Raw genomic sequence first — 254,099 nt, 5'->3', positions numbered from 1 at the left:
ACATGGCCCATCAATACTCAGCCATGAAAACCCTCGTAATAATAATAAATAATAATAATAAGCTGCTATTCGTATCTGATAATAGAGCAGAGAGAGAGAGAGAGAGATGACATTTTGGGTATCAAGGGATTCCAGAATTAGAGAATTGGTAACTGCCACTGAACTGGCCTCGTGTGCTGCGTTCCAGCTCCATTCAAGCTGCCTCTCCTCATCCACTCCACATTCTCGGCAGATTCTAATTGGTCAGCACCCATCAATTTTTCTTCTCTCTCCTCTTTTTCCCTTAAAAAAATATCTTACTCTCAATCAACGTAACGTCCAATTCATTATCTATATATTTAATTCGGGGTTTTCTTTTTCTAGATGATTTTATGAGAAATGATTGTCCTCGTAACGAAAGGAATTGAATTTAAGCTCCTAATCATGAACCACATATATAGTTTATATAACAAAAATTTAATGTACAGTAAATTCTACATATTTTTTATACTTTCTATTAATGTGATTAGTTACGTTAATTTTTTTAATATAAAATAATTATTTTAATTAATTATATCAATAAATATAAAAAAAATATATAAAAATGACTATACGTAATGAAATCCTTTATATAAATCAAGGATGATGCCATTCAACCCAAAAGTAAACATTAAATTCGAGTTGCTACATCTGTAATTCATCCGGCCGACCAATGAGCATACAAGGACTAATAAAGGCAAGTTTAATGGCACAACAAATTTCCCATAACTAACTCTTTCCTACCGTCATTAACGCGAGACATTTGAAAAAATGTGTGCGAGACTTTGGATTGGGGTTGCGGCTAGCTTAGCCTGCGCCAGTCATGCATGCGCTCAGATAACGCGTTGCGGCCACTTGAAGGCAGGCAGCCGCGGTGCGGGGTTCATTCTCAGACTCCAATCATCCATTGCATGCGGCCAAGAACGCGCTCTGATAAATGCAAGCCGTTGAAGAGATCAAAGGAGTAAAGCAGCCACGCATTATGCAGACACGTTTCCACCCCAACACCACCACTACAAATCAATCAATGATCGAGCGTCTCCTTTGGTTTGGGGCATTCCCAATAAAGTCTAAACACGCACATGTTTGGTTTTTTAGCGAACTGGCCCTTTATCATATAATTCCACATGCAATCACCAAGCAGTGCATGAATGATGTATTTGGATGGAAAGAATATATTCTTTATTTTTTTTTTATCATCGTCTCATCGTCAATGCAGAATTAGATGATAAGTTCACAAATAAAATATAAAAAAATAGTCTCCAATCATCAACATAAACTCAACAATCAAAAACCAAAAGGAAACAAAAATAACAAACCATAGCCAGATGACCACCAACGCAAAAATAAGGATCAAGGAGAAAATCTATGAGACAATAACTTTGTACACTTTCAAATAAACTTATGTAACAGATTCACATGTACCAACACTTCTATAAATAATAGACGTTGATCCTCATTTGATTCATTGAGAAAAACATTTCTTATACAATCTGTCTTTCATACTTCTTTAATTTAATGCCACATAATGAGATGATAAGGAAATAATAATAATTGAGATGATAAATAACATTACTTATTTAGATGTGTTGTTTATCTGGCATGTGACGTGTCAACTTAGGCGATATCTGGAAAGGAAAATGATAGAATTATTACCATCCTATTACTCATTTACTACTCTTTTGTATTTGATTTCTTTTTAATTTTTTAGTTTATTTAATGGTTAAGGAAGTGACAATTAATAAAATTATATATATTTTTAATTTTTTTCTTAATAATTAAGAATGTTAAAAAAATATTTAAAAATATATATATATATATATATACTATAAATAATAAATAGATAGTAAAAAGATAATCATCCTATCACTATTCCTGTGGAAAACAACATAGTAAATATACTTCAAAATGTTTTAACTTTTTCTTTTAATAAAAAAGGAATATTAAAAGCGAAATTCTCAAAATGGAACGGCCATGCCATGCTCACCAATCTCAGACAATTTCATCGGGGTACTGAATCCTAAGCACAAATTTGTGGTGTCGGATCGGACTTGGTGCCTTTCAAGGTTGGAGTAAACGAGGTTAATGGATTCCATTCCAGTTTCCACGTGAGTACTGTTCAGTGGCAGTACTGATAAGGATTTTACTTTAAGCACACAATCTATTTTTTTATAAGGACTGTTATATCAATAAAATAATTATATAAATTAATATAGTTTAATTTATTTTATAATTTTTTATAAGTTAGAGTATTTCTTTTTTTCTATTCATGTAATAGTAAATATTTTTTATTTTATGGGATCTATGTTTAGAAGGAACGCTATGTGGGCTAGAATTCTAGGACCCAAGGCTCAGAGGTCGAAGTTATATTCAATCAGCCATTTGGGCTTTTATATAAATGTTTAGACTTTTTGTTTTCCTTTTGGGCTTCTATGATTGCCCCTACGTCGTCTCTTCCTTTCTGATAGAAAATTGATCATTTTTATTTATTGAACAATTCTACGCATCAGCCTGTAGCTGCAGCACACTACACAAATTATTATTATTATTATTATTATTTTATTTTTTTTTACCGCAGCACACCACTATGGATTGATACGAATAATTTTCCTTATTTATTTAGATATATTCTATAATTTAGAGGGAGCTAGATACAATAATGTAGATTCCATTGCATTAAATATTGAAATTTACATTGTTTATGGGCAATATTTAATACAGTGGAGTCTATATACTGTCTCTCTCTGAATTGTAGAACATGTGTTTGATTGGAAAACTGACCATAATGTTTGGAAAGCCTCATCTTTTTGTTATGCTACAGACTATCGCGAACTATTATGATAGATCAGAATGCCCTAATTACAAGACTCCAACATAATAAAAACTTATCAACCTTTTCAGACCATAGTATGGAGAAGTGTCGATTTATTGCTTTCCGACCACCCACGATCGTTACGCGTCGCATTGCAAGACTCACAAGAAGCAAATCATCAATAAAAGCGATGTGTGTGTGTCTCAAGTGCGGCCCAAACCGAGCTTGAGATCCATGAGCTGATGTACCAACTGTGAGAGCCTGTTGTCGTAGCCACGTGCGACATTTTTTGGGTCAGCGGCCTCAGATCTCTTATATCCGACCAACCTTCACTCTTCTAGTGTGGCACGTGGGCTTCACGTGCCTCCACAGTTCCTGGCGGTCGTCTGCCAATGATTCGGTGCTTCTTCCGCTGTTATCTTCCTATGTTATCGTTTATTCTAACCAATAATCGTCGGAAAGAAGTAGTGAAAGTTTTTTTCAAACAGTTTAGACTAGCGACATGCAACACAAATCAACTCACTACAGCTTCGGATCGTAGTATTACAGTCCATTTATCAAACTGTATCAAAATCACTTTAAACAGCTTCCCCTCATGGGAAATGGGTGGGGGTCAAGTAATTGGCCCCAGATCCCTCTTGTTTTTTTTTTTATTTTTTCTTATGTTGTACTAGCTAGTTTAGGATGAATGTTGGAGCCTCCTATCTTGTTGTCTCTTGTATCCTGTAACTATTTTATATATTTATAATATGTTTGCTTAGAAAATAAAAAATAAAGACTTATCCACCTATCAAAGGTTTGTGCACTTTTTGTTATTATTTTTCAGGGCATAAGATACATGAGCAAGTTTTTCACGTATCTTTTACTTACTCGCATATGTCAATTAGGATTTTTACCCTTTATATCTATCAATTATATGTTAATTATAGTTCAGATTTTTACAATTTATCTCTACCAACCATATGTTAATTATAATTCCATTATTAATTATTATATAATTTGTAGAATTGTAAAATATTAAAAAAATTAGAAAAAATATTATTAAATTAATAATATTATATTATTATTTTGACAATAAATGAATAATCCAATGTGTAAATAGATTTTGAATGGAATAACTAAATGTAAAATCATGTGATATTATGTAAATTATAACTTTACATTTGCATAATCCAATGAGGATGCTCTAAACATGTCCCAATTAACAATTATTGGTCTCATTTTTACTCGTTGAAGTAGGCTCATTGTGTTGGGACAAATGAAAAGAATCTGTCGGATCCCAAATCCTCCGAAAAGCTAATGAATTTCCTATCCTTACCACGTATCCTCATCTCCACGAATGTTCATTAATTCGTCTGCATGACATCAACGTGCTGGAATTGCAGAGTTGGCTCTCTTTCAAGTTGGTATTCAAAATCTTAAATTATAATCTAAATTAAAATACAGAAATATATATAAATAAAGTAGATTATGCAATAATTATTAAGCATTTAATGCTGTTCATGAATTTCAAATAAACCAAAAAATTATAATATACTCTGGGTTACATCCCGTTAAAAATTCATTGGATACATCTGTTTGAAAATGAATAGACAATATTATTTGAAGTGAAAAATAAGTTGATTTTTTCATCAATCTTCCTATATTATCCATTCACTTATTTTTTTTAAAAAAAAAAAAGAGATAACCTTCATTTCATAAATCAACTAATACAAGCCATATCGAGAACAATATTAGGAAGGACCACATCTGGTCCCTCCTCCATCCAGACAGAGCGAGACAAAGCATAATTTGCCATAACATTGGCAGCTTTGTTGCCTTCCCTACGAATAAAGGATAGTTTCCATGTTTGATGCCAAGCCATTATGTGCCTTATGTCTTCAATAATCTGGCTTGACCAAGACAAATCTGAGCTATTTGCGTTGACTGCACCCATTACATTCTTAGCATCACTTTCATAGTCTACTGATTCAAAACCTTGTTCCTGGCACAAAGAAACAACCCTTAGAAGAGCATAGCATTCGGCTAGGTAAGCAGAGGGAACAAAGGATCTGGGAGCCGCAAGCATCACTTGTGCATCACCTGACAAATCTCTAATGACTATACCAATGCCCATATTCTGCTGGACCTTATCAAAACCTGCATCAAGATTCACTTTCATCCAACCTGGAGCAGGAGCCTTCCATTCACTTCTAGTACCATATAAAGGCCTTGCAACCTGATTTGAAGAACCATTCTCTTCCCGTATACTTGCAGCAGTTCTTGCCTCTTTGAACAATTCTTTATTAGTAGCTGCTGACTTTAGCAACATTGATGGACCGATGAACTGATTTTCAAAAATAAATTGATTCCTTCTAGTCCAGAGTCTGTAACAAATATCAGAGATCAGCTCCAACCTGTCACTATCTTATCTGTCAAGAAAGTCAGACCACAAACTTGGGAAATCAGCATAACTCCCATTCCATTTCTTTAAAGGGCTGTCTCCATCCCCCCACACATCTCCTGTTGCAGGACATTCCCACAATACGTGTAAAACAGGCTCTACTTCCAGGTTACAAATAGGACACAAAGAAGAATCAATAATTTTTTTCTTAGCAAGATTAAGTCTGGTAGGTAATAGGTCATTTAGCACTTTCCACATAAATTGTTTCACCTTTCCAGTAACACCAAGTTTCCAGATTCTATGTCATTGAACCTTATCTTGTGTTGCACTCGAAGACTCTCCATGGTTCTGTTTTTTAATACCTAGATCAGAGAAATAGACACCCTTTACTGAAAAGACACCCTTGTTTGAAAAACCCCATATAAGCTTGTCCTCTGCATTTCTTAAGCTGATAGGGATACTGCAAATTAATCTGGCTTCATCTTGTTTAAAAACCTCATCAATCATCTCTTTCTTCCTAACCTGTCTCTCTTCATCTATGAATATAGAAACTGTAGCCTCAGAATCAATTCTATTAGGCACTGTTTGTACTTGAAAAGTAGAGGGACTTTGTAGTCATTTGCCTTTCCACACCTTAACACTTTTCCCATTTCCCACTCTCCAAACCAAACCTCTCTTAACAAGGTCCAAGGCTAACCATAAGCCTCTCCATATTTGAGAACCCCTAGTTTAGCATCAACAATCTGACCATCCTTAAAGTATTTGGCTTTATAAATCCGAGCCACTAAGGATGAAGGATCAATAATGATTCTCCATACCTGTTTAGCAAGCATAGCTCTATTAAAGCTTTGGAGATCCTCAAAACCTAACCCACCATTAGTTTTGAAATCCCCAAGTCTAGTCTAACTTCTCCAATGAATCCCTCTTCCATATTTTTTGTGACTCCACCAAAATTTTGCAAGCAAAGATTCAATCTCCTTTAACAAATTCCCAGGAAGTCTAAAAACACTCATTGTAAAGGCAGGAATTGCTTGCAAAACACTTTTAATCAAGATTTCCTTATATGCTGTAGAAAGAAACGAAGTCTTCCAACTGTTTATCCTTCTCCAAATTTTCTCCTTTAGGCTCTTAAAGGTATTGTATTTTGACCTTCCCACCACAGTGGGAAAGCCCAAATATTTATTATAGTTATCACAATAGAGTCCATGAGCATGTTGAATGATGAATTCCTTTGCTGCATTACCAGTATTTGAGCTGAATGATAGAGAGATCTTCTGTTTATTAATAGTTTGCCCAGATGCTAGTTCATATTGTTGTAAGATGCTCATAAGATTAAACCATTCCTCAGTTCTTGCCCTGCAAAACACTACACAATCATCAGCAAATAAAATGTGATTTATCTTTATACCTCTCCTAGTTACTGCTACACCTTTAAACCTTCCATTCAATTCAGCTTGTTGCAGCAGAGAAGAAAGCCCTTCAGCACATAATAAGAATAAATAAGGAGATAGAAGGTCCCCTTGTCTCAATCCTCTATAAGGTATTATAGTGTCCAATGGAGTCCCATTAACCAAGATTGAGTAGCTGACAGATTTAACACAGGCCATTAAAAGGCTAATCCATCTCTCACTGAACCCCAATTTCCTTAACATGGCCTCTAAGAAACCCCATTCCACCCTATCGTATGCTTTAGACATATCAAGCTTTAAAGCCATATTGTCTAACTTGCCTTTCTGTTTAGACTTCATAGAATGAAGCACTTCATACGCCGCCATAATATTATCAGTAATTAATCTCCTTGGAATGAATGCACTTTGGTTCTAGGAAATGATTTTTGTTAACACCCCCTTTAACCTATTAGCAAGAACTTTAGACATCAACTTATATAAAACATTACATAAGCTGATTGGTTTAAATTGATGCATGTAGGTAGGGGAATTTACTTTAGGAACCAGCACAATGAAGGTATGATTTAAACCTTGGGGCAAAGTACCAGTTCTAAAAAATTCCAAAACAGCCTCGCTTACCTCCTCACCCACTTTATCCCAATGATCTTTAAAAAATCCTGCACTGAATCCGTCAGGCCCAGGAGATTTAACAAACGACATATGACTAATAGCCTCCTCTACTTCAGCTCGGGTGAAAGCCTTATCAAGTTGCTGCTGCATCTCCCCTGTAATTCTGTGTTCTACTCCTTGTAAACACTAAATAATTGAGCCGTGAGAAGGGTTAGAGGTTGTAAAAACTTTGGAGAAGTGATGCCAAAAACCTTCTAAAATTTCCTCCAGACCCTCCAACCTCTTCTCTTCATCAGTTATTACATTTTTAATAAAATTCTTTTTTCTTCTTTGATTTACACATGCATGATAGAATTTAGTGTTTCTATCTCCATGTGCTAACCAATGTCTTTTTACCCTTTGCTTCCACCTTGTGTCCTCCTGATCTAATAAGAAGCCCAACTCAGATTGCAATCTTTTTAACTGTCTCATATTAGCAGCACCCTCATCTCTTTGCAGCCAACTAAGCTCTTTAGTCTTCTCTTTAATGGCTCGATTTCTGTCTCTCAGCAAATTTTTACTCCATAGCTTTAAACCTTTACTACAGGCTTCTAGCTTCCATTGCACATTCTTCAACCGGCTCCCACATTCAGCCCTTTTTCTGCCATTCATTTGAAATTAGATCCATACAACCTTCTTCTTTACTCCAGCAAGTATCATACTTGAATTGATTAAACAACCTTCTATATCCTGGTCCTTTCCCAGACTTACAGTAAAGAAAAATAGGACTATGATCTGAGCACAAAGCTGTCATAGTTTCCACACTAGAAATTGTGAAAACTTCCTTCCATTCTTTGTTGGCTAATACCCTATCCAGTCTCTCCTTTGTGAAAGATGAATCCTCGTGCCGATTACTCCAAGTGAATTTTACACCCATCCACCCAAGATCAAAGAGCTGACCATCCTCAACCACCTGCCGAAACAACCTCATTTGGTGCTCTCCCCTCATCATCCCCCCATCTTCTCATCATTTGATAATATTTCATTGAAATCTCCAATGATGCGCCAACCCATGTTAACAGGCTTGAAAGAATTTAATAACAGCCAGGACTCTCTTCTTTGATTAACTATTGGGTCACCATAAAAACATAACAACATCCACTTAGGACCATCCTTTTCATTATAAACAAATCCATTAATGTATCGTTTAGAATAGTTAAACAACTCATAATGAATATCCTGCTTCTAAAAGAGTAATAAGCCACCACTTCTCCCCACTGCATCAACGACTATACAGCCTTCATATTTAAATCTTCTAGTAATGTTTCTAGCACGATCACCAAACAACTTAGTTTCCATTAAGAAAACCATATCAGGATCTTTTTCCTTGATCAGAAGACCAAGGCTTTGAACTGTGCGAGGGTTCCCAAGCCCTAGGGGTGATACCCGCCCCCTACGGGGCGGGGCCACCCCTCCCCCGCCCCCGCATATGCGGGGGAGGGGAATTTCTCCCCGAACCCAGCCCCCGCATGGCAGGGGCGAGGTCCCCCGTCCGTTGGGCCGAGGTGCGGGGGTGGACCCCCACCCATCCGCACCCCCTGCCCCCATACTGGGCCTTCGGCGCAGTACATTTTTCTGGGCCCTAAATGGCCCATAATCGGTTTTTGGGCCACTTTGGGCCCAGAATTCGTTTTTGGGCCATTTGAGCCCATTATTTAGATTAAAAAGTATATAGATTTAAAAAAGGAAAAAAAAAAAATATATATATATATATAGAATCATAGATTGAACTATTACGTTATTAACTAATTAAGTAGTAATCATCACTAAGGCAGTAAGGCACTATGCTAAAATATTTTGTTCACAATTATACAAATTAAGAGAACTAATAAACTATTACACTATTACAAACTCCTCTAAAAGAAATAAATATTACAAATTGTACAATTAACTATTGTAGCAACATTACAATTAATTATAAATTAACAAAATCATAATTTTTCAATTTGATCAATTTGATTTTGGGGTGGAGCCGTAGCGGTGAGGTCACTGAGTGGTGAGTTATGTCGATTGCTGTGAGACTGAAAATCAAGATCATAAAAGTCAATAAGTTATAAAACCTGAAATATTAATAAGTTAAAAATAAAACAAATTAGAATTAAAAAGTTATAAAGATAAAACAAAATTTTAGATGCAAAAAATAATTATGGAAGAAATTGTGCAAACCATGACAATGGTGGGTCCAATACAAAGTCATACTGCATCGGAGGTAGCCGTAGACGTCATCTCATATATCACTATAAGTATTAAATTTGAAATCAAATTAATGAATACCAATTAAATGAAAATAAATAAATTAAAATAAGAAATTATAAAATGAAATTAAAATAAATACCAGATCCAAACTGATCATCACTATCCTCCTCGGCGTCAGCCTTTTCATACTCAAGAACATCCGGAACACGAATTGGAGTTCCCTTGATCCAATTCTGCGTGCAAATCAAAGCCTCCACAGTGGCAGGAGCTAATGAACTCCGAAATGAATCTAATACACGTCCTCCCGTGCTAAAGGCCGACTCTGAGGCTCGGGCTATCTCTCCAAGGATGGGATACTTCACGGCATTCACCTTCCACCAACTTAATATATCAAAATCTCGTGAAAATGATAGAATCTCTGCTGCTAAGTATCTGTCTATCTCTGGCTGAGCCTCTACAGAACTCCGAAGGAAGGGGGTCTGCTCATACCTCTCACCCCACTCCAATCTACATCTTTTCCCAACCTCGACTTCAGGAAACTGTGAGCTTGAAGCTGAGGGGGTAGGTGTAGGTGCCGCAATATTACCACCCCGCAGGGTGGAAAATTCATCAAATAATCTAGTAAGGGTTTCCCGAACCCTTGCTGCAATAAGCTCTGCCCATACTTGCCCGTACGCAAGGCCCAATCCAACTATCATGCCATCCAACTTATACCTCGGGTCAAAGACGACAGCTACATACAACAAAATATTAGCCTTCGTTAAATCTCCCCAATACTTGTCGTACTTTGTCCTCATAATCAATGACATCTCCCGCATCCTAATGTGACCACCCGCGACCATGTCATCTAATTCTTCTTTTACCTTACATATTTGCTGACATACAATATTGGATGTAGGGTACAAAGTTCCAGATAGCCTCATGGTGACATCGTAAAAAAGCCTCAAAAACTCTACAAAATTAGTTACAATTTCCCAATCATCCTCCACGGGTTTCCCCAATCCCCCGCGATCATCAAAATATTTAACATATTGGATGTCTTCGTCACCCAATAATGTAAATGCCAGCTTATATTCTTGGGCCGCCTCCAACATCAGAAATGTTGAGTTCCATCGTGTAGGCATATCAGTACAAAGGCCCCTCTTAGATGTTAGGCCCGCAGATCTCGCAGCAACCTTGAATTTGTCCAACCTCGAAGGAGAAGATCTCACCCATCTCACAGCAGTCCTAACCCGAGCAATCGAGTCATGAAGATCTCTCAAACCATCAGTGACAATCAGATTCAGAATATGTGCCGCACATCTCACATGCAGACACTCACCACCCATGAGTGTCTTATTTGCCTCTCTAAGATAGGTCTTTAGATGTCCCAATACAACATCGTTAGACGAGGCATTATCGACTGTGACTGTAACCACTCGGGTCAACCCCCACTCCTTTATTGCGGCCTCCAAGGCCTTTCCAATTGTCTCACCCTTATGATCGGTGATTTTACAAAATTTTATAATTTTCTTTTGCAATGTCCAATGACAATCAATAAAATGTACAGTCAAAGACATATAATTAAAATTTTGGATCGATGTCCAAGTGTCAGTGGTGAGACAAACAAATTGATCCGCCAATTGACCCCTAAACTTCTCCTTTTCAATATAATAATATTTTTTTACATCCTTTGCCACCGTGTGGCGATAAGGAATATTAAACCTTGGTTCCAAGTAGCGAGAATACGCTTGGAACCCTTTCCCATCAACAATTTGAAAAGGTAGCTCGTCCATTATGACCATACGAGCTAGGTGTCTTCTACACTCATCGGGATCATACTTAGTATACCCATTCAAAGTTGCACCCCCACTAGTCTCATCCGTCATTTTTTTAAGTCCAATTTCTAGCCTAGATTGGCCTTTGTTTTGTAATGATCTTAATATTGGACTTTTTTTGCATTGCTCTTCTAAGTGCACCTTTAATTGTGAGGTGCCATGTTTCCTATAGTGACATCCATAAATTTTTCCACAATAGTTACACTTGGCTTGGGGGTTACTTGAGTCACCACCCTCTAGTTTGGTGAAATGACTCCAAACTATTGAAGCAGGTTTCTTGCTGGGCTTGGAGGCGGGGCAAGGTGCCGTGGAGCTAGGGGTAGGGGTTTGAGTAGGAGGGGTAGGTGTAGGTGTAGGTGTAGGTGTAGGGGTAGGGGTAGGGGTGCCCTCGGCCTGGAAAGGAGAGCTCGCACTAGAATCTGCTGGCATATCCATGAACTCAAGCAAACAACAAATCTGAAATTATAGAAAACATAGCAAATATATAATGAACATAAAAAAAAATTAGAATAAAAAATTAGACCATATAATTCATCAAACAATTGTAAAAAATTTAAAGTCAATAATTTTAGGCATTAAAAAGACACATTAATTATTCAAGTTATAAAAAGACTTATAGTGGTTTTAGTTATTTTGATTGTACTATTTTAATTATTTCTCCGAACTCAAAACAGACAAATTTGAACCAACATATTAAGAAAAATGATCACATCCGAGCATATTAAATTAAATAAAGAAATTAAATACAATACAATAAAAATGAAACGTCTAGAAATCAACTCAAAATAAGGGATGAGATGTTGATATGAATGGATAATAATGATTATGGTCGCTTTACAAAAGGATGGATGTCCATATCGATAATGGGCATGCACCATAATTATTGTGTTAGTATGAATGTTCCAAATTTGTTGAGGGCTTTGTCTTGTCACCCTAAATGCTTTCTTTTTACTAAAACAACATGTTTATGCAAATTCTCTTTTGTGTTCAAATGAATTTGACATTCATAATATATATATATATATATATATATATTTATAACTTGAAAGACTATGAGGCATAAGCATAGCAACTATATAAATTATAATGAACATAAAAAAAAAGTACCACTTGACATTCATAATTTCATATATATATATATAAATATATATATATATATATTTCATCTTAATTCATTATATTGAATTTCGAAATACTCTAGTGCATTCTTTTTTATTTTTTTATTTTTTGTTCAATTTGGTAGGAAACATCAAATTCTGTTTTTAAACCCCTAGTGCATAGCAATTTTAAAGATTAAACCCCTAAATTAATTTAGGGTATTTTGAAACCCTAAATTAATTTAGGGGTTTCAAAGATTAAAACCCCTAAATTAATTTAAGGTTTCGGATTGGAGCCATAAATTAATTTAGGGCTCCAATCCGAATTAATTAGACACAATAATATTGAAATTCAGTGATTTCCACACATTATATAATGCAAACAAAAAAAAAAAAAACAATTCACAGCACACAATTCACGGGTCACGGGAGCCATTCAAAATTTCAAAGATCAAACCACATGCACAATCTAGACTCCACAGCACACAATTCACAAAATCCCATCCTCCATCTCCGATAAACCTCATCCTTCCTCCAATCTCGATTAAATATGTAAATCACAAAAAAAATTGAAGTGTCGAATTTGGGTTTCTTACCTTCGGAGATGAAGAGAGAGGAACCGGGTGCGAGTCCGAGTCGTGCGACGGGGATGGCGATGCAGATAGATGGACCGAGCGGCGGCTCACGGCTGCGAGAAGTAACTCAGAGAGAGAGAGAGGCGAGAGCAAGAGTGAGAAGAACTGAAGAAGAAATCGGGGCTGGGCAGAGGCGAGAAGGGGGGATGGGTAACTAGGGTTTCAGTTTTAATTTTAAACCCAGGCATGAAACGACGTCGTTTCATGCCTGGGTTTTTTTTTTTTTTTAATATATATGTAAATAACGTATATAATATAATTATATACAATTATAATTATATATATATAATAATATATCCGGGCGGGGCGGGGCGGGGGTCACCCCAGCCCGCCCCCGCCCCCGGATGTTGCCCCAGATGCGGGCGGGTAGCCCTGCTGCCCGCATCTGACGGGCGGGGTGATCCGCCCCGCCTAACGGAGGCGGGGCGGAAGGGGGGGGGGGTAGCGGGGGCGGGGCCCCGCTGCTCACCCCTACCAAGCCCCCGACAGTTCCAACTTAAGAGTTTCATGATGTTCAACGGGGCTGACTTCCAGCCTCCACCGATACACTAGTACTATCATCAGGACTAACCACCACTCTTTTACTCTTTTTAACCCCTCCACTGGATTAGGCATATCAACCAGATTGTCTAAGGGACGTTTACTACCAAGAGTCAACATAGATTCAGATTTTAACATACCTTGGCCACAAGCTATACGTTTCCATCTTCCACTCCCTTTAGTGAATTTGCTTTCCTGATTTGTTGCGTTGGTTTCCTTCCTCAACTGAACTCTTTCTTTCTCAGTATCCGCAATACCACTGTCTGTTTGGGCATGCCCCAAAAAGGGCCCAGCATACTCGTCATCCCTTTTTCCTTCTGTGTCCCTCCCCTTTCCAGTTTTTACTAGAGGAACTGAGTTAATATTATTCCCATCAGAGTGATGCTCCCGAATACCTATTTGCTATCCACTAACCAAGTTGTCTGCATCCACTTTTGAATTATCCGGGACTATGAATTTCTGCTTCATTTTATCTCCATAAGCACGTTGAGTGCCTATATTATTACTAGTAACACATTAGCCCTTGTCGTCCCAACTCTTCCTCTGTTCCTGGCCTAAATTCTGCAGTATCCCTCCATTTTCAGAGCTGCCATCTGATCCCACCCCTTCGGCATAGTTGCTACTAGAGGACTAAAAAAGGGATCTCCTTCGCATATTATCATCAACCCTCAACCACGACCCAAACTGAGACTCCACAGACCCCATAATAGGTGCGCCCTTTGAACATCCTTGAGGCCCATGAACTAACCATCCACATGAAAAACAGAATCTAGGGAGTTTCTCATATTTGAAATTGATCCAAATCTTTTTCCCCTGAACGCATATAAACCTTCCCCTAGCAATAGTCTTTTGTATTTGCACCCCCACTCGGACCCTCAAAAAGTTTTCCTACCCAATACCATCTTCGGCAACATCAACCTCCAGGACTTGCCCCACTGAAGCACCAATCTGGACGCCCCAATCTCTAGTCATCATGCCCAGTGGCAGGTTGTTCATCTAGAGCCAGAAGGATTCAATGCTAAAATTGATGCGCCCAGGCTGCATTTCTCCATCAAAAGACTTAAGAACGAATAGCACATTATCAAATAACCATGACTTTCCGTCCAGTATTTTGGATTTGTTAGCATGCGTAGCAAAAGTGATTACAAAAACATTCCTTTCCACTTCCTGGAAAATGGCTTGTTTACTAATCCTCCAAATTTTATTCATTGTTTTGGAGATGACTTCTTTCCCCACCGTGTGCTTAGAACAGAGCTTCCCAACAAGGCTTAAGCCCATTTTCTTTTGGATTTCTTCCTCACTACCCTCTGGATTCGCCACTATCTCTTCCTCCTCTTCCGTTAACTTTAGATGGCTCCACCTATCTTTAAGATTTTCCATATTGACACTGCCGCCCTTCGATAAAAACGAAGACTCTCTTAAAACCCCAGAACACCACCTCGAGACACACCAGAGAGGAGAGTAATTAGGTGTGGGCGGAGGGGTCCCACCACCCATCCACTTGCCCCCACCAGCCAGACCCCTCTTAGGTGGCCAAGTACCCTCAATCGTCCAAGGCATAGGTGCGAGCCTCCACCCGCACCAAAACACTCATGCGAGGATAATCTGGGCCTACAAGCATTAGGCCCCTTCCGTTCATATATATATATATATGTATATATTTATTTATTTTAAAAATTATCTTTGTTAATAAAATGACAAATCCCAAAGCGGTGTCATTTTGATGTTTATCTGAGTACTATATAAAGAAAACGAAACCCTAAATCTAGAATGATCTCTCCTTTCCTTTCTTCTCTCTCTCCCTTTGTCGTTCTTTTTGAGTCTCATATCCTCTTCTCCTCCTCCTCCTCCTCATGATCTTCTCATCCTCCTCTTCCTCATCTTATTCTCTTTCGTTTCTTTTCTCCTTTTTTTGTTTTGTTTTGTTTTGTTTTGTTTTCCTTCTTTGAAGGCTGAAGCTTGTGAGTTTATGATTGTGAGACTCATGGCCCATGGCATGGTCATGGGTCTGAGGCCATGAATGGGCATGGTTCTTTGCTCGGACCCAACACCGTGGTTTTGCCGGAGCTTATAATTTTTTTTCAGCTTATTTTTTTTTTATCTATGTCTGTAATTGTTGGATGATGGATTTTTTATTTTGTGGATTTGTTGTTTTTTACCTTGGGTGAGCGGGGTGGGGTTGGTGGCCTTGGGGGCCAATTCGCCCCCTGGCATCCGGAGGGTGGCACCCACCCACATGGAGCGATGGTGGAGTTCAGGGCCCAAACTGTTCGCCTTCTCCCATGCGGGGCAAAGGCAGGACAAGGACACTTCCGTCCTGGTGTGCGAGTAGCACCCCTAAACATGATATAAACCAAATGCTAAATACTTCATTTCATATGTTAGCGTCTATCAAAAGTTAATTGTTTATTATGTTTCATGTGAGAATTTGAAAAAGTTGTAATGATGAGATAAGATAAGATAAAATACTTTTTGAATCTAAACAGAACTTGAGAATCTCTCCAAATGACAATGGAAAAAACAAAAGCAATGACAAAGAGACTATAGTTAGTTTACTTTAGATTTTTGTTTTCCTTTTGGGCTTCTAGTCCCTTCGTCGTCCCTTCCTTATATTGGTAGTTTTTCTTATCTAGATATATTCTATCATTTAGAGAGAGTTAGACGCAATATGAGGACTTGGTTACGTTAAATACTATCATTTTCATTATTTATGGGCAATATTTAATACAATAAGGTGTCTTTCTCTGAATAGTGAAACGTGCGTTAAATCAAAAGGAAATATTGACTATTCACAGATTTGGAAAAGCCTCATCGTTTATGATCCAGACCATCACACGCACTATTATGATAGATCAGAACGCACTAATATTTACAACACTCCAACATAATGAAACTCATCCATCCACCTATGACCCATCATAGTCATTCATATCCCCCACCAAGCTATATACATATATATATATATATATATATACATATATATATATAGTAGATTCCAAAGCCTCCGAAAAGCTATTGGATTTCCTATCCTTCCCACATATCCTTATCCCCACGAATGTTCATTCATGTACATGACATAAACGTGCTGTATGGAATTGCTAAGGTGCAAGTTCTCTTTCAAGTCGGTATCCAAAATCTTAAATTCTCATCTAAATTAAAATGCATATATATATATATATATATGTATATATATAAATAAAGTAGATCAGATTTTGATTTAAGGGGTTGTGCCCGTTATTGTCATTGGTTGGTAGGTTTTGTTTAAGGGGTTTGTTGGTTTTGTTTTGGGCTTGTTTGGAGTTTGTTTTTATTATGGTTTTTTGGCTTGTTCTGACATTTGGTTTTATCACGGTTTTCTTCCGTTATAAATGAGAGCTTATTAATAAATTTGAGACGGAACCGTTATATATATAGTTATTGGTTTTTTTTAAAAAAAGTAGATCAATATGTAATAACTATTAAGCATTTAATATTGTTCATGAATTTTAAATAAACAAGAAAATATTAATATAATTGAGTTTGGCTTGCTTTGGATTAAAAATTTATTAGGTACACAAAATTAAGATAAGTGAAAAAAATAAGCCGAATCCTTAAATGGTTCACTATCATAATATGATGTTCGTGTCTCTCGTTTAAGTTGTTTGAAAGGATCTCTGCAAATGACAATGAAAAAAACAAAAGTTATGACAAAGACCAACCACTTCCGAGTATAGCCGAGAAAAACACGCCATCTACCGAAGGAAGAAGAAAAGTAGCATAGACCACCTGGGCCATTCGGTTGTCAAATTGTGCTGGCGTCGAGAGACTCGGTAGTCGGTACACGTATCATCCGTAACAGCTGTATCATCCGTATTTCAACTTTCTGTTTAAAGCACGTTTGGCTGGGTCATCCGGTCAAAGATTCCATGAATGCATCCGCGCTTCGAACGCATCCAGTCAACCGGCCCGTCTCTCTACTCATGATCCCTTAATCATGCCTCAGTCCCTCATTTTTAAGAGAAATGATACTTTCACTTATGTCGTATAATTATTTTTAAAAAAATAAAAAAATATAAGATTTATATAAAAAAATAATAATTTTTTAATAATATTTTTCACTCTTTTTTAAAATAATTATATAATATTTTTATTATCTATAACTATACGTAACATTACTCAATCTTTAACAAATATCACATGAAGTGAACCGAAATATCATTCTTACTCAGTTATAAATATAATTTTTTTTAAAACCGAACCCATAAATAAGATGATAAACTTTGAGACGTGGAGCAGAAATATCTTACACTTACTTCAAGGTAAGAAATCTTTTGCCAGCCGCCCGTGTGGCCTAATGGCATAAGACCCATATCTTTAAAATGGAGGTCATGACATCATCTCGCTTTACATATGCATACATGCAGCAAATGATGATCGATGAATTATAACGATCGGAGAACTCTACTTCCACCGTAGATACCCAAAATTCTTGTATCGAAATGTTTTTTTATACTTAATGATTAAGAAATTAATTTTTAACGAGTTTATAATTTTTTTTTATTTTTAAAAATGTTTAAACGGTTTTAAAAAATATTTGGAAAGAAAAATTACACTAATCTGTATAAAATTTCGGTAGATTAATCGGTATCCCTAACACCACTCTTAACAATCGACAGTGCAAATTATTAATTAATCAAATCCCTTATAAATGGTTGACCAGTTGAATAAAGGAGATTTTTCCTAATCCAAAAGTCAGACATTCTGATCTCAACGAACCTCTTTAACGAGGAATTAATCACTTTCAGTTCTATTTAGCCGATTTCATTTCTTGATCGATGTGTTAGAAGGGTCCGAAGATCACGTCAGCTTCCTAGTTTCACTTTGGTCAAACCAGAAAATTAAAAATAAAAATATTATTATTATTTTAAAATTTAAAAAAATTAAATTATTTATTATATTTTATGTAAAAATTTAAAAAAGTTATAATGTTGTGTTGAAGAAAAAAGAGAAGCCTTTGATCTGATGAGTAATGTTAGATACAATTATAAATCGTACAAGAGTCGATACTTATTTTAAAAAAGAATAAGGTCTACAATTAAAAAATTAATTTTTTATGTAAAAATATATTTATTTACTTTTTTTTAAATTATTACAAGATATTTATGTGTTATGTAACTGTAAATATCATTTTTTTTATTTAATTTACTAATCTTTTTTCAATATCATCAATCTGCCAAGAAAAAAGAAAAAAAGCAAAAAAAATAGTAGTCGGAGTATATTTGACCGACTCAAGAAAGTAAGGATGGGATCAAAAAATTTGGGGTTAATTACATTTTACTCATTCAAACTTTTACTTAATTTACATTCAAATTTTTACTCAATTTATAATGTGTTTATAAAATTAATAATTACATCAAAGTAGACCGTTTACTTTCAAAACTTATCAATCTTCTCATCTGTCTATCGACAGCATTAAATGTAACGAAAATTTACTGCACGTATTATTTATGTACATAATATTCATTACAAATATATAATTTTTATTTAATTTATTATCATTGATCATATAAAATATAAAATAATATATGTTATCAATTAATAATAATTATAAATTATTAACCATATATAAAATGTATGATATTATTAATAATTATGCATACTAAAGAGTGAGTAAAGTCGAAGTTAGTAAGTAGTAACTATTAATATCATAAATATAATTATAGCAAAATATTTTTTTAATGAGTTAGTTACATAATTCATATTAATAATTCACTTAATTTTAATGTAATAATTTAAATATTTTTTTATTAATTTATATATGGTTAATGAATATAAAATAATTCTATTGTTTACATAAATTATTTATATTTACTTGTAACTTAGGTATCAAATAATTTTATATATAGTTAACGATTTATTATTAATTAATAATATATTATTTTATATTTTATATAATCAATAATAATAAATTAGATAAAAATTATATATTTATAATAAATTTTTGTTACATTTAATGCTACAGGTAGATAGAAGGAGATGATTAATAAGTTTTGAAAATAAGCAAGTATACTTTAATACAATTATCAATTTTAGAGATATATTATAAATTAAATAAAAATTTGAAGAGACAAAATATAATTAATCCAATAAATTGCCATCGTGGGGTCCATTAAAGTTGACAACCACCGGATATTCTGGCAATCATCTCAATATCTATATTTATTATATAACTTTAAAGCACGAGGTTTTACTCTTATATTAGTTAAAACCACATCATCGACAATCCACTTTAGTGTCATACAATTATAGGCCACACATGTCCCATTCACATGGCGGTAATTTTCAACTCATCTTTTATTAAGGGCAGTGCTACTGTGCGATCCAGCTCTGACAGTTTGGCGTGACATTATTATAAATTTTATTTTTTATTTCTTTTATTTTTTACATTTTTAACATATTTAAATATTTATAAAAAATAAAAAATACATTAATATACTAATAATCATTTTCTTAATCAATAAATAAGAAAAATAATAAATACATGATCACTCAAGATAAAGAGTAAAATGAAACAGTATAAGAGCATTATTCTTTTATTAATACATTTACAATTTTATTTCTTCTATAATTTTATTAATTACTCGCGTTTATAGCGAAAAAATACCTTATACATGCAAAAAGAGAAAACTTGAAGGTTACGTGAATAAAATGAGAAAGTTTCAAAATCAAGCTTCTATAAAATAGAGAAATAATAGTTATAGTTATAAATATGTAAGCGCCGCGTAATCATTTTGAAAAAAGTGAAAAATTATAAGACTTATATGAAAATAAAAAATAATTTTTTAATAATAAATTTAATTATTTTTTAAAGTGACTGCACAATACTTATACATTTTATAACTATATGTAACATTATTCTATAAAATAACTAAACATTATATATAAAACAGAATACAACGATCTTAAGAATTGACGTAAATATGTTAGTGCTTAATAGAAAGAAGGCTTGCACGATCTAAAAAGAAAAGCGCAAAGCGCAATCATATATTTAAGGAGTTAAAAAAGAGACAAAAAACTTATCATATGTATTATGACTAAGCCTGGCTTGATAGAGAAATGTTTTTATCTCATTCTATTTCATCTTAATATTTAAATATTATAAATATAAATATTTTAAAATTTTCATCTAATCATTATTTAATTATTAAAATTTTTTTAAACTTCCAAACAAAATATAAACAATAATTCAACTTTTTAAACTCAGAACAAAAATTATTTTAAAAATTATTCTAATAATATTTTAACATTTTTATTTTTATTTTTTCTCATTTATCAAAAGCTCATAAAATATTTTAATTCAAATAATTTATAATTTATTTTATCTCAACTCAAATATCACGTTACTATTAACTAATCATCTCAACTAACCATCCCATCCAAAGTTGTCAGCTACCGCGTTACCTTATCTGTAAACATAAATAAATCTTGTCTCTTAATAAAAGTAAGTTTTAATTTTATAAAACTATAAAATAATTATAATTTAATTATTTCTCGTTAGTCTGTGTTCTAGAGAAAAAAGCTATATTATGTTATAAAGATTTTGACTGATCGCCGCCCAAATAGATCATTGGCAGACCGATTGACCGACACCTGTGTTTACTTTTTCTTCTGGTGGGCTCTAGAGTTGAACTACTTGTTCTCGTGATCAGTGGTAGCAGTCGACACTTGGTAAATTATATAAAGCTGAGGCCTCTCTTTTTGGAAAGATATCATTGAGAATTATGTCGTTAGATCATGGCCTGTTAAGCTTCGGTTGAAAACATCAATTGCATCTTCTTCTACTTTTCCGATCTCCGTCATTCAAATCTCAATTCTCTGACTTCTCTGCGAAACCAGCCAAGTTCTTATATATATATACGTAAGTTTTCTTTGCGTTCGGATCATAAAACATTGCTTAAATTACGTGCTGAAGTAAGGGGGGAAAATGAGAAGCGGAGACGGAAGAGAAGCTCATCTGCAGACGAACACCGACGACATAGAGATCGTCGGGAACGACAGGAGAAGAGCATTTAGCGGTCCGCTGGCAGGAGCAGCTCCGACTCAACAATTTAGCAGAAACAGGAGTAGAAAGAGTGCCAGGTTCAATTTGCCTTCTGGGCACAGCCTAAGTAGGAACAGAAACAGCGGCGGCGATGTGCCTGATGACTACGTGGAGATAACTCTGGATATCCATGACGATTCCGTGGCGGTTCACAGCGTTCAGACAGCGACAGATGATCCGGAGGTCTCTTTGATGGCCAAGAGGACGCTCGGGAAGAAGTCTTCTTCTTCGTCCTTGGGTTCCTCCGTTTTGCGGAGCGCTTCGGCCAAAATCCGGCAGGTCTCGCAGGAGCTCAAACGTTTTACTTCCCTGTCCAAAAGGTCGTCTACTGCTAGGCGTTTCGACCGGAACAAGTCGGCTGCTGTCCATGCCTTGAAGGGCCTCAAGTTTATCGCTGCCAAGACCAGCGGCGCCGCCGGATGGCCAGCCATCGAGAAACGATTCGACGAGCTGACGGCTTCTACAAACGGACTTCTTGACGCTTCATTGTTCGGGGAATGCATAGGTAGGGTACTGAAATCCTAAATCCAAACAATCTGATCACTTCAGAAGCCTCGGTGTTAATATTCGTATCAACGGTTATATATATTCGTTATAGGTATGAACAAGGAGTCGAAGGAGTTCGCGGGTGAGCTTTTCCGAGCACTTGCTCGGAGGCATCACATAAGTGGTGATTCAATCAACATTCAGCAGCTTAAAGACTTCTGGCAGAAAATCTCTGACGAAAGCTTCGACTCCAGGCTCCAGATTTTCTTTGACATGTAAATATAAAATCCATTTTGTAAGCAATAATTGTCTTTGCTTGTTATTTTGTGTTAATCTATACTTTCTAATCACTCAGGGTAGACAGAGACGCTGATGGAAGAATCAGCGAAGATGAAGTCGAAGAGGTATGCTCCCGAGATAATTTGGCCGTACACTTTCTACTGATTATATACAGAAGTTGAAGATTGAAAATCTGAAAAAAACAAATCTTGTTTCAGATTATCAGCCTGAGCGCTTCTGCAAACAAACTCTCCAATATTCAGAAACAAGCAAAGGAATATGCAGCTTTGATTATGGAAGAGCTAGACCCAGAAAATGCCGGATACATCATGGTACGTATTTACATGAAAAGAGGCGTATACTTCCATTCGAATCACATGGGTTCCCATTTTATAAAATCTCAATCACTGCTATTGCTTGATGGGAAACAGATATACAACCTCGAAACACTGCTATTACAAGCTCCGAACCAATCTGTCAGGATAACTGATAGCCGCGTTCTGAGTCAAATGTTAAGCCAGAAGCTGAAGCCTACACTGGAAGACAACCCACTAAGAATATGGTACCAGAAGAGTAAGTACTTCCTAATGGATAACTGGCAAAGGGTATGGGTAATGTTGCTATGGCTTGGAATTGTTCTGGGTCTGTTTGCGTACAAGTTCGTGCAGTATCGAAACAAGGCCGTGTTCCACGTGATGGGGTATTGTGTTTGCGTTGCCAAAGGTGGGGCAGAGACCGCCAAATTCAACATGGCCCTGATATTACTACCAGTATGCCGGAACACCATTACTTGGCTCAGAAACAAAACCAAATTAGGGAAAATTGTTCCATTTGATGACAACCTTAATTTCCATAAGGTATGTTGATGTGATCTACAGAATGTTTACAGTCATGATTTTATTCAAATTCTTGGAAGTTTTTTCCCATAGTCTAAAGATGGCTTACTTTTTTGTTCTAATCTAAATTCAGGTGATTGCTGCCGGAATTGCCGTCGGGGTTGGACTGCACGCCGTTGCTCACTTAACATGTGATTTCCCACGACTTCTTCACGCAACGGAGGAGGAATACGAGCCCATGAAACCTTATTTTGGAGAAGAAAAGCCTCCCAACTACTGGTGGTTTGTGAAGGGGGTGGAAGGGGTGACAGGTATAATAATGGTGGTCTTGATGGCAATAGCATTCACGCTAGCCACCCCTTGGTTTAGGAGAAACAGGGTCAACCTCCCCAAGCCCTTCAAGAAGTTTTCTGGTTTCAATGCCTTCTGGTATTCCCACCACCTTTTTGTCATCGTCTATACTCTCCTTATTGTCCATGGCATTTACCTCTACCTCTCCAAAAAATGGTATCAGAAAACGGTTAGCATCTCATCTTCTCCTCTGGCCTTAAATTTGTCTGGCCTGTTTTCCCACCTCGCCCCATTTTTTTTTTCTCTCTTGTCGAATCTGTTTTCACCTTGAAACTACTATTTCTTGCTGTCAGACATGGATGTATTTGGCCGTGCCTGTATCTCTGTATGCATGTGAAAGATTGATTAGAGCTTTCAGATCCAGCATCAAGCCTGTTAAGATTCTAAAGGTAATTGAATTCAAGGCTTTTGTCTCACCCCTAAAAACAATTCTCTCTTAACTCAAGTTCTCTCAATTATCCTTTGTTTAATCGAGTCATCACGCTGATTGATTTTTCTTTTGGTGGGTCAATTTTGAAGGTTGCCGTTTATCCGGGAAATGTGTTGGCATTGCACATGTCAAAGCCTCAGGGCTTTAAATACAAGAGTGGACAGTACATGTTTGTCAACTGCGCTGCTGTCTCTCCTTTTGAATGGTAGGTATATTATAATAAAAGCTTGTGACAGACAAGTGGATGACTGCACATTATTGCAATTAATGCCCAGTTGGATTTGACCCAAATCGTAACAATTATATCCCTGAAAGTTAGTGTTAATGTGATACCAATTAATGTTGGTTTTGTCAGGCATCCATTTTCCATAACTTCAGCACCGGCAGACGATTACCTAAGCGTCCACATTAGAACACTGGGTGACTGGACGCGACAGCTCAAAACTGTTTTCTCGAAGGTTGGTATAGTTTTCTTCTTTTCGGAAACTTACTTCCTAGCCAAATTGCCTCATCGAGTTCTGCTTTAAGGTCTGAACGTCCCTTTGCATTGGTTAAGGTCTGTCAGCCTCCATCTGCTGAGAAGAGCGGCCTGCTAAGAGCTGATTTCATTCAAGGACCCAACAACCCCAGGTAAAGAAAAGGATACTAAGCCCCTGCGGCCTGCTCATTACTCATCTTCTCTGTTTGTTGATCCTTTCTGAAAAGTCTCCACCTATGTTATATACTATACTTAGTGATGCCAACCGTGTTTGAGATAGATGATCTAATATCATTGGTTTTGTTTGTGTCTCGGGGGGGAAACAAAAAGCTTTCCGAAGATATTGATTGACGGTCCATATGGCGCTCCAGCACAAGACTACAAGGATTACGATGTGGTTTTGCTGGTGGGGCTTGGGATCGGGGCGACGCCCATGGTCAGCATTGTCAAAGACATCATTCACAACATCAGGATGAAGGAAGATGAAGAGAACTCAGCGGAAGGAGCTTTAGAGAGTGGACAAGGCAATACCCCACCGCACAACAGTAAAAACAAGAGCAATAAATCAGGATTCAAGACGAGGAAAGCCTACTACTATTGGGTGACGAGAGAACAGGGTTCGTTCGATTGGTTCAAAGGGATAATGAACGAAGTTGCTGAGCTGGACGAGAAGGGGATGATAGAACTGCACAATTACTGCACAAGCGTGTACGAAGAAGGTGACGCTAGATCTGCACTGATAACCATGCTTCAGTCTCTCCACCATGCCAAGAATGGTGTGGACGTGGTGTCGGGGACCAGAGTCAAATCCCACTTCGCCAAACCCAACTGGCGACAAGTCTACAAGAAGATAGCTCTCCACCACCCGGATACACGAGTTGGTGAGTCATCAACCACCCTTGTTATCCCTATGCCACCCATCTTTTGCTTAGCCACCAACCACTTGCGTGGAAAGGCATCGATAATCATCAAGTGACGTCAACATTTTTGTCTTTAATGCTTGTGTTTTTGGGTCCCAAATGTCTGCAGGAGTTTTCTACTGTGGGGCACCGGCACTAACCAAAGAACTGGGGCAACTTGCTTTGGACTTCTCTCACAGGACCTCCACCAAATTTGATTTCCATAAAGAGAACTTTTAAAGACGATGAATCTAAAAGAAAGAGAAGGAAAATGGTGGAAGAAAGCCATTCGAAAGTCACCCTTCATATTGTTGTAGTGTATATAGTATTATAGTCCAGTCCCCGCGGCCATATTGCATCGATTCCTCCGCCCATGGTGACGATTAAAATGTTGGTCCATGGCGGGAGGTGGGGGCCACCAGCACTTAACTCCGTTTAGAGATGTTATTATTTATTTATTTATTTGTACAATTCTTGACCTTACATTTCTCTTCTAGGGTCTTTGCCTTTGTGCCCCTATTTAATAATCTTAGCTACTTACAACGTTGAAACAGAGAAAAATATCTTTTTTTATCTATTTATATAATTTGATTATATATATATATATATATTATCATCTTAAATATTATTATTTTTAATTTAAAAAAAGTTAATTACTTATTTAGAAATAAAACAAAATTATTATAAATATCATGTAATCATTTGTAAAATTCACATCTATCTCCTCTTCAATAACTTAAAATATCTCATTTCATTTCCAATCTAAACACAATTTTTAATAATTATCTCAACTCACAAATCTTACTACTATCACAAACTATCTTAACTATCTCATTTCATCTCAATTATTCTTATTTCTTGCTTCATGTCATGGTATAAAATAAAGGACAATGCATCCTTTTAAGAAAGTTATATTTCATTTTCAAAGGAAATGTAGTTACTTTTCTCCAAATCAACTTTGTTTATTTTCACAATTTATCTCAATTTATCACATTTAATCATTACAACTTTTTTAAATCTTTATACAAAATATAATAAACAATTCAATTTTTTTAAATATCAAAATAAAAATAATATTAAAAAAATATATTCTCATAATATTTTATTCAACTTTCAAATTCTATTTCAATTCATTTCATCTCATCTCAAAAAACAAACAAAAGAAAAAAGGATTCATCCTCCACACCGTGCAAGAGTTGACATGAAATCATCATATATAAAATCCATTTCAATCAACAATTTTAGGAGTGTTTGGGGGTCGTGAAAATTTGAAGTTCCAACATGTTGAAAGAAATGTTAGCAAACAGGAACACAGTAAGTCTTGACCAAGTATGGGCACTGAAGGAAGATGGATCATCCTTTTCTATCCACTGCACTTTATGTCATAATTATGGAAGGGATTGTTCCTATTTTCTCACCACTTACAATTTCATTTAGTGGAGCATCTTTTATAAAGTCGTTCTATGCTTTGTGCTATTTTTATAAGAAAATTAGTGTTTTAGCATCGAAATGATGGACAACGAAATGTCATTGAACTCACACTACCCTTTAGGAAATTAGCCTGGAAAAAGTTGAATCAGTAGCTCTCACTTATTTTCCAAACTCTTAATCGACTTGTTTGGATTGCGAGATTCTCTTAACTCATTTCATTTTATCTAATCATTACAGTTTATTTAAATTTTTATATAAAATATAATGAACAATTGAACTTTTTTAAATTTTAAAACAATAATAATATTAAAAAAATAATATTTTAATAATATTTTATTTAATTTATAATTTTTATTTCATCTCAACTTACTATTTAAACTTCTCCTTGATTATTCGGTCTCCTTTCCTTTGAGAGAGAGGGAGTAACTCTACGCCTACCTCTTTGGTACCATTTCGCCTCCTTAACCAATCTAGGAGAGGGGAGGTAGTCTTCCCACTATCTCCCTCCTGCATCTACTCTTTCTTGTATGTTTTTTTCGTATATGAAATTATCATTTATTCTAAAATTTTTAATTAATAAAAAGAAATATAAATTTAATTATTTATATATCATCGACACTTTGTTATTATTTATTTTCATAAACCTTCATCATTCCATGATCCATCCACTTTTAAAGACTACACACCACCAAGAAAGAACAGCCGCATCCAATTCCACCACCATCTCCATTTTTGCAACCAACTTGACAGGCACACGCCGCCACCTTGTTCATCTCCATTTTTACAGACATTCCGTATCACTAAAAATTATAACGCTTCAATGACCATGGATGCAATTCCAGCGTTGCATCAAATGCCCCGTATGTTGGTGAAAACTTATTAGATAATCCTAAAGTAAGGATGATCTGATACTCCCGTCTTATCCCATATAATTAAAATTACTTACATAAACATCGATCTTAATTGACATTACACGATGATCTCATGAGAGGTAAGATTGTCACGTATCTATATTTCGAAAGTACTTATTAATTTGGTGATTCTACGTCGCCTCCTAGTGCAATTTTTTTTTTTTTAATTTAAACATTAAAAAATACACGCAAATTCACTAGTGACAAATTTTTTCAAAATTAAAAAAAAAAACAAAAAAAAAAGCACTAGGGGTAATTTAGTAATTTTGTTTGATAGGGGTGTGAGGTGGGGGCACTAATGGACAACTGGTTGCAAGCCAATCAACTGATTAAAGTAGTGAGGGGACAATTATGTACAACACAGATGATTTTGTTTGATACGCTGTTGTCACTTGTCAATATGCGATTTGGTTTTTTATTCAACACGTATTTTCAAAAAGATATCGATTTTTTTTAACTTTTCCACTTGCATTTTTCATGCCAAGAATAATTGTCACGAGGTTGCAATTTGGTCTAAAGGGGTTTTGTCATTGAATCGTGGTGGCTGACCAAACCGCATTGAAGAGCTTTTGAAAATCTATGCAGAAGACTGCTCGTTTCGTATCAATTCTTACAACTTGTCTTGCGTTACCTTGATTTGCTCAAAGGAAGGAAGAAAACGTGACGGATCAATAAAGCTCTTCCTTGACACGTTGGGGGTCTCCATTTGCCCCCATTTGAAAGACGTTTCTCACGGCATTGCGTCTGTTATATACTTCCGAAAGAGGTTAGATAAATCATAAATCTCCGAGTGATAGGATAACAAGGCACGTATGTAGTGATAGGATTAAAAAAAAAAAAAAAAAATCTCCTCATCCCTATTCCGGAAATACCTAATAATTTTCCGCTTCCTTTTCAAACTCCTTAAAATATTGGTAATGATTTAACCAAATACTAATGTAAGTCTAAATTTTAACTATATGTAAGAAACAAACTTTCACATTAAACTAGCCAAAAGTCCAAACCTCAACACTAAAATTACAGTAATTATTGGATGCTTTCCAAACTTGCGAGTTACTGTTCATATTGAAAAGATATATTTTATTATTTCATCTATCTCTCCAACTCTCTTTCCCTCATTCTTTCCTTTCTTCATCCCGAAAGCTCCCCAACAAAGATATCTCGATCTTCAACTCTCAAGCCCCCATCTCTCTGTCGATCATCCATGTTGTCATCGTCTTCTAACCCAAATGATAGTTTCTCTTCCTCACTCCTCTCTCCCTCTTCTCTGTGTAGGCTTTCATCTCCCTCATTTCTCTCCATTTTCTCTCTTTCCTTGAGCGTTGTCTCTCCATTTCATTCTAGAAAATCTTTTTGGTCCGTTTCTTGATTATCTGTCTTTCCCTTTATGCGATTTTCTCTCATCCTAAGGCTGGTTTTTCAATTGTTCAAAAATTAATCTCGTGTGGCAGCTAGGTAAAAATTCGTTTTCTTGTTAATCTTGTAATTGGTTTTTACTTCATTGTGTTCTGGTTTTTAATCCTTCTTAGTGGTGATTTTGTATGGATTTTAGATAAATTTAGGGTTTTTTCAAGTTATTATAGTTACATTAATTTTTTAGTGGTTTCATTAGATTAATTTTGTATGCTGGTTTGATTAGATTAAGTTATTATCATTAGATTAATTTTGTATACTGGTTTCATTAGATTAATAGTTTGTTTACTAGTTTCATTAGATTAATTTTGTATGATTTAGAATTGAGTCATTTGCATGCTGCTGGGAGAGATTTATTTTTTATGGTTTTTAATTAATTTTGCATGCTACTACTGGTTTCAAGAGTGAAGATGAAAATACCAACCCTGTTTGCTGTCTAGAAATGGGCATTTTTCTGTTTGCTGACCTGAAGAAAAATATTAAAAACATATATATCCCATCTCATTTTCATGTGTGAAGATATGTAAAGAAACTGTAGGAAAGAAAGTTTTGCATGTAGGAACATTCTACCATTCTTCAAGTAACAATGAAATGGGAAACCATGGGTGTTATCCAGATTGTGCATGGCTATGATATCGCTTCAGCCTCTCATTATTATTGTTTTGGACAGTTGCTTTGATTCTTCAACCATGGGTGTTCATCTATCTTTCTCTCAATTATGATGATTTCCTTGTGACTTTTCTTCCCTGTAGAAAAATGTACATAAAGAAAATGCTTTGATTCTGCATTACAAGTTTCTGTTATGGATTTGGAAAGGAATTCCTTTTCTTGTGATGGTGGTTATTGGTCTGACCAAATCAGAAAGCAAGACCCATTACCTTAGTGCTCTTGGATTTTCTACGGTCCATTTCTAAAAAGTTCAGCTTTATGTTGGGTTTCTGCAGAACTCTGTTTGGTGATTTTAGATAATAATGTCTCTTTTAAAGCTGCTGAAATACTATGTCAACAAATATGTTTTGACTGCATTTTTGGTGATACAAAACAATCTCTTATATGTTAGCATCTGTTCTTCCTATTGTTTTTTTTTTTCCCTTTTGAGGTTAGTTTGCTAATTAATCTTCACAGCTCTGGTGCCCGACTGTTTGAAAAATATTGAGAAAAGTAGGAGTGAAAAATGCAACTAGAACTTTGTCCTTTTCCAGTGAAGTTTGTCATCATGTGGATCATTAAGAAAGAGAGGCTGCAATACCTACGAATGGGGTTGTTAATCCATGTTTCAATGTTATAAGTGTTTAGATATCCTTCGTGATGCCTTGTCTGGATCAGTCTGTGATGTAATTTACAGTATTAATACTCCTACAATAGGTGGTTATCAATGGAAGTAAAGAGATTGTTGGCTAAGGCATATGTTGACATTGTCTTCTACACAATCAGCTGGGATTGTTGTGATAAAACTTCAATTTTGGGGAAAAAAGCTTCAGTTTTGTCTTGTGCTGATGTGTATTGTATAAAAAAATCTTTTTGTCAAATATTATTAAAATATATAATATTATATTATTATTTTGACTTTAAGATGGCTAGTCCAATGTGGACTCATCTAGTCAAAAGTTGATACTATAGCCAAAAACTGAGATTCTAGCCAAACTTTGGACTTAATGCTCTTATAGTAGTCATGGCTCTCTCTTGGGGATCCTAGCTTTGCCCAGGAAGATGGGTTGTCTCAGTGGGTTTCTATTGATCTGGCAATGACTGATTGCTAGGCCCCTGTTTGAACGTAGAGATGAGTTCTTTATAACTAGTAGTGAGTTGAGATGGTGGAGTGAATATTGTGGGGCCAACCTAAGATGAGTTTAAATGTGTTGGATGTTAAAACGAGTTTAAATGTATTTATGAGAAGTTGAAAAATGTTGTGGGTCCCGCGTGTAAATAGATGTTAAGTTGAAAAAGATTGTAGGTCCCACGTGTAAAGAAGTTTTGAGTTGAGATGAATTTAATGATTTCAAAGTTGGGTGTTTGGATGTTAGACTCGGCTTAAAATTAGACTGAACTGAGAGTCCAAGTTCCAAACGGGGCCTAAATCTTCACCTTTCACCATTGGCTTCAAAAAGATTATACATGTACACCATCCAAACTCATGGAAAAGACAGAGAAACAAGTGAATGGCCGTGAGATGCTCGAAACACATCCTAATAATTCATAATATCTTAGATCTAGGGCCAAAGGGTTTGGGGAAACATTTCCTCCACGTAACAAAGTCCATGGTTTTCAAACTGGACACGAATCATAATTCCCAACACTGTCTTGGATTGAGACAGTTGAATAGAACCTTGGAAATTGTATGTCCGAGTAGCAATAAATAAACTCAGAGCAGCCAATGTGTAACCAAACTCATGTATAAGAAAGATATCGAAATAAATGAATTCAGCAAGACACTCAAAATCCATCCCTGATAATACGTATCCTAAATCTTACTAAGAATAAAGCAGGGTAGGGCCAAAGGGTTTGAGGAAACATTTCCTCCACGTAACATATTCCATGGTTTTTAAAGAAGTGACAATCATAACCCTCAAGTTTGCCTTGGATTGAGACAGTTGAAATAGAAACTCAGAATAAATTCATGGTACATCTGCGAACCAATGAATACTCTCAAAGCAAACAGTGTGGATCCCTCCACAAACAACATCACGACGAACAAAAACACAATAATTATGTGATACAAAAGTGCGTATCTGATGGGAATGAATGGATATTCATAAAAGAGTCGGGACAAAATTTAAGTGTTGATTGTGCTAGGCTGATTGTTAGGACTCTCCCCTTTGTACTATGCATGTTTGCTTGAAAATGAAATTTCATCTTGCCAAAAATAAAGAATATTGACGTACAAAATTAGGCTAAGCTATATAAGTGATTCCAGATATTTCCTAATGTAACAAAGACAAGTTCTTTTGGGGCTGGCAATGAAAGTGACCTTTTCTAGTTCAAGGCAGATATTATCAAAACTGCCCTAATAATGTCAAGCAATGCTGGGCATTGAGGCATAACCTGAACGCTCATGAGGATGCCAGGGATTATGTTAAGTCCAACAACTATATATATGAGACCAGTGACAGGCATACTGGCATTGACCTCACCATTCTCAGCAGATTCTAAGCATGTTATCCAATATGGAGCATGATATGAGACACGTGCATGGAACACACCTGAGCATCAGGTAAAGACCATCCCTTTTTTTTCCTTCTAGGCCAGTAAAGGCTTTATCTCACGTATCGGTCAGATTATCAAGCTTCAGCATTTTCCTTGCTATGATTTGAAACCTGACATTACAAGATAGCAACACAATGGTTCTCAAAAAGAAAATTATCAATAAATGGGATAAAGAAAAATATTTAAATATTAGAGTTAAGGAAACTGTTATTGATTCTTTTTCAGGCACTTGCTTCTTTGTTCATCGGACATGATTTTGGATGAGTCAACATCGTTAACAGTCATGAACATGCTCTTGGGGAGAGACTTCAGCCACTGAGATATCAGTCGAGTACATCTGAATTCTCAAAGAAATAACAAAGCTAGATATGAAGCCAAGTAAAGGGGAAAAGGTATGACCAAACCTGAGATTTCTGAGAACCACATTCTGAAGCAACAATGGTACCGGCGAGGCTGCCAATGGATGTGTTCTGCAAGATCATTGGCAGACATCCAACAACTGTCGGCAGCAGGAAATCCACAACGAACCCAACTTTGGTGGCAGCTAGGGCATAATTTATGACATAGCAGGGTATGGGCAAGAAGCGGGCAATCAAAACAAATTACCAACCATCAGCTCAAACGCTCTGGAAAGGATATGGAAGTATTTGTTTCTCTGGGCCCACTCCATTGCTGAACTTGAACACCAGAATGCTAATCTGAAATAACCCACATTTTCATTTTTTTCCTAAACCTTAAACCATTTAATGAGAACTGTGCGCGCATGCATGAGAGAGAGAGAGAGAGTGAGAGAGAGAGAGAGAGAGTCCTACAATTTAAGAATTCAATTCCATGTTTGGGAGAACTGGAGAAATGGATACATACGTACAATAAGGATAGAGATGGTACAGGAGGGGCAGACGTGAACAGGTTTTATATCAAAGCGAGCCAAAGCCAAATGACACAGCTTTAATCCGATCACATTAGTTAGCCATAAAACTTTGGATACATTTAAAGCTCTTACGCGATGTCAATTGCATCAGTAAGCCCCAAGTGACATGGACATATGCACCTCAACTCTCAAGTATACGAACAAACGAGTAGCATGGGATTCATTTCCGGACAAGGAAGGTATCACCAAAAATGTGTCTTTGAAACTAATAGGCGAACAACATTACCATATTCCTTTTCCCAAGTCTGATACTACAGCATGTTGTATTTAGGGGTGCAAATGGTCCGGTCCGGCGGGACTGGAATGGATCGGACTGAACACCCAAGGGGACGCCTAATTTTTTTTATTTTTTTAAATAATTAATAAAAAATTATTTAAAATACTAAATTAAATTAAATAATTTATTAATGTGAATTAAGTAACAAACTCAATAAAAAAATATTTTATATAGTCAATGATAACAAATTAGATGAAAATTATATTATTAATTTATATAATTACTATATAATTAACTAATTGATATTTATATTAGTTAATTCATAGAATATTAACAAGTATTAATAACATATTTAAAATTTTATATTATTAATTGTATAATTATTATATAGAAAATATATATATAATTTTTTTTAAAAAAAATTTTCTTGTATTCATTAGCCAGAATCAAATACAGAGACAACACTTTGAGGGCATATGCTCCATGAAGCTTAATTTGATCAATTAATTGTAATACGAGTCCTAAGCTAAGCAACAACAATAACGATCATAACAACATCATCGAATCTTTGTTAGAAATGCAATCGCAGGAGATTCTGACCTTCCAACCCAGAAGAAGAGGGAAGCGGGCGAGCACCTTTACGGAGAAGACGCAGCGTCCAGCAGGGAAGAATCCAAAGATAAGAGAAGCAGCGACATCGAAGAAGCCGGCGTAGGGCAAGCAGAGCGGCAGAGTGAGGGTGTGAACCCCCAACGTGTGCTGGGACGGCCCACACTACCAATCGGAAGAAAATCTTTGGGATGTAGAGCCAGAGAGACAGCCACAGAAACAACCGCAAGGTTCAGCGGTGGGACTCGCGACTCGGAAATGTTTGGGCCTCTTCTTTTCTAATGGGCCTTTTCTTTCAGTGAGGGTCCGTTTATAGAAAGCAGGCCTTAACTTTGCCTTTCTTATCCATCCCCGTTTTAGTTATAAAAAAAATATTGAATTTATTATTATTTTTTTTTTTTTAAGGTGGACGACACCTCCAAATTTTATTGAATCAAACTCTCACTTGTAGCTGAGAAAAACCTAAACAACCAAATCTACTAATAAAACCTTACAAACAATAACGCTATTAAAACCATAACATCTCAACCGATCAAAATTCAAACCAAAAATTAATGTCTAAAATTAGGCAACCCAAAAAAATGGAATCTAAGCAAACATCTCACATGGCGGGATAAATCATCGGTATCCATGTATGTACAATTCTTCCCCTCCTCCCCCTGCCTAGTTAGATAATCCGCCACTTTATTCCATTCCCTAAACTGATGGACAATAGTAAATTCAAAACCAAAAATAACCTTATTGAGTTCTTCCCAAAAACAATATTGAATTTAATTATGAAAGCCTCCTCTACACATATAATACGTTAAGCATTGCTATTTGAAAACTTTTACACTATACATAATTTATATAATATAATTTGATTTATAAGATTAAATGTTAAAATTAATTTTTCAAATCAAATTATGTCACGTGAATAGTATATGATATAAAGACTTTTAAAAATAATTATTGTAATAAGTTACATCAATGATGGCACATGTACACTTTGCTAATGACGTGACCAGTAATTTTACCTAACTTCAATCAAGCTAAATCCCATGTGTATGACTTTACTAAAATTTACAGACAATATTATTTTTCATCTAAATTTTATTATTTTTAGTTATACCAAATAAAGCACAATATTTTAAGTTATTTTTTGTGCATACTTATTTATAAAATCATATAAGATGTTAGTTTCAATTGGTATGATTAAAATGGTAAAATTAATAAGAAAAATTATATATATAAAATTATTTATACAAATATATTTTAAATGTGTAGTATTTTTTCTAAATAATGTACAAAAGTAACATTACTTTACATAAATACCTTTATTTTAAAATATAGTTGTAAAAAATTATAAAAATGATTGTGTGTGTGTCATTGCTCAATTAATAAATTGGAGTAATATTGCTCGGATTGAAACCTGATTCTCACATTTAGATACAACCTTATGCCATCTGGTTCTCCAAAAAATCTTGGCATATTCATTTTTAATTAAAGGAAGATGTTCTTTATTTTAAATTTTATTATTTTGAATCACATTTGTTATATTGTTATTTAAATAATTAAGATACAAAAAACAGGGTATCTTGTTTAGACTCTAAGAGAATCCCAATTTCCCAAACCGAATCAGGAAAGTTGGGACCCAATCTCAATTCTGAACGTTTCAAATGCAAGCCGCACGTTTATGTTTGTTAGGGGAATGAAAAAGACACGTGCCCAAATTGGGAGTTTCAAGTTTCAACGCCGACATATGTTCAGCTGTTCTTCTGGACCACATAATGTCGTTTTAGACCTAACCACGTGCGCTCCGTCCAAGAGTTAAATATCGGTTAAAGACATTCTCCCCTCCCTCCTCTCTCATTTTCTTAAACATCCTAAATTACTTAGATATGAATATGAACAGCGGGCTATTTTGACCAAATTACTTAGATAATTTGTTTCCCGATAATTCAGATAGAAGGTAATGACTCGTAGGGGTGCTTCCCGGCCCTAGTGGGCGGGCAGCCAAGGCCTTCGCCGTGCATAGGCGGGGGTGAGTTTGGTCTATAAGCCTCGTACGGTAGAGTTGAGTGACTCCATCTAGATACGGAGTAGACGAATTGGCCTATGAGTTCTATGTTCATTTGTGGTTGTAAGTAACTGACTATGCTGATGGAGATATGAAGGAGCGACGATAATAGAGAACGAGGTAGATAAAAATAATGAGATATGAGCGTTCAATTCTTACTTGAGGGTTGCGAATAAAAACTGAGCGATGACAATGGCTACAATACAACAATGGTTGAAGCTAGAGACTCAACATAAAAAATTCAAAAAGATTTGAAAGTTGGAGGAGATGGGAGGAAATTGGGAGGTAGATTTAAGTTAGCTCCCTAAAAGACACCATTTTGAGAGAGTGAAAGAGAGAGAGAAGGTAGACGAGTGAAACCAGGGCAAGCCCAACCCAACTCTCGCCTCTAGACATTTTTCATAGACGTTAATCCACCTGCCTACCCATCTTATGTTGGCGGATGCCCCCACCCCAAGCGTGGGCTGCGGGAACTCGCTGCCGCTTACCCAACAAACCTAGTCTAGTAACAAGGATATTTGTTGCGTCTAAACTCGAACTCATCCTTGAGCAAGTGTAATTTATTTTGGTACTTTTATCATGAGATTTTTTTTTTCTCAGCAGGTTTAGCAAGTTTACTGCATTAATAAAGATAAAAGTTCATACAATATTAAAGTACAACAAACCAAATTAAGGAGGGTCCTTGTCACTATGAAAAATTAAGTAAACTAGGGGCAATTGAGGAAAGGGGTATGCTTCTATAAAGATATCATGAGATTATTGTGCATAAAGGATTTCTAAATCTTGAAGCTGAACTTAAAAAATAAATATTAAGCATATAAAAGGAATTTAAGAAAAAAAATGGTATAAGAAATTGATGAGTTGAAGTGGTAAATAAGACTGTAATAAAAAATTAGTAGATATATCGAACATATTACAACGAGTCTTGTATATTTATAATTCATATATGTAAATGCAAATGTGCATCAAGCACATCATACAAATTTGAATAAAACCTCTGGCTTGTTTCCAATTTTAAAAGATAGGTGGCGTTTGGTTTATCCATTTTTTGAAGATTTGCTTTTTTAGCTCCAATGTTTACATTTTTTTACTTTTTATTTTGACTTCCCAACTTTTTATCTAAACACTTTCCTAAATTCCAGTGAAAAAAATAAAAAACACAACTCAAAACAAAATTTTTACAAATTAAGTAAAAATGAATTATCGTAAAAATTTATTCAAACAACTTCTTAATTCGACCTATTTATTCTCACAAAAAGGTTTATCAATTTTATTTATCTATTTTCACAAAACCCAATTAAAAATACATCTCAATATACTCTAAAAGGAAAAACATTTAAACCGATCAGGTGTAAGTTTTCTTTTACACCCACCAGTGAAAAACAAACACGTCAAGAACTTATAGAAATTACAATGGAATTAGATCTAGGAAAACCCCTTTCTCTATTTTCCCTCTTTCCGCTTCTTCACCCATAGTCATTCTCTTTTGCGATGCACTTCTTCGACTGGAACCCCATAGCCCTTCTTCTTCAAATCATTTCTTCTATTCTCCCCCGAATTTCTTCTTCTCCTTTACAAATCTAAAACTCCCTAATACTTCAGGGCAATCACTATGTGTGCTAAATTCAAAGAGCGATGACCTAATTGCAATGCCACCAAATACAACAAAGATGCAATCTGAAACTCCTAAGTCAAAACTGTCATTTCATATCACAATCATCCATAAAAAATCTATTACAATCAGGTTCATTATAAAATTATTTTTAGACAAACATAAAGTTTTTCCGGCTCATGATTCCATGTAAGGTTTTTTCGTTTTCATTTCTCTTCTCGTCGGCATCCACAGATCAGAGGGAGATGCTAGATCATGTTTGGGATTTGTTTTCATTTTACTATTTGCGGGCATCCGTTCATCGATTTAGAGGGAGAGGGAGAGGGAGAGAAAGAATGAGAGGATGATCACCTGTATGCGAGTCCAACTTCAAATTTGGTGAGACACCCATATGGCTATTTCTTATTGGTTGGTGTGAAAACAAAATGGCATTCGTCCAATTGGGAGCGCTACTCTCACTTTAAACTGAACTCAAGAATATTTTTATAATTTTTTTCAATCAAATATACCGCTTTTTCAATAAAACAGTAATTAATTATTCTCGAGTTGTGTGTGCGTGCTTTACTATTATTATTTTTAGCAGTTGTATTTAAAGTTGTGTTAGGATAGTGAAGGTGAAAAATAATTATAGGATATTAAATAGTAATGGTTAATAGTAAAAAATATATAAAAAAATAATAAATAATAGTGAACTTGTGACTCAAACTGTGCCTAAAGTTATGGAAATGTGAAAGCCGTATTCCATACGTCTGGCTGGATACATGACGCCAACCACTTTGAGGAATACATTCAGTGTAACAAAAGCAAAGCTAGGGGAGATTTAAAGGCGGGGGGCATCTGATTCAAATTTGTCCTTTTGACATCATTAATTGACGTCGGAGCAAACGAACAAAAAACATGAGAGAGAGAGAGAGAGAGAGAGTCAAACATTGTTTCAAACTTTCAACGCAAACAAAAAAGCAAATCCACAGTACTATTCTGTGTTACGTTGGCAAAAGCTTTATCCGGGTCTCACGCCTCTTCTCCCTCTCCCCTAAAAGCCAAGCTCTCCTCTCTCCTCTCTTCGATTTATCCAAAGGAAACAAGATGACATACGCATGGATATTATTCCATTCAGCCATAAATATATATAGTCTGATCTGTCTATAATCTGGAAAACTCACCTGCTCCATCTTAGCTGATCTATCCCCACAAAAACGCAGACCCTTTTGGCTTTTGCTGCTCTCACAATCTCTGTGCTTTCGTTTTGATCATCAGGAATATTATGTGCTAAAATGGGCATCATCAAGTACCTCAATCTCCAGATGATACCATGGTGTTTCCACGTATTGGGGAGGCATGCCTCTTGCATGCAACTCCGGCCAACTGAGTTTGAGCCGCCAGTCGGAGGGACAATAAAGCTGATCAAATCTGATGGCGTCGTCAAGATCTACCGCCGTCCTGTCCACGTCTCGGAGCTCATGTCGGAGTTTCCAAAGCACCTGGTTTGCCGTGCCGATTCGTTTTACATCGGCCAGAAGATTCCTGCTCTTTCGGAGGACGACGAGCTGCAGCCCGGCCACAAGTATTTCCTGCTTCCTAATCATTTCTTCCAATCTGTACTGTCATTCGTTACCATAGCCTCGTTTGCCTCCCGTCAACCCGACTCATCCCCGGTTTCATCTTCTTCTCCGATCTCTAAACACTCGAGGAATGCGTTTGTAAGAAAAGCAGCAGTTTGTGAACCTTTTCATATACAGAAAACTCCATCTGGATGTCTGAGAATACGCGTCTCAGATGAGTTCATATCGCAGCTGTTGGAAGAAGGGAAGATCCGGGGCGAAGAAGAAGAAAAGAATACCGAGAGCTCGAGTAAATCTACGAGTAATGCCGTATGCACTACGCCTCGATTGCAGAAGGAGTACGCACAGCTTGTCGGATCACGCCAATGGAAGCCAAAGCTCGAAACGATAAGGGAGACGGAAAAGAGAAAACTTTCTTCATTTGGGATGAAGAGAAGGAAGAAATCTCAACCGAAAGGGCCTCAAAAGATCACTCTCAGATCAGAACAGCAAATTCATGTTACTTGCACTAAGCCTCCTTCAAAAGCCAAGATCAATATTAAATCCAGAAAATGATATATATATATATATATATATATATATATATATATATATATATATATATATTTGAGGAACGTCTAGCTGCTGCTAGCTAGCCTTCTGTTTTGCAATTTTTTTTTTTGGTCCTTCTGGGTTTTAATAATGAAGTCATGTGTAAAACGGTGTAAAACTTCAACACGATCAGATAGATACAATAACTTAGTTGATTGAATGCTCTTGAGTTGCAATTTATTTCTCATTAATTGCACTTTTATTTTCTCCTTAATATTGTGAAGATTTTGAGCAACATCATAAGATTATATATAACTACTCTTCCCGATCATCGAGATCGTAAATAAGCAATCTGGAACAAACATGATCATCTTGCTGTATTGATGATATGGAGGAGTCAATTAATTATTTTAATTCATTCATTCTTCGTCAGAGATTGTAGGCTTGATTTGGTCGTTTAGGATGGACAGCTTTTATCTTGTCTTTGATTTATTTAAGCTTAAAAAACCGCGACGTTAATCCAACGGGCAATGACATAACCAAATACATAATGATCACTGCTGGCTGGCTGGCTGGCTGGCTGGCCTGCGTGATTACATCACATGTATATCTTCTATTTCTGTGCATTTAAAGGCATTCATTTTCCAGTTTTAGTTATACCACGTAAAAAAATTATCTGATGTTAGTTATTTACTGTAAAAATTTATAAATAACAGATAAAAAATCATTTTTATCGTAAATAATTCATCGAATAAATATTTTTGTTGTGGTGACGGAATTGGATATCTTAGAAGATAGCATTTATGATTTAAGTTGAAGAAGGAATAATTACACTTTTTTGGTCGGGAGACATAATCTAATCTCACTTTGACTGATATATTATTCAAACCCCATTTTGAAATTTCCATTATAAATGAACATGCAAACATTAATATACATCTTTAGTGGAAATAAAGTGTAAAAAAAATAATTATTCTTATGCCTCTTCCAAAGGCAGTGATTCTCATTTTTTCTTTTTATACATATTTCTATCTAAATTAACAATAATGGTTTTCTTCGGAAGCGGTCAGGTCAAGCTGATCATGTTGAAGTTCCAATTAACTTATGTTTAGATATATATAATGTTTTATTAAAAAAAAAAAAAGGTAGTTAATAAACAGAAACATAATTGAATATGCAATACTATTCGTCTGCTACCATCTACTGACTCTATATAGATATACATTTATTAATAAAAAAAAAAAGAAAAAGGAACGAATCAGGAAGAAGGCTGAGATGGGGAAGAGCGGCAGAGGGCCGTAGTCAGAGGCACGTAGGTTAGGTAGCAGGGTGGGATGCATTTCTTTAGCCCGTGTGGAGTTGGGTTGGCAGAGTTGGGACTGTAGGTCTGGTCTTACATGAGCTGGATATTACTCCAAGTCGAAGATGAGAGAGATTTGTTGGGGGCAGGGGGCAACAAAAGGACAAAGTAAGGGTCAAACAAACAAAGTATCTTACCAGTACAGCACAATATATAAATTTACAGCCACATTATATATTCAAACCTAATTCATAGGTACAGTGCGTGCGTGCGTGCGTGAGTTCGGTGTCGTCTTCTGAATCATACTGAAAGCGAAACTGGAACAAATGAAAAATCATGGTTGACTGACTGGCTTGCGCCAATGACCAAACCTTCAGCCCTCTCCTCTGATAGTCCGATGAGATTACGTCGTGCCAATCACGTACATGTCATTATCCTGTTATTATTGATCCTAATAAATTAAGCCCGCTGATTTTCTGCTTAATCACAACTAAATATATATATATATATATATATAATACGGGCTACTGATAGATACCCAAATATAACGTGCTTGGACCAAAGATGTATGATGTATCCCTCCCAAGATCACATAAAATATTTTCTGAGTGGTTTAGTAAAGACAATGGAAGACTAAGGAAATCGACACAATACAGATTTTACCGTCCACGAATTGCTGGGCAGGTTGGGCTCATACAATCTGATCGGCCCAATTCAGATTTTAGTGTTTAGCAACAATTCGTGAAAAGGCGATACATCGCAAGAATTAAATGAATAAAAAAATAAAAAAAAAAAAATTATGCACAATCATTTTTCTTACTCTTTGTACACTATAATTGATTATATCATTTTTTTTAATATAAAATAACTGATTTGATTGATCAAATCGATAGAATATATGTAGCAGAACTCCTAAAAATATACGGAACTCTTAAAAATTTATTTATCATCCTGGCTTACTTTTTAAATATTTGAAGAGAACCTTCTCCTTGGCAGAAGGGGGAGCCAGAAATTTACATATGCTATTCGAATTCAAGTCTATTGCCTTCAAAATCTAAACAAACGAAGGCATTCTTGCCCACAATAAAAAATTCCCATCGATCCTTTTAACAATTCACATAGAACATACACGTACGTATGAAAATAGTAACTAATGCCAACGAAAACATTTTCCGTAATAAATATCCACAACTGTTCTCGAGAAACCGTTGTTGGAACATCTTCCCCCGAGGGTACTGACCGATTAATTTTTCTAGGAAAAACTTATACGCAATATTTTTGTCATCATCTTGCAAGGCGATGCCTGATCACTCCCCGGTCTTCATCCAACGAAAAATTGGCTCTAGAAAAGTGGAGGCTCGTAAAGAAGGGTTTTAGATCGTAGATATCATGTTCTTGTGCCTGCACAAAAATGAAATCAACCCAAAACTTAAGTAAGTTCTATATTTTGTTCCCAGAAATTGTGCCAATTTATATAGGGGAAATACACGTCGTCTTGTTTTTCTTTTTTCTTTTGGATTTTTTACCTTGTTCTGCAATTCCTCTACTTTCACATCAATGTGGGTAAGCCCTAAAGTAGAACCAGTAACAATTTCTTCAAAATGCAGTGCATTCTTGACAAGCTCACGAAGAAGATATAGAAGCAGTTCGTTATAATCCTTCTTGAAAGTCATGTACTTTCTAAAGCTCTGCAAAAGACCACATCAAATCGTTGTCAACCAATTGTCCAAATGATCAACTCCCAAAGTTCAAAGCTCTCTAGGTAACAATATGCAAACTTCCCATTCGCAGGCATAATTGCATGGTACTTGCTTGGAATAAATGTAATTGCATGGTTTATAAGCATAAAAACTGCAAGCATCGGCAATAGTGCATGTCCTATATAGTTTAGGCCTACAGAAATGGCAGAATAAAGAGCGTCTGAAATAAGAAATGAACAGATACCTTGTCAATAGTTATAAATGCTTTTGTGAAACAAAAAGCAGCCCATGTAGAACAGTAAAAAGTGTTGGTAAACAATGGACCAGTGTTGCCTTAAAAAAATCCCTACCTCGCATTCTTGACCATACCCAGCATGTCAATTTCTATATGGCTATGTCAGGAAAATTTAAATGCGGGCATTACTGACATTTAATGACAATAGTGTGCTAGATTATAGAGACAATTAAGATGGGGCGGATGGTGTTTGAGCTGCAATGTGATAGTTATAAGTAGAACCCGAAAGAAAAATGCCCGGAAGATGCTGGAAAGGAAAGGCTAATGGAGACGACACGAAAAGAGGATCTCTTTGAATACCTTTTGCAAAGCTTTCTGTACCCCGAACTTTTGGGTTGAAATAAATGAATCAAGCAGGACACGAATGGCCATATCTACATCTTCTTGTGTGACATGCTGTCTGAGGTGCATTCTAGCATGCGCTTCTGACATCCGTATCATTGACTCTATGTGCCTCACTGCTATAGGCACCCCTTGCCCATGCTAGATAGGACACAATGGAAGAGCAGGAAATATAGTGAGAACCTCATCAAATAACAGTACCATATAGTCACTAATAGAGAACCTTACCGAAGATTCTCTTCGCAGTTCGGCATAAACATGTGTGAGCTTATCCATATCAGCATCATGCAACCTTGGAAATACATTCAACTTGGCATAAGTTATGTACTTCTTTAGCAGATCTTGAGGAAGTATCTGGAAAAGAAGACAGAATTCTTAAGGATTAAGTTGGGGAAGACCAAGTTCGAAAAATCTTGAAGTAACTACGTGGGAACACAAGTAGGATCTGGCTTTCAGACCTCAGGATCAACCGGCCTGGAAGCTGATTGATTATCTTCATTGGACTCGCTTAGAGACTTATCATCAATGTTACCACCCTTGGGTTGCGACCTAAAATGGCTGTCAACCACAAACTTTGCAAGCATCTCATCCGTGACAGAGTCGACTACATCCTGCAAGTTATCAATTCTCTTCCACGTCAGCATCATTGAGCAGGTAGTAAAAATGTTAATGGAGATTGAGTTTGAAGAAATATAACCTTTACAACGCAGAGGATGTCAAAACGAGAAATGATGGGATCTGTTAACTCGACATTATGTGAAAATGTTTTCGAGGAATCATATCTGGAAAATAGCCATATAAATTAAATTATGGGTTAAGAAGTAAAAAAATTGAAACACAAGACAATAAGTTCAAATCTGTCAAGTTGAAGACAACAAAAGTGTAAGAAAGTAAGAGGGCGAGTTTGGAAAGAGAGAGAATTAACAAATGGCCTTTATTATCTAAAACATGTTCAAGAAATATCCCAAGGGAAAAAATGAGCACGCTAAAAGGATGCTTAGAGAAAGAGATGAAATGAGAATTCTGTGAATGGTAGTGAAATAATTTGAGTTAAGATATTTTATTAAGTTTTAGAAAATGATAGAGAAAAAATTGAATAAAAATATAATAAAATTATAATATTGTTAGAATATAATTTTTATTTTGAGATTTGAAAAAGTTCAATTATTTTTTGTACTTGATTTGGAAGTTTGAAAAAGTTGTAATGAATAGAAAATGATTAGATGAAAAAATTGAATATATGAAATTGAAAAGTATTTATTTTTTAGTAATGTTAAGGAATTAAATTATGAGAAATTTTGAAATGAGATGAGATAAAATGAAACATCTCTATTCCGAAACAACCCCCAACAAGACTTCCTGCATCTATGTCAATGTGATTGGCGTTCATATATTTAAAGATTCTTATGTAAAAGCCATTTTACCAAACCTCAGTGACAGTACAACTGATAATTATAGCACCTTGTATAAATTTATACATTTTTAATCAATGTTTTGAATACCGTACCGGACAGCGTACTGGTCAAGGCACTGGAACGAAATATTTCGGTACCAGTACCGTTTCGAGATAGCGTTTCGGGATAACGTTTCGGGATAGTCGATCTATAAATAAATTATATATATAAATATATATAAAAATTATATTCTAAAATAATAGTCTATATATAAATAAATTATATACAAATACATATATATATAAATTATAAATAGTCTAGTCTGAATTGAGGGTTAAAAAATAAGTTTGTAGTTTGAAAAAACGAAAAAAAAAAAAAAACACAGGCCGAAATATCGGCCGGTACCGGCCGAAATATAGGCCGATACAGGCCGAAATTGAGGCCGGTATGATCGGTACCGGCCGGTATTTTGGCCGATACGGAACAGGTATAGTACCTATACCGGCCGGACGGCCGAAACGAAAAATTTCGGCCGTACCAGCCGGTACGGTACGAAATTTAAAACTTTGATTTTTATACCTTCCTCCAATAGGATTAGCTGCAGCAATCACAGAGCATCGTGCCTGAAGAGAAGTGACAATCCCAGCCTTTGATATGCTAATACTCTGCTGCTCCATTGCCTCATGAATACTCACCCTGATAATGAATAGAAAATTTAATGCTCTGATAAGAATGAACTTTCCCTTTTCGGGGGTGAGGAGTTTCAAATTATATAAGTAACATCCAAATTTGCATTCACTTACCTGTCCTGATCGTTCATCTTGTCAAACTCATCAATAAGGCAAATTCCTTTATCAGCAAGAACAAGGGCCCCTCCTTCAAGAGTCCACTCCCTTGTGACTGGGTCCTTGTGCACTGCTGCCGTGAGCCCCACAGCAGAAGCTCCTTTTCCAGTAGTATACACAGCCCTCTGCCCAGTCTTTTCAATGTACCTATTAAAGAAACCTTGAGAAGTGAGATAACTATTACAAAAGCAATTTTTAAGTTTCTTTGAAATAGATCAAACATCGAAGTAATTCTTACTTGAGAAATTGTGACTTGGCCGTCCCTGGATCACCTAGGAGAAGTACATTTATGTCCCCTCGTAATCTGTGTTTCCCCTCAACATTTTTCTCTTGGCCTCCAAACATAGCAAGAGCTATTGCAGTTTTTATACCTTCGTGGCCATAGATTGATGGGGCAATGGACTTGATAATCTGAAAATTATTGTTCAAAACAATCTTAGCATGTGAATTTCATGAGGAAGAATCAAGAACAGCTGAAAAATAAATAGTGTCAGTTGAAATACCCTTTCTCCTATTCTGGGGTCTTTAGACAACTTGTCTATCTCTTCTTTATCTTCCTGGGTAAGTTTGTATGCAGAAAACAGGTCTTGCTTCTTTGTGACATAGTTTGCTTCAACAACAGTGGCAAATACAGGAAAACCATTCTTTGTATTCAAAGATAAGTCGAAATTATTTGTATAAATACCTGTGACCTCCTGTAATTAACCACATGAAACATAAAACTGAAAATCAGGAATTATTCATAACACAAGTAATAAGCGGCAAGCACAAACAAAAATTCTAAGAAGAGGACTTTACAATCTCTTCCCCAGGACGGGCACAATCAATCAGATCATTCAACAGTATCACTTCCTTGTATCTAGGAAGCCGACCTGCAGGCACAATTCCAGGGCTCTCCTGGAGTGTAAGCTTTTGGTAGTTCCTGTAAATTGTCTGCAACAAGTCACAGAAAGATAAATCAATGAGTTACAGCTTGTGTTTAAATGAGGTTCCATCTTCCATCTCATTTTTGGCTATTTGGGACCCAAGGAAATGAAAGCCTCAACTCAAACCGTGCATTTACATCTGTTTAGCTTAGTTTCCCCTGCACTTTTCCATAAATTAAAATCCCATATCTTCAAATAAGATACAATCTTGAGCTCTAGAAATTTCACCTGTTCAATATTGACAGTGAATGGTCCACTCGATTGGCATTCTGGGCAAGAACCAACCTTCACTTCTGAATATGAATTCTGAAAAAATGGTCCCAAAATTGCCCCACATTTGTTGCAATCATACTTTACCTGTTGCAACTGGGGGAAGACCCCAGAGCGACGGGTCACAACTCCACCAATACGAATCATGGTATTCAAATGGATTTGCCTGCAAATCAGCAAACAAGAGTAAAGTTGAAATCAAACTTTAGCAGTGTAAAAGGATCTTAAGAAATAGCAATGAATTCATAAATATTACCTAATATTCCTAATCTGATCATAAACAGGTAAGTTGGTAATGCGAACATAGATCTTTTGATGGATATTTTTGTAGTTTGGATGTAAATCAAAGACAACACTCTTGGCAACATCTTCCATTACTTCAAGGACAGATTGTGGGGCATCAGCCAACCAGATGGCAATATTGGGATGAATGTAGATAAATTGTTTGTAATCAATCTCCAAGCTACACTTATTAGCTGCAGAGCAACATCAAATTATTCCACATAATATATAAAACAGGAAAGCTTTGTGAGGGATTGCATTTTGTAGCCAACAAAACATGTCATATAAGGGTTCACCTTTCACATTTGCAAGTTCACAGGGAGCAATGTAAGCAGAAATGAATAGTTTACCTGATACCATCTCATTTATTATCCGTACATATTCAAAGTTGCCATGATCATTCTTTGGATTCACATATGTAAGTAGAAAATCCTTGAACTTCTTTGCTATAAAGCGACGCACTTCATCCCTAGTAACCCACTCTCTCAGAGTTCCTTGAACTCGATACATCTCAAATTCACCTTCATCATCCTCTTCATCCTACAATGAACACCATCAGCAATAAGCAAATGACTAAAAATTTAATGCACATTATTAGCTGAAGGAGGATCATTGCTTTGAGGAGTAACAGAATAAACTTAAGACGGCTCAACACCTCATATGGATCATCATCAGTCTGATCAGTCATGGGCACATCCTCTCTTGATTGTCCTCGCTGTGATCTTCCAGGTGAACTTTGCATTCCATCAGCGTCGTCAAAGCTTCTTGGTGCAGGAGGCCTGAAATCAGCTCTAGACCTCTTTGACGGCCTATAGTTATCATCATCTGTGTCTGTGACCAAAACGTGAAAGTTTATGATTATAAACTAAGAAGGCAGAACTCAGCATCCACGAGTATTTAACTTCATTGCAATGGATCAAAATTCATTGGGCACGCATGCAATGAATTTGCATTCACTTTCCGTATCCCTTTTTTTTTCTTCCAATCATAATTTGGTAATGTTATTATCTTGATATGTTATAATCAATCCATTTAAATTAGTTATTTTCAATAAAAATACCTAAAGCTTGCCGTAGTAGATTAACATATTCGAGTACATTAACCACCATAACCCAGCTCAAATAAGGGACAAACATAAGCGAATGCTCACTGTGCCAAGCCACAATTATAATTGATAACCATTGCGACCCCGAGGCTTGGCAGTACTGTTGATTACTCCAACGCCTTGGGACTGGAGCTAGGCTTGGTGTACGTTCTCGATCTAAGAGTATCCTTTCTCGTGCATATAGATGGAGTGGGAGTAATTTGTCAATAGATGTACTAATTTTTCTTTAAGAGGATTCAAAATAGCAATTAAAGAGTGAAAATTGGTACGAAGGATAAAACTTGGCAACTAACAACACAAACCACGTAATAAGATAGAGACCATAATATAATAAAAAGAACCTTGGTCATGGAGAAGCTGAGGAAGCTTGCGGTTGACGTTGCGGCCATCGCGGGCGTCGAGCTGCAACTCTGCAGCCCTGCGGTCCCGCATGATCTGGTCCAAATCTCGCTCGTCCTCTAGAGAGTCATCCAGCCCCACCGACTCGTACTGATCATGCTCATTCATCCTCCGATAATCACTGCGTTTAATTTTGTAGAAATAATAAATAACATTTTCGCAAACAAATTGAAATCTTAAAATGAGGAGTGAGAGGGAACAGGAATAGGAAGAGAAAGATCAGACTGACTCCATGAACGTATCGTTGAAAAGATCCTCTCCATCTTCCTCTTCCTCAACCTCTTCGGGCTCGTCACGGATAATTACGGGATCGACGGCGGCCTCCTCATCGTCGTAATCATCGTCGGTGAAGTTCTCTAAGCTGCGGTCAGTGTGAGGAAGCTGATCACTGTTGAAACCCGTGGAGGACGGCGAGTTCGGGGTCGAAGGAGAAGGCCCTTCTCCATTTCCGGCCATTTTCTCTCCGTGCGTATGAGCCTTTTCGTCTGGGAGCGGCCGTTTCTTCTGCGCTTTGATAACCTTTCCTGCTTTCCATCTATCGTCTTAATGCACCCAAGGTGTCAGACGAGGCCCACCCGCTTTGCGAATGCGGGTCGGTTCGGCCTTTTGGCGGGAAGTTTTGGCGCCAGTTTCGTGTCGCATTTACCCACGTGGCCATCTCCAACCAAATGATACGATTAATTTTATATGAAAAGTTATATTTGTAAACTTCATCCACACGTAAATAGAATAATTTTAAATATATAAAAAAATATAAAATTATAGTTACTAGTGAAAGTGGATAATATATCCTTATTGCTAATTTGCTAACATGACAAATTTGATTAATAAGAGATTTTAAAAATTAAGGTCTCGTTTGGATATAAAATTATCCTCAACTCATCTCATCATTACAATTTTTTCAAATTTTTATATAAAATATAATAAATAATTCAACTTTTTCAAATTTTAAAATAATAATAATATTTTATTCAATTCATCTAAAATATTTGATTTCATATCACTATCTAAACCAATTCTAAATCTCAAATCGAATTTTATAAAGTTATAATGAATAATCTATTTCTCGCATCAATTTGAAATAAAAGTATTCTAAAATAATATTAGTTTTTTTAAATATTATCATTTTAATCAAATGTGACATTTCTAGTGACCGCAAATTTTAGTACATATAAAAAATAAGTAAAGCCTTTATATTTAGTAAGTATAACTAGACTAACAAAATCTATCATGAAAAATAGTATAGCGTTTAAAAAATGTTATATATTATGAATAATATTAGATAAAGTGTTAGAGTGTGTAAGTTTCGTATTTTTCACTTAAAAGAAAATAATGTCTATCATTAAAATAATAATTTTTATCATGTGATTCTTTAATTTATCTATTATTTTCAGAAAGAGTAGAAGAAATTTATATATTTTAAAATTATAAATATCAATTTTTTTTATATATTATTATTTGTATCTATTAATTTTTTGTTATTGTTAATGTAATATCGTGAATTCATAATATTCAAACAATAATTCTCGATACAAGTTTAGATATGCAAATTACGCTGAAGCCTTTTGAAAATACTAGAAAAGTTTTTTCTCATGCCGAATTTGGAAAGTGACCACGGTGTCCGGTTGGATATTATGGGCCAATAGCGCATGCTGAGCTAATTAGAGCATATTTAATGGAATAAATAAAAGTTAAATTTATTGAATATTTAATTATTAGAATATAAAATGGCATCACAATATATTAGATAATTAGAATTTAGTTACAGTTATTTTTAAAATAATTTTTAAATTTAAAAGTAACTATTCATACATCAAACATATTTTATAACAATTATTTTTTTATTCCTTTTAAATGATAATTAAAATATGATTACTAATTAATATATAATATTATAAATAGTAAAATATAATAAAATAAAATAAATTTATAATTAAAAAAATTAAAATATTTTTGAAATTATTAATTACTCGTTACTATATAATGAATAATAGATAATTCAATATAGAGATTTGATGTAAATAGTTAAAATTAAATTTATCTTATATTATTTTATTATCATATAATAAAAAAATAGTTATTACAATGTGGAGACTTACGTGAATAGAATAGCTAAAAATTAAATTAATCAAAACTATACTTTAGTTTTAGCTAATCCATTGAGAGTGCTATAAGAGAAAGATTAACAAATGAATTATAAGTTGTGTTTGGATATTGAGTTGATTTGAGTTGATTTGTAAATAATAATTTTTTTTAATTTTCATCTATATATGTTTGAATGTGAGTAAGATTAAGGATTGAAATATATGTTTAAATGTATAAAATAATTTGAATTGAATTGAAATTTTTTATGTGAACTAAAAAAAATAGCGGATAGCAAATTTGATAGCCACGAGGCAAACAGATCTGGCTGACTGAAATTTTATTCCTTTTAAAAAAATCTATATATGCACTACTAGTATTACAACGAATTCGCGAGAGAGAGAGATATATTACATCATAGTGAGAAATATAAGCTGAGCCCATTTAAAAATAAAAGGCTTTAATAGCCCAAAAAGAGAGGTAATGGGCCGGATTCGAAGTTAACAGAAGCCGGTACAGATGGCTTTATGTTTACGTAAGTTCCAGTATTGATGGCACTCCCCACTTCATCTTGGTACTCGCAGTTTTGATTTGATTAATTAAAGACTTCTCTCCATCATCGCTTGAAACCTCTTGAAAGACTGCAGCTTTTGCAAGCGTATCTGTTTATAGAACCTCCTGATAAACAAGTCTGCAACATTATCAATCTCATCTTCCAGGACGAAATTCTCCCCTTCCTCCTCCTTGGAATTCCTCACCAGATCAATGATGGACCCACCCTGACCATCCTCCTCAAAGTCCAAATCCTCGTCATCAAACAAGGAGTGTCTGAGATCTGGGTATTTATCATCACCATCATCATGATCTCGGCCTTCTTCTTCATAATCAGCCTCTACCTTGTGCATCAAGTACTGAGTGTGGCTGGAGCTCGAATGCGAGTACTCGTTTGCCAATGCACTGTTGTAGAGAACTATGGCCTTGCTATTTTCCCCTGCCTCGTCTTGGCTTTCCCCGTCATGCTGTCCAAGAAGTCTATGGATTTTATGGGATAACGAATCCAGCATAAGCTTCGACTGCTTGTTCTTCAACAAGGAGAACATTATGAGCCGAGCTTTGACGGCGCTGGTTTTGTTCTTGATGGCCATTGACTTGGCTTTAGCGATAGATTTGAACACAGAGATAAACTGCTTGAAAAAGAGAGAAGCCTTGCTCTTCATTTTTGATAAGATTAAGATTTTAAAAAAACCCCACGTACGAAAAATGAATAGACAAAGAAAAGGGTTCGAAACAACAACAAAAAATGAATGATATCTAAGAAATCAAGCTCGAGTTTTTCAGTGTCGGAGAGAAGGCTCTGTAAAATCAGCGTTGGCATGAAGGAATACCGAAGCCTTTGATGCGTTTATATAGAATGCAAAATGGTGCTTTTTCGTTTTGGGGACGTGCAGTGCGGGTACGTACGTCGAGAAAAAGAGAGAGCTTCGAAGAGCAGCATTCTTCGCATACCAACCCACGTGGTACAAATCTATTGGATAGACTTTATATATTCCTTGTTTAAGTGGGAGGGGTGCATTTGTTTTTAGTCTTTTATTTTCAAAAAATGAAAAGAAAGCTCAGCTCAATGGGACTTTAGAGTTTAGACGGTGAAAGTTAAAGTCTGTTGAAAAAGTAATGTAAAGGGACTGTGAAAGTGCAAGGATTCCTTGCTTCATGACGATCATTGTTTAGTAATTCGAGGCAAATTACGTGCAGAATTTCCGTTCGAAAGAGTAATACTTCTTATTATTGACTTAATTTTTATTATTCTGAAATGATATAATATTAAATAATAAAAAATTATTTATTATATTTTATTTATAAATTTATCATTTAATACCACGTCATAAAAAAAAAAAAATACGAAGGGAAGAGGTCTGGGCTAAAGCCAAGCCACACTGTTCTGGAATAAACACCATTTGTAGGCTGCAATTTGGTCTAGTCGGGAAGAACCAATACAGAATATTTAGGGACAGCTTTTTAACTTTTATTTTTATTTTTATTTTCTTGAGGTAAAGACTGAAACATGCAAACTTTAGAGTTGTCACTCACTCAGAAATGAAAGGTGTCGACCGGCTTGCTTTAGTTGGCATAAAAAATAGAACATGTTGGTATTTGTTTATCATTCATGTTTCAAACAAGTTAATGGCATATAATAATATTAGATAGACTGCCGTGATCTTCATGATATAATATTAGTACACTTTTCTTACTGGCTAAGCGATTGATAATTAGTTGGGGGAAGAAACACGACTTTGTCTTTGAACATAGTTTTAGCAAGTTCAAAACATTTCATTTATCTGGGTGGCTGGGGGAGGTCGCTGTTTGAGCATTGCATGATCTTCTAGTCTCTAGAGGATTGCCAAACCCAAATAATTTCAGCGAGGGTAGGTCCCAGACTCCCATCCGTGATCATTGATCAAGTCCAACGTGGTGATTTTGACACTTTGTCCGTTTTTTATGTTACACACTGCGTTTATACATTGGTCTAGAATGACTCCAGACTGTACATTGTTTAATGTCCAAAAGAAAAAAGAGTGATGCTACAGTAAAATCATTATAATTGACTTTATGTGATATGTTATAACTATTTTACAATAAAAATAGCTTTACAATCTGACGTAGGATATAAAACTATGTTAGTTTGTATAGTTAAAAGTATTTCTCAAACAATGATTTCACCGTAATTTGACTATTGATATACTAAGTATATTATTGATGTAGAAAACTGCCATATTATATAGCATAAAAAATAATATTTGGGGTTCCAAATTTGTTACTGTTGGTTCCAGGGCAAGGCTACACATAATTTCTAAGTAATAAGTATCCTTGAATTCCTGCTTCAGGAGAGAAGGAGTCCGAGTGTTTTGACTTGGTATTTTCAACACGAATCTCCCGTCTTCAACAACATTTTTAGCGCGTCAGGAAACATAAATTTTGATTAAAAGATCATGAACAACATTTGTTGCTTTCCTTTTGGATCAAGGTCAGTCACAATGCCTGATTTGGCACAAAATTTGATCATGCTTCAATGGCTAACACGAATGCAAAGAAAAATTTCATGTATCTTTAAGGCTACCATCAACAAGAGAAGATACACATGCAACACATGTTGTTATGGAGATGCGATAGTCTGCTTTTCATTGCAGAAGGTGGTTTTTTTTTTTTTTTTTTTCTAATCAAGCATGCTTAATATTAAATAGTAAAGTATAAATAGTTTTGGGAGGGATCATTTCCACTATCAATATAGATACATATAGGAAAATTATTTAAGAGTATGCAACCAAAAATTGAATTAGTTGCTACCCATTGCACCACAGAGTGCGCACATCGATTTTGAGATCGATGAGTTTTGGTTACCCTCCAATTATTGTGTTCTTGATAATTTCCTAAATAACATCAACGATCGGATTGATTTGCCAGTAAGTGTTTAAGTACCTCCTTTCAATGGCCGTTGTGACAGTTTGCACATCACCTTTGAGTATTGCTTGCCTTTTTTTGTAGTTATGTTGCTTAATTGTGCCGCCAACAAAGCTACAGAAGCTTCTGCTATCACTGGATTTGTAGTATGAATTTTTAAGATCCTTATCTCCAAAATTTTCCCCCATTATGATTTTTGCATACTGCAGAGGCTACTAAGAAAGATTCTATGACTGCTGCATCAAAAGAAAATGTCCATTGGTTTTGGATGGGATACTTCCATTTTTTAAGTTGTTTGTTTTGTTTGTCTTCCCATGCATGCCTATAAGCTTGGTACGTATGATCCAGCTGGTCTCTTGCTTTCTGGAGAGAGAGAATTGTGTAGTTGTGGACTATGTCATTTCTTTGTCTCTAAACGAAGTCCAGTATAATACTGCAAAGAGTTGGAAACGGTGTATATCCATGTCGTTTAGCCCCAACTCCTTCCCTGGATTTGAGATCATCTGTATCCAGTTTGACATAGAATTTATCGGCAGTGTTGAAAGGTTTAGGGGCCAAGAGCTTCGCAGAAGATGGCTTAAATTGAATCGAGAATCCCTACAATTTATGACCTCCATATTTTCTATAATTCAGATAGAGATAGATATAATATATGAACTCCAACGTATTAATGCCAGGGTTCACACTATTTATAGGCAGCACTTAATGTTGTATGCTCACTGACCATGTTTATCTTAAAGTGTTTAGGTCAAAAATTTGTAAACGATCTTATTCCGATTCAACAAAGGTGGTTTTCACTTGCCCAAACAAACTCTCGGGGTCCACATTTGGCTCCTTAATCTTCTGAGAAAACCAATGAGACATGGGGAACACACTAAGCAGAGAAACAATGAAGTAGAACTAGTACTTATCCACCTGAAGTGGGATTACATCGATCATAGTATCAAAACAAAACAGGTATAACTATAGCCATCAGTATAGGTATGGATAGCATCTAAACGACAAACCACTTTGAAACTTTGGTCAAAGTGTTCACAAACTTTCCTTTGGAGTTCCTTCCTTTGTATAGGAACTACTTTGGGATGGCGAGGGCCAAGTCAATGGTAGTTGTGGTGGTACCGGGCTCCCTTTATTTTCAGCAGAACGACATCAATCCCCCGGTATAGTGGCATGTCCATGGACGAGATCCAGAGACAACATCGTAATCTAGTCAGTATATAGTCCTTGACCAATGATGAATCATTGAATGATTAAAAAACATGGCCTAATTTTCTAGGTATGTTAAATATATAGATGTGTTCAACTTAAAAGGAAGCTCTGCTTCCCTTTCAACAGCATGGTACCTAAGGTAAAGCTGAATATTTTGCCTCATCAAGCTTGTCGGGACACATTGACACATTGGTGAATAGCAGAAGAATGTTTCCCCTGCTGCAAATAGTAGTGAGGGGCTACTTTTAAACTTCTGAATACATAAACCTAGTATTTCCAAGAAACAAAAACTACAGGCTAATGCAAATCCTTAAGAATGCAAACTGTACAGAGGAAGATGCATCCTGAGCCGAAATCTATAACTAAACTTAGTAATTTGGCATACTTATTGGTAATGTATATGATAGTCACACAACTGAGTCGTAGTGCAATTGCACTTAATTTTGAAAAAAGTTATTGACACAGGTAATGTATTACCTAGGCATTCAACTGAATCGTAGCTTGAGTCAACATTCTAAATCACCAATATAAGTGCATCAATTGAGAAATTTATTGCTAAAAGATATATCACTTACACAATTTGAATTCTGAAACAATACAAAATTCTTGAAAAATGATAGAAGTCAACCTCAGCGGGCTTTTGTTTTTTTCTGGCCTTGGACCTGGATTGCAGCACAGATCTTCTTCCAACAGCGCATGGAAATGAGTGTGGGTATCACAACCCATGAGGCATTCGCTCCAATATAGTATGCATAGTAGTAATATGGGCTTGCAGCAAAGTTATCACCTTCCAAATAAGCAGTTAGGAAATATACAGCAGTTCCATAAAGCTGGCCCAGAGAAATGGCGAACTGTAGTATATAGCTATATGACTTTCTTGTAGCTATTGCATACCTGCCAGTAGTGCAAACAAGGCATAGGAAAAATGTCAAAGGGAAGATAATATTTTTGTATACAAAACCTAAATTTAGAGATAAATAGAAACACCGAGGCTAGAATGAATAATTATACTCCATTTCTTCCACTTTCATTCGTTTGATTCATTCTTTTTTATAAAAACCTAGATGTATCTCTATCTTATAATAGGCCTGAAATTTAAAATATAAAGAAAAACATAAATCAGTAAAATTTGGAAGAGGGGCAGTATTAAATAGCACCTACTCTCAAAATATATGAGAAATACCTCTTGAGATGAACAATGAAACTCTGTATACTGAATGAAACAATCAAGGAAAAAAATCTTTCTCCAGAATCCCAGGCAGGATTGGAAACGTTCAATCTTTATTTCGCAGCATGATAAAAATAAAAAATTGAACTTACACTGCTAAAAGGCTAGCTGGACCCTCAAAAACTGCAGTTAGACCTTCAACAACAACGGTTCCTGCATCCCTCGCTGCATATCTTGAATCACCTTTGCTGTATTCTTTCCCTGGAAGGTTGCAGTAATGATTATCATCTAATTGAACTAACAGTTCTGATTTCTGAAGAAATCCCAACTGCTACCAATGATTATGCAATTATAAATAGAAACTTACAGACTTCGGCCAGGTAATTAGCAGTTTTGTCCCGGTAAAATTCAGGAGAGAAAGCAAAATAACCCTCAAGAATGATATGGGTTAGGCCTGTGAAAGCCCACCAGCACATTAGCCATCGGTCAATATTAGAATTTTTGAGTGATCTCCCTGGATTGGGGGAAAAATATAATGTTAAGTCAATGAGGCACCCAAAGTCATTGCAATGTCTCAAGATCATAACATTTAAATTAAAAAAAAAAACTAAAAAGTAATACATGCATCGCAAAGAGTTATTCTATCCTCAAGCAGGTGTGTAGAGCACACTATCCACGTCACTTAAATGGAAAAATTTGATTTGATTCAAATGTTAAAACTTCTAAGTACTTTACCGGGTGTGCTATCCACACCGGCTTACAAATAGAGATCTTCTGATCTTAGTCCATGAAGAAACAGAAATACGAATGAAGTTTAAAACTCTAGTTACTCTACTCAATGTAAACTGGTAGGTGAATCACTGGTGTATTCACAAATCTTGGAGTTTAAAACTGAAAAATCACATGCTAAACCATGTGATATTTCCAATTATCAAGAGGTGGGGAAGCAAGATCAGGAATAGCTGGCAGTTTTTTAGTATAACGTGTAATGGTTCTCATTTCAGCGATGCCCACATTCACGTGATGTATTTTACACATTGAAACAAAAGGATGGGCATTTGATTTCAATGGGTAAGTCTAGATGAGCTATAAATTATTGTTCTTTCTGTCTCCTCATGGAACTAATCTATACATCTTACGATCCCCACTAACGCTTATACTTATAGAGCTGGCAATCCAACAATAGGAGGAAATATCATCTATTCCTACTTCTATGTAACTAATTGTTACTCATTTCCGATAATACTTTGATCGGAAAGCTACCTGCTTGAATAAAAAATTTTCAAAACGGAACACACCATAGTTCAGTATTTTACTTGCAAAACCGTATAATGCTAAGAAGTAGAAATAGAGATCTGATTAAAATCACTTCCAAATTCTCTAATTGCTCGCAAAAATGGGTAAAGAAAATACAAGTGATCAGTGGAATAGAAAGAATATCGATTCAGTGAAAGTAGAAGGTATTGCATAAGTAGAATAAGGAAAAAGAAGGAAACCGGAGAAAAGCCAGACGAGAGAGACGACAAGCAGGGAAGAGATGCCATAGACGCCGACAATGGTGGACTGAGAGAGGGAAACAGGCACGAAACCAGGGAGCTTTAGATCTCTGGGTACGTATGGATGCTCGTGAAAAGATCCCTCCATTTTCGCCGTCTCCCCGGTCCGCGCACTAAAGTCAAATTATCTCAGATTGAACAGTTCACTCGCAGTTGTACCCCTCTCTTCTTCTTTTTGTTTCTTTTTAAATCCTCTGCTATCTAACATTATAGCGGGCCGGGGCTTTTAATAAGTGGCAGGCTCGCGTTGATCCCAAAAGAGCTCCTCTCTGTATGTACCAAAGCCCTCAAAGGCTACAGTTAAATTTGACCAAAGCCCCCAAAAGCAATGCAACGTAGGAATGTCAAATTGTATTAACGGATCGTGTTCGTGTCATATCAAGATATATTTATTATACTATATAGGTCAATCTTAACCCGACCCGTTAAATTTATCGTGCCAAGATCTCAAACCCTAACACGACCCATTAACATAACGGGTCGTGTCATGTCAATCCATTTTGATCCGTTTATGTAAATGGATTGAACAGACCTAAAATTAATCCTCTTGATCTAGTTAAATTTAGCATAATTTTATATAAATGTTAAAATCACAATATCTATAAAAAAATATAAAACTAACTACAAGTCCAAAATTATAATCCAAATAATAAAAATATCGAAATTAAAATCCCAAAAATTTTATTTTTTAGGTATAAAGATATAATTGTAACTTAACTTTCTTAACGGGTCATAACGGGTTGACCCGTTATCAACATGTTAAGCTATTGTGTCTTAACGGGTCAACCCGTTTTGACCCGAATCTGTTAAGGCTAAATCTTAACCCGCTTTTATCGTGTCGTGTTCGTGTTAGGTTAACGGGTCGTGTCACATATTGCCACCTCTAATGCTATGTACACAACTCTACTTGGAGACTGCAACGTAAGTTTAGTTAATTTTATCATTAAAATTTATTATAATTATAAAAATATATTTTTTAAAATGATGTTTTTTTTCTCAAGCCGTCAAAGGCTACAGTTAAAAGTGACCATAAACATAAATAATAATGTTACCGTCTCATTTTGACCTTAATTTTTTTAATTTTTTAATTTTATTTACTAATTAAGAAAGTATCAAATATTAGTATTTTTTTATATTTTTTAAAAATATTAAAAAAATATGAATAAACAAAATTAAAAAAAATTGAAAAACAGAATTTTGGTTAGGGGGCACTCTAGCAGGACTGAAACATAAATATGTATATAGTATAGTCTATTTATCTTTCAATCATATTAATTGATGCAATATATTTTATGTAACTTGATACACTCAAAACATGATAAATTCGTTATTTAGTGCAATTAAAAATTATAAAATTTAAAATGGCGAATAATTATTAATAATGACACTTAATCCCAACATTTTTCTGGAATAATTGGCGGCAAGCCGAAAATTAATTATAAGTTAGACACAGTGGGAAGCATGTTCTTTGAGTGTCAATGATATCTCTCTCTTTTATCTTACAAAGAGTGAGCATACATGGAGAGGTATAATTTAGGAGTGGTTCAGATTTAGAGATAGTTAATATAGATTGAGATGGTTTATAAATAGTAGAATAAAAGTTAAATTATTTATTATATTTTGTATAAAAATTTGATAAAGTTGTTTTGAGATTTGAAAAAGTTGAATTATTTATTATATTTTGTGTGAAAATTTGATAAAGTTATAATAATGAAATGAGATGAGTTGATGTGGATTTTGAATGTAAACGGTAAAAACTCATATTAACTGATCATTACAATTTTTTCAAATTTCAATACAAAATATAATAAACAATTCAACCTTTTTAAATTTTAAAATTATAATAATATTAAAAAAATAATATTATAATAATATTTTATCATCTCAACTCAACTCAACTTCCAAACAGAGTCTAACATTTCTCGTACTTTTAGTGGGCCTCTTGTAACTTATAGATATAAACCTATCACAAGGATTGATGAAAAAAAAATATATGTGGAAGAGCACTCACAATGACTTGAATCTATTTATTATTAATTTTTTTATCGTCTTATAATGTGGCATTATATGATAGATTCATAAATAAAATATAATAAATAACCTCTAATCATTTAATACTATGTTATAGAATAATGAGAGGATGATAAAAATTAAGACAGTGAGTAGCATTACTTATCACATTTGCACTTTCCTATTTCAAATATAAAAAAAGTTATAATATTATAAAATATTATCTTCGAGAAGTACTCATGGAATTTTTTTTGTAAAACATGCAAGAGATAACAAGTTGACAAAAAATAGATATTATATTATAAAAGTCATAAGTTAAAATAATTAAAATAAATAATTAACTATTTTATATATAAATTCAGATAACCAACTTGGGATGTTCTAATAAATAACGTTACGTCAAGACGTAAATGAAAGTAACAATTTCATTTGTTATGAGCAAAAAGATCGTAAAAATAAAAAGAGTAATAATATGCCTATAGTTTTTTTTTTTTAACTTTTTTCACTGTATTTTATCGATCATGTTTTAAATTGGAGATATTTCAATAAGAAAAATTTTATGCACTATATTATTATTTTTGTACCACATTCATCACGAATTTTATAGTCCAGTAGTGATGAATGTACCACATCTTACGTAATAAGATAAAAATAAGATGAAAGTATAGTGTATAACATTACCGGTGAGAATAGTTATGTGTATCATTTTATAAATGAGTTTTGCTACTTATAAGTCTAGCACGTTAATGTACCACTTATAATGGAATGCATTATAACATTAAAAAAATAAAACACCAATAACTTATTAGTATAATTGATGTGAAAACTTTTTAAATCAACAGTGTGCTGGATATATAAAAAATGAGATTTACAAATAGACTTTCTTTTACAAATAAAAATAAAGAAAAAAAAAAGAAAACGAGAAAATCAGCGTAATAAACAAGTAATGTTATACACAATATTTTTATTTCATTTTCATTCTATTATATAAGATGCATCATATTTATCATTATTAGATGATAAAATTTTATTAAAAAATTATTTAATAATAATAAATGTGACATATTTTATATAAAGAAATAATATTTATAATTGTAAAATATGTAAATATCACATAACTTTTTTGAAAAATAAATAAGTAGACTTTATTTTACAATTAATTTTTTAATAATAAATTTCACTTTTTTTAAAATAATTATATAATATTTAAATACTTATATAATATTACTCCTCTACCTAATAATTTGAAAGTAAGATTAGAGTATGACTATGTTAAATTTTCCGGGACAAAAGGACGATGTAAATGCATCATCGTGGTAACCAATGATTCTCCCAAACACGTTAGGACTTGCCAATGCGTCGCTGTCATGGTATTTGCTTTTTGACGACACCCACCACCCCCTCCCCCCCCCCCCCCCCCCCCCCCCCCCCCCCCCCCCCCTTTTTAATCTAAACACAACTGACATTTTTCTTTCTTAGAGCGTTGATAATGAACTAATTAAATATTAATGTAAATCTAAACTTAAGCTAAATATGAGAAAAAACTTTCACATTAAACTAGCCAATAGTCCAAAGCGGCTCAATTTGTATTGGTAACTCATTTCAATCCATCTCACTATTATTCATTCCTATTCATCAACTTTAACTCACAAATCTCATTACTATTTACAACTTATCTCATTACTATTCATAACTCATCTCAACTCATTTTCGAATATAAACGACACCTAAGACTTAAGCTACAGTAAATCTTAAGTCCTCTCCAAACATGACTAGCTACTATTCACAATGGAAAGTAATATTTTATTATTTCATCAGTTCCCTCTCTCTTTGAATGGTAAAACATACATGGCATATACATTATTTATTCTACTAATTGCAAATATTGATAGAGTAAACACATTATTTCTATAAAGCATGAAGATCTAAGAAATATATGAATTGTATTTGTAAAAAAAAAAAATTAATAATATTATATTATTATTTTAACTTTAAGATAGCTAGTCCAATGTAGACTCATTTAGTCAAAAATTAATATTATAGCCAAAAGTTAAAATTCTAACCAAATTGTAGACTTTACTTAGTATAATTGCGCTAGAATTGGTTTTTCTTTATATATTTCTAAAATAATATTATTTGAAAATTGATTTTACATATTAAAAAAATTCTCACATCATATTATACATATTTAAACCAAATAATAAAAAATTATTATTATTTTTTATTTTTCTTAAAATTATTTTTTATATATTTTACAATTAGAACTATGTGTCAAAAATACCAATTCCATATATCTAAATATTACCAATTTCATATATCAAAATGGTTAATTTTATCAATAAATATTAATACGTACTAAAAAATATTTTGTATCATCAACTTAATACAAATTTCATATATTAAAATCATCTTAATACAAGTTGCACAAAATTGATTTTAATGGGTAGAGAGAGAAAAAATAGTAAATAATATTTAGAAAGTGAATAGTATTTCTTTAAATTTGAAAAAACACTATTTATAACTATGTAAAATTTTGTAAATGTATAATTTAATGTAGACTAATTTAGAGAGATATTAGGTAAATATGAAAATGAATATGAATATGCACAAGTCATTGCCAATGCTCTAATATGTAATTTACGAGCGCTTATCCAATAGTTTAGAAAAATAAAAGTTTATTATTAAAAATTAATCTTTTTATATGAATTTTATATTTATTTATTTTTTTAAAAAAAAATTATATAGCATTTATATACTGTACAATTGTAAGTTCAGAAGTTAGAACTTATCTCTCACCCCTGCCTCTATTCCATTTAGGGTGTGTGTGGATGTTGAAGTGAGTTGAATTGAGTTGAGTTGTGATGATAAAATATTATTAGAATATTATTTTTTAATATTATTATTATTTTGAAATTTGAAAAAGTTGAATTGTTTATTATATTTTGTATTGAAATTTAAAAAAATTGTAATAATGAGTTGAGATGAGTTGAGATGAGTTTGGTAACCAAACGAACCCTTAATCCCAAATAAAAATATTCTAGAAATAATTTTCAACAGATAAAGTCAAATAAAATTTGGCAAAATCAAATATAGATAATTTTAGTAGGCTTGTACGTAGATAATTAATTATGAATAATATTGTATTTTATTTTTTAAATAATAAAAATAAAAGTAGAAATAGAGTACGAAAAGCATTGCGATTTGCGACAACAATTTTAAAAAGTAGTAACAATAATTTTAATAATAATATTGAATGTAAAAGCACTTAAAAGTAGCCTAATTTGTCGTTTGGGACAAGTGACGAGCACGCTCCAAGCCTCGAAAGAAAGCTAAAGGAGGAGGGAGAGAAGGGGAGAGAGAGAGAGAGGAGAGAGCTCCGGCAAACACTCTCGTTACTGAAATACTAATTAAAATAAAAAAACAAAGGGAGCGAGGTAGCGACATTACCGTGAGATTCGGCGATCCGAGTTGTCTGGCGGAGAATCGCCTCGCCACGGGGGCGATTGCGGTTGCTTTCTCCTTCCTCTCTGTCTCTCCGAGCGCATGCATTGTCTGTAATCTCTCCTATCGAACAGAGACTTCCAGTCTCTGGAAGCTACCGACCCCCTCGATCCCCACTGCATTTTCCCCTAACAAACAAGGGAGAGGCTGCAGTTAGAAATACGGGTAAAATAGGATTGTTTTTTTTTTTTGTTAGTATTTTTATGTTCTTGTTATCATTATTTAATTTTTCATGTCTTTATCTATGATGGCAATCTACGAACGTGCGGATTTTGGTATGCAGATCGAGTGAGTGGGTACGTATGTACGTCTTCAACATTGGAATGCACATGTGAAGCTCGGTGATTTCGATTTCGGTTATAGTTGAGGGTGGGAAACATTAGTATAATGGCAACGAGGCAAGGAAACATGTACGCAATTCCGATGCCTCCGACGCTCTCCGAGCCTAACAGAAGTATCGTGGACGATCCCGATGCTTCCTCCTTGCGTGCTTATCAAGTTTGGAAAGGGAGCAATGTGATCATCTTGCCTTATTCACATGATCACGATTAAAGCTTTGTTTCTTAATAATTTTTAGCCACGCCAAAGCCAAAAAGCAACTGACTTTAAATTTTCAAAAAAACTGGATTTTCTTGCAGAGATTCTGCCTGGGAGGCAGGCTTATATTTGGTCCAGACGTGAGGTCCATATTCCTGACCTTGATTATGATCGTGATTCCAGTTATTCTGTTTTGTGCTTTTGTTTCTCAAAGCCTCATTAATGAATTCCAGCACCATCTGGGCATTCTTATTGTAGTTGTATGCGCTGCCTTCACTGTATATGTGAGTTCTTCCTATTTTCATATTCCTGTATATAGATGTATGTACAAGAATTTGGATACAATTAAGCAATTGATATGGTTTTATTAGCTTATATTTTATCAAGGGTTTTTTGGTTGCGAGTAATCAAGGAGATAGGAAGAGACTGAGAATAGAATCTTTTGTAATCTACATTTCAGTTTATGGAAATGATTCATGAAAGTGTTTTTAATAACTTTGTATAGCATTTTCTACATATCTTCAATCGTGATTAACAATGTGAAAAAGAATAAGTAAAAAGAAAAGCTATGATCGACAGTGTTTTTACACATATGGGATATTAAAGCACCACCAACTTTAGTTAACGGTTCGATCATTAATGTTGTTGAGCTGACAACTATTTCAGATTATAATTCTACTCTTCCTCACTTCTGGAAGAGATCCTGGCATCATTCCTCGTAATCTACATCCTCCAGATCCTGAAGATGATTGCGATAGCTCAAATTTATCTGCTGATTGGGCTGGAAATCAAAATGGTGCTCGAAGTTTACCACCCATGAAAGAAGTTACGATTAACGGCAAAGTCGTTAAGGTCAAATATTGTCAAACATGCATGCTGTATCGCCCTCCGCGATGCTCTCACTGTTCTATTTGCAATAACTGTGTTGAGCGTTTTGATCATCATTGCCCATGGGTGGGACAGTGTATTGGGAAGGTATATTCATTCCAAAACCTCCTCCTGTTTTGTTGCTCGATTGAATTCAAACTTGGGGCATCCTTATTTCAGTTAGTATGTTGAAAAGCATTGAGGATTGATCATAAGGCACTGACAATGCAGACTTTTGCCATATTTGTAATGATGTGTGAAAGATGTTTGTGTTTGGCTGCTGACGGGTCTATTAGCTCTAGATGTCCTAAGTTACTTTTGTATCCTATGGTATATGGAGCTGTCACTTTAGAACCATAAGTCCATGCCTTTAACTTTAAATTATCTTGATAGTTAATAATGATTCAACTTTAAATTATCTTGAGATAAAATTCGGGTTTAAGGAAATTATTTATATTTGGATGCAGATTAGACTTTAATCTGGGAAATAAACAAGCTGCTTTCACGCGTGCAGTTTATATTGAAAAACTTTGTACAAAGCAAACTCTTTTCGTTCTTTTTTTTTGTGCTTATTTTTTTAAAATATATTTTGTTTCTATTTTTACTTTTAAGCATGCTCTCTACAATGGTCATTGGTGTTGCAGTAGTTAAGTGTGTCCACACATGCACATACATATCCTCCTCAGCTAGTGTATTTTCTCTTCAGCTTCCATTCATTCCCCTTTTCTCTTGTGCTTTAGTCTCTATGAATATGAAATAACCATTGGCATCTGTTATAAACATGGGATAAAAAGGTTGGTGGAGATAGCTAAATATTATGAGTGCAAGCACAGGAATGTGTCTCTCAATCTAGAAATTTGTCCATTGTTGCATGGACAGTCCACTTGGGACAAATGCGATTCTAGATTTCACGACCAACTTGTCCTCCTTGGGTTTATGCCTAGGTCAGTGGATCTTTGGGCCTTATTTGGCTGAAGTGAACTGGTGGATTACGTGGATTTTGGGATAACAAAGTTTATGTGGATGCTTGTTAAAACCTGCATTCAATGGAGCAGATTGTGACATTCTTATAAATGCTTTATGATTGTATATTACTGATCTAATCAATCACATACATCTATCATATCATTAACTTGATTCATGTGCCCGTTAATATTATTTTCAACGAATTTCTTTGTCATGGAAATTGTAATAACCTAGAGGATGGCTTTATAAAAAAAAAATCTCCCACTTATCCTGATGCGTAGAATTGATTTAAAGCAAGGTTCCATATTAAGAATTGCAGGATACTCTGATCTGCGTTGGAAGCTTTTCAGTATTTATTATGAGTGGATGATTCTTTACTTTTATAATTGAAAATGATTTCCTTGCTCAAAGAAATTAAAAGAGTTTGTTGCTCTGATTATTTATCCAATTATCCCAGTTATTTCAGGCAATTGCTCAGGTGTGACTAGTAAGTGTCTTATTTTGCCGGTACTTGCAAGCCACATACTTAAGGAATGAATTGCATTTCTAATTCCGGGGTTCATAATGTTAATAAGTTCTTTTTTTGAATTGTTTTCTCATCCTCTGTATTTTGTATTTTGGTTACCAATATTCTGTATGCATAACATCTATGTTTAACATATCTTCATATACATACCTGCTTAGATATAGCCTATATGCACACAAATATACATGGGTGGCTCTACAGCCACCACTGGGAGCTCCCGTTGGTACATTTCATCTATGTTTTTTTTGTTTTTTTTTTACATGCATTTTTTTAACACTTTTAAATATTAAAAAATAAATCACATCATTAAAAAACACTTACTTAATCATTAAATAAAAAAATTAAAAAAAAATCCTAGCGGGAGGACTAGCATTTTCCAATATACTTTTTTTTTTAAGTGTAAAATTTTAAATCTGAATGGACAAGTTATTTTCCAATATACATATATGCATCTACAAATATTTCCTCAATTGAGATCGAGAGATGGAGTTTATCATTAAACTGTGTTTGCTGTCATTATTGGATTTGTTTATTTGTGTACATACCTTATGGACCACGTCTGGTCCTTCCGTGGAGTGAGTTGTGAGAGATGAGTTTCTCAGTACACTCTGCTACTTGTCATTTTAGGCTACGTCTTACCTTTTATTGTCCTAACAAACTGATATGTTTTCTTTACAGAGGAATTACAGATTCTTCTTCATGTTTGTGTCCTCCACAAGCATGCTTTGCCTCTATGTTTTTGCCTTCTCCTGGTTCAACTTGTGGAAAATAATGAACGCATACCATTGTAATCTCTGGAGTGCTTTTCTGAAGTCCCCTGTTTCAGGGATTCTGGTTTTATATACATTCATAGCTGTTTGGTTTGTTGGAGGTCTTACCACATTTCATCTCTATTTAATTTTCACCAATCAGGTTCCTATCTCCTCTTTACCTCTATTGCTGTTTATTGTTCCGATTGGTTTTTTAGTAAGACTTGTATTGTGTTTCTGCAGACAACGTATGAGAATTTCCGGTACCGGTGTGATGGAAAGACGAATCCTTATAACCGTGGGTTCTCTCACAATATTGTGGAGATCTTCTTTTCTAAAATTCCCAGATCTAAGAACAACTTCAGGGCAATAGTCAAGGGGGATTCATCTTCTGTCTTCACCACTTCAATGGCATTGGGCCGTACCATGAGCCCAGAAATGCCCAAGAAAAGCTTTGACATTGAGACTGGAAAACGGCAAGCTGTTGGTACTGAAGATTTTGAAGATTTACAGAGTCAGATGAAGAGTGTTGGACTGGAGAGGAGTGGAACCCAGCCAAGACGTGCAAACTGGGATCACAAAGCAAATTGGGAGATCTCACCCGACATTCAAATGTTGGCTGCTGACTATGCGATGGAACATGGTTTGACAAGCAGACAAAAAATACATGAAGGCAACTAAAGTAATATTCTTATCTTAAGAGCCAAGATAAAATTTGCTAGCATGGCTAATTGAAATTCTGGAAGTATATTTCGCCATGCTATTTTGCTTTCTAGGAAGAAATACACTAGTTCGGTTAACACGTGAAGAGGGGGAAATGTTGGAAATCAAACTACTTTCATGGATGCTTGGGGGTGAGTCTTTTGCTAAATGCTATAATGTCTATGTTTTCCTCTACGAGTTTGGTCGGGCGTTGATAATTCTTACTTTGTTGGACAAGTCAATAGTGAGGCAGTAAAACCAAAAGCTCATAAGCTCTAGTTTTCCTGAATGTCTCTTTTGTCTATAGTTTTAACTAATTATTGACCAAGGAAATGCTTGTTTATGTGAACGGCAGGAAGCTAGTCCCTCTTTATCAGGGCTGGTGTGGTTTCGTTGCCTTTGTTTTTCTTTGTTCTTTTGCTTTCGTTTCTTCCGAGGAGTCTCTAAGACCTGAAGCGGTCAATTACAGACATTTGAATTGTGGTCACATTGGAATTGATCCAAGACTAATTGGGTTTATGAGCTCCCATGGAAGGATATCTTTTGTTTCCAAAGTCATTGCAGATTCGGAGGGGGAAAATTGCTGCCTAGTTATGTGAAAGTTTACTCCAACTCTGTCTATATGAATGGCACCAAAACTACCTACAAGCTTTTTATAGTGGCATTCTGTGATACATGGAAGGTAGGGCCGTAAGAGGACCGGACCGGATAAACCAACTTGACTGAATGGTTTGGTCTGGATCGGATCGGACCGGACCGATAGTCTTATTGGTCGGTCTCGAGGTGTGATTTTTTTGGACCGGATCGAGACCAACCGAACGTATATATGTTTTTTTAAATATATAATATATTATTTTATATAGTAGTTATATAAGTTAATTATGTAATTTTCATCCAAGGGGTTACCATTAACTATAAATACAATAAAATTATTTAATATTCACTAACTATATATATAGAATAAAAAAATGTTCATAGAATGAATTAGACCGACCAGTCTGGTCCAGCAAAAATAATGTACCAAAATTTGCGGTCCGGAAATCTCTAACTGATTATACCCATGGAAGGGAAAAAAAATCTTTCATAGACCTTAGTGATTGAAATGCTTCTGCTCAAAATGGGCAAAAATTGTTATTGGTTAAGTGGTGAATGCATTGCTTAGTTATTTTTAAAGAGACTTATGAAATGTTTGGGGAATAAAATGAGATGAGAAATCTGAAAATAATAGTAAATTTGTTTGTGAATAACAATGAAATTATTTGAATTATGACGTTTTATGCGGTTTTGGGAAATGAGAGAGATAAAAAGTTTAATAAAAATATTATAAAATTAAAATATTGTTATAATATAATTTTTTAATATTGTTTTTGTTTTAAAATTTGAAAAAGTTGAATTATTTTTTGTGTGAAAGATTGAAAAAGTTTTAGTGATCAAGTAATGATTAGATAATACAATTGAAATTGAAAAATTAAAAAATTGTTTGCTTGAGTGGTGTTTGGATATGCCTCGTTTGGATCATCAACCCATCTCAACTCATTATTACAACTTTTTCAAATTCTAACACAAAATATAATAAACAATTCAACTTTTTCAAATATCAAAATAATAATATTATTAAAAAATAATATTCTAACAATATTTTATCATCTCAACTCAACATCCAAACGCAATCTTAGATGTGATAAGATGAGATGAGATAAAACGATCTCAACATCTAAACAACTCTGAAGATTACATTTGGATGTTGAGGTAATCTCAGAAGATCTGTGAATAGTAGTGAATTGTTTGTGAATACCAAACATGGCCTTAGACTCCGTTTGGATGCTAAGAGTATATCAGATGATTGAAATTTATTTATAAATAGTAGTGAGTTAAGATGTTTGGGTAGGTTTTGTGGATCCCATTGAGATGCATTTGGATGTGTTTGAATGTATGAAGTAGGTTGAGATATGTTTATGCTACATTTAGATGTTGAGATGAGTTGGGTTTAGTTGAATTGTGAATAATAATATTTTGTGGGTCCCATTAAGATTAGTTTAACTTTTTTAAGTTGTATGTTTAATTTTTTAAGTTGAGATGAGTTTTAATTTTTTTTTATGAGAAATTGAAAAAGTTGTGAATTTCATCAATGATTGATTTGAGATGAGTTGCGTTTGGTTCAACAATTAAATATAGTCTTAATTTTTTATGAAAAGTTAAAAAAATAATAAATTTCCTCAATAATTAGTTTATTATTATAGTGATGGAATAATAATAGAAGTGTCGTCAATTAATAGTATTGAGTTAAGGTGAAAAAAATGAGATTAATTCAAATGAAATAAGTTGTGTGTTTCAATGGAGAGTACATACATTTGTGCGAAATTATCTTTAGATGATTTGAGATGTGACTTGGGCTTTCCTTTTGAATCATTTAGAATTCCTTAAAATTATTGGTAATCCTGCATAATTGATGAATTTACACAATTGATGGCTTGTGTCGACACACAATTTATTTTCTTTTACTTGGTTTCTGTTTATTTTTTAGTAAACATTGGGTGTAGATAAAGATTAATATATTGCCAAGTTTGTTAATTGACACATCAAACGCACTTACTAGGAAACCTGCCATATCATCCTACAAAAAACATCGGTGGTTTTGACGATTTTTATGAATATAATAAGTCCCACAACATATGATGTAATCACAAATTCAATTTGTAAATAGCATAACTCATAAAGAATTTATGTAGTTGTTTGAATATAAATTTATTCGATAATTAATTGAAACGAGTTAAATTTGAAGAAGTACAAAAGAAAAATAATAATAAACGAGTAATTTTTTAAACTTTAAAATTGGCTAATATATGTTGGAACAACGTTTGTTGTAAACGCTTAGTGTAAACGGTGTGCAAACGAGACTGACGTAGAGATATTTGTTGAGAGAGAGACCGAGCTGATGAAGTTGATGAGAGAGAAATACCGAGTTGATGAGAGAGGAAGACCGAGCTGATGAGAGAGAGTGTTGATAAGAGAGCTAATGAGAGAAAACTGATGAGAGAGAACATATGCGTTTAGAGAAAGAGTAAATAATTCATTTTAAATCTGATGTGACATGGACGACTGCACGCCGGTTGTATCTACCGACTGTATATATTGATGCAACTTTCAAATTAATTTGAAAGACCAAATTATATCTAAATAATGTAACTTATAACATAAAGTAAAATTGATGCTTGAAAATTATAGATATTTATCATATTATAGATATTTAGGGCTCCAAATAGTGTTGGGCCACCGATCACTCCGCCATTGTGTGCCTAATCCAACCTCCAATGGCTTTATACAAGAACACAGGGTCCTCATCCAAGTTCCTCAACACCGCCTTCTAGGGACCAGGAACTAGGAAGTATATGATCTTTCTTTCCCCTCCTGCTCCGTACCAAGCGAGTTTAGTTTCCTCTGGGGGATTACCATGAGCACGAAACGCCGGATCGAAGACGTTTCAGCCGTCAGTGTCGTCGCGAAGAAACCAGTCTTCTTGACTAAAGCCCAGCGCGAGGAATTAGCCCTCAAGCGTCGTCAGCAAGAAGCCGATCAACTCCAGCACCAACGTCAAGAGCTACTCTCCTCTCTCGGCCGTCCAGCTGACGCTTCCGGTAGCGACGTCAAGCCCTCCGATTCGGACCGCCATCGGGACCGGGACCGTGACCGAGACCGGGACCGCGACCGACGAGATCGAGATCGAGATCGAGAGCGTGACCGTGACCGGGAACGTGATTCTGAGAGGCGGAACCACCGCGAGAGGGAGCGCGAAGAGGAGGCTAGGGCTCGTGAGCGTGCGCGCGAGGAGAAATTAGCTGAGCGAGAGCGTGGGAAAGAGCTCGAAGCCATCAAAGAGCAGTATCTCGGGTCCAAGAAGCCTAAGAAGCGGGTCATCAAACCCAGTGAGAAATTCAGATTTTCTTTCGATTGGGAGAACACCGAGGATACCTCTCGGGACATGAACTCTCTCTACCAGAACCCTCACGAGGCCCAGCTCTTGTTCGGACGAGGCTTCCGCGCCGGCGTGGACCGTCGCGAGCAGAAGAAGCTCGCCGCCAAGAACGAGAAGGAGATGAGGGAGGAGATTCGCCGGAAGGATGGGATCGAGGAGAAGCCCGAGGAGGCCGCGGCGCAGAAGCTCAAGGAACAAGCTGCCGATTTGTACGACACCTTCGATATGAGGGTCGATCGCCATTGGAGCGAAAAGAAGCTCGAGGAAATGACTGAGAGAGATTGGAGGATTTTCAGGGAGGACTTCAACATTTCGTACAAGGGCTCTAAGATCCCTCGGCCGATGAGGGCTTGGGCCGAGAGTAAACTGAGTTCGGAGCTGTTGAAGGCGGTGGAGAAAGTAGGGTACAAGAAACCCTCGCCTATTCAAATGGCGGCTATTCCGCTCGGTATGCAACAGCGCGATGTGATCGGGATCGCTGAGACTGGTTCTGGCAAAACTGCTGCTTTTGTTCTTCCTATGTTGACTTACATTACGAGGCTCCCTCCAATAAGTGAAGAGAACGAGGCCGAAGGCCCTTACGCCGTTGTAATGGCTCCAACCCGTGAGCTTGCGCAGCAGATTGAGGAAGAAACTAATAAGTTTGCCAAGCATTTGGGGATCAAAGTGGTCTCCATTGTTGGTGGCCAGTCCATTGAGGAGCAAGGATTCAAGATTAGGCAAGGGTGTGAAGTTGTCATTGCTACGCCAGGACGTTTGATTGATTGCTTGGAGAGGCGCTATGCGGTTCTCAATCAGTGCAATTATGTTGTTCTCGATGAGGCCGATCGCATGATTGATATGGGATTCGAGCCTCAGGTTATGGGTGTCTTGGATGCAATGCCTTCAAGCAATTTAAAACCCGAGAATGAAGACGAAGAACTTGATGAGAAGAAGATTTACAGAACCACTTATATGTTTAGTGCCACCATGCCCCCTGCTGTGGAGCGCCTTGCCAGAAAGTATTTGAGAAATCCTGTCGTGGTAACTATAGGTACTGCTGGAAAGGCCACCGAGTTGATATCCCAGCATGTAACCATGGTGAAGGAATCAGAAAAGTTTTACAGGTTACAGAGATTGCTTGACGAACTTGGTGATAGGACTGCTATTGTGTTTGTGAACACTAAGAAGAATGCAGATACCGTTGCCAAGAACTTGGATAAGGCGGGGTACCGTGTGACAACTTTGCATGGTGGGAAGTCTCAGGAGCAAAGGGAGATCAGCCTTGAGGGTTTTAGGACCAAGAGATACAACGTTCTTGTTGCCACCGATGTTGCAGGGCGTGGTATTGACATTCCCGATGTGGCCCATGTGATCAATTACGATATGCCTGGGAATATTGAAATGTACACACATCGTATTGGACGAACAGGCCGGGCAGGCAAGACGGGTGTGGCCACTACATTCCTGACTTTTCACGACTCTGACGTCTTTTACGATCTCAAGCAGATGCTTATCCAGAATAATAGTCCTGTTCCTCCTGAACTTGCAAGACACGAGGCGTCCAAGTTCAAGCCCGGTTCGGTTCCCGATAGACCTCCAAGACGCAGTGAAACTCTTTTTACTCACTGAGAAGTTGAAGTATTTGGAGGTTTCAAGGAAGTGGAGGCGCCATCTGAGTTATATACCACAGTTTTTGGTAGCTTAAACTTAGTGCTCCAGGCAAGGAACTGTAATTGCTCCTTTTTTTTATGAGAATAGGATCTTTGGGACTCCAATTTTTAAAATCTCTGCTGCCGCCGAAGTGGTAATTGATGTTATTTGTATTTTCTGATGCACTATGGTTGCTCGCTTGCTGATTATTGATATTATGAATAGGTTCACGATGATCAGTTTAGAATGTCCATATTTAATCTCTAATTTTGATAATGTCTACAGATCTTTAATTGGTTGGTTAATATTCATTGACTGGATTGAAGTTCGAATCATATTTATTTGTCGTCTTACTTTGCTTGCTGCTTGCTTGTTTGTGCGTATCTTTTGGTTCGTAAAATAATATGGTAAAGTGCGGGTTCTGTGACAAATGGATGGGTGATAGGTCTATCAATAAAACAGTGCTATACGTCGTGAAGGATATGTTTCATATTCCTGCTGGAGGGCTGCAAATACTTAATGATGTCAAATGGTTGAAGGTTGGTCAGAGAGGACAAGTGATGATATTGATTGGGAAAGATGCTGTTTCAATTTCAACCAGTGATGGGGAGGAGAGAAAAAGGAAGAAAAAAAAAGTATGCTTCTTGAGTTTTGAAGTGAATATTGAGTCTAAAGACTGAAGTTGAAGAAAGACAGGTTAAAGTGGGAAAAATGAAATAGAATGAAACCATTGTTCTATTGGGTTCTTGAATTGACAAGCATTGGCAGCCATTTGTATTGTTTTGGCGACCTGGTATGTCTATATAACCACGTCTTTATAATTAGCTTGTTGGTACCATCCAAATATTATGATGAAAATATTTTCCAAACTATAATTTGAGAGTTACTTCTTATATTGGTAATGAACGAATATCCGGTACTGTTTCCAAACTCTAACCTTGCCTTTCACTATTTAGCTTTGCTTCTCAGAGTATACCTAGACCCTTACCTACTTGTGGAATATGGGATCTTCTCTCTCTCTCTCTCTCTCTCTCTCTCTCTCTCTCTCCAAACTCTAGTCCCTTTGCTTACTGTTTGTAGTTTTAGTCGAGACTATTTTTGGGCATTTTGCGATGTTGTGGTTTATTTTTAGGAGATTGTGGGGTTATCAAAACACTTGTTGATTTGAAGGTGTGAGAACTTTGGGTGTAGTATAGCGTCTCTGTATTACAAATCATTAAGAGAAGAGTAGGAGGGTTATTAGAGAAATATCTCTGGGCAGAATCAGTGTGGGGTGGCTGCGGTGGCGGAGTGTGTTAAATCAGAGGGAAGGTCAGAATTTGTTAGAACCCATCTTGCTGGAAATTTAAGGGATGTTTTGAGAATGAGATTAGATGAGAAATCTGTGAATAATAGTAAAAGAAAAATTCTAGATATAAGTATTACACTCCTGCACACTTCTTAAAAATATGTGATTTTATTCCTTTATCCTTGTATTTCATGAAATAATACGAGGATAAAAAGGTAAAATTCTATATTAGTGTGCAGAGTGTAAGGCTTGTGTTACACTTCTCATAGTAAAATAGTTTGTAAATAGTTGTGAAATAATTTGAGTTAATATGTTTTATTAGATTTGGAAAATGAGAGAAAAAATTGAATAAAAATGTTATAAAGTTAAAATATTATTAAAATATATTTTTTTAATATAATCTTTGTTTTAAGATTTGAAAAATTAAATTATTTTTTGTGTTTTGTTTGGAAGTTTGGAAAAGTTGTAATGATTAGGTAATGATTAGATGAAAAATTTGAAGGTTTAAAATTGAAAAGTGTTTGTATTTGATTGATATTTGAAAGAGAATTATGAAAAATTTTGAAATGTGAAACAAACCCTTGGTCTATCTTGTACAACCATGCTCCATTGTACACAGTCGTTACCTAGTGTTGGTGAGTATGGTGTTCGTGGGTGACGCCATTTCATACAAGTATCGGATGGATTGGAGGTGTCCGTCCAAGGTCTTCGTTTTGTTAACACTTTGACTGGCAATGGGCCCGAATAGTTTATCAAGGAAACTCAAAAGAGAGTTTTGGCTGGGGTGGTCCTCGGTTGGAGCAATTGCCTATTACCAGGAAAGCAAATCATATGCAGAGGTGGTTGTCTTTTTGGGAGGAGCTCCGCTGACAAAGCATTCATCACAATCAGTACAGGGGTATTTTTGGGAAATAATGGGGAAGGAATTTGAAATGAAAATGCATAAAGGTGAGAAGAGGACAAATTCTGTGAGTTGCCTAGCTCCTAATGCCATGGCAGAGACCTCTGGCATTTGCCACTGGGAATGAGGTGCAAAGAAGGGATATATGCAGGGCTCTTTGTACGTTGAAGACACAACTAGATATTTTGTCCAAGGACATGGCAAGTCAGTCTTGGGTTAGTCTGTGACACTCGTAGCATAGGGTCTCTACCCAAAATAGAAGCCATGTGTCGTGAAAGGGAATTTGCTGGTGGGTAGAATCACTTGTATCTCTATCAGGATTAAATCTTATGTCCAGATTTCCTCTTTGCTTTTGTAATTGGTTAAGAGTTACAGACGATGGCTTGTTCTGTAGAATGACGATAGGTCTCGAACCTTAATTCATTCTATATGCTCTGCTTTTTTGTTTTAAGAAAAATTCCCATTTGTAATTTGGTAGGCATATATTGACTTCCCTTATTTCGATTAGGAGGGTTGAGGTCCCTATGAGGTGCCCCACTTCTCATAGTACCCTCCCAAGAGGAAAAAGATACATCTACTTACTTTAGTTCTTCTTAGTTGGACTAGGCAGGTTTAACCAGAAATGCTATGCTTACACACACAGAGTAAGACTGCCCCTCTTCCCAAAGGTGTGCCAATTCCTATATTGTGCGGAGTTGAGCATACGACAAATCTCTTGACATTTTAACCCGTCTTTCGGTAGAAAGATGACAAGTGGTCAAAGATTTTCTTCTTTATTGACGAATATTCGGACAATGCAACTATAGGGAATAGGCCATAATCATTAAGAAGTCTGACTAATTAATGACTGCGTTTAACATGGCAACCTCGGGTACTTCTTCAAAAATTGATGCCATTTCAAGCAGTGAATGTGAATGCTTTGCTCCCGGAATAGGACTCCTCCGGCCATATCTCACAATCGTACAAGTACCAAAAGAGTTCAACCTTGTCATTGACACCAGAGGGAGTAATATTTTGGTGGAAAGTGGGATGGTTGTGGACTCTAGCAAGATATTACAGGATTGCTTTACAGACTCTAGCAATCCGACCATTGCTCATCTGTAGTCCAAAAAGGTTAAAATCTCGCATAAGCTTAACAAAAACCATACAATACACTATTCAGCATCTGCACTTGTTCGCCCCCCAAAAGAAAACAAACAACCAAACAAGGAAAACATACCTCAATGTTGAACAGACGGTTTGAAAAATCGGTGGGGGGAGAGGTTTATTTAATAGTAGTAGGGAGATGAAGAACCCAAACCAAATGCATCGCTACCCGAGTCTGGAACCGGTGGCATCCTCCCAAACAGTGGGCTGTGCTGCACAAACTCATTGGAGTAAAAATCCATATACGGCCCACTAACAGCTGAGTCTAGCCCATTCTTTGTTTGTTCGGTCATCTCGAAATAGTTGGTGTCACTCCAAACTTCTTGACCCATATTGGAGCCCATCACTCCAGCCCCATAACAAGTAGATGCGTCAGGCGGCAAAGGTGGGAGCTCAGTAGTGTCATGGGACGAGCATGAGCTTGGGTGCGCGCGCGCCTGCCCACCATCCGTAATAGCCGTAATGGGCTGGTAACTGGACCCAAAATCCGTAGTTCCCTGAGCCCAGCCGTCCCCGCTGGAAAATGGACACGTAGTAGCATTGATGAAAGGGTCCTGACCGAAGAAGAGCTGGGTAGAGGAGTGAGTATTCGCATCGTTTTGTTGTTGGTCGGTAGCGAAGAGGGCAGAGATATCATGCTGCGATGACTCGTTGGGTGAGATAATAGAGGTTACGGATGAACCGCTCGGCATATCAGAGTATACGAAGTTGGTGCGGGCCTTGGAACCGCGCATGGAGCGAGCGGCGCGGTCGTAGGCCAAGGCGGCCTCCTCGGCAGTGTTGAAGGTGCCGAGCCAATGCCTCTCTTTGGTGGAAGGGTCTCTTATCTCCGCTGCGTATCTACCCCACGGCCTTCTTCTTACCCCGAGAAACCTCGCTTCTCCTTCTTGTTGCTGATGCTGTTGCTGCTGGTTTTCTAGTAGTACTAGTTGTGGTTGTTGGTGTTGCTTCCTTTTGGACTTTGATGAGGAGGAGGAGGAGGAGGAGGAGGGCGAGTTGTTAAAGTTCATGATGTCTGATTCTATGAATAAAAGATAAGTCTTGGATTTCAACTGGCTAGGCTAGCTGAAAGTGAAAGACAAATTAGGTTGAATGTTTTTTTCAGCGACCTTAAAAATAACGAGCAAAACACAAAGCGATTTTCTGCGGAGAGAGAGAGTCTTTAATTTCTCTTGTAGTTTGTTTATATAGATCACAAAGTGAAGTTTAGATCAGAGAGAATGATTGTAGGCCTTGTTTTCCGGCAGTTGCATGTAGGCTGGCTGTTTAAATAAAAACATTTTTGTGTCCATTTATTTATACCTGCCTTGCCCTCTATAAAATCCCCCCCACATGGAACGATGATCATGATGAGTTTGATCAATCTCTCACACTTGCTATTACGTACCCAATCATGTGATTGAGCCCACCACTCTATCCATGGATGGGTGCATGCTATCATTATCTCTGGCCTATATATATATATATATATATATTAGTTTTAACTTTTCTTATATGCCCCATTAATCTTCCCTTGAATTTGTGAGTTTTTCCATCTATTATATGTACAACTCCCTAAAATACAAGTATAGGGCAAATTTTCTCAAAAGGAGGATTACCTGAGTTTGTACATCGAAATTTGTATATATCATTACTCGTTATTTCTTAGTTTTCTTGTTTCAAAGATGGCTGTTTTAGTTCATGAGAAACTGCATGGAACCCTTGTCTAGAGTACCTTACATTCTGATGATCATTATTATATTGGAAGATGAGATGATCATATCACTGTATTAATGTACGTACTGGTATTAATTGGATATATTTTTGCTTCTGTATCCACCCTCCGATCGAATTAACTAAAGGAATTGGATAATCTCGTCCTTCAATTCCCAGCTGGGAAGAAACAAAATACCCCCGTTAATTAAATATAAAGAAGGCCGGGTGTTTGAATTTTTCCAGGCATGCAGCGAAGGATAATCTGACTAAGAAGCAGGGGCATGCCAAGCAATTTAATTGACAATAATCATGATATGACTCGCATGTTCTGCTCCACTTTTGATTGAATTCATGCAATTAAATTATATAAAGTTCTCACATCCGAATATATAGAAAGAGAATCGATCCCTTGAATCGGGTACCAATCACGGATGGATTGTTCTAAATAATCAAATCATCGTGACCAGTGCAGCAGGCCTTTGAACTTTTATCCATATTCCCAGAAAGGTTAGCAATCTGCACCATATCATTGCCAAATATACCTACATATTCAATTATCATCCATCCCCTTGAGTGGAAGGACTCTAATGGTATATAGGTTTGTTTTTATAAATGAAATGAGATGAAAGTTAAAAATTAAATAAAATATTATTAAAATATATTTTTTTAATATTAACTTTGTTTTAGAATTTAAAAAAATTAAATTATTTATTTTATTTTGTGTGAGAATTTGAAAATATTGTAATGATTAGATAAGACGAGTTAAGAAGTTTTGTGAAAATAAACGAGGCCATTACTGTCTTAAAGTATATACAGAGTATCGTTTATTTCTTTTGAAAAAGTGAATAAGTTTGGAATCTACATAAACAAATATATATTTTTTTAATAGTAACCTTATTTTTTAAAAATAAAGTGTGCAAAACTTATACATTAAAATTGTATTTAGTATTAGTCATAATTATAATAGTATCATTTAAATTAACTCTTTTTTTTTCATCTCATTCTTAATATATATATATATATATATATATATATATATACACACACACCTTCCTGCCTCTTTCATGCAGCACAAAGTATATATATATATATGCAAGATTGCAGCTAGCTAGTTTCATGTGTCCAAATATATATAGCAGGAACATGATCACTTTCATTTTTTTGTTCTCCACACGCGACATGTTTTCTTTTCTCACATGGTTCCATGCCTACATCTCTTACTTTTGACCTAATCCTTTATTTAAAAAAAAAAAAAAATTATATATCTGGTACGTACTGGGTTCGATTAAACTAATTTAGATTTCAACAACTAAATTGAGAGACCAATTAAGTATATAGAAAAACAAGTGCGCATAAAGGTCATGTTACCCTAATATTATACGAATTGCCTAAGCCATGTGCATCCAATTTGAGCTAAATACAATGATATGTTCCACCAACCCTTCTCACCTTTTCAATCCCTGCATGCAAATGGCCTTCTCTCTTTTAATATTTCATAGATCAGTTTGGACTGAGCATCCCTTGGTTGCAACTTTAGCATGAACAAGCAATATATATATATATAAATTAATTATCTATCTTCTAAGAATTTCTCTTAATTATAAGTTGGCCGTAATCTAGGTCTTCCTAGTGATTATTTTCTTCGAAAAAACATGCATGCCTTTGTGTCCTTAATTATCACATGCACCACAAAACGCCTTTAATTTCTCCCTTATAATTTGGAGCTATATATAATATATATATATATATATATATATATATATATATATAACGTACTCATGAAGCGGACCTTGACTCAATGCATGGACCCATGCAGTGTATATATGACCTTTGATCAGTACAAAAGAGTATTTCTTATTGTTTACTAAAAGAAATAATGGACAATCCTCTCGATGAATGGTCGTTATTATTCTTCCTAGCTAGACGCGTGTGATATTATTATATATTTGTTTGAATCTGATGAATTTTTTTTTGGCCTTTTGATGATGATGAACTTGTGAAATTTATATCTAAGTTGCAATGACTTGACCTACACGTACTACTGGTGTCAGTATTGACCGGGTGAAAATGTATGTTTGCAATAAACAATTTTTTTTTTTTTTTTTTTGTCATTTATAAGCATGGTGTGATAATAAATGACAAAAAAATTATTTATTATAAGAGTAATATTATATACAATTATAGAATACGTAAGTATCATGTAGTCGTTTTGAAAAAAAGTAAAATCTATTATTAAAAAATTAATTTTTTTATATTTATTCACTCTTTTAAAGTGATTACACAATATTTATACACTCGCAACTATCATTTTTCTTTCACTTTTAGAAATACTCAGTTCGACTCAATTAGTTTGTCTTGAGGGAGCGACTGTGACTCCCCATCGATCGTCAAGGCTCCTCTTGAAGGACTCTCCAAGAAGTATAAAACACACACACACATATATATATATATATATACACACTACGATAGCTTGGATTTTATAGTGTTTGAAAAGAGACTGGAGTCTACGACATACTGTATAAGTTGTTAACTTCGGTTCCAAGCGAGGTCGCTGAAGTGAAGAAAAGTATGCTACAAATTATTTAGGGGAGAAACAAATGAATTCTTTGAGTAGAACGGACAATGGGCACGCAAGTTGATGAGAAAGTTGAAAGAGGATTGATACATTATCTCCTTATCTAAACTTTATATTTGATCAGTTTTTTGTCTTCAACAATTATTTGAGGATTGATACACATTGCTCTGTTTGGATATATAAAATTCTCATTTTATTTTATTTTATTATTATAATTTTTTTAAATATAATAAATAATTTAATTTTTTTAAATTTAAATTAAAAATATTATTAAAAAAATTATATTATAATAATATTTTATTTATTTTTTAATAAAATATCTTTATCTCATCTTATCGTAACCAAACTCTGTATAATGGGACTGTTTTTTGCATCACTGTAAATATTTTAGAGCAGTGCTACAATTATCAAAAAAGTAATCCGAATAAATCTACTAATAGTGCATTTAATTTTTTTTTTTTTTTTTTTTCATGTATTTGGACCCAAGCATTTCTGAACATTTTATGCCAATTTCTGCAATATTGTGTAGGGTAGAAGAAGGAGAGAGAGAGAGAGAGAGAGAGAGAGAGTAAAGACAAAAGTAACAAGTGTGAAAACTGAAACGGGGCATGCAAGTCTTTGTAATTTGTAATCCCAAAGGTCCCCATTTTTCAAAGAGCGGATAAAGACAGAGATTAGGTGTATAGGGTATAGTGTCGAATGGAGAAAGGTCTAAGTATCTTCTGCAAATCCCATGAATATCCAATCCCAAAGATACAAAATAAGAGAAGAGATGCCCGAGAAAAGAAAGGGCAAAGTCAAAGAAAACATCCCCGCGCGTCACTGGAAAGCATGCAAAAGATTGTTATCAGCACACAAATTCATATTTGCAGTGCCAAACTCGAAATGGTCAAGGAAAAAGAAAGTTCAAACCCACAATTCACAAACTTTAAAAGAGTAACCCAATATTTGTCGTTTTATGTTAGTAGAACTGCGCAGCGCTACTTTTTTATTTCACATTTTTACTGATCATGAAAGGATCGAGTTCTGGGGAGGAAGACCAGTCTGGTTGGTATAATCTTCAGTTTTTAAAATGAAGGTCTGAGTTCCATACTCTCTCAAATTAAAAAAAAAAAAAAAAAATTCTCAAGGGAGAGGGAGGGAAAGCGTTCAGTTTGATGTTTCGTTGCGTTTGAAAATCATGCCCCCTGGAAACCAAGGCTGTCTTTCTTTTGCTTCGCATGCATTTTACTCACGGTGACAAAATGGTGGATGCAAGACGATCATGGTGCCCTTACATCATTGTTAGTTCAGCCGATCACTGCGAGCAGCATATACCCGTGGAAGGCATATGCTTGCCACATGCCCAAGCTGGGACACGTAATAACTTTTTATATATAGGTTGGAGGAAGTTTATGTCCTATTTCGGTCACGATTTGGACTGCATGTGATGAATAGTGATTTGACATGAGATTAGAGTACAGGTCTTTAAATTGAATTATGACTACACACCCACACAATGCATATAATGATGTACCACACTCAGCTCTACGTACGTCTGCACAGGTAAATCAAACCTCCTTCCACATCCCATTTTAGATGTTCAATCAACATGATTACCGTCCAACACTAAAGACTGATTCAGATTAGGGCAGTTTTGTAGCTGCTGAAATAAAATGCCCAAAGTTCTTAGAGGTTTTGTGGGCTTGGAACCACTCTGCCATTCCTAATGTATGTTCGACCCTCTTCTAAGCTAGAAATGGTGTATAAATTATGACTGTCAAACGACATCAATGGATTGAAGGTCAGTCACAAGTCAGGAGCCTAGAAGTTAGAACTGGATCTTAATCAGTCATTTCAAAACAATTTAACAACACCACATGGCAGTGTGACAAAATGGTCGTTGAGGGAAACATCAACTAGAAAAAAATCAAACAGAAGACTGGTAGTTTCTTTGAGTCTAATTTAATTGAATTATGTACAAGATTTACCCTAGAGGGAAACAGTTTGAAAGTTATTTAGAATTGCAGAATCAAGGACATGGACAAATTCTACAAAATACAGTTGCTTGCTTCCACTACAAAGATGTATTCAAGTCGTCAACCCCACTTTTTGTCTTTTTACACAAAAGAGGACGATGCCCGAATTTTATTGAAGCCGTCAGCCCTGCACTTCGCAATTGCAGCAAGAATTCTCGAGGTGTTGGACACCAGAAGGGTTACCAAAGCAGCCAGGTGATGACATCTGACGCACTTCACCTGCATCTGCAACTGGCCTTATAACTGGGGTTTCCTTTGATTCTCCAGCCATCTTGAGTGAACTTTCCTCTGAGAGAGTATTCAAAAATCTTCTAAGAGCATCCCGCATCCAATCATAACGGCAGAATTTGAATGCTTCCTCTGTGGTAAGCTGTGGAGGGTAACAAAAGCCCAAGTCTTCAACTGAAGCCAAACTAGAATTTGTTGACATAGGATTTCTTAATTTGAGGCAACAGTCGTCAAGCCAAATCAATTACCAGTTGTCTTTCAATGAAACATTAGATATTATATAATTTCAATTAATTTTTATGGAATACTGACCCATTTCCTGTCATGGCTAGCCTGCTCTGGCCAAGAGTCGAGCTCCTCAGTCACATTTAATGCAAACATATAACCTCTACAACCTCCTTCCAGGCTGCTGCTGTTCTGTCTGCTCTTGCTTCTAAACTCCCAAACTCCTAGGGGATTTTCCTGAAAAAATATATGAGAAATCAGCTTGAATTCGATGAATCGATTGAATGATAATCATATTCATGATTTCTTTGACTATAACAAGTTCGTACGCATACCCGAAAAGCAATCAAACCATAATTCAGCATTGTAAATGAAAGGAAAAAAACTCGAAGCAAGGAAAAAAAAAAAACCTACACTGAGTATTCCTCTAACTCCTGCTTCCTCCAAGGCTTCACGACGTGCGGCTTCATCTATAGTCTCATCATTCTCCCATCCGCCCTGGCATTCCAATGAAGTCATTGACATTAATTCTCAACTTATAATTATTATAGAAGGTAACATGCACTAATTAAACGAAAAGAGTCGAGCATGATCGTGTGCCCAACAAACGAAGGAGGATCATCATTAGTACCTTCGGAAACACAAGATCATCCCTATCTGGTGAAGAAATCATAAGAACAAGCAATTTTTTCTCTGGATTGTTATAGCAACAATTGAAATTCTTTCCAAGCCGGTAAGGAATACACCTAATCATGTTTGCACCAAAAAACGTAAGCATATATAGATCATGTAGTCTGCAGAAGAAATAAAAGCATTCCAATCTATGCAAGGGTAGAGCATTGGTAGTATATAGACAGAAAAGGAAAGAGGACAGAAGTGGGGAATAGATGAAATTACTGTAAACCAGGTGGATTAACATTAACATTGCAATTTTTTTTTTTCGTTTGGGGTTGATTGCCAAAATTAATAATTTGGGACTGATGATTACAAATTAAATTATAAAAATAACATTATTTTACAGAAATACAATTTAAAGCATAGTTGTATAGCCTCAAGTCATTTATCATGTAGAAGCACGAGGATACGCTGCTATTATCAAAGAAAAAGGCACAATCCTCGAATGCAATACGTCGATATAACATGAAAACTAAGATGAAAATTGACACGTGAATGAAAAAAGAAAATAAATTTTGGACTTTTCAGTAGAAAAAGTGACTGACCCTGAGACAAGCCTAAGATGATCCTTGTAGCGTTGTCTGTATCTCCCAGTTCTCGCTGGCAAAGACGACATGACAAAATCTGCATTTGCGTGGACTTGAACCCAAACCATTAGAAGATAAAGCGTAGAAAGGGACATGACAAAGGAGAAGAAAATAAATGATAAGCAAAGCAACCTGGATAGAAAGCTAGCTTGGGACGCAGGAAGCTGCTTCAACTCTAATACCCAGTACCAGATAATTGCAAGTGTTTCGCCGAAGTAGATAGAAAAGGGTCTCATCCCGACATGCTTTTGAAGAGGGACTCGGTTGATACAAAGCAAGAAAGAGTCAACAACGGCAACGACAAAGGCAAAGTCGGCAACACGGTTGAGCGAGTCTGTCGGTATTGGTAAGGTGAGGTCGGCCGTGCTTGTCAGGACTTTGTACAGATTTTTACAGCAGAATAAGCAAGTTGCAAGGCTCCTTCCACCAAAGTTCGAAACTGCAAATTGGTATCCTATATAGAAATATATATCCTCTCTCTCTCTCTATATATATATATATCCTCAAATAGCAAGAGACGATAGGGACTGCAGCAGCGGGAGTAAACTAATCAGTGGCTTCGTTATATTTCAGGAAATTGACTGGCATGTATAGATAAATCTAAACTGACGAGACACATACTATTTTTAATAAATGTAATTTTATAATTTAACATATCATATAAAATACGTCAATTTATAAATTTATTACGTTATTTTATAAATTTATTTTTATAAAATATAGACATTAAAGTTGAGGTAAATCAATCCCTCCTAACACTTACAACAAACCAAGTGAAAAAAGGGTTAATGATGGTCCCATCTGACTCGTTCCTGAAATTAACAGACCAGACATGACTCCATTTGGACCCATCTTAAACAGTTTTTCAATGTCTACCTGTATTGGCGTTACTATTGTGTGGTCATTATATATGGTTGGTAATTACTTTGAAAAAGAAGAGTTAATATAATGGTGAATGAATAATAAGACATCAACACATGAGTACGATGAGAGTAGTATACAGTATAACTTACGATCGAGCGAGAAACTCTCTGCAAGCTAAGCAGTGATCTTTGTTGTGCAAATTAAAAGAGTGGCTAAAAGTGTTTTGACGGATAAGACACATATATACTTCATCGGTGACATTTACAAGAAAATTCAACAGAAAATCATACGTATCCAACTTTATCCTTAATAAGCATTGGAGATATGAATGAAATATTCTCATTTGACTGGTCAGCCAATGCTTAGCTTAATGTTCATATCCCTCGCCGAAAATGAAGAACAAGCGACATCTCATGAGTTTTAATGGGACACTCAATGGCCACGACGGACAAGAACATAAGAAGACGAGAGAGAGAGAGATAATTCCGAATTTGAACTAATAGGCCCCACCTTATTTAACAAAAGATGGTCATAACTGTCTCAAGCCAAAAGCATTGACTCAGAGTCAACGGTCCTACCATGAGCCGATAATTGTATGTGTACAACTTGTAACTCATGACTTGGACAGGTAAGATAAATAAGCCATGTCCTCCGCGCCCTGCCCCAGTTACGAAAGCTCGATAAATTCTACCTTATCCTCCTCTACCTCACACACAAAATACTAATTTTTTCACGAGATCTCCTATTGAGGTTTCTTTTTTAATTTTTTTTTACTTAATAATTAGCAAAATATTTTTTTAATGATGTGATTTTTTTAAATATTTAAAAATGTAAAAAAATATACGTAAAAAAAAGCAAAAAATTAAAAAAATAGATGAAATACACTAACGAGAGCCCCAAGTGGGAGCTCCCAATAGTGACTATAGAGCCACTCTATGTGATTTGTTATTTTTATCTTTTTATTTAAACATATACATATTAATATATAAATATATATTTTTAAATAGAAAAATAAAAATGACAAATCATATATTAGTATGTGGTATAAGAATAATAAGTAACATGTTCCTAAGAAATTTACCCTTATATGTGGAAGATTAATGTAGAATAATATCGGTCTTTTATTTATTAAAAATAACGCTCAATATTAAAGATTTTTTTTTATCAAAATTATGTTAGAAAAATGATATATAAAGTCTCAAGATATGCAAAATTTACACACTTTTTTTTTTAAATAATAGATAAATCAGAAATCCAAATGAAAAATAATTTTTCTTTTATAATTCGTCATTTTTTTTATAAAACGAATCCACAAAACTTGCACACATATCTAACATTACTCTTATTTCAATTATTTTCATAATAATCGAAGAATATTAAATAAAGAAAATAAGAGATAACTGATCATTTAAGGATGGTGAAACCATCTCAAGTGAAGTGGTTGGGATAGTGGACCACCCAGCTAAAACAATCTCATGGGTGGTTGATCACTTTATTTCAACTTTGGGGGTGATCTCGACTGTCCCAATGATGAGAACTATGATGTGTAGGCGTAGATCTCGAGCACCTTGTTTGGATAGGTGAGAATCACCACCCCTGGGGGGATTGATTGAGCCAATTTAGCCATCCTCGCTCAAGAAATGTTGAAAAGATCCTTATATATACCTGATCCTGATTCGAGTTAGATGAAGAAATGGGAGTACCTTAGTATTATTCCTTGAGCTATCTGGACTGACCAGTGAACAAGGCTAATAAGATTAGCCAATGGCCTTTTGACTGAATGCCACGGCCCATTGTCCTTAAAAACAATTGGGTCCTATGCTCGGGTGTTGAAACCCCAAAACTACAAGGATGTCCCTAAAAAAAAACTCCTAGCAGAATAAAACATGGCCAACGTTAAGATCCCCTTGACAAAACCAGTGGTTGATAAACTACTCAATTTACACCTTTTTAATGTAATTGAAATAGCATAAAAACGCGTTCCATTGTTGACAATTGATATCCACAGACCACAGTTAACGCTGAGATTTAAAAAAAAAAAAAAAAATGGTAGCCACTATAATGTATGCCTTGGTCGGAAAGAAGCTGAGATAAATCTTTCTTGCCTCGCTAAAGGACCTGGAGAGGCGGGGTTTATTATTTATACAGCTCTTTTATATACCACCAGCTCTTGTAATTGTGAGGAAACCGGTTGACGTTGCATAATGTCATTTTATCTGATATATTATTAAAAAAAAAAAGAACAAAAATGAAAACAAAACACAATAAAGGAAAAATTGTTGAAGAGGGAAGCTGGAGGTTACGTCGTTTGGAAGAAGGGGAGAAAAGCTCTTCTCTGCTCAATCTCTAAACTGGAAGAAGAGATTTTGCCGCCTAGGTCTGGGAACTGGAGATCATGTTGCCTGAGTTTTGGGAAGAAAAACTCATCTCGATCTTGGGTCTAAGATGAAAAGCTAGAAAGAAAAACTCGACTCTCTTCGATCTCGAGTTTGGAAGAATGAGAGATCTCTGCTGCTGTCCTCGTCGTCTTCGTGTTTAGAAGAGAAAAACCTGCTTGAGCTCAGGTCTGGTTTTTAATATGTTTTGCTCAAATTCATATTTATTCTCATTTTGGTTTCTACAAACTCATACTGATACTGGTTTCTTTATGGTTTCTACAAACTCATACTTATTTTCTTATTTTGTTGGTTTTCTTTATGGTTTTATTTTGCTCTTGATTTGTTGTGTGAAGATTTCATGAAGATGGATATATATTTTGTGTACATTGCAATCTTGAAGAAGCATACTCAAGACCACTCTCGCACTACATGACTCTGTATATATAAGCTTGAAGGGGAGATGAAGGGGTTGCAGAGACAAAGAGGAGAGATGCAGTCGTGCTAAAGGGATTGAAATGGTTGAAGACCAAAAATCGTTAGAGTGAACTTAAGCTTCTTGAAATGGAATGGAGGGTACAAATAGCAAACTAGGAAATCGCTGGAGAGAAAATTGTCAAAGATGAAGGATCACTGACAGAGTGAAATTGTTGAAGATGAAGGATCATTGACATAGTGAAATTGTTGAAGACAAAGAGGAAAGGTATAGAAGACGAAGGAAGATGAAAAGAAGATGATGGAAGATGAAGAGATGAAGTCTGGAGGAGTGAGTTTCGAAACAAAGAGAAGGAAAAAAAGAAAATAGCCCGTTTCGTTCAAAACGTGTCGTTTCACTTGCCACGGGAGCAAAAATTCCTCCACAATTACCCAAGGCGGTAGTAGATAGACTTTTTGTTATTTATATTTTATAGCCCAAGACGAGTTTGGAGCTGGGCCGACTTTTCTATTCGTCCCAGTCCTGTTAGGCTTCATTTGATACATAAATCCATCTCAACTCATCATTACAACTTTTTCAAATCTCAATACAAAATATAATAAACAATTCAACTTTTTCAAATCTCAAAATAATAATAATATTAAAAAATAATATTCTAACAATATTTTATCATCTCAACTCAACTCAGTTCAACATCTAAACAGAACCTTAGTCCTTTTAGTTCTCAAATCTAATACATTCATGTCAATCAAGCCCAAACATCTCAATAAAAACCGAACCCACTTTCGTCTCTCCATTCGTATAAAAAGTTTCGGATATGTTTGAAGAATGAAAAAGTAATTGCCAAAATTCTTAATTTATTTTATTTTATTTTCTTTTTTTATAATTTCATTCTAAAAAATGGCTCAAATATCACACTAACTTCTCGATTTTAAGTTTTTAACCTTTTTTTTTTTTTATCGAATTATATTAGAAACACAAAAATCAATACAACTTTTACAAATTTTAAAATAAAAATTATATTAAATAATGCCGGAAAACTCTACGGACAAGAACTTCCAATGAGTCGTCATATAGCTTGAATTAGAAAGGAAACTAGTAACATACACGAAAATAAAATAGTAGCGTTCCAAAATCAAAATGCTCTCAAGCACCATGGAACAATACGAAAGCACCCCCACAAACCAATGGCACTAGTTTCTCTATTATTTCTCAACAACGGCGTCCTGAAGGATATAAGATGTGTTTTTAAATGAGAACCATGCAGATCCTGATCCAGTAACCGATGGCACCCAAATCAATTTTACAATAACACACCCCAAAATGAATGGTTGTGATCTCAAGGCGGATTGTGAAAAACAAAAACTGAAGGCATAGCAGTAGTGTACCTTAAGGCACAAACAACAGACATTCAAAATCACAACAGCAGGTCTATATTCACCATCCAAACAAAATACCAGTACGGAAAAAAGGAGGAAAATCCAACTCCACGCATTTGGTTGTCACCCGTATTGAGTATACAGCAAAAAGTAATTATCATGTCAGCCTAGAGTGTCATTTCTTCTACTCAAACAATTCATTAGGTTACAACATCAAGAAAACCACATAATGACACTGAAGGAACAACTCGGCAACAAGAGACTAAGGAAGCTCAGAGAGCATCCAACTCAATGACAGTCAAATAAACTTCAAAGTTAGGTTATTATATATATTTGATAACCAACACACCTCATTAAGTTGAAGCTACGATCTTCCTTAGGAGAAGCGATGCATTAATAAACGCAGGAATCACAAGCAACAATTGAATCAAAATCCAAAAGGTCACCCAAATAAAGAGGCAGGAAGAATGAAAGAACTTCAAGAGTGCAACCTAGTTGGCAGGCAAGCTTGGAATGAACTGCATACTCAACTATCTTGAACTCAATTTCTCACTATAAGAGTTTACCCTTTATATGGTTTTGGCATGTGGAGTTTGTGTATCCAGGATTTACTTACAATCGTGGGGGCCTGCCTGATGAGGTCCCTCGTTGTCAAGAAAAACTTGCTCCCTCATGGTAAAACTACAAAATTGAACTGACAGACGCTATGGTTTCGGATATTACCCGATAATTAATTATCAAAGCACTATAACATGAACAGAAAGAACTCAATCATTATCAAATGAGTCTTAAGACCTTACAACGTAGAAAAATTGTGGTTTACAACAAACATTACTACCGCTGTTCTCGTCATTTTAACAAATTCTCAACTTTTACTTGGAAAAAGACACGTTTTCCACTTTCAACAAAGCCAAATTCAAGGAACAAGGTTTCTAAGTAGTTTTCATGCTTGTGTAGACAAGAAGACAGCAATCATCATACTCATATTTAAAAAGAAAAAAAATAAAACACCTTTACAGAGACAATTATATAGCAGAGAAATTGTCGCACATAGACCATCATCTGAACAAAACTTAAATTGTGCGAACAGTCGGTCAATAAAATTTCTTTACAGGTTCGAACAATCGGTCAATAATATCAGAAGGCATATACAGCCTTCAAACCCAAACATGACAGGGTAACCTCCACGAGCAATAACGATAATATAAGATTGATATATAATCAATAATGTCTAACAAAACCCGATTCCATCGCACAGAACAAGATTGAAAGAAAACAAAACTAATGTAGCAACAGATGTCTAAAACTTCTTCCTAAGAAATTCCATATTTTGGAAATCAAAACCACAAAAAAGGAACCCATGCGCGCTTCACTTGAACTCGATTAGAAAATAACCAACAAGGAATTAATCCCCCTTCCTCCTGAAAGAGCAACCTTCAGTTAGCCTAGCGCGCCCACCAGTCGGCTGGCACAGCACCGTCTGGCAGTTCCCACAAACTACCACTGTTTGCGAGTGACTGAACACCGTAGTTCTGCATATATTTGATTCGCGTTTTCAATTTTGGTTTAGTTTATAAAGATAAACAGAAAGCAGGATCTTATTTATATATTGATAAAAAAAACCATAAAATCACAAGCAAGGTCTGGCACCCCGAGTTTTATGACAGATAATAAAAGCGGTACTTAATAATTGATCGCAGAACTTACATGTTGAAACATCCTTGGCACTTCACGTCCTGAATAAATTTAAAAGAAATATCAATACCAGAATTCAGAAACAGATTCAAAAAATTCAAACAAGATACGGATAATTACCATGAAGAAGGAGTTCGGCGATTGAACGAGACGCTTGAGCTTATGCTTCTTCTTCTCCAGCTCGGCCGGAGGGTTGAGCAGATCGATGTCATTTTGAAGTACCTGAACAATCCAATATACAATGAAGACATCAACGCAAGATCAAAGACAGCGAAAGAGTGAGAGAAGCGATTCGGATCAGAACACAGATATAAAGAAAAACTGGCTAAGAGGTATCGGCCTCACCATCTTGAACAGAGAGGGACTAACACTGAGAATCCGCAAACCCTAGAAGAAACCCTGCCGAGAGCGCTAGAAAGCTAATCTCTGTTAAATGGCAAGAGGAGCCAATGTGGTGGACTCTAGGACGTATATAAAGGATAATTCTAAAAGATGAGGACCGTTGGATCAGTAGATAATTATATCTGAGCGCTTGATTTGTGCTTTCTAGAGGTGTCTAGGGCAACACCGAGTTCCGGGGTATAAACGTCCATCAACTATATCATTCCAACGCTTGTCGTTTTGTCTCCTATATAAGAACTTCATATCCGCCTTTCATCGAGAGGCCGCAAAGAGGGAAAAGAAATAAAAAAGAATAAAAAGAATGATGTTGAGAGTGGGATTTGAACCCACGCCCTTTCGGACCAGAACCTTAATCTGGCGCCTTAGACCAACTCGGCCATCTCAACGTTCATGCCAGGTGTTCCCTCTCACTAATAGTTGTACTTATTTTTGTGTTCTGTTCACCGTTCCCGCTAGATGGATGTTAACTGTTAAGGGCCTTAAGGCTTGGTTTATGTGTGCGTTGTAATGCTGCAACGAAATCTCAGCGAGGTCCGTATGGAAGAACTAACACCACACACTCAAAAATATTGCTTATTTATTGCGATTTATTTTCTGTCAAAATGAGTTTATTCATGTCACAAATAGTCTATTTCGTCACAAATAACTGGTAATAAATGTTCTCTACAACTCCCTCCTATATAAAGTATTGAATAATTTCTCTCAATCACCGGTTCGATATGGGTCCTGACAAATTTTTATTTTTTTTTACTTAATGATTAAAGAAATATTTTTTAATAATATTATGATATTTTTCAAATTTTTTAAATATAATAAAAATGTATGATAAAAAATATATTTAGCCTTCTCGAGACAATTTATCGGGCTACACCCTTGTATCACATTACTCGTATCACATAGTGTGCGGCACTTATGCTCTTGGGGAAGATCATGACTCTGCATTATAATTTATCTATGCTTTCGAGGCTTGTCCTTGCGATGGTGTTCTTGCTAACATGGTCCGCAACACATGTCAACAGCCAGAATGCGCCAGGCCCATGGCAGCTCTTCCATCAATGTGAACAGGCAGAAGTATCATGCATGAACAAACGTGCCGCAAGAGTGACGTCTAATCCTGAAGCTTGTTTCAAACAATGTGAAAACAAACATGTTAAGTGCAACCAATCATGCGGTGGCTCCTCAATACCCCATCTAGAGATGATGCCATAAATGATCTAGAATAACTCGTAACCCGAAGTTTAAGTCCAGCTTAATATAATGTATGTTCTAGTACTAATAAATGCGTGTATCGTGCACTAGCTTTCATGGGAAAATAAATGAAGGTTGGTTACAAAACAAGCTGTCGATCTACTTTTACTTATAAGAATCAAATGGATTGATGTCTAAATGGGGGGTTTTTTAAGGGAGGAAATTATGGAAATCGCATGCAAGGTTGAAACGTAGGAATCAGAGATTGATTTTCTCGAGTAAAATATTTTCTGCCAATTGCGAATTGCAATAGCACAATCCAACATTTTCTTGGGGCTTTCACGTAGACATGGTTTCAACTGGGGCAAAGCAATTTGAAACGTTCGGTGCTGTATACAGCCCAAAGACATAATCCTGGGCTTGGAATGTGAACTTCCAAAATGGAATCTTTCGGCCATTTTAATTGGTTTTCTCAGGCCATAGAACTTGCGTTCCTTCTTAGTCCTGTGATTATTACCGTAAACATTCGGAGTTCGTTTAAATGATGAGATGAGATGTATTGGATATTTTAAAATTTAAAAAAATTATATTATTTATTATATTTTGTGTAAAAATTTGAGAAGCTTGTAATGATGTGATGAGATGAGATAAGTTAAAATTACTTCTCAATCCAAACGGGCCTAAACGGGTACAAATTTGATCCAAATGTTACCCATACACTTGAGACACTAAGCAACACAAATTTGATCCAAAAACTCTTCCATGTGTCTTTATAGTGATGGTCATCATGGGTACAAATGCTATCACTAGGGGTGTAACCAGTCCGGTTCGATCCGATTTTAGACAAAATCTAGAACCGAACCGGTATGTACTGATTTTGTATTTTTCAAAATCGATTACGCACCGGTTACTCACCTAAACCGATACTTCTGATTTTACCGATTTCCAGTCCGGTCCGGTCCCTTTTTTTAAAATGTAAGTTTCACAATTTTTCATTAAAAATTTGTTTATAAAAAAAAAATTTATTTAAAAAAATCTGTTTTATATTTTTATTAATATATTAGACTATATAATAGTGTATTAATATTAGACTATTGGTATAGTTATAAGTTATATATTAGTATTAGTTATAAACTATATATTTAATATTAGTATTAGTTATAAACTTTTAGTAAAAATATGTAGTATTAATTATAAGTATAACTATAGTCATTAGTCTATATTAGACTATTGGTATTAGTTATAAACTTTTGGTGATTTAGTATTAACATTTTATGTAATAATTTATAAATTATAATAATAAATTATTTCATATATGAATATATATAATTATATACATTATATATAAAAATTTTACATAAAAATTTATAATTATACATAATATATAAAACTTATATATATTAATATATATAATATTTTGTATAAAACTTATATATGCAATAATACAAATATTATTTTTTATATATATATTTTTTATTAACTGGTCCGGTCCGGTCCGGTCTGAAAAATCCTAAAACCGGAACCGGACAGTTTTCACATTCTAAGAACCGGTTCCGGACCGAATCGGTTCAAAACCGGTAAAACCGGTCTGGTCCAATTTTCCGATTTGAATTTACACCTCTAGCTATCACCCTTCCACGAGTTGCACTTACATTTTTCGTCATATTGTTTTTGATGAACTTAATTTTCCTTATAAATACCTTGGGAACCTTCACTTTCCACCACCTTTTGATCCAACTCTTGTCTATATTTGACACATGGATTACACCTCCCTTAGTCTCACCAACCCACACTGCTCCCGCCCTTCTCCCGCACCTACATATTCCCTTACCACCAATCACCCTCGCTCCCACCCCTGATCCACAACCCCACCTCCCTACCTCAGCTTCCCTCAACAGCTCTCCTTCTGCTCCACTTCCATGCACTTAGTCTACACTAACTCCAACTCCACCTCCTGAGCACACAATGATCACTCGATCATGTGCTGGTATTCATAACATTACAAGAAAAATGAGTTTTTGTGACTATTTAATTGCGGTGAAAAGACTATTTGTGACCAAAATAGACTCATTTTATCTGTAAATAGTCATTTCGCTGGAATTAACTGGCCACAAATAAGCAGTTTTCTTGTAATGTAAGCCCAAATCTAAATATGCAAATCTTCAATCTTAGCATCATACCCAAAGAATCCAAAACCATATGCTTGACCCTCAATCACTTACATGTTCATCTGATTAATATGGCAGCACTCTAGCTAATCAATAAGATTTAGACAGTTTGACATACATGATTAAATTTGTGATTCAGCAACAGTTTGCCATATGTCATGTAGATGGTGTGTTGTGTAAAGTCTTTCAAATAGCACAATTTGTACTTATTTATGTGTTCTATTCACCAGCCACTTTCCTGTTGTTTCGTAAGAGATGGATGATAAGGCTTGGTTTATGTGTGCGTTGTAATGCTGCAAGGAAATCTCAGCGAGGTACTAGTACTCCGTATGGACAAACTACCACCACACTAAAAGAAAATTAAGAAATTGTAACAGCCCAGCCAATCTCATCCTTGAGTGTTCCTTTTTTCATAAGAAATCATGCCTCCGGAATGAAATGCAACCAATCACTTCAAAATGTCTTTAGCAAACAGCTAACTGTACGTCTCTACAACTCCCTCTTATATAAAGTACTTCAAATTTGTTGGCACAATGCCGTAGATAGAGGCACGCGCGTACTCGTATCACATGGTATTGTGCGGCATTTAATTATTCTCTCAGGGAAGATGACTCTGCATTATAATTTCTCTATGCTTTTGAGGCTTGTCCTTGCGATGGTGTTCTTGCTAACATGGTCCGCAACACATGTCAACAGCCAGAATGCGCCAAGCCCATGGGAGTGCATCTATAAATGTGGCGAATTAGAAGTATCATGCATGAACAATTGCGACGCAAGAGCACTGACGCTGGCACCGGATCCTGAAGCTTGTTTCGCACAATGCGAAGACTCATTCAAGGCGTGCATTCAACTATGCATGGGCTCCTCGATACCCCATCGATCCGGAGATGATGATGCCACAAATGATCTAGAATATAACCCGAAGTATAAAAGTACAGCTTAATATAATGTATGTTCTAGTACTAATAAATGCCGCGTGTATCGTGCACTAGCTAGCTAGCTTTCATGGGAAAATAAATGAAGGTTGGTTACAAAACAAGCTGTCGATCTACTCATTAGAATCAAACGGATTGATCTCTAAATGGGGATTTTTTATACAGGAGGAAATGGAAATCGCATGCACGGTTGAACTTAGGAATTAGAGATTGATTTTTACGATCGAGTAAGATATTCTGTGAAATACTTTATAAGTTACAAAAAAAATTATATAAAAATAAACTCACAAACTGACATGACTTAATGATGCAGCATGTTAGATTGTAAAATTATTTTTATTTTAAAATAGATCTAACGAATTACATAAAATGGTATCATTTATAAACTTATTTTTATATAATCTTTTGTATCTATACCACTTCTCAAATATTTTATGCTAGTTGCAACTTGCAAAGCAATTTCAAACGTTTGGTGCTACATATATATACAGCCCAAAGACATAATCGTGGGCTTGGAATGTGAAAAAGTGGAATCTTTGGGCCATTGCAATTGTTCTTCTCAGGTCATAGAACTTGTGTTCCTTCTTAATTCTGTGATTATTGGTGGGGAAGCTCCATACTTTATTAATCGATGGCCCTTCCCTTTAATGAAAGGTCTTTAAAGCAGCTCACATATATATATATATATATATATATAAGCTTCAAAATGCTGCTTCTTTCTCGGGGATGCCACAGTTTCCATGTGCATCCCTGATCCACGTTCTTACTTAAATTACGAAGAATACAATATGTTCGTTAATCTGATCTTTTGTTGTTTATGGATTAGATATTGAATGTATGCAATATTTTTGTTCAATTAATTGTGGGTAAATTAATTTTATTTCAATCGATTTAAGTACTCGACTGACTGTGCAAGAGAACATGCACAGTGCTTTTTTTAAATAGCTAGCCGGCCTATAGCTATTGGCAAGACTTATCCGAGCCCCCATACATAGGCCATGATTAAACCAACATCTTATTAATTTTTGGTCAATAGTCAATACTGTTAGGCTGTTTCACTTCCAAACCATATGCCTCTGGCATATCATGCACACTCCTGTTTCTAGTCATTAATTAGCGAATTAAAAGATCATAAACTGTCCATATTTGATCTATTTTTAAGTGAAATAAAAAATATTTTATCGTTATCTAAGATACTGCATGGAGTACTCAACCCACTACCAGTCTACCATATATGCCATTAATCAAGTGTGTGTGTACATATATAGTTGATACAGTTATTATATTTACGTGGTGTTTTTCAGTAAATATTATAAGAAAAATGTTTATTTCTAGTCAGATATTTACGACAAAGATGACAATTTATTACAAGGATGAGGAAGTGGATAGTTTAAGAGGCAGTGTATATAGTTTCTGATCAAAATGCCGTTTGGATATTAAGTTGAGATGAGTTGAATTTAGATGAAAGTTAAAAATTGAATAATATATTGTTAGAATATTATTTTTTAATATTATTATTATTTTGAGATTTAAAAATGTTGAATTGTTTATTATATTGTATATGAGAATTTGAGAAAATTGTAATGATGAGATGAAATGAGACAAAACACTTTTTGTATCCAAACGAGGCTAAGTATATCTCAATATATATTTAGTCTCATCTGGACACTTAGAATATCTCAGTATATTTGTGAAAATAGTAATGCTAGTTATAAGTCCCAAATAGGCAAGCCTTTTGTAAAAAAGTGAGTTCCACTAAAAAAAAATAATATATATATTTTTTTTACACTTTTTTAATGTGGAGTCTACTTTTTTACAAAGAGATTGTGCAAGGCTTGTCTATTGGGATTTGTATGTACAAATAATTTTTCTTATAGATGATAGTGAAATATTTTGAGTTAAGATGTTTTATTTAGTTATAAAAAATGAGAGAGAAAAATTAAAGAAAAATATTATAAAGTTAAAAAATTATTTAAATATGGTTTTTTAATATTACTTTTGTTTTGAAATTTGAAAAAATTGTATTATTTTTATGTTTTTTTTGAGAGTTTGGGGAAGTTATAATTATTAGATAAAAAAAATTAAAAATTTGAAATTAAAAACTGTTTATATTTACGTTTGAAAAGAAAATATATGAGAATATATAGTACTTGTGATGCCAAATTAACAAGCCATAAGTCATGTACTTGCAATTAAGAAGTTTCCTATCTTTATCTGTATCACCGTCCATTCCCACTAGATAATATATGATAAACATCCAATGGGCCAACCAAACGCCTGCATGTGATCCATATTTTTTTAAGGATTGATTTGATTTTTTTAAAGTGCAGATGTTGCATTGCGCCATACATTTATACACATAAATCTACTTCCCAACCCGAAACTTCTAAATTTTGGGGCACTACAAGTACAAGTTGTTCTTGGATCTGGTGATCATGATCACTCTCGATCGTCAACCTCTTGTACTGCTCAAGATATTCAAAGTAAAAGTACGATGTCAACCATTCATTGATGCTAACAATATTGAAAAAAACAAAAAATAACGTTTGTAGTGTAGGAGGAACTTGCACAAGGCCAGCTCTCTAGCATGCCACCTTCCGGCATAGGTTTGTGTGAAATTAGTGATAATATAAAGTAAAAACATGGATTAGATTTATATGTTCATCGATCCGATTAATATGGTAGTGTTCTAACTAATCGATAAGATTTACAGTCGACATACATGATTAACTTTGTAATTCAGCACCTTTACCATATATGTTGCCTATGATCTCATGTACCTATAATTATAATCTTAACTTCATTAATTTATGTGAGGTTTTACCAAGTACTTGCCAAATGTATCCGTATCCATATCCGTATCGACCCAGTTAGTAGCTTTGCTGAAAATAATAGTTGCTCGCTTTGAAAAATAAGTAGACTTTTACATCAATTTTGTATCCATATCCATATCGACCAGCATCTGGGACGGGCCCTGCTGCCCACCCCTGGTTGTTTTTATGGGTTAGTTTAGAACGTGCAAGATGCAGCAGAGACCCTTGATTTGAACTTTCATGGCAGAAAATTTCTTCTAGGTCAACAAGATATAATATTAATGGCGCCCAAAGCGAGCAGGAGATCCCACTTAACCTTCCTCATGAATCTTTCCCTCCCTTGTTTTGCTCCTCTTCCCCTGCCCATTTCAAGGGCGGTCTGTACCCTCCATTATAAGACTCCTTCATCCTTTTGTCTTTTCCTTGAACATGAAAAACCTTCCAAACCAAATCTAGCAAATCCCGTTTTCTCCGTCCTAACATGCTGATCCATTCTATATATAAATATATATATACATATATATCTCTTCCTCTTCAATGTGTTTTGCAAATTAATAATAATAATAATAGAGAGCTGCATGCGCTTAGATGATGGTCCGGACTTCTTGAAGTTACTGAGATATATCGCAGAAACAGCTCAAAGTCCATGCTTGACGTACACATTCATCGAGCACCTTCTACAGTGCACTTGACCCGATGAGATCTGATGCCAAGATCGAGTACCGTTTACATATATATAATGCAGCAAGCAAAATTGGCACTTTTCCATCAACTCTGGATGATCCAAACCCCATCTTGCTTACCATGCATTCTACTTCCTTTTACGATTCTACTTCCTTCTATGATAGTACTAGAGACGTGCAATGTTGTTACACGATATTCTTTCACCAGAAACGAAGGCGTTTAATAATAATGGAGCACTTGGGTGGACTGATTCACACGCTAGCTAGTTATCGTATTTTGTTACCAATTGAGGACTCATTGCCATTTCTGGTTCGACTTTTTTATCTAACAATTAACAAGCTGACTTATGCTGCATGCATGCCCTCTTTTTTTGGCCTTGGACATTGCAGCATGAGTTCATTCACTGCTGGGGCCTCTTTGGAATCAGTATAAATAGAATCATTTCTTACAAAGCCGCTATATTTTCAACCCTTACAGATCATATTTTCCTTTGAATGAAAGTTTTTCTCCTGGTGTGAAGAACAAACCAAACAAAAACTATGCGTCTGCTGTTTATAAAATATACACAGCTTTCTTAACTATTAGGGTTCCTCTTTTTTATCTTTTAGAAAATGATTCACAAGATCATCAGGAAAACTAAAAATAAAAAGAGCTTTGGGTTTTGGCTCTTCTTGGGAGACGAGTTTGAGCCTAGAAACTCGAGCTTTTAGCTGTGCGCGCAGCATAAGTTTGTATAATCGGTTGATAAGTTTCTCAAAATAGTGCTTTCTTTGTCCCCAGATCGATCTTCCGATGACCAGGTGGTTCGGATGCAAACAAACACTATCTTGACTCTTTAGGCCTGAGATTCATAATCTAGCATGGCTCTACTATTATGGATCCCGACAAATTTTGGTTGCATTGGTCGGTCTCCAATCATAATTTTGATGATTCCAGTAAAGTAGGGCCCTTGAGATGACACATGATTCCCCAGCATGACAAGTTGACCACCCTTGTCTGGAAACTACTTTCTTTGTTAAAATATTTGTACTGGATTATAATTCTTTTTTCTTTTCATATTGTGTCATGTGTTAGCTCATATGATCAAATCCATGTCCTCAGTGCAAAAGCAGAACTAATCCTGTGAAATAGTACTGAGCTGAAAGTTGCCATTGTTATTATGTCCTTGAATATTGCAATGTAAGATGGCACTCTTAACATGAATTAGTCTGATTAAATACACATTCCTTCTAACTTGAGTAAGATATATTTTTTATCAGGATTGCATAATACAGTTAAAATTTGTTAAAGTTGCTTTGGGAGTTCAAACGAGTAGGAAACAAGAAAGCGTTATTAGATAAAAAAGAAATATTCCATTTTCTTAGAACCACAGAAATCTTTCTGTGCGTCTACACTCCTGGTGGTGGAAACTTCGATCTCAGACCAGAGAAAGTCTTTTGTCTTGAAATTAGCAAGACTGTCAGCCAAGCAGAACCCCTATTTTTGGAGATAGTTTGGCCGAAAATGTGACAAGCAGCTGCTTAATGAGTTCATGGGAGCTGCATCCTACTGTGGTATCATGCATATCCCCATGTGTAATGCCACCTAGAACATCTACTAAAAAGTAGCAAACCTTACCTAAATTTATCGTCTATCTTAGAAAAAAAAAGTTTAGAGGCCCCCCCACCCTTTCTGAACTGATGTTCTCTGCTTACATATTTTATTGGTTCAGCACTAAAGCTGTAGAGCGAGCCTCTCTTTAATCGGCAGTTTGATATCATTCTTCTGTTCTGTCATGGCTACTTGAATTTCTTGCGTGACTTTGTTGTTCTTAAGTTATTTTCCCTCATTCTAAATATTTGGTAGTGTTCTAAGAGCTTGAGTCTGAGCAACACCGACATTTATTGTTGAAAACTTAATTGATTACCAAGCTTATCTTAAGCAAAGAAAGCTATTGATTGGGTTTGGAATCCTACGCGATTTTTTTATTTGATTCTAAAGTGGCTGATTTAGAATGGAAAAACAGGTACTCGTAGGTACCTTTGACCAATAATTTATAATTGATTCACAGCTTACAGGACAAGGCCACATGTGTAGGACCTCCATAGCCTTTACTTCCATTGCATTTCCTTGTTTTTAATTTCTAGATTTTGGAATATACATCATTAACTAAAATCCCCTACAGAAGCTGTTATTTAAACATTTCCCATCCTCCCCTCGTTAGCAGTTGTACAAAAACAAATTTCCTATTCAGAAAGAGAGGCCTTTTTAAATATGAGAGAAGGCCCTGCAAGCTGTTATGTAACAGTTTCTGTTAAACATCCTCATTGTTCTGACTTCTGCTGATGCGGTATTGTGAAATTCAGTTCAGCAGGAAGAGAAGCTGCAGATTTGACTGCTTTTGGGGTCTTTTCTGATCCATCACCTACACAATTCAATTATATGATCAAATAAACCCACAATACAATTCATTCTTTCCAAGTTATTCATGTCATCAGCAGTTGGTATCAAGTTTTAGTGCTCCCAAAAGCACTCATTGCTAAGGATGTTGCCCACGTATGATCCAAATGATTGGGAAGCTGGCATGAAGCTTTTAGAGGACCTGACCACAAATGCGTATAAAGTGCAACAACAGGTATTAGAGGAGATTCTAACACAAAACGTTCACACAGAATATCTTAGGAGCTTTCTCAGTGGCCATTCTGACAAGAAACCTTTCAAGGAGAAAGTTCCTGTTGTGAATTATGAAGACGTTAAGCCTTACATCGAGCGGATAGCCAATGGAGAGCCATCAGAGATAATTTCGGCTCAACCAATCACTGAGCTCCTCACAAGGCATTGACATTGTTCAGTCTTTCTTTCTCTTTTTCCTTCTAACTTACTTTACATCTTTCCGTTCACTCTAAAAGGTTTGGCATCTTTCATGCAGCTCGGGAACTTCAGAAGGGCAGCCAAAGTTGATGCCTTCAACAGCTGAAGACTTGGATAGAAAGACATTCTTCTATAACCTCCTTGTGCCAGTGATGAACAAGTGAGAAACCTTTCTCCTAAAATTATTCTTTTACGTTTCAGTAATTGATTAAAAAAAAAAGGAAAGGAAAGGACACTAAAGAAGCGTGTAAATACAAATTCAGGTATGTGGATGGCTTGGATCAAGGAAAAGGAATGTACCTTTTGTTTATCAAATCCGAAATTATTACTCCTTCAGGTTTGATAGCAAGACCTGTCCTAACAAGCTATTACAAGAGTAAAAACTTCAGAAACCGGCCTTTAAATCGGTTCAACGTTTACACAAGCCCGGACGAGGCTATCTTGTGTCCAGACAGCAAGCAGAGCATGTACTGCCAATTACTTTGTGGCTTAGTACAGAGGGACCAGGTTCTAAGGGTTGGTGCTGTTTTCGCATCTGCTTTTCTTCGGGCTATCAAATTCTTGGAGGATTACTGGAGAGAGCTGTGTTCTAACATTAGAACTGGTCGTGTCAGTGACTGGATCACAGAACTCAGTTGCAGAAAGGCTGTATCTTTAATTATTAGCAAACCCAATTCAGATTTGGCTGATTTGATTGAGTATGAGTGTGGCAGTAAATCATGGGAAGGGATAATTAAAAAGCTTTGGCCTAGAACAAAGTATATTGAAGTAATTGTTACAGGTTCTATGGCCCAATACATCCCTACACTGGAATTTTACTGCGGTGGACTCCCTCTAGTTTCAACTATGTATGCTTCTTCTGAATGCTACCTTGGTATCAATCTCAAACCGCTAAGCAAGCCTTCTGATGTTTCTTACACTCTCCTCCCTAACATGGCCTACTTTGAGTTCATACCGGTGGAGAAAAACCATGAAGAGTCTGAGGAGATCCAATGCAACAGTGTTTCAGATGAGAATTGCACACAGGAGACTAGAAAGGCAAGAATGGAAACAGTCGACCTAGTGGACGTGAAGCTTGGTCACTATTACGAACTTGTTGTCACTACTTTTACAGGTGAGCTTTCAGTATACTTATCCAGATCAATGTCTACAAATCTATACTGGAAGGTCAAATTGCTAGAGCTGCTCCTCTTATAGTCTATATTGATTGATTATTTTGAATTAAGCTTTAACAAGTCTATACTGGAAAGTCCATGTGATACACAGTTAATTTTCTCAATGTCTGTCATCTTTTTCAGGGCTATACAGATACAGAGTAGGAGACATTCTCATGGTTACTGGTTTCCACAACAATGCTCCCCAGTTCCGGTTTGTTCACCGCAGAAATGTGGTCTTGAGCATTGACACTGACAAAACAAATGAAGAAGACCTGTTAAATGCAGTGACACAAGCGAAGCGCCTGCTCGAGCCCCTCGGCTTTCTCCTGACTGAGTACACTAGCTATGCCGACACTTCATCAATCCCAGGTCATTATGTACTATATTGGGAGCTTAAAATGAAAGGGAATAACGATTTACCCGAGCTTGATCAGAATAAAATGGAACAATGTTGCTCCATAATGGAAGATTCACTGGATTTTGTCTATAGGAGATGCAGGAAAAATGACAAATCAATTGGACCCTTGGAGATAAGGGTGGTGATGCACGGGACATTTGATGCACTCATGGATTTTTGTGTTTCTCAAGGGTCTTCTGTCAACCAATACAAAACGCCCAGATGCATTAAATCAGAGGAAGCCATCAAGATTTTGGACGCAAGGGTGATGGGAAGGTTTTTCAGTAAAAAAACTCCTTTTTGGGAGCCCTTTAGGATGTAGACTAAATGAAATGACAATGACATGGGTTGGGGTAGTGATCTTTCTATTTGCTTTTTCCAGATTCTGCCATGTGGAAATATCATGGGGTTAATTTTCTGGCTCTGTTGCCTGGAATCCCTTAAAACTTGGTCTGTAGAAGAAGTTGTCTTGTTCACTGATTTTTTCCACAATGTGTATGCTTGATGTTTATGAACTTTGATAATCCTGCATGAAAGTTCTCTCTCAATTTCTGCAACTAAAGATCACCCTTGTTCTCCAAAGAAATGGGTAATTTTCCCACAAGCTGCATGGATGAATTCCCATATGATGCATATTAACACCTTCCTTACTATAAAGAGATTGCATGTGCGGGAAAAGTGGTAAAACGTGTTAGGTTGCGTATAAGGGGAAAGGGAAAGACTAATCAAGGACTCGCAAGGCCAGTTTTGGTGCCTAAATAGTGGTCATTTGAAAAGGGCAAGATACAGTTTTCCATTCATTGGATCTGATGGCCGAAGTAGAAATGTGCTACGAAGTTCGAAGTGTCATTTAGCATCACCACCAAAAGGCTATCGTTTTCTCTTGAATTACGACGAAAATCTGCAAAGTTAAAAGTGATATGCTGAACTTTTTCCGACATAGAAATGAGGATAAAAATTGAAATGCGCATTAAAAAAAGGTCTCTGGCCAATATCATAAAGCTGGTTCAAGTTTCTTTAAGCCTATTTGAGTCAAGAAAACTAGAAGTTGTGAATCTGAAGGTGATGCAGTACATAGCCATGAACACTGGATAAGAACCAGACATCCGTGGAACTCAATCATGGTGTTCTGAGGCCGTGCCATTCATGTCTTGAGAAGGCTAAGGATTTGTGGACATCAACAGCAATCTGTCACAGCATTCATTTTCTGATCTGAGGGTAGAAAGGACCTCCATTTGCCAACTCTGGTTGTTGTCAGAAACAGAAACACTCGCAGTTTAAAAAAAGGCATAGGCTAAAATGCTGCCACAACTAAGGGCGGAAATCCATGAACCACCACAGACATATACAGTAAGGAGACAATGAGAGCAACCCAAGGAGACAGAAAAACCTGTAGAAGGGAAGGGGGAGAAGTGCATAAAGCCAAGTCCCCTGGCTTTTTCCCCTTGCATTAATGGGGAACATGTGGCCTTAATCACTTCTACCCCATCAGAACAAAGGCTGGACATTCCTCATTTGCTGGCTACCTCCTCCTTTCATCATGCAGCAAAATATATGGCTCCACTTGCACTTCTTCTCCCAGATTTTTTGTGAATCAGAATGCTTAAAAACTCGTTATTTAAGATAAAAGTTAGACCATCTGATGTAAGGACTTGATCTTTTAGACAAGTGGTTACATGAGTTTGCTTTTTCCTCACATGTTGAATGGTGATTGGACAGTTTTCTAAAAGGTTCCCTGCTTGCAAAGTCATTGGGAAAACGTTGGGGAGTGCATCAATCACTCTCAAAGTGCATGGAGATGGATAGATCTCATTCTCATCCCCAAATATTCGTGAGATAGTGGTTGGCATTTTGGCCATTAGTTGGTATTGAGTAATATATGTCTGCATTGACGAGAGCCACACGTGTGTTGGATTGATGTTGGGAGAGTTAAGTTGAGGAGAAAAAGACGAGCTTTTTGTAGCTGTCTTTCGACTCGAAATCCCGGATGGTTGTGCGTCCTTTTTAAAACCTTACAAACCCACCCCCATTCCCCCTCACTGCAGCATACAAAATAGAGTTGAGAATGGGACTTTTCCTGGTTGCTTTCTTCAGGATAAGCTCATGTCACTGTGCTTTGTTTTGAAAGTGAAAAGACTTCGAGGGTGGGCCATTCTTGCTCCTCCCGATTACGAACATAGTTTGCCATAGTATGGTAACCCGTGCGTTTGAATTACCCTACCAATCATCTGGGGGTATTTTTATTCCTTCAAGAGCATCTTTATTAGATTGATTACATTCATTTTTAAAATTTAATCAATATTATACTTTTTTGTATTTGATTATTCCATTTAAATTCAATATTTATATTGGATTATCCATTCACTCTCTATATAATAATAAAATATTATTAATTTAATAATTTTTTTATTTAATTTATTTTTATCACATTTTATAGCTCTACCAATTAAATATTAATAATAATTATATTCTAATTAAATTAATATTAAAAAAATCATATTTTCAAAATTCATTTAATGCTAATAACAAAAAATATTTGATTAAACTCATCTAAAATTTTATCTAAATTTCTTAATTACAAACCAAATAGAATTTTTGCTTGGAATGAGAAACTAATATTTTAATCTTTACTTAGAGTGAGAAATTAGTTTTTTAATTTTTAGTGAATCAATTGTAGTTCTCTATCTTTAGCCAACCACTGTAGTAAGAATCTAAATTATTTTAGATTTGCCCATTTCAATGTGAGATTTTTTGACATTAATTATGTAAATTTTAGTAAATCTTCTCATTTGGCCAACCAATAAGGATGCTCTAAGCAAGCAAATTCAAAAATAAAATAAGTGGTTATATGGTACAAGATTTAATTAGGTGAGAGTCCCAACAATCATCTCAAAACAAATAAATGCAACACCGGTGGAATAAATAAAAGGAGGGATCTAGAGCCAAAAATTGGCTCCCACCCATTTCCTACTAAGGGGAAGTCGCTTGAAACCGTTTTTGTATAGCCTGATAAACAGACTATTAGACTACGACTAAAAGTCGCAATGAAACGATGTGTGTTGCAGCTTGTTTGTCTGGACTGGCTATAGGAGTCTTCTATGACCACTTTGTCTTGATCATTGGTTAGGGAAAGCACGGACGTAGGAACGTAGCAACTGGAGGATGTGTCGATATGCTGACATAGGATCTTCACTGTTTGTAGTGGCGTGTGTGGTTCACGTGCCACTCTAAGAAATAAGGCGATGGTTGGATCTAAGAGATCCGAAGCCATTGATCCCAGTGATGCCGCGTGTGACGGCGATAGACTCTCTCTGGCGTGGCGGTGCGTGAAACTCACGAGACTCACGTGTCACTCTTTTGAGCAGTTTTAGTCAACTGTCTGACAGATCAACGGTTGGAGAGTCTGCTGACGAGGCGTGTGGTGGTCGTCGATGGTCCCTAGGCAGTAGATCGGCGCATCTTGGTGCTACAGATGGAAAACGACGAAAAAATAGGAAAAAAAAACTCTATGGACAACTCTAGTGTTGGCCGGACAGGAGGAGGAAGGGAGGAGCCGAAACTCCAATCCCCCTCTAGGCGGAGGAAATGGAAGGATGTCGACGGCTGGGTAGAGAGATTGGAGAAAAAGCAATATCCTTTAAATCTTAAAGTGCATGGTGTTAAGATGATTCGAGAATTTTGTGAATAATATTAAAATTATTTAAATTAAGATTTTTGGATTTTAAAAAATAAGAGAGAAAAAAATTAAATAAAAAAATTATAAAGTTAAAATATTATTAGAATTTAATTTTTTAATATTATTTTTATTTTGAAATTTGAAAAAGTTGTGTTGTTTTATTTGTAAGTTTTTTGGAAAGTTGTAATGATTATATAACAAAATTGAATATTTGAAATTGAAAAATATTTATGTTTGAGTGATGTTTGGAAAGGAAATTATGAGAAATTTGAAATAAGATGATATGAGATGATTTATATTCCTAAATAAGGGCTAAATGCAATATCTTTATTCGGAATACTTGTCTACAAATATATCTTATGAAAATAATTTTATAATTTGACTTAATTTATTGCTGTAAATTAGATTATGAATTTTCTTATTGTATGAAAAATATAATGCATTAGATTTAGCCAAATTGTAAAAACTTTTTATGACCTGACACTTCTCTATTTTTATGGAGTAATACTTTATGTTATATTTTACACTTTCATCTTACTACATAAATATGTCACTTTTCAATACCTTTGGGTCATCTCTTATTTTTTAAAACAAAATATTTAAATGTAAACAGTGACACTTTATTATAAAGGAATGAGAGTATAGTACGTATCATTTTTCAAAAGTTATTCAACCAACATGTAATAAGAAATTTGTGACTTTGAAGTTTTTAGTCATTTGAAAGTGAATTTTAACATTTTTGAGAGAATTTTTCAAATTTCTTAAAAGGCCAGGGAGGAAGTATTTTATTTGTTTTTTTAGATAAAATGGATTTTCTCTGTTTTTTTTAAAAAAAAAAAAATCCTATATATCTATGGGAGGGGGTGGTTTCTGAAATTTTTTGGGGGCCTTTGGCTTCGTCCTCCCTTTTGTCATCAAGTTGTGGAACATTTTTCTCTGTTCTCTCGTGTCTGGGTGTCGGTTGTTGAATTGTTAGTTTACGAGGCTTGGAGAAGTACTGAGCCCGAAACGCAAACACCAACCAAATCTCTAACCAAGTGGTCTTGCAAAGGTGTCTGGGCGCAAAACTTCCCAGCCCAAAAAGAAGGCCCTGTTAGAGTGACAATGATTTTGATAAAAGAACCCCACAGGGATGCAAAAGAAAAAACAGAGAAAAAACTAAAAACTAAAAACTAAAAAAAAAAAAAAAAAAAAAAAAAAAAAAAGATTTGGTTGAATTATATTGGAGCGTTATTTGAGCTGTGAAAGTAGCGGAATTGGCACAACGATTCCGTCACTCTCCTTTGGATATTAAGGATATATAGAATATTTATAAATAATTATAAAATAATTTGACAACATCTAAAAATAATTGTATTCCTAAATATGCCTCAACAAATTTAGATTAGAAGCATAACCGGAGGGTTAATTGGACCCTTTAGTTGATGGGCTGTGAGTTTGGCTCCATCCCTTATTTTTGGGCCTTCCGGTTGTGTAATGTTATGCAAAATACACATCAATAATGATAAATAAAGTAAAAGCAACACAATCAATCACACGACGCACAATATACGTGATTCGGCAAATTGCCTACGTCTACAGAGCTGCAGAAATGTTATTAATCAGAGAAGATTACAATCACTCAATCTCAACACACACTCTTTAGGGCTTTTTGCTCTCTCACACAATATATACTCACTAAACAATTGTTTTCTCTCAAAATATGCTTAAGGCCGTAAAAAACAAGTCTAATATGATATATTTATAGCAAACGGCGCTGGAAATCCTAATATGACAAAATTTGCGTACTTTGCTCAAGCGGCGTGTCGAGCACGCCTCGAGCGAACGGTCAAATAAACATTAGCTCAAGCAGAGTGTGGAGTGAACATTAGAGTTTGTGTCTTGCTCAAGCTTACTGTCGAGCGGGACTCGAATGAACTCTTGGACTTGAGTTTCGCTCGAGCGTATGTCGAGAGAACTTCGCTCGAACGCACTTTCAACAAAACACATTTTTCAGCTTCAAAACCAGTCTTCACATACACTCCAATACTTCCAAGTTCCAATTTACAAGAGAAGGTAGGATTCTTTGGCACGATAGACGACTAGACATGATATTTTATGATAAAGTATAAGAATCATTCTATTTTTAAATTGGTTACATAGAACACATCATCTATATCACTTAAATAACAATATTTGATTTGTAATATTTAAATTATAAAATTTATGTTCCAAATCAAATTATACACGTAAGTAGTGCGTGGTGTAAAACCTTAAAATAAAATTAATCTAAATATAAATATCATATCTTAATCTTATCAACTCTAAAATTACATAATAATTATGAGAAAAGTTCAGAACCGGTCAGGTGTCATACACATATTTCCACTAGCCAATATAATTTCAACAAATATGAGATTTATTTGTCTTACAGTAGGTCATCGTTTATAGAATCAGCTCTATTCCTTTCTCTCTGCTCTCTCTCTCTCCCGCGCCATCTCCCCCTTTCTTTTGCTCTCCCTTTTTTCCCTTTCTCTCTTTTCCCCAACACCCCTCTCGAAAAGATCCACATACAAAATCATGTTGTTCATTAGTTCCATCACTGTTCATTGAGAAGTATTTCAAGGCGAAAGAAGTCTCCGATCCTTTGTCCAAGGACAACATTCCTCATGAAGTTGGGCAGATAAAAATCATCATCAGAAGTTGGGTTCTCACTGATAGGCTCCTTCCCTGAAATTAGTTCAAGTAAGATCACCCCAAGGCTGTATATATCAGTCTCTTCGCTCGCATCTTTCATTTTGATCAATCCTGGAGCCTTGTAACCCTCAGCTACTAAAACTTCAAGCATTTCATGGCTAGCTGTAGCATTCAACAGAAGATGAAGGCTGAAGTCAAAGATGTAAAGATGGTAATTGTGATCCAAAAGTATGTTTTTTGACTTGAGGTTTCCATGGATTACAAGCTTTTGAAATCCTGTATGGGGATGTTCCAATCCATTGCGTATACCAATTGAGATGTTATAAATAATGACCCATGTTTGAGATTCACCATTTCCATCTGGCAATACGAAAGAGAGGTGGGTCTGTTCAAAATGTTTGAATTTCAAATTAACATATAAATCACATAAAAATTAACTCAAAAAATGATTGAGACTATTTATGCAAGGAAAATATATTGTCCAACAAAGAAGAGAGGAAAAAATAAATCTCATATTTGGTTGAGGGGCCAACAATCAGAGGAGAAGGAGGGATAAATGAGGTTTTTGAAGGGATGAAAGTGGAGATAATACCATGAACCGACGGGGGAAGCAAGTCGACGGGGGTGGGGGGAGAAGAAGACAGTGCTTTATTTTACACAGAGAGAGATGGGGAGGAAGCCGACGAGGGGTTGGGGGACGGGAGAGGTGCATGCAGGCATATTCTCTACTTTTTTGAAATCTATACGTAGCAGCACCCCATTCGCAGGTGTAAAAATGGATATGACACCCGACCGACCCAACGCGTCTCCCAATAGTTATACTTTAACAGGTTTGTTCTTGATCTTACATTATTGTGATAAAGAACTACGTTAAGGCCTGGCCCAATTAAACTTACATATTGCTAACAATTAATTAATGAAAAATGAAATTTATAGTTATAAAAGATGTAAAAATCGTGTACTATTTTTTAACAAATAAGTGAATATAGAATTTATATGAAAAAAATAATATTTTAATTATAAACCTAATTATTTTTTAAAAAGAGTGTACAATATTTAAAACGTCGTGTATCTAATATTACTTAAAAAATTGTAATTTAATAGAAACTATCTGATCTGACTCCAAATATATGCATTTATGTACAGACAGGAAAGTTCCACGAACAAAAGGACATTTTCTGGACTTTTTGAAGGCAGAAACATGGAGAGCATACAGAATCTGCAGAGGTGTCAACATTATTCAGCACATTTGGCAGCCATTTCCAACAGAACCATAGAAAGCATTTCCATTAATTCTATATCGTTATCGTTGTTAGACCCAAATTTTGTGTTTAACGCACCGGAATTCCTGTTCTGTCCCCCTTTATCTTCTTGTAATGTTTTCTTGTAGGGTTTCCTCGTTAAAAATAAACTAATTAAGAGGTTGTTAGGAAAATAAAAATAACAGCAATAAGGTTTATGTCAATAATAAACGTATAAATTTAATTAAAATATAATATAAATATACTTTTCAGTAGTTTCAAAAAATGAAAAATCTACTTTTCACTGTTATGTCCGGTAAGTTGTCCGAAAAAATCTATTTAAATATATTTTTTTTAACACCCGGAACACACCGTTTTGTGAAAACTTTCTGTATTACAATACTCTCCGCTCCATATGATTAGTAATCCAACGGCCCAAAGTTGTACAAACACGTCACCTTTGTAAACCCCCTGGGCCTGGATCCATCCCATACCTACCGAGTGGGCAAACGAAGCAGCCCGTGCCCGTGACGACTTCTACGGTACTAAATTAATTATCTTCCCGGAATGGACAACACTCCCAATCTGCCCACAACTTGTTGAATACAGCGGCGAAAATGATGCCGCCGGAGCTCCAACCGCGGTCCTTCCGACCCTACATCTCATCCTCCGTCAGCGCTCCTTCTTTCTCCTCCTCCTCCTCTTCTTCCTTCGGAAATGGCTCCCCTTACTCTAACCCAAACCCTAACCCTAGTTCTAACCCTATCTTCACCTCATCTGCCTCACCCCCACCCTCCTCTAGATCCCTCAAGAATTCTCGATTCTCCCCTTCTGCCTTCGTTTTCAATACTCGAATCGCCATCGCGCTCGTTCCCTGCGCCGTCATCATCCTCGACCTCGGCGGGACCTCAATTGTTCTCGCCACCCTAACACTCGGTCTCATGGTCTCCTACATCCTCGATTCCCTCAACTTCAAGCCTGGTGCCTTCTTCGCCGTCTGGTTCTCCCTCCTCTTCGCTCAGATTGCCTTCTTCTTCTCTGCCTCACTCCGCCTCTCCGCCGCCTCCATCCCCCTTGCCCTCCTCTGTGCCGAGACGAATTTCCTCATCGGTGTTTGGGCTTCGCTTCAGTTCAAATGGATCCAAATCGAGAACCCTTCCATCGTACTCGCGCTCGAGCGTCTTCTTTTCGCGTGCGTCCCACTCGCCGCCTCCTCTCTCTTTACTTGGGCTACTGTCTCCGCCGTCGGTATGCATAACGCCTCTTATTATCTGGTCGCCTTCAATTGTATCTTTTACTGGCTCTACTCCATTCCTCGAGTTTCCTCCTTCAGGACCAAGCACGAGGTCAAGTACCCTGGCGGAGAGGTCCCCGACGATAACTTAATTCTCGGTCCGCTTGAGAGCTGCGTCCATACTCTAAACTTGCTTTTCTTTCCTCTGGTCTTTCACGTCGCCTCTCACCACTCTGTGATATTTTCCTCCGCCGCTTCAGTGTCCGATTTGTTCCTTCTCTTCTTTATTCCCTTCCTGTTCCAACTCTACGCTTCGACGAGGGACGCGCTTTGGTGGGTCACGAAGAATCCCCGCCAGCTGCATAGTATCCGTGTGGTGAATGGCGCTATTGCTTTGGCTGTTGTGGTTATCTGTTTGGAGATTAGGGTGGTTTTCCATTCGTTCGGGCGATACATTCAGGTTCCGCCGCCGTTGAATTACCTACTCGTGACTGTTACTATGCTTGGAGGTGCTGCCGGAGCTGCAGCATATGCCTTGGGGATGGTTTCCGATGCTTTCAGTTCGCTGGCTTTTACCACCATGGCTGTGATTGTTAGCGCCACCAGTGCAATCGTTGTGGGCTTTCCCATCTTGGTATGAAAATTTAATCGTTAAATATTTATGTATTTATGTACTAAATGGAAGTAAATCAATGAGAATGTGCCATCGATTAGATTTTTAATTTTATGGATAGTAACTGTGATTTTCGTTTTCGCTGCACTCATACATAGATTGATTGAATGACACGTCTTCCTCTACATTGGATTTGGTAATTGGTGTGGAGCAAAAGATGGTTATGGGAAAGTATTTATTCTATGTCAATAACCGCCTATCTCATATTAATGTACAATTTAGCACTAAATTGTCTACGAACGAATGCCTTTTTATTATTTTAAATCATGCAATTTTCATCCTTTCAACGTTTAACATAACTTCAAAATCTGTGTTAGCTGGGGCTGTCGAATTGGAAGTGTCATGTCAGTTAGTTACGAGTTAACCTGAGCCTGACACAATTAACCAATTGGGTCAATTGACATGACCCAAACCCGACACTCTTATTTTTTAGGTTGACTTGACACGAGCTGTTTATCCAGGCTACGTGGGTTGACTCGACCCTGTGGATAAAAAATATATACCGAAGTAAAAGACTAAAAGACTAGAATATACATGTAATGTGAACACTTAAGATTATTAATTGTGGCATGATGGGAGGTCCTATTATGTGCGAGTTTGCTAAAATCTTGCCTGTTGTGCTATCACTGCCATCCCTAGCTTTAGCACACCAAAAGCAGTGACTTTTGCTAGTCAAGGTGGGACCATGAATATTTATTGCCTTCAATCGGGACCTTCCTTCGTAGGTGTAAGTAATGCTTAGAGACAAGTCAATTGCGGTGTCTCTCTCTTAGTATGGTCATCTGCATTAGAGCTGTTTGGGATCATTCATTTGGTTGAGTACCATCCCTTACATATTTATTGTAACGCCCCAATGAAAGGCCCAAGCCACATGGCTTATCCTCCAAAAGGATTAGTCAATGATACAATTGGAGCCCCATTGCAACCTTATAAAGAGCAAGAACTTCTCCTTCCCAAGTATTGTGGGATCCCATACACTACTTACCCTTATCATTATCATATGGGGTATCACATTTATATATCATTTTGGGAATATGGGCTTGCAGTGTATACGGTTGGTTAGAGATGGCCATTTACCTAAAGCAATTTCATGAATGATTGATGTTGTATGTGCAAACAGAGTGGAAATTTTGTGGAGTACTTTTACTCCATTGTTAGAGTGTTGGTGTCTTGAGGAATGAATTTTTTGAACGAGGTGAGTTGGCTTGAATTTGCCTAGAAGGATAGTAAACCTCTTTGCCAATCGGAGTGGATTATATGCAGTGGCAGAACCAGAAATGTGACTTTTTTTTTTTTTGGGGGGGGGGGGGGGGGGGGGGAATGGGAATTGATCTACACGATGACCACTATGTGTGTATTCATGCGTATGTGTATGCATGTGTATATATTATACACTTGGTTGCTTGTAATTATAAAACGAAATATATTATAGATGCAATTTCATATTCCATTCCTTCAATTTATGACAAACATTTTTTTATCTAACTCTATAATTGGCCATATTAGAACTTGTAATTTAAATGAAATAAGAAATCTTCCTGTTTTTGTTTTTTTGTTCATGTATTTTTCATGAAGTGAAAGATCAATTGAAGAAACTTAGGATAGAATATGCAAACCTTGAAGGTTTAGAAAAAGATACATTTTAATTTTTAAAAAATGAAAGGCTTTTTCTACAAAAAGAAAAATGAAAGACGTTTGAGTTATATTCTCCCGTATTGTTCTCACTTGATCCTTCATCTTTTGGATTAAATCTAGTCTGACTATCTTGCTCTCCTCAACTCTATCAGAATATGGAGGTGACCTATACTTTCTTCCTTGCAAGTTTTTAAATTTACTGAGGTATATTTTTGGGTTTTTAGGTATGTATACTCCTTTTTATAATTTGAAGGAAAAATTTATGGACTTTAAAAAAGCTGTTTTTTTTCATACTTTTAAGAAGACTAAAGAATTTTAGATGGATTTGTCCTTTTTCCTTCCTAGATAGGTGTTATCTCTTGTATGCCATCTTGTGTACTTGGGCTATGCCTATTATTATTAATACAATCGTTTACTTATTAAAAAAAAAAAAAGAACTTTAGATGGATTTAGAAGAAAATTTTCATACTTTTGAAGGATTTCAATAAGTTTTTTTGCGATCAATATTATTTCTTACCAATTTTTAATTGAATTATTTTTTTTTTTTTGGGGGGGGGGGGGGCACGCATGGTCCCTATCTGTCTAATGGTGCATTTGGAGGAAAATGAATGTTATAAATTTAGTATTATTTACCTATAAAAAATAAATAAATTAAGTATTGCAAGTGGACTGTGGAGGAGCCTTAAACTTTCTTCGTCCCTGCTCAGTTCCTTTGGTTAGCTTCTATATATTTCAATGGGCTGAGTTTTCAGGATATTCCCTTCTCTTTTTCTATTTCTAGTTGGGTATTCCTCCTATATATTTCCTTTGCATTTTGACCATGCCTTATAAAATCTTGTGAGTATTAATTAAAAGAAAAGATCTTATGAGTTATTCCTTGTCCTTTCTTTTGCAGTTCCTTCCACTGCCTTCAGTTGCTGGCTTTTATTTGGCTCGATTTTTCACAAAGAAGAGCCTGTCATCATACTTTGCTTTTGTTGTGCTTGGGAGCTTAATGGTCACATGGTTTGTGATGCGTAATTACTGGGATCTTAATATTTGGTTGGCAGGCATGTCCCTGAAATCCTTCTGTAAGCTCATAATAGCAAATGTTGTCCTGGCCATGGCTATTCCTGGTTTAGCTATTCTACCCTCAAAACTTCATTTTTTGGGTGAGGTTGGTTTAATCAGCCATGCATTGCTGCTATGTCACATTGAGAATCGATTTTTCAATTACTCCAGCATTTACTATTATGGATTTGAGGAAGAGGTCATGTATCCAAGCTACATGGTTATTGTAACAACTTTTGTGGGTTTGGCTCTAGTGAGAAGATTATCTGTGGATCATCGTATTGGACAAATGGCAGTTTGGATTTTGACTTGCCTCTATTCTTCGAAACTGGCAATGCTGGTCATTACATCGAAGTCTGTTGTGTGGATGTCAGCTATTCTTTTATTGGCCGTGTCTCCCCCATTGCTTCTTTACAAGTAATTATTCAGTTGCACTCTTCAACAATTTTATTGTTTCTCAAAACTTTGTAGGCTTAACAACATTGATGTTGTAATTATTCAATTTTTGGACTTTGCAGGGATAAATCAAGAACAGCCGCAAAGATGAAAGCTTGGCAAGGTTATGCACATGCAGGAGTGGTTGCTTTTTCGGTCTGGTTTTGCCGGGAGACTATTTTTGAAGCCCTTCAATGGTGGAATGGGAGACCTCCATCCGAGGGTCTACTTCTTGGATTTTGTATTCTCTCTACTGGATTGGCTTGCATACCAATCGTGGCTATCCACTTCTCTCATGTTCTGGTAGGCTTGCCTTTTCTTTTGCAATTGTTGTTTTGTTTGTTCTTCTTTCATAAATGCCATTAACTGCCGGAGTTTCAAAAGGAAAGGGTAAAGGTTAACAATCTGTTACTTGGGCCTCACATAGTTGGTGTAGCTAAACTTGTCTCGATCCCCATATAGATTCATATTGGATTTATGTTGTGATTCTTTAAGTTCATCTTCTGTATCTTAATACAAGGCTTAAATACATTTCTGTTGATATGGGTTAAGAATTATGTGGAATTTTGCTGTTCCCTTTTATCCTATTCAGTCTTCTGCTTTTATTGCTTGCGATTGCTTTCTTCTTTTGTGTTATCTACTGCTTAGCCTCTTTGGTGCTTCTTAACACCCGTATCTCTAGTTAATAGCCAACATGATGTTACATCTGCAGCTCCAATTCCCTTTTCTTGTAGAATGAGGCCAATCATTTTCACAAACTAAGTTACAAATTTACGAGTCACTTTGGGACTTTTTGAAGATTTGGCATTGTGAACAGAAAAAACATAAGTCATCATGGTTTTCATTCTTATGCATACAGTTGAATCCTTAAAAAGAGGGGGGGAAAAAAAGAACTAACCAAACTCTCTTTCTCTTCCCTGTGCAGTCTGCTAAGAGATGCCTAGTTCTGGTGGTGGCAATGGGCCTTCTGTTTATCATAATGCAGCCACCCATCCCATTATCATGGGCTTACCGGTCTGAACTAAACAAATTTGCTCGTCAATCTCCTGATGACTTGTCCATCTATGGCTTCATGGCCCCAAAGCCAACATGGCCATCTTGGCTTCTTATTTTGGCAATTCTGCTTACTCTCGCAGCTGTTACGTCCATCATACCGATTAAGTATGTTGTTGAGTTGAGATCATTTTACTCGATAGCTATGGGGATTTCTCTGGGTATTTACATATCTGCTGAATATTTCCTTCAGACACCTCTTCTGCATGCCCTGATTGTTGTTACTATGGTCTGTGCTTCTGTGTTTGTGGTCTTTACCCATTTCCCATCAGCCTCAAGTACAAAGGTGCTACCTTGGGTATTTGCTCTTCTTGTCGCTCTCTTTCCTGTGACATATCTATTGGAGGGCCAAGTGAGAATCAAAAACTTCCTTGGAGGGAGTAGATTTGGAGACATGGAGGAGGAAGAGAAGAACCTCACGACTCTGCTGGCAGTTGAGGGGGCAAGAACGTCTCTCCTTGGTCTATATGCAGCTATCTTTATGCTGATTGCTTTGGAGATAAAGTTTGAACTTACCTCACTTATGAGGGAAAAGGCTTTGGAAAGGGTTGGAATTAGACACAATCAATCTAGTCAAAGCAGCTCTGGTAGTTTTCCACCAAGAATGAGATTCATGCAGCAGCGGCGGGTCTCTACTGTCCCAGCCTTCACAATCAAGAGGATGTCTGCTGAGGGAGCATGGATGCCAGCTGTCGGCAATGTGGCTACCGTGATGTGCTTTGCTATCTGCCTTATCTTGAACATCAACCTCACAGGTGGATCTAATCGTGCTATATTCTTCCTGGCACCTATTTTACTGCTGCTCAACCAGGACTCTGATTTTGTTGCTGGGTTCGGGGACAAGCAAAGGTATTTCCCTGTTACGGTGGTCATATCAGCTTACTTGGTCTTGACTGCTATATATAGCATATGGGAAGATGTCTGGCATGGGAATGCAGGGTGGGGCCTCCAAATTGGAGGGCCGGATTGGTTCTTCGTGGTAAAGAACTTGGCCCTCCTTATTCTTACATTCCCCAGCCATATCCTTTTCAACAGGTTTGTGTGGAGTTACAAGAAGCAGCCTGATTGGATGCCATTGCTCACGTTGCCCCTTAATCTACCATCTGTTATAATTACAGATGTGCTTAAGATTAGGATTTTGGGGCTTTTAGGAATTATTTATTCCCTGGCACAGACTCTAATCTCTAGACAACAATACATCTCCGGATTGAAGTATATTTAGACAAGTTCATACTCTGTACGATATGCTTTGGCAATTTTCAACTGAGGTATTAAAGTTCATGTTTGTCTTGTACTTCTTTAATTGGACATTTGTCTGCCCAGAATGCCTGAGAATGAACTGTCTTTTGAGCTTACCTTGACGGGGTGGTTGTCTGCCCCAAATACGTGAATTATGAACTGTCATTTGAGTTATCATCAGGTGGCCAGTTACAAATGCTATTGAGAGAATATGAGCTAACCTTCCAAGCAAATTAAATGTTTTTTGGTAGCTCCCCGCGTTTTTGGTGCAACATTTTCTGTACATCTAATTTCTGACCAATTATTGGCAAGATACGGAGAATCAACCGGTGAGTTTGTGAGCCAATTGAAGTGTTATAGTTGTGCAGTGCCGATCATATTGTGAACCTGTATAATTCAGTTAATGAGATTGAAATGTCTGCAAATTTTGTAACAGATGTTGTCAAATTAGGTATAAATTGATTTTAGTTGTCTCGAGTTTGGCATTTTGGAATGTTTATGTTTCTGTCGATCTGGGGATTAATAGTTCGAGGATATTACATTCACGTCCATCGTTTCTTGCTTATGATCATTGGCCGCGTCGAGCTTTTTTGGGCTGGACTTTTTGGATCCCTTTTGTGAAGAGTGGCGAACCCATTGTTTTTACCATAAAAATTACTGTTTTGGACTGATTCAAAAATATTCTTGAGTGGTGATCTGTTCTTGGTTTCAGACCAACAAATATGGAACCGATGAGTCATTTCCTGATTCATGTATTTGGCACGATTTTCATTCGGCAAATGATGGGTGTAAAAGTAATATTAGATACAATGTGATTCTTTTAAAAAAAAAAAAAAGAATTATAGAAACAGTACCATTGCGCTCTGTTTGTTTGTGAGTGAACCAGAAGATAATCGAATGCCTCGTGTGCATATTCTAATTGGTCCTTCTTCGCTCCCAGCTACAACCATGTATCTATACCAAGCACTCGGATATTGAAAAGAAATCCACAGACCAACCACGCGTCCTTCTCTCCGATGCTCTGTGTCTCGTAAGGTGTTCTTCGAGGGCAACGACAATGGCCTCTGCAGCCAAACCCATCACCATATCCATCCTCCTCCTCCTCCTCTTCTTCTTCCTTACCATTTCTCTCTGCAAATCCAGAGAGGAATATCCAACACCAGCCCCATGGCCGCACCAATTCCACTCCATAATCTTCATGAACAACAGCGGCTCCCTACAGATAGTCGATCTCTGGTACGATTGGCCCAATGGCCGGAACTTCAACATCATACAGAACCAGCTGGGCAAGCTTCTATACGACCTTGAATGGAACAATGGTACTTCCTTCTTCTACACATTGGACTCGAACAAAGAGTGCAGGACCATGCACTTTGAGGTGGGTAGTCTTCGCCCAAATTGGCTCGACGGCGCCAACTATCTGGGTCAGCGCCGAGTCGATGGCTTCCTCTGCAATGTTTGGGAGAAGGTGGACTTCATTTGGTACTATGAGGATGTCGTCTCCAAGAGGCCCGTTCGTTGGATTTTTTACACGGGTACGTATTCATATATATTAAAAACCAAACACAACATGCTGCTAAAGTAATCTTCCGTTTCAGTCAGAGTACTGTTCGGAAACGAAACTTGTCTCTTAACATGAATTGTAAAAGATGTGCAGGGATGGATGCACATGTGATGACGTTTGAAGTGGGAGCCGTGCTCGAGGATGCCCAGTGGCAAGCCCCTCTGTACTGTTTCGACAGGAGGGGTAATGGATCCGACCCAACTGCACTATTTGCCATCACCGGCGCTTCTCGGGAGCATTTTCTGGGTGGAGTACTTCGAGGCTCCAGTAATAAACTCTGAGGTATGTAATGTGCATGTTTGTATTTACTCGTTAGAATAAATTTGGAATGTGTTATGTGCACTTCAGAAAATGGCAGCCTCTCCACAACAGCGGCAGACAATTTGCTGTTTTGTTGCACAAAAATCAAAATGACACATCCTTTCTTTCTATCCATCCCGCACTTCACTCGAACCATGCCCCATGTCGCTCTAAGCCAGAATGCATCTTCAAATGCTAAAGAAATATCAAGATCTTCCACGGTTCATTTCATTTGTGATGTTCGTGTTTACATTTTATTTGAACGTCACTACTAGCAACAAGAATTTCCCTCTTTGGCAGGATGAAAGGATGACATGCCCTTGTCTCAATCGAACTTTATTCGGGAAGTTGGAAAATTCCAGGGTGCTCGAAGTATACAATGAAACGGAAAAGGAAGTGTTTTTTATATTTTTACTGTTCTTAAAAAAAACAAAAATCTCTTTATTGTCTTCAAGCATACGATGGGAAGCAATTATGTTCAAATATAGAGAGGACTGTCAAATTCTCTGTTACAATTATGTGGCTGCCTAGCAATGGGTTGCATTCTGCATGGTAAAAAAGAACTTTGTTGTAGAAGCCAGTATAATCTAAAGCACGATATTTACTTTCTTCTGCTGAGTTCATCCAGGTATTTATGAGAGAAGGCCACAAAAACACTACAAATCTTTTTTTTTCTTGTTTTAAGAGCAGTCCACACTTGTTTGGAAGTGTTTAAACCATACAAAGAAGCCACAAGATAATACCCAGCAAAGCTTGATCTTTCTTATACCAGGCTATATAAGAAGGATTAGGAGTATTATCAGCATTGAGCCTCTGAGGGACTGGTTCAGATCCTTCCACAAACCCTAAGAGATCATTGTTGTTAAGAAATGGTAGAAACTGAGATTGCCAGCCCAAGTAATTGGGGCCATCAAGCTTAAAAGATGCTGGTGGGGAAGGATGAGAAAGGTTGAGTGGATTGATGTTATTGACATCATTGGAAGAGAATGGACATACCCGTCGAAAAAATCATTTATGCTTTCCGACCATTGTGTGTGCTCATACCGGTCCAAAATGCATTATTTAAGTAAACTGTAACCCAAAACATCATTTCGTCGTATAAGGACTTAAGCCAATTATTGCCTCTGAGATTGTACTTCCAAGTAGTTGACCTCGCCTCTTCTCAAATTTCGTGAAAGTTTGTGAATCATACAATGCAGCTTGAATGGAGGTCTTAACCCTGCGTTGAATTGAGAGTGAGACCCCAACTTTTTTGAAAGTTTGCACATTATATGTCATAGATAATATTTATGGCAGGTTTCCGAAAATACAATTGCAATAGCATTCTTCATTACTCGGTCTTGGTTAGTTATGATAGCTTTGGGCACCCGACCATTCATGCAATTCAACCACATTCGGAACAAACAAACAAAGATATGTCTGTCTTCGCTTGATAGCAACTACACCCCTAGTAGTATGAACTGCTCATGATGGTTAACACCAACAAAGAGAGCAAAAGGCATCTCGTACCTGTTTGTTAGATACGTTGTATCGAAAGTTATAATATCTTCGAAATACTCATATGCCGCTCGATTCTGTGCATCAGCTCAAAATATATTTCGTAACCTTCCCTCATCATCCACGTCAACAATCTTTCTCTTGAAAATCAAGATTTTCAAAACCCCCGACGTCAACAACAAGAGAATAATAATTCTTGTTCATTCGAATACCAGCTCTATCATTCAAGTTAAGCATTCTTCAACTGTATTCATCTACACACTTGTGAGATCGCAAGAGTCTTGTCTTGTCTTTCACTGCATGCTATTATCATTGAATTTCCAGAACAAAAAAAAAGGAGAACAGCATCATGGAAGTAGAGAGTATTAAGATCGATAACAGGAAGTTCAGGTCCTTAATTCAGCTGAAAATATAGAGTTAATGAAAATATTCAGGAGTTTATGGCATGGTTATGGAGTTGTTCCTCAAAAATATGCTGCTATGAGGTGCAACCTTAGTCTTACCATTAACTAAGGGGCCACAGAACCAATATGAAAGAGGAATTGACTCTGAATAACATTATAAACTATTCTAATTAATTACAGCATCTCAGAGTCAACTTTTACCAAGAAAATATAATTGCAAAGGTAGTATAAACAATTCATCCATAACCTCTCAAAAAGTTAATTAATTACTCTTAATTTGGTAAGAGATGGCACGAATTGTACAGGCTATGCCTATTGCTTTCATCAATCAAATTCTTGCTTTACCTATAAAAAAAATAAAAAATATATTTGTAACTTTGAATTGTACAACCGTTACATAATCGTTTTGAAAAAAGTGAATAAAACATGAAACTCACATGAAAAAAATTAATTTTTTAATAGTGGATCTCACTCTTTTTCAAAAAGAGTACGCAGCGTTTATGTACTTCACGGTTGTATTTAGAATTACTCAAAAAAATATATATTGGAAAATACTGAGTACGGATCTTAACGTTGTTTTTTCTTTTTTTCCCACAACTTCCAAATGGAGCATAACGGAAGATGTTACTCTATTTAAAAGCTACAGTTATGACAGTTTGTTTAGAAACACCAAACAGACACGGATTAGGACTATAAGGAACTCAGATAAAAATCAACGTCTTGCTTGATATAGAAGTTTTAAAGAACCCCAATGCAGATAGTCTTAAACTATTTAGTATTGCATAAAAAATGAGAACATACATTATGCAAAAAACTAAAATAAAATGGAAGGATTATGAAACTTAACAACCCAAACGCCAGTGAAACCCCCCCTTTAGCCGAGATGCCTTGATAGAAAATGTGGTGGAAAGAACGCGGATGACCACCTCCTCAAGGGCCCCGAGGTACCAGTGAAGATCCATCCTATGATTTCGGAGATTGATAATTGGGTACATAACTAGCTACAGTCCAACACAAACATTAAAACTTTGGAACAAAATACAAAAACAAAGAGAATGCCCTACAGACATGCTTAGTTAAAAATGGAAAAAAAAAAAAAAAATCAATTTTTTTCAACTTTTTAATTTTTTTGTCTACTGGTTGTCCCAGAAAAAGGTCTAGACTCGGAGGTGCACAAGCTATCTGAAAGGAGTTTTCCGCAAGTACACTTTAAATAATTCAAGAAAAAATTATCCCAGTCCAATACTTGAACTTTCTTCCCCTGCCAAAAGAAATTTTCAAACTTAATTGAGAATTATGCTATAAAATGGGGATTGTTAGGTCAGAGTGGACACATTGTGCATCCGTCTTATTATAAAATGCCATCATAAATAAAATTAGTATTTATATTTAATTTGATGACATGCAGTCATAAAATTGTGGTACGTGGTTCTTAATTTGTACCTGGCCAGGGCCATGATAGGTGACTTCGCCGCCACGCTCGATTCGGTAAACATCGTGGGGAGCATTCTTGATGTTGAAATTCAGATACTCTTCGAAACTCCCAGTGCCCAATGTATACACAGGGTAATGTTGTAAAATGATTAGCGTATCAGGACAATCTTGATTTCTTTCAATCATGGTCATCTTGTCCCTAACAATTCTTCTCTACCAAGACCATGCCTTCCCATAAGGAACCAGGTTTTTGTACAAGTCGAAACACTCGCATCTGCAAAATTGATTCTCAGACCAAGTGAGTATTATGTTGTGCATGTGTTTGTGAAAAATGCAAAAGACGGAGAACTTAACTCACGTCCTTGGTCGGTCATTAGATATAGAGGTGGACTCGAAGGCTTTGGGATCTAAGATTTGGTTCAATTTTGGCATGGTTGTGTGAGACCGAGGTCAATATGTTTTATCAGTGTGCTTGCGTGCTGCGCATGCCGCCGGGATGGAAATTTGAAAGTGTGGTGTTTCGCGACCTGGGCAACAACGGATGAATTGGGCATTGGTAGGTATTATTTGGAGTCCCGCTAGTGTTTCGATGCGGCTGTACGGTGACGATTCGTACGTCCACAAAGGTAAATAGAAAATAAGTACAGAAAAAGTAAAAAGAGATAGACACCGAGATTTACGTGATTTGACACCAGACTTATGTCTACAAACGTTTAAGGAGGATAATCTACTATAATATATCTATTTACAGTCTTATGTAATCTCTCTCATCTCATTGTACAAGGATTGCTACTGGTTTGCTGGTTGAGTAAATTCTTCCTGAAGTTTGCAGTAGGTTGAAGAAGAAGTTCAAGATATTATTCAGCTTGAAAGTGAGTCGATATGAGAAGAAGTAATCTCTGTTGAAGTTGTCTGGACATCTCCTTTTATATGATCCTTTTCTATAACTAGTAGTTGCATGTTTGGCCTTTTATTACACATGTCAGTCTGTCATGAGGTGGCAAGTCTCCCTTGCGTGAACTATTTTCCTTCTCTTCCTATTTTCTCTTCGACCCTTTATTGTACATGACAGCTTATCTGTTCCATGTCCCTTCATGTCCCCCACTCTTATTCCTTTATTTTGTTTGTCTTCTTGCTCTAATAGTGAGCTGGGCCCAACTATGAGCTATGGTATTTCTCTACAGTGGTCTACCGTGAAAATCATATCTTGTTGTCTCTATGGTTGGTAGGAAGCAGAGCCCATTAACCCGTGACGATCAGAACGAAGCTGCGAAGGGGAGGTGGAGATTGGTGAATGGAAAGGGAAAACTCTCTTTGCGACGCAGCAGCTGAAGAACGTGGCAACGAGACCCACCTCGATCGCATTTGCACCTTTTATTTGACAATGGGTAAGATGTTTAGTAGTGTAATCAATAAAATTTGATCAAAATTTAGTTAGAAAATGTATAAATTATTTTTTTTTTTAATTACTAAGCCAACAACACGTTTGTTAAAAGTTAGAACCCTACTTTTGTTGGACATCAAATAGTTACAAAAAAAAATTATAAAATAGATATTAAGATTACGTTTGAATGTTGAATTGAATTGAGTTGAATTGAATTTAAATGATAAAATATTGTTAGAATATTATTTTTTAATATTACTATTATTTTGATATTTAAAAAAATTAAATTATTTATTATATTTTACGTTAAAATTTAAAAAAATTATAATGATAAATTAAAATAGATTTAAAAACCAAACAAAACCTAAAAGTTTTTTATCGACAACATCAAACAAAATAGTGATCATAACAGATTCAGGATTTGTACTAAAAGCTTCATCCCAGACAGGAATTCGGCGTGGGACTGAAGCTCATACGTTTGTGATTTTTCTTCATTTTTTCTTCTTGGGGGAGAGTAGCAGACAACAAGAAGATGGATTATTGAGAACCAAAACTACATCTTGATTTGAAGCTGAAACGGCTTAGAATTTGTCGAGTGTTGCATTCAAATCGACATTGTCTGGAGTCCGAGGTTATTCAACATGTCTCCTCGTGTTGTCATTGATTCAAAAGAGTGGCAGGTTTTGGACTGCCTATCAACTATCATTCCATTCTTTATTTTGAGTAGACAAATTAGAAATAAGATTAGCCATGATAACATGAGCCAAGATCCCTTACCATCCCATGTTACCAACTTTGTCTCAATCTAATGCCAATAATGTTGTACATTACATTCATTTTAGCTCCGTTTGGCGTTTAGATAATGAAAGTATTTTATCTTATATTATTTTATTATTATAATTTTTTTAAATTTTCACATAAAATATAATAAATAATTCAACTTTTTTAAATCTTAAAATAATAATAATATTAAAAAATAATATTTTAATAATATTTTATTCAACTTTTAATTTTTATCTCACCTCATCTTATATCAATTCATTATCTAAAGGGCATCTTATTACCTACATTGTATAATTTGTATAATTCTTATATGATGTATTATTTTTTTTTCAAATAAAAATTCAAAGATTAATGGATAAGATTGTCTTATAATAGCAAAATGAAAATAAAATAAGAATTTAATAAATAGAGTTTTTTTTATCAACATTGGGTCCTTGGGATAGCCGACCTTGTCTTGAGGGGAGAGGACCCAAAATTAAAATTTAAAAGTATAACAATACACCTGCAATTATTTTCGTAATTATATTTTAAAATAATAATATTTTTATAAATTATTTAATAATGTATCATGAAAATGCTGCGTTAGTATCATTTTCCAAACTACAAAAAAAAATCAATACAAGATGCCAAAAGTATGATTTTCCAGACTTAAAAAACCAAGACAAGATGCCAGACTGCCGCTAGTCCCCACGTCCACTTCTCCTAATCTCTACACTGCCTTGGTTTTCGTAGATGAAATAAAATAAATTGAATTAAAAATTAAAAATTAAATAAAATATTATTATATTATATTTTTTAATATTATTTTTTATTTAAAATTTGTAAAAATTAAATTTTTTATTTTATTTTATATAAAAATTTTAAAAAATTATAATAATTAAATGGTATAAAATGCAAATAATTATAAAAATAAATAAGGCTGTAATCGCCAAGTGTCTTGTCTTTCTCTCCTCTCCCTTCAGTCCAAGTTGCCACGTGCTCCACATCAAGACAGCACACGTTCGAAACAAGACGACCTTTTCGCAGACCCACCGTTTTGCAGATCCTACGGGCACAGCTAATAAAAAACAACTAAACAAAAAGTTAACCCGGGTTAGGTTACTGCGCTGACCGGAGCTCTCGACCCACGGCTCGGCTCGGTTCAGTCACGCACTCTTTTGCTAACCCGGTAACCCCTTTATAATGAATGACGATGCGGAAGTAATTAGCTAGTCTAATCACACTCCCTCCTCTATTTGTCCGCCTCTCTTCTTGTCTGCCCGCCTCTCTCAAATCCCTCCAGGCCTCCCCGCCCCGCCACCCCCCCCCCCCCTCCCCCTCTTCTCTTCTCTCTCTCTCTCTCTGCTACATTACTCTGAAATCAGGTACGCAAACCATAATTGCAACTTTTTTATTTTTTATTTTTTAGCGTAAAGTAGTTCTTGACTTCTTTTATTCTCCGTTTGGTTTTCGAGAAATGCAAGGGGAGAAGATAAAATGATTTGAAGATTTTCAAATTCCGGATCAATGAAATACGAGATGATTCAAATCAAGAATTTCTTAAATCTGATCTTTTGTACTTTTACCACATGTTGCTATTACAGTTTTCATTAAGTTGATTGGTAAATATTCATGTTTATTTGTGTTTGGATTTGGATTTTCAGTCGAATCTCGTCGATACAATTCTGCCCATTGACGATCTCGATGGATGCGGATAACAAATTTTTCAATATGGGGCTTCTCATTGTGGCCACTCTAGTGGTGGCGAAGCTAATTTCTGCGCTAATAGTGCCTAGATCGGGAAAACGTCTCCCTCCAGTTCTCAAGTCGTGGCCCGTAATCGGTGGGCTCGTCCGCTTCATGAAAGGTCCGATCGTGATGCTCAGAGAGGAGTACCCGAAGCTTGGGAGTGTATTCACAGTGAATGTGGTCAACAAGAAGATTACTTTCTTGATTGGTCCCGAGGTTTCGGCACACTTCTTTAAGGCCTCCGAATCTGATCTTAGCCAGCAGGAGGTGTACCAGTTCAATGTACCAACTTTCGGCCCAGGAGTAGTATTTGATGTCGATTACTCGGTGCGGCAAGAGCAGTTTCGGTTCTTTACGGAGTCCTTGAGAGTAAACAAACTGAAGGGATATGTCGATCAGATGGTTGCAGAAGCAGAGGTAAGTGTCTGGGTTGAATATGATAGATTTGCTGTTACGTTGCTTCCTCATGTTGGTGGTTATTTATAAATTAAACAGGAAGATCCTAAGGGCTTGTTAGGTGAGATGTAATTTTCTTGAGATGTGGACTAGTCCTGTGGCAATTCTCTATGTAGCTGCCCGATTATATACTTCTGGTATTGATTGAAATAAAATCACAGAGGCGTTTTGGATTGTGGGGAAATGAACAAACTGAGAGGAGAAATCTTTACAGGTGCTTAGGAATTGATATGGTTTAGAAATCTTTACCATAACTTTGTTAAGACATCAGATTGCATACGTTTCATGCTGCTCGTGATGTCTCTCTCTCTCTCTCTCTCTCTCTAGTTTGGTAATTTAAAAGCCTTTTGTGGCATGCAGAATGGGGCATAGATCCCTAAGAAAATGAAATGATTCACTCAAAGTGGTTAAGGATGTTTTCTGGTGAAGAGATGCGTATTTGTATGCAGGAAACAAATGCAAAATAAGTACCAGCGTAGGCGAGGAATGTGTGGAAGATAGAAAACTTCTGCATTATTTTGGGAGTAGTTAAGCTTTGTTAGCGTCTTTAATCTACAAAGTATTATTTACCTTTTTAAAGTGACCGGCTACACATTGAGGTCTTCTAATTTTCCCCACTATCACAGCTTAAGTCATGCAGTGCTTTTAATATTCTTTCATGTGCTCTTGACGACAGCTGTATGACGTGGCGTTTCAGCAGTTTATTGATTTGAGGTTCTTTTATTTCCTAGATTTTGCGTTATACCTTGCTCCACAGGATTGATCATTCCATAAGCCTATTTTTTTTCATCTGGCAACGGACAGGACTACTTCTCGAAGTGGGGAGACAGTGGTGAAGTGGATATAAAGTATGAGCTGGAGCATCTAATCATCCTCACAGCCAGTAGATGTCTCTTGGGCCGAGAAGTTCGTGATAAGCTATTTGATGATGTTTCTGCCTTGTTCCATGACCTCGACAATGGAATGCTCCCTATTAGTGTTATCTTTCCATACCTGCCCATACCTGCTCATCGACGACGTGACCAGGCCCGCAAGAAGCTTGCAGAAATCTTTGCAAACATTATCCACTCCCGTAAATATGGTGGAAATGCAGAGAATGACATGTTGCAATGCTTCATTGAATCAAAGTACAAAGATGGTCGCCCGACAACTGAGGCAGAGGTCACTGGCTTGCTTATCGCTGCTCTATTTGCTGGGCAGCACACAAGTTCCATCACCTCCACTTGGACTGGCGCCTATCTCCTGTGTCACAAGGAGTACCTATCTGCTGTGTTGGAGGAGCAGAAAAACCTGATGGGAAAGCATGGCAGTAAGGTTGATCATGATATCTTGTCTGAGATGGATGTCCTGTATCGGTGTATTAAGGAAGCCTTGAGACTCCACCCACCACTGATTATGCTGCTACGTAGCTCGCATAGTGATTTTAGTGTGACAACCCGAGATGGAAAAGAATATGACATCCCAAAGGGCCACATAGTTGCCACATCCCCAGCTTTTGCAAACCGCCTTCCTCATATATTTAAGAATCCAGACAGTTATGATCCTGACAGATTTGCCGTTGGGAGAGAAGAAGACAAGGTTGCAGGGGCATTCTCATATATTTCATTTGGAGGTGGCAGGCATGGTTGCCTTGGTGAGCCCTTTGCATACCTGCAGATAAAGGCAATATGGAGCCATTTGCTGAGGAACTTTGAGTTGGAGCTTGTGTCACCTTTTCCTGAGATTGATTGGAATGCCATGGTTGTGGGTGTGAAAGGAAAGGTGATGGTGCGGTACAAGCGGCGGGAGCTTTCTGTTAATTAATCTAGGGATTTTATCACTCTGTGCTTTGTGCATCTAATCCTTCCTTTCATCCTTTTAACTCATCTGTGTTTCCAGAATGGTTTTGCTCTCTTTTGTTGGATTGATACCTTTGTCAGTTTTCTTAAAACTTATGGTGATTATTGTAGCTTGTGATTTTGTTTTAGTTCCAACAGCCAAAAATTGGGGCTCTTGCATGAATTTGTATTCCTTTATCATTAGAGAATTGGGTTTGGAACAAGAAATCTCTCTCCAGATAGCTTCATTTATAAAGTTCCCGATTCTTGGAAGGGTTGGGTCACTGGTTTAGTGACAGCTATTTCACCGGGACCCCCATTCAATATCACATCTAGGTAAGACCATCAACATGATAAGCACTTTGTTCAGCAGCAACACTACCGCCTTTTACCATTTTAAGAAGTTAATGATACAATGAGCACCAGGGGTCATATTTTGTGCGTTACAAATTGAGGTCAGAAACCGGAGCCTGGCACAGACCATTCAGCTGCCAACTGCACATGCAGTATGTCAGTTTGATATGACTTTTAGGAGTTAAATATCAAACAAAATAGTCTTGTCTATCAGCCCTTGGTTCCTCAGTACAAAATCCAAAGCTCGTTGGCCTTTTCAAACACATTGGTATTGCATCTTCGTAAGGATTCACACAAGTTCAATACAAGTATCAGCAAAAGGATCCGATGTCACTGAAAATGTTGTTGGTCTGGGTTGTTAAAATCATTCTCAGGATAACCCAGTTCCGGTGTCACTATGATCCTGCAAGCTGCAACACTGTCGAATTTAATGTGAGGTTGACACAATCTTCATTTTAGCCTCCCCGTTTTTGCTAGACACCATAATTGTTTATACATTGTGCCAATCCAGCCATCCTAGTTTAGTGATCAAGGTCAGGAGAAAGTTGCGTTAACAGTATTCAGGAGTGGAACTATGGAACGTTGCATTAATTTAAAAAAGTTGTAATGATTATATAAGATAAGTTGGTGGGACTTTTGTATACTCCTCAAGTGTGTGGATGTTCTCACGATTTTCCTCAGCCATAAGTGAAAGTCTTTAATAAATTTGGGATAGGGGCTACTATTAGACAGGTGACCCTGACTCTTTTTAAAAAAAAATTAACTACTTGAAAATACATACCACTCAAAAATGTCATTGCTAATACATTAGCCTATTTTATTTCAGAAGAACCAGATGCAGCACCTTGCTGTATCCGCTAGTGTTTCATGATTATCTGTCCTGATTTTCCAAATTATGGTATGAACATATCCCTAGTCACACACACACACAGATTCTCTTTGGGGTTCAATTCACTTATGATTCAGGGCAATGCATAGACAAAGTTAATGGCTTATCAGTACAGTCTCTCCCATCTTTGGTATGGACCCCTTTCCTGTCCGCAGGTCCTGCATTCTTATTTGAATATATAACTAGAACAGATAATTAAATTACGATGTTGAACTTAAACATGCAAAAGTCCTTGTAATGTACTTTTCAACAGTTAACCTTATACTGAAGACCTGATTCTGTGATCTCTTTGTAGTCTGGATACCTCATTGATCATGTAAAAGGTATGGAGGAGGAGGAGGTGGTATCCTGAGAGATGGCTAAGCTAAATTGACATATAACAAAACATTGTCTACGGAAAATATTATTCTTCGTTTTCTTTATTTTATTATTTTTTGATGTGATATAACAAAACATTATCTACGGAAAATATTATTCTTCGTTTTCTTTATTTTATTATTTTTTGATGTGATATTAAATATTTAGTAAATAATTTAAATATAATAATTAAATTTTCAATTATTTAATATCACATATAAAAGAAAATTACCTTCTAAAATATTATTCTCTCTATCTATATGATTTACTCTATTTATAGATTAAAAGTCAGCATTAGTGTATTAGTGTGGAAAGCCTCCCCCAAATTGTGAATATAATTATTTTTTTCGTTCAGGATTTTTCATATTGTTTTGAATTATTATATTGTATGTTGATATGTTGAGATCCTTCCCAATCTTATTTACAATATCCTAGAGGTATTTCTAGGATACCTCTAGGATATGCTGATAGTTTTTGCTCGGCCTAATCCTTCAATAAGTAGGCTTGCAATCCCTCGTAGAAGTTGCTTTAAAATGGAAGGAAAAAAAGACACATTTTATTGATCATTATGAACATGATGTGAGCTTGGTTTGTTGGTGTCGGCCCGATTTAATGACCCAACCCGATAAGGATGAGTTATGATTTTTTAGCAGATTTTCAAATAGGCTTTTGGCACCGTTTGCGACTTGGGAAGCGTTTGATAGAAAGTTCGCGCGATAGGTGGCTTGAACGAAACTTAGGCAGAGAGTTTGTTCAAGATGCGCTCAACACTCCTCTCAAGCAAATAATGCAGAAAAGTGAAAATTAGAATTTCCTATGTACTTAATGAACAATAAAGTAGGTTTTGAGTATCATGAATATTGAGATTTCGCCCCAAAGTATACTTTGTAATTCCTCAGTACAATAAAATCCGATGCAGCTCTGCAGACGTAGGCATATTGCCAGACTACGTTAATTTTGTGTCGTGTGATTGATTTACTTGTGTTTGATTTTGCTTTACCTGTCATCATTTTCAAAACATATGATCGATGATTGATCCTTCAAACCTCACATCCCAACGAAGCATAGTCATACATGAATACATCATAATCGTCTTACAATTCAGCCCCCTCAACTACATTTACAGCAGGATACAGCACCCACCAGTTTTATTAACTTAAAGATCAGACAATAAACATGTCATAAGCAAAACCACAAGACTCACAGGCTCACTAATTTAAGAGAGTTTGCCTTCTCTTGCAGGGTATCCAGCAGGCTGTCAAAGCTTTTCTTGAAAGAATCCACACCTTCAAGTTCGAGCTGGGAGCCAACATTGCTCCAGTCGATGCCCAACTTCTCGAGTGCACTGTAAACGCCTTCAGCTTCGGATACATTTGAATCAATTGTTCTAGAAACGAGACCATGATCAATAAATGCTTGAAGAGCTTGATCGGGCATGGTTGAAACCTGCAAAAGAAAAATGCCAAAGAATATAAACGGGCTGAAATTTGAATTTAACAAAATCAAGCTTGAAAATCATTAGCATTGACTCTGATTTTCATCCAGGGACTCAGTTATACAATATATATTCACTACTTGACGTATAAGAGATTAGTTGGCTTACCGTATCAGGTCCAATGAGAGGAGCCACATATAAGGTGTCAGGGTAGGCAGGATTCTTAACACTGGTTGAGGCCCACAGCAGCCTCTGCTTCTTGGCACCTTTTTTCACCAGAGCTTCCCATCTTGGACCAGAAAATTTCTTCTGGTAGAGCTTGTATGCCAAGGCCGCTTGAGCAACTGCAGCCTAAAAAACAGTAATTTTCCATGAAATTAGCAAATCCTATCTTGTAGATTCTAATTCCTCTACAGAATGATCAAGTATTTGCAATATAGTTTACCTTTCCACGAAGATCAAGGGCCTCTGGGGTTCCGATCTTGTCAAGCTTTTTGTCAATGAGGGTGTCCACTCGACTGACAAAGAAGGAAGCAACACTAGTAACTCGGGAGAGGTCACTTAGCCCCGAAGATTCAAGGCCATCCAAGTAAGCATCGATGACTGCTTCATATCTAGAAAGAGAGAATATGAGCTGTGCATACACAGCAGGAGATGGTTAGAATGGTACCAAAGAAAATTGAAACGCAACTAAGAAAATTTCGATACATGTTAATAAGACTACCACTGTTATCTGTTGCTCAAGTTAAAATAACCAATTACTACTGATACTTCATTTTCTTCATACTTTGAAAGCATCTTTCAACCGAAGAGATGATGCCACTCTATACAAATACTACCACACTTGTTAAGAGCTAAATGAGCCCTGTTTACTAGAATCACTTTACCATCATAAACTCTTAAGATCAATGGTATAAGTTATAACAGTGAGTCATGGACCATAGATATTGACAAGTCAATATGATGGTAAAACACAACGCAAGACAGCATTAAAGCAAAACCAGGAAAATCTACTGTGTGACAATTTTATGGATTATTTATTTTAAGCTAAGCAATGATGAGTAGAATAAACAACTACTTACTGTCACGTTGACACTTATGCCAAGTGAAATAACTTCCTTAATTGAAGGAACGCAGGCAGCTGTAGCAGGAATCTTTATGTAAACATTGGAGCGATCAACCACTTTGTGGAGCCATTTTGCAGCCTCTACAGTCCCCTTAGTATCATCAGCAAGTCTGGGGGAAACTTCAACAGAAACATATCCATCACCACCATCTGTTTGATCATAGATTGGCTCAAAAAGTTTGCACGCATCTTGAATATCCTTCACTACCAGCTCCCAGTATGCAGATTCTATGTCTTTACCCGATTGAACAAGTTCCCTAAAGATACCAATAACTTAAGGTTAGATAGACTTGCTCTGGAAGGAGAAGCTAGAATTACAATATCAAAGAACAGCACGCGTCATTTCTCGATATCGAGAGCCAGCAGCAACCACCCGACCACACGAGTTATGTATACATCAGGCCACAAAAAGGGGGAAAAGGCATATTGTACTGTAGTTTTCTACCTCCTCTACCTCAAACATTAGTTTAAGACATTTTGGTAACACAACCAAAAGTTAAAACCTCATTCACTCCATCGTGATCTCTCAAGTATTGGTGTGGCTATAGGGCATAAGTTCTTTTAAACTCGATTTAGCTGTTTACAGTTAATATCAGCAACTGTTTTAAAAATCAATTTACCTGAACTGATCATTGTAAGCATTTAGTATCGGCATGGCTATAGGGAATAAGTTCTTTTAAACTCGATTTAGCTGTTTAAAGTTAATATCAGCAACTGTTTTAAAAATCAATTTACCTGAATTGATCATTGTAAGCATTTGAAGATGATATTGCTTTCTGGAAGATCTGCAATCATGAATACTCAACATTTAGTTACATGGAAAAAAAACCACGTAAGAAGCATCTGAATATACAATCTGAGTACAAACGATATTTTTTATTTCAAACCCCCTCCCTTCATCAAGGTGTCATTTGATTTAAAAATTTCTTCCATGCATTAGAAAATTGATAATATTATGCATAATTACCGCTGGGTTGCTAGTTACACCTCTAACACCACTTGCAATCAGAGGAAGCAGATCTGTAACAGGTCGGCAGAGGTTATCATACCACGGACTCTGCCCTTCCTTCTCGTAGAGATCATGAAGAACTGTTCTCTTTGCTGGACTTCCATTTCCAACTTGGGAACATCTGACACTGTAAGAAAAACTTAATATGAGAATGCAAAGTTTCTTCTTTTCTGGGCATGAGAAATACAATTAAGAGAAGAGAATTGCCAAGAAAATACCACATATTACAATCAACTCAAAGAAGAAAATGATTAGAGATCTAGTCAATTAATGAGTAATTTACATATTATGAGCAATGCGCAAATAATACGTGAGGCCGAGTACTGATCTGTAAATGCAATTACGTCTAATGATTGGATGAAGAACAGAAATACACAATACTGCATTTGCATGGGATCGATTATGCATAAAACGCCTGTAATATTGATGAGTCAGTTGGTGGAAACGCACCAATCTTTAAGAACTTGAGAAGAATTCAACATGCACGGCCGTTTAGTCAAACATGCAACCAGATCATAAATAAAGTGTACTGGGTAAAAACATCGAGATCAAGCAACCACCGTAAGTTTATAGTTTAACGCGGGATACAAAATAGCGGAGATCTTCACTCTTACTATGTTTCAGAGCCTCTGAGGACGGTAACACAGAAATCAATTGTGCTTGTCTTGAAAAAGCGACAAAACATATAAAGGTGAATGCCACGTTACAAAATATGGAATTTATAAAAAAGATATAATAATAATCCACTAAGGACCTACAGATGGCTATTGAGCAGATCAATGAAACATAGAATAGTGACATCAAATACCAAAAAAATGAAGATCCCACATAATCCATAAATCACAAGGAAAAAATAAATCACAAACAAAAATATAAACATAAATTAACAGCAGGCAACCATTCCCCACGGAGAGACATACAAAGACCAAGACATAACATTGCCAGTAAAAAAATTGCAAAAAAAAAACTAATCAATAAAAGTGAACAAAAGAAAACATACACCAAAGGTCCCCTGATAGCAGGGTTACTCCGAACGGCCAACTTGGAAGATGAAACTTTGGCGTTGAAAGTGCTTCCGCTGTAGAAGCCGATCAAAATCTTAGGCTGAGAAGATCTGGGTCGCAGCGTGGACGATGCAGAAGCCGCAGGGCTCGGTGTGGGGAGCCTGGAAATGGTTGCCATGGTAGATCAAAGAAAAAAACAGATACAGACTGGAAGAGGCAGAAACCAAGAGAGACAGGTGGTAGCTGAGACGGCGAGTGAGATGTTTTTATAGTTATATTACGCTACGCCGCGGACGATGAAAATATGTATTGGACTATGTATGAAAAGAAACGGTATTGTAATTTATTTTATATAATTTATATATATATATATATATATATATATATATATCATTCGGTGGGATTATTTTATTTTTCTCCAATTTTTCCAGATTAATAATTGCCTGTTAATATGTTTACAATCTTTCAGTTCTATGTATTAGAATGATGAAAAGTTTAATTTTCAGACTAGCCGTAGGTAAAACATGCAAAGTATCACTCTTTTTTATTTATATTTTAGAAAGAATCAACCGTAATAACGAAATATTGCCTATATAATATGCAATATCATGAAATATATAACAGTAATGTTAAATATTACTTTTAGGTGTGTAAACTTCTTGCAATATTTTTAAAATGAAAAATAATTTATACAAGTTTTAAATAGATAAGTTTCACATAAATTTTTATAAAAAAGTAGATTTCACTTTAAAAAATTGTAAAAATATTATTTTTTATTAGTGAAACCTATATTTTTACAAAAGATTTATACAATACTTGTTTATTTGAGACTTATACTTAATATTACTCTTTTAAAAATAAAAATTCTTTACAAAAATATTTTTTTTTATAATTGTCGTATTTATATATTATTTTTGTGCCGTGTATTAAGATTGTACGAATTATTTTTTAACATATAATATATAATATGATTATGGTGGCTTTGAATCTAGCTATTTTTATAATAAAAAATCTTTACCGATCGTATGTAACATGGAGATCCGCGCACGAAAATACTAGTTTATTCTTTCATTTTATTTTTTCACTTTGATTGTTTGTGTATTTTAATTTTTTTTAATTTTTTAATTTAATAATTAAATAAATAATTTTTAATGTATTGATGTATTTTTTTTATTTTTTAAAATATATTAAAAAATATAAAAAAATAAAAATAAAAAATAAAACAAAGATTTGTGTTAGGCACGCCGGCCCAGCGGTCATTGCTGGGCGGCAGCCGGGCATGACCCTTAGGTGGAATAGCCGCCATCAAAAGAGGGACCCAGCAATCTGAAAGTCGTTGAAAGTTTGGAAGAAAGAAGCACTGTTAGAGCACATTCTATGTTGTAAAAATATTTAATTGAATTCTAACAACTAGAGGTCAATTTGGCAACCTTTTTTGGGTCAGAAACCAACCTTCTTACACCCAAACGCAGCATGGAGCACTGCTTGGATCTACATTCTGTAATCTTGCTGTCAAGATCTTATCATCCCTTGGCTTTTGCCAAGAACATGAACCCAAAACAGAAACCCACTTTAGTTTTTAGAGTGTCTTGCACATAGAGCTTGAAATTACTACTTCTGTCTCTGGGTGTAACTGAAAAAAATTTAAATATGAGGTCAATGTTTCAGTTCTGGTTGTTTGAGATGTAAAGTTTAAAACGCACGATGGTTTAAAGAAGAAAATATATTTAACCAGAATTTTAATTTAGAGCAGAGGATATGGCATTTTGCAAAATAGTATTCTCTTGATGCTTGCCATCATAGTACCTACAATCCAAACGGCATGATCAAGAACTCGTTTATAAACTCATCGTGTATTTAGTCCACCAATCTTTCATAAATGCACTCATACTTTCCTCATGAAAAATGGAGATTAAAACTTATACCAAAAACCAAATGTAAGAAATTATGAACTAGCCGATGCACAGGGTAAAATATGCATCTCCTATTCCAATTTCCTGAAAGGATGTGTAATGCATCCATATCTACAAAAATCATAAGTTCCAGAAAAAGAGAAAATTACATCTCTGCTACAGGTCGACGCCTTTGTCGGGAATATACAAATCAATGCCTTCATTACCAAGGTTTGAGGTCCCCAACAGGTCCTGCAGTCCAATTCAAGATCCTTTCACCAGGCTTCAAGTAAATGTTCTTGTCATGCGGCAACTTGCGAGCCAGCCCGTTCAGTATCTGATGAAAAGCGTCCCCTGGTTGTGCGGGTTGTGGGAACATCATTGCCCATTTCATTGATGGATTAGCAAGCAGCCTTTGTTTCCTTAGGACTACATCTGGAGGTATAGATGTAAGAATGGTATCTAGGTCAGGGACATCTTCCTCCGCCACAAACACTCCGATTTCCTCCCATGGGATGGCATCGGCAAAGGGTAAAACAATATCATCTGCTATGATCACAGGAATACAACCAAATACCACTGCTTCAACAAGCCTAGGACTCCATGGGGCCCACCCCAGAGGGCACAAACAGAATATAGCTCGTTGCATGTCCTCATAATATGTGGTTGGGTGATCAGTGGAGATGTCAAAAAGTGGATTGTCCTTAAAGTTCTCCCAAACTGCTGCCCTTGCACCTCTGCAATTAGATGAAAGCATTAAAAAGGTCTAAAATGTTACATGACCTTTTCATTTTGAGGTTGAAGGTGAAACCAGAGCCAGATAAGAACACCATGTCATTTGATAGCACACAAGAAGTATTCCATCAAATTAAAGGAATACAAAAATTATTCTATAAAGTTATGGTTCACATGGAGGAACCTATGTAGAAAGATCCCAGGGGCATTATTCTTCAAAAAATATTATCAGAAAAATCAACCGGTACGTATTTTCTACTTCTATGTAAAAACTTTTCTGTATTAGTTGAACTACATTAGTCGTTATCCTATTCATTAAAGCCAGCACAGTCCTCAGATATCAGGCAGCTACTTCGTTATTGCCATCAAAGAAGCGTGACTTTGCATCTAATGAAAGCTTATATTTTTACATAATATCTAGGCAGCTTTGAATGGTTAGATTGGGAACGAAAGTGCACCTAACAAAGTCTTAAGGCCTCGTTTGTTTTCACAGATGAGATGAGATGAGTTGAGATTAAAGTTAAAAAGTTGAATAAAACATTGTTATAATATATTTTTTAATATTATTTTTGTTTTGGGATTTGAAAAAGTTGAATTGTTTATTTTATTTTGTATTGGAAGTTAGGAAAGTTGTAATGATTAGATGAGATGTTTTCTGAAAACAAACAAGGCCTAATTAAAAAAAAAAAAAAAACTACCTGTATAAGTCCAGTTTGAACATACCTTGCATAATAACCACCTTCTGGATCATTATTAACATCATAGAACAGACCACGGAAGTAGACAAAGATGGACCGTGGAGTGTCTTGGGGAATCAGGTGGGTCTGCATTTTCTGAGGGGGAGCATATGGAGGAATAGTGATTGAACCCTCGTTGAGGCACACATGGTTATGTTGTCCAAAAGTCTGAACCAAGGTAGCACGCTGAAGTAATGGAAGAATGCCCCGGTCAATAGCTTTCTCTTCCTACACAGTGCACACAGAAAACCTTAAGTTTAGTCATGACCAGTATGTTAGATCCTCAAACAAAGATGTGGCCATGATTTCACTTGCAAATGAAGTGAACCCAAGATAAAGAGGGTGGGGGGAAGAGAATTCTTCATGGCCTTAAATATAACAACAGTTTTCTTTTTGCTGTTTCTTTGACAACAACTGTTAAAACAGAGCTCTTGTGCACCCACACCAAAACCTGATATCATGTTAGCAACATGATACCAGTCCAAATATGAGAGAGGCAAGAGGATTGAGCCAGCTAGGGCCATGGCTTAAAAAATTGAAAGCATCCATGATTTCACATTTACAATATTAGCACATTCTTAAATGAGTGCAAATATCAACTTTCTTATTCCTCGCTAAGATGAACGTTTTAAGTTTCCTCACGCTACATTACACCATTCCAATCCAGCGTTTAAAGAAAATGTCCATTTCAAAGTTTTGCCAAGAAAAATCCAAGGGTTATCTGGACACCTTCCTGTAGTGAAATGACAGGCTAGACCGATACCAATGTTGACACTTGACATGACACAACTGAAGCTGTCACATATAAGTTGAATATATTCTTCAATCAAATAAACTTTTGTATAAATTTCGCACTTGACTAGCTAGGTGTCTACTTTCCATGTTCATTATGCACTTGGAGAGGATTGCCAACACAGATACCATCCATACATCCAGCCACAGCTTCAATCCTCAGTCCCCACCCCCTCCATTAAAAAGGAACAATGGTTTTCAGAAGTTACGAAAATAAAGTTTCTTACCTGATAATGAAAGCAGGCTCCAAAGTCATGGGGCACAACAAAGAAATGATCAGCCCCTTCTGTTCGATTCCAATAGGGCCAATTTGAAGAGATGAGCTGTATTGCACTTCTCATCATCCGTGGAGACTTGAAGGGCAATGGCAAGCCAGTTGGTGTGAGGTCACAAGTGATGTATATTGGGGTGTAAAACCAATCTGCTTCTTCAGGCTTAAGGGTTCGAACAGGACTGGATAGGAGGAACCTATGCATAAAGATCTCGGCGGCAAACATATGGGTCAGACATCTAGGGTCCTTCTGAAGAAGCTTCTTGTTGTATTTGCTTGGAAGCTCATATACATAAACTTTCAGCCTTCCTACTGGATCATCTTCCAAGACATCACCAGCACTTCCTGCATCATTTAAACTAACCACAGCTAAGATTCATGCCTCAAAGTCCAAGTAAGTCGATCAGGTCCAGTAAACCTAGACTCATTTAAAATCTCCATGCTTTAAGAAATAAGCCCAGGTGATGCAGAAAGGAGATAGATAGATACAGATCCACAATACTTGAAATAACATCATGCCAATCTTTCCGCAATCAAAACCAACAGAAAAGAAGCTACATATTTTCACAATGTTAACATTCAGCAGTAATCAGGATCTTGGGTTTATCAAGCATCATAACCACAGGGTGATGAGCATGAAAACGAACAAATAAAAGTTGGCATGCCCTTATAAAATCAACAAAAACAACAATCAACTGATTTTGAGAATGTGCCTAAATATAAACAGTATCTAGCAACTAGAATTCAAATCTAATTTCTCCATCATTTCTCTTAATTATTAATCAGTTTAGTCCATACAATTTAGAACTGGTTCACAAATTGAAGCAACAGATGACTTACATATCGCCAGCGAATAGAGGATAGAAGCAACAATGTGGGGTCATATATGTTATCATAGCAAAATCTTTTGAGGAAAATCAAACTTCAGTCCTCTCAAAGTAAGCAATTTCAATCGTGTATACACATATAATCACTATTATCATGACCTTATAAGATACAATACACACAGGGGCGGACCTACATTGATGCTCCCCCCCCCCCCCCCCCCCCCCCCCAAAAAAAAAAAAAAAAAAAAAAAACATTTTCAAAAATCTTACTTAGTACTTAGTTGTCTAAGTTTCTTTTAGTTTTTCAACAATTTTTCATACTCACACCTATTTTTTGTCATTAATAAAATCTCACATTCTCATTTTTTTCACATCTCATAAGAGGCAAGAAAATATCTTGATCTCTTTTTATAAGCTATTTGGTAAATCTACAACCTCATTTTTTCTATTTATTTACACTTTTATTTTCAAGTCTTCCACTAGCTAATTTATTAATTTGGATTACTTTTGTTAATAAGTACATATGTACTACCATCGAATTAACAATTAGGAGTGAATAGAAAGATAAAACCACATAGCTAATTTTTACCGTAAGTTTACTTAATTTTTATCATTTGTTTCAACAAATCTCACATAGCTATTTTTATCTTAATTTTTATCGTTCACTTAAGTCCGATGGAGCTCAAGTGAGAGGTTCAAATTGGCGGCTTAAATAATTTAGTTGTCCCTAGATAACTACCTTATATGGTTAACGTTAAATGCTGGTGACACACTTTGCTACCTTAAATGTTGGTTACCGTTCACCCCTACATACGATACACTTTACTAATCACCCCCCACGCACCAAATCCTAGTTCCACCCTTGAATACACACGTGTCATAACATGGAGTTCTCCGCAGTACACATTCAGACAATAACATGCACTTTTGTGCAATAACCTCAGTCCAAATCACCCTATAAATACACAGTTGAGTGGAGTCCAATTTGTATAACCATCGTGACATTTGAAGCTGATAAAAAGCAAGATCTAGAAAACGATATTCTTTCACAACCGAGTTCCAGAAACTTTTGATTAGTGGATGAATTAAATTACAAAATACACTACCGAGTGCTTAACCGAAGCCTCTAAAAAACCATTATTAAGAGGCGTTATTCTCTAATTAAATTTTCTGCAAGATGTGCCCAAAATAGATTTTTCTGCAAGAACCAATCGAAGCCCCTCTTTTCTTTGTTTCACCGATGTAATTATACACGCACCTCGTTTAGAATGGAAGTATAGATTACAAATTTCAAATGGCAGAAATTAAAAAAAAAAAAAAAAAAAAAAAAAAAAAAAAAAAAAAAAAAAAACGTAATACTCAATTCCCTGTGAAGCGGAAGGGCATAATTACTAGTTTCTACATTTCTACCAATAGTAGCAACCTCAAAGTTGGAATATAAACAGTTTGAGCGTAAAATGAACAGAAGAACGGCTTAAGATTCCAGTAAGTAATTAAGAAAACCACCACAAGAAATCACCTGAAATTCGCTCTGTACGCACATTCCGGTCCGCACCAATCCTCCAAACAAAACCGAAGACGATAAGAACAGCAAAAACCCACCCACCAGTTCTCATTTTTCTACCTGCAAACGCAATGCCCAAGACCGAAAACAACCGAAAATGTAAATGGGTCTTCCGGGTTTGGTTCCAAATAGAAGGAAAAAAAACGCTGTATATATGAAGGCTTATATCAGAGTCATATGGTTGGAATGTCGTATGGGTAGTTCGTGGGTTCCTTAGAGTTTAGGCTTCAGGATAGTGAATAAAAAAAAAAAAAAAAAAGCAAATGGAGGATTTGAGGTAGGAATTGATAGAGAATACGGAGAGGCATTGCTTGAAGAAACAGAGAAGACGCATTCTTTCGTAATGGAGTTGCAGCAAACACGTACAAATCTATCGGGTTCTGAAAGCTGTGTTTTCTTTGCCGGTTTGATGACAAGTCCATCTCATATAAAATGATCTAATCTGTTCGTCAAAAATAATAATAATAATAATAAATAAAAATAAAAATAAATGTTCAAGTTGCTTTAGTAGTTTTTTCAGCAAAGTTGCTGTGAGTACAATCATCGGTTGTTCACCCTCCTTTATCCAAAGAATTGACTACGGGTGGGCTGCCCCGCCCCCGCGGGCAGACAATCCCTGCGCGGCCCCGCCCCGCATGTGGGCCCCTAGTGGGGGGCCCTCCCCGTATTTCTACCATCCGTACTTATATATTTTATTATATTATATATATTTATAAATATTTATTATTTGTACTATATATAAATATAGTAATATGTATACTCTTGAATTGCCTTGGCAAAGGGTCACCCTACTACATTACAACTTATACAAAATATGTACTATCAAATTTAAAAGTTACATAGTTTTTAAATTATAATCATATTTACAAATTTAAATTTACAATTTGAGTCTAAAATGTACTTTTGATCACTTTTAGACACAAAAATAATTTTTTGACCTAATAGACTGTAATTCATTATTGAAGTGAGCAGAGGGCGGGGCAGATTGGGAGTCTACCCCACCCCCGAGATGCAGGGGTAGGATTGAAAACCCCACAGTCTACCCCACTCCCGAGATGCAAGGGTAGGATTGGAAACCCCACCCCCAACCCATGCAGAACAGGGTGCTGGGTAAGCTAGGGGGTTGCCCCGCACCGTATGGTGCGAGTAACACCCCTAGAATTGACAATCGGTTGTAAAATTAATGGCTTCTAAGTTTAAGATAGGGTTGGCAAATTGTGTTTTCGAATCATGTTCGTATCATGTCAATTCATGAACATTCAACTATATAGGTCAATCCGAACCCAACTCGTTAAGCTAAACATGTCAAACTTCCAAACCCTAATCCAACTCATTTAGATAACGGGTCAAGTTGTGTCAACCGTTTTGACTAGTTTAATAATTAATGAAAAATATGTTAATATGACACGACTCATTTAAACTCGTTGTTTCATGTAAATGGGCTAAACTAAAACGCATAATTCATTTGACCTGATTAACATAATTTTATATAAAAGTTAAAACCTATATTTATTAATAACCATAATATCTTAAAAAATATATATTAATATTTTTTAAATTTTAACATATAATAAAACTAATATTACAAACCATACAATAACAAATATGAGCATAGGTCTAAAATTAAAATCTCAATAATAAAAACATAAGCATACTAAGAAATACTAATATTACAACTTAACAATAATAGAATTTTAATTTTGAAATAAATCCAAAACAGGTTGGTTTTGTGTTAAGAAGGTTAACCCGTTATTAACCTGTTTTAAATCGTGTTTTAACAGGTCAACACGTTTTGACTCGAGCATGTTAACATCAAACTCAAATCCACTAATTTTGTGTCATGTTGAATTTACGAATCGTATCATGTATTGTCACCTCTAATTTAAGGGCATCTTTTGCACACTCGGAGTATTTCATAATTTTATGAATAATAATGAAATGAGTTGTACTTCTCCTAAATAAGGTTTCGTATCAAATGGGTATTGAATAGTGTAATTTTTTACCCTTATCTTTTTTCAACTATTTTTTAAATCACTTTATATATTTTTAAAAATAAGATAAAATTTACAAACTTATTAAAAAAACACTACCTTAATAATTAAGTAAAAAAAAGTTGGAAAAAAAAAAATTTCCGCACAAAATAGGTGTACAAAAATTCTAGGGGTGAGAATCGGTCGGTCTGGACCGAAAAAACTAACCGGACCGGACCGGATCGGGAATGGTCCCGATCGGTCTCGGTCCGAATTTTAGAGGACCGATTTCATTCGGTCCGGTCCACGGTCCAGGAGTTTTTCGGACCGGACCGGACCAAATGAAAATTAAAAAAAAATTATATATATTAATTATATAATTTTCATTTAATTGCAATTAACCTAATCCTATCACTAACTCACCATTAAATAATTATTAACTAATAGTCTAATACTAATATTTATAATTTTATACTAATACTAATATTTATACTAATATAACTTATACAAGTATTATATTAATAGTCTAGACTCTACTTCTAGACTCTAATAATATAATATGGTATATAAAACAAAAAATACTAATGGTCTAATATAGACTAAGACTCTAAGAGTCTAAGACTATAGTTAATATAGTTATAGTTATACTAATATTATAATATAGTTATAACTTATACTAAATCACTATAACTAATATTAGTATATTACTAATAGTCTAATACTATTATATAGTTATAACTTATACTAATCATGATTCATAATAACTAATCACTATAAGTCTATAGTATTAATTTATTATTATATAATATATAGTATTACTATTAGTATCACTATATCATTATAATATAAATATTATAATATAGTTATAACTTGTATTAAATCACTATAACTAATATTAGTATATTACTATTTACTAATAGTCTAATACTATTACTATTATATAGTTATACTAATCATAGATTCATGATTCATAATAACTAATCACTATAAGTCTATACTCTATAGTATTAATGTATTATTATATAATATATAGTATTAGTATCACTATATCATTATAATATAAATATTATAATATAGTTATAACTTGTACTAAGTTACTATAAGTAATATTAGTATATTACTATTTACTAATAGTCTAATACTGATACTATTATATAGTTATAACTTATACTAATCATGGATTCATGATTCATAATAACTAATCACTATAAGTCTATACTCTATAGTATTCATGTACTATTATATAATATATCATTAGTATCACTATATCATTATAATATATATTACTATTACTATTAGTAATTTAGTATTGGTATAGTCTATAGTTATTTAGTATAATATGAGTATTATATTATACTAAGTACCAACTATATAACTATTATAAGTTATAATACTCATATAATAGTTATAGTATTAATAATTTATTAGCGTATTATAAAAGTTATAGTATTATAGCATAATATATGTATAATAGTATAGTATTAATATTACTATAAGTTATAAGTTATAACTATATATACCTAATAGGCTAATAGCCTAATACAATGATTTATTCATCATATAATGATATACCTAAATTCTAATACAATGATTTATTAATCATATTACAAATTTACATATACAAAATGTAAAAACTTAAAAGTTTAATAGATGGAACATGGAAGAATTGAAAATTATAATAAATTTATAATACATAGAATTTGAGTCATTAACTCATTGAAATTTGACAATATGACATACTCTAAATTAGTAACAAATTAGCAATTAACATTTAACATCATAAATATAATTATCATTAATTATTTTTTTAATGAGTTAATTAAATAATCCACATTAAGTAGTTTATTTAATTTTAATTTTACTAATTTAAATAATTTTTTTAATTAATTTATGTGCCAAAAAGATAAAAGAATCACATATTCACAATAAAGTTATAATGTGCTACCAGAAACGGTGTCGTTTGGGTACAAAATGGCACCCAAACGGCATCGTTTTAGTCATTGCTGGCGAAAAAAATAACTGGGTTGCGCGAAACGGCGTCGTTTCACACAACCTAGTTATTTTTTTGCAATTTAACTTTCCTGAAACGGCGCCGTTTGGGGTTCAAATTTGGACCCCAAACGGCGCCGTTTCTGGGAATATAACCTGACTAATTGGTTACTTGCATTTCGTCTTCCCCGAATCCCCCCCCCCAAAATCATTTGTTTGATTTCCAGTTCTTTTTTTCCCAATTCCCCTCCCGCGTCTCGTCGTCCCGCAAACCCTAAGCGCCCTCCCGCCATCTCGCCAACCGTAAGTGACGCGAATCGCGATCCACCCTTTGTTTCCTCCGTCTCAGCACTGCAGCAAGCCCCGAATGATTGTTGGTACTCTCTCTTTCTCTCTCTCCCGAAACAGGTTTATGTTTCCTTGTGATAAAAATAGTGTTCTTTTGCTCTAGAGAACATATGCTTGGTTACTTGGTAGTTGATGCTCTAGGGAACATCCCTTTCATTGTGAATCTGTGATAAATTTCTTTGCCATCAGTGCATCACCATGACACCAACCCACCTCCGTATAATTCCATTGCTAATTTGCTAGTTTAATTAAATGATTTTGCTCCAAAATTATATTACTCCTGGAATTTGTTTTTTTTTTTTTTTTTTTTTTACTTTTTACTTCATGCGGCTTTAATAATGATCAAAAGTTCAAAAGAGTATCTCCGTTAAAAACTTAGAAATAGGTTTGTAAACTGTTTTTTTTTCTTTTTTTGTAGGACATTTGTTTGTAAATTGTTACAGGTGCCAAATCAACACCAATCACCACATAAAAAAGTAAAACTAAAATACTTAAAAATAAGCAAAAAAAATCCTTTTTTTTTTTTCAAAAACCACCCATTTGGAAATATTTTTTGAGCCGATTTCATAGACTAAGTACACATTATATATACAAGTGGAACGCTAACTAGAAAGAGGATCTTATATAAAGTTATTTACTTCATTTACTTTATTTACTTCAAGATCAACACAACGGGTAATTTCTTATATTTAGAAGTATCATTTTATTGCTTTATAGTTTATATATAGGTATTAGGAATTGTCTAATAATTTTTTGGCATATAGGAATTGCTTTAAAGTGTCATTTTATTGTTCGAAAGTTCGAAACTGTCTATTGTTTATTGAACCTCCTTAACTATTAATGTTTGTTTTCTAATTATTTTGTCATTTTTATAGATGGAGTCTTCTACAAATGATGTGCAAGAGTCAACACCAAATATGTATCCACCCCCACGCCCACTCCCACCCTCATCCAATGTAAGTGATCAATCAGTTAGTGGGTCACAAAGAGGTAGAGTTAGGTTTTTTGTTTGGGATCACTTTACAAAAATACCAAAAGGTGATCCAAGTAAACCTAGGGCTGCATGTAATTATTGTGGTACTTCGTATGCATGTGATCATACGAAGACCAATGGTACGAAAAATATGAAGTATCACATTGAGCATCAATGTAAGAAATGTCCGTTTAAGAAGACGGATAAATCCCATACCACTCTAGGTTGGAAAGTGGAGGGAGGAAATGGTAGTGGTAGTGGTAGTGGGGGACTTGTGCCTATTGCATTTAGTATTAAGGCTTGCCGACAAGCCTTAGCAGAGATGATTATTTTAGATGAGTTGCCCTTTAGGCATGTTGAATGAGAGGGTTTTAGGAAGTTTATACTTGTGGTTTGCCCTAAGTGGGTAGGGATTTCATCCCGTATGACGGTTGCCAAGGATTGCTTTAATTTGTTTTTTTAAGGAAAAACAAAAGTTGAGAAATGCTCTTCGAGGGCAGCGAGTTTCCCTCACTACGGATACATGGACATCCGTACAAAACTTAAACTATATGTGTCTCACAGCACACTTTATTGATGATGACTGGAAGTTACACAAGAGGATTTTTTCCTTTTGTTTGGTTGAAAATCACAAGGGTGATACCCTTGGTAAGGGCATAGAGATGTGTTTGCATGATTGGGGGCGACCAAAAATATTTGCACTCACACTTGATAATACAAGTTCTAATAATGGGACTGTTTCTTATTTGAAAAAAAAAACGAAGTATAGAAGAGACACAATCTTAGAATATGAATTCTTGCATGTTCGATGTTGTGTCCACATTTTGAACTTAATCGTTTGTGAGGGGTTAAAAGAGTATGATGAATCTATTGCGAAAGTGAAATGTGTTGTGAAGTATGTTAAATCCTCCCCTCAAAGGTGGAGTACATTTAAGAAATGTGTGGAGTTGGAAGAGATTCAATCTAAAAGCCTAGTTTGCTTAGATGTACCGACTAGGTGGAACTCCACCTATCTTACGTTGGAGAGGGCTTCAAAATTTAAAAGGGCTTTTGATCAGTTGGAGGAAGAAGATTCGTGCTTCCTTAGTAGTATTGGAGATGATGATGATGACGATGTCGATGATGAAAATGTGGACCATGTGGTGAATATGAGAAAGTCAAAGAAGTTAGGGCCTCCCAATGCATCCGATTAGGCGAAAGTACAGTTGTTTGTGAGGTTTCTTCAATTATTCCATGATGCAACTTTAAAATTCTCGAGGAGTGAATATGTAACTTGTAATATTTTTTTTCTGGAGTTGGTTATTATTAAAGATGCCATTAATATGGAGTGTGAATAACGAAATCCCGTGGTGGGATTAATGACCACAAATATGAAGAGAAAGTTTGACAAGTATTGGGAGAACTTGGAAAATCAGAATATGTTGCTATATGTTGGAGTTCTTCTTGATTCTCGCTACAAGATGCGATATTTTGATTTTGAGTTGGGAAAAATGTATGCACATGATCATACAAAAAAAATTGATTTCAGTTGGAAGGTGAAAAATGCATTTATCCGCATGTATGAGGCATACGCAGAAAATGAAGAAGGGCATTCTCCTCAGCGCACAAGTTCCCAAAATGAAAATGTAGCTCCTTCAGCTGACAAGGTGGCGAGTAGAAAGGCAAATTTGATGGCTGAATTTAAGCAACAGTTGCAGTCAGAAGACAGTTTGGAAAGTAAGTCAAAGGTTGATAGATATCTAGCTCAAAAATGTGAAGATGAAGATGATAGTTTGATATTCTAATTTGGTGGAAGGTGAATTCAGCTAGATATCGCGTACTTTCAAAGATTGCACGCGATGTACTTGCAATACCGGTATCTATTGTGGCCTCCGAATCTACATTTAGCACTGCGGGTCGTGTACTTGACCCTTTCCGAAGTAGTTTAAATCCAATGAGTGTTGAGGGTCTCATATGTGCACACAACTGGCTTCGTTCTTCTTCTACTCCAATAAGCCTTAGGACTTTAATGGATGAAGTGGAGGAATTTGAGTAGCAGCTGGATATGGGTATGTAATAAAATTTCCTTTGATATCTTTTGTGGTTTATTTTGTTTTATCTTCTATGTTATCATTGTTATGTAACTTTATTTGACTTGTTTTGTTTAAATTTTTTATGGATAGAACTTGTTGGAGACCCGAACTTTGCTGATTCTGTGGAGGCGTCAAATTCAATGCCTATTGGCCATAGTCCTACACCCAATGTTGATTAAAGACTAAAGAGGTGAGAAGATTGTTGGTAAGCTAGACTATGAAATTATGTGGTATTTTATCAGATTTTAGCTACTTTAAATTGTCTACTCGATCAATTGTTTAGTTTACAGCTAAATTTATAAAGCCATACTTGTCGAAACTTGTTCTATCATGTTCTTCCTTTAGATGGATTCATGGAAGTATGCTTTTGTGAGAATTTTGGAAGTAATTTCTGTGATCGAAAAATAAAAGGTATGAAAGGACTGGAGCTTATCAAATTTTGCATGCAATGACGCAAAACTTATTCCAATTCAGCCTAGGCTGTAAATTATAATAGCTTTATTAATTTTCTACATTAATGGATATCTTAACTTCATGGCCTCTATCTTTTTGGGATCTACATGACAGGTTAGTTTTTAAAATATGTTAGTTTCATGGGAAATGATATATATACTTACGACTAATAATAAAAAATACTTACAACAGTTTTATAATTATTTTATAATTTCATATTAAATGAAGGGTAATTTTATAAAATTAAAATTTATTTATAATGAAGTGACATGCAGCTTCCATATATTGGCTGATTTAGATTGTAACATGCAGCTTCCGTATGTTAAACTTGAAGCTGCATACAAGTGTCTTGAGGAAAGTTATGGTACTAAGCACTAAGCAGGAAGAATCGAAGATATCATCCTTTATGGCCTATGGGCAATCTGTTGGCAGTGGGCCAATGGCCCCACTTTGGACCTTGCAATGCCTTAATTAAGAGCTTTTGTTCTGCAAAGTCCCATACTTTCTGGTTCTGTAAATTATCCATTATATGTTAAGTACTTAAGTTGGTTAGTTTTGCATTATAATTTGTAATTTGTAATAACTTTTGGAGTATTATTTTTATTTTTGGTTTTTTTAGTTTTTTATATAGATTAGTTTTTTTTTTTTTTTTTTTTTTTTTTTTTTTTTTTTTTTTTTTTATCATTGTATTTTTCTAGATCAAGTTTTTTTTTAGTAGTTTTAGCTTAAAAAATGTACAAAATTTGAAGTGGGCCGAAAATAATTGAAATTGGGCCCAAAAAAATCAAATTTAGATGGGTTGAATGACCCATTTTAGGCATATCCAAACCGGCTGGACTGACCCTGGACCGGACCGGTCCTATATGTGACTCAGTCCAGTCCAGGGTGGAGAATTCTTGGACCGAATAGGTCCGGTCCAGTCCACAAAATTGCCCTAGACCGGACTAGACCAGACCGAAATCACCCCTAAAAAATTCAATGGCTCTATCATTTCTCTAATGAAATAGTTTAAGTGAAAATTTTTATTGAAATTTGAGTTTTATAAAATAAGAGGAAAAGTTAAATAAAAATATTATAAAATTAAAATTTTATTTAAATTTAATCTTTTAACATTATCTTTAATTTGAAGTCAGTGAAGTTGTATGGAAAATCCTAGTCCTGCTGAGAGGGTACAAATTGTACTTTTTTTTACTTAATATTTAAAGAAGTATTTTTTAATGACTTTGTAAATTTTTTTATTTTTTAAAATGTTTAAGGTGTTTAAAAAATATTTGAAAGAAAAAAACAAATTTTTACATGATCGATGAGATTCTCGATGTGAATTTTCGGTGGATATAGCATCACTTAAAATTGTATTGATTTTTGTATTTGAATAATAATTAAATAAAAAATTTGAAAATTTAAAATAGAAAAATATTTTGTAGTTGTGAGATGTTTGAAAATAAAATTATAAAAATTTTTGAAAATTTTGCATGTGTCTAGACAAGTCTTAAGAGTTAGCTCGTACACTCAAAAGGGGCAGAAATTATTAAAATTATCTCATTCGACTACTAACCAAACATAGCCTAAATCTGACCATTCATGCTCCTCCATCAGTCATCCATGTTTCCAATTGAATTTGGATCCATTTAACACCTCCCACCTGTCGTCCTATTTTGTATAAAAAATAATACTAGATATAGTTATGACGTGTGTAAATACTATATAATTCTTTTTTTAAAAAAAAGTACAGTCCATTAGTAAAAAACTTATTTTTATTATGTAGGTCTTATCTTTACTAATTTTTTTTAAAAAGAATATGTTGTATTTACATATTCTATAACTGTAACTATCATTACTTTTATAAAAAACCTTGGATGGATCAAACGTAACATAATGGCTAATTGCAAAACATTGACCAAGTTTACCATCACGAGTTTCACAACACTTCATAAAATAAATAAATTGGCACATAATTTCGGGTGAGCCAATTTAAAACATTGATCAACTTAACTATTTTTTTATTTAATAATTAAAAAAGTATTTTTTTATATATTTATAATTTTTTTAAAATATTTAAAAAATATATATATAATTTACACTATTGACACAGGACTCCCACAGAGGATTCTCATCCTCACCTAAAGGCCAAAACTTTATTTGTTTTTTATTTTTTGCTTTTTTTTTTTCAATAATTTTTTAAACATTTTAAATATTTTTAAAAAATATAAAAAAAAAGTTATAAATTCATTTAAAAACACTACCGACAAAATAAAATACAATTCGATATAAATTTTCGGTAAAAACTGACTGTGGGAATAGTATTTTCCATTGACACAATGCAATAGTAACTTTCCCGGTGGCCGCATTGTCCTTTTGGAGGCTGCAGTACCACCAAAAGGCAAAACGTCTGACTCTCTGCCAGACTGCCTCGCTCGGTCTCTCCCACTTTTCTGGGCTGACTCGTACGTATAAATCCGAATCCGGGCTAGGATTGGGGCTAAATACTGTGTCAAAAATTGGTTGAAACAGAACCCAAGCGCCACCTATCTTTTCTACCTAGAAACTATAAATTAGCGTAAAATAGTAAAAATACAAGTTTAAAAGTATCTTCGTCTCTATCCATTTGTGGCATCAGCTGTAGTCTTCCATTTATGGTGTTAATTTAACTGTACTTGTCAGCCGGTACTGATTATGGAAGGCTTTCCGTTGCCCCCATTCTAAGCATAGAGGAGACTGAGAGGATTATACACGGCAGCTAGCGCTTGACTTCACTCCACATCTTTATCGAATTTGGAGAAATAAAAAATAATAATGATATACACTTAATCTATTTTTTATAATTTATTTTATAATAATGTGAGAATATTTTTATAAAATTATGTTAATTTTATAAGATGTGTTATAATAATACCCATCATTTAAAACATAATTATATAAAGTGTTATGAAAAATATTATGTGTAAATAATTTTTCAAAAAAATATACAAATTCTCTTTCAAGTTTAAACTATTATTTAGTTTACAATCATCCTCCAAACAATCCATTGTGATAATCATCTCTTCAAACTATTAAAGATTTTAATCTACCCCTTCTATCAAAAAATTGACATAAAATACCCGATAAATAAGTTAATTATTAAGACAAATTGAAAGCACAAAATATTTAAAAATATTTTCCTAAATAAGTATAACAATTCAAAGTCATTTTTTTTTTTAAAAAAAGAAGTGTATTTAAAAAAAAATAGAAAGCATATATATTTTCTGGAAAAATAGTTTTTTAGTCTAAAATAATTATTGTTGTTTAAAATAAGTTATTTTTATTCTTTTTTTTAATCTTATTTGTACATTTACTTTTCTTTTTAAGCTTAACGAAATATTATTTTCTATTTTTGAATTTTTTAAAAAATATGTTTTTATTTTATTTAAAGAAAAAAAGAAGCTACGTTACAATTTCTTTGATAGCGCAGTATGAAGTAAGAAACTCATTGGGGAGAGAGATTGCTCCGCTCGTAGAGGAGCCAAAGGTAAAGCTGGCGTCTTTTCAATATCTACTATGCAACGACAGAGTCAATATTGGAGTCCTGTTTTAACATTGAAATTATCGACAATTCTTACGGTGGACTTTCCGGCCCGCGACTCGCGACCCTCTCGAAATACCGAAATTTCAATGGGAACACTTAATTCCGTTAGATCCCGCGAGTCCGAAACAGCACAACTATATGCATTCATTCTTCAATGTCCTTTCTCTCTCTAGTTTCTTAATGAGTGAGTGAGTGAGTGAGAGAGAGAGGTAGACTTCTGTGTTGCGTTTGGTTGAGGGAAGAGTGTGTGTGTTTGGTAAGGGAGATATAAATAGAGAATAATGGAGTTGTTAGAAAACGGGGTGGAAGCAAATGAGCTGCAAGATAGCATCTTGAAAATGGAAAGCAATGAGATTGAGCAAAGTAAAGTGGGCATCATGAGGGCGCTCGTCGAAGCAGAAGATCCCTCTGCCAAGGTCCCACCCTTCTCTTTTCGATCTTTCTTTGCGTTTTCGTTTAGCATCGGAGAGTTTGTTTTTTGAATTATTATCACTGTTCTTGTTTTGAAGCTAGTTGATTTATGGGTTTAGTGGTACTGTGTCGATTGTGAGGAAAAACAGGCACATTAAGAGTTATTCCGTTGTACCTGTACAACTGAAGGAACTCGTATGTTTAAATTAAGGAATGATATGCTTAATATGGCACACAAATGTTTAATCTTTTGACCCGTCTCTCAGAATAATGGAATGAGGTTGCGTGGGGTAAACCTGAAGGTTGAAACTAGCTTTTTTTCTTTTACCATGTTTTTCCAGAAACCTGTTTGAATTAAGATGTGACAGTCTCATAAACTGAAAAAAAATAGCAATATAATGCTCACAATTGGACTTTAAACTCACATGGTTAGAAAAATATCCTTGTAAGTATGAATCTCAGCTCAAGGAAAACAAAGAGGGCAATGCGATGCTTTATTTAGATTCAATAACCTTGTTTGTTAGTAGAATTGACTTGTACCTTAAAGCTCGTATATTTATTCATGTTACAATTTGTGTTTAGTATTTATTTATACATAATTTATTTTCCTGGATTATATGTATTGTTTTTGTCTTGCTTTGTTTTGCAGGAAGTGGACAATTTCATGATCAGGAGATTTCTGCGAGCTCGTGATCTAGATATTGAGAAGGCTTCTAACCTATTCCTGAAGTACCTGAGCTGGAGGCAGACATTCGTTCCTAATGGCTCCATAGGGGTATCGGAGATTCCAAATGAACTTGCCCATAACAAGGTTTTTATGCAAGGCCTGGATAAGAATGGACGCCCCATAGTGGTAATCTTTGGCAGCAGGCATAAGCAAAACAACGTAGAGGAGTTGAAGCGTATGTTATGACTTTGAAACTCTAGCAAATTGGATTTGACTCAAATCATTTGAAATTCTCCATGCTGAAAATAGGACTTGGTGAATCTTCTGCAGGTTTTGTGGTCTACACTCTAGACAAAATATGTTCCAGGTAACTTTCTCTTCCATCCCTATCAAGACGTTAAACATCTATTTCACCATTTATGGGTGAAAGATATCCCTACAGAGGGGGTATCATTATCTTTGAAGAATCATTTTATCTTTAAAGTTGAGATGGTATGTTTTTCAACTTGTATGGGTCAAAGATTCCCCTGGAGAGGGGATATCTTTGTCTGTGAAGAATTGTTTAATCTCTACGCCGATATGCCGTGTCATTTGAGGCTCTATCATCAGAAGAGAAGGATACGATTTGTATGTTGCCAACCTATCTATCTCCTATAAGGCAGCCTCCGTTGATGTAATCTAAAAAATGTAAGAAAGATTAAAGAAAGAAAGCAGCTTCCCTGCATTTGGAGAATGGTTTACATGATCATTTCAAACAATAATTGTCGTGGTTTAAGCAAGAAGGTGCTGTGAACTCTAGACATATTTCCTCAATCCTCTTCTTTCTAAACCAAACAGACCCTCGAGTTAGGGATGTTCTTCTGATTCAATTTGGTCAGATGTCACCCCTTCCATCTGCTGATCCATAGATCAGAGACTATTGATCTGAGCTGAATTGGAAATTGTCGGATTGGGTCTGCGTTGAAGTTTTGACTTTTTTGGCTCGGCTTTGGGTGGGGCAGAAATTTGAACATCCCCAACCCAGAGTTGTCTTTAATATGTTTTACCAAACCGCATAAAGTTGTGCTATTGGGCTAGCTAACCTCTTTTTAAGTTTTGGTTTGGTTCTGAGTGTAAGAGCTTTGAATCACTGATAGTAGACCAGGGTAGACTCTCTGGCATCATCATAATCCATTTATTTTGTGAGCATCAATCCTTCATGGACTCTGACTTATGCATGTGGTCTTGGTCTTTCAGAATGCCAGGAGAACAGGAGAAGTTTGTGTGCATTGCAGATCTTAAAGGATGGGGATACTCTAACAGTGACATACGAGGATATCTGGCAGCTCTCTCAATCTTGCAGGTTTGATCCTCCCACTTCTAAGATGCCATGTTATTGCTACAGCTTATAAATGAGCAAATACACTTGGCGTTAATGATTCATTGATTCCACCATTCCATTAGTGGGACTTTGATTTGAGCTGTGCATGATAAACCGTATATATATATATATATATATATATATATTTTTTTTTTTTATAAGTATATATATATATATATATATATATATATATATAGGCAGTGATTAAAAAAAGAATTGCTGTAATAGGATAGTCATAAAAGTAGAGTTGCACTAGAAAAGCTTAATTTTAGCAATTTGGTTTTTTAATGACAGGATTGTTACCCAGAGAGGCTAGGCAAGTTATTCATAGTCCATGTACCTTACTTATTCATGACGGCATGGAAAGCGGTTTACCCATTCATTGACAGCAAAACTAAAAAGAAGGTAAAGCATGAGATGTCCTTCCTTGCAAGAAAATGCAAATTAACCACTGGACAGAGAAACTATTATGTTACACAGTCAGCAATCGAAAAAAATCATATGATTCTGATAGAAAAGAAAGTTATCACCCTGAATGATCGGTCAAAGTATCAAAACTTTCAGCATTGATCTATATTATCAGAAAGCCAAAAGGATATTTTTGCAGTCTTTTAAATGGTTAAAAGCATGGGTTATCCAAAATGTAGAGAGGAAGCCCACTGGTGTTGATGTATGTTTGGTAAAGTTTTGGGGTGTGTATCATCAACTAATCTGCCTCTATGCATCTAAAATGTGTGTTTACAGATCATTTTTGTTGAGAACAAAAGTCTGAGATCTACTCTCCTGAATGACATTGATGAGAGCCAGCTGCCAGATACATACGCAGGCCAACTACCATTAGTCCCTATCCAAGATGCCTAAATTATTCAACTAAAGGGGTTTCTCTCTCTCTCTCTATTACTAGTAGGCTTAGCTGTTTCGGCGGACACAAGATAGATCTGGAAAATATTCTTTCTTTGCAAGATTCCTGCGCCAGCGAATCCCGTCACACCAATATTTGAGATTATACACTTGTACTCTTCAGCATTGTAATGCCCCGGTCCGGAGGGAGATTATACATTTGTTCTCTTCAGCATTGTAATGTCCTAGTCCTAGAGGGGTCGGAGAGTTAGCTCATGTAATCTAAAATCATTTTCATTAACACATTTATAAATAACTTGAGATTCCATAAAATATTAACTTATTTGTTTAACACAAATATTCATGTTCCTCCATATGAGCACAAAAGAAATATCTGAATAAAATAAATTAAAAATCTCCAAAAAGACTCGAAAATATCCACAACTCCAAATATCAAAGCAATATAAAATAATAATACTACCAAATAAGAGTCTCCAATAAGTCTTTGTATCCGATGACACTTATTCTTCTACGATCGTCAAAACTTACTAGTACTCTCTATTCTTCACTTCCAGCTGATGCATAAAAAATTATCTGAAAAATCAAAACATATACTAGTATGTAAACATGAATATTTTCAAAGTTTAGAATGAAGAACAAAATATTTATTTTCAAAATGCAGAATCAGAAACATTTGCTTTCAAAATGCAAAATCAAAACATATTATTAAAAATATCGTAGCGAAACTTTCAGAAAATATTTTTATTTAAAAATCCTTTGGCATATCAAAATTCGAGACCTCATCTTCATCATATCAAAGCATCACATCGGGACAGATACTACGTTTAACTTTCGTGGTAGGGTTATAAACCACAATTATAACCCGTGAAAGGGTCGTATTATCACCTGTGGCTTGGTTGCATACCATGTTTAACCCACGTGATAAGGTTATAAACCACAATTATAACCCAATGAAAGGCTATATGCTACTATTATCACTCATAACTAGGTCGTATGCCACTATTATCACTCGTGATTGGGTCATATGGCACTATTATCACTCGTGGCTAGGTCGTATGTGTCTATTATCATCCTTGATTGGGCCGTATACCACAATTATCACTTGTGGTTGGGCCGTATGCCATTATTATCACCAATGGCATGGCCATATGCCACTATTATCACTTGTGGCGGGGCCTTATCAAAACATAACATAAACATCATAATCAGACTTTAATCAGAATACAGCTTCAAAAAATCATGTCAAGGTTTTCAGATGCCACAACACATCAAAACAGAGTACTGAACAAATTCAGATAATTTCACATCTTGAAAAAAACTGATTTAGAATATTTTCACGTCACATGCAAAATTTATCAAATTTTCATATTCACTCATTTTTCTCAGTTAAAAAAAAGAATGCACAACATTAGGTCAAGTCTATATCAGTCATGACAAAAATATTCTTCTCTTTCATACGGATTTCATGAGTAATGCAAAACAAATAACTGAGGTAATTTTCACATTTATTTTCAAAAACATATCATGCACATTTTCATAAACCAACCTCAGTTCATTTTCTTTTATACAAAGTCTAGTATAGGAACCCTGCTTGCCTGGACTTCTTAGCCTTTTAGAAATTTTCCTCAACCATGCCGAACAATTATTAATCATCACCTATAAAATAGTTACGTAACTCCTGTAAATTTTCAATCAAACACGTATTTTCAATATTTAAACCTGAAATGCTAAATTGGCCTATTTTAAATTCTCAAAACCTAAAATTCTCATAATTCTAAAATACTATCACTACCCACAATTCATCGATATCTACTTAATTTCTTTGACTAAGATATTAAATTCTAACTTATTTACCATTGAATCGTAACTATAAAATCTAATACTAGATACTATAATTATAATAAAATCTATTAAGGTAGAAAGGTAACATTTCTTTTTTTAAAAAAATGGACTTAATATAAACCCACCTAAAGGCAGGGTATTTTAGGAAAAACCATAAAATGCAATGGGCTGAAGTTGAACTTTACAAATACAATTTCTGAAACTAAAACCATAAGAGGAACATATCACTAGATAAGCGACTTACGAAAAGAGCATGCAGCGTGAGTTGTGGGTTCGACCATGGACCTCTGGCATGGGTGAGCGGCGGTGGATGTTCTGGCCAACAGAGCACGGAAATGAGAGAGAGAGAGAGAGAGAGAGAGAGAGAGAGAGAGATAATGTGAAAGGGAGGAACGAAGAAGTGAACGTGGCTTACCAAGAGGCCGATGGTCGTGGCTATGCGTGGAGCACTCGTTGTGTTCTTCCAGTAAGAAAGCATTGTGAGGGGTGGCTCGTGGAGTTGGGTGTCGTGGCTGGCAAGGCTTGGCGTTGGATGGAGGACCCTATGTCACGTGATCTCTGACACATTTGTGGTGTAACTAGCAGCTAATAGTTAAGGGCGTTGATAGCGGTGAAATCTCAGTAGTGTCATCGTTTGCAGCTAAGGCAACTGGTGCGAGCAGTGACTTAAAGGCGGTGGGTTGGTTTAGTCAAGACTACTCTATTTCGATGAGCAAAAATAGAGGTCTTTCGATGATGGTGAGGCATCGGTTCTGTGTTGAACGACTGAGGAGTATAGGTCAACGAACGTGGGGCTAGCAGCTTGGGGTGGCATTGCCGTGTGTGTGGGTGGCTACAGTTTTTGGAAATTGGCCAAGGTGGTTGTCAGTTTCTCGTGGGGCTGGGCAGTGGGCTAGTTTGGGGTGAGAATCAACCGGTCAGGACCGAAAAAATCAACCGGACAGGACACTTCGGTCCGACCTGACCAACTTGGGACTAGTCCCGATTGGTCTCGGTCCAAATTTCATAAGACTGAATTCATTCGGTCTGGTCCACGGTCCAGGAGTTTTTCATCCCGGACAAGATCGGACTGAATGAAAATAAAATATATATATTTTATAATTTATATATTAATTATATAATTAATTATATAATTTTCATCTAACCTAATCCTCTCACTAACCCATCATTAAGTAATTATTAACTAATACTAATATTTATAATTTTATACTAATACTAATATTTATACTAATAATAATAGTCTAGACTCTAATATGGTATCCAAAAAAAAAAAAAAATACTAATAGTCTAATATAGACTATAGTTATACTAATATAGTTATAACTTATACTAAATCATTATAATTAATATTACTAATATATAACTATATTATATTACTAATAGTCTAATACTAATACTATTATATAGTTATACTAATCATAATAACTAATCACTATAAGTCTATAACTATATATATTTAGTATCAATGTATTATTATATTCTTTAATGTATTACTAATACTATTAAGAGTTATAGTATAAATTATAATATATGTATAATTTATAAATTTATAAGAGTATGGATAATTAAATAATTTATACTTATTTATAATAGTATGTTAATTGTTCAGTATGTATCTTTCTCAATTATAGATGTAATATGCATGTATAATTAAATTATTTATGTTTATTGCTTCATATACAAAATGAAAAAAGTTGTATATGGCTCATTATGCATTAACATACTTTAAGTTAGTAATAAATTAATAATTAACATCATCAATATAATTATAACTAAACTAAATCACTATAACTATAATTATAAATTATAACTAAATTGCTATAAGTCTACTGTCTATATATAGTATTAAATTATTAATACCACTTTGAGTCTAGGACTAATGACCATCTATTATTATATAGTACTAGTATCACTATTAATATAGTATATAGTAATAATAGTATTAGTAAGAATTTATATCAATGTATTATTATATAATATATAGTTTTAGTATCACTATATCATTATAATATATATATATATATACACACACTATAAGTCTATATGTAGTAGTAACAATAACACTATAATAGTATAATATATAGTATTAGTATATATTAATATAGTATAAGAGTTATAGGATTATAACATAATATATGTATAATAGTATAGTATTAATATCACTATAACTATATATACCTAATAGGCTAATACAATGATTTATTAATCATATTCAATGATTTTTTAATCATATTACATATACAAAATGTAAAAACTTAAAAGTTTAATATATTGAAAAATTGAAAATTATCATAGATTTATAAAATCATAAATTATAATACATTGAGTCATTAACATACTCTAAGTTAGTAACAAATTAGTAATTAACATTTAACATCATAAATATAATTATCATTAATTATTTTTTTAATGAGTTAATTAAATAATCCACATTAAATAGTTTATTTAATCATTAATTTTGTTGGGGTTCTTCTTGATCCTCGCTACAAGATGCGATATCTTGATTTTGGGTTAGGACACATGTATACACATGATCATACAAAAAAAATTGATTTCAGTTGGAATGCGAGAAATACATTATCCGCATGTATGAGGCATACAGGGAAAATGAATAAGAGAGTTCTCCTCAGCGCACAAGTTTCCCATATGAAGATGTAGGTCCTTCAATTGACAAGATTGCGAGTAGAAAGGCACATTTGATAGCCCAATTTAAGAAATAGTTATAGTCAGAAGACAATTTGGAAAGTAAGTCAAAAGTTGATAGATATCTAGCTGAAAGAGGTGAGAATCAAAATGATAGTTTTGACCTTCTAATTTGGTGGAAGGTGAATTCAGTTAAATATCGTGTACTTTCAAAGGTTGCACGCGATGTGCTTGCAATACCGGTATCTATTGTGGCCTCTAAATCTACATTTAACACTGTGGATCATGTACTTGACCCTTTCCGAAGTAGTTTAAATCAGATGAGTGTTGAGGGTCTCATATGTGCACAATACTGGCTTCATTCTTCTTCTACTTCAATAAGCCTTGAGACTTTAATGGATGAAGTGAAGAAATTTGAGAAGCAGTTGGATATGGATATTTAATGCATTTATTTTTTATATCTTTTGTGATTTATTTTGTTTTATCTTCTATGTTATGTAACTTTATTTAACTTGTTTTGTTTTAAATTTTTATGGATAGAACTTGTTAGGGACTATGCTGATTCTGTGGAAGCGTCAAATTCAATGCCTACTGGCCCTACACTCAATGCTGATTAAAGACTAAAGAGGTGAGAAGACGACATGGATATCAGTTCTGTGAGACTTTCAGATGGCCTGACCACCTACTGTTTCATTTTATATTTAAGGACATCATAGGCACATGTTTATGCGTGGTTTCTCTTTTTATATTGAGATTTGTCTATATATGTTAGTCTGATCATAAATACAACATGAAGATCACCACCAAGGATATATATGATTAAGTGGACTGTGTCTCTCGTGGTTGTCATTTATTATAGATAATGCTACAAATTATAAGTTGGTAGGGAAAATGTTAGAAGGAAAAAGAAAGAATTTATTTTAGAGACCTTGTGCAGCACACTGTATTGATCTCATACTTGAAAATATGATGAAGATCAAAAGAGTGAGTTATGTTGTTGATGAAAATTTTAATGTCGAATTTCCCTTGAATGCAATTTTATCTAATAGTAATATGTTGCCTCTAGATAGTTGATGAAGCATTGGCATGTGCAGACTACAGTGCATGGAACAACAAGCAACATTGGAACAACAAGCAACTTTGTGGCCTTGATTTCATTATGTGAAGTGTATAACGATATAGGAAATAGAGGGGGTTATCCAGGAAACTATTTCCTAAAATTCCTTAAGGATGGCTCTGATTCTCTTATTTGGGTGTGGATGGTTTTTGTGAATGTTAACAATGTTTGCTATATGGCATCTACAGACTGCGGTAAATTGTAATAGCAATAAGAGGGAAGGAACTTCATTTGGTTGCTAGTCTATTCAGTTTATATATATATTTGTATTTTGTATTGATGTAAATATGAGAAGCCAAGACAATGAGAGTTGTGTATTTATGAAATTATGTTTTGTACTTTTTTTCTTTTTTATTTGGAGTTTGAAATTTGGATAAATTGGATGATTACTTTTTAGTTCTAACTTATTACTTATTAGGGAGTTTACTGATTAGGGATTGTTTAAAATTTCTTTATTTCTATTTTTTTTTTAATTTTCTTATTATGATTGATAATCTTGTTTAAGTTGTTTGGATGGATATAGAAAATTTATATTTTTTTTTGTAGTAAATCATTATATATATATATGATTGTTCAATTTAAAACAATGTAAAATAGATACAATTAGTATCATAATCAAGAATATTCCCAACATTAATGATGATCTCGATGATCTTGAGGGGTTTTCAAACCCATGCATTACGTACTTACATCATGTACATTGGTCAAACTAATTTATAATAAAATAGTAATACATTGATACATTACAAGTGTAATGCATAGATAGACTGTTAGAGTCACCTTTTTAATTTTCCCTCAAACTTCAACACCTCCACACCGGAAACATAGTTGAATGTAGAAAGTACAGTGGCCAGACCTCATTTGATTTGCCTGACCTCACTTGATTTGAGAGAGGGGGAGAGAGCGGGGAAAAGAAAGTGAAACAAAGAAAAGTAATTTTCTAAAATATATATAAATGCTTCTTCGGTTCCTTTTTGAAATGCAGAAAACTGCTTGCCTCTTCGGGTTTTTTTTTGGTTACTTCGGTTGCCTTTTCGTGTTTAAAGTTTACTATTGCACCGCTTGACCATTCAGCTGCCTCTTCATGTTTTATAGGAACATTTTGAGGCTTCTTCATGTTTTCGTGTTTTACAGGAACTATGAGTTTAAACTATAAAACTATGCATCACTTGGCCATTAATTGCACCGATTCGTACAGATAATAGGCTAACCATTAAATGCACCGCTTCGTATAGATAATAGGCTAATATGAATAATATTCAAAATATTCAAACGGTTGAATATTCAACTATGAGTTTAAATGGTTGTATAAGTTCGGGTTTGTACTCTCTATTTTCTTGGATAACAAAATATTCAAACGGTTGAATATTCAATTATGAGTTTAAACGGTTGTATAAGTTCGGGTTAGTCCCAACTTTTCCAGAAAATTTTTGGAATTTTCAAAAACCACTGCAAGTGCAAAGCTCTGTTTTTTTACCCACAGAAACAGAGGATGAGTTTTGCACCTAGATATCCAGTAGCATCTTTCGGTTGATTTTTTTGGAACTATCCAGACTTCTTTCTTGTGAATAAAACAATTACTTTGGAGATTCAATAACTCTGCTGGATTCAATTTTTTTTTTTTTTTTTTTTTTTTTTGTTCTTTTAGAATTTAGTTTGTAGTTTGTAATTTGTGGAGTTTCTCCAGGGTCGACTTTTCTAAATTTTGTCTTCGAAGAGTAAAAAGAGCATTGCCCATTTTAAGTATTCATGATTGATGAGAATCGACGTGATTGTTTATCTCATGCGTTTTGAAAAGTTATCAGCGTAACTGAAGTGGTATCTTTTGGGCTTTACGAATGCGGTATATGTGAGGAACTTTAACACCAACTAATGCGGTATGAATGCCAACTGAGGAAGTTAAAACTTTGGTTTTTATATAATTAAATTGATTATAAAGTCAATATAATCTATCGCATAAAATCACGTCAATTTATAAATTTATTCTATTTTAAGAAAGACGCAATAGAGCAAAAAAAGTTTTCCTCTGTGTACAAAGCACAAACAAAATATATACTTTATTAGACAGAAAATACGGAAGTTCAAGTACAGCAAACAAAACAAAAACACGGTTCCCTACGAAGCTTTGGATTGCGAGGGAGGGGACGGTTCTTCGACTAGGACCAAGAAAATTCTTCTGTGTAGCTTTAGACTGGAATAGGAATGGCTCTAGCGGATGAGCAATCTGTAAAGTTAAGGCAAACTTATCTTCCATACTCATATCCTCGCTTTTTACCCCTTCTTCAAGCTTCCAATCGAAATTGTGGACAAGAGAACCTAACATCAAGTGCAACATTCTTATGGCCAATGGCAAACCAGGACATATTCTCCTTCCTCCACCAAAGGGTATAAGCTCAAAGTTCCGGCCTTTAACATCAATTTCCAAACCTAAGAACCTCTCTGGCATAAATGAATTTGCATTGTCCCATAAGTTTGGGTCTCGACCTATGGCCCACGCATTCATTAGACTTGTGCACCCTTTGGGATTGTGTAACCATTAATTTCAGCGTCTGCTTTTGCTTTCCTGGGTAGTAAAAAGTGGAACTACTGGGTGCAATCTAAACGTTTCTTTGACTATGGCTTGTAAGTAAGGTAATCGCGTAATATCCGATTCCTCTACGGCGTTGCCTCTGCCAATAACTTGTTCCAGCTCTGCTTGGGCTTTTGACAATGCCACTGGGTTGTGGAGTAGTTCTGCCATTGCCCATTCCAGTGTGGCTGAAGTTGTCTCAGTGCCTGCAATAAATAGGTCCTAATCCAGCGGAAAGAGAATTATAAAAATTCATTGTAGATCACAAAACATATTGATCAATTACAAAGTAAATGTATGAGTATTTAAATGAAATTCCAACCAGAATTGAGGGTAATAATTACCAAAAACAAACGTTCTATCCTAGTTTTGTCCATCTCCTCACCGTTTTCTTCGCTGATGTTGAGAAGGGTATCTAACAAATCATTGCACTAAGCTGAACCAGCCACCTCTCTCTCTTGCAATCGTTGGCTAATCATGTGGTCAAAGAGATGCATTAGCTTCCCAAAGTAAACTGTCATGCGCTGCCTTGCCCGTTGAGGGTCGATCTTCTTAAGCAGAGGGAAATAATCTGCAAGGTTGGGTTTCCCTGCCTCTATCATGACATTCCAGACAATCTCCTTGAACTCTCTAGCTGTGTCAGAATTCAGATCGGCCAAATCCACTGAAAAAACAGTGTTCGATAACAGATTAAGCGTAGTCTTGAAAGCTGCCTTACCAATTTCTACTGCCTCGCCGGATAGGCTGCTTTGACGAGTCTCGGCAAGGAGCTCTTGCAGTTTCATGCCTCGGATATTTTGGAGAGCATTGAGTGCTTTCTTGGAGAATAGCTGGTCATTGCAGATTTTGCGAAGGTTCCTCCACCGGGTAGAAATGGGTATCCATGACAAGCCAAACTCATCCTGTTTGTGGGCTCGAACTGTGTCCGGGATTGTGCTGTTGGACAGCAGTTGATCATGCGTTTGAAGAACTTCTTTTGCCGTCTCTGCCGAGGAATGATTATTGTTGTTACTTGGCCTAGCTTTAGGCTCATTATGGGGCCATGAATCTGGGCAAGCTTGGCTAGCGACTTGTGGGGTTTGTCACCCAAATCCAAGAGGTTTCCGATTATTGGAAATGGTTTTGGACCTGGTGGAAGCTTTTTCGAAATTGCAGTGCTTCGAGTTTTGCGGAAGGCTTGGAAGATGACCCAAGTGAAGCAAAGACATAGCAAAGTGCTATAGAAATCCATCGTTCCTAATTATGAGTACCCTGATCAGATTGGAAATAACAAAGATAAAGAAAACCAGACTAGTCTTCCTCCATAGACAAGAAGGAAAACAGAACTCGAACAAAGCGCCCAGTGTTTGCAGGAGTCAAGTTTCCCTGATATATATATTTAGGAGGACTTGACAAGTGGGGTGAGGGTGGGAAACACAAACACCATTCATTGACATTGCCACCTTGTGAGAGGTGGAGTCAACTTTCTGCCTCGTAAGTCACTTACAATGTTGCCCCCAAAATCTTCAAAGATCTTAGAATACCCAATTTTCATTTGGTGTCCAATTTTTAATTCAAAGCTCCAGTGCAGCATCATTGCTCATACATCTCTCTCGTGCAAAGATTCCACATTTTTCGTTTGGATTCTTCACCAATACTGGATCCCCCACAACTACAATCACATGGCTTTAAGTCCTCTATATCTGCCCTCGAGTAAAAACAAATGTAAAAACCAAAAAAATTGTCCATATTTTAATGTCAAATCCACTGCTTAATGCTACTATAAAAAGAGCAAGTTGCAGTGAGAAACGACTTTTTCTTTAAATTTAATCAAGAAATGCTTCAACAACAGTACTCAAACGTTTTGATTATTCAATAGAAATTAGAACAACATAAGTATAAATTTATAAAACCAGCTACAAACATCGATAGTATAAAAACCATATAACTGAACAGAAAAAAAAATCCATCACTTTTACAGAGTAGAGGACACCAGATTATCATCATGAGACCTTGCAGTTGCAGTAGCCAATAGCCATACTACACTAGGAAAAGGGATCCCAGAAAAGCACCCCTCCTCATAAGGTCTCACCAACAAGTAACTTGTCATCGCTCAAGAAAGTGTAACTGGGTACGTCCAAATTGTATGGCGCTGGCCCCTTGCGAATCCTCCCAGAAGTATCATAGTGTGAGCCATGGCAAGGGCAAAACCAACCACCAAAATCACCAGCATTCGGCAAGGGAATGCAACCCAGATGAGTACAGACCCCAACAACAACAAGCCACTCTGGTTTCTTAACCCTCTCCCAGTCATCTTGTGGGTGACGAAGAGACCGAACATCTACAGCGTTAGCCAACTCGATGTCCTCTTCAGTTCTATGCTTCGCGAAAACTGGCTTCCCACGCCACTTCACGGAAACAGTGGTCCCGGGCTCGATGCCGGATAAGTCAACCTCGAGGGAGGCCAGGGCGAGGACATCTTTGCTGGCGGACATGCTCAGAATAAACTTGATGATTAGCATCCGGATCAGGGAGGCGTACACGAACCTTCCGCCTGTCAATACCAAATAGGCAAATGCACGCTTGCTGGGTTCACCAGGCGGGTAGCGTTCGTGGTTGTGTTCATCGTATACGATTTTTTGAGTAGGGTTCTTCGCGGCTGCTTTACTAGGTGGAAGTTCTGACATCTTGCCCATATCATGTCTTGAGATGAGGGCTTCAGAAGAAAACCCTGGAAAAATAAATCCAACCGTTAAAGAGAAAACTTTCGGACCTCGAACATCCCAAACATATTTATAATCTTGATTTATTTTCAGGATGCAAGACGTACCTATGCAAGTGAAATAGTAAGATCCCAAATTTGAGTACAAACCGATTGCATAATCTTAAGAATGGTGGACATAGATGATAGATCCGTAAATGGAAATGAAAATAAAAATCAAACGTTTTCTTTCCATAGAAACACCAGTCGGTCGGAAAGTACAAAAAGACTTCATAAAAATATACTTACAAATTGATAATTACACTAATTTATAAATTTATTTTTATAAAATCTCTTTACGACTAAAACATTCTCCAATCCTCGAACTTCAATACGTTATTCGTGGAATGAATAAACCAGGAGAACCGCAGCAAATCCGAAGATAATTGCATTGTAAACATCTTCATTGTTATTGCTGCGTCTTTTCTCAGTAACCAAAGAAAGGTTAAACAGCAAACTAATTCAGAAGCAGAACAAAAATCTTGGTCAAACATACATGCATGCATACACACGTACGTATATTGTAAATACTTGAATGAAACAGATGTAAGTCATAGGAATAAACGGGGAGTGACCTCTGATGAGGTACAGAAATCCGGAATGGCTGGAAGAGCCATCGGAGGATGTACCAGAGTCGGGGTTGTCTATAAAGAGATGGCGAATGGGGAACACCGGGATTGCCCTCGGTGCTATAGACGAAAGTCTCCTCCCTGCAACTCTCAGCATCTTCTTTTCCTTCTTGATCGCAAATGTCGTTGTTGCCTACGCTTTCGCCGACCAGAAACACAGAGAGAGAGAGAGAGAGAGACTGCGGAAGATAAGAACCCAGAATGCCGCCACGGAGGAACTCAACGTGTAGTATTGTGCCACCGCTCTCGCACCGACTAGAGTGACACGACAACGTTTTCACTTCTCCGATTTAGGGCTGTACAAAGATCCGAGAAACCGACCTAGACCGACTCAGACCGGCCACCGAAGCTCAGAATCGGCCGAAACCGGTGAAGAACCGGTCGGCGTGCGGCAGCAAATAGAGAAAACCGATATCGGCCAGTTCGGCGTCGGTTCGAATCTGGTTCAAACAGCTGAACCGGCTGACTACATAAACTATTTTTTTTTTTATATATATATATTCTGTACTTAAAACAACGCCGTTCTACTTAAGTCTAAGTGAAACGGCGTCGTTTTAAGCTTAAATTGTGTTTTAAACACAAACGATAGCGTTTGGTATTAAACCAAACGGCGTCGTTTAATTCATAACGAATAAAAAAAAAATTTAAGTAGAACGACGCTGTTTGGTTTTAAACCAAACGGCGTTGTTTCAAAATAACTTCGTCTTCCTCCTCTCGTCTTCTTCTTCGCATTCTTCTCTGTTCTCATCCTCTTTTTCTCTCTCTCTCTCTCTCTACTCTTTCAGAGGAAACTCGGTCTGGGAATCGACCGTGAACCGCCAGAGAAATGAAGCAACGGTTTTAGCCGGTGTTTCTCCCCCCCGTCGACCGGTTTCGGCCAGTTTTCTCCCTCACAAATTAACTTTCGGTCGGCATCGGTTTAGCCTAAAAACCGAACCGAAGGGGTAAGTTTTCACCCCTACTCTGATTCAGGGAAAAGGACAGGAAATTTCGAAGGCCGTGCACAGCTTAACTGAAAGAAATTTATTAGAACTGTCTAATACTGAAGTTAAGCGTATTACAACATTTTTATGGTATGTAATGTCATCTAGTTAATTCACTTTCCATCTCGCGGGTAAAATTCTTTTTCTGAAGTTCCCCCGTCGCCCAATATCCATCGAGTTGCATAGCAAGGAATGGCAGCATTGACTTGCATGATACCCTGATTTCCACTGGACGGTACAAAGCGCATTGCCAGGTGAAACATGAACATGCTGGAATCTGCTAGGTACATACCTATAATTTTCCATAAATCTTACGGTTGAGCATCACAATGCAAAAGGATTTGCCAGCAGTATGTATGAAGCAAAGGTCTGGCTGAACAATCTAAAAAATAGGTGTCACTCTAATGGTTGTTTGAGTCGGCGTAACGATCCAACTTCACTCATCTGCCTCAACGGATCCAGAGGAATGATGGGGGAAAGTAGACCAAACATCTGCCCATGTTCTCCGTCCATCGGTTACCTCCTTTACAACAGACGCTGCCTCTTCCACACTAACACGGACCTGATCCTTACTGTCCCTCTCCCGGATTGTCACAGAGGATGTTGAATCAACAGTGATCGCAAATGGTACACCAAGTTCATCGGTTCTTGCATATCGTTTACCAATTGAAGTCCCTGTAAACATTATTCAAGAGCGTAGATAATCAGTAAGAAGCACATACATACGTGCATCAGACAGCATTTTACATCTTGTAGTTTTTGTTCAGGCAAACTATCAGAGCTTTCTATGGTAACTGGAGTAATTGCAAAACAAAGACAGGACAGCTTGTACATAAACAAATGTCATCGAGACAGAAGGTTGAGCATACCGATACCAAGGCCCCAGTATTCACACATTTACCCTGTGACCCAATCATCCCTTATAACAGCCAAAGCAAATTAGTGAAAAGACCAAATACCTGTAATGTCAATCTTATGTGAGATTCCAGCCGTAGTCAATGATTGGGAGATGACTTTTGCCACCTCCTCATAATGTTGTTGCTGAACAAGTGGGAAAACCGTGCATTTAATAGGTGCTACAAGAGGTGGAAAACGGAACACATTTAATTGTTCATCCCCAGCTTTACTCAGCCTTGTATAGAAGGAGTGTTCAAAGAGGCAAAATATTATCCTCCCTATGCCAAAAGATGGCTCGATTACAGACGGTGTGAAAACTCTCTGGTGTTCTTTCTTTATCTCCTTTGAAATTGCAACCATGTTCTTCTTAATGGTAACGTTTTTTCCAAGAGTGCACACATTAAATTCACTCACTCCTTTGGATTCTAAAGCAGCCTTCATTTCCAAAGCTTCTTTTTCATTCATTGCCTAACATGAAGAAAGCAAATGATATGTAAACCTACTGTAGGCATTACATTTTCTAGAAATCTTGCCAAGTCAAAAGATGGCTATTAAATATTTACCTCCAAAGCTTCGACCACCATTTTTTGGTTCCCCTTGAATGCAAGACCCAGCTCTTTTTTCACTGGATTGATTACTAGTTTCTGGAATTGTACACCATCATTCAAAGTAACGTTAGCCAACATCAAGCAAGTGAATTAAAAGAGTGTTGTCTTGCAAGATAGGTCATGCACTTGTGCTTATGGAATTGATAATGAAAGTGATTATGGCTAATTAACAAATGAACTACCTCTACTTCTCTGGGTTCTGGGAATTTTTCCTGAGCCACAAGAGGGACACCACTTTTCTCCTGTCAAACATCAACTAATTAATACCCCACACGAATGTTGTTCTATGCCTTGAGACTATAGCAGATATCTTGTTAGCTGCTGGACAACAAATATTCTTACAAGCATTCTTACTTATTACAATAAAAATGGAGGAGGCTCATATCCCATTAGCAAGCTTTATCAATAACAATGTGCCAAAATGAAATTAAACTATCGATATTATTCTTAAATATTATTCCACCTCATCAAAATAGTGATTGGAGTGAACAAAACATCTTGTGTTACAGTCTAATCGTAGATGTTTGTGTTACAGTCTAATCATAAGAAACCTATAATAAGGATCAATCAAAGTCATACCGAGTGAGCACGTAAGTCATAGGCAGACCTATCTGCAATGCCAACACATTCAATCCACCCATAGGAACACTCAATCTCAGCATCCCAACAGTCAGCGGCATAGTGGGCCATTTCATTTGCAAGATGCTGCCGGAACCGTAAACGGTCTTTGTCTATACCTAGACGAGTTAGGAAGAGATATACCCTCCCAATGAAGTAGCCAAGAGTTTCGTTGTTGACAATTCCCTGGAAGATATTTAACCACAGCATTGTCAAAAAAAGATCTACCATAGTTTGTCAAGCAAGCCATAGAGAAGAAGCTATAACCAAAAAAACAAAAAGAGAAGGTAAAGTAAAAGAAGATATTCTGCAAACCAACCCTTGAAACTGCTTCACCCAGTGGAATTTTCTTTGCAGAATGGCCGGACATTTGTTCTTCTCTTGGGAACATCAGAAACTCCCAGTTGGCAACTTCTGAGAATTTTGGATGAAACTTGTTTTCAGGATCAACAAAGTGCTCAATCTCTGCTAGCGTAAACTCACGGACTCTCAAAAGGCCTTGGCGAGGAGATATCTGTCGAAATGAAAAAGCATTTTCATATTAGTTCTCTCTCTAGTCTGAACCGCACAAAGACATGCACACGTGCAACTTCAAGCTTTCAAGGAGAAAATTCACCTCATTTCTAAAAGCCTGACCAATTTGAGCTGCTGCAAAGGGAAGCTTGTTCCCATTGTAATAATACAAGTCCTTAAAATTAACAAATATGCCTTGCGCAGTTTCAGGACGCATATACCTGCAGATTGAGGTAATCAAAAGCTCTACAACCAGAATTAAGTACAATAATATTTTATACAAATTCAAGAGATGAACAAAATTGACCAGCAGAGTCAGAAGAGCTTTATAACACATCAATTATACAAACTCTTTGAGCATTTTGACATTACCTATACCACCTATATTTGAACGTGTATCCAATACTCACCCAGGACTCAAGCCAGAAGGGCCTATTGAGGTTTGAAACATTAAGTTGAATGGATAAGGATCAGACAGTGGATTCTTTGTATCTGGAGCAGTAATGCCATACTCCTTGAGCTTTGCACCCAGCTCTTCAGCTGAGAGATCATCCAATACTGCAAGTATATGTTTCAGTTCAGCTGCCTTCTCTGTACTTATGCTAAGGTCTTTCTGAAGCTTCTCGTTACAAAAATCCTTGAGCAAGTGGTCTGCACGGTAGCAGGTCCCAGTTTTCTCATCCTTCACCATAAGGTCAGTGAATTTGTCAACATGACCAGATGCCTTCAGGACCACCTCAGGTGTGACACATGGGCAGTCAACTTCCAACATGTTTTCCTCAAGCACAAAATGCTGCAAAAGCAAACAAGACGATTGATTTGATTTTTTATGGGAGGCTTTAGAATTACTGCACCTTTGAATTTTTCATGACTCCCACTGGTTAGCTGGTGAATCTTAAGCAGGTCTAGCACAATTTAAGTTCTGTTTGGATATGATTTCTAGCAAAAACCGTTGCCTTTTGGTTTAAGTTCTAGTAAATTTGATACTGAGGTCATTTAAAACGAATCTGATTATGGATGATTTGAAGACTCGTGAGGATACTGGAAAAGGATGAGAACCGTGTGCTTTAACAATGCACTGTGCATCGATCTGGCTCTTCACTAGAAAAATCTTGCATGTCTAGAGCAAATTAGCTTTTGTTCGTCGATAATTTCCACTAAAAAGAGTTGCCTTTGGTTTAAGTTCCAGTAAACTTGATAATTGAGGTAATTTAAAATGCAACTGATTATACAAAACTTGAAGACCCGTGAAGACACCAGAATGATAGAACTTTGTGCAATAATGGATCGTGCTTCATTCTGACTCTTCCTTCTGTTTTTGGTAAGTAATCCGGTTGGCTCTTCTTCTATCCCCAAAAAACACTGACCCTTAACAACCCCAACCCCCCCCCCCCCCCCCCCCCCCCCCCCCCCCCGCGGGAGGTAGAAAAAGCTTTCGGGACTAGATGAACCAAACCACAAAAAAAATAATAATAAATAAAAATTCAGCACTCTTTTATTGAATTTAAAGGGTAGCTACAAGCCACGTGAATAAGTCCAGATATATTAATATCAATAGGCGAAACCAAGTACATTGGGTGCATACGACAACACCTAACCCATAATAGAGAGCCCCTAATGAACATCGCCCAAGAAGGAGAAATTAGAAACCTATCCGATGTTCACCAAATCCTATTGGGACAAAACACACCTCAGCAAGTCACTGTAACTACCCCAACCTCTCGTTTCCCAGATCCTACGAGGACGGAGGAAGGCTTTATGCCCTCCCTCTAGTCCTCCCTCGACTTGTACTATCTCACTTTGCTTCGTAGTTGATTGCCCAAGTAAGACGCTTTTAACTCCCACCAACACAGACGCCAGAAGCACAGCACAATATAAACCGTAACATTGTCTTGCATTGTGTCTAAGAAATAAAAAATATCAAGGAAAGGTGACGAATATTGTAAGCAAGCACATCAACGAAATGCGTGTCTGCTGTGTACCTTAAAAACCCAAAATATATTGTCAATTATTATCTATCATTCTAATTAAACTAGTAAGAGCTGAAGCTCTTTTTATTGTACGTCTGTCGTATCGTTTCAAGCATTCGTGAATAAATCTTCCTCTCTAGGCAAAGATTTTGGCTTACCTGTCGCCAGAAAGCCAGAACGTTAGACTTAACGGCACAGCCCGGCGGGCCATAATCATAAAGCCCAGCAACGCCGCGATAGATTTTGAAGGACGGAATGTAGAACAAACGCCGTTCCAGAGTGTTCACCACCGCCTGACGGAACGCTTCCCTGTTGAGGGAGCTGTCACCGCCGCCAATGGCAGCTTGGAGCTGCCTTTCGATCGATGTCTTCTCAAGCTTCAACCCGTTAAGGGATTCAATGGCGGCGTCGATTTCAGGCTTGGCTGCTCCAGCTGCTTTCAGCGCCCGGACGGCGTTGCCATGGGCTTCGATGGCTGATTGCTTCTCTGCTAGCGTCTTGCGGAGAATCTCCTCAGAGGCGTCCATTGGAACCGAGCAGCACCCGAAGAATTAGTGGGCTAGGAGTCTCGAGGGGCGACGCGAACCAATCAGAGAGAATGAATGCTGTCCAGATGAAGCGGATGAGGATGTGAGAAGAAGGACCGATCGCATGCGGCCTGGGCTGAGCCGCTGAGTAAACTTGCTAGGGCTTTTCCCGAGGGGAATAGTGGATTGGATATCAGGGAACTGTTTGTGGACCGGGGCGATGCAAGCGCAATTCCGATTCGAGATCACCTCTTTAACCGATAGAGATTCGGTCTAAAGTCTAAACCCATGTTGATCCAATATGCAGTTTGTAAGCATACTGTGGGATCATCTGTGAATATTAATAAAAAATATAATAAAATATTAAAAAAATATTAAATAATAATAAATAATAATAAGGTGATATATAGTATAATTTCACCACTCGGACACAACCCAACTTTTTTTTTTTTTTTACTCGGTGAACAGTTTTCTGCAAAATATATCGAGACTTGAATTTGAGCCTATAATATTCATAGAATTTTTTTTTTTTTATATAAATTCACTTGATCAATTATAAAAAAAATACCCCTAAAAGTCAACAAACAACAATAAAGATTTTATAATTTTTTTAAGCATTTAATATAGATATTTTTCACTAAAATAAAAGCCATCTACTTCAGATGTAAACTCTGAAAAATCTTGTTTTGTTGTATAGCTTTTATTTTCATTTATCAAAATTATTTGCTAATTAAATATTTTTCATGCTGTATGTATTTAAAATGGGTAAAATATTAAAATAATAATAATAAAAAAAAAACCAACAGATTTCGTTTCCCTTTACTCCATCGCACCTTGTTTCTTTCTCCTTCTCTTCTAAACTTCTCTTATTTCCTTCCGAAAAATGATGTATACAATCGCACGGGAGAATCGCAGAGTAACCACGTCCCATGTGGAAAATAAATGAAACCGCACCCAAATCATTTCCCCTCTACGGCCCTACCCAAATCAATAATTATTTTATTCTTATTCTCTTTCTAGAAAAATGGTGTGTCATAAAGTGCTTTTGTCCTTCAATGGAAGTCATCGCTATATTGCGTTTCATTAATGACAAGGAGATTCTCCACCGGTGAAAAAATGCTTCTTGCAACCGGTGGAGAATCTCCACGTCATTAATGAAATGCAATGTTTCATTTTTACATTACAATAGATAGGAATAAGAAAATCTAGCTAACACTCCCTCCTTCTCCACAAACCCACGAAGCCACAACCACTCCCCAAGAGGCACTTTCATTGGTCGACTAGAGTTGGCAACGAAGACGATGATGAAGTTCCATCTTTCTCCGACTAGCTCCGCAGCCTTCAAGACCTGCAATGCCTTAAATCTGCACTTCTTCCCATTGCAGTAGGCTCTATTATTCTTGGATCTCTGCAGCTAAACGGGAGTCCTGTGGAAAAACACATACTAGTTTGGGGTTTTTCTCCTTGTAAAAGTGCTTGAGTTTAGATAGGTTCTTCAGCTCATAAATTACAATTTATCAGCAACTTGAATTTTATCAGGGTCATAGGGAGTGTGAGCAGCTTGAAGTTGGATGTAAGCTAACTTTAGGGAGGAGATGCTTTTAAAAATCTTGGATATAAGGGCTTCCATAGCTTCAAGATTTGTGGCCTCTTCCATGGGTTGTGGGTGGACCTTCTGGTTCTGCTCTCACGGAGTTGGGAATCTTTTGCTCCAGTGGGTAGCATAGCTAATTACCAGTTGTTCACGCAAAGACGAGCAGAGATGGACGCATTATCAGAGTTTTGTAAATAAATTTCTTAAGTTTGAATCTCTTCAATTGTAGGCCATAAAAATTCCTAGAGTTTTTCCATTTTCTTATTCATAGATGTAAGTTATTAGGACAAATTTAACTTCCAAATTGATTTTTTTAGCATCGTTGAAAACTAGTCTCGGTCGATAATAAGAACCATGAATAGTAGGAAAAGTGTTTTAACCTTGGTTTTCTTATCTAAGGGAAAACCACTGTTCAAAGGGTGCTGGTGCTTTCTTGAAAATGAAGCTGAAGTTGGGTCCGATGGATAGCTCTTGTAGATGAGGGCATGCCTAAGACTTGTCTCATTGCATTGTACTCATACAAAAAGATAAAAAATAAAGAGATGGGAAGTAGTGGTGGATCCCTTCTTTTTTTTTTAGTCCTGCTACAGGCAGGCACAAGGCCATGCCTGCGCGTGGACACCACTGACGTGGCATTTTGCCACGTCAGCAATCTTATTTGAAAAAAAAAAAAAAAAAAAAAAAAGAAGAAAGAGGGCTGAGAATGAGAGAACAAGCGGGAGAACTGAGATTTTCGATGCGTGATTTTCGTCCCCTCTCGTCGCTTGCGAAAATAGTGTTGATTAACAATTTCGGCACTCCTCCTCTCGTCAATATGCTTTTCGACTGAACTGGTAACCACGAACGGACGAAAATATGCTTTTTGGCACTGCCCAATTTAGTAGAACAACAAATTTTGCTGCCCAGTTCTACTAACATTGAGAAAAACAGATTTTTCAAAGTAGTGAGAAAATAGAAGGAGATCTATGCTGCCCAGTTGCTGCGAACCTGGTAATAATCTTCCTTTCAATTTCAAACTCATTACATTTTATTATAGTATTTTAGACTTTTTATTTTGTGGTAAAGAAAACAGCAGCACACCAATTGTTTACAAAAAGGCCACAGAGTACAGTTCCATAATTCACGAAATTGCTTGTCTTTACATATACACGATAGGCCTTTATTGTTGTGGAATTTGTTATTTGCATTGGTGATGCCTTAATATGTGGCAATGGCAATGCCCTATTATATTGTTAAGTTGTTTTTCCCTTTAATTATAAGATCCTAACGTAACACACCCAGATTATAAAGTGAACCCAGAAAGATTTATGGTACTGATGGGGCCATGTGTGAGTTGCTATAACCTATACATTCACATACATGCATTCTCTTGGCCATTGACTATTCAACCATTCTAATTAAAGTTCACTTCTTTAAAATTTTGTATCCTTTCAATCACGAAGTGAAATCAATGAATTCTAGAAAAGTGCACCAATATATATTCTCAACCAACATCATTGCAACTCAGGAAATAAATTTCCAACTACAAAAACCTTTTTTGCCAACATATGGTCTGCTTCGGAAAAGTCGAGTGGATCACTCTACAATTTTCTTCCTTGCAACCAATCCCCCCCACCCTTACAAGGGCCTGACTCATTTACATAGTATCTATGCATGTAAGCTTGGCTGGTTTTTAAAAAATGACCAACTTGATTGTAATATTTTTTCCTCAAAAAATGCCGTATGAAAAAATGTTGAGTGCCCAACTTGATTATGTATATATGTTGCTGCATATTTGTATAAAGATTTATTGTAAAAAGTTGCATTCAATGTTGCTGCAGTATTTACGTAAAAAGTAAGACCCACTTGGTTTCGTTGTTGAGGTAAATGGAGAAAGAGAAAGAAGATGCATCCCGCATAACAGCTCCTATCACCAATCCATCAACGCAAGTATTTTAAACCTCTTTCAACAATTGGCGTATGTTTATTTTAAGCCGTAGTCATTGTTCACTGGTGTTGATTAACATTATGTTGCTATATGTTAGGACATATCAAGACCACTGTATCCAAATTACATGCCAAGTTACTACGGGCCAGTACCTCATGCGTGGTTACCACCTTTTGTGCATCCTCCAAGTGCCAGCCCATATCCATGGAGTAACCAGGTGATTGTTAGATGGTAAAGTAGTTCATGGGCTTTATGTTATGAACTTGAATATTGCCTCTTATTATTTATTTTTAAATTTTTTTGGGAGAACTGCAGCAAGACCCATGGAGCTCTACTGCAGCTACCACGTCAAGTGCCGCCATACCAATGATGAGACCTCCTCCAACTGCCTACCCATATCCATGAAGCAACCAGGTGATAATTTCTTGGAATATTTATTGCAGTTAGTGTGCTTTAATTTTCTGAACTTCAACATTTCCTCTAATTATGTGGGTTGTTTAAGATGCGAGGGATAATATGTAGACATATTCTTGCCATCTTTTCAGCTAAGAAAGTCCATGAGTTGCCAGAAAAGTACATATTAGACCGGTGGAGGAAAGACACAAAACGAGCTTATACTATTATTTCGACCAGTTATGACGCTGTTGATCAGAGACCCGAAACTGTTAGGTATAAACGTATTTTGAGAACTTTCTATGAGGTAATAACAAATGCAGTTTCGTGTGATGGGCATACTGAGGAAATGATTTCGAACTTGTATGCGATGAATGAGGTATGACGCACATCGAAGCCCTCCAACATAGATTCCAATGTTGGAGGAAGTACCGTGAATTCAGTCATCGAAGGAAGTTCCAAAAGGGTGCTAAGTCCCCATGTTGTCAGAGGCAAGGGAAGACCCCCGTGTAAGAGGAGGATGTCGACGATGGAGGAACAAGTGAAGAAAATTAAAACTAAGGCTACGAATAAGAAAAAAGATAAGGGAAAAAGTAGACTGGTGAGAGCATATTTATTGTCATTATTACCTAATGTTAATATTCGAGTATTTGATAATATACTATTACTTCCACTTACTTGTGAACTCATTCGTATTTTCGATGTTGTCAGAGGTGTAGATTGGATACCGAACTATTGGAAAGCAGTGAAAACCAACTCGGCTTATCAGGAATGAGGATGCAAGAAAATGTACAAACTCCCACAATGGTCAATGAAGAAAGTGGACAACATCCAGTGATAGAGACACAAGAAAGTGGACAACATCCAGTGATAGGGACACAAGAAAGTGTACAATTACCACTTGAATTCATTTTATTGTATAGTTCGTTGTTTTTTATGTGGGTCTTACATTGTCTGCTATTATGTTCACAGATGCAACTAGGAATGGATGGAACACAGCCGGAGATGGCAGATGGAACGCAGCCAAGCAGCTTCTTGTAGCAAGATTTTATAGATCCATTATGTTTGAGAATGTTGTGTGTTGATAGAATTTGGGTTGGATGTGGTTTGTTCGCATGTGTGTTAGGGGTGGTTTTGTAGGAATTTGCGTGTTGGTGTTGGTGTTGGTATGTTGGTTATGTATTAGTGGTGAAAGTGTACGTTTTGTAAATGCGGCTTAGTATTTGAGCCCACATTTTGCACATTTTGTATCCAAGTACGCTATATATGTAAATTGGAGTTTTTATCCAAGTACTCAATTTATGTGGTTTTGATTGAATGTGACTGTCATCAGTTTATGAGTTGAGATTATACTGTGTTTGATATTGCCTCTTATGTCCACGTGGAAAAAAGTAAATCAATAAACCTGTAATTTATTCCTGTCAAATGTTCTGACAAAATGATCAAGCTGTTAAGTCATTTTCACGCATATACATACTTTTTTAATAAGCAGTGGCACGTTCAGACAAAATAAAGTCTCAGGATTGAAGATCAAATACAAATCGAAATATTGTCTGAAATACATAATTTTAAAGTCTCGACTTACAAACGCTAAGTTTGTATAAAATACAAATACAAACTCGTCAACGCAGTGAAAGTATCAAATACAAGCAAATAAATATGGCTATTAGCCAAAGTACAAGAAATAGTTTGCGTGCATGCAGCATATCGGCTTCTTGACTGCGAAACTGGTTTTGATCGTTATGGAGTACCAACTCCCTCTTCCCGAACTCTGCTTCTCTTTTTTGAAGTTCTTCATATTTCCTTAATACTTCTGATTCTCTCTTTTTAAGTTCTTCATCTTTCCTTAATACTTCTGCTTCTCTCTTTTTAAGTTCTTCCTCTTTTCTTAATTCTGCTTGTCTCTTTTAAGTTCTTCCTTTTTCTTAATACTTCTGCTTCTCTCTTTACAAGGGCTTGCTCTTTATATTCACTACTATCTGACCACTTGAAAGACTTGCACTGCGGTAACCCCTGATTATAAATAAAAATCAAGTATGTTTGACGACAAAATTTTTGAATAAAAAACTGAAACACACAAGTACTATTAATTGCGTCTACCTCTTTGTTGTACAGTGAACACCCAAAGAATGCTCGGCCGGGATTTCTTCGAGTATTTGATATTCTAAGTACAGCTTGATTCCCACAGTTGCACATTGGGACGTTACTCGATGTATGATTAAGCAACGACGTTGAAGCAACTGATGACAACGTTCTAAATCTGTCAACGAAATAGAACAACACCTCCAACAATGAAACAGACCAAACAATCAATAGTCCAAACCAGAAACAGCCCAAACAATCAATAGTGAACTCATCAGTATACTATCTAAAACCAATAGAAACAGCCTTAACAATCAATGGTTGTTCTTGTGAAGAATTGGAGCTATGAATTCAACTGGGCATTTTTTAGGTGAAGATGGCTCTTGTTTGTGTGATATATGTTCTTACTTTGGCTTGTTGTGCTCTTTTCGCCACACCATTTTTTTTAAAGTTCCTTTGTGGCATGACTTTCGTTGTGTCTATTTGTTCTTGGTTTTGTTTGTGCTCAAGTATCTTCTTTTGGTTGCAGTTACTCACTCCCTAGCTAAATTTGTTTCTTTTTTCTGCTGGGGTAACTCCTCCGTTTGAATCAAAACCCTTGCTTGTTGTTTGCTTTACCACACATGATGATTGAATTTTGAGGTATTTAGTATTCTTTTAGAGTACTAAGAAGTGCAGTTTGATTCCATAGAATCTCTTAAGCCGATTCAGTGGAGAAGTTGGATTGAGAGGCTCTGACACTAGCCCATTTGAATTTCTGCATTCTTATATTGATTAGGATGCTTCTTGTAATTTGTTGTTTGGTTGAAATTTGTAATTAGGATATATGCTGACATGCTGGTTGTTGAGTGTAAATTGTTAGGAAATTCTGAAATTTTGCCAAAACCCATGTGGGCTTCTGAGTGCATACAAAATTTATATACTGATATGAGTATATTTCAATACACAAATTGTGTAACCTGTTTCTCAATGAACTGACCACATGTCGATAGTTGGGAAAAAAAGGCTTCTCCCCTAAAAAATACTATCTAAAATCAGTAGTGAAACTTAAAAAATACTATCTAAAATCCTATCTTCCACTGAATTAGCTGTCTGTACTTTTGTTAAAGTTTCTGTACTTTTGTTAAAGTGAGTTGGTTACTCCTCATAGTTGTAGTGAGCTGCAAGATGTTTGGCTTGTACTTAAAATTGTCGGGGAACCAAAGGGAGAAGGTTGTTCATCAGCCTACAGTGGCCCAGCAGCAGAAGCAGCAACAGCAAGTGCACAGTCCTCCTAAAGGTGCTCAGAAGTGGAGGAAGAAGCTCCTGCTTGTATTTGTGTTGCTTGGAATTACTATGTCAATTTGGTTATTTTGGTACTTAAATGAAGGAATCGCTTTGAGGAGGAAGGAAACACTAGCCAACATGTGTGATGAGCGAGCCTGGATGTTGCAGGATCAATTCAATGTGAGCATGAACCATGTTCATGCCTTGGCTATTCTAGTCTCTACCTTTCACCATGGAAAACATCCTTCTGCAATTGATCAGGTTAAATTCCCATCTTCCTTAAATGTTTTCTTTGTATATTAATTGTTTTACTTTAATTGTATTTACAAGCATATGTCAATTATTACAATCATATTCAACCCTCCGTACATAATAGTTGCGTCCTTTACAAAGTTACCCTCAAGTATTAACTAAGAATCCAATGGTATAGTTTCTTGAACTGTAGTTGTAATGTGCAATGTGGATAATAGTCCATGATTGGAAAATCATGCTAATGGTTATCTTTTCCTTATGTGATCATGGGCATATAGTCATGCAAAACCTTTCTGAAAGGATGAAATCTTTGTGAAGTGTTGAATTTATTTATTTGAGAATTCAGCTTTGATGTAAGAAACAAGTCATTAACTCACGAATTAGTATGCTGTCACGCGACATTCACTTTGGAGTTTTCTCTTTTATTATAGAAAACATTTGGTGAATATACTAAGAGAATAGCTTTTGAGAGACCACTTACTAGTGGTGTTGCTTATGCTTTGAAAGTTCCTCACCTAAAGCTCAACTTGAGCTAACCCACTAGTTTATAATGATTTTGTCCAATAATTATGCTCTCTGTATGGTATGGTTTGTCCACAATCATATTCGCAATCACCAACTTTCCAATGAAAATTTCCAATTCCATCCACCAACAATTTCAAATAAAATGTACCATATTCATCTTAGTTAAGAAATTTACCTAGGATGGCGCCGCTTGGTGGATAGCTGGAGTGCGAATCTTCCTCGGCGTCGCACAGGTACATTAGGGTTAGGTTTAGGTTCGGGAGAGAGATCGGGCAGGGGAGAAACGAAGAAGAAGAAAGGGGCGATGAAAAATCGAGAAACGAAGGAGACCACGAACGATGATGCAGATCGAGTGATTACGGGGAGAAAGAAGGGGCGAATTCGAAATCACCCTGGGAGAGCAGAGAGTTCTTGGGAGGGAGGGAGACGGATCCAAGAAGCAGAAAACAAAACACACCGTTTTGGAGTAAATAAAACGGTGCGTTTTGTTTTCACGTAGGATGTCATCCGCGGGGAGGCCTCAATCGGGACTGCGTTTAACTTTTTCTTTTTTTTTTTTAATCCAAGAATGAAATAAATAATAGTCGGTTGCACTGCAGTTTTGCAAGCCCGTTGTATCTAGTAGAGCTGTTTTTATAAATTATCTGATGTGACATAAAAGTAAATTGACGATTACACCACGATTTCTCGTCACAGTTGTACGCAGAAGATATTATTCTTCGTTACGAATGTTATCATCTCTTGCCGGATAAATTAATGTGTAGTATTTTAAGTGATTTGTTATATTAATTTTTTAAACTAAAAATTAATTAAAATAAACTAAATCAGCCAACATGATTGACTCGAGAACTATTTCGATGGAAGGACCACAATCTAGGGTATCTACCTATCGCTGGAAAATTTAATAAAATCTTAAATGATTAAAATTCCGTTTAAATATAAAAATATTTTTAATTTATCTCATTTTATTATTATAATATTTTTAAATTCACGTATAAAATATAATAAATAATTAAATTTTTTTAAATTTTAAAATAATAATAATATTAAAAAATTATATTTTAATAATATTTTATTCAACTCATCTAAAATTATCTCAACTCATCTCACTATTTAAATGAACCCTAAGACCTCGTTTGTTTTCATAGTCATTCTCATCTCATTTAATGATTACAATATTTTTAAATTCTCACACAAAATAAACAAACAATTCAAATTTTTCAAATCTCAAATAAAAATAATATTAAAAAAATATATTTTAATAATATTTTATTCAATTTTCAATTTTATCTCATCTCATTTTATTTGTAGAAACAAACAATACCTAATACTATTTGTCTAATGCGAATCCATATTTTGATTCAAACCGATAAATACATGTTAGACCATATGAAAGTAACTCAATAGCCATTGAGCTACCACCATTGATAATTAATTACAGTTATTTTGTATCTAAGTAATTGATATAGAAAACACTCAAATTATGTTAAATCTGGAGACGTAATTGAAAATAACAAATTTATAGTTAAAATAGTATTGTTATTCTCAAATAAGTTGATATTAAAATAATGGATGTAGTAGACGATAACATAAACTACAGTATTACTTATATTCAAAATCTTGATATGTTAGTCAAGTCATGCAACATATATATTTATATTTCTATATATCACGTAGTTTTTAAAAGAACGGAGCTTTGCTCTTATGAAGCAACGTTAAAAAAAATTATATTTTCAAGTCAGTGTATAAAATATAAATAATAAATTATTTATATAATATAATTTAATTTAAATAATAAATATTAAAGAATCATAAGTCTCTACATGCTTCACGATATCGATGTGCCAAAATGCAGTTGTGACATTAAATAATAGTCCGAAAATACATAAAGTGAAATACCTACCCATGTGTTTTTTAAGTGGACTTTAGACGTAACAAAAAAATTTAAAGTTGTAAATTAAGTTGAATTGAGATGATAAAATATTATTAGAATATTAATTTTTAATATTATTATTATTTTAAAATTTTAAAAATTAAATTATTTATTATATTTTATATTAAAATTTAAAAAAATTATAATTATAAATTGAGATGAATTCACTTTCAAAACAAAGCCTAAAATAAAATATTTTGGGTAGGCTTCCATTTGTACTTTGGTGTACATGCACAAGTCATGCCTGAGAAATAATTTCCCATTTATGGTGTAAAAGTAGAAGAGGGAAAAAGTTGAAATTTCAAAATCAATTTCCAACGAAATATACTCACACTTGAAAAACCAGCTTCAGTCCCTCGCTGCCCTCTCTCTCTCTATCTCTCTCTCTCTCTCTCTGTGGACCTACTACCCTCAATCCTCTTGTTGACTTCGTAGTTCGTGGCGTATCCTTCACTCCCATGGAGCACGCCAATGAGCTTCCCTGCGACGGTGACGGCATTTGCATGGTATGCAAAAAGAAGCCCTCCTCGCCGGGCGACACTCTCACCTGCAAAACATGCGCCACGCCCTGGCACGTCGCTTGCATCCCCTCTTCCCGCCCACAAACCCTCGTCGATGCCCTCCATTGGGACTGCCCGGACTGTTCGTTGATCTCCCCCAAAACATGCGCCGATGCCGGACCGTCGAGGAGTTCCGGAGACCTGATCGCGGAGATTCGGGCGATCGAGTCGAACGGGTCTCTTACCGAGCGGGAGAAGGCGAAGAGACGGCAGGAGCTGATGTATAAGGGCGCTCGATCTTCAGATGGAAACGACGATGACGACGCGAATCCCAAGAAGAAGGGGATGATCACCGGCGATAACGAAGTTCTTGGTATTCTCGATAACAGTTTGAACTGTTCGTTTTGCATGCAGTTACCGGAAAGACCTGTGACGGTGTGTGATTTCGTTTTCTTTCGTTTGTTTCTATAATTTCTTGCTCTGTTTGGCCAAGTAACCTCACCAAATCACATTGTGCATGCTTTGCGTTTTATTTTAACTTCACAGTAGGGAAAACAGCTAAGCTGTTCAGAGTATACATTATCGTGTTTGTAGCGCAGTGAAGTATTATTTGTAGTAATAGGTGGTTTTCCACTGGGCATTGGATTCTTCATTGTAGATTTTGAATCTGTGCTGTTGCATATGGAGTATCTCTTTTTACAATCTTCTAGCTGTTTCGGTGGGCTTACTGGCAGGGAGAATGCTGTCGTTTCTTGTAGCCGCTATTTGAAATGGGAATTCAAAGCTGAGAGTGAATGGGTTTTTAGCTGTTTTGGAAGTATTTTGAAATGCCTGGGGCTTTTCTATGTTATACCAGATTAATTTAGTTCTGAAGCCGTCACAACGGCTACATGTGAATTTATAAGCATTTTCTTTAATTGTTTCATTTTAATTCTTTCCTTCTGTGCTTTAACTGGTTAAATATGATGAATAATACGTCTGCTGGTTAACTTAAAAGGCAAATGGATCATGATTGCGTGGTAGAGGGCGTGGGTGCTTCTGTAATTGGCAGCAGCTCGTGACCTCATTATTTTTTCTTGTTGTTTCAGACTCCTTGCGGTCACAACTTTTGCTTAAAGTGCTTCCAGAAATGGATTGGGCAGGGCAAGCGCACTTGTGCAAATTGTCGCAATAAAATACCAGTTGGTATGGCAAGCCAACCTCGGATAAACTCTACACTTGTCATTGCCATTCGAATGGCAAGAATGTCAAAATCAAATGCTGTAGGGGGTCCCCCAAAGGTTTATCACTTCATACGCAACCAAGACCGCCCAGATAAAGCATACACTAGTGAACGAGCAAAGAAAGGTGGAAAGGCCAATGCTAGTAGTGGAAAGATATTTGTCACAGTCCCTCCTGATTATTTAGGGCCAATCCTAGCAGAAAATGACCCTGAGAGAAACCAGGGTGTGCTGGTTGGGGAGACCTGGGAAGATAGGCTGGAATGTAGGCAGTGGGGTGTGCACCTTCCTCTTGTTGCAGGAATTGCTGGGCAGTCAAAGTATGGTGCCCAGTCGGTGGCCCTATCTGGAGGCTATGAAGACGATGAGGACCATGGCGAATGGTTCCTCTACACAGGGAGGTATTTTCTTCTCAGTACTATTGACATTCGTACTTGAGTTCTGGCTTTAGTGAGTAATTGGGTTGCTTTTACCAATTCTTTTAATGAGCTGCAGTATATTCATAATGACTAATTTCATCTATTCAACAAGTTTTTTTGCATCTGCTTGATGCTGTTCTCATATGATTGTACGGAATAAAGGTTTTCCATGATTATTTTGTCAAAGAAATGGTCGGTAATGGTCATATTAATTGAAATATTACTATTAAATTTGGATGGATGACATGCACTTACTTAGAATTTAGTTTTTCAATAGAAAAAGAAGACCCTGGTTTTGTTTGTAGTATGCTGCTCACATCTTAAACGAATGATCTTTTCTTGATTCCTTGCAATATAGCGGTGGAAGAGACCTTAGTGGCAATAAACGCACAAACAAGGAACATTCTTTTGATCAAAAGTTTGAAAAATTCAACGAGGCATTACGAGTAAGCTGCCGGAAGGGTTATCCTGTTCGTGTGGTGAGGTGAGTCATTTTAATGAAAATTCATTATAATCTGGTGGCATGCAGCTGCATCTGGATCTTTGACTGTTAAGGTCTTTATTGCAAATTTCTTATATGTGGAAAAAATAGATAATGCTGTATTTGCATAACCAATCTCAGTTTTCAAACAATATAGAAATATAATGGCTCACTGTTCTGGTGTCATTTATAGTAGTCATAGATTCTTCATAGTGTGCATGAAGCAAAGTCACTGGATAATCATAGTTTTCAACCTCTACAAGTTTGGTGGCATATAAAACAAACATTAGAAATTGAAAAGGTTAATGATCTTATCCATTCTGTAAACATTTTGTTTTCCTATGAACTTACAGTTAATGAGCGTGCATGTTAAAAGAAAACAGGGTGAGATGAACAAATGGAAGGTATCGTTTTTCCTAAACAGGCAGCCAATGCCATTCTCTTTGTGAAAAACTCCACGAAATGTTGGGCCTCGAAACCCTTATTTTTTTGGGTACTTACATCACTGTTTCATTAACCATTCGGTAGAGATTCTGTTATTGGTCATCAGTTCCATCAAGGGGATCATTTCACTGTATAAGCTACTTTTTGTTTTCTTGCAAAAAAATACTTATAGCTTGAGACTAGCTTAGCTGCATGAGATTGTTTCTAAAGGTGTACACCTGTTTTGTATATTTATCTTTTTCTTAATTAAATTGTTTTGGGAGTGGGGGACAGGTCTAACAAGGAGAAGCGCTCTTCTTATGCTCCAGAGACAGGGTTACGTTATGATGGGATTTACAGAATTGAGAAATGCTGGCGGAAAAATGGCACTCAGGTAAGATGCTTATGACCGTTAAAAGAAAAACAATAAAATAGCCGCTTCTGCTGTGTTTTAGCTGAACTTGTTCAATGATAAATTGTATTATGTTTAGGGATATAGCTTCTTAACCGATGAATGTTTGTTTTGTTAGGGGTATAAGGTATGCAGATATCTTTTTGTTAGGTGTGACAATGATCCTGCCCCCTGGACAAGGTCTGTTATTTCCACCCTGTCTCTCTCTAGGGATGTGTGTGTGAGACTAAATCTTTGGAGATGATTCTGTAGTGATGATCATGGAGACCGGCCAAGACCACTGCCTATCATTAATGAGTTAAAGGATGCAATTGACATGACCGAAAGGAAGGCAACTCCATCCTGGGACTATGATGTAAGCTAATGTCTATTACTTCCTGTATTCAAAGGGGGTTCCCTCTCTGTCTCTTTCTAATTTTTTCTTCCTATTGTTTCATTTCTTCTTTCCTCTTTGGTGTACACAATGTCTGCAAAAAGTATCTGGGTATAAAAGATTGTTTCTAGGAGTCTCTAAACCTTTCTATTGGGCTCTTAGACTATTTAGCAAAGAGGGTAGATGTTGATTTTTTAAGTGTCCTAAACTGTTCCATATTGATTCTCAGGAGGAAAGAGGCTGCTGGAGGTGGAAGAGACCTCCACCATGTAGCAGAAAACCGGTCGATAACAGAGAATTGGAAGAAGGGAAGGTCACAAGGAAAGTTACACAGCGAGCACAAAATATGCCTGTGAAAGCTAAACTTCTGAAAGGTTTATAGTCCTGTATAATTCACATTTATAAAGTTCATTTTCATCACTCATTTTCATGCTTTACCATATTTCAACCCACTCTGATGCCTGAGAAGTCATGCTTATTTTAATGCAGAGTTTAGCTGCCACATCTGTCGGAAGTTGATGGCTTTCCCGCTTACCACCCCTTGTGCTCATAACTTTTGCAAAGCTTGCCTTGAGGGTGCTTACGCTGGTAAAAGTTTCATGAGACAGAGGACATGTGAAGGCAGACGAATGTTAAGAGCACAGAAGAACATCATGAAATGCCCTTCTTGTTCAACTGACATAGCTGACTTTCTTCAGAATCCGCAGGTATGCTTGGTAGATCACACAAACTTGGGTTTTGACAGTTCATATAATGTCTGGACATGATTTATGCTGAACAGTTCTAGTGAAAACGTTTCAGCATCACACAAGCCTGCAATATGATCACTGGTTGATGGATCTTCTAATTAGTTGGTTGAGGCAAGTGTAGTCTACATTTGGTTACCTGGAGGAGAGGGCCTTGGGTTGGGTATGAGTTTTAGTTTCCAATGGAAATTGAACTATTTTATTCTGTCCTATGTGCCATTTAGAATGAGTTGATTATGTTCATTGCAGTCGAACAAGTTGTTTGATTCTAAACTTGTGTATCACAGGACTTGTTAGATGACAATTTTTTTTTACGTGCCATTTAGAATGAGTTGATTATGTTCATTGCACTTGAACAATTTGTTTGCTTATAAACTTGTGTATTGCAGGACTTGTTAGATGACAACTTTTTTTTTTTTTTTTTGTACAAAAGCGATGACATTTTTTATTCAGCTGTAGTGTTTACGTATCTGTAGTGACCAGCCCTCATTCTCATTTTGCAACCATCTCTTTTGGTTGCAATGCTCATCAAAATAGTAAGGAGTGGCACAAACTTATTTGTGATATCTGAGTTTCTGTAACAGGTTAACAGAGAACTGATGGAGGTGATAGAATCACTACAACGCACAATTGAAGAGGCAGAAAATATTGAGTCAAGTGAAGAAATTGATGGCACCCACCAGAAGCAGGATGGAGTTGATGACAGTATAGAAATTTGTGATGCGAGTAATGCAATTCTGAAGGAAGCAAAGGACAACAGTTTGAAAACTCAGATTGCAAGTGAAGTTTGGCAAACTGAAGCAAGTGGTGACAAATCTAAATTAAATCCTGGTGGAAAGAAAGGGAGAACATTCTCTACGCAGCATGATGCTGCTGAAGTTCAAAATGGTGTTGATGATAATATTAAAGCTGAGAAGGCCTCCAGTAACATACTACTAGATCCTGCAGTAGAATGCAAAGTCAAACAGACTTGCAAAAGGAAACAGTCGGACAATGGAGGCAGCTTGTCAACATTGGATGTTGGAGTGAAGACTAGAAGCAAAAGGGCTAAAAATGCAAGTGGTCGAATGAACTGATTGACCATCAGTTCTGCTTCATCATAAACGAAAGCTGGAACTGTGGTATTGGTACCTCTCCCTCTCTCTCTCTCTCTCTCTCTCTGTTGCTTGGGGAAAGTGCGCACTCAAACTAGTTATAGAACTGCTACCCTCCTTGTACATTATCTTTAGTTTGAGAACAATGAGGGGATAGTGGATGGTTCCATTTTCTGGGATCCATGTAACTTGATCATTGAACATGTTGGCGTCTTAATTTGATTTTTCTAATGATGATCGGGCATTTTCCTTGGATATCTCTGTAATGTTTCCAGGTTGAAAAATGACTAAACTCCACGTATTAGCATTAAGATGTCATAAATAGAGCATGCACTTGAATGGTGGCAAGGAACTTGACTCGTGATATCTTACTCCTTTTTTCTTAAGAAATGGTGCTGCAACAGCTGAATGTTTTTATGAGAACAACTAGTTGCATATTGTTAAGATCTCACATTGACTAAGCATGTGATTGGTTGATGGTTTATAAGCTCCTAAGCACTCTTACCTTGTAAGCTAGTTTTCAAGGATGAGTTCTACCTAGTGGATTTATAACAAATAATATCAGAATCACCCCACGTCTAAGGCCATGTTGCGATGGTTACAATTGTGCGGCATGGGGGGTGATGCCGGCATGACAGTGTTTACCCTGAGCTAGGAAAAAACCTAGTGCACAGCTAGCTTGTGTGAGCGCTAGGACCGCCGTGGATGTTGGCTATGGAGCATTGTGATTGTTACGATCTCACATCGACCAAGTATAAGATTGGTTGATGGTTTATAAACTCTTAGGTACCCTTCTCTTGTAAGCTAGTTTTTAAGGGTGAGTTCTACCTAATGAATTCATAATACAAATCATTTTAATTCACTGCCAAACAGTAAAAGAAAAATGGGAAAATTATTGTTGAGGTCTTTGGGATTTAATCATGGTAATGCATTGCCACGGTGGTGGATACTTGCTACGCATAAATAATGTGCTAGAAACGAGAATTATAGAAAGTACATGTGAATTATAGAAAGTACATGTTATGTGGTTCGCCGCAGAGTTTTTCCTTTTTACATATTTGGTTCTTAGATATAAAAATGGTTTCATCTTATTTAATTATTATAATTTTATTAAATTTTAATATAAAATATAAAAAATAATTCAAAATTTTTAAATCTCGAAATGATAATAATATTAAAAAATAATATTTTATTCAATTTTCATCTAAGATTATCTCATCTCATCACACTATCCAAATAGGATCTAATTGAGCACTCTCATTGGATTAGCTAAAGTTAAAAGACATTTTTTATGAATGTAAGAGAAATTTGACTTTTAGTTATTCCATTCACATAAATCTCCACATTAGAATAGCTATTTTTTTATTATATAATAATAAAATAATATAAGATGAATTTAGTTTTAGTTGTTTACATCAAATCTCCATATTAGATTATATATTTATTCATTATATAATAATGAATAATTAATAATTTCAAAAATATTTAATTTTTTTAATTATTATTTTATTTTATTTTATCATATTTTACTATTCTACTTATTATATATTAATTAATAATCATATTCTTATTAAATTAATATATTAATTATGATAAAATATATGATAGAAAGAAAGTGAGAGAGAAATAATTAATAAAATATGTATTTGATATATGTACAGTAACATTCAAATTTGAAAAAACTTTTAAAAGTCACTGTAGCTAGATTCTAAATATTTGAGATTTGATTAATTTAATGTGAGCATATTTTGTTTTTTAATAGATAAATATTTTATTAAATTTAACTTTTAACTAATTCAATGAGAATGTTATAAAGGGTATACTTCGTAGCTAAGTTGACAACTTGACATTGATTGGCTCAGCTTGATTTTGAACCATTTTGATTTTTTTTGTGATTCCCACCGGCCATTTTGTGAAGGGTAGGCCTGAAACTTGTTCTCCGTCATGAATATTAAATGGAAACCTCATCACTTCGTAGCTGTATTGGACTTTGTTTTGATCCATAAGAGTTGCATAAGGCCCAAATTAATTCAGACTTTATGTGCTTTGATTTGTACTGGCCCCGAAAAGAGGGATTGCCCAAAGATCATCTTTGACATAGACTTTAGTTGGACTTTATTCAGACTCTTCAGCTAGTTGATATAGACACTTGCTACCTCAATTACGTCTCTTTATTTATTTATTTAAATTACATGAATCACGCTTTTAGAGAGAGAGAGAGAGAGAGAGAGAGCGAGAGACAGAGAGAGACACACACAATGTTGTATGCTCAATATTATTTATAGGAACAATATTAAATTCTAGACTCCGGCTAGAGGGGTGGGAGCTTCGGCTCCCTTTCCCTCCCCCCCCCTCTCCTCCTTCCTCTTTTATGTAGTATTTTATTTTTATATATTTTTAGGTAAAATAAGAGAGAATCACAGATCTGGATCTTCCCGCCGCCCATAGGCCAGCATGCGCCCTGCCACGGTGTTGCCCAGCCGCCAATCTTCAAGACCACAGAATGCGGCACCAAACGAAGTGGCGAGTAGCCCGCACGCGCGGGTCGAAGTTCCGGCGTCGTTCGGAGCGTGGCATTCACGCACCACTGGAGAGCTCTCTGCCAACGCCACGCACGGCGTTTCTGGAATCTGTGAGTCCGGGATCTCCAAGGTCGACTGTCGGTTCTCTTCCCAGAGTGGCGAGTGTACTGCACGAGCCACAACTGCCTCTGTGCACTGCTTTTTCCTTTTTGTGTAGTTTTTTCTTTGTAGTTTCTTTTGTATAATGTAGTTTCTAGGTAAATAAAAATTAAAAAAAAAGTAGTGCCTTCGGACTTTGGTCTGAATGGAGTTGTAGTCCCCCCTCTACGTTGACTAGTTTTGGTGGGGTTTGGTATACCCTACCCTACTTAGTCGGGGTATGGGGTTTTGTAACCTCTGTCATGGACAGAGGTGGTAGTTTCTCTAAGATTTAGGTCTTTAGAGATTTACCGTCTGGACTAAACCATGTCAGTCACAAAAGTGTACTGGAAAGTTACTAACGGTTATAATTGGTTTATTTTTCAAGTCAACTTTGTAAGTCCTCTCTTAATGAAGAGTAATATCTATTTTATATAAAAAAAAAATATTAAATTTTAGAAAACGTAAATGATGTGATTATCATTATTTATACTTAACTAATCTAATGTGTGCATAAAGAGAGAATTTCTATTTGATTAACTTTTAAGATTAGTTTGGATTCAGAGATAAAATGAGATGATTTTAAATGAAAGTTAAAAAAAAAATATTGTTAGAATATTATTTTTTAATATTATTATTATTTTAAAATTTGAAAAAGTTGAATTGTTTATTATATTTAATGTAAGAATTTGAAAATATTGTAACGATAAAATAAAATAAAAGGAGATGAAACACTTTTAAAATCCAAATGTGACCTTAATTAATTTTTAATTTTAAGATTTTATAAATTTAAATGCGAAACGTTAGATATTTCTTATAATAAAAGAATTTATGATCTAATTATCTCACATTAAATAATCATATTATTGATAAACTTATTTTTATAAAATCCACGTTAGTTTATTAAAAAAAATCCATTATCATGCATTGAGTGGTATTTCAAGATTTATCATCATGAAGCCTGAGAGCACAATTCACCGCTTCGAAAGTAGCCGCAAAAATTGACGTCCTGAGGAAGCCGAAAGCAAACAAAAAAAGAAACAGAGAGAGAGAGAGAGAGAGAGAGAGCGCCAGAAATGGGCCACACACAGCCACCACCCCCACGCAAAGTGCAGCCTCTTGTCTCTATCGTATCGATATGTATACACATCAAATCGCCCCCCCTAATCCCATGCCATGCTTTTCTTGGGAAGGGGACACTTCCCATGTCAGCCTTCACGCTTGGGCGGTTTTCAATAATTAATTATATACACGAAAAAAAAAAACAAAACAAGAGAAGCGAAAGCTCCAACTCGAACTCGAAGCTTCTTTTTTACCTCTTTGTCGGTTTCTGAGTGACTTCTTCTCCATCCAATCTTCAAAGCCACTTTTCTTGGGCTTTGGACGGTCTCAAATGGCCCACTGGCGGATTGCTTTTTTGGGCAAGTTGGCACGGCCCACTGCACCTTCTGCATGCGTAAACATGTCTCTCTCTCCCCTCCCTTTTTCTTCAGCGTACTAGCTTTTTATCTCTGGGGGCTCGATTCCTGTCCCAAATGCCAAAAGCTAAGAGAGAAATCTTATTTGTCTTCATACGTTTATCAAATAAATAAGAATAATTTTTTTTTTTAGAGATATTACTGTTACTTCTAATTTATATCACTTAATTTTGTCTCTAATGTAATAATATAATATGATGCTAATGTGATGCTACCTAACTTATTAAAAAAATAAAAACATAAACATAAAAGATAGAAGAAATCTATTTTTTTTTTAATAAGATATGTGGCACTATAGTGTGATACTACGTCAATAAGGCAAAATGAGTGATATAAATTAGAGGGATAACGGCATTATCATGCAATACTATTATAAAAGAATGATATTACAAACATGATAAATAATATTTTTCTTGTATGGTAGTATTTTATTTTATTTTATTTGTTATTTTTTATGTAAAGTAGTACCAGATGCACTCGAAGGCTATCTGAAAAAAGATGGGATTCACCATTAAAAAAAATATTAAATATACTTAAGAAATACTTACAAAAAACTTACTTTTCTACATGTTAATTATTGATACTGAAAATCATGAAATTTGAATTTCATAATAAAACTAATAAAATGAGTCTTATAAGTAAAAGTAGAAGTAAAATTATAAATACACGTAACACTACTAAATCTTTAAAAAAATAATTTTTTCTTGTGAGTTTCATATTTACTCAATTTTTTAAAAAAGAATGTGTGAGACTTACACATTTTAAGATTATAAATATCATTTTTTTACTGTATATAATAAAGAAAATAGCACTTTTTTTTCTTATTACTAAAAATGATGGGGGTGATCATCCAGCTTTTCTACATGGACAAGATTATGGTAGGACTTGCATTTCCTTTACTCAAAGGGATTTGCTAAGTACAAGCGGTTTGACGTACCAAATCGCGTACCAACACACACATAATTTTTTTTATTATAAAAATAAATAAATAAATACCTTACATTTAATATTAGTGTGCGAAATCACTTTCAAGAAGATTTTTCCTTACTGAAAATATGAATTTAATTAATAAATCTATAAAACAGTTAATACTAATTATCTAAATTAATGCGTCGACATTCAAATAATTAGATGTACATGCATATCGGTGGTAATGGGTTGATTTAACTTGGATGGAACTTTAATATTTATCAGCATGCATGCGGATATCTGAATATAAATAAAAATTATTATGATGACATATTGTAATTATGTGAGATATTGGTTATAATGGCATAGTGTGTGTGTATATATATATATACATATCCAGACACGTCAGTCAGTGGTGCAAAATATTAAGGTGGACCGAGCCAGAATCTTAATCATTCCGAGCAGGACAAATAAAAAAGTGATAGCTACATTTATATATATGTAACTCAATCATTATGAGAGTAATGCTACAATTGCAGCCATGCTTTGAGCTTTAAATATTGCTGATCCGCTCCACACATGCACCTTAATTTAGAAAATGGATCGATTCTGATCATCGATCGAGATGAACTCATTTAATTACGAATATTATTATTCATGTAATTTCACATTTCACGTTAATTAGACCCCCCATTTTAAGTGATAGCAAGCTGAACTTCAATAATGCATGTCCACCCTAGAGCTAGATTGCCAAGGCTAGGGTCTCTCTCTCTCTCTCTCTCTTTAAATAAATTATTAATTCCAAATTAATTATACGAACTTCTAGCAACTCCTTCCACCTTGCCTAGTCTATCTAGGGAAAAAAATATAAACACAGATATTAATTAATTACTTAGTAAAAAAAATTAGTGTTATAATTAACTTTATAATAAAATTGACATGATTTAATTTATATAATACGTTAAAAATCTATTTTATAATAAAAAATAATTTTATAATCTAATATTTTAAAAGTTTATTTTTATCAAATTTATTTTCAGCAAAAATATTTCTATAAAGAAAAAAGGACAAAAAACATGAGTAGTAGTAGTACTACTACTCACTCCTGCATGATGAAGATCTAGAGCGCATGCAGCAGATATGGCGGGTGGATGTGTTTTCTAAGGTTATGTAAATCTATGATGGATCATGTGTGAAAGAGTCGCGTGCTTTTGATAGGGCGGGGCCGGAATCCCCATTCCATCAAATATTAAATATATATTCCGCTTTAACTTTGAAGCGACCTCACTTTTTGGAGTTTTTTCATGATACGTACGTAGTAGTAGTACTATTACTGTTATATATAACTGGGGTTATATATTCGTTATATATATATATATATAAGATCACTGACTCATCATGTCGTACGTGACCATATATGTTTTGACATTATTAATGCACATATATATATATATATATGTATGTTGATCCCGGGCATGCACTTACAATATTTAGAATAAGCCAACAAGGCATGCATGCAACAAGACTAGCTATGATCTCCAAGTGATAAGATATTCATGTGAGATCCGATACATTGAAACATGATGTTTCGACGTTGTTTGACAGACAACAAAAAAATCGAAAGATCCCTAGCTAGCTAGCTAATTGCCAAGCTAACTGATGATCAAGCTAATACCAGGCCAAAAAACAAATGATAACAAAATAAGAAAAAAGTAGGCTAATGCGTTTAATTTCGAACTACGCACATCATGATCATGATCACACCAATCACGTCCTATATATTATAGGCTTATACGCAGCTTGAGCTTGCAACGACAGAAAGAGTAAAAAAGGGTACAACATATCCATTCCTCCAAATGGTTTGTACGTATTCATGTTTGTAAATATTAATCATGTTTAGGCTAGCTAGTTTCATTCGTGTTCTAGTTACCTTGATCTAGACATCATGATCATCATTCGATCTCAAGCTTTTTCTTCCCCTCTTTCTAAACTTGTGCAAGTACCCTTAATTAACGTTGGCAAGCATTACTAACCTGAGTCATGCAGGACGTAATTAAGAGTAATATAATAGCTTGTGTATATATATATATATATTTAGGCCGCTACCTGGGGAGAGTAGAAATTAAGCAGCACCTCAAAATACCAATTAGAAGTAAATGGGAAGGAAAGAGATCAAGAAGATCTACAACAGTACTTGTAATATCTGTGATTTAATTTAAAACCTATTAAATCATTATATATCATGATCAAAGGACATATATATAATATCGGCCAAGCTATGATCAGACATGGCTTCAAGTTATTATCTTCTCATAAAAAATAAAAAAAGTTATTATCCGAACACTTAATTAAGATATATATCTAGAATAAGAAAGCGACATATTGAAAGTACACTATAAGAAAATTATTTATTTGTAATTAGTAATGACTATTCTCAATAAAATGAGTCTATTTTTATTACAAATAATCATTTTCATTGACAATAATCAATCATAAATGTTCATTTTTTTGGTAGTGAGGGTTTCACCGTCTGTTTATAAATTAGTTTTTTGTTGTTGTTGTTTATATATATATATATATATATATATCAAGTATTTTTCTTAAATATATAGATATATATATTATATTGTCAGTAAAATTCACGCAAACAATAATATAATGACAAGACTCGCACAAGATTTGAGCTTCTTCCGCTATAAATCTTGGGATTGGGACAAAAAGTTGTCGAGAATCCAAATCCATATACAATTTTTGCATACAAAAGATAGTGAAATACTATTCATGCATATTGCCATAGCAAGGAATGCTGCAAAATCATGTCCCGTTTATGCATCAGTACAGTACGTTCGCTTTCCACAAAGCGACAAGGAATCTCTTAATTAATGGTACTTCAAAGTAGAAACTAACCCAAGCCAAATCTCTCATGCATAATATAGTACTTGCCAAGCTTAGGTACCCGGCCGGCCCGAAATCTATCAATCTCTCATTATACCAATTAATTAAGCAGATGATTATCGGGTGTTATTAATTATAAATCCATGTCCTCCCCATACGAATCAAACATCATGTCATCAACTAGAGTAACTTCCAAAATGCCAAGGCCCAAAACTGTTAAAAAGATATAAAATAAATAATAAAAATTTACATTTTTTCATCAGTTTAAATTTTAGAGATAAATGATAATTTCACGTAGTATCTATTGAAGATAATATCAAATCAATAATCATGAAAATTATCTTCAACATTATTAGAGTAGAAGTACTGAATTTGAACTCTAACTCTATATTCTATCTTATTTAATTAAATATTCTGCATGTTGTGCCACCTATTAAATGAGAGACTGGCTCACATGTAAGACTAAAAAGTACTAAGATATAAAATAAATAATAAAAATTTATATCTTCTCATGCATCAGTTTAAGCATTAAGACAGATACTGATTTCAAAAAACAATATTCAGAAACTAGCTGCTCCTCATTAATTCCGTGGCCGGGGATAGATCTCCTGTTATTGAAACAATCGAAGGGAAGAGTTGCAAATGATGATACAAGCACTCACAAAGCTGGATGGATGGATGGATACAAATATATAACTAAAATCATATATATTACATATATCACTCGCTTTATAATTAATTAATGGGATTGCTAGAATTGACGCCCTTTGTCATCCTCTTCCTGATCTTGTCTTTCTTGGTGGGGATGATGCGATGAGGCGGCGGAAGATGGGGATGAAAATGACGAGAATTGAGAAGCAAAAGATTCTTGATTAAAGAGACTCGAAGTGTAATAAGGGAATTCAACATCAGAACTGGAAAGAAGCTGTGCGTACTGATATAGGCCAGGGAAAGTACTCTCCTGTGGCAAGGTCGACGGAGGGGGATTAACAACCGGTCCTGGATTTTGCACAGGTACTGCAGACTGGGAGACGCTCGTATTTCCAAAACCCGAGGGGTATCCAAATTCGGACGTTCCCTGAACTCGTTCAGGAAAATTAAGCTTGGCCTTGGTGCCTTTAAACCTTAGAGCTGCTCTATCATATGCCAGGGCTGCATCCTCAGCGGTTTCGAATGTGCCGAGCCAGACTCGGGCTGCTTTTTTTGGGTCTCGAATTTCGGCTGCCCATTTTCCCCATGGTCTTTGTCTTACTCCTCTATAGTGTCGTCTTCTTGCATTCTCTTCACAAGTTCATGCATGCAAAAAAAAAAAAAAAAAAAAGGAGATGATCAAAAGGCCACAACACATGATAAGAGGCATTAATATGTACTTAATGGATTGATCATGTGATACGTCAAATTATAAAATAGATCTAATGGATCTCAAAAAACTATGTGAGTTTATAGGTTTACTTTTATATAATTTATATAATTCCTTGTGTCCGTAGCAGCTCTCTAGGGTTTATGTTTCGAGTCAGCTATTTGACGCATGCAATTATAAACATGCTGCTCCCCTAAGTTCCTAACATTTTCATGCATGCATAATGTGGCCGAAAGCTCGAAGTGGGGCATCAGCTGCACTTTTCCACGATAAAAAATTAGTACCACTACGTACCATGACAAAATAAAAAAATTCTTAAAAGTGGTTTACAAATCCCGGCGGCCACATGCATCATGCAGTTCTGCCTAATTCTTAAACTCTAACCTGAGAAGTACTACTACTGCAGTACTTTGGTTTAAGGCGTACGTTAATTTGTTTTTATTACTCTGAGCTGGAGATCGAGGTGAGAAAATTCATTTCACAAATTAAAGAATCATGTGATGAAAATCATTGTTTATTTTATCTTAACCTAAATGAAACAATAAATCTATTGAATACAAACTCATACATTTTTCCTTTAGTAGATCAAGATCAGAAGCATTATTATTATAACTAGTACTTGTGTTAGGGGCCCGGTGGTTTTAAGGTTAAGAGCTAGCTAGGCAAAAGAAGTAGTGATTATTTTCACTGCATACATAGGAAGAGTGCGTAACTCCACCCAAACTTTTATCTGCAGCAAACAATGGGCTGGCTAGCAGAATTAGCTGACTTTTTCAAGCAAGTTAGGCAGACTTAAAGCAATGAATAACATATTTAGAAATCTTAAGAACATGGCATGACAGATATAGTATAATTATAGCAAGGATAAGGTTAAAGGTCACTTGGTCAAAGACGGAACATGAATATTGGAAGGATGGTAATCCACGGAACATATATCGATCGTGAACATGAGTACTAGTGGAATTTAAAGCTTTACTTGATGCAGGAAGATGCAGTGTGAAAGGATTTTCATTCAATCAAGAAAAAAGAAAAAGAAAAGAAAGAAGAGACAATAAACATTAAAAATGTGAAATAGATGAAAAATCTGAGAAAGAAGCATGAAAATTAAGAATGCATGTCTCCATTTCCATGGTAGAGAGAGAAAGAGGAAGATCAGATATTTACGCAAAGTAGGATATGTACATTGAACTTGACTGAATGAAAATCTATAAATAAAAACATAAAAGAGATATTTTCTGATCCTTTGGAATCTTTTTGTCCCATATGTATGATCTGGTTGGCGTTATTCTTAAGGTTGAGTTAGGAACCCAGATAAACTTATTTATCTACCGAGGACGATGATTTTTAACCTTTTTTACAACCGCAAAAAAAAAAAAAAAGAGGATCCACGTACAAGAAGCTATATATGATCGATAGAGATAGATCACGACATCTTTGACAATATAACTATTGTCAGAGCAATCAAAAGAAGCAAAATCAGAAAACTTTGACGATTTATATTATATTAAAAAATATACGATATGAACAAGTACTTCCGCATCTCATGAACTCTAAAGACCCACAAAATTCAGCAACTTTAAATCCATAAATTACAAAGGATCGTAAAAACACCGGCATAATAGTAGATCACTAGATCAACTAGAAAGTATTAGTGCTCAAGCTTGCAAGCCATATATATATGTTGGGTACCTTGATCTTGAACCGGTTGAGATGAATCAGGTACTTCTTCTTTCACCGGACCCGCCTCATGGATGGTTAATGGGGTTGATTGCACCAGCGAACTTTGCTGATCTTCGATCGTTCCCATAACCTGAGTGAGAGCAGAAACCATGGCAGACATGTCGTCAGTATCATGTGATGACCAAGAAGATGCATAAGCTGGGAACTGATCATGCTGATCTTTCTCTTTCTCCTCTGATGTTTCCGAAGGAAGTGGCCGCTTTCCATGCCTCCGATCCACTTTTCAAACTTGTTGCAAGCTGATGAAATGCTATTTTTACGATACTATTAGCACTAGGGCATCCGGAGCATGATCTGCTTTTGCAGATATATATATATATATATATATATAATTTTTTTTTTCCTTGCAATTTGTCCGTTGGGGGAATTTAAGGAATGGAGACAAAACCGCACCGAATAGGTGCTCTTGATTGTGCTTAGAAAAAAAACTCCTATGCCGCCTTACCGCTCAATTTGACCGCTGGAAAATAATGGGTTTAGATATTATTAAAGAAGTTTTTTTCATCTTTTTCGGGTTTTTAACTTTTTGTACTGAGTTTATTTTGTTATATTCGGTAGTGTGCGAAAGGAAAAAACTGGAGCTGTGCTAGGGTTACTCACATGTTTATGTACATTCTCAAGCACTCGATCCTACGTTGAACAAGTGGCCGGTAGGGTGAAATTAATTTTAATTTTTGAAGTGCGATAAATTAAAATTAGTACCCATGGGAACACGATTATTAACTTTGTTTGCACCTGTAGCTTTGGGAACGTCCGATAAAGTCTTTAATCTGAAGTTTAAATAAATATATAAATTGCATGCCTGCCTCTATATATAGAATATCTAGTTATGATGATCAGTACTAATTAACAATGTATGATAATCTTTTGCTACATGTTATGTACGGATTTTTTAATGAGAAAATGTTAAAAAACTACATTATTATCTTGTCATTATCTCAATCTATTATATGTTTATGTATCATTATTTATTAATTAGCCTTTTAATTATAGTTTTTCAAAGAACAAACTAATAATTATTAAAGTGCTAGATTCACAGACAAATTATTCTATAAAAATAAAAGTCACAAATAGATATAACTAGATGTAATACATTATATGTACTGCTTTAATTACTATAAAATAATTTAGGAATGTTATACATAAGCCATTATTCACTCTCACACCTAACACCTGACAGTTTTTTTTTATAGGATGTAGGGTGTTTTTTATAGGGTGTGAGGTGTGAGATAGTAAATAATGACTGATGAGAAGAATTTTTCAAAATATTTTGAGAATTTCTAATTCTGTTGTAGCTATAGTATTACTTTCACATCTATAGTCACGACGTCGTTTTTATTGTAAGTCTTTGATTACGAATAAGTATTTTTCTTGTAGTTATATATTTAAGCATGGACGGAGTTTGCCATATAACTAAATATTTAGGCATCATTTATATATTAACTTAATTTGATAATTTTATCTCCTTACATTGATTATTATGGTTTGATTAATATGGTTTCTATTAATTAAACATCAATATATTGGAAGAAAAAATATCTTATTAGATGATCTCCAAAAGGTGAAGGTTATATCTTAAATGAATAATTAAATACAAAGTCTAAATCTTGCCTTGTTATAATATTGAAGACTAAATTAATTAATCATGGGCTCGTTATTAAAATTGTAGAACTTAATTATATGCGTTGCGTTACTATAAGTACTGCCTTTAATTTTAGCCTTGAAAACGAGAAGATATCAAAACCGATAATTATATTGTAAGATCAAATGTTTCTTGGTCGTCTCAATCAAATCTACCCTTGTTTCCTAGGGTTTTTTCATTAACCACATACAGTCGTTGACTCGTAATATATATATATATATATATATATATATATAGTTATGATAAAGTTATCTTTTTTTTTTTCTAATTTTTAATTACTCTATTTTAAAATAAAAGCTGGTATTTAGTTATGTAAAATTAAAATATTTTTATTAAAATTTTATAAATATATTGGTTGCTTGTAAAATATATAAGTTATAAAATAATCGCAATAACATTATAAGTTTATTGTTATCTATTTTAGTAGTTATAAGTCTCAACTTATATCTGGGGTCGCTACAACATAACATGGTTTTTGCGGGTGAATTTTTTCCTACGAAATTGATTTTGGACGAAATTGTGTGATTTGGGCATTTTTTTATGTCGACCATATCCGCACCACAATATGTTACTTATTGCATCGAACTTTATGTCGTTGCAATAAATGTCGCCACTAAAACCATGTTACAACCAAATCCAAATAAAATATGTGGTGTACGTGAATTGGGAATAGAAACACATGACAAGAGTGTTTTTATATATAATATAATATTTAATGTTGTTAAAAAATTATATGGTTTGTCTATTTCTATGAATTTAAAGAGGATCTTATTTTCTTGAAAGTCGAATTAGTCATGTGGCCAATACAATATGTGGCAGTATTGAATAGTACAATATATATGTGTGTGTGTGTGGCGAAAACCACCCTAATTAGGGTCATCAACGTGTCAACCTTAATTAGTGGTTGGGTTGGACTGGTTTAGGCTCTAAAATCCGATAAAAAATTATCGGTCTAAGCCTTATATGCTGATCTATGGTTCATTGGAAATCATTAAAAAAATGGCAACGAACCATTGTTGGATCACGTTATCAAATCGGACTAGTACCACTTAATTATAAAATGAGATTACACAACAAACCCAACAATATATATATATATATATATATATATATATATATATATATTGTTATCAGACTCATCGACAGAGATCGTTACTGAATGAGGCAGCTGAATTGAAAGAATGTTTTGAGATTATTAAGCAGCAAGAGAATGAATGACATCTATATATGGACCAAGGTTATGAGAAGTGTAGTTCTAAGAATCCAATGACCTAACCAATTTGCATGCAGTATTGGCCGTGATTATTGCTTATTGATCGTGTTATCGTTTGTTGTGCTCTCTTCCTTTATAAAAGATTGAGATCAGCGGCTGAAGGACGGTTGCCTTGTAGAAAACCCATCTCACAAAATAATTATATATATATATATATGCATGCATGTATGTATGGATGAAATCATATGGACAGTATATAACATCATGTCTTAGCTTTGCAGCTTAGAACTCAGTGATAAAATATTTGGCCGGGAAGAATATATTTTCAAGAGTACTGTTTTTTTCTTAGTTATATTAAAGCTGTTCGATCTGGGTTTTATTTGCTACCAAATATTTTAATAACGCACTATTTGGATATAAGAAGTGTTTCATCTCATCATTATAATTTTTTTTAATTTTTAAATAAAATATAATAAATAATTCAACCAAATTTCAAAACAGTAATAATATTAAAAAATAATATTTTATTTAACTTTTAAAGTTATCTCAACTCACTGTCCAAATGACACCTAAATAGTCTAATTAGTTAACTTTATAGCCCATTAATTCTTTCTTAAGTTATAAATTTAATCCATTAACCGATAGTAATTATTGAACGCATAAACATTCCATGAAAAGATAACGAGATTTTTATGTCTGCTTCATCTAATTTAAATTTCGAGAAATATTCTAGTCACAAAAAGATTATATAAAAGTAATCTTATAAGTTGATGTGATTCGTCAGATTATAAAATTACTTTTATTATAAAATAAATCTAACAGATTAACTAGATAAAATTACATCAGTCTATGAGATTATTTTTATGTAATTTCTTTATATATGTAGCAATACTTCTATTTTATAACATTGAACTATGTGTAATTATCATAATAATAATAATATATACAAATTTAAAAGATACGAGTAGACTTTTTTAAAACTTAAAGTTGATACTCTTATCATAAATTTCAGTTACGTTTGGGGTAGTGAAGTGATCTTAGATTATCCATAAATAGTAGTAATAAAATAGTATAAAAATAATGATAAATATTGAATAATAGTAATAAAAAATAAGTAAAAAAATATTAAATAGTAACTCTCATTCCACTATTCAAAGACAACGCCAATAACTCTTAAGGTTAATTTATTTACACAAAATTAAACTATTTTATCTCAGCTCATCTCATATAATTATCATAACTTTTCTAAACTTTTATATAAAATATAATAAATAATTTAATTTTTTTAAATTTTAAAATAAAAATAATATTAAAAAATAATATTTTATTTAATTTTTAACAAAATATAATATTTCATTTCATCTCGGCGGTAGAAAAAGCTCTTCTCGCGTGACACCACTTTTTTTTATCAAAATAAAAACACAAAATGTAAAAGGAAAAAAAAAAGAAAAGAAAAGAAAAAGACACGAAGCCCGTGTGGTTAGCCAGTCACAATGTGACAGGACATTACGTCTAAACTTGACACTCTGTGTGCGATCTGTATCTCTCTTATCGATCCCGAAGGAGCCGTACCCGTACGTCGAAAATGATTTGAGTAGTACTACGCTTACCGAAAAAACATCCCGAATTTACTTCCCGAATAGCATTTTTTTTTCTTTTATTTTTTTTTCATATATATTTTTAATTATCATAAACATTTTTAGAAAAATAAAAAAATTCACAATATCATTAAAAAATACTTTCTTAATCACTAAGCGAAAAAAAAACCTCATTCGGGATACTTTTTGTGTCCCGAATTGGTTTAGCATTTCTCAAATAATTTACCACAACATTTAATATAACATATTGTATACCAATATATTAAATGAAAAGTATTTTTATAAAATATCTTATAAAAATAATATAATTTTATAAAAATATCATTCATTTAATATATTATTATATAATATATTGTACAAATTATTATTATATAAAATATTATAGGTATATGATTACTCAAATTATAATATTCAGGAACATAGATCCTCTTGCTTTCCTGACAACAAAGTACTCTTGGGGAAAAACAAAGCAACTTGCATATATATGACACATACATGCAGCCAAGCATCTGCTGAATGCCGATCTATCTCCTCCTCCTCCTCATACTCTCTTCCAAACTGCAGAGGACAAAGACATCCCAAACTCCAAATATATACACTACTGCTCATTAATTCCAGGCGAAAAAAAAATTACTTTAGAATTAGAGGTCCAAAAAATGCAGTAAATTTTGAAGCTCTTGAAGCGCTTTCAATATGCTTGCTTGCTTCGGGAACTAAGAAGAAAACAAAAAACCATGTCAGGATCGTGTCTGATGATAGTCTGGATCCACTACTATGTTCTTAGCTAATTCGCATTTTCTGTGCATATCTCCTCCATGCATGTGATCTTTGTCCCCTCAAAAAGATAGATATATATTATATCGCTGGAACCACAGGTCATGTTCATGCGCGCACATGACTGCCGTCCTGCCCTACCCTACCGGCCTACTCACCTAGGGTGGGCCAAAATCCCAAGTGGGTTTTCAGTGGAGAGAGTACTGCTTCTTCTGATTGGGTTGCTGATCTCTTTCCTTAACAAGTAATTAAATGCATGCACCTCATATATATGATCTTAATCCCTCCGTTTACTATATAATAATTAGAGAAAAGATATTTATAACTGTAAATTATGTAATTATTGTATAATTATTTTAAAATAAATAAATAAAATATAGAATCTACATGAAAGAAATTAATTTTTTAATAGTAAAATTTATTTTTTTTAAAGTGATTATATGACGTTTACACACTTCACAATTTTATGTAAAATTACTCTATATATATCTTTTTTAAGCAAGTTAAGCATTGTAAAGATAAATTAAGCGATTACAAGGATAAAAAATTCAGTAGGGTGGGAGTCCCCGACAATCTTCTCAAAATAAACAAAAAGTAATACCAAAAATAAAAAATAAAAATAAAAATGCGAGATAAGTCAAAAGCTTGACTCCAACCCAATCTCACAAGGGGAAGCCGCTCAAATGCGGTTTTAACATAGTCTGGTAAACAAACTATAAATCTAAGACTAAACGCCGTAGTCGAGAGGGGGTGCGTTGCATTTTGTTGATCTGGTCCAATTGTTAGAAACTATCACGACCATATTACTCTATATATATAGAGAATATATATATTTTATATATACTCTATATAAAATAATGTTATATTTTATATACTCGTATTTTAAATTAAAAATATTTTTATAAAATAATGTTACTTTTATGAGTTTTTTTTTTTTTTTTATAAAAATATCCTAAATTTAAAATATAGTTGTAGAGATGATTGTACGCCATCTTCCTATATATTAGCTAAGAGGCAATGAAAGTGGGTATTGAATAATATTAACTTGGTTTCAGGCCACATGTCATGCATGAGCTTAACATGAGCATCAACTTATACGGACGATCATTACTTCAACGACCAGTAGTACTGAATAATATCTGTACATAATATATGGATAATGATCCACAATTTCTACATAAAATGATTAAATAGATACATTGAATATGTATATACAATGCTAAAAGTCAAGCAGTTCACAATATATATATATATATATATATATATATATATATATATATATATATGTACACACTGGCGGTGGCCAACGTGCAAAAGCACGTTTGCCACGTCTGCGTAATTGAAAAAAAAAATTATATTAAAAATTTAAATTAATTAGATAGTTTTATTCTCTTAAAAATGTTCAATAAAATTTTATTATTTATTTTCTAAAAACAATTATGTCTGTCTAGTATATATATACGTATGAACTTATATGACTATGTCATACTGCAAGCACGCCAACTCATTTAAAAAAGTTAAGGTCATTTTTTGTCAATACACTAAAAGAGTTTAAAACCTTTAGAAGATGAAAAAATATATTTGTAACTGTGAATTGTGTAACTGTCACGTAATCGTTTTAAAAAAAGTGAATAAAACATAGGCCCCACATGAAAAAAATTAATTTTTTAATAATAGACTCCACTCTTTTTTAAAGTGATTACGCGACGTTTACATACTTTACAATTATACGTAGAATTACTCTTGAAAGATATTACATAGCAAATGTAGGCAGAATAAAAAGCGTCTAAAGAAAATACTATTCATTACTACTGTTTATAAATACTATTAATTACTGTTCATCTTAGGATACGCACTTTTAAGATATAGGAGATATATATATATATATATATATATTTATATGCCAAGTACAACAACTAGACTTGATTTTGTCTCAATATATAATGGGAAATGATACACTCACAATTTATTTATAACTACTTTATAACTCATTTTCAATAAATCAAGACAATCATGCCACTCCATTAAAAATAAATTTAATATTACAAAATTATATATCATTCATTTTATCATGTAGAGTTGTAAATATGGATGTTTGATATTTCCAGTGCTGATGATCTTTTGAACTCAAGTTCGGTTCAATTCCACAAACCCGGAGGCTACAATCATCAATATTATAGCAAAAGATAGTTTTTAATATATGTCTTTATTTATTATTAGAATTATAAAAAGATTTATTCTATTCTTATTTCAGTGTATAAAGTATATAATTCACATCATTTAAATAATAACATTTTATTTGTAATATTTAAATATTTAAATTTATCTTTCAATTCAAATTATATTATATAAGTAATACTTTACTAGATGCATTCTATACATCAGCTTAATTTTTCTTATTAAAAAAGATAAATGTAAAATATCTTTTATGCTAATTCATGTCACATGTTTTCGTATTAATAATGTATTTATAAGTAGAGTTATAAATTAAAAAATCTTTTTTGTCGAGAGAATCAAAATTTTAAGGGAATTGAAGGGTTGGTTTTGGACTTTTTAGCCTCGAGTTAGAATATCCCAAAGTCCAACCTCGAAACGGGGCTCTTTGCCTCTTTCAGCGATCGATGTCGCTTGCTATATAATTGTTAGGCCTCGCAACGTCAGGGACGTTGACAGAGACCGATCGACAATTAATTACGTACCGATCGGTAGACTAACCTAATTAAGGTATTGGTCTGGCCACGACTTTTATTTTAGAAATAAATTATTTTAATAACTACCATGAATTAAAATACTATTTTTTAATTATATTTTATGTTATAACCTTATATTACCGAATTAAATTTTAATATTTACAAATCGGTGTGTATATAATTATGTTATTCACCAATCAAAAGGGATAAACTTATCCAAGGATAATTAATTCGGATTGTCACATGCATATGTTCCATCATAGTTGTGGGAAGGAGAAGAAGCTGCAACAATATGCAGCGAGAGCCTAGAAGCTCGTGAAGTTACATTACAGAGTAGGAAAATACCTCCACAGGCCCATTGAGGCTTCATTATCTCACACCCTCCACAAGAGAGAAAGGGCCCAACAAGTGGCAGTTAGCCCAGACTTCAGCTCCAATCATTTTAGATGAAAGAGAAATAGATACGATAGTTTTAATACGTAAAATTAGGGGTGAAAATTGATGGCATTGGCGTGGTTTTTGGGCAAAATTGATGCCAACCGATGTCTAAAAAAATGGGAGAGCAACCGACCATAACCGGTTGATGGGTAAGAAGAAACCGATCGAGGCAGTTCTCATTCAACATCGGTTTCCCTAGCGACGAGATTCTACTGAAAGAATAATGAGAGAGTTGCATAGAAGAGAGAGAGAGTTACAGAGGGGAGAGAGAGAGAGTTGCAGAATGAATTTGGAAGAAAAGGCTGGGAAGAAGAAAACCACATCTCGAAACGATGCCATTCCACTTAAACGGCATCGTTTCCAATATATTTTTTTCCTTACATTCTTAATAAAATGACGGACATCATTTCCATTATCTGTTATAATACTTATAGGTATAAAACGACATCGTTCCACTTAAACTAGTTTTATAAGTAGAACGGCATCGTTTTGATGAGAGTATATTAAAAAAAATAGTTTTATTATATCGATCGGTTCAGGAATCTGGTCCAGCTTCAAATCGGGACCGAACCACTGATCGTCAGTTTCTTCAAATTTCCAATGCACGCCAGTCGGTTCTCCATCGATTCCAGCCAATTCCTGACATGGTCGGTCGGTTCGCATCGGTGGCGGTCTGTTGCATCGGTTTCTATACAGCCTTATGTAAAACCACTCATCAAATTGAGTCACCGATTTGAATCTCCTAGACTTTCTAGCTCATCCTTGGAGATCGGGCCAAGTGCCCTTCTGTTATGAACCCAACTAAATGGGATCGGACTTGATGGGCCTCCAAATTAATTGTTACTTTTTATTGTATTTGAGTTGTTAAATTGTTAGTGGCCCTTGGGCTTACTTAGTGGAGTAGGAAATTAGTCCATGGCCTTACTTTGGTTAGAGTAGATCAGAGGTGTTGGTTCCGAGTATATGTACTAGGGAGTCCTTGTGGGAGGGGATATTAAATCTGGAATATTTTGTAGCTTGAGTAATTTTTTTTAATGGAGGTTTGGGAGCCCTCAAAGCACTCCTGTAGCAATTTAGTGTCTCCTTAGCATATTATCAAACATCTTGTGTGCCTCGTTTTTTATTGCAATAGCCGTAGATCTCTATTTTCCATCATCTTCTTCATTACAACATAAATCACAAAGAGTCCAACAGAAGCCATAATTCCTCCATTCCCATCATCTTCATTATTACAACTGTAATCACAAGGGAGTTCATAACACCTTCACGAGAGGTTTAGTTAGAGGATCCATCATCCATGTGCATAAATATACATTCATGCACATAGACACACTTGATGGTAAAGGAATTAACAGTTCTATGAGGGGATTTTTTCCCGGCCCATGAGATTTCTTAAGCCCAGCCATTGGGGGAAACATACTAGAAGACAAAATATGAGAGAAGGAGAGGGGACAAGAAGAGACTAAGGCATGAAAGTGTCGAGAGAAAAAAATGAGAGATTTGACATAAACTAAGGAAAAGCAAGGTATTAGAGGAAAAAATGAGGGAAGTGACTTAAAGCAAGTGGGGCAGAAGATAAAAGGCAAGGGAAACTTACGGATTCGAGACCTTTTTTACACTCTTTTCTGGGACTTTTGGGTTCTATGTCGACTTCTTTTTTAACCTGAGAGCAAGATAAAGAACTTCTTTTCCAGCGAATAGATCTACAACTTTTTTTGTACAATGAGAAATGAAAGGTTGTGAGAGACTGTAAACAAGTTTATTATAATAGAATCTCCCTTCCCCAATTCTCTGTAGACGTAAGTCTAGTGCCAAACAACGTAAATCTGTGTGTTCATCTCTCTTTATTTTCTGCATTTAAATACCATTCATCGCCATGGATGTACGAACCGACACCGTACAGCCACACCGGATCATTGTCGGGGGCTCCATACAGCACAAATCGAGGCCCAGCGCCTCTCAGCGCGTCCCGAGAATGGATATATCTTCCCTTTCGGACTGTGCACATTTTTTTTACGTTAACAAGTTAAACAAGAAACTTTTAACACTCTGTTTTTTAATTTTCTTACAACCTTTGTTATGTTAAGTATTGCAAAAATATATGGAGGCAGGCGTCTTGGTTCACCTACTGAAACTGAACTCCAGGTGGAGAGTATTCTTCGGCTTTATGGATATGTCTTACTCTTCAATAGCCTTTTAACCTTGTGATGATGGCAGCATCCACATGCCTCAACGTAGCTACCAGTGTGAATGAAATGCCCTGGCTTCTTTGTGAATCAAGCCTCGAATTTGGTTCCGAGGACAAAATGAGTTCATGTTCCTATAACGTATTACAGGTTTTTATGCCATTCTCAGCCAATGGGGTTCTCGGTCTAGATCTCTATTGACAGAACATCTGGTGCCGGAAGGTGAAGGCCGAGGCTCGTTATTTGTTCACGCTTTTAACTTTTTTTCTGAACTGTTAAAAAACTTCTAAAACTGCGCCAATGGGGACAATGAGACACATAGATGAGCTTCACTGAAACTTGAAGCAGTTTAGTTGCTTTCACTTTTGAATTGCGTGAACAGTGTGCTCTCCCTGCATTCTCATGTATCAGGATGATTTATGGAGGCAGTCTTTAATTCAAAAACTTGCATAGATTCGGAGGGAGACAACATTAAATGTTGCATGTGGATAATATGGACCTTTATATTAAACATAGTGACGTGCACATGTTACATCTATATCACTCTGAATAGTAGATGTAGACAATATAATAAAATAGAAAAGGAAATGGAGAAGAGATGAGTTCTATAATAAGTATGGTAATATTCTAACAGTAGATAATATTTGGATTGGAATAGGTCTAATCAGATTCAAAGCATTATTTGGAAACAAACATTGTGGGATGAAGTACGTCAATCGTACGATATCAATAGAACCAGTATCTCATTTTGACATCAAAGAGTATCTGCAAACAAAAAATACAAAACAAAACAAAAAGTTTGGGATGGATTCATCTCTCAAATGCAAAATTAATACATATATAGTTAGTTCAGCAAAAATCCTGACTCCAATGGAGATCTCAACAGTTACAGCTAGGCTCCAAGCCCGCAATCAAGAAACAACAAAACCAGGAGAGGGAAAAAAAAAAAGAGCAAATATTAATGATAATAATAAAAGGTATAGCAGAGATGCCTGCCACAAAACGCAATGAAAGATCTCTGGAAGAAACTCCTTTACATATGTACGCCATTTAAATAATCCTCGAGTCCATCCAAAATTTCGAAGCCCCTCCTGATGTTTTTTTTTTTTTCCCCCTTGTCAGTCTAAAAAATTGATAAGAAAACTAAAAATGTACTTGGCCTTGGTAAGGCATTCCTTTGAATATTTTTAACGGCTTATTAAAAAACACCACATTATCCCACCCACCCCCCCAGCAATCCAGCAAAAGTTAATGGGATTTAGGTAGGATTTGGTTTACCAGGTGATGTTAGTTAGGCCGCCAAAAATACATGCTTGCCTTAGTCTTACTCCTTCCTAGAACATGGATCTCCAGCAGGATCCTCCCCATTTCCAATTTTTGGTAGGCTTCCTTGTTGGTTCTCCTCAATGTCCTCATGGGTGTTGGTCCGAGTTTTTCCAGGTCTAGTACGAACATTAACACCCATTGGGAAGGGCACCTGCATATTAGAAACAGTTGGCATGAGACCTCTCTCTCTCTCTCTCTCTCAACAATAAGAACAATAATAAGTATGTTACTTATATACAAAACAGAAAGGGCATCATGAATTTGGTTGGTTGGTTTGTTAGGTTCAGACAATCTTTTGAGTAGCTAAGGAAATACATAATTAATTAGAATCTAAAGCGCAAGTTTTGTTGCAAATTTCATACCTGATCACCAGCATTGGCGCCATCGGTATTGAAGAGAATTGGTCGGCACCGCTTGTCCTCATTCATCAAGCTTGAGTTCTGGAAATGTGCAATGAGAGCAGCTATACCTTGTATACGAGCATATGCAAGTGATGCCACCTTTTCACTATTAAACTTTTCCCATTTCTTTCCATCGAATGCCTGCCAAAATTAGATTTTTCTTTTAGCTTTAGTCTTTTTATTTATCCTTTCACCCAAAGACTCATGTATAACAAACCTGATAGAATGGAATGATCAAGTTAGGATCTTTCATGTTGATGAATGCATAGCCCACGTTACATTTGTTCTGCAAGAAAAGCCAAGGGCATAAATAATTTAGATGGGAAATCCATGTAAAATCACAGAGGAAGTCTTGCTCTTCTCATATCCCAAAATCTCATCCACAAAATTAGAAGGCATTTGTACCAAAGACTGAATTTACCTTAAAATCAATTGGTAGATAAATGAAATCATAGCTCCCTGGATGGCGTTCATCTATTGCAGCCATAAGCATCTTTGATGTATACCTACAAGCATAACCATATTGAACCCAGAGTTGAATATGACAAAAAAGAAATGCAGTTAAGCATGCCTAACCAGCGAGAGGAATCCTTCTATTTGCACCAAAATTGGAACAAATATGCATTGTACGCATTTTCTAGGACAGTCTAGTATGGTGAAATTTATACTCCATTTCCTATCCTTTGAAATTCTTAAATTCATAGCAAAAAATTTCCACTATCAAAATTAGCTTAATTTATTTGTCTTAAAAACCACCACATCTGGGTCATGAGAAGTACTTAATTTTACTGGAAAGAAGTAAAATCCAACTATTACAAAGATGATCTCAAGAAGCAAGGAGTTTCTTACTTGTTAGGAATGTTCTTTATCATAAGTGTTGTTCGGTTGTCTTCTCCTCGCATTATCCGGTCAATATCAAGTTCAAACTGTTTTTTGTTGTCAAACTTACTAGAGCCATCTTCATTCCTACGGCTTCTAGCCCGTTCATTCGAAGGATCAAATGAATTCATCATGGGGATCATAGGGCCTCTGCCAGAAAATGCCATGCATCTCTGATGTTGGGATTGGAGTCCAACATTTTTTTGGGGAATAGACAGTTCCATAACGTTTCCAACAACATGAGGCAAGATGCTATGAGAAACACATTCCATTGCATGCAGTGAATTATTAGAAATTCTCACGTTCCCAAGAGAACCAGGATGAAATCCAGAAGCCTCAGGGGATTCCCCAGCATAGGCATGTTGTCTATCCCAGAGTGAAGGATTACCTAACGGTGCTGATCCCACATGGTGGTTATTTGTAGGTAAACCTGAGTTCGGCATATTAGATGGTGCTCTTTGGAATCCATGCAATCTTGGTGCAGGATGTACTCCACAAATGCCATTGATAAGCGATGGTGAGTTTGGCCACATCATGCCTGGAGGCTGAGAGTGATAGGAGCTGTTCCATGAATAAAGATGTCCAGGAAGAGAACAGCTCCCATTACCAGTAGATCGAAAAACTGAAAAAAGGAGAGAGCGAGAGGAGAAAACCAGTTAAAATCAACACATCACCAAATAGAAAAAAACAGAAGTAATTAGACTTTTTTTGTTAATAAATAATAATTAGAAATTTCATTTTCCTTCTAACTGGAAAAGCAGTTCAACCAAAGTGTATAACCTAAATTTGACAATGCTATATGAAGATTCAATTGCAAATGAAGCAAAGTGATAGTGTCCCAAATCATCCAACGCCACTACAGGGATCAATTAAACCAAGTATATGAAGGGGTTTGACAGGTACTTTGGCCTTCTCTAGTGCTGGCACCTCATTAATATCAGATGCAGCACCAGAACAAAGGGCACGACTAAGTCCTATCCAGCCAATAGCTGTATTTTTGAGTGCTCCGATATATTTCAAGCGTCAAGGGGGAAAGTAAGCCATTTTGATAAACCCAGTTCAAAGTTTGAGTCGACCCCTACTCTTTCTGCTTTTTGTTATTTCTTTCAAAACTTATCTTTCTTCTTTCATCTTAGAAAGAATATCTCGAGTATTGTTGGTAGCACAACATGGCATTGGCACAATTAGAAAACTGAAAAATGTATAATGGAAATCAGTAAAAGAAAATGTAGCTAGCTGTCCATTGCACTTACCAGCTTCTTTGAGGTCAATTGGGTGCCCATTTGAGCTTACTCTGTGGAACTGCCAGTTATCGAATCTTTCTTGTTGACTGGGACTGATATTTGCAGTGATGATGCCCGGAGAATTCACATGAACACCATTTGTTAAGCCATTATGATACTCTGGAAGTGAATGAGGATGGAAAGTTGTAGTGCCTTGAATATCAAATTTCAGTTGTCCTGGTGATCGTCCAGACTCAGCAAGGCCAGGCTGATTGCCAACTGATTCAACTCTCACCAGAGAGGGTAAGCTGTTCGGCACACTTGAAGAGATACCATGATGAAACACAGATTCAATGGATGGAGCTTGTATTGTAGGGTGCACCCCCAAAATAGTTCCACGATCCATGCGACTAGAAGCAATTTCACCATGCGGAGCTGGTAGTGTCAACAAGACTTTATGAGACAACATAATTGTTCTTTTTTCCCTAAATTATTACCCCCCCTTTTTTTTGCCTTGGCCTAAATTATTACTTAAAGAGCAAGAATTTATCGGTAATTACCAGGGAAGCTGGTGTTTGAGTCAATAGCAGGGCCATTGTGTTGCAGATAAAGACCACGATCATCATGTTTCAACTCTGAAGAGAACTGTTGCATCAGACTGCAGCAACAAATGAACACCCAAAAGAAAGACCAAAAAAAAGTGTTAGTAATGGATCCAAAGCAATGAACAACACAAAGGTCATTTCATCAGGAATAAAAGCACCGTCCTCTGTTCAATTTTAGCAACATAGTTAGTAAGAAGCATAGACCTTAATTAGAAATGCAAATATCAATGCATACGTCCTGCAGCCTTAGCCTTACAATAAGTGAATCAATCAAAATTTTTGCCTGCCAAATGAGAAAAAAGTACATGTTTTTCGCTGTTACCTACTTAATTCTTATGCCACCAAGGGCTGAAGTAAAAGGCAAAAGTAAGAAATAATATACAAGCAGTAAAAGGAGAATTATTGTGCTACCGTCTTGATCCCCCTGTATGGCATGGTTCAAGCTTAATCCGTCTCCCTGCAATATCACTCTTGTTTAATGCATGAAGAGCAGCCTCCGCAGCTCTTACATCATAAAATTCAATAAACTTGTGGAGACTTCTTTGTGGGGTTTCCCGAATCTACACATCCATGAACAAGAACTGACCACACATTAGAACCCCCCATCATAATCACAGAAGTCAAGGATAAAAGCTGACCACAAGTTTACCTCCTTGATTTCTCCATAGGTAGCAAAAATCTGATGAAGTTCATCATTCGAAACAGAGGAATCAAGGTTAAATACCACAAGAGTGCCCTTATCGATATCTTTTTCAGAAGGGTTATCCTGCCAGAGGACAACCAAAGAGGCAAGAAGTCAAGTAAAAATGGATATGCAGAGATCAATAAAACTAGAATGAACTACTTGCAATATAATGATAATCAAGACATCATTCTTACATGAGTACAGCTATGATGATGTTCGATTGACGAAAGCAATACCATACATAAACAAGGATGAACATACAGAAGCCCACCTTTGGAAGCAAGTAATGGATGTCAAGCTTCCTACGCCTCACTGGTCTGTTATGGAGTGCTTTCATTGCATTTCGGGCTGCTCTAATGTCATAATAGGAGATCATAACAAAACCACGATGCTTGCAAGCTGTATAAAGAGTGCGAATATCTCCATATTGCTGCACATTAAAGATACGAAATTATAAGTCAGTGTTCTATGTAGAATAATGCCCAAGCAAACACACATTAAGAGCGAACTAAAATGCCAACAAAAACAAAGGAAAGTACACACCTCGAAAAGGGTCTTCAATTCGGAGTCTTCAAAATTGCCATTTATATTTCTAACAAACAACGTCCTGGAAGGGTGTTCAGAAGCTACTGAACCATTTGATTCCCCTGGCTGACCATTAGAAACTCCCCCAGGGAAGTCAGAATTATTTTGTCCATCAGATGAACAATCATCTCCCAAATCCATTCCTCCGACACTGCTAAAAAGATCTAACTCCTCCACATCATCCCCACCACTGGGCTGGACAATACAGTCAAGCCCATCAGTCACTCCAGAAAGAAAGTCATCATAATCAGGCAAGAGGTTTCCAATGGTTTGGGCCTCAATTTCTTCAAGGGATTCAAAAGGTTCCTCTTCCTCATAATGGGAGGCAACAGTATCAACAGAATGGCCATATAGAGCATGGTTTGATGATAATCTTACTGCATCAACAAAATTCATACAAAAGTAAAGGGTATAAACTTAGAGGTTCAGCAAACAGTGTTATAATGAAACCTACAGCCAAGACGACAAAATCTATAAATTAATGAAGTTAGTTTTATTACATGGTTTAAGGTAGGGCTGGGCTCCGACTCCGACTCCGAATTGGAGTCAGAGTCCGACTCCGATCCGATCAGAGGTCGGAGCTCCGACCTCCTATGGAGCTCCGACATAAGATCGGAGCTCGACGTGCGCTCGACGTGGCGCTCGAGCGGAACTCTTTTAGAGATGTTCGCTCGACTTCCGCTCGACATGTCGCTCGAGCGAACCTCTCTGGAAGAGGTTCGCTCGACTTCCGCTCGACATGTCGCTCGAGCTAACCTCTCTGGAAGAGGTTCGCTCGACTTCCGCTCGACATGTCGATCGAGCCAATGTTCAATACAACGTGTGCTCGACTTGAGCTCGACACCTCGCTTGAGCGCAAGTGTACAGTAAAAAAAATTTCGGAGTCGGAATCGGAGCTTCTTGGAGCTCTGACTCCGAATAGATATTCGGAGCTACTCCAAATTCCGACTCCGAATTCCGATGACTCCGACGAAGTCGGAGTCGGAGTCGGAGCGGAAGTCGGATGGAGTCGGAATTTTCAGAATTTTGCACACCCCTAGTTTAAGGTTCAGGATATGAGTTGACACAAGCAAAGTGCAAGAATAGAAGCAGTGAAGGGAACGGGTAACTTACACTTCCCATTGAATAACTCCGACAACGAACTTGAGAAGAGACTGCTCTCATACTGAGTACCCACCATACTACCCCTGTTGCTTTCTATAGCATAAGACGCCGGCTGTACATTCAAACTCGCTGAATGACTGGATGCTCTCCCTGCTCCCACGGCTGTTCATCACATTATATAGGGTTTTAACCTTAAAAAATGAAAAAGTCTTCATTTATAATAAATTTCAATATTCAAGTAGCAACAATATGAATTAAGGAATGAGTTGTAGCTGCCAGCAAGTTATATTGATTGAACTGAGGGCCCCCAAGTCCCCCCGTAGTTTCATCCATGCTTTGGGCAAATAATGTGTTCCAAGCAGCCAGCTTCTCGCGTATTAAATCCGTAAAAACACAAAACAGCCCATCCATTCCGATTTACATATAGCAGTAACAATAGATATTGAAAGCAGGTTGATTGTGCTACCACATAAGTGCACTTGGCAAAAAAAGCAACAGGTGTCAGTTTTAAGGAAACGCATTTCAATTAGAGTGCATGCCTTGAAAAGGTTGTTTTTTTCACTGATGAAAACATGAAAATTCCTATTTGATATGCTTCAAAAAAAAATTGCTTCTGAAATTACCGGAGACACTACACACTAGAAATTGACCAATTACAATTACATATATGAAACGTGCATGCTACCCATTAATTAATATCTAAAACACCACACCTTTGTCGCAAATAGGAACCATTAAATAAATGATTACATAGACCTTGTCTTCTCTAGATTTTAGATATTTCCAGCTTCCTAGTTTTGCACGTTATTTATAACACATCTGCATCTTCTGCCCTTCTTACAATGTTCAAACTAAAAGGCTAACCACAGCCAAGACTAAATACTCCTTCGATCTACAGAAAAGATCCTACACGGCTACGGACATTTAGAGAGGAGCCCCATTCATGCTTGGATTGAGACAGAAAAGTAGAAAACAGTCAAGGTCTTTTAGTTGCAATTGGAACTCTCGAGTTCAGAAATATTCAGACAAATACATTAAATACCTGCTAAATCCAATACCTGCTAAATCCAACAACAATTCAAATGGAAAAACTGTACGTTCATGTAAAAAAATGGCAAAAGAAATCCACAGAAAATGCATTAGCATTATGTTTATGGACCAAAAACAGCATGATCTTCATTTTCTAAATTAATGATACTCACCAAAGCCACCACGCATGTTATCTGACTTCCATAAACCAAACTTTCTCTGCCAAGCATAGAAAATGGAAAGAAATATAAGGACAACTGGAACAACAAACTCAACAGTAAGGACGAATTAAAAGTTTCAGATTCTTAATTATACACTAATTGGTGCACAGATCCCCCTTAGATTACAACGAACCATGAATTCTAATAATAGAATATGCACTTAAGACAAAATTGGAACATAAACAGGGAAGCAGTAGCTCAGTACCTCGTTGGGAAAACATAAATCATCTGAGAAGTACGAGGATGATGATGAAAAGTCAGGTAGGTCCATTATTTCAGATGGCATTGCGATAACTAAGAGTGGTAAAACATTCCAAATAAAGAAACGCCTTCAAAAGAAAATCTCCACCTCCGTGCCGACAACCACATTTATGGCTCTATATGTAGTTCAAAATTCTCCCTCCAACAAAAGAGCGAAAAAAAAAAACCTGCACCGTAGGTATCTGGTCAGCGAGTAAGATAGGATATTCACACCAATCCGGACCAATGGTAGCACAGCATGCATAGACATGGTAGCTAAGGTATAATCATAAAATTAAAAGCCACCTAACTTGGATTAGCTTAGGTCTTGGGCATAAGGCATCAAAATATATGATAGACAGAAATAGACATTAATAGCCAGCATCATTTTACAAGTCATATGAATATGCAACTAACTAATCGCAAAATTATTCATAGATTTCAGGAGGATCGGTAAGATCAAAAGAAGGGATTACCCCAGCGAAACACACAGAATTCAGCATCCGATGGTACAGTTTACCTCCACAACTAGCCGCAAGCTCGAATTAAAATCTAATGGTTGAACTTCGAAGAGCAGCAGCAATCAAAAGGATCGGGAAAAAAAATTCACCCAAACGCATCAAATTGCGACCAGAATTCAGGAGCTGAAGAAAATATTTTTCACACCGGAATTGGAGAAGCAAAAAATCGAGGACGAAGATATTTATGTACAGAGGGGAGGGACATAGGTTTTTGAAAAAACTAGGTCGGAATGCGACAGAGAATGGAATAAATTACGGCATAAGGCAAGGGGCTTGAGGAAGGGGATCATCTAAGTATCTGTGCCGTGCAAGATTCTCTAAAGCTTCGATGCTTCCTTTCCTGCATTGCACGTTAACCACCACCCCCACCTCGCCTCCTATTTTATAAGTTATTCTTTTATACCATCACAATTCTCTCACAAAGATAAGTTTCCTCTCTCTCCTTCTCCTCTCCTCTTTGGCTCCGCTGTAATTTCAAGAAGTCGCAATCTACGGCGTTTCGGGCAACCAAGTGAGATTCTCCGGCGAGATTCCGAGGGCTCGCCAGAAAGAGAGGAAGAGAGAGTCCGGGGACCTTTTGGTAAGTGAGCCAACGAAGATAAAGAAAGGAACGGTGGTAATGGAAACACTGGTGACCGTTTACTGTTTAGCGGCGTTAAGTCCGAATCCGCTGTGTGGTCGGTAAAGGCAACGGGCAAAGGTCTGGAGAAGTCCTCCCCTGTGCTGTGTTTCGATGAAATCTCTCTGTCTTCTTGCCACGCTGGCGGAACCGAGACAGGAAGTTGGTTGTTACAAGATTGAAATGACTATTAACACCTTGAGAGGTATGATCGAATTATTTATGAGAAACACTATTTTACCATTCAACCTGTCAAAATTTTTTTTTATTTAGTAATCAAAGAAGTAATTTTAAATGCATTATTATTTTTTTAAAATATTTAAATATATTAAAAAAAAAAACTGGGCGGCAGAATAACCCACTCATTATTTATACCGTTGAAGAGTCATTAGGATCGTTTTACATTATTGAAGCAGCGAGACTTGTGTTGAAAATATTCAAAATTTTATTTTTATTTTATCAAAAAATTATAAAAATCTTAATAAAAAATGTTACAGGCAATTATTTCATAAAATAGAAGTTATTGACATGATTTTATATAATATATTTTTTTCATATGTTAAATTTATTTTTTAATAAAAATAATATTATAGTCAAATATGTTATATCTAACTACTTAATTTATAACTTTATTTTTACAAAAAAAAAATTAATTAAAGAATTTCTCTTTTTAGTACATATCATAAAATTATTATTACATAAAATTGAGCTTGTTCCGATTTTAGGTAAGGGTGATACTACCCATTTACTAATTTGAAAATTTTTTATTTTTTTATCATTTTCTTTTAAGTATTTTTTTAACATCCTTAATCGTTAAGAAAAAATTAAAAAAATATATAATTTTACTAATAATCACTTCTTTAACTATTAAGTAAAATAAAAAAAATTAAAAAAAATTAAATACAAAAAGAGTAGTAAATAAGTAATAAAACGGTAGTAACCCTATCATTTTCTTTTGGATGCGGCTGCTATGCCGTTTTTTTTTTTTTTTTTTTTTTCTTTTCACATTTTTTAACATATTTAAATATATTTAAAAAATAAAAAAATATATATCAATATATTTAAAATCACTTCTTTAATTATTTAATAAAATAATACTAAATAAATAAATTTTAACCCACGATTAAATAGAAATGTCAACTTGAGCCAGCACAATAGACTTTATCTTTTTCCTTAGGTAATGGCGTTGTCTTCTCTATTAATAATTCAATACGACAAAAATAGTTGAGGGGTTAGCAGGTTTGGTACCATCTGCAGACTCTCTTTAATTAGTGAAGACCTTGAGATGTGTGCAGTGTTTCAATAAATGGTACACAGTTTATAGCACTACATTAATCATAAAAGAAATTAAACTTGTATACTAATTAATGCAACAGATTTCTAGATTAGCGATATATTTAATGTGTAACTAATGCAAGTATAATTTTTTGTTGGCCAAACTTGCTATGGGAGATAATCCTATCATATTCAATAAATGATATTTACAATTATCAAATGTGTTGTATACTTTTTTTTTTATTTTTTTAGATGTCGAAAACCTCTTCAAAGTAAGGCCTTTCACATCTATTTCTATAGAGTAAACTCTAATTCTGTACACCGTACTTTCAAAATTTTTTCTACACGAAATTGATTAAATCGTTAGTTTTACATCAGGTGGTACAGTCCCAAATGATTATTTACACTCATGAGATATTAAACTTTAGACCTTGACATCATCATTTCATCATTTTATGAAGTGATTTTAAATTATTAAAAATTATTTATTATATTTTATTTATAAATTTATAATCTAATACTACGTTACGAGATAAAATGATAAATAAATGATGAATGGAATTTTTTCATTTAGAAATTGCTCTATATCACGTAAATTAACGAGAGGACATGCATGTGCATCTTCATTAATTATTATTCGCAAAACTTGTACGCGCGCGCGTGTGTTTTGACCTAGGTTAAAAAAAAATATATTATTGGCCAATAATGATATATGTATAATTATTTTTATAATTTTTAAAATATAAATTATTGTAAAAATTATTATATGTCAATATTTTTTTTATTGGCTTTGAGTGTATTCCTATTCTTTTTTCTTTTTGGTTTTCTGCGGAGAAAAATAAATATAAAGATAAAAGGTGCTTGGTACCGGTGGGCCATGACCTTATCTGAATTCCTAAAAAAAAGCCACACATTTCCCTTAATTGATTCTTTTGCTCATTATGAGGTGAAAATTCGGAGGGGTACAAACTTGCTTGGGCTTCGTGCATATTGCATGATAATTGCATCCCTTATTCTCGTCCCACATTTTAAATTTGGAAATTATTGATAAGAAAATGGTGAATCGTGAACTTTTTTTTTTTTTTACTTTTTTAAGGTATTAGTGTGTAACACTCTCCCAAAGAGTTGAAAAGATAATCTCATTTCGAGAGTGAGAATTTTCAAAAAGTGAGAATCTTCGAAAAGAAGAAGATAAAACAAGAAAATGATTTCTTTTTTTTTTTTTTTTTTTTTTTTTGGCATAAATCTTCATAGCAAAGATACTTAATACGTATAACCTACGTAATTGACTTGGGCTAAAAGCAACAATAAGATAATAAAATCACAATATACAAACTAATTAACACTACGGGCCTAAGCTCACTAATTATTACAATTTAAAGTCTAACAACTAATATAAAGGTTGAAATGCAAGATAAAAAGATAACTGCAATCCAAGGGTCATAAGATCTGAACTCTTCAAGCGGGTTTGTTACATTGCCACCCCCTTCAAAAACCTTGTCCTCAAGGTTTAGATCACTGGCCAATCTCCTAAATAACCTGGTATATGAACTCATTTCCCATTTCAAACCCCATTCACAATTCTCAGACTAACACTTCTCATAACAAATAATGCCTTCTTTGGGTACTACCATGGTTGACTCATGGCATACTCATCGACCTCTTCCTCTACTCTTAACACTTGGAGTTGTAGACTCACTCTCTCTAATGCCCCACCTAAATCACAAAAGTCCTTGAAAATTAGTGGTTCAATCATCCTAAGTTGCAAAAGATTCTTAGTTGCAACAAGTGCCTCCTCCTGTAGATCACGATCATCTAAGGCCATGGCTTTCCTGTGCATTCTAATATCAATGCTTGAATTGCTCAGAATGTGCTGGGGCATCATATATCCAACATATAATGCTTGGATGGACTCTTCTGACAAACTAGATTTTACCATCTTTATTAGTTTTGCCAGTGTCCCAAGTTCCAAGACCTACTCCTAAACAACCGCATTATTCTGAATGGCTTTAAGTTCCTCCTTCAGCTTCTTAACAGCTTCAACTTTATCCTTCAAATTACAAGTTGACTCAAAAGGCGGTAACACAAGACTATTCATCCAATAGTCTAGTCCTTTTCCTCTATCAAACAACCAGTGAACTAGTACCAAAAGGGACTGAGTTATCAATTTTTTACCCCTAAAATTCTCAACAAGGAGGTAGGTTTTTGTGTGAAAGTCTTCTCCAATAATACCAACAAGCCCATCCAAATCAAGCTTCAATACTATTTGTGAGGATGCAAGCTTATACCAAGTTTTGGTTGACTAGTCAACCATAGTTGGGACAAGGTCCTTTTGCTGAAGAATGGTTGTCTCAATTTTGGTCTTCCAAAGAGCAATAACTGAACAAAATGGCTATCTTGCAAAGTATGATATATTATGAACTTCATTTTGAGAGGCATTATAGAGTTACTAGAACCAAAAGGTATAACAACAACCCAACTTATTATCGATAACAGTTTAGGTGCTAATGCTTCAAGAGATCTTTGACAATAAATTCCCCGCAACCAGCCAGAGGAATAGCAGACTTGATTCTCAATTGCATGAACAACATTAGTGTGCCCTTTTACTCTAGCCACATCAAGTGGAGTTTGACAATCATCATTCCTCACCAAGGCATGTGCTCCATGGGAATGAAGTAACTTTACAGACTATTTCAAGACTCTTTTTGCTGCATGATACAAAGGAGTGCCCACATGAGCACCTGGATAATAAGCATTGACATTGGCACCCAATCCAATAAGAGTTTTGGCAACATCATAAGGCAAAGCCAATTTAATAATAGTTATGGCTGCTCAAATACCCTATGAGCATTATCTAATCTCCCCCACTTGATATACGTATAGATGACAGAGCTTGAAACAACATCGTCACTCTTAAAACCAAATTTTATCTCAACTCCATGAATGTGCATTAGATAAACACCCCTCACATTTTTTGAAACAAAAACATACTATTGTTTAAGAGTGTCACCCATCTTAGAGCCTTCATGTGCCTTGTAGAAGAATGTATTATTTACAGGAAGTTCAAGTCGTGTTTCCGGGTTGCTTGTCATCATTGCAGAGAACAATAGAGTCTAGCAAATTTTTGGCAAGCATTAAAAGACAACCCTCAACTCCTCTTCGAAGCCAACTTCCATAACTTTATCTACTTCATCCAAAATTAGGAACCTGATCTTGGAGACACAGGAGGAATGTTAGGATTCTCTTCAGGCATTTCATCAAACAGTCTAGACGACATACCTTATGTTGTTACCTAATAAGAATTTTCATACAAGTAACTAGAGCCAAATCCTCCCATTCGATGGATGCTTGGTTATTGTTCGAACAAAAATTATTGCTTGATCAAGGAAAATTTTATACATCATAACACCAAACACCCAAAGGCTCCTCCCCTATACCAAAACCAAAACTAGAGGACAGCATGAATGAAAACATAAGCAACTAGGTTCACATAGATCGAGATGAGAAAGGTGGAGCCACTGCCACCGAGCTTCAGTTGAGCTGAGAGAGAGGGCCATACGAGGTTGTGGTTGGTGAGCCAGTCGTCGAAGACAGGGATGTGAAGTTGCAGTTGGCGAGCCGATAGGTACCACTGCTTGCAGGTCCTCCTAAAGACTTTGAGAATAAACTATCTCACACAGTGATGATAGAGTAGACCTTGTATTATATATATACTTATAGTTGTCTTACAAATAAGGAAATAAATATAGTGAAGGTAAGAAACATATATACGGAAAGCTATAGATGTACATTCATAAACTGAAATGAACATGAATGGAAAGAGCGTATGTCAATGGCTAATGTTTTGCTGATTGATCTTGTCATCCCCCCTCAAACGAAGCCGCAAGTCAAGACAAAGGCCGAGTTTGGATCTAATGGTTTGGAATGGCAATTTGGCAAGCGACATGGTGAAGATGACCGCAAGTTGTAATGAAGAGATGACAAAACGAGTTTCAAGAGCACCAAGGGCCACGTGTTCGCAGACATAATGAATGTCCAGTGCAATGTGTTTGGTCCTGGCATGGAGAACTAGGTTAACAGATAGATAAAGTGCACTCAAGTTATCACAGTGCAAGACTGGTGGTTTGGAGTGTGGTACATGGAGGTCCCGTAAGATGAAGGTGAGCCAAGTGAGCTCGGCAATAGTGGACGCCATGGACTTGTATTCAGCTTCGGTACTGGAACAAGCAACAATTTGTTGCTTTTTAGCACTCTAAGAGATGCAGTTGGATACAAGAAAAGTGCAGAAGCCAGTTGTGGATCTTCGAGTAAGTGAGCATCATGCCTAGTCAGCGTCCGAAAACGCATATAGGTCAAGTGAGCTTGCAGCAAGGATACGGAAAGTGAGATTGAGAGTGCCATGCACATAACGCAGAATTCTCTTGACAAGCTAGAAGTGTTCCGTAGTTGGTACATGCATGAACTGACAGACAAAATTCACACTATATCAAATATCCGGTCTGGTGAAGGTCAGGTATTGAAGTCCTCCTACAAGTTTGCGGTAATAAGTGGAATCGGAGTAAGCTGTAGTGGAGGTATGTGTTCGACCTTTAGTAGGCATTGAAGTTGCTATGGGTTTGCACTCTCCTATAGAGGCACGATCAAGGAGCTCATGAGCATAACGTCCCTACGAGAGGGTGAGACCTTGGCTGTCACATGTGACTTCAATGCCAAGGAAGTGGTGAAGAGCACCCATATCCTTGATGAATAACTCACTTGCAAGTTGAGAAATGAGCCATTGTATTCTACTCGCTGCATTGCCAGTGATGACCATGTCATCGACGTACTGTAGGAGGATAAGTATGCCATGATTAGAGTGGCAAACAAATAAACTTAGATCTGAAACACTGCAGTAGAAATGTGCTCAGGCGATCAAACCAAGCACGCGATGCTTATTTGAGGCCATAGAGTGCTCGACTCAATTTGCAAACATGGGATGGTCTATTTGGATCTTCAAAGCCTGGGCGAGAGTGAGAACAATTTGAATACTAGCAGGCTGAATCACAAGAGAAAAGTTTCATGGAAATCAAGGCCATCTACCTGATGAAATCCTTTGGCAACTAGCCGTGCCTTCAGCCGTTCAACAGAGCCATCGGGTTGTAATATTACTTTGTAAATCCATTTGCAACCCACGATATTCATGGCAGCATCTTTGGAAACTAGTGTCCAAGTTTTATTTTTGTGTAGTGCAACAAGTTCTTCATGCATCGCTGCCAGCCAACCAGGATGCTTTTGAGCGGCAATAACGGTTCGAGGCAGTGATGGAATGGAGGGAGATAATGCAACATGTAGATTGACATATTTTGAATTTGGTTTCTGAATCCCAGCCTTGGCACGAGTCACCATTTGATAAGGGGAGGGTTGTTCCGACACAGATGCTGAAGGTCTGTCATTTATGACAGTAGAGGTGGCAGCACCAGTTGGTGGTTCGGCAAGAAGAGGGTCAATGCTTACTACACCAAGTTTTGAAATAGATGGTGCCTAAGTTGGGAATTGTAGCGTTGCATATGCAGATAGTGGCAAAACTGTTGTTATAAGAGTTGCAGAGCTCGTGTCCCAATCAGATAAAAATGATAAATCTCCATCAATAGTGGCATGGCCATATAGGTTTGTTGGTGATGAGTAAGGTATGACGGACTCATCAAATACAACATGCCATGATATGTAGATATGACCAGTGGGAGGATGCAAACATTTGTACCCGATGAAGACACATGGAATAGACTTTGGGTCAAGCTTTTTATCTTGATAGTTGCCAATAAAGGAAAAAGAGCGAGTTCCCAATATCCTTAGACTCAGATAATCTGGATGTCAGTTGTGGAGTCAATAGAATGGTGACTCAATGCTATGGAATTTAGAGGGAAGTCGGTTGATGAAAAAAACAGTTGTAGAGAAGCAATCTGTCCAAAAACGTGTAGGTAGACGAGCATGGAACATCATTGTGAGTCCAAGTTCAGTAATGTTTCGATGTTTTCTCTGCCTTGCCCTTTTGCTCAAGTGTCTGTGGGCAAGCTGATTGGTGAACAATTCCTTTCGATTGTAAATAAGATGCAAATGCATTGGATGAGAATTCACCACTCTCATCACTTTGGAATATACGAATTTTTTCATTAAACTGACACTCAATATGGTTGTAGAAAACATAAAGCAATTGAGTAGATTAGATTTATGTCGCATTGAAAAAAACCATGTAAAATTAGGGAACTCATCAACAAAGATGGTGTAGAACCGAAACTTTTCTCTTGACAAAATTGGGGAAGGTCCCCAGACATCACAAATGGTATGACTACTAGATTTCGAAAATGAGATCATTTTATTTGAGTGCAAGTAATCCAAGACTTGTTGGTGAGGATGTCCAAGCCATGAATGCCAACTTGCAAAATCTGTTTTCAAAAATCTTGAAGAAAAACATGCAGTTGGGCCTCCATCAAATGCATATAGTCAACCACGTCTATGCCCATTCACTAGAATTTTATGAGTTGCCTTCTCCTTGATCATAAAGCCATCACCATAAAAAACAATAATAAGCGGGTAATCTGTTGTGAGTTTGCTAATTGACAATAAATCTTTGGTGATAGTAGGCACAACAAGAATATCATTGAGTTGGAGATGAGAACCTATGGATGTTTTTCCAGTATGTGTTGTAGGAAGGGATACTCAATTTCCAACCATAAGACCATCAGATCTTGTATAAGGCTTAATATCATAGAGATTACCTAGATTGTCAGTAACATGATCAGTGGTTGCAGAGTCTGGGAACCAGTCCGAGTCCTGAGAGTCTGCAAATTTCATTACAGCAAGTGCTTGTGGGATATTGTTGGCTTGGAAGGAGTGATTAAACCGATCAAAGCACTTGATGGATGTGTGATTGCTCCTGTTGCAAATCTGGCATACTGGGGGACCATCTTTCGGAGTGGAGGCAAAGGATGGCTGATTTCTTGAGTTTGTATTTGGAGGTTTTGAGGAAGAAGAGTTACCTTGATGGAAACCACGTCCCTTTGAATTGAACGTCTGGTTGTTCTTCTTGTATTTATTATTTTTCTTAGTGAAATAGGCCATTTGAGGAGGAGGTGCATCTAGTTTGTTACACTGTGTAGCTCTTGAGTAAGGTAACAAGATCTGAATATGATGGCATTGGCGGACGCATCATTGTAGTGGTGAAGACCTGATACTCCTTGTCGAGACCATTAAAAAGCCACCACGATTTTTTATGATCGAAAAATGGCTTCCCAATGTCCGAGAGATCATCACAAATAGTTTTGAAGCGGCACAGGTACACTGATAAACTATCAGTGCCCTAAGAAATGGAGGTGAGCCTCTGCTTTAGAGCAAGGCTGCGATCGGATGAGTCACGCGCAAAGGAATGCAGCAGTGCATTCCAGACTTCAGCAACAGTGTTGAGGCCAACGACAATACCGAGTACTTCCTCTGATAGTGTGGCAGTGATCCATCCTTTAACAAGGTGGTCTGTTTTCCGCCATTTTATGATTGCAGGGTTAGAAATCACCCCAGTTTCTGCACCTTCAACAGCTGAAGGAGGTTGGGGTGTTTCACCACTTATGAATCCCTGGAGATCATAGCTCTCCAAAATGTTGAGCATTTTGAGTCTTCCAGAGAAGAAAGTTGGTTGGTGTGAGCCGTAAAGAGACAAAGTTGGTGACATTTTGTGTCACGGGGTAGGGATATTCTGTGTTTGAAGAAGACGAGTTTACCATTTAAGGAGGAAAAAAAAATTAGCTCTCTCTGAATTTCACTATATAGGCTCTTGATACCAATAAAGACTTTGAGAATAAACTGTCTCACATAGTGATTGCAAAGTAAAGCTTGTATTATGTATACGCTTATAGTTATCTTACAAATAAGGAAATAAATACAGTGAAGGTAAGAAACATATATGCGGAAAGCTATAGCTGTACATTCCTAAACTGAAATGAACATGAATGGAAAGAGCGCATGTCAGGGGCTAATGTTTTGCTGATTGATCTTATCACCTCCTAGAGCAAAGAATTCACAATGCTAGGGGCTGTTTCTGGTTGGAGAAACAGAGGCAGAGAGAAGAAGAAATGTGAGGGTGAGAAGCGGAGTCCACCAGGGTCAAACTTCTAAATCTGAGAATATGAACTTAAAATTTGAGGCTGGAGTAGCAGCGGTGCTTTGTTCCTACTGTGAGAAACCCCCAAAGTCGCACCACATCTCAATTTTCTCTCTTGTTGTTCCTGTGATCTATCTCTCTTTCTTATGGCTCTATCCTTGGTTTCGGAAATGCCAGTTTTGAGAATAGGCTTGGAAATGTAAAGGTCAACTTTGATGTTTCACTATTAGGAATCTGGATCTGAGAGAGGCAAGCTTGGTCGAAGGACCAGGAATCCGCCCCTATTCATTCTTCTTCCTTCAACGCACAAAACTCATGCTCCATATAGCTTAAGTTTTCATGGAAGTTGTTTTCGTCATCCCTTAATTTTTGTAGGATAACTTCGTGGCGTTGCTGATTTTGTTCCACTAGTTATTTGATTTCGAGTAATGATGTAAGAATTTCTTCCATAGATTTTGATAGTACAGAGATTGGTGCCTCTCTGATACTAATTTGTAACACTTCCAAAAGAATTGAAAAAATAATCTCACTTCGAGGGTGAGAACCTCCGGAAAGAAGAAGAAGAAAATGAACTTTTTTTTTTTTTACTTTTTACATACAAAATTGCTCAATACATATAACTCACATAATGGGCTAAAAGTAACAGCAAGATAATAAAACCACAACCTGCAAACTAATTAACACTATGGGCCTAAGCCCAATAATTAATACAACTTAAAGTCCAACGACTAATATAAAAGCTGAAATGCAAGATAAAAAGATAACTGCAACCCATGGGACACAGACCTGTCTGAACACTTCAAATGAGCTTGTTACATAGTGATAAATTGATCGTGTCTTCAGCCATTAGTATAGCTTGGATATGCGAAAAGGCTGCTCGCATATGAGATTAGTACTCTTAGGGTGAAATTAGTGTTGTCCCTCACGATATCGAAGTTATGCTATATACTAACACTCTCATTATATTTGTATTAGATCGGAAATAACAATATTAATGTCTCGTTTGGATAATAAGATGAAATGAAATGATTTGTAAATTATAGTGAAATTGTTTGAGTTAATATGTTTTATGAGATTTTAAAAAATGAGAGAGAAAAAGTTGAATAAAAATATTATAAAATTAAAATATTATTTTTTTTATATTTTATTTAGAATTTTAAAAAAATTGTAATGATTAAATAAAAAATTGAATTGAAAAGTGTTTTTATTTATAATGTTTGAATATTAAAATGATATAAAATGATATGAGATGAATTAGAGAAGTTTAGGATATAAACCGGGCCTTAATTTGAAGAATCACATTATAAAAGTAGTATGGGATTGTAATGGAACTATCCAGATAAGCACTATCTCTCTGCTAAAAGCAGCCAATTTGTGGGACAACCATCACACGTGATCACTAGTCAAAGTGGTCCAAAAATTGATAGGGCAAAGGGCTAAGTAAAAGTTGGTTTGAAGTAATTCAGTATGGTTAGAACGCCATCCCTATATCTTAGGATGTGCGTGAATGTTGAAATGAATTAAATTAAGTTGAGTTGTGATGATAAAATATTATTAAAATATTATTTTTTAATATTATTATTATTTTAAAATTTAAAAAAAATTAAATTATTTATTATATTTTATATTAAAATTTAAAAAAATTATAATGATGAGTTGAGATGAATTAAGGTAAATTTGATAACCAAACGTACCCTTATTCTTACTTCATGGATTCTCTCTCTGTTAACGGTAACATCATTAATTAATAGCAGAGTTCTGGCCAACCTTTATCTGGTGCGAGAGATTGGATTTAGCAAAAAAATAAAAGATAATTGTCTGCAGTGCCAGGAACATGACTGTGAGCAGGAAGTAGGGAGGATTTAAAGAAGAGTATCATGGGAAAAGCTAATAAAATAGACAAGGATGGGAAGGAACATGTGGGAGTGATGATAAACATTGCCATGGGGTTCTGTTCCTTATCCGATGAGCTCAGCCACCCTATGAGATTCTCCCCTATATTTCCTTTCACGTGTTTTATCCAATCCCAACACTTCCTCGATCGAGAGAGTCTTTGTACATTGTACTGTTTCAAAAGAAATATTTTTATTTTATAATGTTGTAAAATGTATTGCAATATTCTTAAAATAAATATTCTCACAATTTCTTTTTCTTAACGGATTTACATATTATACATAATTCTTATACGGTCTCGAGTATACAAATTGATGCATGTCATTTGTTAAAAAGTAGATAATATCATAAAAAATTATTTTTTATAGATACACATTTTTATAAGTTTTATTATATATCAGTTACTATTTATTTTTAAATTTTAAATATATTTTTTTTATAAAATATATAATTTTTTTATAAAATGTGAGATATGAAATAGTGAACATCGAACTAACGAACGAACTAACGGCTGTTTTATATTTTTTTCAATGTCGACTTTGTTCGAAACCAAATGGTAGTATCTGACTGTTCATTGCGTTTTAAATTAAACTTCCAGTTCTTATACCCACACTTGTCTCAACTTATAATCTCTATGTTTTTTATCATTTTCCAAAAAATAAAAAATAAAAGAATTTATTACTATGGCCTAAAAAAAGGGACATTCTTAACCCGAGCCTCTATGAGCGATGCTTGTAGCATTGTTTCCTATTATTCAACACAAACCTAACATTTAACTCGTGCGCAATGCCCAATAGTACTAATTTTTCCATTTTCTGCAAATGTTTCATGGGCAGGTGTCAGTTTAAAAACTCAAATAGAACGAGAGTTTCGCTTGTGTATATTCCATATAATGTTAAGACAAAAGTCAAAGACAAATAATAGATGTAATTGTGAGCGTATAATTATCGTACAATTATTTTAAAAAAGTGAATAAATACAAACTTTACATAAAAAAAATTAATTTTTTAATAGTAAATCTCATTTCTTTTTAAAACGACTACATAACGATTACACATTTTATGACCGATGTATCATTACTCTAATTATTCTTAAGAATCTCGTTCTAAGCTCCAAGGACCAATACGGTATTGGTTGGCTGAGTTTAGTTTAGATTTAGACTTTTTCTAACATTTAAATACTCAACTCTCAAATCATAAACTCATTTAAACTCAAAACCTCTTTATACGTGGGACCCGTAATTTTTTTCAACTCAACACCTCTTCACACGTGAGATCTATAATTTTTTTCAACTTTTCATAAATACATCTAAATTTATCTTAACATCTAAATATATTTAAATTAATTTTAAGTGGGCTCCACAAAACTCACTTTACCATCTCAACTTATTATTATTAATAAAAAACTAAATCTAACTCAACTCAATTTAATATCTCAACGTAGCGTTAGGCCTGCCTTTTGGAATCCAGCCTGCAGGAGTTCGGGAATGGCAATTTAAATCAGAATAAATGTGGCCCATGGATTGGTTATAAAATCAATCCCCATCGAATTAGGATTTAGCTTTCCCTCACTACTTCTTCAGGCCCAAAAGCCCACCACCTTATAAGACCGGGCCGTGTTTAACATGTGGGCTCTGATCTGGACCAGTGTAGTAAGAAGATTATTACTTTGGGCCGTTTTAACAAACATTCTTGATGTGAATTGGACAAATTGCTTTCTTTATTGGATAAGGTTACTATGCCGCCAGCGTTGTAAACCCTGGGCGTGCCGCTAGGCATTTTTTTTTTTATTCTAATTTTTAAAATACATTTAAATATTTTAAAAAAATTTAAAAAAATATATTAATACACTTAAAATTATTTTCTTAATCATTAACTAAAAAAATTAACCAACGGTAACTAGGGTAAAACATGGCGACAAAGAAGCTTTTCCCTTCTTTTGCATTTGTCCTTGTCTTTTCAAATCCGCTGCTGCGGTCCTCTTTTCTCTCCTTCTCTAATTACTTATCTTCAATTTACGAACTGTACTTGCAGTTTGAAATGAGTTAGGCTTCGTTTGAACCTCAATTCTTGTAAATTTATTATTATAATTTTTTTAAATTTTAATATAAAATATAATAAATAATTTAATTTTTTTAAATTTTAAAATAATAATAATATTAAAAAATAATATCTTTAGTTTACGTACTGTCTTTAAATAAAGACAGTTCACGTAACTTCATATAGTTAGATTTAAATAAGTTTTAAAATTATAATAATATCTTTTTTAAAATAATATTTTTTTTTATCATCATTTATCAATAAAATTATACACGCAATCTTTCGTTCAAAATTATAAATAAGATTTATTGTCTCAAATTTAAGAAATTTGACAATTTTGCTAGGAAAATGACTGCTTACTATTACGAGATTATTCTCGTTTATCTTCAATAATTTATTTTTATGAAAATCTTATTTTTATAGTCATAAAACTTGTATAATTGTCAATCAATCGCCTAAAGTACTAAATTAATCGTGAAAGACAATTAAGTCTTTGTCTAATTGTCTGCCACTAAAGTGGTACCGAAGCTGGAGTAGACGATTGGAGAAAGGCAAAACAAGATCATGCGTCTCGAAAAAGGAAAACCCCAATCTTCAGATATATACTGGAAGAGGTATTTTCATAACCACTACTTAAAATAAATATTTTAATCAAATAATAATACTTTTATAAAAATAATCCTTAATTTAAAAAATAATTATGAGAATGATTGCGTAAAAAGTCGTATCTTTATCGATTTCCATTTATTACTTTTTCCTAAATTTTCCTCTAAGAATGGAAAGGATAGGTTTGGATAGAGAGTAGAATTGAGGTGAATTGAAATGAAAATTAAAAATTAAATAAAATATTATTTTTATTATTATTTTAAAATTTAAAAAAGATGAATTATTTATTATATTTTATATAAAAATTTATAATAATTATAATAATAAAATAAGATGAGATAGGTTGAGATTATTTCTCAATCCAAACTGAGTCAAATTTCACGAGGGAGTATATTTATTGCCTATTAAGGCTTCGTTTGTATTTAAATTTTTAAACCCAAAAATAAAAATAATATTAAAATAATATATTCTAATAATATTTTATTTAACTTTTAACTTTAATCTCAACTCATCATATCCCATCTCATCTTATATGTAAAAACAAACTAAGACACAAATGATGCATACAACTAAATAAAAATTTTATGTACACTCACATACTTCTTTGCACACATATATAATTAACTGTGTTATTTTTTTAATATAAAATAACTCTTGAGTTCTCTCAAAATATGCAAAAAAAAAAAATATATATATATATATATATACACGTAACAGAATTGTACAACAATTTCGTGTAATTTAAATTTATGCAGTAATTATAACAACCTGACATGTAACCAAATACCAAATTTTAATAATAATCACCAGAAGTACTTTTGTTTGCTCAACCGATAATGCGACGTGACATCATTTTTCTTAGCAAAATGGTCTTCTTTTACACAGAAATCAATAACTTTTTAGTTTTGAGAGTGCTACCGTTATAATCAGATCCAATAAAATTAATATTATAAATTGAAATGATTCATATAATATTTTAGATTTATTTTTTAATAAAAATAATTTTATAATCTAACATAACATATCCAAACATATTTAAATTAATTTTTATGAAATCTTTTCATAACTAATGCAATGATCATCTGTGTTGTACGGCCACTTTAGTTTTATTTTATTTTATTCTCCTCTTTAATCTTCCTTATGGATAATATGACCCAAACATCACTATCTCGATTGGGTTTAGTATTTTTCAAGAAAATAGATGGTAGTTAAAATGATTGTACTATGACCCTTATAACACTGATCTAGCGCTTTGTCGAGGGTTTCACTGTTTTTAAAATTGTCATGCATTTTTTTTTTCCTTAACTATTTTAAAGTAATTATTTCTAATTGAATTTCCAAAAACTTTTGTGAACAGCTAAAACTAATCAAATTATGGTATGATATACCCGATTTCATGAAAGAGGCTAATCCAAATTGTATAGACACAAGGTTGAGTATCCATCGACTAACAAATATAGTCATTATTGGTTGAAATGCAACTAAGGCTACGTTTGGATAGCGAGATATTCTAATATATTATGTGAATAATAATTAAAAAATAATGATAAAATGTTGAATAATGATAAAAAGTAATAATAAAATAATAAATAATATCTCAGTACTCAAATTAGGCCTAAATTAATATGTGATTTCTTTGTAATGACAAAATGTGAGGATAAAGTAATAAAATCATGAGTTCTAATCTCCACACATACGTTTATCTTTGTAGTAATAAAATAACATGAGAGTTGTGGATTTATGAGTGGTTTGGATTTAGATATGAGTTAAGATGGTTTGTGAATAGTATAATAAAAATTGAATTACTTATTATATTTTGTGTGAGAATTTGAAAAAGTTGTTTTTGGGATTTAAAAAATTTGAATTGTTTATTATATTTTGTGTGAAAATTTAAAAAAGTTGTAATGATGAGATGAGATAAGTTTATGTGAGTTTTGAATACAAACGAGGCTTAGTCTAGTTTGAATAATAAGTTGAAATAAGATGATAGTTAAATAAAATATTGTTAGAATATTATTTTTTAATATCATTTTTGTTTTATGATTTGAAAAAGTTGAATTGTTTATTGTATTTTATTTAGAAGTTTGGAAAAGCTATAATTATTAAATAAAATGAGATGAGTTAAGATCATTTCACTATCCAAACTAAGCCTAAAAATATCAGTGTATAGGCACCTATTTCGGTCCCAACTAGCTCACAAGGAGAATATGACCCATTACTAACTCCTCGGGTTATAGCCCCCAATAACACAAGTGCTTCCAAACCCTTATTTTGTAAACTTTCGTTTATACGAATAATTAAACTTTGGGCATGCTATTAATTAGAAGTTGAGAGAGAGAGAGAGAGAGAGAGAGCACCCAAAAGGGAAGACAGAGATTTGTGCCTTGGGATGTTGATGTTTGATATGTAGGGGGAAGCTGTGGTTCTCTCATTCGGTAATATGGCCAAAGTCCTAACAAGAACAAAGAACAAAAAAGTGGCTTTAATTGATAGGACCGTCCATAAGCATTGGCCATTAATTAAAAAGATTAGAGCAAATGATTCAATGAGACAGATAAAGACTTAATTGAGAGGGGTTGAGAAGGAAAGCAAACAAACTTAGACAAATTTTGTATAAGTGGTAGGTTAGGATGCCCTTGTCAACTTGTTTAGTCTACCCCTATGGTTTATGACGATTAACCACAATTTTGGGTAATTTGGAGGACCAATAAATTACTACTTGTGATGATCCTTTGAATATTTGCATCTCTCTATTTCACGACAACAATCTTCAAACAAAAAATAAATATATTTAGGGCTCGTTTGGATTCAAAGAGTGGTTTATCTCATTTCATAATTATAATTTTTTTAAACTCTCACATGAAATATAATAAACAATTCAATTTTTTCAAATTTTAAAACAATAATAATATTAAAAAATAATATTTTAACAATATTTTAATCAATTTTCATCTTTTATCTAAAACTATCTCATATCATATAACCATCTAACTATCCAAATCAGTCCTTAAATATTAGTATTTGAACGTTTCAAAATTCAAATGTGTACAAACTCAATAGAAATTAAGTCTAAAAAGATAGACAAAAAGAGTATCTTGATACCATATTATGCAAAAAGAAAATGACATTATTGGTTTGGGGCTTAAGAAAGGTAATAATTAGGATGTTAAATTGCCCTTAAATATTATTATCTCCAAATGGAGGAAGTAACCCTTTTGTCAAAGAAAGTAAATTACTAAATTCCAATTAAATTGAGAATTAAAGAAAATGACCCTAATAAAATAATAATACAAAAAATGCCCCTAATAAGGAGTTAAGGGTCAATAGCTGAAAAATATTAGGCCTCTAAAAAAAATAAAAAGAAAAGCCCTCTTTTATGTTTTTCTCTCCCTCTCTACTTTCTGCTTCCCTATATTTCTTTCCGCATTACCTCTCTCTCTTCCAGACTGTCCCTCGACTGTCGACGATGAACTCACTGCCCTCTTCTTTGAACGCCGTAACGGGCCCCTACTCATAACGCCGTTATTTTCTAACAGATTCGTTTACTTAAGCCACGTGTCTTCAACAACTATTTTTATTTTGTTTGGGTTTCTGTGTATCTATAATGGCTTCGGAGACGCAACTAATAAGCCTCGCTCAAAATGGCGTTGACGGCGAGACAGACGGCGCCAGAAACGGCGTTCAGGCCAGGCCAACGTCCGTCGACGGCGACAAAACACCACGACTCCCCCGGTGGACGAGGCAGGAGATTCTGGTGCTCATACAGGGAAAGCGGGTCGCGGAGACCCGGGGGAGTGGGAGGAGCGCAGGGTTGCCGTTCGGGTCGGGCCTTGTGGAGCCCAAGTGGGCCTCGGTCTCGTCGTATTGTAAGCGACATGGGGTGAACCGGGGACCAATCCAGTGCCGTAAAAGGTGGAGTAATCTGGCCGGAGACTATAAGAAAATCAGGGAATGGGAGTCTCAGGCGAAGGAGGGAACGGAGTCGTATTGGGTGATGAGGAACGATTTGAGGAGGGACAGGAAGTTGCCTGGGTTTTTTGACAAGGAGGTTTATGATATATTGGAATCCGGGTCGGGCGTGGCTCCGGAGACTCCCGCTACGGCTTTGGCTCTTGCTCAGGTCCCGACTCCAGGTCATGTGGCCGAGGACGCAGATGAGGAAGGCGGCTTGTTTGACAGTCAGCGGAGCGCCGTTGCTGATGATGGGTTGTTCTCGGATTTCGAACAGGAGGATTCGGGTCGGAGTTCCGAGAAGGCGATGGAGGTTTCAATTCCTGCTCCTATGCCAATTTCAGGTAAGTTGACGTTTACATTAACTTGGGGTGACATGAATTTCGATTGAATTTTTAGAACCAATCTTTTTTTTCTTTTCCGGTTCAAAAAATTGTATGTTTCTGAGGCTAGGCTTTCTAAAATGGAGACAGTTGACAGTTCTTGAGAAACAGAAAACTTTTTGTCTCTCTAATCTCTCTATTTTCTTTTCGTTATGGTTCTATGGGTAGTTTGTGCATTGGGAATTTGGGATTAATTCTCGCAGACAAAAATGGATTTGAAGAAATGCTTAACTGTCTTCAGTCTCGGAAATACTTTTGCTGATAATTTGCACTGGTTTTTCATCTCCTTTTTGTTTGACAGAGAAGCATTATCGACCGGTATTACGAGGCTCTCATGGTCAAGGTAACAAAAAAAAAAAAACGAGCTTTAGTAGTTGATACGTGCGACTTTCTAGATCATACTCCTGTCTAGCTCTGATTCATACGCAATTTGGCTTTTATTTGCCTAACTTCAAAGTCCACAAATTCACAAAAACTAGGATTATGTTTTAAACCGAGTGTTTTAGTTATTTATTAGCAGCCTGTTTTACTTGAGAAAATAATAATCAGATGAGTAAAGCACAGCGCATGTTGCAAACTGAAATTTGATGAAATGAGGTGGACATTTGGGTTCTGATGAACAGGTCACAACCTTTTGTGCTGGTTGGCGTGATAAAATCTCTAAATACCATGGTTTTGGGCAAATTGCCATGCTCACGTTGGATTTAAATAATGTAATGGAGGGCTGTTTACTTAAGAATTGAGGGTTGACTGTATTGAAGTTGGTGCCTTTTAGAAGAGTAATTATACATACAATCGTGAAGTGCATAAACACCGCATAATCGCTTTAAAAAATAGTAGGGTCTATTATTAAAAAATTATTATTTTTCATGTGAGTCACATGTTTTATTCACTTTTTTCAAAACGATTACGCTGCGGTTGAACAATTCACGATTGCAAATATATTTTCTCCTTTTAGAAGTAGCTGAAACCCATAACCCCACAAGTGGCACCCATTTTCAGGATATCGACCAGCAATCAGGTTTTAAACTTCTACAGAGACTAACCTATTATCAAGTCCTACGCCTAAAGGAATAATAGTCTGAGGTAGACATTTTCTTAAAAGGTAACATAGGCGCACAATGGTTTTCTTCGGCCAGATAGAGATTGGACCTGAGTGACTTTTATCAGATATGTGATCTTCTTTTGCATTCCTAGAGTTCACCCTCTTGTGAGATTTGGGGAAATTGGGGATGTCATCTTCCTCTCTAACTTGTGGCTGAAAACCTGCTAAATTGTTCGACTGGCCATATGTATGACACCACTTTTGTGGATCTTGGGTGTGTCAATTACTTCCATATATATGATAACCGTTTCAAGAGTACACTTTTCTATTGTAGCGGGGCTCTTCTTGCTTGTATATCCTAGTTACATATCTTTTGCAGTGCCGAATTCGTGGACAAATCGAAGTAGACCTATATATTGTTCAGACACTTTTTTTGTCTGCAGGAACCACAAATGAGAAACAGCCTGCCTCAAATCCTGAGATAGGATCCACTTCTCTAGAGGACCGGAAGCGGAAAAGGGTTGCAGCTGAAGAGGACGAGGAAACAGTTAGTCTGCAGAATCAGCTTATTGATGTTCTGGAAAGGAATGGACAAATGCTGACTGCTCAACTTGAAGCTCAGAATGAAAATTTCCACCTGGATCGTGAACAGCGGAAAGATGATGTTAATAGCTTGATTGGTGTTCTCAATAAACTTTCAGATGCTTTAGCAAGAATTGCAGACAAGTTGTAGCCAAGGGGAATCCGAATACGCTGTACATAATGATGGTTCTCTCCCACACCCATAGATCATAGAGGAGGAGGCAGAAGAAACCGATCGGAAGTTTCAATCATTTATCTCGAGATCGCATTCAATGTGCCATTCAAAATATGGTTTTCTTTTTCTTGATTTTTCTTTCCTTTCTTTATAAGTTTTCTTTTATTTTCCAATTATAGGTTCCATACAAAGATATGGATTATAGATTAAGGCTGCATTTAGATGTTGAGCTGAGTTGAGATGAGTTAAGTTCTTTATGAATAGTAGTGAGTTGAGATGGTGGAATAAGTTTTGTGGGGCTCACTTAAGATAGGTTTAGATATGTTTGGATGCTAAAATAAATTTAGATATATTTATAAGAATTTGAAAAAAGTTGTAGATCTTGCGTGTAAATAGTTATTAAATTGAAAAAGGTTGTAGATCTCACGTGTAAAGAGGCTTTAAGTTAAGATAAATTTAGTGATTTGAAAATTAAATATTTGGATATCAGACTCAGTTTAAAATTAGATTGAACTTAGTTAATCAGTCCAACAACCAAACGGGCCTTAAATTTTAGAGATGATCGCATTTATGCTCTGTTTCTGTCATACACCTCCAGTTTTATATGGATATGTATGTATCAGCGGCTGTACAGTTTTTGGTTGAGCAATCACAATGGTTTATCCATTTTACATCACTACCCAATGGTTCAAATAATGATCTCTATCAGCTTATTTAAAGTATATGCAAAATATATTTGAGTTGTATTGATTCTTTACATTTGGTTAAAATACTATTCATTTATGTAAAAAAAAGTGTCATTCTTTTTCACCTTTCCTCTCTTTGTATTTCTCACAATCACATTATTTTTCTAATGGAACAAAGAAATATTTAAATGATATGGAAATAATAGATAAGCTGGTGTAAACGACATTTCAAAAACCATCAACTAAAATAGATGAAGTAACTTGGCTATTTAAAAAAAAAATATATATATATATAGAGTCCATTAGAAATGTTCAAGCGTCATAAGCCAAGAGTGGCTTCATTTTATCATTTTGCCATGAAGAGTGAAGACGTCTACCGATGGGTAACCTTGAACGAGTATGACAAGTTTCCATCTGGAAATTTCTTCGCTTTGAGAGTACGTTAACTGTTTGATACTCAAACGGTATGCAAATATATAGAAACTGGTTTGAAAAAATGGTTAGATGTTAATAATATTGTCACCCAACAATGAGTGTTTGTTTTTTGGGGTCGGACCAGAGGGGAAAAGGATGCAGGAAAGCCCCTCTTTAATAGAAATTTTGATATAACAAAAAAGAACATCCATCACAAAAATATCAAGTAACCCCTAGCTTATAATAGATATATACTATCCCTCTGTACCTTAATTGACATGATACTACGGATGCAACTCACTTATATGCAGAAGGGGGGTTAGAAAGCACGAAGAGTCTGTAAAGGAAGACTAGACAGTAAGATTATGGATATTTGTAACTTGGGAAAATATGACAATCATATTAGGCAACTGAGAGCAGCAATCATACATGTGGCTGTTGTAAACAACCATTGCAAATCTGTATCATAAAAATTAAAAACATTACACGGTTGCCAAACCCATTTTTTTAAATAAAAGTAACAGGGTTGCCAAACCGGAACTCTATCTTGAAACGTAATATATCAATTTGGGTAAAAACATGCATGTTGATGCGATTCATATAAAGGACATCTCATCAAACACAGCATTCTTATACACACTAGGAATAGGATATGAACTCATGGCATGAGCTTTTCTCTAAAAAAGACATGGCATGGGTTTTGTAACTTACCAGTTACCCTAGAAATAGACATTTGTGGTGTCACATGCCCCACTGTTTAACGACCAGTAATCTCAGAAAGCTATAATCAGAAAGACAATCAGTTACCAAGCTTAACCGATAAGAAAGAGTCCAAAAGCTGCTGTGAGATTTCTGTAAGAAACCTAACAAGTATCATCATCACTTGAGCCCGTCAAAGATCCAGATAGCCTCAAGAATCATGGTCATCTGACATTGATTTTGTCCGATACCTCCGACCAGGTTTTACGAAACTGACACTCCTATCTGCTGCATTTGTTTCTGATTCATCCTCCTCCATTGCACTAACTTCATCTTGGGCGTCCCCAGCTGCAATTCCTACAGGAAAGCCTCCTCCATGCAAGGACTTCTCATTATCTTCTTCCTTGTTTTGCTTTAACACACCACTATCACTTACCACTTTGGCATCAATAACCTTTTTCTTTGGAATAAAGGTCACAGACTTTGGTAGATCGGCTGAAGAATCTGCAGTCTCTAACCCTGACTTTGAAGGCTCTAGCTTATTTACCAGTTTAAAGAACTCCATACATGCTTGAGCATTAGATTCTTCATCAATACTACTCGTCGAATCAAAACTATAACGCGTATACTTGGAAGGATTTAGCAAAAAGTCTGGAACCCCCGACTTATTTTGGGCTCTCAGAATTCCATCATTTGAAACCGTAGCCTTAGTTGAGAGGACATGCACAGACCTCTCTAATACTTCTCCAGAATCATCTTTACAACCAGGGTCAAACCTGACACGTTTTTGTGACTTGGAAACGGTGTTATTCTCCTTCCTCTTCAGGATAGACCTCAACTGACTACAGCCTTTAGATGCTTCATCATGCTGCTCCTTAACTTCCGAGTCATTGGTATCACTAGACTTGTACGTTTGAGCTTCAGCTTCAGCTTCATCTTCTTTCAGCCTAATTCTTGCAGCCAGATGATTGGCACGTGAATCCTTACTGGTACCACGTAATGAAGTGTCAAGCACATTGTGAGAGTTCAAATAAGATCCATGATGAGCAATATCTCCCATGAACAGGCGCTCACCAACATTTTCTCTCCCCGTAGCCACTTTGTCATATTCATCTTCCTCTTCCTGCACCAGTCAGCCAAATTAAAGAGAGAACAAAAATTTGGTGGATAGTGACAAGGCACAAGAAAAAAGGAAAAGAAACCTACGACTATGTAAATCATGTTCCTAAGCATTCTTGGGTTCAGAGGCTCTTCTAAACTTTTTTTTCCCTTAACTTTCAAATTAAAACAATAAACCGTTTGGGCAGTAGAGTGTTCTCAAATCATGACTACTATTCATTATTTTATCATTATTTTTTTATTACTATTCAATATTTTTTTATTACTTTTTTTACTATTATTCACAGATATTCTAACATCAGCTCACTACTCAGACGCAACCAATTGCACTATTTTCACATTTTCGGCTAGAATATAAAATCAAGCTCTTACTGTTATGCTACGACAACTACTGCTGCTTTTTTCCTCCCTATAACATCCATGTCATACCCATCAACTTAGCTTTCAGATTTACCAGAGCTTCATAGCTATTAAGTTGTGTGTCACACCCAACTTGCCCCGTGCATTATTTCCTTACCTCGCCCAATTAGGGTCCTCTAGATTTTCTAGTAACTCGACCGAGACGTTATAATCGTACCTGTTGATTTTAATATCGAGAAATCTGATAGATTAAATAGAGATTTCATAGAATAAAATAACCTCGTTATCTAGAGTGGGGTCGAGGCCGATAGAAGATCTGATTTCCCATTCTTCACTTTCTTCGTCGCCTCCTCTAAAAGATCGATCCGGCTTCTCATCGCCGTCGTCCTCGTGGTCGTTGAGATCATCGGGATCTTCTTCGAGCCCTCTGCGAAACTTCCTTCTCGAAGCTCTCTTTTCCTTCGCGAAATCATCAAATGAGGCCGCACACGGCGTGTCGTCACGATCAGAGGTGTCCGTACCACGCCTCCACTCCCTTCGCTCGACCTCATCGTCGGTTAGGGACCATATCGAAGATTGCAGAGCCGAGGGTTTCGAGGAAGCAAGGGATCCGAAGACCTTCTCCACACGTAATCGGAAGCTGTCGTCCATGTCCATGGATTCTGAGGATGCCATCGGAATGAAATTTGAGGGTCTAGGTCGCGGTGCCGGTGCGTGCGATCCTTTTAAAGAGAGGCAGACGCACCGCCTTGAGGGATAATTTTATTATTTCTTGCGGGGTGTTCTGGTAATTTGGATATTTGGCCGTCCTGTCCTGATTTTCCTGAGATGGACCAACCAGCAAGCAAACCATGCAAGAAAAGATGGGTAGTTGGATCACATGTAACTCAAGCCCATTATTTTGTATTATGAGCCCATTTAGCCAAGAAGGATAACCTCGTTGGTGGCTCCAACTCGAAGGGATAGTTATTAATCTAAGAGCGGTGCTACTAGGCAATTATACCGCTAGTTTTTTTTTTTCACATTTTTTAAATATTTTTAAAAAATAAAAAAATGCATCAATATACTTAAAATCATTTTCTTAATCATTAAGTATAAAAAATTAAAATGACAAGCGGTACACTTGGGTGGTAGACTTCGGCCGGCAAAGTAGTATTTCTCTTCATCTAAACATATATCTCCATCTACTTATATTCAAGGAAAATGCTAATGAAATCCCTCAAAATTATTGCTCATACATTTTTAAAATTTCTTTTTTATTTAATGATTAAGGAACTAACTATTAGTGAAATTATGTATTTTTTTTTCTTAATGATTAAAAATGTTAAAAAATACTTTAAAAAATCAAAAGAAAAAAAACAAAAAATTTATAATTAGCGATATGCCCAGCGGTAAACGCTTGGCGGCCAGCTAGCATGATCATATATTCAAATACATTTAAATGAAAATATTATTATTCATAAATCAACTCAAATCATCTGAGTGTTGACCGTTTCTTCGAGGTTTCTCACGAAAACCATTCGTGAGAACGAGTCTCTAGCTTCCTTAAGTTAAGGAGCCTTGAAGTGGTCCACTCTGATTTATTCATCACGTAGAAATTGATCCCATGATAAACTGAGCACGTGGGACACGTAACATCGAAGCTTGATGGAGACTTCGGCTATAAATACTATGTTTGGTCCCCAGACTCACTCACTCAATTCCTTTCAGTCTTACACCAACTAAATAGAGTAGAGTATAGTTTGGAAGTGCCAAACACCAGTGAGAAACGCAGCAAATCAGTGAAGAACATCAATAGCTGGAGGTACTGTTCTTGGCATTAAAACCTGTCAATTCTTGTTCTAAAGTGTTATTCCGAATTATAGAATTGTATTTTATGCTTACATTTGGTATCAGAGACCCGTTTTATCTCTACCTTGGTGTTTAAAACAAATGCTATGTTCATCTCTGTTTTGGCCGAAATTTTTGAGAAATTTTTAATTTTGATTTTTTGATGTTTTTTATTTTAAAGAAGTTTAGAAATCATTTAAAAATAGTTTTTCTAAAGTTTCTGTGATTAAAAACATGTTTTTTTGACGTGAAAATAGTCCTAGAAATTCAGTTTTGCGAGCTGTCTGGAGGTTGAAGACGACCCAAACGACATGTAGTTTTCAGCATAAGGCTGAAAACTACATGTCGTTTAATGGGGGAAGTATGTCATTCAGTGTTGGCAAACGACACGTCATTTTCAGTTTGGTGAAAACGACATGTCGTTTAGTTCGCAGACATTTGTTCAGTATAGAGATAAACGACATGTCGTTTTCAGTTTTGTTGAAAACGACATGTCGTTTCGTTGGGCCAACGTTCATTCAGTATAGCAAATAAACGACATGTCGTTTTCAATTTTGGTAGAAACGACATGTTGTTTAGTTGAGTCTCAATTATTCTGAAGAGAGAAAAACGATACATCGTTTTTTAGTTTTATAAAAATGACATGTCGTTTATGTAGCATGTTTTCATTTTATACAATGAAGGAAAACGACACGTCGTTTTTCAGTTTTAGAAAAACGACATGTCGTTTTAATTAGTCAGTTTTTAAAAAAAAAAATCCACTTTTATAGATGGTCTGGAAAGTGAGATTTTTGGGTGCATGCCCTTTATGCTTATAATTTTTTATTTGATGCAATTTGGATAATTGTTGTACAAATTTATTTATTATGCTCATATTTTTGCATGAATTGATTAAATTTGCTCTATATTGATACATGCAATTTTTGGATGAATATAAAGTTAAAGGCATGTAATTAAATGTTATGCATAATATTATAGTTTTGATTGTGTAATATTTATGCTTATATTATGAATATTTTGTGCATAATTATAACATGTTAGTACTAGTTAAAATTATGTAATTCATAATATTAAGCTAGTCTTATGCAATTTAATGTCTAGCGATCCATATAATTTTAATTCATTAGAGAATAGCCACAGCATCTTTAATTAAGTAAAATTATTATAATTGATTAAGATCACATAAAGAATATTAGACATTAATTGTAATTAATTATACTTAATATAATAAATTTTATCCCACATGAATTTTTATTATATTATATTATTAATTAGGATAAAATATCAAGTTATTCATAAATTACCCACATGAATTATGAATTTAGTAAATAATTTGATAGTTTTATCATAAAAGTTTAAACTAAGATAGAATATACATCAAAATCATAATATACCATTTAGAATTATGAGTTAAGTAAATTCTATCATAAAGATTAATTGAATCTACTAGAATTAAGATTTTAGCCCACAGGCATTTTTTATGTCATTAGATTTAATTTTTAAGCATGATTTACATTGGTAAAACATAATATTTTTAGGCCTTAGTTTTAACGTAAGCATATAATCTATAATTTTATGCAGTTGCACAACCTACAAATTTCTCTAATATTCGTTATGATATCCCTGAACTTAACGGAGATAACTATAAGGTCTGGAAAGAGAGAGTTCTTTTTCATTTAGGATGGATGGACATAGATTATGCTATTAGGAAAGACGAACCACCAGTTGTAACTGATATCAGCACTGCAGCGAATATCGCGCTTTATGAGCGATGGGAGCGATCTAATCGTCTCAGCATGATGTTCATTAATACTAGAATTTCTGCTGGTATTCGTGGTTCTGTTGATCAGTATGAAAAGGTCCGAGACTTGCTAAAGGTTGTCACTTCAAACAAGGCACTAGCAAGCACCCTAATCATGAAGTTCTCATCCTTAAGGCTCACTAGTGTGAGAGGTGTGCATGAGCACATCATGCAAATGAGGGACAATGTGGCTCAATTGAAGAAACTTGAGGTTGAAATGTCGGAGTCCATCCTGGTGCACTACATCCTGAACACTCTTCCGCATCAATATGGATCATTCAAAATCTCATACAACACACATAAGGATAAATGGTCAATTAATGAATTAATGACCATGTGTGTTCAAGAGGAAAGGAGACTGATGATGGAACAGGATGAAAGTGTAATGCTGGCAACGCGTGGAAAGGGCAAATCTCAAGCCAATCATCAAGAGAAAGGAAAAATACCTCCCCAATGTGGTATTAAGAAAGATTCCAGGCGTTTCTCCTGTAAAAAGAATGGACACATGAAGAAGGAATGTCCCAAATTTCAAAAATGACTTGCAGACAAAGGTAATTCAACCTCACTTATTTATTATGAATCTAATATAATTAATGTCAATATTAACACATGGTGGATTGATTCTAGATCAACAATCCACATTTCAAATTCCTTGTAGGGTTTGCAAAACCTAAGGAAGCCAGTGGGAAGTGAGCGAAACATCTTATCAGGAAACAAGATGGGCTCGCATGTGGAAGCTATAAGAAATTGCTATTTAATTCTATCTAGTGGTTTTGTTTTAAAGTTGGAAAAAACCTTTTATGTTCTAAGTTTCTCTATAAATTTGATTTCAGTTTCAAGACTCGTACCTTTTGAATATTCCTTTAATTTTTTAAATAAATCATTCAGTTTATTTTATAAATTTGATTGTGTTGGGAATGATACTTTGTCTGATGGTCTTTACTGCATTAATTTACAAAACAATGCTACTTATGATTTAATGCATGTTCACATTGGCACTAAAATGTGTGTTATTAATGAGGATTCCTCTAAATTATAGCATCGGAGATTAGGTCATATCTCCGTAGATATAATTAAAAGATTAGTAAATAAAGGGTACTTAATACCCTGAATTTTATTGATTTTGAGACTTGTGTAGACTGCATTAAAAGAAAACAGACCAACAAGTCAAAGAAATGTGCCAATAGGAGTTTAAACATATTAGAGATCATACATACTGATATATGTAGTCCAGACATGGACTCACATGTTCAGAAATACTTCATCTCTTTTGTAGATGATTACTCACGATATATGTATCTCTACATGCTTCATAACAAGAACAAAGCATTATATGCCTTTAAAATCTTTAAAACTGAAGTATAAAAATAATGCGGTAAGCAAATTAAGATCGTTAGATCAGATAGAGGTGGAGAATATTATGGTAGATACACAAAGAATGGACAAGCACCTGGGCCATTTGCAAAGTTTCTTCAAGAGCATGAGATTGTTGCCTAATACACCATGCCTAGTTCACCGAACCAGAATGGTGTAGCAAAAAGAAGAAACCGAACATTATTGGACATGGTGCAGAGTATGCTTAGCAGCTATAATCTTCCTAAATCCTTGTGGGTTGAAACACTTAAGACGGCAGTGTATATATTAAATCGAGTTCCAACCAAGGCTGTTCCTAAAATGCCATTTAAATTATGGAAATGTTGGAAACCGAGTTTGGGCACATATGTGCGTTTGGGGATGCCCATCTGAGGTGAGAATTTATAATCCACAATAGAAGAAACTAGACCCAATGACCATTAGTGGGTATTTCATTGAATATGCTGAAAGGTCTAAAGGTTATAGATTTTATTGTCCATCTCACAGTACAAGGATTGTGGAATCAAGAAATGTAAAGTTTCTTGAAAATGACTTAATCAGTGGGAGCGCTCAAACCAGGAACATAGTTTTTGATCATGATCATTCAGAATCTCAACCTTCCACCTCAAGTGATAGATTGGTTATTGTTTACAGTGCCCCTCAAGTACAAACTGGTGTTGAACAACCAATCATTGAAGTTACACAAGCTGCTGACGACATTCCAGTAGATCAGGTAGTTCAAGAGTTGCCAACAACTTTTGAACAACAAGTTGAACCACATACTTCTCAGGAAGATGATGATACAATATTAAGAATATCTATTAGAGCAAAGAGATCAGCAATTCCTAATGATTATGTTGTGTATCTGCAAGAATCTGATTATAACATTGGAGTCGAAAATGATCCCGAGTTATTTTCAATAGCCATGAGTTGCAAAATATCAGAATTATGGTACAATGCCATGAAGAAAGAGATGAATTCTATGAAGAGTAATGAAGTCTGAGATCTTGTTGAGTTTTCTAATGGTGTAAAAGTCATTGGATGTAAATGGGTCTTTAAAACTAAGAAAGACTCATTGGGCAACATTGAGAGATACAAGGCAAGATTCGTTGCTAAAGGATTCACTCAGAAAGAATGAATCGATTACACGGAGACTTTCTCTCCTGTATGTAAAAAAGATTTCTTGCGTGTTATTTTGGCATTAGTAGTCCATTTTGACTTAGAGTTGCAACAAATGAATGTGAAAACAACATTTCTCAATGGAGATCTAGAGGATGAGGTTTACAAGAAATAGCCTGAAGGATTCTCCTCTAGTGATGGTGAGCAATTGGTTTGCAAGCTCAAGAAATCTATATACGGTTTAAAACAAGCATCCCGCCAATGGTATTTGAAATTTTATAATGTAATTTCTTCATTTAGTTTTGTAGAAAACGTTATGGATCAATGTATATACCAGAAGGTCAGTGAGAGTAAAATCGATTTTTTTGTTTTATATGTGGATGCCATTTTGCTAGCAACCAATGATAAGGGTTTGCTGCATGAGATGAAACAATTTTTTTCTAAAAATTTTGATACGAATGATATAGGTGATACATCTTATGTCATTGGCATTAAGATCCATAGAGACAGATTTCGAGGTATATTGGGTCAGTCTCAGGAAACCTATATTAATAAAGTTTTAGAAAGATTCCGGATGAAAGATTGTTCACTAAGTGTAGCTCTCATTGTGAAGGGTGATAGGTTCAATTTGAACCAATGCCTGAAGAATGAACTTGAAAGGGAACAAATGAAGAACATTCCATGTGCTTCTTCTGTCGGAAGCCTAATGTATGCTCAGGTCTATACAAGACCTGACATTGCATTTGCTGTGGGAATGTTGGGACAATATCAGGGTGATCCAGGTTTAGACCACTGGAAAGCTGCGAAGAAAGTAATGAGGCACCTTCAAGGAACCAAAGAATACATGCTTATGTATAGACGGACGGACAGTCTGGAAGTAATTGGCTACTCAGATTCTGATTTTGCTGGTTGTATTGATTTACGCAAATCAACATCAGGATACATATTTTTGATGGCCGATGGAGCTGTATCATGGAGGAGTGCCAAACAGACTTTGATTGCCACTTCCATTATGGAAGCCTAGTTCATCTCTTGTTTTGAGGCTACTTCACATGGTGTATGGCTTAAGAGTTTCATTTCTGGACTTAGAATTATGGATTCTATCTCTAGGCTACTGAGCATGTATTGCGATAATTTAGCTACTGTTTTTATGGCTAAGAACAACAAAAGTGGGAGTCGAAGTAAACACATCGACATTAAATATTTAGCCATAAGGGAACGTGTTAAATAAAATAAAGTGGTCATTGAGCACGTCAGCACTGAACTAATGATCGCTGATCCTTTGACTAAGGGCATGCCACCGTTGAAATTCAATGATCATGTAGTGAACATGAGACTTGGTTTAATTATGTAATTTTTCATTGTAAGAACAATGTTATTTTAATGAAATTCTTAAATATTTTGATGTTTTTCTCATATTGATGTGCACCTTAATTTAATTTTGAGAAAATTCATCTGTGTTGGACCAAGAATAAATATAGGATTTATTCATTAAGAAATTGTTTCCACATAAATTATAATGTTTAAAGAATAAATACATAGTAATACATGGAATGTAATACTCGTCATTAGAGGACCTATCGCCATGATTCATATATTTATTACTTAAATGCAGATTATCGATGGGTTTAAGATGAAATATTAGATTAGAAGTGTGGACCAAGTGGGAGAATGTTGACTGTTTCTCACGGAAGCCGTTCGTGAGAACGAGTCTCTAGCTTCCTTAAGTTAAGGAGCCTTGAAGTGGTCCATTTTGATTTATTCATCACGTAGAAACTGATCCCATGATAAACTGAGCATGTGGGACACGTAACACCGAAGCTTGATGGAGGCTTCGGCTATAAATATTGTATTTGGTCCCCAGACTCACTCAATCAATTCCCTTCAGTCTTACACCATCTAAATAGAGTGGAGTAGAGTTTGAAAGTGCTAAACAACAGTGAGAAACCCAGTAAATCAATGAAGAATATCAATGGCTGGAGGTACTGTTCTTGGCATTAAATCCTGTCGATTATTGTTTCTGAAGTGTTATTCCGC

General features: G+C 35.6%; 25 protein-coding genes, 1 long non-coding RNA gene, 1 other non-coding gene and 2 pseudogenes across 36 annotated transcripts; 13 read left to right on the top strand and 16 right to left on the bottom strand.

The window, feature by feature from the left end:
- Positions 1–21,294: 21,294 nt before the first annotated feature.
- Positions 21,295–25,862, top strand: LOC121257443 (respiratory burst oxidase homolog protein C-like). The gene is made up of 12 exons (XM_041158442.1): positions 21,295–22,140; positions 22,234–22,396; positions 22,477–22,525; positions 22,619–22,732; positions 22,832–23,257; positions 23,370–23,756; positions 23,881–23,976; positions 24,107–24,222; positions 24,373–24,475; positions 24,574–24,647; positions 24,826–25,376; positions 25,525–25,862. Exons 1-12 carry the CDS (start codon positions 21,519–21,521, stop codon positions 25,632–25,634), a joined length of 2,811 nt encoding a protein of 936 aa, XP_041014376.1. The 5' UTR covers positions 21,295–21,518; the 3' UTR covers positions 25,635–25,862.
- A 6,056-nt stretch (positions 25,863–31,918) lies between these two features.
- Positions 31,919–34,342, bottom strand: LOC121258796 (annotated as a pseudogene).
- Positions 34,343–38,805: 4,463 nt separating this feature from the next.
- On the top strand, positions 38,806–40,094 carry LOC121257442. The gene is made up of 2 exons (XM_041158441.1): positions 38,806–39,917; positions 39,950–40,094. The coding sequence occupies exon 1, from the start codon at positions 39,056–39,058 to the stop codon at positions 39,896–39,898; it is 843 nt and encodes a 280-aa protein (XP_041014375.1). The 5' UTR covers positions 38,806–39,055; the 3' UTR covers positions 39,899–39,917; positions 39,950–40,094.
- A 2,092-nt stretch (positions 40,095–42,186) lies between these two features.
- LOC121257440 (DNA replication licensing factor MCM2) lies at positions 42,187–49,258 on the bottom strand. The gene is made up of 17 exons (XM_041158440.1): positions 48,962–49,258; positions 48,675–48,853; positions 47,884–48,059; positions 47,579–47,768; positions 47,203–47,422; positions 46,905–47,112; positions 46,549–46,683; positions 46,254–46,445; positions 45,989–46,161; positions 45,709–45,897; positions 45,485–45,601; positions 44,209–44,293; positions 43,970–44,122; positions 43,740–43,865; positions 43,470–43,652; positions 42,701–42,862; positions 42,187–42,575 (listed from the first exon to the last, which is right to left on the bottom strand). The coding sequence occupies exons 1-17, from the start codon at positions 49,186–49,188 to the stop codon at positions 42,459–42,461; spliced, it is 2,832 nt and encodes a 943-aa protein (XP_041014374.1). The 5' UTR covers positions 49,189–49,258; the 3' UTR covers positions 42,187–42,458.
- Positions 49,259–51,192: 1,934 nt separating this feature from the next.
- LOC121257439 (nonsense-mediated mRNA decay protein 2-like) lies at positions 51,193–52,234 on the bottom strand. Its single transcript, XM_041158439.1, has one exon. The coding sequence runs from the start codon at positions 52,029–52,031 to the stop codon at positions 51,414–51,416; it is 618 nt and encodes a 205-aa protein (XP_041014373.1). The 5' UTR covers positions 52,032–52,234; the 3' UTR covers positions 51,193–51,413.
- A 2,911-nt stretch (positions 52,235–55,145) lies between these two features.
- On the bottom strand, positions 55,146–58,386 carry LOC121257438 (probable 3-beta-hydroxysteroid-Delta(8),Delta(7)-isomerase). Of its 3 annotated transcripts, XR_005939213.1 has the most exons (6): positions 58,144–58,386; positions 57,015–57,161; positions 56,800–56,908; positions 56,108–56,373; positions 55,614–55,698; positions 55,146–55,427 (listed from the first exon to the last, which is right to left on the bottom strand). XR_005939213.1 is itself a non-coding variant. In XM_041158438.1 (5 exons), exons 1-4 carry the CDS (start codon positions 58,289–58,291, stop codon positions 56,109–56,111), a joined length of 669 nt encoding a protein of 222 aa, XP_041014372.1. In that variant the 5' UTR covers positions 58,292–58,386; the 3' UTR covers positions 55,146–55,427; position 56,108. The 3 variants fall into 3 exon arrangements, 2 of the variants coding, with proteins under 2 accessions (XP_041014372.1, XP_041014371.1); XM_041158438.1 differs by lacking the exon at positions 55,614–55,698; XM_041158437.1 differs by lacking the exons at positions 55,146–55,427; positions 55,614–55,698 and having other exon boundaries at positions 56,008–56,373.
- Positions 58,387–63,535: 5,149 nt separating this feature from the next.
- Positions 63,536–68,328, top strand: LOC121257437 (probable protein S-acyltransferase 7). Its single transcript, XM_041158436.1, has 6 exons — positions 63,536–63,879; positions 63,998–64,230; positions 64,353–64,535; positions 64,918–65,226; positions 67,289–67,522; positions 67,603–68,328. Exons 2-6 carry the CDS (start codon positions 64,102–64,104, stop codon positions 68,038–68,040), a joined length of 1,293 nt encoding a protein of 430 aa, XP_041014370.1. The 5' UTR covers positions 63,536–63,879; positions 63,998–64,101; the 3' UTR covers positions 68,041–68,328.
- A 2,995-nt stretch (positions 68,329–71,323) lies between these two features.
- On the top strand, positions 71,324–73,917 carry LOC121257436 (DEAD-box ATP-dependent RNA helicase 21). Of its 2 annotated transcripts, XM_041158435.1 has the most exons (2): positions 71,327–73,445; positions 73,523–73,917. In XM_041158435.1, the coding sequence occupies exons 1-2, from the start codon at positions 71,513–71,515 to the stop codon at positions 73,537–73,539; spliced, it is 1,950 nt and encodes a 649-aa protein (XP_041014369.1). In that variant the 5' UTR covers positions 71,327–71,512; the 3' UTR covers positions 73,540–73,917. The 2 variants fall into 2 exon arrangements, with proteins under 2 accessions (XP_041014368.1, XP_041014369.1); XM_041158434.1 differs by having other exon boundaries at positions 71,324–73,917.
- A 2,869-nt stretch (positions 73,918–76,786) lies between these two features.
- LOC121257435 (ethylene-responsive transcription factor LEP-like) lies at positions 76,787–78,220 on the bottom strand. The gene has a single exon (XM_041158433.1). The coding sequence runs from the start codon at positions 78,009–78,011 to the stop codon at positions 77,124–77,126; it is 888 nt and encodes a 295-aa protein (XP_041014367.1). The 5' UTR covers positions 78,012–78,220; the 3' UTR covers positions 76,787–77,123.
- Positions 78,221–83,203: 4,983 nt separating this feature from the next.
- LOC121257434 (nudix hydrolase 13, mitochondrial-like) lies at positions 83,204–85,536 on the bottom strand. Of its 2 annotated transcripts, none has more exons than XM_041158430.1 (6): positions 85,137–85,536; positions 84,963–85,041; positions 84,374–84,488; positions 84,157–84,240; positions 83,830–83,979; positions 83,204–83,659 (listed from the first exon to the last, which is right to left on the bottom strand). In XM_041158430.1, exons 2-6 carry the CDS (start codon positions 85,031–85,033, stop codon positions 83,411–83,413), a joined length of 669 nt encoding a protein of 222 aa, XP_041014364.1. In that variant the 5' UTR covers positions 85,034–85,041; positions 85,137–85,536; the 3' UTR covers positions 83,204–83,410. The 2 variants fall into 2 exon arrangements, with proteins under 2 accessions (XP_041014364.1, XP_041014365.1); XM_041158431.1 differs by having other exon boundaries at positions 84,963–85,056; positions 85,137–85,472.
- Positions 85,537–91,247: 5,711 nt separating this feature from the next.
- Positions 91,248–92,261, bottom strand: LOC121257431 (40S ribosomal protein S27-2-like). Its single transcript, XM_041158428.1, has 4 exons — positions 92,099–92,261; positions 91,874–91,975; positions 91,766–91,794; positions 91,248–91,590 (listed from the first exon to the last, which is right to left on the bottom strand). Exons 1-4 carry the CDS (start codon positions 92,099–92,101, stop codon positions 91,464–91,466), a joined length of 261 nt encoding a protein of 86 aa, XP_041014362.1. The 5' UTR covers positions 92,102–92,261; the 3' UTR covers positions 91,248–91,463.
- A 199-nt stretch (positions 92,262–92,460) lies between these two features.
- On the bottom strand, positions 92,461–92,541 carry TRNAL-AAG. Its single transcript has one exon. It is a non-coding gene; the product is annotated as a tRNA-Leu (tRNA).
- A 9,623-nt stretch (positions 92,542–102,164) lies between these two features.
- Positions 102,165–104,883, top strand: LOC121257433 (indole-3-acetic acid-amido synthetase GH3.17-like). Its single transcript, XM_041158429.1, has 4 exons — positions 102,165–102,757; positions 102,852–102,953; positions 103,057–103,907; positions 104,092–104,883. Exons 1-4 carry the CDS (start codon positions 102,468–102,470, stop codon positions 104,667–104,669), a joined length of 1,821 nt encoding a protein of 606 aa, XP_041014363.1. The 5' UTR covers positions 102,165–102,467; the 3' UTR covers positions 104,670–104,883.
- Positions 104,884–112,491: 7,608 nt separating this feature from the next.
- On the top strand, positions 112,492–119,433 carry LOC121257430. Its single transcript, XM_041158427.1, has 4 exons — positions 112,492–113,808; positions 116,378–116,949; positions 117,051–117,270; positions 117,893–119,433. Exons 1-4 carry the CDS (start codon positions 112,558–112,560, stop codon positions 119,240–119,242), a joined length of 3,393 nt encoding a protein of 1,130 aa, XP_041014361.1. The 5' UTR covers positions 112,492–112,557; the 3' UTR covers positions 119,243–119,433.
- A 792-nt stretch (positions 119,434–120,225) lies between these two features.
- Positions 120,226–121,732, top strand: LOC121257429 (uncharacterized protein At4g14100-like). 2 transcript variants are annotated; one of them, XM_041158426.1, is made up of 3 exons: positions 120,226–120,794; positions 120,917–121,105; positions 121,424–121,732. In XM_041158426.1, exons 1-2 carry the CDS (start codon positions 120,317–120,319, stop codon positions 121,102–121,104), a joined length of 666 nt encoding a protein of 221 aa, XP_041014360.1. In that variant the 5' UTR covers positions 120,226–120,316; the 3' UTR covers position 121,105; positions 121,424–121,732. The 2 variants fall into 2 exon arrangements, with proteins under 2 accessions (XP_041014360.1, XP_041014359.1); XM_041158425.1 differs by lacking the exon at positions 121,424–121,732 and having other exon boundaries at positions 120,917–121,252.
- A 6,114-nt stretch (positions 121,733–127,846) lies between these two features.
- Positions 127,847–130,775, top strand: LOC121257428 (sterol 14-demethylase). Of its 2 annotated transcripts, XM_041158423.1 has the most exons (4): positions 127,847–127,913; positions 127,953–127,989; positions 128,269–128,770; positions 129,614–130,775. In XM_041158423.1, exons 3-4 carry the CDS (start codon positions 128,309–128,311, stop codon positions 130,610–130,612), a joined length of 1,461 nt encoding a protein of 486 aa, XP_041014357.1. In that variant the 5' UTR covers positions 127,847–127,913; positions 127,953–127,989; positions 128,269–128,308; the 3' UTR covers positions 130,613–130,775. The 2 variants fall into 2 exon arrangements, with proteins under 2 accessions (XP_041014357.1, XP_041014358.1); XM_041158424.1 differs by lacking the exons at positions 127,847–127,913; positions 127,953–127,989 and adding an exon at positions 128,156–128,180.
- Positions 130,776–133,261: 2,486 nt separating this feature from the next.
- LOC121257427 (transaldolase-like) lies at positions 133,262–137,248 on the bottom strand. The gene is made up of 7 exons (XM_041158422.1): positions 136,797–137,248; positions 135,755–135,923; positions 135,523–135,572; positions 134,744–135,044; positions 134,107–134,295; positions 133,830–134,012; positions 133,262–133,672 (listed from the first exon to the last, which is right to left on the bottom strand). Exons 1-7 carry the CDS (start codon positions 136,976–136,978, stop codon positions 133,427–133,429), a joined length of 1,320 nt encoding a protein of 439 aa, XP_041014356.1. The 5' UTR covers positions 136,979–137,248; the 3' UTR covers positions 133,262–133,426.
- A 1,488-nt stretch (positions 137,249–138,736) lies between these two features.
- Positions 138,737–144,073, bottom strand: LOC121257426 (probable beta-1,4-xylosyltransferase IRX10). The gene is made up of 4 exons (XM_041158421.1): positions 143,574–144,073; positions 141,184–141,572; positions 140,151–140,392; positions 138,737–139,429 (listed from the first exon to the last, which is right to left on the bottom strand). Exons 1-4 carry the CDS (start codon positions 143,668–143,670, stop codon positions 138,916–138,918), a joined length of 1,242 nt encoding a protein of 413 aa, XP_041014355.1. The 5' UTR covers positions 143,671–144,073; the 3' UTR covers positions 138,737–138,915.
- Positions 144,074–155,193: 11,120 nt separating this feature from the next.
- Positions 155,194–158,465, top strand: LOC121257425 (phosphatidylinositol transfer protein 3-like). The gene is made up of 6 exons (XM_041158419.1): positions 155,194–155,401; positions 156,046–156,298; positions 156,394–156,430; positions 157,300–157,405; positions 157,718–157,828; positions 158,168–158,465. The coding sequence occupies exons 1-6, from the start codon at positions 155,267–155,269 to the stop codon at positions 158,282–158,284; spliced, it is 759 nt and encodes a 252-aa protein (XP_041014353.1). The 5' UTR covers positions 155,194–155,266; the 3' UTR covers positions 158,285–158,465.
- Positions 158,466–165,876: 7,411 nt separating this feature from the next.
- On the bottom strand, positions 165,877–168,188 carry LOC121258795 (annotated as a pseudogene).
- Positions 168,189–168,366: 178 nt separating this feature from the next.
- Positions 168,367–169,121, bottom strand: LOC121258794 (cytochrome b-c1 complex subunit Rieske-4, mitochondrial-like). Its single transcript, XM_041160333.1, has one exon. The coding sequence runs from the start codon at positions 169,119–169,121 to the stop codon at positions 168,513–168,515; it is 609 nt and encodes a 202-aa protein (XP_041016267.1). The 3' UTR covers positions 168,367–168,512.
- Positions 169,122–170,832: 1,711 nt separating this feature from the next.
- LOC121257424 (glycine--tRNA ligase, mitochondrial 1-like) lies at positions 170,833–176,206 on the bottom strand. The gene is made up of 9 exons (XM_041158418.1): positions 175,572–176,206; positions 173,854–174,236; positions 173,547–173,664; positions 173,250–173,444; positions 172,892–173,116; positions 172,495–172,554; positions 172,268–172,348; positions 171,767–172,172; positions 170,833–171,482 (listed from the first exon to the last, which is right to left on the bottom strand). Exons 1-9 carry the CDS (start codon positions 175,938–175,940, stop codon positions 171,244–171,246), a joined length of 2,076 nt encoding a protein of 691 aa, XP_041014352.1. The 5' UTR covers positions 175,941–176,206; the 3' UTR covers positions 170,833–171,243.
- Positions 176,207–178,398: 2,192 nt separating this feature from the next.
- Positions 178,399–179,672, top strand: LOC121257423. The gene is made up of 3 exons (XR_005939212.1): positions 178,399–178,524; positions 179,355–179,463; positions 179,559–179,672. It is a non-coding gene; the product is annotated as an uncharacterized LOC121257423 (long non-coding RNA).
- Positions 179,673–179,976: 304 nt separating this feature from the next.
- Positions 179,977–181,198, top strand: LOC121257421. Of its 2 annotated transcripts, XM_041158417.1 has the most exons (3): positions 179,977–180,455; positions 180,566–180,742; positions 180,827–181,198. In XM_041158417.1, exons 1-3 carry the CDS (start codon positions 180,375–180,377, stop codon positions 180,893–180,895), a joined length of 327 nt encoding a protein of 108 aa, XP_041014351.1. In that variant the 5' UTR covers positions 179,977–180,374; the 3' UTR covers positions 180,896–181,198. The 2 variants fall into 2 exon arrangements, with proteins under 2 accessions (XP_041014351.1, XP_041014350.1); XM_041158416.1 differs by having other exon boundaries at positions 180,566–181,198.
- A 5,043-nt stretch (positions 181,199–186,241) lies between these two features.
- Positions 186,242–191,830, top strand: LOC121257420 (E3 ubiquitin-protein ligase ORTHRUS 2-like). Of its 2 annotated transcripts, none has more exons than XM_041158414.1 (9): positions 186,242–186,847; positions 187,501–188,033; positions 188,410–188,535; positions 189,250–189,349; positions 189,486–189,547; positions 189,620–189,722; positions 189,970–190,114; positions 190,230–190,447; positions 191,071–191,830. In XM_041158414.1, exons 1-9 carry the CDS (start codon positions 186,371–186,373, stop codon positions 191,560–191,562), a joined length of 2,256 nt encoding a protein of 751 aa, XP_041014348.1. In that variant the 5' UTR covers positions 186,242–186,370; the 3' UTR covers positions 191,563–191,830. The 2 variants fall into 2 exon arrangements, with proteins under 2 accessions (XP_041014348.1, XP_041014349.1); XM_041158415.1 differs by lacking the exon at positions 191,071–191,830 and adding an exon at positions 190,542–191,061 and having other exon boundaries at positions 186,264–186,847.
- Positions 191,831–200,114: 8,284 nt separating this feature from the next.
- On the bottom strand, positions 200,115–202,977 carry LOC121257419 (ethylene-responsive transcription factor ERF113-like). The gene is made up of 2 exons (XM_041158413.1): positions 202,572–202,977; positions 200,115–200,803 (listed from the first exon to the last, which is right to left on the bottom strand). Exons 1-2 carry the CDS (start codon positions 202,720–202,722, stop codon positions 200,274–200,276), a joined length of 681 nt encoding a protein of 226 aa, XP_041014347.1. The 5' UTR covers positions 202,723–202,977; the 3' UTR covers positions 200,115–200,273.
- Positions 202,978–213,975: 10,998 nt separating this feature from the next.
- Positions 213,976–221,645, bottom strand: LOC121257418 (protein MEI2-like 4). 2 transcript variants are annotated; one of them, XM_041158411.1, is made up of 14 exons: positions 221,427–221,645; positions 221,174–221,219; positions 219,981–220,133; positions 218,826–219,244; positions 218,554–218,712; positions 218,247–218,363; positions 218,009–218,157; positions 217,553–217,650; positions 217,021–217,427; positions 215,740–216,392; positions 215,312–215,396; positions 215,108–215,176; positions 214,852–215,031; positions 213,976–214,640 (listed from the first exon to the last, which is right to left on the bottom strand). In XM_041158411.1, exons 1-14 carry the CDS (start codon positions 221,505–221,507, stop codon positions 214,488–214,490), a joined length of 2,769 nt encoding a protein of 922 aa, XP_041014345.1. In that variant the 5' UTR covers positions 221,508–221,645; the 3' UTR covers positions 213,976–214,487. The 2 variants fall into 2 exon arrangements, with proteins under 2 accessions (XP_041014345.1, XP_041014346.1); XM_041158412.1 differs by lacking the exon at positions 221,427–221,645 and having other exon boundaries at positions 219,981–220,162; positions 221,174–221,205.
- An 18,290-nt stretch (positions 221,646–239,935) lies between these two features.
- Positions 239,936–242,902, top strand: LOC121257417 (trihelix transcription factor ASR3-like). The gene is made up of 3 exons (XM_041158410.1): positions 239,936–240,840; positions 241,181–241,222; positions 242,368–242,902. The coding sequence occupies exons 1-3, from the start codon at positions 240,150–240,152 to the stop codon at positions 242,655–242,657; spliced, it is 1,023 nt and encodes a 340-aa protein (XP_041014344.1). The 5' UTR covers positions 239,936–240,149; the 3' UTR covers positions 242,658–242,902.
- A 1,305-nt stretch (positions 242,903–244,207) lies between these two features.
- Positions 244,208–246,788, bottom strand: LOC121257416 (dentin matrix acidic phosphoprotein 1). The gene is made up of 2 exons (XM_041158408.1): positions 246,239–246,788; positions 244,208–245,603 (listed from the first exon to the last, which is right to left on the bottom strand). Exons 1-2 carry the CDS (start codon positions 246,632–246,634, stop codon positions 244,692–244,694), a joined length of 1,308 nt encoding a protein of 435 aa, XP_041014342.1. The 5' UTR covers positions 246,635–246,788; the 3' UTR covers positions 244,208–244,691.
- Positions 246,789–254,099: the final 7,311 nt, after the last annotated feature.

Source organism: Juglans microcarpa x Juglans regia, chromosome 3S (assembly GCF_004785595.1).
Source record: "Juglans microcarpa x Juglans regia isolate MS1-56 chromosome 3S, Jm3101_v1.0, whole genome shotgun sequence".
NCBI classification, from domain to species: Eukaryota; Viridiplantae; Streptophyta; class Magnoliopsida; order Fagales; family Juglandaceae; genus Juglans; species Juglans microcarpa x Juglans regia.
This window is presented reverse-complemented; position numbering and strand designations above follow the sequence as displayed.

Excerpts from the sequence above, each read along its gene's own strand:
- LOC121257443 (XM_041158442.1), top strand. The coding sequence starts at position 21,519 with ATGAGAAGCGGAGACGGAAGAGAAGCTCATCTGCAGACGAACACCGAC. Across the intron at positions 22,141-22,233 it reads ATTGTTCGGGGAATGCATAG|GTATGAACAAGGAGTCGAAG; the intron begins GTAGGGTACTGA and ends TATTCGTTATAG. Across the intron at positions 25,377-25,524 it reads CCACCCGGATACACGAGTTG|GAGTTTTCTACTGTGGGGCA; the intron begins GTGAGTCATCAA and ends AAATGTCTGCAG.
- LOC121257442 (XM_041158441.1), top strand. The coding sequence starts at position 39,056 with ATGGGCATCATCAAGTACCTCAATCTCCAGATGATACCATGGTGTTTC.
- LOC121257440 (XM_041158440.1), bottom strand. The coding sequence starts at position 49,188 with ATGGCCGGAAATGGAGAAGGGCCTTCTCCTTCGACCCCGAACTCGCCG. Across the intron at positions 48,854-48,961 it reads TTCAACGATACGTTCATGGA|TGATTATCGGAGGATGAATG; the intron begins GTCAGTCTGATC and ends AATTAAACGCAG. Across the intron at positions 46,684-46,904 it reads TCACTGTCAATATTGAACAG|ACAATTTACAGGAACTACCA; the intron begins GTGAAATTTCTA and ends GACTTGTTGCAG.
- LOC121257439 (XM_041158439.1), bottom strand. The coding sequence starts at position 52,031 with ATGAAGAGCAAGGCTTCTCTCTTTTTCAAGCAGTTTATCTCTGTGTTC.
- LOC121257438 (XM_041158438.1), bottom strand. The coding sequence starts at position 58,291 with ATGGAGGGATCTTTTCACGAGCATCCATACGTACCCAGAGATCTAAAG. Across the intron at positions 57,162-58,143 it reads TCTCGTCTGGCTTTTCTCCG|GGAGATCACTCAAAAATTCT; the intron begins GTTTCCTTCTTT and ends CCCCCAATCCAG. Across the intron at positions 56,374-56,799 it reads CCAGCTAGCCTTTTAGCAGT|GTATGCAATAGCTACAAGAA; the intron begins GTAAGTTCAATT and ends CACTACTGGCAG.
- LOC121257437 (XM_041158436.1), top strand. The coding sequence starts at position 64,102 with ATGGCAACGAGGCAAGGAAACATGTACGCAATTCCGATGCCTCCGACG. Across the intron at positions 64,536-64,917 it reads GCGCTGCCTTCACTGTATAT|ATTATAATTCTACTCTTCCT; the intron begins GTGAGTTCTTCC and ends CAACTATTTCAG. Across the intron at positions 67,523-67,602 it reads ATTTAATTTTCACCAATCAG|ACAACGTATGAGAATTTCCG; the intron begins GTTCCTATCTCC and ends GTGTTTCTGCAG.
- LOC121257436 (XM_041158434.1), top strand. The coding sequence starts at position 71,513 with ATGAGCACGAAACGCCGGATCGAAGACGTTTCAGCCGTCAGTGTCGTC.
- LOC121257435 (XM_041158433.1), bottom strand. The coding sequence starts at position 78,011 with ATGAACTTTAACAACTCGCCCTCCTCCTCCTCCTCCTCCTCCTCATCA.
- LOC121257434 (XM_041158430.1), bottom strand. The coding sequence starts at position 85,033 with ATGTCGTCTTTGCCAGCGAGAACTGGGAGATACAGACAACGCTACAAG. Across the intron at positions 84,489-84,962 it reads CATCTTAGGCTTGTCTCAGG|GTGTATTCCTTACCGGCTTG; the intron begins GTCAGTCACTTT and ends AAACATGATTAG. Across the intron at positions 83,980-84,156 it reads GAGTTAGAGGAATACTCAGT|GAAAATCCCCTAGGAGTTTG; the intron begins GTAGGTTTTTTT and ends ATATTTTTTCAG.
- LOC121257431 (XM_041158428.1), bottom strand. Across the intron at positions 91,795-91,873 it reads CGCCGAACTCCTTCTTCATG|GACGTGAAGTGCCAAGGATG; the intron begins GTAATTATCCGT and ends AAATTTATTCAG. Across the intron at positions 91,591-91,765 it reads TGCCAAGGATGTTTCAACAT|AACTACGGTGTTCAGTCACT; the intron begins GTAAGTTCTGCG and ends AAATATATGCAG.
- LOC121257433 (XM_041158429.1), top strand. The coding sequence starts at position 102,468 with ATGTTGCCCACGTATGATCCAAATGATTGGGAAGCTGGCATGAAGCTT. Across the intron at positions 102,758-102,851 it reads ATCACTGAGCTCCTCACAAG|CTCGGGAACTTCAGAAGGGC; the intron begins GCATTGACATTG and ends TCTTTCATGCAG. Across the intron at positions 103,908-104,091 it reads TGTTGTCACTACTTTTACAG|GGCTATACAGATACAGAGTA; the intron begins GTGAGCTTTCAG and ends CATCTTTTTCAG.
- LOC121257430 (XM_041158427.1), top strand. The coding sequence starts at position 112,558 with ATGATGCCGCCGGAGCTCCAACCGCGGTCCTTCCGACCCTACATCTCA. Across the intron at positions 116,950-117,050 it reads CCCCCATTGCTTCTTTACAA|GGATAAATCAAGAACAGCCG; the intron begins GTAATTATTCAG and ends TGGACTTTGCAG. Across the intron at positions 117,271-117,892 it reads TCCACTTCTCTCATGTTCTG|TCTGCTAAGAGATGCCTAGT; the intron begins GTAGGCTTGCCT and ends TTCCCTGTGCAG.
- LOC121257429 (XM_041158426.1), top strand. The coding sequence starts at position 120,317 with ATGGCCTCTGCAGCCAAACCCATCACCATATCCATCCTCCTCCTCCTC. Across the intron at positions 120,795-120,916 it reads TCGTTGGATTTTTTACACGG|GGATGGATGCACATGTGATG; the intron begins GTACGTATTCAT and ends AAAGATGTGCAG.
- LOC121257428 (XM_041158423.1), top strand. The coding sequence starts at position 128,309 with ATGGATGCGGATAACAAATTTTTCAATATGGGGCTTCTCATTGTGGCC. Across the intron at positions 128,771-129,613 it reads AGATGGTTGCAGAAGCAGAG|GACTACTTCTCGAAGTGGGG; the intron begins GTAAGTGTCTGG and ends GGCAACGGACAG.
- LOC121257427 (XM_041158422.1), bottom strand. The coding sequence starts at position 136,978 with ATGGCAACCATTTCCAGGCTCCCCACACCGAGCCCTGCGGCTTCTGCA. Across the intron at positions 134,013-134,106 it reads CCCTTGATCTTCGTGGAAAG|GCTGCAGTTGCTCAAGCGGC; the intron begins GTAAACTATATT and ends ACTGTTTTTTAG. Across the intron at positions 133,673-133,829 it reads CTCTCATTGGACCTGATACG|GTTTCAACCATGCCCGATCA; the intron begins GTAAGCCAACTA and ends TTTCTTTTGCAG.
- LOC121257426 (XM_041158421.1), bottom strand. The coding sequence starts at position 143,670 with ATGAGAACTGGTGGGTGGGTTTTTGCTGTTCTTATCGTCTTCGGTTTT. Across the intron at positions 141,573-143,573 it reads GCGTACAGAGCGAATTTCAG|GAAGTGCTGGTGATGTCTTG; the intron begins GTGATTTCTTGT and ends TAAATGATGCAG. Across the intron at positions 140,393-141,183 it reads GAGCCTGCTTTCATTATCAG|GAAGAGAAAGCTATTGACCG; the intron begins GTAAGAAACTTT and ends TGCACTGTGTAG.
- LOC121257425 (XM_041158419.1), top strand. The coding sequence starts at position 155,267 with ATGGAGTTGTTAGAAAACGGGGTGGAAGCAAATGAGCTGCAAGATAGC. Across the intron at positions 157,406-157,717 it reads CAGCTCTCTCAATCTTGCAG|GATTGTTACCCAGAGAGGCT; the intron begins GTTTGATCCTCC and ends TTTTAATGACAG. Across the intron at positions 157,829-158,167 it reads ACAGCAAAACTAAAAAGAAG|ATCATTTTTGTTGAGAACAA; the intron begins GTAAAGCATGAG and ends GTGTGTTTACAG.
- LOC121258794 (XM_041160333.1), bottom strand. The coding sequence starts at position 169,121 with ATGTCAGAACTTCCACCTAGTAAAGCAGCCGCGAAGAACCCTACTCAA.
- LOC121257424 (XM_041158418.1), bottom strand. The coding sequence starts at position 175,940 with ATGGACGCCTCTGAGGAGATTCTCCGCAAGACGCTAGCAGAGAAGCAA. Across the intron at positions 173,665-173,853 it reads CCTTCTGGCTTGAGTCCTGG|GTATATGCGTCCTGAAACTG; the intron begins GTGAGTATTGGA and ends CTCAATCTGCAG. Across the intron at positions 172,173-172,267 it reads TGGTGGTCGAAGCTTTGGAG|GCAATGAATGAAAAAGAAGC; the intron begins GTAAATATTTAA and ends TCTTCATGTTAG.
- LOC121257421 (XM_041158416.1), top strand. The coding sequence starts at position 180,375 with ATGTCGACGATGGAGGAACAAGTGAAGAAAATTAAAACTAAGGCTACG. Across the intron at positions 180,456-180,565 it reads ATAAGGGAAAAAGTAGACTG|AGGTGTAGATTGGATACCGA; the intron begins GTGAGAGCATAT and ends CGATGTTGTCAG.
- LOC121257420 (XM_041158414.1), top strand. The coding sequence starts at position 186,371 with ATGGAGCACGCCAATGAGCTTCCCTGCGACGGTGACGGCATTTGCATG. Across the intron at positions 188,034-188,409 it reads TGGTTCCTCTACACAGGGAG|CGGTGGAAGAGACCTTAGTG; the intron begins GTATTTTCTTCT and ends CTTGCAATATAG. Across the intron at positions 189,548-189,619 it reads GATCCTGCCCCCTGGACAAG|TGATGATCATGGAGACCGGC; the intron begins GTCTGTTATTTC and ends ATGATTCTGTAG.
- LOC121257419 (XM_041158413.1), bottom strand. The coding sequence starts at position 202,722 with ATGTCTGCCATGGTTTCTGCTCTCACTCAGGTTATGGGAACGATCGAA. Across the intron at positions 200,804-202,571 it reads TCAACCGGTTCAAGATCAAG|AGAATGCAAGAAGACGACAC; the intron begins GTACCCAACATA and ends GAACTTGTGAAG.
- LOC121257418 (XM_041158411.1), bottom strand. The coding sequence starts at position 221,507 with ATGCCATCTGAAATAATGGACCTACCTGACTTTTCATCATCATCCTCG. Across the intron at positions 221,220-221,426 it reads ATTTATGTTTTCCCAACGAG|AGAAAGTTTGGTTTATGGAA; the intron begins GTACTGAGCTAC and ends TATGCTTGGCAG. Across the intron at positions 215,177-215,311 it reads ATCTACCAATTGATTTTAAG|AACAAATGTAACGTGGGCTA; the intron begins GTAAATTCAGTC and ends CTTTTCTTGCAG.
- LOC121257417 (XM_041158410.1), top strand. The coding sequence starts at position 240,150 with ATGGCTTCGGAGACGCAACTAATAAGCCTCGCTCAAAATGGCGTTGAC. Across the intron at positions 240,841-241,180 it reads TGCTCCTATGCCAATTTCAG|AGAAGCATTATCGACCGGTA; the intron begins GTAAGTTGACGT and ends TTTGTTTGACAG. Across the intron at positions 241,223-242,367 it reads ACGAGGCTCTCATGGTCAAG|GAACCACAAATGAGAAACAG; the intron begins GTAACAAAAAAA and ends TTTTGTCTGCAG.
- LOC121257416 (XM_041158408.1), bottom strand. The coding sequence starts at position 246,634 with ATGGCATCCTCAGAATCCATGGACATGGACGACAGCTTCCGATTACGT. Across the intron at positions 245,604-246,238 it reads ACCCCACTCTAGATAACGAG|GAAGAGGAAGATGAATATGA; the intron begins GTTATTTTATTC and ends TGACTGGTGCAG.